Source organism: Adiantum capillus-veneris, chromosome 3, assembly GCF_014529385.1.
Source record: "Adiantum capillus-veneris isolate H3 chromosome 3, ASM1452938v2, whole genome shotgun sequence".
NCBI lineage: Eukaryota > Viridiplantae > Streptophyta > Polypodiopsida > Polypodiales > Pteridaceae > Adiantum > Adiantum capillus-veneris.
Window position 1 is genome coordinate 159,321,514 of NC_140933.1, and position 288,358 is coordinate 159,609,871.

The 288,358-nt window shown below is 42.9% G+C and overlaps 2 protein-coding genes across 5 annotated transcripts; both read right to left on the minus strand.

The window, feature by feature from the left end:
- Window positions 1–19,904: 19,904 nt before the first annotated feature.
- On the minus strand, window positions 19,905–21,891 carry LOC147462060 (uncharacterized). Its single transcript, XM_086509506.1, has one exon. The coding sequence runs from the start codon at window positions 21,288–21,290 to the stop codon at window positions 20,655–20,657; it is 636 nt and encodes a 211-aa protein (XP_086365632.1). The 5' UTR covers window positions 21,291–21,891; the 3' UTR covers window positions 19,905–20,654.
- A 40,607-nt stretch (window positions 21,892–62,498) lies between these two features.
- Window positions 62,499–202,034, minus strand: LOC147462061 (uncharacterized). Of its 4 annotated transcripts, none has more exons than XM_086509507.1 (13): window positions 201,751–202,010; window positions 201,519–201,588; window positions 201,297–201,402; window positions 168,957–169,094; window positions 168,407–168,487; window positions 155,762–155,811; window positions 125,442–125,590; window positions 65,389–65,537; window positions 64,167–64,262; window positions 63,756–63,899; window positions 63,519–63,659; window positions 63,306–63,380; window positions 62,499–63,167 (listed from the first exon to the last, which is right to left on the minus strand). In XM_086509507.1, exons 1-13 carry the CDS (start codon window positions 201,806–201,808, stop codon window positions 63,036–63,038), a joined length of 1,389 nt encoding a protein of 462 aa, XP_086365633.1. In that variant the 5' UTR covers window positions 201,809–202,010; the 3' UTR covers window positions 62,499–63,035. The 4 variants fall into 4 exon arrangements, with proteins under 4 accessions (XP_086365633.1, XP_086365634.1, XP_086365635.1 ...); XM_086509508.1 differs by having other exon boundaries at window positions 201,297–201,384; window positions 201,751–202,008; XM_086509510.1 differs by having other exon boundaries at window positions 62,985–63,167; window positions 63,519–63,676; window positions 201,751–202,034.
- Window positions 202,035–288,358: the final 86,324 nt, after the last annotated feature.

Sequence of the window (288,358 nt, forward strand, 5' to 3'; positions counted from 1 at the left end):
TTTGTATTAAAAGAAGAAACATCTTTACTTAGTTTCTTTTTATCACGCTTCTATAGGAACTTCAATTACATAACTACACCCCCAACGATGTGCGACATTTTTCTGTAATGGCCATCCAGTATATTATCATATCGGTAAACAGACGTACAAGGGAGGAAGGGGCGAGAGCTGAGGAGCTCGAACATGCTCGCATTGATGAAATGATGTAGCACTACCATCAGACTCAAGAGGAGGTTTGAAATATGCAAGAAGCAATCAATCAATATTATGTGGACACCATAGAAGTAGAGGAATGGGCTACACGTCAGTGGCAAGAGCAAGAACATAGGGAAGCTTTACAACATGAAAGAGGCCCATGATTTTGAACGACGCGAAAGGATGCCCGAGACCAGCATCCCTCAAGGGAAAAGAAGCAGCAACAGGGGAAGAGGGCAGGGTAGCAGTGGCAGCAAAACCGAGGGAGAGGGTAGGGGACCAGTGGCAGCAATTGGGCGAGAGGACAGGGGCCCAATGGCACCAACCGGGGGAGAGGACAAGGGAGCAATAGCAGGGGAAGGGAGCAATAACTACCTCTCTTTGTATACATCTTGACGGAAACAACACAATTTGTAAAGTTTGGAGACAATGAAAAGTGTACATTTTTTAAATATTGTTTGAGCGGCACAAAATGTCTCTGTATTAGTCATTTGAAGAGTATATCATGGTTTGCATGGCATCAAAGCTCATTGCGTGCACAATGTATGTGATCTAGCTTCCAATGGAAGCAATTAAGTGAAGTGTATTTGAGAGGGACTCCTTGCACAATGTTGTTTTTTCCTTGCGTCTTGGAATTTGAGAAGAAGAAAGAGTTAGATTCTATGTCTCAATGTATTAAAGACAATCAAAAATCATCCATTTAGTAAGCACCTTTCTATTGTTGAAGCTGAATGCATACAATTCCAGCAAAAGTGGAAGTTCTTCACATGTAAGATCTACCCTAAGTTGTGCAAGAGTTGTGCTTGACATTGTCTCCATCACAGTAAGTAGGCTGTCTTGAAAGTAGAGCTCCATTGATAAAGGTTTGTTCTCGAGGCTAGACTCTGTATCTTAATCGAGTGGAATAAGCTGCCCACTAAGAAGATGATATCTAAATAGTAAAACGACACTATGAACTTTTGACAGCTTATAATAAACTTGCAAATTATAGACTTCTTTTGCAAAATATAGATTTTGCCCTGTGACTGTTTCCTATCCCAATTATCATCTAAAAAGTCCAAACAGCTCTCAGACTTGCAAATGAACATTGTTGCAGTAGTTCTTATTTGCTCATCAAAGAAGAAATCTACAAACACTTCAAGAGGCATAAATAGTGCGAGCCAAACTATTTTTGTGGCAATTGAATACTTGAGGGAATTTTGCATATCCTGAAACAACCTATTCATAAATTTTTCACTAGTTTGTGAAGCTGGCAAAGACCAATCCTTGTTGTCAAAGGATGGAAGTGACACAGGAGCTACACGACCCCAACCAAAGGAAGTTCTCGGTTCCAAATATGGCATATCACAAACGAATATTCCATTATCTGCAAGTTCCTTGTGTTGTCTTCCTCGGTACATTTGCTCACCAACAAATGCATGGAAAGCATAAAAAATCCCAACTATGCTCTCAACTTGTTGCCAATCCGTCCTATTTGATGGATAAATATCTGGAACATGCCAAAGATGATATCCAACCCTTAACCTTTGAATATAATCATGCACTAAGTGATATGCTCAAAATAACTTACAGTTGGGTCGATGCCATGGAAGACTTGGAGGAGATGTTTACCCAACTTCCAATAGTTATTTGAGATGGTATCCATGCTTGATCATTTGTAGTATAACTGTTAAAAATGCTAACAGAGTCAATGGTAGTGCTAGGCCTTCGAGAAGTAGTCATGGTGTGCACTAGAATACACAGAAAAGTTAGCGCAAATATGAAAAAGGGAAGAAAGTTTTGAGAGGGAAGTAGAGCTACTCAAAGTCATATTTGGGTGGGAACATAGATACTAGATAGAGTCTTCAATGAAAGTTCTGAAATTCGTCGGTATAGAGTTAATACGACTTATGGAATTTATGGCTTGACAGCGTGAAATTGTGCAATTTGATGAACAAAAATAATATTTTCTCCCTTTTTTTTCTAAAAGAGCTTGGCTCCAAAATGTCGATTCTCAACGTAACGTTAGCCTCTTCTTTATTGGTCGAGCGCCACTCTCTCTTTAGAATTGAAAAGCCCAAAAGTGAGTCCAACTTTCTCCTAATTTTTCTTTCATTTCGCCTGTGCAACATGGATCGCGATACATGTACCTTGTTACCATATACATGTGGTAGTGATGTGTGTGAACACACTAGGACCACCGGGGCATTTTTCCCCTCTTTAGGAGGTTTTCTCCCCCGTACATTGTACATATGCCCATCACTCTAGGGCTATCTATCTTTCCATTGCACACTAAGTAACACACTCTCTATTGTGTGCCTTGAGCTTCCTTCGTCTTCTTCAAGTTGTGTGCATTTCTATGCAACCCTAATTCCAACAATTGGTATCAGAGCAGGTTACGTCCTCCCGGGCTTAGTCACCAGCTGCTCCAGCACACGCCTGCTCACTTTCTCCAATTTCAGTGAGGTTTCGCTAGCGTTCGCAGGTCCACAAATATATCGGATCTTCTTGTAGAGCTCGATCTGCTCAGATTTTTTATTCGGGCTCATTTCAGCCTCCGTTTCCACTACAGGCAGGACTGCACAGGCAATTTATTCATTTTGTGCAGAATTTTTGTTAGTGCGATTTTTTGCATAAGAGGTGCCTTACAGTCTTCTACGGTTTGTGCTATATAACACGTGTTGTTCCCGCTTCGTTTCTCCTATTTTTGGGTAGTTTTCACATCATGTGTAGCATTTACCATGGCTGACAACAACACATATGTCTTCAAGATGTTTGCTGTTGAGGACAGGTTGGATGGGGACAATTACCCTATGTGGGATTATATGATGCAACACGTTCTTGTGTCAAAGGGCGTCTAGAATATTGTGCAGGGCATTGATGTACGTCCTGGTTCTGAGGATGTAGGCAATGTTGAGGATGTTGCAGGTCTTGCTGCAAGGATTGTTGCTATTAGAGTTGTTTTGCCTACGACAAAACAAGCTCGTTGGGATGTAAAGGATGCGCAAACTCATGCATTGATTGCGTCGTCTGTGAAGCGCACCATTGTTCCTCACATCCGTTCAGCAAAATCTGCAAAACAGGCTTGGGATAGTTTGGCTGGTCTTTATGCAAGCTGCAATGATGCTAAAATTACTTTGCTACGTAAAGAGCTGGAATCGAAGATTATGCATGAGGAAGATGATATGGACACTTTCCTTGCTAGTGTCAAGGATATCAATGAGCAACTTATTTTTGCAGGTGAAGTCATTTCAGACAGTTCCCTTGTGCAGACTGTTTTTGATGCTTTACCAGATTCATACTAGACTTTTGCTATTACTTGGAGACTGATGACCAAAGGAAATCCTGAAGTTGTCAAGTTTGATGCATTATGCACATTGTTGTTGAGAGTCACTTTCCAAAACAAAACAGGACTAGGCAACGTGCAGTTGAACAGTCTTTTATTGCTTCTCAAAGAAAGGGTGGTAACAGCAATGCAACCACTTCTTATGGTTCTGTTGCGGGTGGAAAAACTTATATTCCTAATGCTTATGATGGTAGCAATTTGTCTGGAAATTCTGGTGATAAGGGCAAAAAGAAGATGCATTGCCATTATTGTAAAGCTAATGATCACTTGATCAAGCAGTGTCCTAAGTTGAAGGCCAAAGAGGCTAAGAAGAAAGAGGGTGGTTCCACTGCAAATGCTGGTTCCACTACAAATGCAGCCATTGTTGAGTCTTCTGTGAAAGGAGACTGTGTTGCCGATGTTGATGCAGAATGGGCTTTTAGTGCAGAGTGCATTTACAATCCTGTTGTCCATGGTGCATACTTGTCAGTTGCTGTAGATTCACATGTGTTGTTGTATTTCGACAGTGGTGCTACAAAGCACATTACCTCACATCGTGAATTGTTCACCTCTCTCGAGTCTGTCCCTCATGGGAATTCAGTCACTTGTGCCAACAATGCCTCTTATCCGGTTCAGGGAGTTGGAAAGATTGTGCTTACTACTGCAAATGGTAGTTCTTTCACACTTGTTGATGCACTTTATGTACCTGGGATCAAGAAGAATCTTTTGTCTATATCTGCACTTGCTAGACTTTGACTTGTAGTCAAATTTGTGGATGACAGATGTACAGTTCATGATCTCAATTTTGGTGATGAAATTGTTGCATCTGGCCTTTTGTGCCGTGGGCTGTATAAGCTCACTTTGTATGACAAGTGTGGGCAAAATTTTGCAAATGTAGTTACAGATTCAAGGGCTATTTCATATGCAAAACTTTGGCATGCACGTTTCGGTCATCTAAATTTTGCCAGTTTGCTACGTTTGCAAAAATCTGATATGGTTGCTTCTTTGCCGCCTCTTGAAGCACCTGTCAAACATGTTTGTGAAGGCTGTATTTTGGGTAAGACGCAGCGTTCTAAGTCTCCAAAGGATGGTTCAGTTCGGGCCACATGCAGGTTGCAGCTTGTGCATAGTGATGTTTGTGGGCCCATGCAAACTCCGTCCTTGGGCAATTACCTTTCCTTCGTGACTTTCATTGATGATTACTCCAGGCATGCATGGGTATTTCCACTTAAAGTGAAGCTCAAAGTTTTTATGTGCTTCAAACAATTTCTGGCTATGACTGAAAATGTCTCGAAATGTACTATGGGCACCCTCCGTTTCGATCGAAGGGGGGAGTATATGTCTCATGAATTCAATGAATTTTTGGCTATTCATGGGATAAAACACCAATGTACAGTGCCTTATACACCTTAGCAAAATGGTGTTGCTGAGAGGAAAAACAGGTCACTTACGGAAATGGCACGATGTATGGTCAAAAGTCAAGCTTTGCCGCATTCTTTTTGGCTTGAGGCCATCATGTGTGCCACTTATGCACTAAACATGTGTCCTATGAAAGCTTTGCAGTCTATTACTCCATATGAAGCATGGCATGATAGAAAGCCTTCTATTGAGCACATACATTTTTTTGGATGTTCGGCATATGCTTTGGTGCCACAAACGCAGTGCAAAAAATTGGATGATAAGGCTGTCAAATGTATTTTTGTTGGTTATAGTGCTGAAAGCAAAGGTTACAGGTTGTATCATCTGCAAACAAAGTGTATTCTAGTTTCATGGGATGTAGTGTTTGTGGAAGATTTTGTTCAACCCTTGCTATCATGTACTAGAGACAGTAATGTAAGCTCACAGGACATTTATGACACTTTGTTGCCTCTTTTCAGTGGTGGAAGTGAGAATGTAAATTACAATGAGGCAAATGTACAGCCTATGGGGGTTTCCGAAAATGTTACAGATCAGCCTATTACTGATGCAGATGTACATGATGTACTTGATGAGTAAAGAGCTGAAAATGAGCAGCCTAGAGGTATGCCAAAATGGCTAGTGCATACATTACATGACAATAAATTGGATGCACTTTTGTCTAGTCGTACTTGTTCAGGCTCTTGCCATGCATCTTATGCATCACATTGTTATGCTTTGGCATTGTCTAGCTTACATGATGCTGAGGAGCCTCTGTCTTTTGATGAAGCACAAAATTTAAAAATTGGATGGCTGCCATGCAATCAAAATATGATGCACTTATAGAAAATGACACATGGACTTTATGTGATTTGCCTCCTGGAAAAAAGGCCATTGGTACGAAGTGGGTTTACAAGTTGAAACGCAAGCCGGATGGTGAGATCGATCACCATAAGGCTTGACTTGTTGCAAAGGGTTATGCACAACAAAAAGGCATAGATTATGAAGAGACTTTTGCTCCCACTTGTTGTATGACTACTCTGAATTTTCTATGTGCATTGGCAGCTCATTTTGGTTGGGATGTACATCAATCATACATTGTTACTACTTTCTTGAATGGTGACATATTTGAGGAAGTTTATGTAACGCAGCCTCGTGGTTTTGTCAAGAAAGGACAAGAGGACAAAGTGTGCAGATGCAAGAAGGCTTTGTATGGGTTGAAGCAATCTCCTCGTGCTTGGTATGAGAAATCTGACACTCATTTGGTCAAACAAGGCTTTCGTAACAGTCCAACAAAAATCACATTGTATGTAAAGCATGAGGGTGATGTACTTCTCATTGCGGTTCTTCATGTTGATGATTTGCTGATCACTAGACCAAATGAGACACATATTGTTGAATTTAAGGCTGATTTGAATGCTACTTTCAAGATGAAAGATTTGGGGTTGTTGCATCATTACTTGGGTATACAGTTTAAGCAGTGTGATGGTGGTATTAACTTGTGTTAGAAAAGTTACATAGAGACATTGCTATGTAAGTTTGGACTTGAGGATTGCAAACCTATTGCCACTCCCATGGAAACAGGTTTGAAGTTGAGTCTACATGATGCTGGTGATCCTGGTGTCACTCTTTACAAAACTGCTATTGGCTACCTCATTTATGTATGCAACACAAGGCCGGATATTCAGTTTGCAGTCTCACGATCAGTAGATTTATGCATAGCCCAGGGTCAGCATTGGCAATCTGTCAAGATGATTTTCCGCTACCTTAGTGGCACTTTACATCTTGGCTTGTTTTATCCCAAGGGGGGGATCATTGCCGCCTGACTTGCATTCTTTTTTGGACTCAGATTGGGCTGGTTGTTTTGGCACGCGAGTGTCCACAAGTGGTTTTTGTTTCATGCTTGGCAGTTTATGTATATCATGGTTGAGCAAGAAGCAACCTACCGTGGCCACTTCAAGTTGTGGGGCTGAGTACAGGGCAGTCTTCATAGCTACGGTTGAGTGTGTATGGCTCAGACGCCTTATGGTTGATTTGGGTGTTGGACAGGACACTGCCAACACTATCTACATTGACAGTCAGAGCGCATTGGCAGTTGCAAGGAACCCAGTTTTTCATGATCGCACAAAGCACATTGATGTGCATTACCACTATGTCAGGGAGAGGCTCTCAGTAGTAGGCGAGATCAGCTTGGCTTATGTGCCAACACACAAAACCTTGCAAATCTTTTCACAAAGGCATTGTCTCGTGAGAAGCCTAAAGCTTTCCGCAAAGCTTTAGGCTTACTCTCCTTTGTGGACTGATCATGTCCTTAGTGCATGGCACTTCCCTTTACTCATGTGCCAGCTCTCGTCAACAACCGCATCACTCCAGGGGGGATTGTTACCATATACATGTGGTAGTGATGTGTGTGAACACACTAGGACCGTTGGGGAATTTTTTCCCTCTTTAGGAGGTTTTTCCCCTCGTGCATTGTACATACGCCCATCACTCTAGGGCTATCTATCTTTCCATTGCACACTAAGTAACACACTCTCTATTGTGTGCCTTGAGCTTCCTTCGTCTTCTCCAAGTTGTGTCTTTCTCTGCACCCCTAATTCCAACATACCTTTCAGGCCAAGTGAGCAAAAATTGTTTCCTCTTCTTAGAACTGACTCTTAGACATCATAATCTTGAGCATGATAGCCATCCACATCCACATTCACTTATATATTTTACAAAATGGGGAGAAGTACCAAGGTACTTTCACAACTCTATAACTCATTTGTCCCCTTGGCTCTCTAAGGCAGGGTGTAGAGCATCCTTACAAACACTTTTTGGAATGAGGTGGCCAAAAAGATCAATAACAAAGGACTACAATGATTGAGCCAGTTCTGGGGACAGAAACAACATAATCTAGAAAGGGACATATCAACTAGCCTTACAGTTCCACCTCAATGGAACGGAGATATTGTTGGCCAATAGAGATATTGTTGGCCAATAGAAAGGTTTGACAGATGTTTCTTGCTAGACTGCAAATCTAATTTCAAGTGGAAGGCATGGCCATGGTCCACGAGCAGGCATTTCCTAAAACCACAAACCAAGGTTGTATACAATATCCTTATGGTCTCACCTAATTGGTTTCATCCCCTAAATAAGTAGTGAGGTAAGAAATGGCCAAAATCAAGATGGAGGTCAATTGTGAAGAACGTCTGGTACCCACTACGGCTACTAGGGATGAAGCTTTTTTTGTGAACGGTCCTTACCTCTACTGGTGTGAAGATCCTAGCCAGAGGTATTGGTCTAGATAGAGGTATTGGTCTAGATAGGTGCTCACAATGAAGAACGGTCAGGAAGGACCTACCTCACTTATTTAAAGAGTGCCCGACTATACACGGTCTAGCAAGGAAGGTATGAAAGTGGGTTCAAAAGTCTTGGAAGGTAGGGTTCTTTAAGAACGATCTATTCCTGGGTGGGAAGGTATTCAAGAGTCAAGTGCTACTTATTAGAACACAAATTGTAGATAGTAATACTTCAAACATGTGTGGAAGGCCATAAACTTTTTTATTTTTGAGAAAGCCTTGAAAACATCTAGTTTCTCAGAAAGCAGGGAAGCAATCGTCACCATTGGGAAAAGAAGGAATTGTGAGGAATGGAACATGATGATTGATGCAACAAAAAATAGTTAGTAGTTGAGTCATCTTTAGGTTAAGGACTGCTTAGTTTAGATGTTCATTGATGCCTCTACTAGTGTCCTGGGGTGGCCCCCGACCAGCCAATGTATTCGGGCAGCTAGGAGAAGTCATGGCTCAGTACGAGCATGACTAGGATTTGTAGTTTATTGGTTATAATAATAGAATCCAGTCACCATCGTGAGTTTTGCACCCAAAAAAAAGACCCTTGAAGGGCTTCTACTAAGCATACCCTTCTTTATGAAGGGCTAATTTTCAAACACCCTCAGGTAAAGAGGTGTTGCAGGAAGCAACGAATAGAGATGGAGCCATTGGTTAGGCTTCCACGAAAGAGTGGGGTTGGTGGTTTGACATGTGCGTGTGTTTTTTGTCGCAGCTAGCCTTGGAGACCTTTTCTTTGGTTGAGGGTGTGTATAAATATCTATTGTTTAACCTTGAAGATGATTTGCATGACCATATGATTGATCGGTTGGATCGGTCATTGTCATGGACACGTTGGTAGCAGGGCTCGAAAAAAGATAAGTTTGATTTATTTAAAAGCTATTTAAATAAAAAATTGGCCATCTCAGATTTTTGTAAGAAGGATTTGAGGCACACTCGAATTTCATGGTTTATAGTTAAAAAGTTCAAATTTATGTAGAATATGGTTTTCACCTTCTCGTAAAGGGATAAAAAGGATCCAAAACTGGCTCCATAAAATATTTTTGCGAGCCGTGGTTGGTAGGCAATTCAATATTTAGCGGTCACCCTTTTGTTCTAAGTGGTAGAGACCCCACGACACTAAGGAACACGGGGTCTTTAATGAATACCCCGGTATGTGGATGGCGAGCAAAATATGCATGTGGGCGAGGGGCCAAAGATACAAACCCATCACCTTGGTTTTTGCAATACGATGGCTTAGCCACGTAAGCGCGTGCCCTATGGTGCTAGTTATGCCTATTTTTTAACTTATAAAGTAACCATTTTTGAGAAAAACTTAACTAGAACAAAAAAGGTAAATTCCAACATGTCCATTTAAAATTGGACGGCCGAGTCTATCTCGCATCTCGTGCACAATGGAGTCTTCACTGAAGACCTCATGTTCTTTGAGGGTGGAGGCCCCTTGTCTATATGTGACACGGGGTCATAGCAAAGGGATGGTGGAAGTGAAAATTTGGATGAAGATTCAGTGGATTTTTTGGCGCCATGGAATAGTAATCTCTGCACAAAAAGTAATCTCTCCACAGTCTTAACTTTTGCAGCGCAGCATGGCGCCTTTTCTTTGTGCAATAAAGTCATGCTGAAATTTTATTTTTGCTTAAGTATGCGCAACATTCACTCTTCCTACTTTAAAGAGACTAAGAGGATGTCCACATCAAAATAATGATCTATTCACACTGTATGTAATATCGGCACACTATGTGTAATGTCGACACATGCAAGAGAAAACTCTCTCTCTCTCTCTCTCTCTCTCTCTCTCTCTCTCTCACACACACACACACACACACACACACACACACACACACACACACACACACATTCACACCCATGCACACAATGAAGTGTGATTTCTCATCCAATCACCCTCAATCACAACCAAATGATGGATTGGGATCAAGAAAACGTGGAAGGTGATCATATGGTTGAAGAGTTTTTTGAGGAGGATTCAAGCAATGCGAGTAGTGAAAATATTGATGACAACTTCGAGGTACTCCATGAAGAAGGTGATGTTCTTGGAGAAAAAGGACCTCTTGATGATCAAATGGTTAAGGTATTTTTGGATCCAAATCTCTATATGTCCAAAACATATTTTTCCTTTGATAGAGAGGCATATAATTACATGATAAGAGTGCTTCAAAGTGGCCTCTCCACAACATCGGAGACTCTTAAAACCTATGACTCTAGAGACATGTTGAATTTGAAGAAGTGGCGCAAGATGAAGGATGAGCTTCATGTTGGACGTGATGAGGATGAAAGGCTTTGTTTATATTGGAGAGATTTGTCAACGACGAGAGTTCCATGTGCTGAAGATTGGGAGGATATTGTTAAAGTTGCCCACATTATTGAAGGATCAAAACACCAGGGGTTTATATAAAACCCTAAATTCAGTCAGGTCAAAATGGTGCATTGATATTAGGAAGCATGGTATATCTACCATATACATCAAAGAGTACATAAATGCTTGTGGATGTAGCAATGCAACTAACACTTCTCATTCAAGATCAGGGCGTCAAAGAATGGACCTGAATAAAGAGCCTCCAAATGTGATTAATACAAACATGTCCAATGTAGAGAGGTATCTAAAGACCATCATGATCAAGCACGAGACAAGGAAAGTGATAGTTCGCTCTTCCAAAAAAATCTACAGCATAAAAAATTGTGATTGATTATATATGTCATTGAGGTGGTGCACTTCGACGAAGGGGAGGTAAAAAGAGAACAATGACATCAAAGAAATGTGGTTGTCCGTTAAAATACAAGTGATAACTACCAATGGGAGTAATGATGTTCATATTTATCTAAACACTAGTCACAGTGGTCATGTTCCACGTTCAAGAAGTGATATATATCAATTTCCCGTCTATCCATCTATAATTGAGTGTTGCATGGAAGACCTCTTTGATGTTGGGAATGTTCGATATGTTGCTTCCATGTCATTGTCAAAAGAAAGATTTCACATAGAGAGATCCTCTCTTCTTGACTATACAATCTACAGGTTCTTTATGATACCGCATGAAATTGATATCTTGTCTTATCAAATGTGTTATTGAGGTAGCACTTTGACTTGTTTCTTAAAATAATTGCTTTTTATAGATGATACCCTCTAAGTGATCAAGTTGATATAGGTCGTGTATCAGATGATGATTGGGTTTCTATGTATACGGAGGCTATGAATTGTACAAAACCAACAAAGTAATAGCTTTGTCATAAGTCACAGAGAGTAATTCAAATTTCTTTTCTTCTTACATTCAAATTTTTATGCAGGTGGCTTATTGCCAACCGTACAATCCAAAAGCAGTTAATGACAAAGATCATTCAAGACAACTGAGGATGCCAATGTCCAAGCGTTTCTCTACAAATAACTCATGGGCTATTGATAGCACATTTAAAACAAACATAGATGGTTTACCATTGTATGCTACAGTGTTGCCAAACCAACAAGGTGTTGGTCTACCAATTTGGTTCATGTTGTGTACGATAGATTTTGGTTGTCCTCATGACGTCATTGCTTTAAAGTTGACACTTAATGTAGTCTTTGAGAGGATGGCCACATTCGTCCAACCGATATTGTGATTGATAAGTCACAACAAGAGCTAGAGGCTACATCGAAGGTCGTGGATGAAGACCCGCATAGTTGGAGTATTGATTCCAATGGAACAAAGTATCAAATTGCATGTCATGTTCTACTTTGTTGGTTCCATACAAAAAAGGCATGGGTGGAGAATTTCCTACTTCAGGTATTATACTTCCTTAACTGTAACTATTTGATCTAGCAAAAAAAGTCAATTCAACATATGCATGTTTTTTTCAAAAATGTAGGTTCCAAAGGACTTAAGGGACGATGTTTATATTGATTTGTCAAACATAATGCATTGTACGACAGAATCGGAGTTTGAGTTTGGTAGGGTATACACCATACCCAAATATAGTTTGTTATATCACCAATGGATGGTGTGGGGGGGATTGCATGTGGAGAACCCGATGGCCAAGGGTTGGACGAATGTTTAGACATGGCAATGTCGATACCATAAACTTGGTGGAGCGCTTATGGCAATATATTAAATATACTATTTTGGATGCTCGGATTAATCGATCTATCTTGGAGCTCTTGCATGCGCTTGTGGGTGATTTGAAGTCTGGAAGTCACATCGGTGGTACCCTTTTGAAGTTCTTTCAACAAAAGCAAGAAATATGTAATTTCACTCTTTATTTATTGTCGCAAATTATACGTTGAAGGTTTGGATTCATGTCTAATTCATGGTTTGCATGGTAGCTGACTCTGGGCAATGGGGGGGACAAAGATGCGGACATCAAAAATGCATGAAGGAGAGAGAATCTTACAAAGGTTTCAAACCACACCATCTACCCTTTAGATTATAAATGAAGGGTCACTTCTCTTCAAGATTCAAAGTACCACAAATGAGAGTATATGGTATCATGGTCAGCTTGCAAAGCAATTATTAAGATTGTCTAGATTAGAGCAGCCAATGTAAGCATCTTGATGGTGTTCAAATGATAGTGCTGACCCACTTTTCTCGTTTGAAAGAAATCCTACATGGTACACATGAAGACGCATCCAATATCTACAAAGACACCATGCATTGTGATTTTGAAGCGGACGATGGTGACGATGATATACAAGAGAGGGAAGATGATGTTGTGGATATCAACCACCTTAAGGATTCACTATCAACTATACAGAAAGAGGTGTATTCCAAGGATCCCAAAGAGATTAAAGTCATCAAGCAACAGTTGCAAAACATTAAAGGGACACTCTCAACATTTTTTATCCCTACAAAGATTGATCTCCCTGCAAGAGGAAGTATTAGACAAATCCAGGCCCACGTTACAGCAACTCGGCTTAGTCATGGTGTACTAGTTCACACAAATGAAGAATAACAAAGCATAGATCTTGATGGAACTAGCCAACCTTCCAAACCACTTCACCAAATGGGCCAGCTCAGACGCAAGCACCAAGGGGTAGATCTTATGTTTGTTTTGATAAACGGTCCTGTATTTGGTATCCACATTGTTGCACCAAAATCTTGCTAATGGATTCCCAAATCACACCCACGTGTCACATATGCCATGCTCTCCTCCTAGTAAAGCCTACACATATTAGAGAAAATGTCATACAAACCCTAGTGGGTCAAGTGACTCGCGTTTGTAATGAAGCTAAGAGTTTTATGGGGACTATCTTTGCTTGTCAATCTGGTTGTTCAGAGGATGTTGAGTATTGCTTTACACTTACTTGTGTGAAAATGGTAAACAACTGCTAGGTCAATGCTTCTAGAGTGAGAATGCTACTTTTATATTCCTCTAGTCAATCAACCCATGTAACGAAGTATTTATGACATATCTATTTGAGGATTGCTTTTTTAGATGTATATTTCAAGTATCTTTTTCAATACAAGCAATAAATTTTGAGGTGTTTTATAATATATTGATTTAGTACAAGCATTATTCGTATACCGTAAAGTAATCCTCACCAAATAGTTCAAAGGTAATCGCAATAGTTCGTACCGTGTAGATTTTGACCTTTCTGCCAAAAAAGTAATCTCATGCCACACAAAAATTTTGACTTTTTTCTTGAGAGAGTGATAAATTCTGAACTCCGCAAAAATAAAATAAAATTATGCACGATGTGCCAAGATCACTTTTTTACAAGACAGTTCCATTTTCAACTCTCTGAAAAAAAAAGTGATCTCGGCACGTCATATAGAGATTACTTTTTTTCCAGGGAGTGAAAATTTTTGAACTATAAACAAAGTAATCTCAGCATGACGTGCCAAGATTACTTTTTGACCAAAGATCTGAAAATTTAGAACTGTTTGCTATAAAAGTAATCTCCACGCGTCGTGCAGAGATTACTTTTTTTCGAAAACAAACCAAGGAAAGTAATCTCTGCTCAATGTGCAAAGATTACATTTTTAGCAAAGAGCAAGTAGAACCTGTGGTGAGATTATTTCTTTTACACAGTGGAGTGTGAGTTGTTTCCGAATTTATTTGACAAGTTGGATGCATTTGTGTGCTCGATCTACTTTATTTCCATGGAAAATTTTCCTCTTTCCAACTCTCTCCATATACAATGCCATCTATTTGTTGAATAGTAATATGCATGGAGTTCTGAATTGCTCAAGTGTTTGAGCCAAAATGTCTATCATTTAAGATGATGCCATTTGAAGACCATTTAATAAAACTTCCAACCACTTGATTTGTACATGATCTAGCCTTTGTCGAAAGCCTTTCAATAAACCAAAAGAAGCCAAAGCACAAAGAAACAAACTCTATTGTAATCAACCATTAAGAAGTCCTCTACTCAAGAGACGAGAGTATGGGCATTGTGTCAAGATCACTTTATGTACATAAAGAATATAACCAATCAAACGAACTTTATTTCCATACCCGGCTTCCTTGTTAATTTGAAGTCAAGGAGTGATGAATGTAAACACTTAACTTTACATTGTATGCAACAAGAGAAACTCTAAAATGAAGAGATAGAGAAGGTCTCTTGATAGTAACATCGACACAGAGCAACAATTGTATCTAAAGCTAGCGTTCGATACAAAAATGTTGATCACATTTCGATGTAAACTCAAAAAGGTTCAATACAAAAAGAAGAGTTATGCACGTCAATTGCGTCCAAATCTAGCGTTCAGTACAGAAATGGTGATTACATTTTGATGTAATCTCAAAAAAATTCAACATAAAAATTATGTCCAAAGTTAGCGTTCGATAGAAAAATGGTGATCACAATTCGATCTACATTCAAAAAAGCTTGAGACAACAATCATGGCCTATCAAAGTGTGACCTCGCCCAACTGCTCGTGCAACCACAGCCAAAGCTTCTTTCTGGTGAAGATGACCTCTTCATGCTCAAACCAATTCTTTTTTAATTGCAAAAAAACACAATGCATTAGAAAGAATTATCGCTATGAAGTTCACACAATAAAAAATGCTTCAGTAAGACACGCAATTAGCAAATTGACTTGAGGCTTTTGATCTTTGACTATGGTCTTTATTAGTAATCTCATTGTCATCATTACATAATAACCACAGTCTGTCAAATTTGGTTGTTGAGGACACTGTAAACAATAAACATATGTATAAGATAACAATAGAAATATATGTACAAAATGAAAATGAAAACTATACTAATTTAAGCTATCAACCTTTGCAGTGATGATTTTGCAAGCTTTTCGGGGATCTTCTAGCTCCTCTTTGACTTGTAGGTTTGAACAATGTGTACTAAAATGCTTTAGTATCCTTCAAGCACAAGCAGTTGTTTAATTGCAAGTATGCAAAGAGCTTGAACATTATGTTTGGAGCAGGAACAATGCATACCTAGACACATGTAGTAACAATCTCTCCATGCTGACAATCGAGAGTGAGTTGAAGAGAAGTAAAGATGAATGTCATCTAGAAAGTGCAGGTATGCATATCACATGGGCATTGTAAAATACCACAAGAACCCAACGAGATCTATAGAAAGAACACACATTTAGACTTGAAAGTTCTCATACTACTATACTATATAAAAATGAAATAACCATACCCATCCAAGATGGGAAAGAAGGTAAAAATATGAGTTTCTAAATTTGGCGTTCTAAAGAAATTATCAAACGCATGGTCTCCTACAGTACGCTCTTTGACAAATGGGAACCAAAGGCTATCTATCGACCCATCACACAGCTGAGAGAATATTGGACGGCAATATATTTTCCATCCACCTATGAAGTAAGAGTTTAACAAGTGAAAAGAGAAAAAGAAATTATGCTACTCAAGCATAAAGTTTTTCTCCTCACAATGCAAAAAGGTTGATCGTCTTTGTTGAAGCCTCAAGGTCTAATACATCATCAATCATGGATTTCTAATCGTGACTCAAGCCTAGCTTGAGAAGATTGGAAGAGTAAAGTAACTCCCTTACGACACCTACTTTAAAATGAAAACTCTTACATTGTTTACTTTGGTAATCACTTGAAAGATTTACATGTGCAAGAGTAAATCAATGTTAATAACAAACCTTTATAAAAAATCGATCCATGTTCAAGTCATGGCTCTCACATACACGACGATCATGGCTCACTAAGAAAGAAATAGTCTCGACATGCATAAAGCTAGATGTCGATGATGAAACAGACTACAATAACAAGCAAATTATAACTTGGAGTAAATATCAAAAAATGTCATTATCAAGAGGATAATAGTGTGTAGTTAATATATGAAAACTTATAATAGATGACTCATCCTCACAATCTTGAATGTCTTGTTCGTCAGCTCTCTCATTTTCCTCTTGAGGAATGCCAGCATCATGTGGAACCCCAACGGCACGAAGTTTGTATCCGCGCTTAATTTTTTCTTATGTCTTTGCTACCCTACTCGGCATGTCTTCTTCTCATGCAATCTTTTGTGCTTTAATCCATGCCTCTTCCCACTCTCTTTGCGATTTTTCTTTTGGGTCAAAGAATCTTTCCCACTCTTTGGTTGCCCCCACTTGTAGGTCTTTATGAACTTTCTTCGTGCCACCCTAATTTTATATGCAACATCCCCAAATCTTGTCATACGTTGGCGTTTAGATCTACGAGACACTGGTCGTGATGGTCATTCACTAGTTTTAGGACGCCCTGTTCAGTGCTTTGGAACGTGGGCTTTTGTGATTTTGTGTACTATTTTTAGATGTCTAATGAGAAGATATCGTCTTTCGTATGAAACGTTTTGGTCAATACATGTTTGAGATGCATGACATTCACGAATCACTTTCCCATTTGCCTTCACAACCTCAATGAATGGAGATAGTTCCTGACAATAAAATGAAAAACAACATTGAATTCTACTAATCCCGATTACATGCTTCAAAAGCACCTAATCTCCATATCTAATACAATTCACGATGACATTGTTCGATAAATTTTGAGAATGTGAACTCGTGGATATACCTCATGACTTGCCATCTTAGTGTAGAAGGTATTCACCTTGGACTCTTTCGACTAAGAAATTCTAAAGCTGACAGTCAAGGTGATTTAATATGCATGAACCCCATCAAGGAATTATTTAAAAAATCCATCACAATCACATTCTGCCTTTCTATCAATGCTCTTTTTGCTAGTCACCAAAGCTGTGTAAACTCGACGGAGTTTCCTTGTGTTGAAATCGTCATCTGTGAAATTTTGGCACACCTTACTAGTACTTCAATAGTAATCTCTGCACACAATTGAAGCACTTAATTGTAATCTCTACATCAACAAGAATCGTTCTTCAAGAGTAGGATAGACCCTATACCCTGCATACAATTAACTTATACCATATTCTCTTTAATTTGACCATTAAGATGATCTACTTGCGACAGAGGTGCATCTGCTTCCATTGCATTCTTGGAGCCATAAGGACACAAGCATCAAGATGCTTGGTAGATAATCGCATAACAAGTAATCTCGTGTCCTCATAGATGAGCAACAAAGTAGATTCTAGCCTTGTTCCCAAATGTGCATTCTCTTCTGAACCTCTGGTTCGGAGATTTCATAGCAAACTCGCAATGCCTGTGGTCTGTGTGCAATAGGGCCTAAACCGGCATTTGATCTCCTGCGGGCGCGTTCTGTGTGGTTTCAACCTCGCAGTAGTCCAATGTACATGGCACAGTGCTACGCCCCGCAGCTCACTCGAAGGGCGCAGAGAAAGAGTGTTGCATTGTCCGTTCTTAATGGCGCTAAGTTAAGCACAACAGCTCATTCGGAGGGAGGTCACAGATAATGAGTGTGGCGCTACGCAGGGCAGTATGCAGAGAATGAGCCCGTCGGACTTTAATTCACTGTCCGCATAGAATGAGCCCCATTGCTCGTCGTTTCTGTATCTTTCATACTGGTAGGTTTCTAATTGAAATTGCTCGATTCTTCGCAGATGCCTTCTGTTGGAGTCTTCACAGACGCCTTCTGTAAGCCAGACTAAAATTTTCACTCACGAAAGACTCGAACTACGGACGTTAAGAATCTCAATCATGAGCACCATTCGGTATCCATCACAGCAATGCCTTGCTGGTCATCGCATAAAAAGATAATTTTTTTATATCGCACGACTGATCAAGAGAGCCGTGGCATGCACACGTGCTCGATGTAGGTGGAGGCGAGCACTTGCAAGCATGAAGCCCTCACGCCCCTTTGCCCTGCTAGCATCACACCTGCTAGCGACAAACGTTGCTCCCTGTGCTTCATTTTCCCTTTTCTTCATTGAACGCAAAATCAAATGTTGATTATGCTCTACATTTCTTTTCCAAAATCGAGCGTACATACTCGCCCTTTAAAAAAAATGGACGACTGATGCGGTCTAAATTCACCTGGACCCTTGATCCCTTCATACAATTTTGGTCTAAAGTCACCTAGACCCGTATCCCTTCGGACGGACCTCGTGGTCCTTATATAGGCGACAGTGGAGGCCGCCCGTGATGGTGGTGGGTCCGGACTTGTTCCAATGTGAACCAACGCTGCTAGTGAATATGCGGATGAGCCAGGACTGAGCAGCATCGATACTCGCAGCCTGACTTACAAGTAGCACGATACTCTGAGTCTTGTGACTTTACACCAACTACGAGAGAGAGAGAGAGAGAGAGAGAGAGAGAGAGAGAGAGAGGACTCAGAGCTGAGAGACTCGGAGATGAAAAAATATAATTGCGGCGAGTCCGACTCTACAGCAGTTATAGTCTTTCCCAAAGTACATGTTCCGATCTGTCCAATTTTGAATTAGAATTTAGGGCTGCTTGTTGTACACAAAACTGCAATGGCTAGGAAAGCAGAGTGTCAAAAGTTCAAACCCGCGCTGCTGGATTTGGAGTGAAAGAGGGATAATTAAGGGTCACGCACGCACCCTCAGTCCTAGGAAGATACTCCTCTGTCACCTCTTTTGCTTGTTTGGACAAATGGAGCGGCGACTCCTTGAAGCAGCCAATTCCCAAGGACACTTCATTACCCCTATCATTATCATCCAAGTAAAAGACCTTCTGACTTCATTCCTTGCCTTCACTCTCAAAATCTCAAAAGTGGCCCAGGCTGATATATAGCCTAGCCTAGGGGTGCTGTTTTTCATTTATATGGATATGGACCAGAACTAGCCAAAAACACCTTTTTCCTAACCAAAGAACAAAATGAAGGCACACTTACAAACTCGTCCTGTTTTAATTTTGGTGAAATTTGAAGCATTTACACTCAAACTTGTAAACTTTTTCCACTTTTCTTCAAGGCAAGCTTGGAATGTAGCCAGGATTTCCAATTTCAGCCCCGGTTAAGAATACACTACAGCCCCAAACACTCTATGCAATCTTAACTTGATCATGGCTGTCGAGACCTAATATTACATTCCTTGAGTCTTTTAGGCTACTTTGGGGGTGGTTCAAATTGGTTCCAACACCTTACACCAAAGAGTCCAAGCGCATATCTGCGAAAAGGCAGCAACTTTTATGACTTTTACCCTTCCGCCTACTCAGTAACCTCTGGGGATTGTTTGGCTACCACCTGACCCGTGCCGAGCTCAAGTTCTTCCGGCTACTTATTAAAGGAAATCCAAATCCATGCCATTGTACCACCTTTGAAAAATCCAAACAACTCAGAGAAGTAAATTCATTGAATGAAAGACAGCATATACATACACGGATGGAAAGCTCATGACACATGTGAAAATATTTCCTTTCTTTTGTCAGACAGGAGACAATTAGTCTGTTGTTGTGTGTGCTATAAAAATGCCAAAAGTTACAATCTGAAATTCACTACTGAGTGCTCTTTACAATCAAGGGTTGATTAGTACAAAGGTATCATGATGCCTAGCTTGAAGAAGCTCTCAAGTTTGTGTGCCGTTAATCTGAAACAAAGTAAGTTTCAAAAGAAGGGCACCCAAGAAACATTAGCAGACCTACAAGCTGAGAAATGCAGAGGTTTTGTGACAAAAAGCCTAATCAGACAGTTGTCATATGCTCAAATCGAGTCAGAAGCGTAAGCTTGTATCTTCCAACCTTCACCGCTCGAAAACTTGTCATGTGATGTGGCTATGGTAGCACTGAGAAAGTGCATGTTCATGCCAATGTGCTACATTGGAGAATTAAAGGCTTATCTGAATCATGTCTTAAACCTGGGTAGAAAGCTAAGCACAGCAAGGGCTCCATTGCCACAAGCTTTGTAGTAGTGGGTATATGAGGGCATAAACTATCACCAAAACATCACTCTTTTGCAATGTGCCACGAAGCTGAGGAAGAAGTCGCCAAATTTCTTCTTGGAGCTGCCATACCTCTGCAACAAAATAAAGAAGCACTTCTGTACGTTTGAAACGAGTTGGAGCAAGCAAAGCTCAGAGTTCAAGTGATCATAACTTTGCGTGTATCATGAACCTTCTTGCTTTCCATTGTGCTAGCATCAATGGTAGGGGGGCAATAGAGGCCCTCCTGCAGTTGGCTCTGGGGCTCCTTCAGGAGCTTCCAAGGGACCTGGCATCCCTGCAGGCTCTGCCGCAACATATGGAACCGACGGTGGCATCCTTGGGTGACTGCGATGGTAGACAGCTCGCCCCTCACATGATGGAGGCGGTCCACTAATATTCTTACTCCCTGTTTTTGGCAAAGTAGGAATGTCCTGTGGAGGGGGCGCGGGCGCTGCCTCCACTGCAGGCAGAGGAGTGGCTGGAAATGACCACACTATTGGGGGCCCTAGTGTTGGGAACTCCGGCAACGGAGTCGGTGCTGAACTCTGTTTGTTTGCTGGCATTTGGCGGGCCGGTGTTGATCGTACCACACCATCTGCGGCGTCCTGCTCTCCTACCATCAACACCTTGCTGATCACAAGGGAATTGCTGCTCCTATACATTTTGTGAAGGGCTTGCACATTGTGAGCCACCTTTGCTCGTGGATCGATTGTTCTTGGATGCACAAGCGAAGATGTTGAGAACAGGGCAGCATGTAGTCGAGCATTGGCGCATGGGACAGCGGCGGTGGAGAATGCAAAGATGAGGAATAGGAAGGTGGAGCATGAGGAAAGAAGGGAAATTGTTGCCATGGGAAGCTGGTGGGCTTTAGGAAGGAGGGAGGGTGGCGAGCAGAGGCATATGAGTGAGTGTATAGCCTATGTGTAATGCGGGGGTGAAGGTGAAAGCGAAGTGGAGTGAAAGAGGGAGATTGTGCTAGGGAGGGAAGGAGGTCCTAGGAGTAGCTTGCTGGAGGCTTCGGCGTGAAGCTTGGGTGGCAGGGCAAACTTGTTGCATGGAACAACGCTGCCAGACAGAGAGAGAGAGAGAGAGAGAGAGAGAGAGAGAGAAGAAGGAAGGGGGGGGGTGGCGGTTTATGTTTGTGTGTAGCCTATGTGTGGACCAGGTGGTGAGGAATGTAAACAGAGAGCGAGTGAGTGGGTGTAGGCCTATGTGCGTGCGCGCTCTAGTAGGCTATCAGGTCCAGGCTTCGTTCAAAGCAAGGGAGAGAACAGAAGCGATCTGTATGAGACGGGGCACTTTGAGTGAAAGGCAAGAATGGAAGGACTGACAAACGTGGGTTGGATGGAGCTGTCGTCTGTTTCAAGAGCCTTCTTTTCCAACCCAAAACCAAAACCAGGCTCTCAAGGCTCACACATACAAATAGTTCCCCCCCTTCCATCATGGACCAGTCACCACTCTCCCCCCATATATCTCTCTCTCTCTCTCTCTCTCACACACGCACACGCACGCTCACCACAAACAGAATGCACAATACATACATACAAAGTGCCCTCACACGTGCATAAATTCCCTCTTTCTCAAGAAAGAGAGAGAGAGAGAGAGAGAGAGAGACACACACACACACACTCCCTCTTATACAGGCTGGCATGCGGAGTCTGGACAAAGGCAGCCTTAAGGTAGCGAGGCCGCAGAGCCCAGAGCCCGAGGGGACTTCTCACCACCTCCCCTGAAGGTTGAGCCAAAGCGGTAGCTAGTGGCCCTGCCTCCCCACAACCCATGCATAAAAGATATGCATATGTCCCTACCTTATTTTTGCTTTGCCTGTTCGCTTTCCCTTGCATTAGGCTAGAACCTTTTCACTTGTTCTTCCGTGATGACAAATACACTCATTCAATTTCTGAGGAGAACTGCCAGGATTCGAACCTCGGTCTATGCGTACCCTCTCCACCCTTAATCTCTTCCAAAAAAAAAATTCCTTTTTTCGGTTTCCCTAGCTGTGATACAAAATTTCTTGTTCTCTACCGTCATCCCAAACCAGCAAAAGCATGAGGGAGTGGGTTCTAGGGCCCCTCCCCTATCAACAACAATTAGGCATCGTAAATCGTTTAGACTTCCTTTGAAACCCAAGATTATTATGCCACCCGAGATTACTTCGTTATCGTATCTCCATCTCCGGCATAGAATTAGATGGGCACGATGACCACATTCGATCCCACTGTGATACTCCGTGGGTAGGATTTTGCCTCTTCTCCTTGTCATCGGACTAGATAAATTTTGCATTCAAAATTCTGACTTTATGCTGTGTAATAAATCTCTTGTTAGCTTCGACACTTAGCTAAGCAAGTTGGCTTTCTTTCTTTCCCCTAAAGAAGTCCATCTTCAATAATAGAAAGATTTTTCTTGAGAACTTTCAATACATCTTGCTTTTGCACCTCATTTCCATCCTTGTCATACAATCATTTTCTAATACATCTTCATCTCCCTTCACTCCCTCCAAGAAAGAGCCCTGTGTGTTAGTTAAAAGCAGCCCCTACAAGGAGCCCATGAAAAGAAAAAGGTTTCTTATACCATCCTTTTCCTCACCCCTCTTTTGATAACTAAGCTGAACCTCCCTCCAAGAAAGAGCCCATGTCAAAGCCTCAGACCTTAGTCAAGACTAGCCTAGATTCTATCATCTTGAATAACATAAACTACTCCTCAAGATTCTTTGCTTGTTGGTGAGCAATGAGCTTGCTTTCAGCAGCCCTTCCAACAAGCAATCCTCAAAAGCCCCCTTGGCCCCTTCCATTCCTTGGTGGCAACTTTTAGCTCGGTGATGGCCCACTTAATGTTATGTGTTGTCATGGTTGGTTTTCTATTGAAGGGATAGGGACATGACTTGTCGTGTCCTTTCCCCATAAAATAGGCAACCACATGGTGATTGGTAAAGTGTGTAAGCTAGAAGGAGAGTATTCTACATGGACCAGGATAGTGCGTGCTCTTTCTTGGTCGTCGAGTTGCGGGGGAAGGACCAAGAAAAGCCTATTGATAATCGTGTATAGAAGTACAACACGCATGGGTGTTGAGGTGGCGAGATCTAGATATAGGATCCTATCGTGCATTCTTGCAACATGTAATTACTACACGACAATCTCCTCTTGACTAATGGGTGGTGAATACAAAGTGATAAAAGAGCTTGACAATGTAGTGATGCCAATCTGTGAGTCGGGGTTTGAATGGAATGCCTGGAGATGGCCCAGAAGCAGTCTCTTATGGAAACCCCATTCTACATGCATATATCATACAATGATGCACAAGAAGAATTGGTCTAGCTCCCTTAACAAGATATGGAAAAAACAATGGTCGGAGAAATGGTGGGAGCAAGTAACGGAGAACATCTGGAAGCCAAAGTTGGCGTAGTACATGAAGGTATTTCTATGGAAGGTAATGTGGGGTGCTCTTCCGACGGGGGTGAAGATATAGGAGAGAGGGATTGGGGGGCCATATCAATGCTTGGGGTGCAGGTTAGCTATTGAGGATCTGGCCCATCTATTCATGGAATTCCCGGCTATCAGAGGTATCGTAGGGAAAATATGCAAGTGGGTACAAAGGACATGGAAAATTGGTTTATTCCTTGGAGGTAAGAAGTTGGGAAGTCCTGTCCTCCTCATCAGCATTCAAACTATCAGGTACTTCTTCTTCCATAATGTATGAAAGACAAGGAACCGCCAGATGTTCGAAGGAGATCCTGAGGTGGCAAGCATCGCAAAGATTATACAAGAAAGCAAAGTGCTAATATGGACGCTCGGGCACAAGCAAAATTCAAAAGATTGGTCTAGGACTACTCATGCCTTGTTGTCAACAAACGCTAAGTAAAGCCTATAAATTTTGTTCAAATTCAGTGGTGAAAGGTCTTACTGCAAGACGGCAAACATCCAGCTTGTAAACTTTTGCACCTCAAGGCTCGATACGAGCTTGAGGTTGGTTTTGTAATATTATGATGTGTTTAATACAATACACTCACGAATTGTGAGTTTCACCAAAAAAAAAAAAGGATGCACGTCCAAACTTAAGAACACTGAAATTGAAAAGAGTATTAGCATTTCAAAATTTTATGAAATATTTGGGTTTTAGATTAATAATGGATTCGTTCTTTTCTTGAGTCATGCAAGTGGAATATCATCTGTAGAATGAATAAAAATTACAAGCTTAGCAAGCAAGAGAAGTTCTGGAGTTGCATCCCTTGCAGTATATTTCTTTATGGAGTTCCCTGTGCAAAGGATATGCCTGGGTTGATTATAACTTTTTGTGATTAATACAATTCAAGCTCAACTGAGCACTTTAAATTATCATTTTTTTAAAAGGGATCGGTGGGTGTAGGTATACGTAGGGTAGTATGGGTAAACATTTTTAAAAAAATATCACAAGAAAATGGACATTTTGTACAACTCTTTGTGAGAAATGGGAGTGAGAGGAGCACCAATGGACCCTTATAGGTGGCCCCTTACAGCACAACATGCGTGAGAGGATGCATGTGTCAGCAAAATAGTCTCGACAATCTCCAATACGCATCAATCCTCGTGTTGTTTAAAGTTTGTAGCTTGATTGAATTTTTGTATAATGTTCTTGAGTCCATGAGTGCCCATTTGCTTAGCTTACCCTGTTGCATCAAGCTCCATGGTTGCCCATCTACTCATCGTGCCTTGCTACTTGATGGTTGTCAATCTACTCAGATTGCCCTATTCTATGGATTCTCATTTGGTCATTGTGCAATGATACATGGATGCGATGTTGTCTATTAAAAATAGGGTGTGATGCTCAGCCTTTGGCTTAGATTCAGCAAAGTTGCAATGGATGAAGGAAAGCTTTGCTTTTACTCTCCATTGGGTACCGAGTTCTCACTCGCATGGTGCAATGCAAAAAGGGCTACTCCCCGTGGAGCTCACCTGTCACCCATGTATTCTCATTCACATCGTGCACTACAAAGGAAGTGCTTTTCCCTTGTTTGTATGAAGCGAAGTTGCGGAGAAGAATGTGTGCCTATGTATTCACACTACCACCTTGTATTCAAAGTGAGGTTAGAAAGTCTTAGCCAAGATTTACTATCCTCCATCATGTTGAGGAGGAATTGGTTTTTTGGTTGTATCTCTTGGTAGAGGCAGATGCCATGGCTTGGCTGAGCATGGCTTGTGATGCAATTTTTTGGTTTTAATTCAATACACACTCACATATTGTTGAGTTTTGGAGGAAAAAAAAGATTTACTATCCTATGTGTTGGACGCATTGATCCTTAATGCCACTATGTAAGAGTTGTGTTGGAAGTGTTGAGGCTTGATTTCACTTCCTTTGGCTACCCATATAAAAGAATTACTAAAGGTGACATCAATGCTCAGAAAAGTTTATGAAATCTATGGTGCAATCAAGTTGGACACAGTTCTTGACTTAGCAAGAGAACCTCTTATGCTCTATTTTTCCTTTGGTTTGTGAGGACCAAGGACTCTAGCATACTTATCTCCACCTACCCGTGCTCCTCTTATAGGTCACCTAGCCCATCTTTAGGAAACCCCTCGACAACTTGTGCTTAGCTGACCTTGTTAGGGCCGTGCTCATCGGTCCCACCCTTGTCCTGATATTACTCCAACCTCGAAGGAGATTTTTTCACAAGTGGGGTATTTCTTCACTAATTTTTCTAAGTGGTAGCTTCTTCACGCCTATCTCTTCACTTAACCAATGCTTGTCAACGTATATGATGACAAGTACGTAAATCATGATAGTCAAGAATGCACTCAGCTTCATACAACTAGTTGGGAGGTTCAAAGAAATAAATCAGAACATGTTAACCAACTACATTGTCATCCCTATGCAAGAAGTTATGTAAATAACCTGCATGAAAAACCGGATAAATGCAAGAGTGTGCATGTAAAGAAAGCTTGTAGGCCTTATCTCCAACTCGCTTAAGTATTTGAATGGGCCACAATATCTAGGAAAAAATTTATATGACCAGTCTTCAAACTTTTTGAATGTTTTGAAACACATAAAAATACCTCTTTGCCTTCCATGAAAGTGACTTGCCAACGTTTTTCATCAACATGCTTTTTGTATTTTTTTGAACATTTGGATGAGCAATTTTGAGCATATCCAGATGATCTTGGATAAAGTCCTTGACTTCCTGAACTTTTTCTATAGCCAACCCCAACGCTACTAGTGACTTAGGTTGAAGAAGTACATAGGCATCAACAAATACTGCATAGCTTTGGCTAAAATACTTCATAAGCAATCAAATAAATGAATTTGCATGCCACGTCAAATATGCTTTAGCTAAAAATTAGGGCCCACAACGCCTAGTGTGCATGCATTAGTAAAAACCTACCTTAGTTTGTAGAAGTTAAACATCTCTTGCTTGTAATTGGGTGTGAAAAACAACCTCCAATAAGAAAGAAATTATTTCCACTATTGGAGTGTTTTGTGGTTACTTATGCTCATGGCTTATGTTATGCCCATACATGAACTGTGAGGCAATATGTATAGATTTTATAGAAGAAACTAAACATTTCCCATCTTGAACTAAAGATTCATAATATACCATAAGAAACAATTACTAAACATGCTAAAACATTTGAGTTATGATATGTGAGCATAAAACACATCTAGATAAAAACAATGAAACATTCTTTTGACATGAAATAGCCTTTGCTATGTGTGTAATAGGTACGCATAATTGAAACTTAAACAAGTGATAAACCGTGAGACTTGCCCATAATAAGTTTCACCCCATTGTAAAGGCCACCATAAGTGGGTTAGAAGATTAAAAAATACTTTTTAAGTGTAAAAACCCTTCTTTGGAGCAAAGAGACTTGGCAAGAGATGCAAAGGACTTTCCAACAAGCTCATCAACAACAGCCAAATCGAGCCTTTTAAACCTTTTTTTTTATATACAATTGTGAGTGGGTTCGGTTGTTGAGACTTTCACACTTAATCGTGAGAGCCCAAATCACGACAAAAAATATTATGAATAGTGTTATATTGCATCATTTCAATAAGGATATAGATGTTAGAGTAGAAACTCCAATGTCAAGATTACATTCTACAGATTATGGCAAACACAATATGCAAGGCTCTCAAAGAGATGCAGGTGAAGGAAACCTTGTAGAAGATAAGGGATCCAATAAAGTCAAAGATGATATGCACTAAAGAGCAGACATGCTTGCGATAGCTACGTCTCCCAAGTACCAAATGGACTAGTCATCCATTCTGGAATGATGTCATAGGGTGAAAAGGGATCCTCTACCCGCTAAGACACGTAGACTAATGACTAAGACTTTATCTCTTCTACCTCATAGTCGTGGACGACTATGATTTCAAGAGAGAGGTAATGTCTGTAAAACCTAATATCTAACCAACCCAAATGATTTTCTCATATTAAAATGATCATTTAATGTGGGAGATTAAACGGGAACAAGGGTTAGAATATAGACATGTGCTTATGGATCTGACTCAACATGGGGCTAAGGTTAAAAGGGGTCCAAATGAAAGATGGTATGTTAAAGAGAAATTATATCTAATGGAGCTTAAAGACCATAGGGTTAGCTTCATTAAAGACCTCCAAAAGTTAGTGTTCAAAAGTCCTTTGACCTTAGGGAAGCTAGGGCTGACCTTGAGGTGGGAATCCTACTCAAGCATGAAGTGCTTGTTGGCTTCCTAAGTGTTAGTGGGAACCATACCCAAAAGCTTGAGGTGTTTCTCACATGCTTAAATGACTAAAGTTCTTGAAGTATTCAATTCAAAGATAACTCTCAAGAGGCATCAACGTTTCCATGCTTGATTGACTAAGTCCTTGAAGTATTCAATTCAACCAAATGACTTAATAAGCATAAAAGGAACATGTTCATGTGCCCTTAAGATGTGTTTGAATGCTATTGGATAGGTTTTGAAGGGGTCTAATAAGAATTTAGATACATAAAATTAAATAATTAAGTTCTTTCTCTCAAAGAGGAAAAAGAGGACACATGTCCAAATGAAATAATAAAATAATACGAGAGAGAGAGAGAGAGAGAGAGAGAGAGAGAGAGAGGTGGACCAAGCATGAGAAGGGGGGTATACTCTCCCCCCCATACACACACATTCTCTCATTGTGTGGAGTGCAAAGTGCAAGAGCCATGCTTCAATGCTTAGCTTGCCATCTTCTTCCTCTTCATTACTATGTTATTATTCTATGCTAAGCAAGAAGAGCGATGATAGGTGAGGAACTATTTCTTTCTCCGATGGATGATTCTTCTTCCTCTTCCCTACCCTCATTCCCCCCGCTAGCTCTCTCCACCTTCAAAGGTGTTTCAGGCCTTATGACTGAGGCTTGGGATAGTTAATGCTTTTTGCAAAGTTTATGTTAAGGTCGTGATGCTATGAAGATGGAAGTGATGCATGAAGCTTTTCATCTTCATAGCACCACCAAGGTCACAAGGAACACAAAGATTGTATTGTAACAAGTCTCTCTTAATAGGAGAATCTATAATACAAACGCCTTTTGGAGGGGGGACCGGCTCCAAGTAAATCCGGTCCTCAACTATTGTCATGTTCTCTGATACTCTCTCTCTCTTACAAAAGTATTGTTCATGCCAAGTTAATTAAGTACTATGTTTATATTGCTACCATCAATTTAGTTCACCCTCCACGTTCTCAAAGTAATCTCACAAAAATGCTCACTCTAATTCTCTTAATTCCGCTATTCTCAAAGTTCATAGGCCATTTCCATTACATTTAATATCTAAGAATTGTGGGTGTTGTATGTCGTGCCAAAAATAGAAGAGGAGTTGTAGTGCTAGAAATAGAATAACCGGATGCAACTTGTATGTGTGTGTGTGTGTGTGTGTGTGTGTACGCGTGCGTGCGTGTGTGCAAGAGCCTAAGGGAAGGTTGTGGCCTTCCGTAAGACGACTTCATGGGTGAGAAAATTCACGAAGAAAGGAGTTGTGCATTGGGGCAGTGAGGGATAGCCATGGGTGGGACAAATTAAGCTCCTGTTTTTGTTTCCATACATCAAGCCTTCATGGTGGGGATGAGCTTGATAATATGGTGATATGCTTCAAGGTCGGCTGAGGGAGAAGCACCAACCAATGTTTGCGGCAAAGTGGAAGGTCAACAAATATTTCTAAAGACTCTAGATTTATATTGTGCCTCTAATTGTACTTAGAAAAGAGGATATGGGGAGACTATGGCTATACCCATGCAAGACGACCGGAGGCCAAGTCAACAACGGCTGGCTAGCTCACAAACTTTGATGGTGGCATGAGCTCAACGTCCACACTAGCAAACATTGTCTCATTGTAAGTAAACAGTTCAAGATTATATCATACTCCCAAAGTAGAGTGACAAATTCTACTTGGTGTTTGAGTGACTTCGTCATCACAAACCTGATTCTAAGCAAGCATACTATTTAAATTTATGCACAAAAGAGGATTAGTCTTATAAGACAAAAGCATTGTTCGTTTAGAAATCATTTACATTTGCTTACTCTAGTGCAGCATTGTAAGCATTGACAAGGTTCATACTATCCTTAAGTTGTATTCTTTGCATCCCTCTAGCATCTTCAAATGGATAATTTTTGAACTTAATAAGTTACCTTCAGATAATCTTACCATGCCGCCATAGTACCTTGTCTTCATTATGAAGGATAGATTTGGGTTGTAGCATCTCTTCTTGGTCTTCGATTTCTGGAGGGTCTTCAATAATTGGTTCTATTGGTGACTCTCCTTTGTAGGCTCACATGAAAAGCATTGTGTATGAGCCAATGGTTGGGAAACTTGAGTTAATAAGCCATGTCATTGATTGGCTTCAAGATTTGAAAAGGACATAGTATCTTTTTGCTAATTTAGCATAATACTTTTGATGGCCTGTAGGATTTTTGCATGTCGTTTGCCTCAATCGAGCCTTGGGAAACTTAAGTAAGACCTAATCATTTTCTTTGAACAATAAGGCCCTTCTGTGCTTGTCAGCAATAGCTTTTTGCCTTTGTTGAGAGATGGATATAGCCTCCTTAATTTTTTGAAAAGATTCTTGTAGGTCACGGCTATACTCATCAGCAACAAAGATCTTCCCATGTACTTTAAGTAGCAAGGGACTTTTTGGTCTGCCACTGATGTCGATCGAGTACGGCAAGCCCTCTCGCCTGTGACGTGTGAACTTGGGTATCTCGGCAGGGGTCTCGAGTGGCGTCTCAAAGGGGGCACAGATGTCAGGTGTCTCCACCGGAGTCTGAGCCCTAGCATACTCCCACTCCTCCTCCATCACTTGTTCGCTGTAAGTTGTGTGCTTTTCAATTGGTTGTGCAACCATCTTAAGCTCATGAATGTTGGTAGACTCTCAAGACCCACTGGATAATGCATCAATGGTCATCTTCCCCGTCTCCACTTGATTCGTTCCCTTTGTTACTCTTGCTTTGCATCCTCGTACTCTGAAATCCACTTTTGTATCACTAGATTGTGAAGCATGCAAAATCGATTGATCTTAGCCTCTAGATCTTCCGTCATTTTCTTTTCAACACCGAGATTGCACATGACAATCCCATATATGCGCTTATCATCTATGGTTTGGCATAGCGTGTCTCGGGCACGATTAAATCCATCTAGCCACTCTCCAATGTAAACTAGGGACTCTGATACCATCCAACCCTCTGCCATGCTACCCTCCGACGTGCCTTCTGATGCACATATCCCTTGAGCGATTCCATGAAATGTTCTAAAAATAACATCCATCTGGAATGCATTGTGCCTGCTATTTCCACCTCATCAACTATGTGAACAAGAAGATACACTTGAATGGTTAGCATGGTAGTAGGAAAGTGTTTCTTGAACATGCATACAGCCTCCAAAGAGTTTAGTTTGGCGGATGGTATGGAACCTACATGGATCTCCTTTTGGGAGATCCATTGCACCAACTTTGCCAGTTTGTAGATTGTGGTACGGATGTCGTGAGACAAACAACCCTCAATGGCCATCGGTAAACTAAACTGCAAAACACGTCTAGCAATGGTATTAAAGTCTACACACGGATATGATACACAATTCCCACTATAATATATTCCACTTCAAACATACCTGACACATTTTATGCTAGTTGTGTGACTTCAAACCGGTAAGCTTCCCTTCTTTAGTGAAACATGTTCGGAGCTTTCCTGGCAAAATCCGGCCATGTGTCGTCTATGAGCTTCCAGGCCACACAATCTACAGGAATCCATAGCAAACCATCCGAAGATCTATTCTCCTCGTGCCATGATGCTAGGGCGGCCATCGACTTACATTCAAAGAAATGCTTGATGCGAGGTAGTAGAGGAAAGTGTCGCAAAACCTTCTGTGGAATTTTTTGTCCGTGGAGATCTACTTGATATCTCTCGGAATCACATTTTGGACACTTCTCCATGTCTATGTATGCCCCTTTAAAAATAATGCAGTCGTTAGGACAAGCGTGAATAGATTGTAATCCATCCCCAAGTTTTGCAAGATCTTTCTTGCTTCCTCTCTGGAATTTGGCATCACATTATCAGCTGGCAGTATGTGCTCTTTGAGAAATCTACACAACAAAAAAATTGCGGTACACTTGTGTAAGTAATTTGGTACATTATACATTTAGAGTTTTTTATTGAAGTAAACACATTGTAATAGATCACCTGAAAAGTGCTGTCACACCAGTGTCACTCCATCCAAACTTTGCCTGCATCTTGAGAAGAACCAGGAGCACCTTCAATCTAGACACACGTGCTCCACCATACAATGGCGTATTGGCTTCACTTTTCATGTCATCATAGATAAGCCTTTCTGAATCCATGATTATCTTGATCATTTCATCGATCTCGGGCTCAAACATAGTCTCGTTGGGAATGTGGTCTGCATGATCACCCTCTGAGATGTCAGAGACTATATCTTGTGGCCTCACGTATGCTGCTTGACCGAAGTGCATGCGAACACGTCTATTGGGTTGCAAGATTTGGCCAGCGCTAGAGTTCAACGAGTTGTAATTTGCACCAACTTGATCTATAATAGATGGGTCAAACTCACCGAATTCGCGAAAGTGCTGCAAAGAAACACGTCTTGTCCGTCGCACAACATGTTTACATTGATTACAAGGACAAAAGATCCTTGTTGAGAGATAGGCATTTTGTTTGGACGATCCCACATTGTCGTCACTACTCATAATGAATGTAAAAACCTTATAACCTGAACATAAATTTAATCTTCTATTGGCATCCTTCGTCTCTTATCTCTCTCTCTCTCTCTCTCTCTCTCTCTCTCTCTCTCTCTCTCTCTCTCTCTCTCTCTCTCTCTCTCTCTCTCTCTAATCTCCCTCACAATCAAGAGACCATAGATCACACTGTAAACTACCTTAAATTCTCTAGCCATGTCTGATCCCTGCACACCTCGGTCTAGAGATGCACAAAGATCAGAACCACCAGGTTATAATCTCGTCTTTATTGGTCAATGCCTATATTTGTGGGTACGAGAAATCTACACACCCACGTCTACATGACAATATATATAGTGGACAAAACCCCTTTGCCTCTTGTTCAATTGTAGCAATTCATAGCAACTTAACATCTCTTCACAACAGCAGCTTGTTTGAGGAATTATTGTGCACATTGCATGTTTGCCTCCATTCTGAGTATCATACCTTTGAAAGCTTTCCAACTTAATGCCGCATTCGTGGAGAGGAAGAGAGGGAGAAAGAGAGAGAGAGAGAGAGATATTAGCATTTGTGATCTTGCATACAACATCCGCAACGTTTAGTTTGAAGAGAAAGAGAGGGAGAAAGAGAGAGAGATGTTTGCACTTGTGAGCTTGCAAACAACTAAATACCTAGACTCATGTGACCATGCAAACTACTGCAAACATAACCATAAACCTAACTCTAAATTTAAACCGTAATCCTGAAGCTAAACATTACTATAAAAACTAAATCCAAAATCTAATCTTAAATCTAACCTAATCTCTCTCTCTCTCTCTCTCTCTCTCTCTCTCTCTCACACACACACACACACACACACACACACACACACACACACACACACAAACATGCATGCACATACATAGATCCAATGCGTGGATCCTATTTGAGAAAGGTAATGCGCACATACATAGAACAAAGATGCAAATTTTTCAAATAAAAACTGCTCCTGCTACGTTGTCCGCTTCAACTGCTCTAATTCCTACTCAACATCGCGAGTGCTCCCTCTCTCTCCCTCTCTCTCTCTCTCTCTCTCTCTCTCTCTCTCACACACACACACACACACACACACACAAAATCCAACTTGATACGTTATGAAAGTCTTGAGTTATCTACTTTTCTCTTCCATCACTCAAGCTCAATAGAAGGAGAATCCTTTCAACAGCTAGTGTACCTACCTACCCTTTGAACATTCCAAAGCTAACGAGCTAGCTTCAAACACTTTTAATCTCTACAAAAAAGAGAGAGATGGTTGGTCCTCTTTTTCAGCTCTAAACCTTAAATATTGAGTTAAATCCTAAACCTAACCCCAAAGCTCTAATATTAAATCTAAACCTAAACTCTAATTTAAATATAAAAACTAATTCCTAAACCTATGTCGACTCTCTATCTCTATCTCTCTTTCCCTCTTTCTTTATCTATATATGTCATAGTATGTCTAATTACAAAGACAGACATTGACGAAGCTCTTCACAGACCAATGCACTATTTTCTTGGACAACAAAAACATTATATTACATCCACAAGGAGTTTATCGGATTGGTCTCATAAATCATTTTGAAATTTTGAAGACGTTTAATATAACATTTCATTTCACATTCTCTCTCTTTCTCTATTTCTCTATTTCTCTCTCTCTCTCTCTCTCTTTGTTTTCTTTCTCTCTCTCTCTCGCTCTCTCTCTCTCTCTCTCTCTCTCTCTCTCACACACACACACACACACACACACACACACACACTGACATTGTGTGTGTGTGTGTGGGGGGGGGGGGGGGGAGAGAGGAAGAGAGAGAAAGAGGGGAAGGAAACATGAGAGGGAGGAGAGGGAAGGAGCATACCTGGCTCTCCTTGTGTGTGTGTGTGTGTGTTGGAGAGAGAGAGAGAGAGAGAGAGGCGTGTATACTCGTTTTGATAGAGTGCTCAAACGCAGATCTGAGATCTGAGTTTTTGGTGCTCGCGGATTATTTTCTTACCCTGTCGGCATTGCTATGATCGTTGCTATGTTATTTGTTTCATAGTGACGCCGTGGATTTTTAAATTTGAGCGTCGCTTTGCTAGCGTCGCTAATATGAAGAACCTCTTGTAGTGCTAAAGACTGGTTAAGTACGAGCATCTATGGCCGCATTACCAATCGATGTCCATATGTTTTCTTTGCATTGGGAAGGAAATTTGACTCACCATAATGATATTACAATCACTGTATTACCGACGTAGTACCCATACAATGAGCCAATACTCACCAGAAGGACACCATATTCCCCGCATAACCAAGGTGATGCCCTTGTGGTAAGCACCGTTTTCATAGAATGACTATCGCACACACCCACGTTGTGTGGCCAACTACCCTGCTATTGCAATGCACCATGACATAGGGTATGATACCACACAACACACATAATACAAGCACATGATTCATGTGGTCTACTATTGTCATGCATTGCAATACAAGCACGCTCCCACATGACCCCCTCACTCCCTCCCTCTTCTCAACATACCTACAAAGTTTTCTCTCTCTCTCTCTCTCTCTCTCTCTCTCTCTCTATATATATATATATATATATATATATATATATATATATATATATATATATATATATATATATATATATATATATATATATATATATATATATATATATATATATATATATATATATATATATATATGTGTGTGTGTGTGTGTGTGTGTGTGTGTGGCTTTGAAAATGAGTCTTCACGTGCTTGCTTGGGCCTATTGTGGACCCGCCAATCTTTAACGTTTTCTTGACGGGCTCGTCATGAAAATCCAAAAGCCCGACGGGCTTTTGATGGGTTATGAAGTCACCAATCACCATCTTAATTCTGATCATGTTAAGTGTAATTAGGTAAATATGATAATAACACATTGTAATCACATAAAATTTTACGTAATCACGAGATTCTTAAATCCCTACTATCTACGGATAGCTATTATATAGTTAACAGGTTGTTGTTTGATAACTAATGATAAAGATTAGTTTTGTAATAACAGAATGATAGGTACCCGATTGCTACTAGAAACAACATAACTAGTATGCTCTTTGATAACCATTTATAGATAATATATGTGTGAATATTTTTTTTTACCAAACTCACAAATTATTAGTGATAAATGTAATTAAATCAAAAAATTACATAAGAAGCCATGCTTCACATGAGCCATGGCATCTGCCAACATCCACACCACATACCACTAGATACATCATCTGATAAATGATGCAACCCTGAAACCATAACAATAAAAGGAACTTAGGCTGACTCGAGGTTGCCACCAAGGAGTTAGCCTTGCCACAACATGCCCCTTGACCACTAATCCAATGCATAGAAGAAATAACACTCAAATAACACTGAGAGAGAAAGAGAAGAAAAAGGAAAAACCCAAACCAAAAATTTCAAAAAAAATGTTTTAGACTAACAGTATCAGTCAAAGCGCCTGAAACCTAAACAGCATGGCTAATGAGATCAAGATTCCTATTTTGATCATCACTTGTATTCGAGCCAAGCTTCCTATAATCTGTCCTCATCTCTTCTGTGGGATTGATGATCGACTCTGGTTCTTCTTGTAGCTCTGATGATGAGCCTCATGTCTCTTTGCCTATCTCACAATCAGACGGCCCCATAGGCATGCATGGTTCCTCTTGCATCGCCTCTGATGGGCCACCCTTCACTTCAGTCACCTCTAAGCAGGATCGGTCCTATTCTTTGACGGTCAACTGTCGATCATCGAAAACAAAAGTCTTGTGGTGATGTAGGAATCACCACAAGACCATCCTAACACAGTTCGACAACACACAACTAGAGGACCTTAAGTGGCACCCTGTTGTACTGAAGCAAGACCCCAATATCCCACAACCTTCACCAGCTCACTGAAAGCCCTAGCTACAAACAGAGCCACAATGCCACCAAACACCCACCTCCTTGCAGCTCGAACAAAGGTAGAAGCTCCTACAAACCCTATGCTATATCATCACAATGAACCATACGTAGCATTGTCTCTTCTTGAAGCCTTGTCTAAAAGGGGCTATATATATATATATATATATATATATATATATATATATATATATTTATGAATCTTACTATTAGCTATCTAGTTACTGCTTCAAATCTATTGAAGAGCTAGTGGAACCATCTAATAGCAATAGCTGCCTAATAGCTATCTAGAAAAAAAGAAAAGAGCTACCAATAGCTACCTTATGCCTATATGATTTTTTGGTATTGATAACTTTCTATGCTATGGATCACATGTTGAGCTCTACCAATGTGTCAAGGATGCCAATCTTGATGTTGCAATCCAGCTTTGTGCCTTCAGATAAGAAAAACCTTCCTTTGTGCAAAAGCTAAAGGACATGATAACATGTTGTATCTACCATGTGCAAATTTCATATTCGAAGGAGGTTGTCAGTCACATGCGTCCTTAGGCATTTGGAATACATGGTCGGTTATGCAAATGTACATACATGGTGTGCATGGATTCATCACTTCTAGGAACATGTTCTACAGCAAAGCAACCTGTGAAGAGAATTTCAAAACTAATAAATTCTATTTTGTGTCCCAGGCAAGCTGGTTCTACTCATCATGGTCTAAAATGCCACATGTGTGAATGTACTAGTTGTGGGGTCAAGAAATTTTGCTATTGTCTATGTGAGCTATTGCAAGACGCCGAAACCATTAAAGTGAAATTATTCAATGATGTGAAAATCGGCACTTCTAAAGGTGTAAAGAAGAAAAAAAGAAAGGAACTTATATACTAGGAGATGAGTTTTGTTGATTTATTGTAGGGTGTTCAAGATGCATCTTTGTGAAAGTTCACCAAACATGACTTTGTATATCGATGAACATTTCAAGTGTGCATCACAAATTTCCCAGTTGATGTCATTGTATCTGTGATGGACTTTGTTAAAAACTACTCATTCAAGGAGCATAATGAAATCCACTCCATGCATTGGTATTCTACCCAAGTCACCATTTTTGTCCACTCTACCCTATCAAAGGTCATGTGCGCAAGACTTTATACTTGTCCGTTGTTTATGATAAGCAACATGGTACACTATTTGTGCAACATTGCTTTATGCTACATTGGAAATGGATGAAGGACAAAGGCTTAAATGTCAACCAACATTGGGTTTGGTATGGTGGAGAGGCATCCCAATTTAAGGCAAAGAGGCCCTTCTATTTTTTTGATAAATATGCTAGAATGGCATGAAAAGTCATGGTGTGGAACTTCTTTAGAAGTGGTCACAGAAAGCAAGAACATGATGGGGTAGGAGCAATTGTGAAGAGGGTTCTAACACATGATAAATTGAAGTGCAATGGACCTGGTCTTAAGTGTGCTATTGATGTTGTGCAATGCCTTCATCAACACCTATATGATGGATCCATTGCACACTACCCTTCCAAGCATAGGCATGTAGAACATCTATTTTAGGAGATCAACTCGAGATCAAGATGGGAACTCTAAACCAAGAGAATAGGTGGGATTGTGAAGCTGTCCTTGATGCATGCTTGATGCATTCTATTTGTGGCTACTCAAAACGAGATGGCTCCTCCATTGCATACAGGAAGATATCTTGCTAATGTAGTGCATGCATGCAAAATCAGTGGAGGAAATGCAGTAATAAAACACATGTGAGAAGCTGGAGCTTCCATAAGATCACTCTAATGGATGCTGGAAATAGCGATGATGAATTGGAGGAGCTTACATATGAAGGGTAGTGTGAAGCTTTGAGTGAGGCAATCCAAATATGTGATAATTGTGCTATCAATGTTGAGGAGGGAAATGAAGATGGTGTGGACTTCTACATGTGCACAAGTACAAAGTCGAAACTCAAAGCACATGAAGTGGACAATTGGGATAATGAAATTGAAGCAGGGTCATATATTTGGAAGGGATTCTATTATAAGCAAGTTCATAATTATTGCTACAAACTATTGGGAAAAAGCTTGTCTTCATGTACTCCCATCTTGTTAGATGTATTAAAATTCCCATGACACCTGTGCAAGGTGCTAAGAGATTGTAAATGATCTTTCCTGAGGTCTTTGAATATGTATACAATAGCATGCCATAGGAGATGTTATTTCAAAAAATTCTTTTGGATATTTTGAAGAAAAAAATAGGGATCATCATCATTTCTTTAGATATGTGTTAGTCTACCAACAATGTTAGTCATTCTTGTCAATGCCTCAAATATCATCGTATGGAAACATGAAACACAAGCATAAGAGAAGTATGAATGAGTCATAGCAATTAGTAGTGCCTTCTTGTAGTTTTCTTTTTTATAGACTTTGATGAATAACATTGTGGGTTGTCAACCCCAACCAAGCTGAGGCTATATAGTTCATGAAACTCTTGTCTTGTCATACACACTTTCTTATGCTTATTTTTTGTGTATAAAGGTGGGATCCACTTGAACTAACCATCAACAATGAAATGGTTAATCTATTGAGGAACTCTTCAATGAGAAGACATATATAGAAACATACCATGCATGTTGACATAATCTAGGGCTTATTGATCATGCATTTGAAAATAATTTTATGCATATGAAAAAAGATATCTACAGATGAAAAGAACTGTGAAAATTGATTTTTGATTGTGTGTAGTTCAAAAGAATTGTAGATCATTATCTCAAGAGATATTTTGTGGCTATTGAAAAACAAATTCCCACCCTTAAAAGTGTACCATCCACTCATGCTTCAAAATTGATGGAATAATTAAACCTTGTTCATTCTTTTCTTGGTTGTCTTTGTCTAATCTTGGCGGTTTTGGTTCTTGTGTAAATTCCTAGACTAGAACTTTGCTTGTTCAAGTGCAAGAGTCTTGAGTGTTTCCTTTTCTTGAGAAGAACCACAAAAGTCTTCTCTTGAATTTCACTACTGCCCCCCCAATTTTCTTCCGTGAGCTAGCCTTAGGACTGTGTGCTTTGAAGTGTCCACAAGATCACTTATTGCTTTTACTACTGAGATGAAGTAGACCATTTCTCCTTGAGATTCCAAAGTTTTACAAGTTGTCCTTGCCTTTGCATAGGAGAGTCCATGGTGTTGCATGGCAATCCAAACCCAACGGCCCCTTGTCCAAGCCCTTGCAAGCATGCCTAGCCAAATGTGGTCCTCGGCCCTTATAAGGAGAGGTGCCCCAAAATAGGGTGCTCATGTTACAAGTGCCCCCAAAAAAATATGAGCCCAAAGATAATAAGGTGATGGAGTTCACCATAGGCAGCGTGCAGTAAAGAAGAAGAGTCACATCATGCATTGTGGCTCCTTGATGAGTTTTCCCATGAACTAGAAAAAACTCATGGCATCAAGATGACCATGTTTGCCTCTAGCTCTTTGTTGGTTCATGCAGGTAAAGCTCTTCAACCTATATAAGAAGACTCTATATACTCACAATGTGTATCTAATGCAAGACTTCTCTCTTTCTTCATGAATTCAACTCTTGTCTATCCACCATAACCTTTCAACTCGTATCACAGCTTGCTAGTGTGATTAACATCTCCTAATCACCACTATAGATCCTCATCAAACCCCTCTCTATGCTAGATTGTATGGCACCTCTTCTTGGCCATTACAATCGTCATGCATAACTCTAATAAAGCTTAAAATATTCTTTGATTAGGCCATTGAGGGCATGTCCATGGGCCACTACTCTTATGACTCAATTGAGGTTAGCATTGGGGCCAATTCACTAGTATTAACTAGTGTGTGTGTGTGGGTGTTCTTGCATAATGAATAGCCTAATTGGCCTTCATGTGAACACAATTGGTTTTCTTGACTTGTGTGTGTGGTCTTAATTTCCCTAGTGTAATCATTTCCATATGTGAATACCTTACTATTTTTTTGCAGGTTTAATAGAGTCTTGTTGCAAAGTGAAGGCACACAAAAGGGTTGACCCACATGGATAGATGTTGATACCTATCTTTGGGAGCCAAGAGGTGGCCTACTCAAATTCCTCCATACACTCTACTTTGAGGTGTGTAAAAGAGGCCTTCAAAAGGGGGCATGGATGCATGGACTTGAGGCAACGCTCAATTGGATTGAATTCTAGGTTTTGAGTCCGCTCATCTGGTCAAATGGGATGATCAAATAGATGGTTGTCCTCACATTGACAAAAGGTGGGCCAAATTTTTCCGGAGAGTGATTGTATAAGATGACTTTCACACATCAAAAAACACAACACCCATAAGCTTCTTCAAAGGGAGACATCACATCAAGTCTATAAAGCAAACGTGTCTATTTGTGAGCACTATCAAACACTTTACACATGCACTAAAAGGAAAATTTATGCATGCAAAATTTGTGCACTGATTTGAACTCACAAATCAAATGTACAAATATATCTATTAAATTTCATGTAGAGAGGACTAGACACTACCGTTTGAATAATGGTAAGACCTTCCTCAATGACCACCTTGAAGTGTATTCCATACCTACCAAGGTATCTATCATCACTTGTGGCATTAATGACATGAAATAATGCTTAAAAAAATACAAAGGAGAGTTCTACTCCACCATAGATTTAGACTCAGTGTGTTTTCAAAGAGCCATGCAAAACCTTATATGTAGGATAGGAGAATAATTTTTTTGAAAAAATCACTACATCTCTTATAATTGTAAGAAGGGGCTTTATAATCACCATGTAAAAGTCGTAAATAAGGGGTTTTCTAGAACTCTCTGCTTGCAGGTGGCATGTCCTTTTCTATAAAGAGTGAATCCTCGGGTGTGATAAGATTCATGAATAATGGACTTACACTCAAGCTGGAAGAGTTGAGCATATCTGATTCATGTCATTCATGACATATATGTGCTAAGAGTCATAAATAATAGACTTGCACTCAAGTTGGAAGAGTTGAGCACATCTAAGCCCTGTCACTCATGGTGGTGGAGATGAGCATGAGCCAAAGTCCATTGATATTAAGTTGGTGTGGAATAAAGTCCTACACTGATGCATTGTGCATAGTGAGATGAGAGCACAAAACCTCGAGAGCAATCACCCTTCTTAAAGGGGTGCCAAGTTGTAAAGTCATGAATTATTTTTTAATAGTACACCTTTCTAAAGAACTCATCAAAGGTATCTATAGCATAGAAAACTATTCTTCATGCATTTTTTATACATAGATATAGGATGTCCCATTATTGGACATACAAATCAAATACTCTATTATGCTTCCATCCATGCATCTACAATCCACTACATGAAAACACAATTTCCATCTTACTGTGCTAATTCTAATCCCTACTTACATTCTCCTACTATATATATTACTTCATCAACTCATTACATAATGTATGAAGCTACAAATAATACTATCCATGATTAATGGTACTACATACATTTGCAAAAGGCACTTATTTTTACTGAACTTTTTCCGTTTGGTCATCAAGGTTTCCAGATCCTAGCCTGGTTTACTTGAAACCCATACCTAAAAATGGAATTTTTTAAAAATTTGAGCCAATTTAAGAAATATATGATTTAGTAAAAATTCTTACGATTTGACAGTTCTATCCTCATCAAAATATTCCCTTTGGTCAAAATATCTTGGTCAGATGATGGTCAAAAAATGGTATGAAAGAGGATTTTTCCATGTGAGGCCATGTTTCTAGGGAAAATTATGGAAAAATTGGGCAGCATATACACCAAACAACTGCATTCGGGGTGTTTCTAGGGTAGCATATGCACTGAACAACCACATTGGAGGGTGTTTTGGGACCCGATGAACCAGGAACATGCCCCGTATGTCTCTGCCTTTTGCGCACCGTGGCGCATGAGGCACGAGCCCAGAAATTGGGTAGGATATGCACCGAACAACCATGTTGGGGAATGTTTTGGGACCTGAGGAGCCAAAAACATGCCCCGTGTACCATGGCCTTTTGCACACCATGGCGTAGGAGGCATTATGGTCCCCTGTTGCAGTTATTCGATGCATATGTTGCCTAATTTGGCCATGATTTTCTCCGAAGACATGGCCTCATATGGAAAAATCCTCTTTATGGCCCCAAAAATTTAGCATGCAACTTGATTATGATGCAAAAACACCCCGTACTTTGATGGACCCAACAAGTCCCCAGTGCAACACATTCTTGTGTATCTTTTTCCAATTGACCCCATTCTCTTAGATAAGTAGAGAGAGGGTATGCAAAACCATATTAAAATCACAAAGCACTAGACAACCCCAAAAGTGTGAAGAAAAAAGAACAAGAATGATGTCCTTGCATGGAAACAACAACTACATCCTCCAGCATAGTGGCCTTGCATGATATACTAATATTAAAAGAGCACGAAGACCATAATTCCCAAAGTTCCATTCTAAAATTTAGAATTTTGCTTATACTCTTAAGTCAACCAGTCTTTGAAATGTTGTTGAGGAAAAGAAATTGATGGTCCCCTCTATCACCATTGCATGTAAAGTGAGTGGATGGAAGTCTTGAACATCCTCTGTCACCTCATCTCCATCGAGTGCTTGATCTATCTCGTCCACATGACTAGAGTCCTGTAGAAGCACACCTTTCATTGAGGTCTCTTCATGATCACTTATATCATTAACCTCCCCACATCTCTCCTCAACAAGGATCATAAGAGCTTCTTGCTTGCTTTTCCTTTGGTGGTGCTTGTCCTCAAGCACCACCAAAGTTAGGACCATGTCCCAATGAAGAAATTGGGTGTCTATACACCCCATGCCCAAGTTATGAGGTCATCCTAATCCTCTACGTAGTCCCTTTTAGAAATCCCTTTGTAGAATCTCAACAGGCAACATCAAATTTTTTTGTTAGATTTGTACATATGCTTTAGAAAATCAATCGACAAGAACCATATGGTGTAAGTCCCTTAAAACAATTGCATATTCAAACATGTGTGCCTCCATGTACTATTTAAAAAACATTTAAGCACTTCTAAATGAATTTTCAGTGGAGAAAATAAATAGAAAACTAAACTTGCGCACTTGCACAATAATACAACTCTTATATGCCATTTTATAAGATCTGATTACTTGTGAAGTTGACATGTTCAAACATCAAAAAATTAATGAACTACCAAAAGAATCACCTAAATTGAATTAAAAACTAAAAGAACTTAACTTTAACTTTACAATCAACATTTATGCATAAGGATGGGATGTAAAACAATTTTTTCATTAAGATAAGACTTTGTGGTTGAGCTTGTTTTCACATAAAACAAATACTAGTCAAAGAATTTATATCTAAGATTGAAATACTCACAAAGATGGCTAAGATGCCAATCATTATTGACGCATATATCGTCTCCCATACTCCCATTGTTTGCTTCCATCTTTTGTAAGGAAATTTCATTGACAAGATTTGCTTTGCAATATAGTATTCACATACCAAATTTTCACTTATAATAGATTACTCGGTGTGACATAGGCATGGCTATAGAAGAATATCTCTTGTGAGGAAATCTCTCAAGGTAAAAATTCTGCATATAAAACCTTGCCAAGGTTTGCATGGATAGCTTCAAAGCTAGACAATCTAAAACATTCAAATAGAAGTAGAACACATATAGTTTACAAGAAACCTAGGTTGAGGCAAGGATGTGTTAAGCTTCAATTGAGAAGCTATATATACATGGGGTGTAATTGTTGGGCAACACTTTTTGGCGAGTACTTTTTTGGAATTTGGTGAGCAGTTTCCAAAAAGATCCCCTCTCTCTCTCTCTCTCTCTCTCTCTCTCTCTCTTAATCCTTGATTGTTGAGGATCCACTTGTTTTTTCTCTCTCCTCATCCTTCCTTATCCTTGTCTCTCTCTCTCTCTCTCTCTCTCTCTCAATCAATCCTTGATTGTTGAGGATCCACTTGTTCTCTCTCTCTCTCTCTCTCTCTCTCTCTCTCTCTCTCTCTCTCTGAATTTTTTAGCAAACACACCTCGATCAAACATCCATTATTTACAAATCTCTATATTTTTTGTCTCATTCATCTTCACTCATACACATGCACACTCATATACAATCACAAAAATACACCAAAACTATTGCACACACACTCTTTTCAAACATCATGATTTACATTGAGCAATAAGTTTAACCACCAACCGGACAATGATACATACACCCAATTCATTCTCAACAAACCAATTTAAAGGATTTACAATCCAAAGTAATTTAACTCAAATTTGCCCTTTTAAATCAATAGATGAACAACATTGAAGACTACTGAAACAACTCATATAAACTAATATTGTATCAACATACAACAAAGTAGAGGAAGACGCCAATGAAGGAGGTTGCAACACCATACACCAATGGTGATACAACAGACACTACATAGACGGCAACATTCCATACATGGATTCATGAGACTGCATCGGTGGGATACTAAGCCTGTACATGCTGACTAAGGTGCTTGAGAAGCTTCCCATGCTTGGAGGGTAAGGTTCTTGAGGGGCTTAAGTCAAAGAGGTGCCCTACAAAGGAGGGGATAAGTCCCAAAGCTAGGGGAATTTTTGACTTAACCTCTCACTCACCCAAAGGGTACCCCTTCCTCAAGGGGCACAAGGACACATGTCAGGTTCTCCTTATGCTTAGCCACATGGTGTGCTTGAATCCTATTGGTTGGGCTAAAGAGGGGTCCAATGAGCATTTATTTTATTTAAATTAAATTAATTGTTTATGCGTTATTCAAGCTCTCAAAGGGGAAAGGAGGACACTTTTCCAAAGGCTACCTCTATTACTGCTTGAATTGACCTAGGCTTGTGATTGGCTAGGCTTGAGAGAGCCAATGATCCACATGCATGAACTAGAAGAGGGGGTTGACCATGCAGGTAGAGGGCTTGCTTGAGGGGTATACTCTCTCCCACACACTCACACACACTCTCATTGTGTGAAGTGCTAAGTGCAAGAACTTCATCTCCTTCTCCAAGCTTGTTGAGAAGTTGAGAGAGGGCTTGCTTGAGGGGTATACTCTCTCCCACACACTCACACACACTCTCATTGTGTGAAGTGCTAAGTGCAAGAACTTCATCTCCTTCTCCAAGCTTGTTGAGAAGTTGAGAGCCTACACCAACACTCTTGGCTATGGAATGAAAATCCAACCAAGAGCCATGCTTCAATGATTAATCTTGCCATCTTCTTCATCATCATTACTATGCTAAAGAGTGATGATAAGTGAGGAACTGTTTCTTTCTCGGAAGAATGTTTCTTCTTCCTCTTTCCTACCCTCATTCCCTGCTAGCTCTCTCCACCTTCGAAGGCGTTTGAGGTCTTGGGACTGAGGCCGGGGACAAGTTAATGCTTTCATTTAGCTAAGTTATGTGCATAATTGTGGTGCATGAAGCTCTCTATCTTCATTGCACCATCAAGGTCTCAAGGAACAAAAAGCTTGTATTGTACCAAGTCTCTCTTTATGGGAGAAATTATAATACAAAAGCCTTTTAAAGGGGACCGGCTCCACATAAATCCTGTCCTCAATTGTTGTCAAGTTCTCTAATTCTCTCTCTTGAAAAAGTATTTTTCATGCCAAGTTAATTAAGTATGATGGTTATGTTGCTACCTCTCCTCACAAAAGTTTTCTTGATCCGCTATTCTCAATGTTTGTAGGTCATTTCCATTACATTGGTATCAGAGCTATTGGTTTCTCTTTTCTTGCTTAAGAAGAAAGGCCCTTAAGTTGTCCATGAAAGGTTGGACATGTTCATTGCAAGAGGGTAAGTGGGACAAGGATCTATTATCCTGGTTGAAAAGGACTTAGTTCAAGGTACACCATTGGGAACTATAGACTTAATAGTGGATTCTCTCAGGGCTTGCTTTTGGATTAAACATTATTGAGCTACTAGCAAGCTCAACAGGAACCATAATCAACCCGGCAATGTTAGGCCCTCTCAACTATTCTTTGCAATCAACAGTCTCTAAACCACGGATGTGGCTCCTTGAGAGCTAATTTTCAAAGGTAAGAAGAGTAGCAACTAAGGTTTTTGAGGGTACCAAAGCATAAAGTAGCATACAAATAAGTTTAATTAGCATGGCTGACAATAATCAAGAGAGTAGAATGAATATTGACAACTTTGATTTTGCACATGAAGGTGCTACTAAGGATGCCCCAGTGTTTGTGAACTAGCTTGTTACTAGGTTGCAACAAGCTATGGGCAACCCTGCCTTGCAAGCTGAAGTTACCCAACAACTTCATGCATATGGGATTTCCCTTCCTCTCCAAGAAGAGAGAGATCTTAGGAAGCCTCTTGTTGAGACTTCCAAAAGAAGACTCTCTGCGATAAGAGAAGAAGAGGAACCAATGAACAAGAAAGATGTGAATCTCCAAATTCCTCTGAAGATGTGGCTCCACGTGGGCTCCACGAAGAAGGAGGTCTTGACGATCCCCAACTCCTCCCAAGAGGAAAAGATCATCCTATAGTCCTTCTCCTTGTCACTTCATAAGGGAAGAGAGGAAACAAAGGAAGAAGAAGGCAAGAAAGAGGTCACCCTCTTCTTCGTCTTCTTCACCTTCCTCCTCTTCCGGCGAAAGTAGCGGTTATTCTCCTAGAGAATACAAGAGGAGAGGACATCGCAAATCCTAAACTTCTTGGAAAAGGTCCCAAAAGCTTAAGAAGTTCAAAGAGGGAGGAAAGAGTCTCTAAATGATGCTACTGATTTAACAAAACAAAGTGGTAGGAATCAAGGGGAATTAGAATCGTCTAATTTTCTAAATAGATTCCAAGATGTATTTATATGGCATCCCTATTGAGTTACCTCCAAAACGAGGGGATGATGGCCATATGATAGAGCCTCTACCCGGGAGCTCACCGCCTAATTAACCTCCTTATAGAGTTTCTCAAGCTCAACAAGAGGAGATTAGGAGGTAAGTACATGAGATGGTAGACAAGGGGATAGTGATGCCTAGCTCCTCTCCCTTTTGTTCTCCAATCCTTTTAGTGCAAAAGAAAGATGGCACATACTGCATGTGTGTGGACTATTGAGCACTAAATTGTATCACTATCAAAAATAGATTTTCTGTACCACGGGTAGAAGATCTGTTTAGTAAGCTACAAGGTTCAACCAACTTTAGTAGGATTGACCTTAAAAGTGACTATCATCAAATAAGGATAGTGAATAAAGATATCATAAAGATCGCATTCTGTACAACGTTTGCTCTTTATGAGTATCTCATCATGCATTTTGGTTTGACAAATGCTCCAACCACGTTCAATCGTTTAATGGATAAAAATTTTAGACCCTACCGCAAGTTCATTGGATTGTTCTCTAATGATATCATCATCTACTCCAAGTCCTTGGAGGATCACAAGCAACTTCTCCATGTAGTTTTTCAAGCTTTGAGGGAGAACAAGCTTTTTATCAATAAAAAATGGAGTGAATTTTTCCTTCGAGAGATTCAATACTTAGGTCATATTATCTCTCAAGATGGTATCCGTATGGATCCATCAAAGTTGGAGGTAATAAAATCATGGCCTAATCCAAAGAATTTACATGAGCTACGAAGCTTTATTGGTTTGTGTGCATACGATAGACGCTTCATAGAAAAATTCTCTCAAATAGCAGGACCATTAATGACTTAACAAAGAAGAACGTTAAGTACTCATGGATTGTTAAAGATCAAAATGCTTTTGACAAGCTCAAAGAGAAGCTAACCTCTCGACCAGTGCTTATGCTTCCGGATCTCTCAAAGCCATTTGAGGTCCAATGTGATGCTTCTGGTGATTGTCTTGGAGCAGTTTTGCTTCAAGAAGGGCATGCCATAGCATATGAGAGCCAAAGGCTCATGCTGATGAACGGGTCTTAGGCATATACGAAAAAGATCTTTTAGTTGTTCTACATGCCTTAAAGACACATGGAAGCACTATCTATTGGGGACTCCATTTATTTTGCGAACGGACCACCAAAGTATCAAGTACTTCATGACACAAACGAAGCTTTCCGACAAGCAAATGAGGTGGGAAACTTTTCTTTCGCAATTTAATTTTCATGTTGCTCACATTGGTGGTAAGCATAATCAAGTGGCTGATGCACTATCACGATGATCGAAGGTAAATGCGGTGTCTATAGCAACTGACAATGATCTATCTTGCATGATAGATGAGTACGCTACTGACCTTGATTTTAAAGACATAGTTTCAACCCTTGCCTTAGGGAAGAAAGAGGAACCATTCACCTTGTAGTATGGTTATCTTCTTCATGGCAGTTACTCACTCCCTTTGTGAGAAAGTCATGTATGAATCCCATGCTCCTCCCTATGCGGGGTATCGAGGGATTCAACCTACTCTTTGAGGAGCAGAAATATACTTTTGCTGGCCTACCATGAAAGTGGACATACAAGAGTATGTATCCAAATGTGTGATATGCCAAAAGACAAAGTACGATAGAGGGAAACAACCTGGATTACCCCAACCATTGCCAATCCCTAATTCACCATGGGAGAGTATATCCATGTATTTTATATGTGGATTACCCAAGTCTATCCATGGGAATACGGGAATATGGACAATAATCGACAAGTTTAGCAAGAAAGCACAATTTATTCATGTCAAAAGACTATTAAGGCACACCAAATGGTAACACTCTTCATATCTTCGATTTTAAAACACTATGGATTGCCAACATCCATTGTGTTAGATAGAGATCCTAAAATGACTAGTAATTTTTGGAAAGGTCTCTTTGAAAATCTAGGTACAAGATTGAATTTTTCTTCGGTCTATCACCCACAAATGGATCACAAATAGATGGCCAAAGACCAAAAATCATGGAGGGAAGAACAAAAAGTCCCTTGCTACTTAAAGTACATGGGAATATCTTCGCTTCCGATGACTATAGCCGTGACCTACAAGAATCTTTCCAAAAGATTAAGGAGCCTATCTCCATCTCTCACAAAGGCAAAAAGTTGGTGCTGATAAGCACAGAAGGGCCTTAACATTCAAAGAAAGTTATTGGGTCTTACTCAAGTTTCCCAAGGCTCGATTGAGGCAAACAATGGGCAAAAATCCTACAAGCCATCAAAAGTACTATGCTAAACTAGCAAAAAGATACTATGGTCCATTTCAAATCTTGAAGCCAATCAATGACATGGCTTATCAACTCAAGTTGCCCAACCATTGGCTCATACACAAGCTTTTCATGCGAGCCTACTCAAGCTTTACAAAGGAGAGCCACCAACAAACCCAATTATTGAAGACCCCCAAGAAAGCGAAGATCAAGAACAGGTGCTACAACCTGAAGCTATCCTTCGACATGAGGACAAGGTGCTACGACATGGTAACATTATCCGATGATATCTTATTAAGTTCAAAAATTATCCTTTTAAAGATGCTAGATGGATGCATGGAATACAGCTTAAGGATAGTATGAACCTTGGCAATGCTTGCAATGCTACATTAGAGTAAGAAAATGTAAATGTTTCTTTTAAATGATCAATTTTTTTGTCTTATAAGACTAATTCTCTTTTTATAATGCACAAATTTAAGTAGTATGCATGCTTAGAATCAGCTGGTGCGAACTATATGTAAACTCTGCAAGGTATGTGCACTGCATTTTGGGAGGAATCCCAAATCCCGAGCAAAATTTTCCGAGCTAATGTAAGACCGAGCAAAATCTAGCAAAGTTCTCAGCATACCATAAAGAGGAGAGAGACATAGCCTTGCAAAAGCACATTCCAAACCTATAGAAAGCATCAAAGTTTTGTGTTTGTTGTTAAACTTGCAGTTTAACTAAAATTACAGTAAGCACATGTTTTTCCCTACCAAAATATGCAAGACTTGTCTCACACATTGATAAAAAGAGACTATAAAGAAAAAATTAGTCATTAACAATGTGCCGTGCTTGATAGCAAACTAAGATTATATTTTTTTGGGAGAAAACACCTACCACGATGATGCTCTTTGGATTGATACAAAACATCCATGCATATCTATAAGTATATGCCAAAATAGATGACCCACCGTATAAATATATGTAGATCAAAAGCAACGTCTACTCAATACAACGAGACACAACTCTATTTCCATGCAAATCCCTCCCCCATGTGCAATGCTACAATTGCATATTCATCCTTACATTTTCTAGTCCTTCCAACAAGTCAACGTTTGTTAAAGAGGATGATATAAAAATCCATGAGCTTGAGAGTCCAATCCAAGCACCTTAAGCAACCCACGACAAGGAAATTTTTAAGGCATGAATGTGATTCATTTACTGACATTTTTTAAAAAAAATCCTTACATGCATATCTTTAAAGATTTGAAATCATCACGTTGTAGGGTAAAGGGGCCAGTATAGCAGAAGGCTTAACTTGGGGAGCTTCAATCTTCTTCCTTCGAGCTCAATTTTGAGTCCAGAGTAGCTATCTCATTGCATTCGTCTTGCCATGAGGTTTCATGAAAATAATTTGTGAGTTTGTCGGATTTTGGATTCGATAATTATGGTACGATGTTTGGAATCGGGTGTATAAACATTGGGGGCCAAAGAGAACGCCCTTTAGGGCTCAAAAGAGTAAGGTGCATCCACAAAGGCTTGAAACCATGCCATGCCAGTAAGGTGTCTCTATTTCAAATGATCTAACCATTCAACTTCCACTTCTCCATGCTACTATTGGTCCCAAATTATCCAATAAGTGGAATGTGATCCGTCATAGCACTAGTGGTCGTAACTCTACTAGCTCTTTAACCCAAAGCGGCCCACTTTGAAGACAATCCCTTCATGGTCAAATAAAAGACATGGGTTTCATTTACATAAATGGAGATACCACTATTCACTCAATATTCAAGGATCCCTTGCTGTTGAATCATCCAAATAGATATTTATGTTCGCTAGGTAGACAGTGCACACACCTTGTACTTATGTGGAAAACAATAGTAGATTATTGTAGGAAAAATTGCAATACATTTAGACATCTGTGTGTGTGTGTGTGTGTGTGTGTATGTGTGTGTGTGTGTGTGTGTGTGCATGCGTGCGTGCTAATACAAAGAGGAAATTGATATAACCGTTCTATCACCCGAGTGTGGTGGATTGGTTATGTGATTTCCCCCTTATACAACAGGTCTTGAGCTCAACTCTCCTCGTCAGATAGATCTTTAAGGTCTCTTGGGATATTTTCTACAACGTTAAAATTCTCTTCTTCTTCTTCTTCTCTCTCTCTCTTCAAAAAAAACATAAAGGTTAGAAAAATTGAAGCAAATATTTTAGAAGCACATTTCAAAACTTTGATTACAATGCGAGGCCAGATTATCCTTCAGTGAGAGAGTGTTTGAATTGCTAAAAATATTCAGTAAGGACAATTAATGACCTGCGGTGAAGTGTGTGGAAAGCCTGCTGAGCTTTGCTTAATAATTAAACTTTCGGAGTCCTTCACAAGGAAGCACCTTGGCTTGTTGGCTAGCCCAATTTGGGGAGTCTAAAATTGGCTTGAGATCGTGGGGTCAATGCCCTTGGCCAAATTGGGGAGAGTGGGCGGATCTGTAAAGGCTTCAAATCCGATTTTTAAAGCGGGCGGGTCGGCTAGGGAGGACTCCCACGACCACGGCAGCGCGCTCCTTTTCGGTTCTGCCCATTGCCCGGCGCCCTTGCCTGGCTGCCCGCGCTTGCCCGAGAGCGCTGCCCGCAGCCCGGCCTGCTCCCGCCTGCCCGGTGTCGCTGCCCGATTGCCCGAGCTGTCCGGACCACAAAAAGGAAATTGCCCGCGCGCTCAACGACACTTAAAAGAAGTTTCGGGTCTGCCCCTACGGGCCCCCCCTTCCCACGGTGCTGCTTCAAAGGCTTCAAGCCCATTAACCTTCCAAGCGGGCAGTCCTGCCTCAAAGCCTCAAGGGCTCCCATCTTCCCACAAAGGGGTGCTCCCCATCCTAAGCACCAGGTCCCACTGCTTGGCATTCGGCCTCAAAACCCCAAGGCAAGGCTTTCTTAAGCCTCTGCTCCCATGGTGTTGGCCAAGCCTGGATAAGCTCCCTTCCCCGCAGACTCCTGCTGAGCACCTCCAAGAAGTTCAAAGCTCCCAAGCTCAAGGCCTTGCTCCCACCAAACTGCAGCAAGACACCCCAAAGTTTTCAAATCTTCAAAAGGCATCTCCACACCAAATACGCCAAGGTAAAACAAAGCTGTGAAGGGTGACTTCACCTCGAGTGAAGAGGTACTTCACATTTTATTAAGAAGACATTAAAATTGGAATCTTGCAGCCAAGCACAACACTTTCTTGCAATGTATGTAATTATATTTGTTTACATGGATGACATTATGTGCTTTTGTGATGGGATAGAAATTGGCATTGGAGAGTCTCCAAATCGCTAAAATCTCTCCATGTGTGAAGAATTTGTGACAAATTGTATGAGAAACACCGCATGCTTGGGCTCTCGGAGTATAACCAAGATGGAAGAGAGCATTAATTTTTGCATAAACCTTTTCATAGGATATTTTAGCATATTGTTGCATGTCATTATGACGCATGGAATAAAGCCCGATTGCACAACAAAAAGGGGGACAGAAGTACTCGTTCGAGGGGAGGATACAAAGTCAGGCCATGAAGCAGTGGAGAAAGTAGCAACAATAGAAGCACCAGCAGAAGCAACGAAGGCAAGAGACCTGACAGAGGATCAGCTCACGTAGTAGAGACAAAAAGGACAAAGACGAAGGTAGCGTTTGGAAGACCCATTTTGAAGATGCAGACTCTCTACTTGTAGGGGATGACTTTTTCCTGTGTGGATACCAGCTTATCATCCTGTGTGGACATCACCATCCTTTATGGATCTTTCTTGTGTGGATTTTACCATCCTGTGTGGATATCACCATCCTTTGTGGACTTTATTTTCCTGTGTGGATATCACCATCCTATGTGGATTTTGTTAGCCTGTGTGGATCATGCATCTTCAGTATCTTGTCATAGTCCAAACCTCAAGGGGAGGATTGTAAAGTGTGTGCTTTGTCCTAAGGTGTGAGTTAAGGAGAGGAGAGTGGATTTATCCCACATACTGTGGAGCAAGGCTGTAGAGCTACTTAAAGCTCATTTCTTGAATCAATAAACAAAAACTCATTTTGCACTACATGCTTGTCTATGGTGAGCTTGTGCTAAGCTAAGTCAATACTCAAGATTGTGTTTATGAGTCCAAGTTGATCTATCTTGGAACCTAATTCACTTGAGTGATAACCTTGCTTACACACACTCACACACTTGCACCATGTTTCTCTTTCATCCACCATAGCTAGCACGATCCAAATCCTAACATTTGGTATCAGAGCTATGGTCTGCTAGCTAAGATTTTCATTATGCATTAGTGTGTGTTAATCATTAGCATCTCCATTAGATCGATTTGCACTTCATTATCACGGCCCATTAACATTCTTCATGATTAGTTGCATCTCACTAATTAGGCCTTAATCTAGTTATGTGTGGGCATGTCCTTGGCACACCCAAGAGGCCACTACCCTCCATGGCTAGATAGGTTTGATTAGGGAGAAGATTAGCATCCAATTTTTTGCATTTTTAAGTAACTTTTGCGTCAATTTTCTAGTGATTTGTACCTCCAATTAATCTCTCCATTTTTGCAATTGCCTAACAACATTAACCTCATCTCGAAGTGCTCGACGCAAGCTCTTCGTAGAGCCTTCAAGCCCTACCATCCGAGCTCAAAATCATCTCAAATTCCATCTTCAAGATTGCCTATATTTAGGTGTGTGTGTGTGGAAAGCCTGCTGAGCTTTGCTTAATAATTAAACTTTCGGAGTCCTTCACAAGGAAGCACCTTGGCTTGTTGGCTAGCCCAATTTGGGGAGTCTAAAATTGGCTTGAGGTCATGGGGTCAATGCCCTTGGCCAAATTGGGGAGAGTGGGCGGATCTATAAAGGCTTCAAATCCGATTTTTAAAGCGGGCGGGTCCGCTAGGGAGGACTCCCACGGCCATGGCAGCGCGCTCCTTTTTGTTTCTACCCGTTGCCCGGCGCCCCTGCCCGGCTGCCCGCGCTTCCTCGAGAGCGTTGCCCGCAGCTCGGCCTACCCCCGCCTGCCCGGTGTCGCTGCCCGATTGCCCGAGCTGTCCGGACCACAAAAGGAAATTTCCCGCGCGCTCAACGACACTCAAAAGAAGTTTCGGGTCTGCCCCTACGGGGCCCCCCTTCCCACGGTGCTGCTTCAAAGGCTTCAAGCCCATTAACCTTCCAAGCGGGCAGTCCTGCCTCAAAGCCTCAAGGGCTCCCATCTTCCCACAAAGGGGTGCTCCCCATCCTAAGCACCAGGTCCCACTGCTTGGCATTCGGCCTCAAAACCCCAAGGCAAGTCTTTCTTAAGCCTCTGCTCCCATGGTGCTGGCCAAGCCTGCATAAGCTTCCTTCCCCGCAGACTCCTGCTGAGCACCTCCAAGAAGTTCAAAGCTCCCAAGCTCAAGGCCTTGCTCCCACCAAACTGCAGCAAGACACCCCAAAGTTTTCAAATCTTCAAAAGGCATCTCCACACCAAATACGCCAAGGTAAAACAAAGCTGTGAAGGGTGACTTCACCTCGAGTGAAGAGGTACTTCATATTTTATTAAGAAGACATTAAAATTGGAATCTTGCAGCCAAGCACAACACTTTCTTGCAATGTATGTAATTATATTTGTCTACATGGATGACATTATGTGCTTTTGTGATGGGATAGAAATTGGCATTGGAGAGTCTCCAAATCGCTAAAATCTCTCCATGTGTGAAGAATTTGTGACAAATTGTATGAGAAACACCGCATGCTTGGGCTCTCGGAGTATAACCAAGATGCAAGAGAGCCTTAATTTTTGCATAAACCTTTTCATAGGATATTTTAGCATATTGTTGCATGTCATTATGACGCATGGAATAAAGCCCGATTGCACAACAAAAAGGGGGACAGAAGTACTCGTTCGAGGGGAGGATACAAAGTCAGGCCATGAAGCAGTGGAGAAAGTAGCAACAATAGAAGCACCAGCAGAAGCAACGAAGGCAAGAGACCTGACAGAGGATCATCTCACGTAGTAGAGACAAAAAGGACAAAGACGAAGGTAGCGTTTGGAAGACCCATTTTGAAGATGCAGACTCTCTACTTGTAGGGGAGGACTTTTTCCTGTGTGGATACCAGCTTATCATCCTGTGTGGACATCACCATCCTTTATGGATCTTTCTTGTGTGGATTTTACCATCCTGTGTGGATATCACCATCCTTTGTGGACTTTATTTTCCTGTGTGGATATCACCATCCTATGTGGATTTTGTTAGCCTGTGTGGATCATGCATCTTCAGTATCTTGTCATAGTCCAAACCTCAAGGGGAGGATTGTAAAGTGTGAGATTTGTCCTAAGGTGTGAGTCAAGGAGAGGAGAGTGGATTTATCCCACATACTGTGGAGCAAGGCTGTAGAGCTACTTAAAGCTCATTTCTTGAATCAATAAACAACAACTCATTTTGCACTACATGCTTGTCTATGGTGAGCTTGTGCTAAGCTAAGTCAATACTCAAGATTGTGTTTATGAGTCCAAGCTAATCTATTTTGGAACCTAATTCACTTGAGTGATAACCTTGCTTACACACACTCACACACTTGCACCATGTTTCTCTTTCATCCACCATAGCTAGCACGATCCAAATCCTAACACTACGGACTATAAATTTGTCGATTTTTCAACACTCGATAGCGTTTACCACTGTGTCTTAATATAGTGTTTTGAAATGCAATTGATGATGGAGATTTCACTTGAGATTGCAATCTTTATAGGTGTAAAAGCCCTCTTGATTGAAGGAAAAAAAGACCAAAGACCTAAAACGGTTAATTGAGTGTGAAAGGATGAAAAAGAAGAAGAAGAAAAAATGAATGATGTCAAACTTTGTATCTTCAGACAGCGGTGCTGTCGATCTGCTTCAGCGTAGCACTAGAAGGTCTTCAGACCATTGCGAACGTGCTGATGGTACTCAACACCAAATTCATGCAGGTCCATGACCTTCTTTTTCCTTTGCAGGCGGCGGTTGCGCATATAAGAACATACCCAAATGAGAGTTGCTACGCCGAGAAAATCCAGACAAGTAGAGGATTGCTCGCACCAAGAGGTCCAATACCCTCATTGCTAATTGTCAATCAAGAGTAGCATGGGCAATAGCATGATGGAAGCTGCAAGTGCACCTGCTGCTGCTCGCTCAACATTCTTTGGCTAATTATGCTACTCTTTCTTGGATCAATAAGCCTTTGTCTTCCTCAAAGCTGACAAACCTATAGTGGGCCTACCGCTTAGGAAGGTTCAGGAGCTTCTATTCAAGACCAACAAACGTTTGTAATCAATTTGAAGTGCTGCAAAGATTTGAAATCAACATGAAGTGCTACATACATTCGACTGCAAGAAGACAAAGATGCTCCTCTCTCTCTCTCTCTCTCTCTCTCTCTCTCTCTCTCTCTCTCTCTCTCTCTCTCTCTCTCTCTCTCTCTCTCTCTCTCTCTCTCTCTCTCTCGCACGAGGCCGCATCTGAAGTTCGAAGCAATTTAAGAAGCATCACACAAATACCCAATGCGTCCGAATTTAATCACTTGGTCGCTTTGAATTTTTTGACCCCTGGCACAATACACAGCTACAAAGCTCTGTTTTGAGCTACTATCCGAGGTCGGGGGAGGCGATTTGTGCAGTACCAAGATGCTATCTAGGGTCGACACAGGTACCGAGATGCTGTGGGGTCGCGACAGGCAGCCAAGGCTTAGGGTTCCACGAGAGGGCTTAGGGTTCGAACATCGAAGAGAGAGAGAGAGAGAGAGAGAGAGAGAGAGAGAGAGAGAGAGAGAGAGAGAGAGAGAGAGAGAGAGAGAGAGAGAGAGAGAGAGAGAGACTCTGCCTCGGCCTCCTTAGTGTAGCTCTGTCTACCAAACGGGTGCTGTAGAGGGCTTCGTCTACCAAACGGGTGCTGCAGCTACGCTTCGACCACAGCTGGTTTGACGGCTGCTACTCCGATTGTTGCTGCTTCGGCTTGGACGAGGAACATAATTCAGGCATTGATGCCCCCCACAGGGCCGCCCTCGCGACCCTTAGCCTAAGCCTTCGCCACTGCACATCCCCCCAATGCGTCCGAATGAGAGAGTGATTTCCATTTAAAACCTCTCTGTAGCCATCCACGCCGACGCGGACAGCTACAGGCAGTTTCTTTCTTCACCAACAATTTAAGAAGCATCCAGATTAAGCACTTGGCAGCTTGAATATTGTTATGGTCGCTGAGTGTCACAGATGCCGAATGCATCCAAATGAAACTTGCCTCTAGCTATCCGCGCCGGCGCGGATGGCTACAAGCAGTTGCTTTCTTCACCAAACAAGTATGTCCTTGTAGTGGATCCAGCAGTTGGGGTACTCGACGCGGGCGCCGAGCGCGTTGTTGCAGATGCGGCAGATGTCGGAGGAGAGGCGGCGGAGGCAGGCCTGGCATTGCTAGGGCGAGCATGACACCTCTGTAAGGTGAAGCACGAACCTTTATAGCTAGGCCTCACCGAAGGCCGGGGCGTCGCCGCCTCCCCCGCGCGTCTTGAAGGAGTAGTAGGGCGTATAATGCATGTTTTCGCCTAGCAGATACAGTAGATACCCCAAGTGGCTCCAGAAATGGCCTCCTTGTGGGATCATCTCCCTCGGATCGCAGTACTTTGCACGTGGAGTTTCTCTGATGCACAAACGTGTAAACCTTGGTTATCTTCATGGCTCTCTCGTCTCCTGGCAATATTACCTTGACCACTCTATCCGTCAATATGGCTCCTCATCATGACCCCCTTTGCCACTTCACGCTTCCACTTTCCCTGCATGCAAATGGTCCTCCATAAGTGGAAGTGGTTGAGGCCAACTAGAAAGCACTGCTTTTGACCATACACACTTACGTCCATTAGCAACTTAAGTTAATCAATGAGCGCACTACATTTCTACAATCCCCATTAACAGAGTCGACTACCTTTGGATTTAGTTGGTAAGCATGTCATCATTCAGTCAATCCAAGAAATATGCCAGTTGGAATTCCCACCGTCCATCCTCTTTGCATGTTCAACAGTACTTTGTTGTTTATTAATTAGGAATTTGTAATCTAAATGGTACAAATTAAATATTATGTACACAAAAGCCTTCAAGGTAGAAGGAGATTTTCGAGCTTTTTTGGAGGGCGATGCAAGAAATGGAAATTTTCTCTCTAGAATATTGCTTGAAAAGAAGTAGCTTTTAAATTATTAGCCAGAAAAGGACAAACCACTGCTCTACAAAGTGAACTTGACATTGCACAAGGTCTAAAGATTTTAAAATCTAAAGACATGAGCAAGTAGGGGGAAAATGGGAAAATCACCAAATAATTGGAAGATACCGTTGGTGAAAAGAAAACGAGACTGCAGAAGCCGATGGCCATGGGGAGCTGCAACGGCGACGACAGAAGCTGATGACCATGGAGAACCGCGACGCATTGTGCGAGAAGGGTGACTCTGTGGAGCAGTTTCGCATGGGCGGGGGTGCTACCCCTGCCATGCATGAGCTATTTCAGAGTTTTCTAATTGTGGAGTGCAAGTCTAAGTCCTCACATAATTTTTATTCAAAAAAATATAGAGCCACATGGCCTCGTCCTTCAAACCTATATCCCATGATCGTTCCATAATGCAAACTAGCATTGAATATGGTATGTTCTGATGGAAATAAATTGTACCTAAATTTTGCATTGTAGTTGTATCCTTGATTGTTTGGTTACACTTTATTCAATGTCCAAACCTTGCAACAATAGAGAAAATAAGAGTTAGCAAATTTCAACTTAGCCTTATGATCTCAAGCTCATGCTCAAGCTCTTATTGGTTCTCACTCTATCATCTTGGGCCTTAACTGTGTGTGTTTACATTGCCTCATTCTCTATTTTAAGTCTATAAATAATCTTCTCATGATTCTCTCTTGTTTCTCGCATGGGATCTTCCCAAAGACAAATCAAATCCTTTGGGATAGAATTAGCCAGGGTTGTTTTCTACTGCTCTCGTCGCTCTCTACTCTCTTTGGGTGAAGTAGAATGTGTCATTGGAGCTGTATCAAATGAGCCATAAAAAATTCTTATGATTTTCATTGGTGATACATACGTGGAGTACCTTGTTTGACCTCTTAAGAAGTTTGGTTCATCCTCATTGAGCTCAATTTCAAGCTCCTTTGTCTTGATACAATGATCTCTATGTGCATCATCATCATCACTACTAGTATATCCATTGTATCTATTGTTGTGGTCATCATGTTGTCTAAGAGTCCATCGATCACCATCCATGTGGGTACCATCCCTTCTATATTAATTTTCTTTTTGATGATCTCTTTAGATTTATACCTTCTCTTAGGTTGATCATGCATACTTAGGTTGTCAATAATCTCTCTTGCTATCTCCACCATCAGCTCTTTAGCAACTTCTACCATCGTACCGATTTTCGTGATCACTTTGGCTGTCATGTCTACCATCACCACTACTTGTGTGTTGTTCCTCTTCTTTCAACTTACCCTCGTGCTCAAGCTCGTGTTGGTTCTCCCTCTGTAATTGTTGGTCTTAATGCTGAAAGTCCCTTTTGTATTCATCCTTTTTGTCATGGTTGCTTTGGCTTCATACCTTGTCTCATGTTAATCATGTCTACTATGATGATCTCTATCATTGCATTGATCATGTCTACTATGATGATCTCTATCATTGCATTGATCATGTCTACTATGATCTCCATCATCATCTCTTTTGCAACTTTTTCCATCATGCCAATTTCATGCCGATCATGTCTACTATAATCTTCATCATTGTGTCAATCATGTCTACTTTGATATCCATCATTCTCTCTTTTGTAATATTTGACATTCTGCAACTAAAGCCCAAAACGCCCCCCTTTACACATTTTGTACCCCGGCCCTGTTTCTTCACAAACCTTCAACATTTTCTAAAAATCAAGTTTAAATGACCCACTTGTAAGTGTAAATTTGTAACTTGTATGAATCTATAATATACCCTCTTGTCGAGCATACGTAATACGCTTACACACCTACAAGGTGCCTTGGGATTATACCAAGGAGAAAGACTTGCTTCTTTAAGAAATTCACCTCAAATTTTGTACTATGAAAAGCATCGGTATGTGTTGTAGCTATATGAAAGATTCAAGCCGAATATAACTTAGTAAATATGGCAGATAACATTTTCTTTAGATAGTATGGAATGGAATAAGCAGAGAGAGAAATCTTTCTAGTAGAAACCTTTCTAGTATACCTTCAATTGCTTGGTCAAGAGCAATCAGAGAAAATTTTATCTCGTTATCTCTATCTTTTTCTTTGTCTCTCTTTAAAAATGCTCGCTCGATAATTGCCTTGCTCGGAAATATTTGCTTGCCACATGGTAAGACTCAATTTTGGTGGTGTGAGCTGCATGTGAGCTCTGCAAGGTATGTGCACTACATTTTGGTGGTGTGAACTAAATTTAAATTTGTTGTAAACTCGATGTGAACTAAGATTGAGTACATGCCGAAACTACTTAATATAATGCTACATTTTTCCTTACATAACAAAACGTGTGCGCTAGTGTAGTGGTAAGACATTCGCTCCATAACGAAGAGGTTATATTGCCAAACCTTGCACAATTCCATATTTTTCCTCCAAACAGATTGAACAGTCCATCATCAACAACAATCTAGGACCATAGGTCCCCTCCAAAATCTACCCTATAGACTATTAAACAATGAACAATGATTCTCTACTTCAATAATGAAACCTTTTTGTACAATATTGATGTGATTACATCTTTACTTAATAATTTAATAACTTTCAAAGGTAAGACTGCTACACATACGCTTGGTCTATGAGGGAGCTATTAGTCTTCTTGAACATAGTATCTTTTCTTTGTGGCAATGTATGATAGTTTAATACAAGGAAAACACACACACACACACACACACACACCTTTATGTATCAATGGCAATGTGATTAGGGAATGCAATGGCTCATTGGTTGCTTAAGAACATGCCCACACTCACTCAATTACACAAACTAGGAGGTGCTTATACTAATGATGTGGTTTGCTTTATCCAAAACTTGTTCAAATAAAAAATTGGTGGCCTCAAATGAAATTTCAATTGAAAAGTACAAATTTATGTGTATACTTCCTTCTCAAACTACATTTTCACCTTCTAATAAATGGGTGAAAAAGATCCAAAGCCGGCTTCATAAAATCATTTTCAGGAGCCCTGGTTGCACTAGGCGGATGAGCAACAATTTCCCTATATTTCAAGAGTTCAACAAAGTGCTAACAAAGGGCTCTGAGTGGTTCAACATTGGCTTTTTGATATTGGGTAATTGACGCAAGACATGCTCAACTTCATGCTTTGACATATCGACCTCAAGGGTCGCAGCCACCCACAAGAAATTCCAAATGGTCTTGTGCTAGCAATCAATCACATTCTTTATGAACCTACCAAGGAAGCAAAGAAGGCTTGACACATAGAAATCATAACAGAGGAATCAGGATCCTCAATTCAATGTTTTCGAGGGCATGCACCAGATGCAAGCCATGCTAGAAGTACATTAAAATGACTAGGAGATAGTTGTCACTCTAGCTTTTTGATAGCCAATCATATGCACATCAACAATGTGTTTGCCATAATTGGAGTCTACAACAAGCTTCACATAAGTAGCATCAAACAAAACCTATAGTCCCATCAAACAAAACCTATAGTAGCATGAGAGTTGAAAGCATACATATGCTTTATAAGCCCCCCCCCCCCCCCCCCCCCCCCCCCCCCCCCAGTTTGAATCTTCCTTTTGTTTGGATCCAGTAATCATTGGAGTAAAGTTCATTACATGCCAAAACGTGCTCACTTCGTATTTTACAGGCAATTTTTTGCAGCTTTAGTGTATCTAAGTAAGAACCATTGATAGAAGAAAGAGAAGACTAAAAAGAAAATGTATGAAAACTTATACCATCACTGGCCAAGTAAACAGGTAAACAAAGTTTGTAATGACTTGTGCTTTTGTTTCAGATTGAATTCCATCCAAGTGAAGCTACTCTAAATCTTTTCTTATGAAAATGCACATTGGTCATTTCATCCACAAAATCAATACCAACTGTTGTGGCTTTAAAAAGGAAGGTCCAATGTAGGTAGCCATGGAGGCGACCTTTCAATTGAGCACATTCTGATGGTAACTTTGACTGTGATATGTGAGACCCTACAAGTTGTCAATTACAGAGAGCAAAGGGTGAAAAAGACTACAATAGCTCTTCCAATGCAATCAATCGATTGATCATTGCTGGAGTGTAGAGGTGTTGGCAGGTGAGGTGTTTGAGTTCTGTAAGATTGCCATATGCGTTGGGTGATAGTCTTAAGGATTGACTATCAGCATACCTGCATTGTTGATTGTGCTCCTGTGCACAAGCGATCCTCTTTAAATCTTAACAAAAGCGATGATCGACGATCATGCTGAGTCAAGAACAATCAAATACTGTATAGACCTTCCCACTTCAAGTCTCACACTCACAACACATGCGACGTTAGGGCAAGACTGTTTTCATCCTTGATTTTCTTCATATCAACAATTTTTTCCATGACATAAGATAAAATAGCCTTTGCTTTATCTGTATCATTATCCTGTTGAATGCCTATGGTCTGCACAAAACCAAGTTACTTCATCAATTACAGAATTCCAAGAAAGCATATCATGGGTGTAAAAGCACTTGGCATGAAAAAAAAGGCTTTTCCTTATATGAGTCTGATGTGAGAACTTGAGCAAGCACTTATCCACACCTCAGGCTTGATGCCGATTACGGACGCGCTTTCTTTTATATAGTATATCAAATCTTCCGGATCAGCACCCTTCCTCTGCAGAACATACACCATTTGCACTTTGAATCACAACTTGAGATGATAATAGACGTTCGACTGCATCATCAAATTCTCAAGGGCATACAAAGAATTTTCAAGGCATCCACGCACCCAGATTGAAAAGAAAAACAGTACCTTATTTGTAAGTCTTGCCAAATGCACCAAAGGAGATGCAAAACAGTCATCAAGATCAAAAAGATCAAGATGTGGGGGAGGAGGTTCCCGCAAGAATGGAGGAAAGACCGCTGGCAAAAGGGGCGGTGTCGGTGTCTCAAACTGCAACAATGGAAAACCTTAAAGACAACAGAAAGAACCTTCAAGAGAGCAATAAACCACATACTTGGTAGGAACATTTCCACTGTGATTACAGACCTCAGGAGCTATCAGTGTCAAAGGGCAAGGTTTAACCCCAAAGCGCTTGTAAAGGTTTACCACCTCTGGAACTAGGTCCATGTGATATGAGAACAAGCTCTCATCAGGAAGCTTTGTGAAGTCATGTGGTAATTCATCAGCTTCCTAAAATATAAAAATTTGAATAGCTAAGGAAACTGTATCGACTCTTACAGCAAATCTTTTACAGATAGTGAGCACAATCCTGAACAAGAGAGCTTAAGACTAGAGAAATTTAATAACACACTGAAAAGGTGATTCTTTGTACATCCAGGAATTATGGAGAGTCGCTATTCATCCTCAAGAATGTGAAAATAATTTTCTATGCTTATTTGACATAGTTATGATTGTAGAACGAGCCAATTTGATGCCACTAATTGGGTATCATCTTACTTGAAGGCAGCATCTTAGACGATTTGCCAAAGTCCCTATGTCTGGAACACACTCCAAGTCGGCGCACTCTAGATCCTCCATGCTGATTCGATCTGTCTGCAGATGATAAGAACCACATTTTTGTATATGATTGATTATAATAAACACACTGATGATACTCTCAAAAACAAAAGAAAATATTAGGTTCCATGCGATAAGTGTACAGATACAGGAAATGATGATCTCAACCATCTACATATGTTTCTCCCTAGACATGCAATGGGTTTTCGCTAGACTCACCAGAAGGCTGTGATTCGATTTGAAAGAGCATAAGATGTTCACATGTCCAGGAAGTAGCTTCTTATTCTAATTCTTATTTTGACTATTCAATCTGAAAATGTGTTATTAGACTATTCAATCTTAACCATGTGAACGTGATACAAATCTTGCAACACTTCCACTATTTCTGCATTCCATTCACAACCGCTGCTCCCTTTTATAACCTTCAGCCTGACAACACTCAGTACATAGGCTGAAAAGCCAAAGTCATTTCGATTATTGGAGAGTAAGCCTTTTTCCAATGCTAAGGTTGCTCCAAAAAAAATGCACCTCCCCCTCAACGATTTCAAGGGGGGAGCCTCCCTCATTAAATAAAGAACCATAGCATCGGTCAGAATGTCTGACATCATGTCTCTCAAGATCAAATGTGCTCACTAAATTCTCATGCTGTCCTATGTCTTTCAAAAACTGAAACACCTCTTAAATGTTGTCAGATCCCCAATACAATTAAACTGTCTGTTGTTTAGAAGTGGTCAGTTTGGTTCTAATGCATAGTGGTTTGCCACTCGGCGAAGATTTTGGTATAGTACTTCTGGTTTTAGTCCATAGTGGTATGCCACCAAGCCTTATTAATGGAGTATCCCTTGTACCTTTTGCCCATGTACTTATCCTATTTACCCACTCCTTGGGTGAAATGATGTAAACTTTTTTGGCTCTCTTATCAATTCAATTGCTTACTTGGCTTTAAAAAAAAATAAAAAATTAGAGTAATGATGGGAGTCCATAATGACCACCGTTTTACCTTAAGAACTAACAAACCACAGTTTACATTCACGACAAACACGAATAAAGGAGGGCTTGTATTCGGGTCTCTAACTCGCATGGTCTCTTAAGTATGAAGATGACTTCAAAAATTGCAAAATTTAGTATATTGACCTTAAGCATCAGCAAGGAAAAATGAGACCTTTATGGATAACTTTGCTACAAGCCATGAAACGAGAAAGTCCAACAGCGTAGCATTGTTCTCCTTCTCAATCCATGGATCCTCAAACATTGAAACACTTCCAACAACAGCCACTCTTCCATGCTTCTGTCCTGCTTGCCAAAGTGCTCCTGCTTATGCAAATACAAAACATCTTCTGGGCTGACATCTTTATAATTTCAATAAGAGTTCTTAAACAATCATAACACAAATTGGCCAGTGAAAGGTAGATGTATAAAAGTGGCAAAGAAGGTACTCTTCATTTTGGAAACAAATTTTTCTTCTTGACCTTTCGTTTTTGCTACCTACATAAGTCGTAACCATGAAGTCAGATATTGAGATTTGTGGTCAAAATAGCCTCAGGTAACGCCTGGAATTGGTGACCGAAATGCTAGTTATCGTCTCAAAGATCACCTTCATTCGGGTTGCATTTTTCTCAATATGGTTTTGTACCTAGACGTCAGATTTTGGATAATATAGCAACTATGTACATGGGAATTGAATATGCAGATCAGACTAAGCAAGATGTTTTGATCATGTAAGTTGACATTGCTATGGCTTTTGATACGGTCCATTGGGACTTTATTGCGCCTCCCATGGAAAGGTTAAGTTTTGGGCCCAAACTTCTTGATGTTAGTGGCTTTATGAAGATGCAACATCATGATGCATTCTTGGTTCATAGCTTTCAGAGTCTTGGAATTTGGGATGCTTGTGGTCAAGCTTGTCCACTTAGTGCGCTGCTTTATGCCATTGCAACACATCCTATGTTGCTATATTTGGATAAGCTCACAAGGCAAGGCAGTTTACGGGGCCTTTCCATGCCAGATGGCTCATGTTTTGTGGCCAAGGCTCATGTAGATGATTCGTTAGTTTTTTCTACAAAATTCAAGATGTACAAACAATTATGGATGTATTGCCACTATATGGTCTTATTGCTGGTTTACATATCAATTTTGCAAAGTTGGGTCTTTTGCCCCTTTGTTATTATGAATGGCATTCGCAACTATAGCCTGGTCAAAGTGTTCCTCATGGTCACTTAGTTTGGCATCTTGGCTACCCTAGTGGTTGGGATGCCTCATTGAAAGAGGAGCTTCTTGGGTTTTCACTCCTCTTGCATGCAAGATCGTTTATAGCAAGCTTTCTACATAGCCACTCCATGTATGCCTATGGATAGTCCACTCTATTACTGAGGCTTTACATATAGTTTTGAATGTTTGTCGTGAACCCAATCTGATTGCAAGGGTTTGTATTTGCTTAATAGATCTTTAGTATGTTCATCCATGGATGGAGTTCTCAATATTTTTTATACGAATTTCCACTTGCTTGCTTGACAGGCCTCTTTGATTCCCACATTTCTTTGACAACAACTCCATGGACTAAGATGATAGCAACATTGTGTGGGCACATGAGAGTTCGTGTTTGTGGTCATTGCACACTTGATTATATGGATATCATTTATGGAGGTGCTTTTGGTCGTATACCTAGTTGCCTATATGCCACCTCCTTGGCTGATAGGTTGGCACCGAATATTGCACTATCTCCATTGGTCTTCACATTCTTGAGATAGTACCTCACATGTTGCTCCACCATTACCAGAATACAACTACTTTCTTGCTTGGGTGCAATTCTGAGCCCTTTGGCTGTTTCTCATATACACAATCATCTTCAATAGGCTTTTCGTTGTGGTGGCAGTTCTTCAACTTTACATAACCCATACTTTTGTACGCAGCTCCTTCAGTCTCTTCATCATTATTTCAATCTTGGGGACATTTCATTTCAGAAGTTTGGGTCTTCTATGACCGTTTCTAGTCTTCCTACATGGCTTCACCCGTTTTGGGTAGCTATATTTTGTACATTAATGTAACTAATGGATATTCAGTTTCACATAAAAGAAAAAGTGTATGTGTGGTAAGTGAAATGCTGACGGGTGAGTGCAGGAAGGCTTAGAGATGATGCCTAAAGCAGCTGCAACCTCCTATAACCTACACCCAAGGAGCACAGTGATTGTCGCAGCACTCAGCTGGCTTGCACACAAGACTTACAACATTGAATTGGTATCCACATCAACACAAGGGTGCGCACTGCCGTATTAGTAGAAGATAAGGTGTAGCCTGAGGTCAATGATTGGCCTCATAGGTCATTTTGGCCTTTTGAAGACGTTAATATAACATTTCATTTCATTAATTCTCTCTCTCTCTCTCTCTCTCTCTCTCTCTCTCTCTCTCTCTCTCTCTCTCTCTCTCTATATATATATATATATATATATATATATATATAGTGTATGTGTGTGTGTGTGTGCCCACGTGTGGTAGATTGGTTATGCCATTTCCCTCTTGAATAACAGGTCTTGAGTTCAACTCTCCTCGTCGGATAGATCTTTAAGGTCTATTGGGATAATTTCCTACAACGTTAAAATTCTCTTCTTCTTCTTCTTCTTCTCTCTGCTTAAGTTGTAATGTGTGTGTGTGTGTGTGTGTGTGAGAGAGAGAGAGAGAGAGAGAGAGAGAGAGAGAGAGAGAGGTGTAATTTTTCGAAAAATTCCTGCGCGTGAAAATCCTGCGCCTGAAATTCCTGCGCGCTGCTGTGCATGCGCTAGCAAGGGTGGGTGACTGCCTGCGCGTGAGGTTGTGTGTGTGGGCAGACTCTGAAGGCGGACTGCTGTGAGACAGCGCGTGAAGCAACTGCTGCACCAATTCCGTGCACACAGCAGCAGCAGTAAGCAGTGCACCCTCCTGTGCGTTGTTGTTGACAGGTGCAATGTTGCAAAACCAGATTGTTGGTGACACCTGCAGAAGGCTTTGCACGCCAATTGGAGTATTGTTATGCAGGAATGACAAAGCAGTTTGTATACAGGGTAGGGTCTCAGTCAACCTCCATTTCTTTTGGTAGAATTTAGGAGATGTACATTGTTGTGGGTTTTGATTGTTTCTTTTGGTGAAGCATGTACATAGCTGTGGTTCGCATCTTATTTGCAAGGTTTTCTCAACAGTAGACTCCAAAAGTTTCTCGCCAGTAGGATTTGTTTGCAGAAGGAGTTTTTTTATTTATGTTCGATTCACTGTGTCTTTAAGCGTCGGAAAGCAATGGATTCCACGTCGGAGGCAGCTTCTGAGATAAAGGCATGCTTGTATGAGGACTTTGAGGAGGCTCGATATCGATAGGCATGGAATGGTCAAGCGCCTGCTCTTGAGGTGCGTATTCCAGTGCAGGATCTTATAGACCCAGTTACGCAGTACGCTATGAATGCAGTTATTCTGTTTTTTCCGGGGAAAATGCCTACTGCGCAAGATGTCGGCCAATGGATCGATTTTCTCCTTAAGCGTCAAGCTGTCCGTGGTGTCTACTTTGGGGCGCGTGGATTTTATGAAGTTTTGCTCGCAGATATAGAAGCTCGAAATCTTTTGCTTGAAATGTCTCCCTCTTTTTTAATACGCAGATGACACATGTTCTCCCGTGGGCACTCACTAAAGACTACCAGAGTCTTATTCGTCACAAATGCCCGGTGTGGGTGGAAATTGTTGATTTCCCTCACACGTGGAGACATTTCCTGCCGTTGTTGGCTGCGCAGCTTGGGAAGGTAGTCTGTCCTCCAAAATTGGATGCGAATACCAACAGGTTTTGTATTCTTTGGGATACTCAAAATTGGATGCGAATACCAACAGGTTTTGTATTCTTTGGGATACGGATAAGATTACCCCTGATGGTATTATGGTTGACTCAGGTGATCCTTGGGTGGGCAAGCGCCCTTTTAAACTTAAATGGGGAAAATTTGCGAATTCTTGTTTTCGATGCGGCAAATTTGGTCATATGCAATCCGAATGTCCGGAGCCAGTCTTGCAACCCCCTCCCTCTGCTGTTCCTTTGTCCACCTCGGATGCCAAGTCAAGTGGAGTTTCTACTGCTAAAGTGGCTTCGACTGTGGACAAAGGGAAAGGCAAGGTACAACAAGTTACTGATCTTGGGACTGGACTGCTGTTAAAGGCAAAAAAGTTGGCCCTGATGATGTCAATACATGGGTGGTGCCCAAAAAAGCACTGAAGATTCGCACGCCACTTTCGGCTCGTAATTACGTTCCTTCTGTTAATGCTAACAAGAATGCATCATTTAAGCAACTTCCATGCAATGACAATCGCACGCTAATTGATGCATGGGATAAAGCGATGCACTCTTACAAAGCTGTACTCCTTGGTGAGGCTTCCACATCGCATGTGAACACTGTGGACACGTTTCCTGCCCTGACTCAGAGGATGGGTCCTCGCACGGATGCAATGGATGGAGACGTGTCTATGGGCACCTCAACTTGATTTTGAAACTTCTTGCTTTATGTACATATGTTTCCAATGCAGAGTCATATTAAATGCATCTCATACAATGTGCGTGGGTTATGCAACCTGGACAAATGGCGGCTGACCTGGCACTATGTACATACATGTAGGGCAGACATAGTTGTATTTCAAGAGCACAATCAGCACGAGTTTGCTGGTCAATGTTCCTATTTTGCTGGATATTGGATTGCGTATGCTGGCTTGCAAGATTTCTCTGGTGTATTAATGATGATTCGACATGAGCTTCAACCTGTTATGTTATACAACGATCCGCTTCGTCGGTGGATGGTTGTGCAGTGTTTGTTGAATGGTCGAGTTCATGAATTTGGAGGTACATATGCATATACGGTCTCTGGGCAAAGAGCTGCTTTGTGGCGAGAAATCTCGTCTCACCCATGGACATCGAATGCATTTTTGTGTGGAGATTTCAATAATACTCCTGATTTACTTGACAGTACTACAGGACATTTGCATATGTTGCTTACGGAGAAGCATAACTGGGATCTTCTACCTGCCTCTGCACAAATGATAGATATATGGCGTTCTTTGCATCCTGATGCCTCTGGTTTTACCTTTCAGCATGCTGCTCATTCCTCTTACAGAGCACGAGTAGATCGTTGGTATTTACTTAATGGGAAACAATATGATGAATTTGTATGTGACATGAGGATAGATTATGCTCTGCAGTTATCGGATCATTATCCTCTTTTGCTATCGTTGTCTTTTGGACAGTCTCTTTGTGATCGGCCTCTTCACAGGAAACGTTTGTTGCATGTTAATAATGCCTATCTTACTCAGGAAGCTTTTCGTCACATGGTTGCCGATATTATTCCCCCGCTGTTGGCTCAAATGCATATTGATTTGGATACTGCTTGGTATCGTTTTGTCATGAGAATACAAACTGTGATTTTTGACTATGGTAGGCAGCATATGCAGCGTATTCGGGAGACTGTCGGTGATGCGAAACAGGTTAGTCAACGATTACATCAGCTGGTTGATTTTCGGCCATTGTCTGGCTCTGAGATGACGGAGTTATGTGAAGCTCAAGTGTGTATTCAGTAAAATGATAAGAGGAAGCTTGCTAAGTGGCAGACGCGTGCCCGACAACAGGCCTTTATGGATAAAGGTTGTGCTTCGAAGAAATTTTTTAAGCAGTTGCATCATTCGAGAGTCTCACAGTCGATTAAACGTATTATGCTTCCTTCGGGTGCCTGGACTTCTTCGAAGCGAGAATTGGCTGATGTTATGGTTTCACATTATCGTACGGTGTTTGCTGCCCCATCTCAGCCTTCTTCGGCAACTTGTAGAGCGCGTGAATTGTTGCTTTCTTATGTTAGTCCGATCCTGTCTTCGCAGGACGCACAATGCCTTGAAGATCCTTTCTCTGTCGCCGAATTGCATGGTGCCTTGCTTGCATTGGGCCGGTGGAGATCTCCTGGTTGGGATGGACTTACTGTGGAATTTTTCCTCTCGTTTTGGGATGACCTTAAACAACCCCTGATCTTCATGATAAATGTGGCATGGGAAAAACAGGATTTGCCAATTTCATGGAAAGACGGCTTACTTAAGTTGTTACCCAAGCAAGCGCTTTGCGAGCAGTTCTCTCATTGGCGGCCTATAACTTTGATGCCGTTGATATACAAGATTTTGGCTAAAATGTTAGTCCATCGCATGAAGGACCATTTGTTTACAGGGCTTCATCAGACTCAGTATGGTTTCATTCCTCGTCGTCAAATCATGGACAATTTGGCAAATCTTATGATTGGCATGGAATATGCTAAGTATACGCAGCAAGATGTGCTCGTCATGCAAGTTGATATTGAAAAGGCCTTTGACACTGTGCATTGGGACTTCATTGCTGCCACAATGAGATGTCTAGGATTTGGTCCTAAGTTGGCAAATGTGGTTTATTTTTTGTATGATTGTAGTACGTCTTCGGGCATCCTGGACGGGGAATTGACAGAATCGTGGCCGCTTGGTTGTTCGGTTAGGCAAGGTTGCCCTATTAGTGCTTTGCTGTATGCAATTGCTTCTCATCCTTTGTTGATGTATCTTGATCACTTGACCTCTGCGCACCGTCTTCATGGTTTGCAGCTTCCTTCCGGTCATACTTTTATTGGACAGGCTTATGCAGATGACTCGCTGTTTATTCCCCGTAATCAACAAAATGATGTTCAAGAGATTATGAATGCTTTGGAATTGTTTGCGCTTGCGGCTGGTCTAAAAGTCAATTTCCGTAAATCAAAGCTTCTACCGCTTCGTTCTTGTGATTGGCATGCTCTGTTATGGCCAGGAGAGATTGTTCTTCCAAATGTAATCACTAGGCATTTGGGTTATCCAATTGGATGGAATGTTACGCACACGCAGAAAGTGGATTGGGTTATGAATCGCCTGAATGTTAAACTGCATTACTGGAAGCTTTCTACCTGGCCGTTACATGTTCGCCTTCGAGTATCCTTGTGGCATATGTTCAGTTCTTTTTGCCATTGTTGCATTGGCCCCGTCATTGTCTTGACTCTCTAATGTCGACCATTTTGTCTCATTTGTGGCGAACGCGTGCTCACAAAAAAGGGTTGCGCTTGATATCGATGGCGAAACTATGTAACCAAAGCGCCTTGGTGGTTTGAATATATTGGATCTGCATAGGCATGTCATTGCCAAGAAGGCTATGCTTTTGCCTACACTTGTGCAACAATCTCAGCCTTGGACTCTTATGTTTGCACACTTGACTCAGCATGTGGTTACATCTTCATTTGGTCACTAGCAATCATCCATGTGGGAGGCAATATTTGGTAAGATGGATGCTCGTATTCCTGGATGCCCTCTTTCTTCCACCTTGCTTTCTGCATGGAAACAGGTTACGATTTATCTTTCCTGGAATGCTCGGAGGGAAGGAAACTCGCTTCGTGCGGAGAGTCTTCATTGGAGTCGGGCATTTTCTCTTACTTTGGTTGACCGCTCGCCTCGCCAGGCGTATTTCCTCTCCTATCGTGGCATTCGAGTGGTTGAGGATGTGGTGGATGCGGATGGTTTTACTTTTGAGTTTCCATTTGCCGCTCGCCGCTTTGGATTGGGCATGCACTATCGCCACTTTTGGAGAGAATTACAACAAATGTTGTCAGGTTTCTTGCCAATTTCACCTTTGGCAGATGGTGATCGCATGTCTGACTGGAAGCTTGGGGAAACGCCATTTCGTGATATTTTTGCTGGCCGGGCATATGCTCTTCTGCTGCCTCGTCCATGGATTGCTGATCATTGCAACGTTATTTGGCACATGCATAAATCCGATATTTGGTGGCGCAGGATTATATCTACAATATGGGAAAGTCGTTTGCCGTTGTAAGAGCGTTTGTTTCTTTGGCGGTGTTTACTTGGTGTGCTCCCAGTGGGTACCTTTCTTCGGATGCGCCGTATCCGCTCTTCATCATGTGTCCGTTGCTTATCTGCCGATGAGGATGTTTGTCACCTCTTGTGGGATCGCCGTGTCACTCGAGAATTCCTTCGTCGGGTTTCTGCGTGTATGTGGCTACGTTTTCCCACGACGGTATTCCATAAGCAGTTTTGGATTTTCGGTATCTTCTCGCCGGCGTTGCAGTGCTTTGCAGCCTTCTTCATGTGGGTCAGGTTTTGGGCATACTGGAGCCTGTGGCGGCAGCGTAATGGCTATATGTTCCATCGCATTCATACGGATCCACTACCTTTCTTCAAGATTTCCCTTCGGCAGTCTTTGAGGTTTGCCTTGGAAGTTGGTGATATCACAGCAGAGATACATCAGCTTTCTTATGAATGTTTTTAGCTATTCTATACCGCCGAACACTGTTGTGTTCCTTTCCTTGTACATCTTTTTGGTGGGTTTTCCTCTCTTTGAGGTTTCCCACAGATAGCTAAATCAAATTGATTTACAAAAAAAGTGTGTGTGTGTGTGTGTGTGTGTGTGTGTGTGTGAGAGAGAGAGAGAGAGAGAGAGAGAGAGAGAGAGAGAGAGAGAGAGAGATGAAGGAAATGATATATTAAAGTCTACAAAAGGCCAAAATGACCTATGAGACCAAACTGATCACAATGGCGAGTCTAGTACCAAGTCTAGGTACAAGCAAAGAAAACTACAAACTAGAAACTGAGATAGGAGTGCTACCGACTCCTATGGGTGGCTGGTAAGCTGAGCAATGGTATAATGCCACGAAGGTACGAAATGGGGATAAGTGTCACCATGATACAATATAGCAGTAGCATGAAGTCTATCTTGAGAGAGAGAGAGAGAGAGAGAGAGAGAGAGAGAGAGAGAGATGATATATTAATGTCTTCAAAAGGCCCTAATGACCTACGAGACCAAACCGGTACAAACTGGTGAATCTGATACTATGACAGGGTACAAAAAAGAGATGCTTAAAATAAAACTAGGAGTGCTACTAGCTGGTACTGTGTGGGATGTGTGATCGCTGATACGATGGGTGCCTAGTACAAGAGCGTGATATAATGGGTCGTGAGTCTATCCTCATCTATACTCTGAATGTCAAGATAGTATGGCTTGAATCCTCAGCTGCAGTCTCCGTCAATCCGTCGATGTTATGAAGCTCCTTTTCTTAGTCACGGGCGTCTCAATCTCCCTAGCTCCAATGCTCGGTCAATGAGAGTACCGCGAGTGTGAGGAAGAGCTGAGCTTTGCAGCGGTGGCTGCTCCTCTGTAAGTCCAGTGTTTGGTGTGACGAAATCGGTAAACTGTCTTTTGGGATTGTCTCTCTTCAAATCTCCTCAGTAAGTTGTCTCTGTGACTCAAGTAGATACAATCCAAGGCATCTCTGGTCATGATAGCTTATGACTCTAGAGATGGGTCCGAAGCTGTTTCTCAATAGACAATGGAAGCGACCCCGTATCTCGCAGTACATTGTGCACTGACAAATATAATGCATCTCCGTCTTTGGCTCAATATGGCATAGGCGGCATATCCTACTGGCTACTGGTATCCCTCTGAATCTACCAGTCTCAATCTCGAGCTGGTGGGAACCGTAACCCATGAGAAAGATGTCTATCCATATAGCTGGGTCAAATCACAAACCCATCCCCTGTGAGTTGGAGAAGATGCCCTTTATAGAAATCTATCTTCGTACACAACTCCTCTATCAGTTCTATCCATGTCCTCCTGATGTCCAACTGGGTCAGGTTCTGGCCAATGAGTCTAGTAATCTCAACCCGTGTAAGAGACAATGATGGTGCATCCAAGGAGTACTGGAAGGGGGGTAAGTTTTCCATGTTGAAGCCATGTATCTGGAACCATGATGACATCTGTGCATACCGGCATGATGTGTCCCCCTGTAGAGCTAACTGTTTGGAGGACTTGGGGCCCAATTGGGCATATCTATCTTTGGTAGTAAGTATCCCATAATCTGTGCATAAAGAAGATTGATCTGGTAAGCGCCTCTATCTCCATGGAGGGGGGGGGGGGGGGGGGGGGGGGGGGGGTTTCCTTTCCACATTCCCATTTCAACTTCCCGTTCTGGATTCCCGTTCCGTGTTTCAGACGTGAGTATCTAAAACAGGGAGTGACACTTCATGCCCGTTCCCGTTCCCCATTCTAATTTCCTGGTCCAGGCAACTATGGGGGCTTGCTAACTCCGCTCTAATGATCACATGTGGTATGAGGGCCTTGGCTCTAATTAACCGAGAGATCATAGATATCAGGGGCCTCTCCACCTATGGAGGGTCCCCAAGCCTGAACCCCATAGAGCATAGCTGAAGCTACTAAGGCATCAAAGAGCCAAATTTTTGTTCGGGGTCACTCAAATTGAATGTGTGAACACATCCTCTCCAATCCTCCCAAGGCCACATACGCTCGACTCAGTCTAGTCTCTGCTCCTCTCTTCAAAGGAAACCTTGGCCCAGTGAGATGTCACGCACATTGCACTGAGGAGCACCCACTGTAGAGAGCACGACACACTATCCGCGCTATAGGTGCTCTCATTTTTGGCACGCCCGGTGGGACCTCAACTGAAGTCTCACTCTCTGTTGAGTTACAAATCGAGGAGCTAGCTGGGTTTACCTAGCCTCGCCTACTTCACCTTGCACAGTGCAGCCTGCTGGTCTGGTCGAGTTTCACCCTAGACAGCTTAGTCTAGCTGACCTAGTCTCTCACCCTGCTGGTCTGGTCCACTCTTGCCCTGGTCCAACCAGCTCTCGTCCTGGTCTAGTCCTTCCTCGTCCCTAGTCCAACCAGCTCTCGTCATGGTCTAGTCCTTCCTCGTCCCTGGTTGAGCCAGGTGGTCTAGTCACTCGCCCTGGTCTAGTATAGTCTAGACCGGTGTGCACCAGTTAAAAGTCTTCTTGCCCAAAGCTTGGTTGGGTTTGTGGTTACTGCATGACACATACAAGGCGGTCATTAGAGCGTCAAAGCGCACTACTGAGTCCTCTGAAGCACTACCACAGAAGGCATCAACCCTTGGTACCTAGTAGAAGTCTACCAACCTCATCACCCATACCTCCATATACGGCATCATCCATTCCTCCATCCGGTTCTACATCTTCCAGGTTACCTTCCTCAGTAAAGCTCTCTCCCATTTTGTTACAGCAAGCTATTGAGTAACAGGCTCCTGAGCAAGAGGTCATGGAGGCGTTGACCAGTGTTTTAGCCAAGGTAAAGTTTCCTACTTTCAAGGGACTCTCCGCAGAAGATGCAGACGACCATGCAAGGAGGTTTGTATCTCTCTGTAGAGGTCATGGTCTTAAAGAGAAGATGCTTATTTGGTACTGTTTCCATCAACATTGGATGGTTTAGCAGGCAAGTGGTACACTCAGTTTGCGAAGAATCACTTTTAAACTTGGGCAGCTTTAAGACAACAGTTTTGTGAAGCTTTCAGACCAAGGGACTTCCAAGAAAGGGTTCTGGATGAGTTGACCAACCTGATGCTTCAGCCCAAAGAGACTTTTACGGAACTCATGACCCGAACAAAGTCTCTGGTCGCCAAGCTTCCTCCACCAGGTGAGTTCATGGTCAAGAAATGGGTAGAGAAGGCTCTTCCAAAGACTTCTCAGCAAAAACTGAGAGAGAATCTCCGACTTGATGCCACCTTGGAGGAGTTTGTTGCGGCTGCTACTAGGATAGAGAGAGAAGAGTTGGTAAACAGCTTCCTTGCCCAGGTAGAGACTGCCTTTGTACTTGACTTCTTTAATAGGGAACTTGAAGCCCTAAAACTACAACGCGCTCTTCAAGAGTTGAAATCAATCTCTCTTAAACAAGAGAAGCCCCCACATCACGACGCTTTGGATCAAATAAAGAGAGAGCTTGAAGAGCTTAGGTCTCAGCAAATTGCCATTTCTGCGAAAAGTCTGGGCATGAAGACAAGGATTGCTACTATATCAAGGGATTGCGGCAAATACAACAAAGTCTAGGTCCTTCTCTCCAACAAGGGCTAGCACCAACATCCAATATGGTTTTCCCCTATGGCCATCCAAATTACATGCCACCTTTGCTCAATACCCAGACTGTCCAAGGTATATCAAGTACTTCTCTGTCTCAAAGTTTTTATCATACTCATGCTCCCTCAGCCCCTTAGAGCTTCTACACCCCAGCTTCCAACTCCATGCAAAAGAACAGAGACCACCTCGTTCCCCGTTTGGTCCATCAAATCGGCCCATCTTATGCTATAGATGTGGAGAATATGAGCATTACCAAAGCAAGTGTCCTGTACTGAAGGGTCTCCTCCTTGCCATCATTGTCCGGAGTCTAAAGACGACTACAGTAAGGATTGTCCCAAGCAAGGGCATCCTCATCTTCAGGCCCAACTCAGAACCAACAAGAATTCACATTCTCGAAGATCAATCTGATCGCAATGAACACCACCCCTCAACCATCACCTGCTACTCATACAGTTCGACCACGACAAGTGGGGGAGCCTGCTGGCATACTCACTCGGACACATAGAGCAGCTCTTGGTCTCAGCTTGCCAACAGGCCCATCTCGTCCATAACCACTTCCACAACCTGACCAAACTGACGAGCCCTTCATTGGTGCTAAGAGTAGTCCAGTCTCTATGCTTTCGGACATTGATGGAGCTTTCTTAGAAGCAGTGGCTGACTTGGAATAGTTCAGAGTTCCAGAGGAAGCCCAGATTGAAGGAGCTAAGCCCACAGCGGAAGCAATCTTGAAGAACACCTTTCAACAAGTGTCCCGTTATGAGATGCTCTGGCTAGATGCAACCCTTAGAAGTGACACCCTCCCAGTCATTCAGTCTCTGTACGTGCAGAGCCTAGTGGCGGGCACCTCCTTGTACAGCCCTCAGATTCTTACATGATTTTTTATCCAACTGCTCCTCTCACCGATTACAAAAGTCCTCGTCTTACTGTGTCTATTCTTGGGCATCAATTCTTAGGCGTCATAGTGGATGGTGGATTTGGGATCAATCTGATGCCAGAGTTTACTATGTTGGCTTTAGGTCTGCAGCCTACCCGCCTTGCTCCATTTACTGGTACATTGGCTGACCAGAGGACAGTCTATCCGGTGGGCATAGTAGACAAGGTGCCTTTGAAGGTACAAGACTTCACCTTTAGCTTGGATTTTGTGGTGGTCAGTCTTCCCCAGGTGGAGGGAGGATTTCCTTTGCTTATTGGTAGACCATGGTTGCGGCATGCTAAGGCACTTCACGATTGGGGAAACGACGCCATGTGGATACATACTCTTGGCTCCCCCATGCAACCAATTCGACTCGAAGGAGGTATGGATCCAGTAGTTCATCACAGCTCATTGTCAGTACAGTCCAACCCCGACCCCGAGCAGCCTATCCCACCTGACGGGTCTGACGAAGACCTGCTGCAGTGGTTGGAAGCTACAACATCAATGCCGTGCTATGTGGTCTCTATTCAAGCCTCACTTGTGCCTGTAACACTCTCCCCTGGCTCCTCACGCTGACACCAATGACCCAAGTCCTACAGTAGAAAGTGTGCCAGTCAAAAAAGCAAGTGTGTTAGTCCCTGATGACCATGATTCAAGTGTTTCTCTCATGGGAGCCGTCGGCCTTGGTGAACCTATAACACATCACCGAAGGGGGAGAGAAATCTCCTTTGCATGAGTTCGCGAACGTTCCACCTCTTCCTCTAACATCTCCCGGGCCTGACAACCCGCCCACTCAAAAGCACTCTGCTGTGTTTGAAGACTTGCCCTTCTAGGAGCTTCCACCAGGATGGTTACAAGAGGAGTATGTGGAGTTTCCAATCGATTAAACACCAGCCCATGATGTCTCGAAGCTCCAAGAGGCAGCTCACTCTTCATCTTCCGAGGCACCCTCTCCAGCTACACCTCCTGACCCGGTCAAAGAAGTCAACCTGGGCAACCGTGACAACCCCAGCACATCCTCTTAGCAGCGTGGTTATGTGAGCATCCCGCACTACTCGATTAGGTAGTCTCTTTCATGCACTCTTTTAAAGATGTTTTTGCTTGGTCCTACAAGGATTTGGAAGGGATCCCACCAGAATTGGGTATCCATACTATACCTCTGGTTGAAGGGGCTAAGCCTGTCAGAGGCCGAGCTTACAAGCTCAACCCAAAGTATGTACAAGCTGTCAAGTCAGAGCTAGAAAAAATGCAAGAAGCACGGATCATTGTACCTGTGGAGCACTCCGAGTAGTTATCACCCATGGTGATAGCACCTAAGAAGCAGTCCAATAAAATCCGTGTGTACGTAGATTACCGCGCTTTGAACAAGGTAGCTATCCCATATGGTTTTCCCACACCTTTCAATCAGCATGTGCTAGAAGATGTAGCAAGGCATGTATTATACAGCTTCATAGATGGGTTCAGTGGATACAATCAGCTGGGCATCCATCCAGGTGATCAGATCAAAACAGTTTGTGACTCCTTGGGGTATTTTTATCTACACTAGAATGTGTCATGGATGCTTGAGAGTCAGTCGCTACCTGCATCATCGCCTACATCATTACTAGAAGGCTCTAAAAGGATCTAGAAGTTTCTAGAAGGTTCTAAAAATATAAAGGAGATTCTAGAAGTTTCTAGAAGCTTGGAGAAGAGTCCGGAAGAATCTAGAAGTTTCTAGAAAGCTCTAGAAAGTTGAAGAAGGATCTAGAAGGTCCTAGAAGAACTAGTAGGATCAAGAAGTTTCTAGAAGCTTGGAGAAGATTCCGGAAGGATCTAGAAGTTTTTGGAAAGTTCTAGAAAGTTGAACAAGAATCAAGAAGGTTCTAGAAGATTCTAACCTCCTCAAGAAGAACCTAGAAAGTTCTAACCTCCTCAAGCACTAGTATAAATAGGGTCTTGGGCCACAAGCCCCTCAATCTTGCCAACACCAGTTGTGAGCCTCCTATGAGGAAATCCCTCTTCTAGTTCTTATGTTCAAGTCTTGTCCTTGCATAGCCTTGCCTTGTACTCAAGGCATGTAATCCAAGTCTTGTATCTAGCTCTCTTAATAAAGTATTAAGTCTTGTAATCAATATTAAGCTTATCATCAAATCCAAGTTCTTGTACATTGTGAGTGCCTCCTCTTGCTCTCTTCTAGCTCTATACACGCTCATGACAGTTTGGCAAGACTACCATCTCTTAATCTTCTCAAGCCATCATGGAGCCAACGATGGAAGGTGTCATCAACGCATTGCAAAGCATCCAAGCTCAGATACAAGAACTTCGCGAGAGTAACGCTCAACTTCAAGCAGGGCAACCCCTAATCTTGGGACCGGCATTGCAAAATCTTCAACGTCAAATTCAAGAGCTTCAAGAGACAAGCACACATCAAACACAAGCTGCAAGATCTAGCTGTTCTCAACAACATAAGGAGCCGAAGGTCAGAATGCCTGAAAAATTTGATGGGACTAGATCAAAGTTTAGAGGTTTTCTCCAACAGTGCGTCTCTTCATTCGAATGTAACGAGAGCGTTATCCAGATGATGCCTCTCAAGTAGGCCTTATTGGGACCATCCTCTCGGGTACGGCTCTCTCTTGGTTTGCTCCCTTACTTGAAAAAGAATCTCCTCTTCTTCATGACTTTAAAGCTTTTGTGCGGGAGTTCTCTGCAACCTTTGGGGATACTGATAGAGCAAGGGTTGTTGAAACCAAACTTAGAAATCTCCGCCAAGGATCAAGACCTGCATTCGTCTATGCATCCGAATTTCAACAGCTCACTTGTGATCTGACTTGGCATGAGGAATATTTCATTAGCATCCGAATTTCAACAGCTCACTTGTGATCTCACTTGGCATGAGGAATATTTCATTAGCCAATTTTGGTGGGGATTAAAGGATGACGTAAAAGATCTTTTATTGACTATGCCAAAGGTTCACACACTAAGCGAGTTCATCTCTCAAGCAATAGAATGTGATAATCGATTATTAGAGAGGAGACAAGAGAGGCGTCTTGAGGCACCATTGCGACCCCAAACAGAAGTGACACATAATGGCTACACGCCTCAACAGGGCCATGAATCAAGCATTGAGCCCATGCAAATTGATTCAGCACCGTTTCAACCTCTCTCAGCCCATGAGAAGCAAAGGCGACGCATTAATGGCTTATGTATGTATTGCGGAGAGCAGGGGTACAGAGTTCGACAGTGTCCAAGGAAGAGAAGGATGAAGGTTCATGGTGCAATGGCTTCAACGTGTTCGGAAAACATGGACGTCCAACCCCAATAGAGACCGACCAGTTGGACAAAAGACAAACAAAAAAAAGTCTCTTTCTTCCCGCTGATTCCACTTCAAGTTTTATAATACCAGTCAAGATCCATATGCCAGGTAGGCACATGGATTGTGAAGCATTATTAGATTCAGGCGCAATGGCATGCTTCATGGACAAAGAATTTGCAAAATAACAAGGCATACCACTTGTGGAAAAGTCTAATCCAACAACTATAGAAGTCATTGATGATCATCCCCTCGCTTCAAGGGATGTCAGGTATGAAACTCGCCCCATAGAAGTAACATTGGAGGAGCATGTTTCAAGAATAGCGTTCAATATTATGCAAAGCTCAAGCAGTCCAATTGTTATTGGGCTACCGTGGCTTGAATTACATAATCCTGACATCGATTGGAGGGCTCAGAGAATTGAACCACGAAAAGTCCAAAAGAAGAAGGGAAGGCATAATAGGCCTATATATCTTGGAGCCAAGGTCTTCATGCGTGCAACCAAAAAGTATCCAACTTTCCTGATATTTGCAACACCAACCGACACGTCGACAACAAAAATCATGGAGGCATTGCCACGTCAATATCAAGATTACAATGATGTTTTTGAGAAGAAGAATGCAGACCTCTTACCGGAGCATCGACCCTATGATTGTGCTATAGAGCTTCAGGAGGAGACCCAACCCCCTTTTGGCCCAATATTTACAAAAATAGATCTTCGTGATGCTTACAACCTAGTCAGAATCAAAGAAGGTGATGAATGGAAGACAACCTTTCGGACAACGTATGGCCACTTTGAATATACCGTCATGCCATTTGGTCTCACAAATACCCCAGCTGTTTTTCAACATTTAATGAACCATATCTTTTGGGAGTATTTGGATTATTTTGTGGTAATTAATATATTTGGATGATATCTTGATATTTTCCAAGGATCAAGAAGAGCATGAGCACCATGTACGATTAGTGCTTGAAAAACTTCGTGCATTAGGGTTATATGCGAAGTTGGAGAAGTGCTCTTTTCATCAATCAAAGGTAGAATTTCTTGGTTATGTAATTTCTCAAAAGGGAATCTCCATGGATCCAAAGAAGGTTCAAACCATCCTTGATTGGGAGACACCCACCTCGGTAAGAGATGTTCAATGTTTCCTCGGATTTGCAATTTTTTATCATAGCTTTATACGGAGATACTCCAAGGTGGTTACAACACTCACAAGGTTGACATACCATAAAGGCCACGAAAGCATTTCAGACTCTCAAGCAAGCTTTCACGACCGCACCCATTTTAATTCATGTAGCTCTTACAAAGCCTTTCATCCTAGAAACAGACACTTCAGATTTTGCTCTTGACGCTATTCTATCCCAAGTAGGAGAGGATGGTCGAGTACATCCAGTGGCTTTTCATTTCCACAAGTTCTCAGCTGCAGAAATCAATTATGAAATCCATGACAAAGAGCTCTTAGCAATCATCGACTCCTTCGACACTTGGCGTCACCTACTAGAAGGAGCTCCTCATAAGATCACTGTCTACACAGATCACAAGAATTTGGAATACTTCATGACATCCCGCGTCTTGAATCGTCGCCAAGCCAGGTGGAGTGGTATCCTATCAAGGTTTGATTTTCTTATCTCTTATAGACCTGGCCGTCAACAGGCTAAGCCAGATGCCTTATCAAGAAGATCCTACCTTGCACCTAGAGAAGGCGACGCAGCATTTGATCAACAAAAGTCAGTGATTTTGAAACCTGAGCAGCTTAAGCTAAACGCCACCATGAGCCAAGCTCCTGAAGATTCTAGTTTTCTTTCTAAGGTGAAGACGCAAATTGCCAAATACCCACTTTCTCAGAATATTAGACAACAACTACAAGGACAAGAGGTTAATGAGGACTTTCAAGAAATTGATGGACTAATTTACTATAAGGGTCTTCTCTATATTCTGCTAGGACCAACACGCTTGAAGGTACTTCAGCAACGGCATGATCTTCCATCAGCAGGGCATTTTGGGGTTAATAAGACAATTGAGCTTCTCTCCCGTGACTTTTGGTGGCCTCAAATGTGGAAGCTTGTCAAGGAGTATGTAGGCACTTGTGACACTTGCAATAGATCAAAGGCTAGCTTACAATTCATCTCTAGCTTTTGGAAAAGCTTATTCAAGCTACTCGAAGTACAAATCAACCTTTCCTCAGCCAATCACCCACAAAGTGATGGACAAACAGAGAGAGTAAATCAAGTTTTGGAACAGTATCTCCACTGTACTATCAATTATCACCAGGATAATTAGGTCGAGCTCCTACAGCTAGCAGAATTCTCCTATAATAACAGTTTTCATGCCTCCACCAGTCACACTCCATTCTTTGCTAATTATGGTCAACATCCCAAAAAGGATATCCACAGAAACTATCGAGTCAAGAATCCAGCTGCTATTCATCTTACACAACAATTATCTGCAATTCACAAAGAACTTACAATTCATATCAAAGAAGCTCAATCCAAGTATAAGGAATGTGCAGATCTCCATCGCATGCAACATCCAAAATACAAAGAAGGGGATAAAGTGTGGCTCCTCCGACGTGATCTGCGTTCATCTCGTCCCTGTCAAAAGCTTGATTATCGAAGACTTGGCCCGTTTAAAATTATCCGTCAAGTCAATCCAGTCACCTATCGCTTACGATTGCCCTCATCCATAAAAATCCATTCGGTCTTTCATGTCTCAATCCTAGAACCTTGTCACACATCTAAGATCCCAGGAAGAGCCCTACAACCACCTCCTCCGGTTGAGATTCAAGGACATGACGAATATGAGGTCGAGAAAGTCCTAGATTCTCGAGTTTTGCATGGCAGGTTACAGTACCTGGTGCATTGGGAAGGCTATTATGCTTGTCACACATCTAAGATTCCAGGAAGAGCCCTACAACCACCTCCTCCGGTTGAGATTCAAGGACATGACGAATATGAGGTCGAGAAAGTCCTAGATTCTCAAGTTTCGCATGGCAGGTTACAGTACTTGGTGCATTGGAAAGGCTATTATGTTAGTGAACGAACCTAGGAACCAACACACAATCTACAACATGCATCTCTCAAAGTCCAAGAGTTCCATCAACAACATCCATGGAAGCCCAACTCAAGCAACACCACTGCTCCTCGTGGAACTCGTCGCTAGAAGAGGGGATAATGTCATGGATGCTTGAGAGTCAGTCGCGCTGCCTGCATCATCGCCTGTGTCATCGCCTACATCATCACTAGAAGGATCTAGAAGTTTCTAGAAGGTTCTAAAAATATAAAGAAGATTCTAGAAATTTCTAGAAGCTTGGAGAAGATTCCGAAAAGCTCTAGAAAGTTGAAGAAGGATCTAGAAGGTCCTAGAAGAACTAGAAGGATCAAGAAGTTTCTAGAAGCTTGGAGAAGATTCCGGAAGGATCTAGAAGTTTTTGGAAAGCTCTAGAAAGTTGAGGAAGAATCAAGAAGGTTCTAGAAGATTCTAACCTCCTCAAGAAGAACCTAGAAAGTTCTAACCTCCTCAAGTAACCTCCTCAAGCACTAGTATAAATAGGGGTCTTGGGCCACAAGCCCCTCAGTCTTGCCAACACGAGTTGTGAGCCTCCTATGAGGAAATCCCTCTTCTAGTTCTTATGTTCAAGTCTTGTCCTTGCAATCAAGCCTTGTCTTGTACTCAAGTCATGTAATCCAAGTCTTGTATCTAGCTCTCTTAATAAAGTATTAAGTCTTGTAATCAATATTAAGCTTATCATCAAATCCAAGTTCTTGTACATTGTGAGTGCCTCCTCTTGCTCTGTTCTAGCTCTATACGCGCTCATAACAGAATGTCATTTGGGTTGAAAAATGCTCCACCTTCCTTCAATCGCACAGTATATCTTATATTTTGTCCCTTGCTTACGGATCATCTTCCCATCTTCATGGACAATTTTTCAACCTTCTCGGGTGCTCAGTGTTCAACCTCAGTGGAAATCTAGAGGAGCACCTCACTCAACTCTCTGCTGTCTTCCTCAGGTGCAGAGAAGCACGCCTGAAGCTCAATCTGAACAAATGTCATTTTTTGGTCACTGAGGGCACACTTCTAGGCCATGTGGTGTCTGCTAAGGTTTAGCACCTGATCCAGAAAAAGGTGTGCACAGCTTTGTAGGCCACACAGGCTATCATCGCAGGTTTATACGCATGTATGCACAAGTGGCTCAACCACTGACCTGACTCACCAGTGCTACTGTCCCCTTTCAATGGTCCAAACCGAAGGCTGAAGCATTTGCATACCTCAAAAAACGCCTCACTGAAGCGCCTATTCTAGTGGCTCCCGATTGGTCTCTTCTTTTTCGTGCATACTGATCTAGTCAACTGGTTGTGGATGCTATGCTGACTCAACCTAGTAAGGAGTACAACTTGGATCGCCCTGTTCACTATGCAAGTCGCATGTTCATTAACGCAGAGCGCAACTATAGCACCACAAAAAGGGAAGGTTTGACTATTGTGTATGCTTTAAAAAAATTTCGCCATTATTTATTGGGAGTCCACTTCACAGTTATTGCTGATCACCATGCCCTGCGCTATCTGCTTGATAAGCCGCAAGTTGTACGTCGAGTATGGCGATGGTTACTCTTATTTCAAGAGTTTGATTTCGAAGTGGTACTCATGCTCGGCAAACATCATGTCCTTGCTGACCCCCTCTCTTGCATTCACACAGGTGAAGAAGCAACTGGGGTTGCAGATGACTTTTCAGATAGTAGTCTCTTTAAGGTGGATACCGCTCCGGAATGGTACGGCGATGTATTGCATTTGCTATCTACTGGCCTGTACCCTGAGAATGCATCTCCATTGCAAAAGAGAAGATTTCTTTTAAAGTCGAGGCCATTCACTCTAATTGGAGGCCAGCTCTACAAGTCCGGATCAGATGGTGTTCTGAGACGGTGTGTCTCCCCTCATGAAGTTGAGAATATTCTGGAGGATGCCCACAGTGGTCCTACTGGTGGCCATTACCCTCGTCACATTATCGCCCAGAAGATTCTATAGAGTGGTCTATGGTGGCCTTACGTTTTGCGAGACGCAATTGCCTATGAAAAAGTATGTGATGTGTGTCAGCGCTGTGGACCTAAACCAAGCAAGCAGTCCAACTGTCCTCTACAGGTCTCTATGTCATGGGGCATAGATTTTGTGGGTCCAATTGCTCCCTCGGCCCAACCAAGTAACCGGAAGTATCTGCTGGTGGCTACAGATTATGCAACCAAGTGGGCAGAGGTACTGGCAACAACTGATTGCACTGGCAATACTGTAGCCAAGTTTCTATATGAAAATATCTTGTGCAAGTTTGGATGTCCCCTTGAGATCACCAGTGGATAGGGGCAGTCACTTTGTTAATGAAATGATTTCAACCTTGCTCGCCAACTACAAGATTTTTCACCGTAAGTCTTGTTCCTATTACCCTAGAGCAAATGGACAAGCCGAGAGTACCAATAAGGTTATGATAGCCCTTCTGCGGAAAGCATGTCATCTACATCCGACGTCGTGGTCTCAAGCTATCCACGGCACTCTTTGGGCTTACCGCACTTCTTTTAAAGCCACGACCAACCACACCCCATTTCAGTTAACCTTCGGTTTGGAAGCAATAGCACCCTTTGAATTCAACTCAAGATCTCCACGGGTAGGCAATCTCCGTGCCAATGGGGGTTTGGGGTCTGCCTTTGTATCTCGTCTCGCCCTATTGGAAGGAAGCCGCCGTTTGGCTTCTCAGGCTCTTGAAGTAGAGCAGCTTTGTCGCAAGGCGTGGCATGATCACCATCTCAGAAAGCCAAAAATTATGCAAGGATCATTGGTGCTACTATATCAAGCTAGATATCAGAAAAAAGCAAAGAAGTTGGTCCCAACTTGGCAAGGTCCATTCATGGTACAAGAAATTTTGCCACAAGGAGCGATCCAGCTTGTAAGTTTGGATGTTGTTCCCTTGCCGCTAGTAAATGGCTCCAGAATCAAGTGCTATTATGCCTTTGAGTAAACAGTCTGCAGCCATTTTGCCACCTATAATTGTTATGCCTATAGTATAGGTTCCTGAATCTCCCATCTCTTTTCTTTCCATTACCTTTTCACCAGAGCCGGTGTTATGTTAATGTCTTTGCACACTCTTAGTCTCTACTATGCCTATAGGAGTCTCCACATTTCCTCCTAAGGTATACTTTCTCTACACTGTGTAATTGGGGTACTTGTTTCGTCTTGAACTTCTTGAAATCCAATCATTCTTTCTATAATGCTTTCTATCATCTATATTGTTTGACGCTCTTATTGGAAGAAATCCTTGTCGCGAGAGAGACCCACTGATACATCTTGAAGTTCCGCGGAAGAGGACGCAGGAAACTCAAGCCATGGCCTCACAGATCTGTCATCAAGTGATCATAGTGATGAGCGTTACAAAGCTTCTCTGGAGTCCACGTCGGCGGTGTCTGATTCCGGCTCCGGCTCTGGCTCTGGCTCTGAGTCTTTTAGCCAACAAGAAGAATATGTGTGAGACAAAAAGAAGAAGGCCAACATCCAGGTGCTCAATCATCAAATCCCTAGGCCTCCTTCTTCCAAAACTCAAACCAAATTTAGTTTGAACTTCCATCTGCAGCAACCTCATCCGTCTCTTCAAGAAGTTTTATCAAAAGATCAGCTACAAATGCTAGGTCTGTCAACATTAGTAGAGGCCGATCTCCCTACTCATATTCCCATGGATATGGTGCATGAGGTTCTCAAGCTCTTTCCCAAAGTAAGAGGGCACCCACTGACGGCTACACGCATTGGTCATGCTTTGGGAATGACAAACTTTCTTTCAGTAAAATCGGCTACAAGAACCTACACACGACTTTCAAAAGATGCGACCATTCAAGCATGCAAAGAGCTACTTAGTGCTGGTCACGCTGACTATGCAAGAAATAAAAAGCTTTGGGCCATTTTCAAGTACTAGATTCTGGTCAGAGGTGCTAAAGTAAGCAAAGGTAGATGTGACGTGCCTACTATGTTCTCTCATTATGATGGCCTATACTGCCTCATCAACACCATCCCGTGTGGCTTTCATCAAATTCTATTTACCTCCTTACAGTCCCGAGCAAAAAATTCACACCTCAGGTGCAATCTATGCAATCTAGGTTTCAATGCTTTGCAGCTCCTATGTTGGCCTGGGTCATTAACATACATGTTAGCCCCATGGATGTGGATACGGATATGCAGCATATAAGCTCTAAGGAAAAAGAAAAATCTTTATGAACAGACAATGGATCTACCTGGGAAATCGAAGAAAAAGAGGGCGAGAGTGGTGAAGGACACAATAGAATCTCTAGTATCACTGCCAGTATCTGAAAGCCAAGAGCTTCGAGTGAAGAAACCTGTTCGACGTTCCTCGCATACTCCCACTACTTGTTCAATGGTATGTTCAGGTGCTTTAGATCACACTATGCATGGCATAGCTGTGGCTTCTACAGTGTGTGTCCCTCTCTCTACTGCGGCTATTTTTACTCCTACCACAGTTACTAGCTCCCAAGCCCTGGCTGGAGTTGCTTCTTCTCCTATGCCTAGTCCTGTTGCAACCACTCCACCCGTCTCTACTCCACCAGACAGGCATGCTCCCAGTCCACCACGACTGTGCCACCATCAGCAGTGTCACTTGCCAACCCTCTCCCACCTGACACTGTTACGGGCTCTTCCACATTTCAGATTCTACATCACTTTTTCGCCTATCTGATGATATATTGCAGGAGTCTAGGCAGGCCATTACTACCATTGAGCTTGGGGCAGAAAGGTTGGCAGCTACACACCAGCGTCACGCAGCTACTTACGTAGCTATGGAGGGATCTCTGCGAGTTGCTGAGAGCACCATCACCGATTGGGATGCTACTATTTTCGCACTACAACAAGCCTTGAAGTTAAAGTCCCAAATGATTAATGACCTTCAAGCTCAGGTACAAGGATTTAGAGAACTGCTTCTACATGAAAATAGGGCTACCCAGCCTACGATGATGGGCGTGGGGATGGATGGACTGGATAAGGGAACATCAATACAAAATGCAACAACAGGTCTTTCTCATCAATTTATGGCACTCTACACACAGCCTCCAATTCAGTACTACAATCAACAGTATCCTAAGGGGTTTCAGTCGTCGCCATTGCCTCAGACGCAGAACGTTCCTTGCTGTGACGGTATTGCTCATGCACACCGCCATGGTTGTGTTACTCGATGTCCTCAGTACACTACAGGACAAGTGCTACCCTCTGTCCAGCAGCAGGTGGCTGACCCCTTCCCAGGCGGCCCAATTACGGACAAGAGAGCCAACATACAGCAGGGTTCCACCATTGATTTGATGACTCCACTTCCAGAGACTGACGCTTCAGGTGATGTGGCGATTAATCTTTCTCTTGGGTGACTGCATAGCAGATTTTTTTTCTCATCATGGCAGTGCAGTGCAGTGCAGCAGTGGTTTGTTTTGCAGTCTTACAATCGTTTAGCAGTTTCAGTTGTTTCTCTCACCGAGAAGGTGAGCGGTCTTGTGGCGAGGAACCTGGAGCAGGCTACAGTGTCACCTTCACAGGACACACAATTTGTACAGTTGGTTTGGTTTAGTTTACACTGGACGAACTCTCTTGGCTGGGAAGTAACATGTGGCAAGGATACGGACGGTGGTCTAGTGGACATCGCGGCCAGGTCACCACCACCACTTAGTTTGGAGATAGACTTAAATGGCTGACATTTATGAGCCGTTGGTGGCTCTTTATGGTTGTACATATGAGTAGTAGCTGTTGGGTCATCAAGAGTATCTTCTTTATATATGGTCCAACGTCGTCGTATAGAGTAGCGAGTCTATACACAGCACGTTTGCGAGTATCTTCTTGTCTCACCATTTGATAGATGAACACATGCTATTGCTCTAGTATGCACTAGATCAAGAGGATATAAACCATCCCTGCACATCTGAGCCTCGACAACCCCTTTGTACCCGTGAGTTCTGGGCTGGAGCTGAGTGTGCTGTCACGCCACAGTCTGTACTGGTTTCTTTGAGATAGTTGAGTCCATATGTTCTGGTCTGTTGGTCGGCTACTGTGTCTCTGTGTTGATTTGCTGTTATCTATTGTTTCATGTGTTTTCATTCTGTTTTGAGTGAGATGTCACACACATTGCACTGAGGACCACCCACTGTAGATAGCACGACACACTATCCGCGCTACAAATGGTCACATGACCTTCCTATTAACTTGCAAAAACCACCCAAACTGGTAGTCCCACCGGGATTTTCCATATTTTGCTAGGACCACTAGTGGGTTTTCGCCATATCTCAGCAAGCTCGCCACAAAAAAAATAATAGCCCGGTGGTGGGTTATCATGTGACCATTCATCAGCTTAAATGTGATCCCATAAAGTGTAATTATGTGAATATGATAATAACATATGGTAATAAAAAAAGTTCATGTGATCATGTGATTATTAAATCCACCATAAAGCAACAATGGAATCCATGTCCTTGTCAACTGGGCACCTCTGTTACCCTCTCTGTCAATATAATCAGAAACCTCATCTACATACATACCAAAAAGAGTAGGGGCAATGGACAGCCTTGTTTCACTCCAATGGTGAAGTGCACTAAATCAGATATCCCCTCTAGAGTGCGTACATGTCCCACCACTGCTTTGTATAGAGCCACGATCCCCCAAATCAACTCATTGGGCACTGCCATCTCCTATAGTCTACACATCAATCTCCTATAATTTGCGCATCAATCTGGCTTTGGGCACCATGTTAAATGCTTTTTGGAAATCCACAAAGATATAGTAAATTTGTCTCCCATGTGTCCTTTCCTCCTCGATGATGGCCTTGAGTGTCAGAATGTGGTGAAGAGTGGAGAAGCCTCTCTTGAAACCCGCATGTCCCGCTACCAGTACACCCTTACTCTCTACCCATCTGCTCAAAGATAGATGCATACAACAGTGCCAATACGTGTCCAATCATAATAGTTCGGTAGTCTCTAGGCTCTGTAGGATCACCTGCCTTGAAGATAGGCACAATAGTAGATAGTCTTCAAGTCTCAGGTAGACCCTCAAACATGACACGATTGAACAGGAGTGCAAGAACCTCTGCCAACATATCCCTAGCATGTATAAAGTGCTCTGCTACTAGGCCATCATGATCATATGTCCTCTTGGTCTTCATCCTGTCAATGGCCCTCTTTACCATCTCAATGATAAAGAAGGTACTTGTACATGGGCATGGCTCAAGAGGATCTGGAAGGGGTGTCTGTCCAGGGACCATATATAAGGATGTTGCATATTGGCCACATACATCGGGGGAAGTGATCACTAGGGGGAGGGGAGTGCTCACGAAAGAGACACCATGCCTCTCTTGAGTCTTTGCTCAAGAACAGGTGGTAAGTCCTGCTCCAATTGAGGTAGGAACGCTCGCTTCTTCCGTCACACAAGACACCAGAAGGCTATCCGAGCCTGTCTGTAATCGATGACCCCTAGGAGAAGATCCCTCTGAAGTTGTGCTCTCGTCTCTCTACATTCCTTGTCATACCAACTGTTCTGAAACATGCTCCCAGACCGCCGTCTCGGATCACGCTCAGTATGTGGGTATGCATATGCTGCTGCATCATGCAATGTATCAGTCAATAAAGTAGTCAGCTCCTCTATTGAAAGTTCTCGCCTGGCTATCGCACATAGATGACCATAGATCTCCTCTGTACAGACAAGGTCAGTTTCTCGTGTAAATATATAGCGGGTATGTGTCCTTCCTAACACATGGGATGCACTATACTAAAAGGAGACCGAAAATGCAAGAGAGCATGATCCACTACTACACCCACTGGTCTGGGTCCTGTTCTGAAATCTTGAATGAAAGGGATGAAGCTCAGTTGTGCCATGACATAGTCCACTGTGCTGGCCCCATGTCTATGTGGGAAGCAAGTAAAACCAGCTGCTGTGGGAAAATGTTATAGGCCATTAAGTATGGCCAATCCATGTCAGGTCCCCATTTCCATCAAATATCTCGCGTACTCAGTGTACTCATCTTGTGAACATCTGTCCAAGCCCATGTCACTGGTATCTAGCTCTCTCAGTATCTCATCTGAAGTATCATAGAAAATTGTCTGATGATTTCTATTGTGAGCATTAAAGTTTCCCAAGAGAATGATGTCACCATCTTTGGAAAACTCCCATATGTCCTCAGCTAGTGCCAAGAAAGGAGATTGTCTTCTAGGTGCCGCATATACTAATGTGCTCAGGGCAAAGTAATATATAGCAATGTACAAGAATCTATCTGTCTCAGCTCTCATTCTCACCCACATGTATTTGGCCTGATCATCTCTCAGCGGCTATAACTCCTCTCTGAATAGGAATCTTACTCCTCCCGACCCTTTGCCCCTCTGCTCTGATCTCGTTAAGCAAGACGAAGTAACCCGTTACAGTTCCATGCTACCATCTTGGGTGTGGTCCCTCAGGTCTCGCACCGTCATGAGGAGCGTTGCTCCAATATCACCACCATTCCATCTCCGTAAAAGAAATCTTACCTTTTACCTTTGCCGCTCTAATATCCGGCATTACCTCCTGCATATGAGCAATCTGCGAGAGGGTGAGGTCATCTCCAAGAAAGATGCTCGTCTTCTTAAGAATTGGTCTGTTCTTCAAAAAGTCCTTCGCTTCCATAGAGGGGAAACGAAGGATAAGTGCCCTTTCCTTCGAGGTTTCCCCATTTCACTCTCCAAGCTCTTGTATGCGTCGACTCAGTAATCCCCGTCATAGTCATGAGTTCTTTTACCTCTTTGTCCACATTACCTTTGTCTTTAAGGCCACAAATTCTCACATGCAAGGTACGCACCCGTCTCCTTTACTGCTCTTCTAGTGACAAATTAATAATGGTGGGTGTAGGCGTTGTTTCTTTGCCTTTTCCTTTCTTGGCAACCTTGATCCATTTCTCGGCCTCGTTTGCTTTCTGTTGAGTCTTTGTAATAACATCCACCCAAGAAATCGTCATTTCTTTGTGTTGCTCCTCCCACTCTTTGATGGCCCGCACTTGCTCTTTAATGGTGTTGAGTTCTTCAATTACTAAGCGCTGAAGCTCTCCCTCTTCTTCGAGTGTGTTTTGTGGTCGCACCTCTGCAAGCTCCTTCTTGAGTAATGCAATCTCGTCATCTTGGGCCGTCACATGATCTTCAAGTATGTTTATCTTGCTATCCTGAGCAGACACACGTTCTTCAAGCGTCTTTATTGGCCTAAGAGGTTGCGATTAATTTTGTTGATGGTCTCGCATATTTCTTCTTTGCATTTTTGAATGGCCTGCTCCAGAGGGTCGTCCTATCCCACTTCCCTCTTCTCTAGAGGAGGTAATCTTCACTTCTAGTAAGAATAATTAACCTAAACCATGTGTTTTAATACTAAGAAGGTTTATGTGCATCATATTAGGTTTAAGCTTTAATGACAACCTTGCCTTTAGGGATAATCTCTAATGGTATCCTTGCTTCCTTAAGTTGAAATGGTAGATTTGTACTCTTAAGCTAAGCTTTAACAGTAACTTTACACTTAAGTATAAGTTTTAGTTACTACCTTGTATTTTACGTTTAAGTTTAATGGTAACCTCGCAATTAGGGTTAAGTGCTAAGAGTATCTATGCATCATTAAGTTAAGCTTCAAAAGTAGATTTGCATCCTTAAGCTAAGCTTTGATGGTAACTTTGCACTTAGGAAAAGCTTTGAAAAACAAGCTTGTAATTTAGAATTTAGTTTCCATGGTGATCTTGTGTGTGATTAGGGTTAAGCTTCCATGGTGATCTTGTGTGATTAGGGTTTAGCTCCCATGGTGACCTGTGTGATTAAGGTTAAGCTTCCATGGTGACCTTGTGTTATTATGGTTAAGCTTCCATGGTGACCTTGTGTGATTAGGGTTAAGCTTTCATGGTGACCTTTTGTGATTAAGATTAAGCTTCCATGGAAACCTTGTCTCATTAAAGAGAGAAAGATTTAGTCTCATTATGGTAATCAAGCTTAGGGTTTGCTTATCTCTTTACGGTAGGAAGAATGCATGGTTATAATTCTTTGTTCTAAGCTTTAATGGAAAGCTCTAGATTCTCATTTTATCCACAAAGCGAGCTTTAATGAAAAACTCGAAAACTCATAAATTATAGGACGACCTTCTATCTTCTTAAATGGGAAGCTAGATACCATAAGAAAAGAGTAGTTGTTTAAGCATGATAGCAGTAGTTCAACTTTTGGTATTGAAGAGTATTTCTAAAGTTTTCAATTTCAAGTTTGTTAGCAAATACGGGATAAGAGAGAATTGATCTTCGTGTTGTTTTGAACCGAAAACTCTACAAGCTTCCATGGAGATGCCCCATGGATGGCAAAGGATTGCAAAAACCTGAGAATCGTACAAAACGGGGATTGAACTTAAAAAGTTGGCATTTCCGAAGAGACATTAACCATCAAATGCATATGGCAAAAACTCGCTTGTTAGTTTTCTAAATAAACTTGGTTGGTAGATAATTAATGAAAGTAAGAATCAAGGTTGATAAATGAATGAATCTGAAAATTATCAACTAAGAGTTAAAAAGGAATCTCGAGAGATGATATGGATAGCCCATTACAAAACATAGATTTAACTAGGAGTTTTGAAGATTATCTGAAAATGACCGGAAATCAAAATAGATCTTCTTGGGGTCAATTTGATTGAAAGGTCAGCCCATTGAGAGGATTCTCTTGGGGAAGTTGACGGAGATTGGCTCTTTTCGGCTAGGGCAGCGTAATCGGCAAGTTTGTTATACCTAAGTCATTCATGGACGAGGGATAAGGGATGAATGGGTTTGTTTTATTTTTGCCCGGCCGAGTGAAGTACCCGCGGTTTCTTATTGGAAAACCGCCATAATCCGGGTATGGCTTGATGCTAATAGTTAAATGAGAAGGTCATACCCAGGGAAGATGATGTAAATTAAATTAAGGAAATTTGTTCAATTTGGTTGCGTAAAAAGGAACTGGAAAGGCTAGGAATATAGAGACTATCCTGTGCATCTGTCACCAGATGATGCTATACCTCTCGAAATAAAATACTTAAGAAGGAATGATTACATTACTTGATGAGCATTTCCCAAACACTTAATTCTGGGAAATATTGTGAAGATGCTGCCATTCTGATGACTTGTAACCGATTATCTTGGTCCTGAGTAAGGCGAGATGAATTGGTTGAAACTATATGTATTGCATGATTAGTTAGGAAACTAGTTACAAGCTAATTGTAGCAGATAAAGGTAAAGAAATGAATTAAAAGTTTCTAAATAAAGATTCGGTGGGAACAACCAAATGAATTTCTGTGACTGAGGATATGCAACAGATTGTATGCTGCCTGTTGACTGACGATGTCTAATAGACTGTCTTCCTGATTTTGTAGTATTTAAGTACTACCTCGAGAAGTGATTTTCATAAAATCATTCGGTGGGTGGGCGGATCCGGAGGGTCAGATGGTCGAATGTTGAATAAATTTTTTATGTTAAAACGCTAGAACTATGCGGGATAAAAACGGGTAAGCGGGAACGAGCGAGACCAGGTAGGATTATAAGATCCCTCTTCTTAGGGGAAAGCGATAACTGCCATGCCTGCTTGTCAGGAAAAAGGGATTATCGCCATGAACCAAGGGAGAACAAGAAAGCAAAAGCAGATCCTCAAGTAAAAGATCCAGAGAATCATGACTAAGGACCATGATTTCGGGTGTAGGTGACTGAAAGATGCCAAGGACGGATTAAATTATGATAAGCGGATAGAGTCGTCAAATTGATGGGATTTACCCCCTTGGGTTCGCATTCGAGATAGGTCGGAGTTCTGTCTGGGTGTCGATCCCAAGTGGGAGAGATACCTGCAGATAGATCTACGTCATTCCTTGGAGTAGTCTGGAAGATTGAGGGAGGTGAGTACGGTCGAGTCTGGGTATGATCCTCACAAGTGGTATCAAAGCTTAATTTTGAATCTTGGACCTTGGAATTTAGAATTTTGGATTTAAGATTAATGCATGAGAGAAAAACAACTTAGTCTAGCACCCAAATTTCAATTATATTACAAAATGAAGTCTTGATATTTCCAACAATTATTCAAAAAATTTTCAGATGGCTTAGGATCTGCCAGAAGAAATTCAGCGGATTATTTGTGAGAGGAATGAAACTGCTACGCTAGAGCAAAAACTTGCTATGCTGGAACATTTTCGAGAACTCTTTTTTTCAAAAACAAGTGAAGATTCCACTCAGGAATGGAAGACTACCAAATCAAATGAAGTAACCCGAGTATTAATGTTTGGCCAACAGTACCTTCTAGATAACTTACGTTTGGTCATGATCAAAGAAAAGCTAGGACTAGGCCCCAAGAGATACTGCATACTCAAGAGTTTTGCAACAAACTTTTACTCGTCCTCTCCTGTTTACCTCGTGAAAAGATTTGTATCTACCCAAAGCCACTAAAATTAAAGGGACCTTTTCTGCATTCCCCCTGGAAAGAAATCGGGGAAGCAATTTGTAAGCAGCCACATATTTCAAGGAAGGATCATAAGGTTCTATTTGACTACCTAGATTATGACAGGACAGAGTAGCACAGAATATCCACTTCTTGGATTTTTGTGACCCAATATTTATTCTATGAATCAAAGAGAGATTATCTTTTGCATCATACTGTCTACCGTCTCTCGTGTGTCCTTAAGTAAATAAAAATTTTAAATTGAAAGTCTCCGCCTGATAGCGATTGCCTTGAATACCACAAGTCAATAGTCTAATATGGAAGGATTAGACTGACAAAGTTGTGAACGTTGAATAATTAAATATTATGAACCAACGCTAAGCATGAGATATAATGTTGCTCACAAAATTGAATCATGCTTCCTAGAAGAGCTGCTCCTAGAGGAAGAGGAACTCCCCCTCCTCCCCCAGATCAAGCTTTTCCCGTAGCGGAAATGGAGGCTATTCCAAAAGAAGATTTCGAAAGAGACAAAGACCTAAAGTCACTGCTCAAGTCGGTCCAACCTGAAGCTTTTTCAGGAAAAGGCCCAAACATCGAAAAAAGGCTAGAAGAATGGATCATCTACAGGGAGGACTATTTTGATCTGGCTAAGTATAATTATCTTGCCCAGAGCATCATGGCTAGAGCCAAGTTAACGGGATCAGCAAAGGTATGGTGGAAGTTAAACTGCCAGTCAAGAGGCGTGGCAGAAGGTACCCAGAGTTGGGAAGAATTGCAGTGCCGCCTGAAGGAGCGATATTGGCCATTGAATTACTCAACCACAAAGATGGATGAGTTTTTAGCCTGTACTCGGAGAGAAAGAGCTATTGACATCTATTATGAAGACTTTGTCAGACTCTCCAAATATGCTCCTCTAATCAGCGAAGAGCAGAAACTAAGTCGCTTCATCTTGGGTTTGGAAGGCAAGCTCGCAGATGAAGTAGAGGCTCTACGCCCCACAAATCTAGCAGATGCACTAATACGGGCTAAGCCCAAACTAAGCAGCAAGGAGAGCGAAAGCGAAATCCACCCCATCATTTTAAACCATCTTACAGGCCACCAAAGTTCCAGAATATGAACCTATCTAGAAATCAGTCTGCCGTTCAACCTGTTGGAGTAAACGCACTTCCTGTAACTCAGGACGGAAGACAAATTCAATGTTTCGAGTGCCAAGAATGGGGACATAAGAAGGCAGATTGTCCTTGGAGAAGTAGAAATCCCGGTCATCATTACCAAAACCAGCGACCTCAAAGGCAACCACCTGCTAACAGAAATCAAGCAAGGAACCCTGGGAACCCTGGGCCAGTTATTTAGCGTCCCAATCCACCTCCCACAAGGGTTACAACCAACCATGTGACTATCACAGATGAGGTGGAGGAGCAGGCACAGATCTATACAGCCCTAGACCCAAGTGGTAAAAATAAACAATTTTCTATTCTAGAAGCACAAGGGGATTACCCTTAGTTTTTTTAATTGACTCCCTAGGCCAGTTATTTAGCGTCCCAATCCACCTCCCACAAGGGTTACAACCAACCATGTGACTATCACGGATGAGGTGGAGGAGCAGGCACAGATTTATACAGCCCTAGACCCAAGTTGTAAAAATAAACAATTTTCTATTCTAGAAGCACAAGGGGATTACCCTTAGTTTTTTAAATTGACTCTGGTAGTTCGCATTCATTCATCTCCCCTACCACTATCAAGCGTTGTCAGGAGTTTCTTGGAGCAAGGGATTGCGCATATGTACATACCCATGCCTGGTGCATCGAATAAAGGATTGCCCATTTTCCAGAGCCAGGTGGTTATGTAGGGCCCACATGTGTACAGGTAGGACAGCATGTACATAGTGCATCGATTTTCATCGTTACCAGTACTAGTGTGTTTTTTCTACAATAATGAGGAGTTGGTAGCGTGTAAAACTTCTCGAGGAAGCTATCCGCGGGCCGACGACATGAGGTAAGCAGGCGCGTCAGATGGAATCTAGTGGCGTCAGGAGGGCGAATGGGGTCAATACTTGCACGTGGATAAGTACAGACACGACGTGTGTGTTTTCTTGTGATAATTATGCAGAAAGGTCATCATGAGGACCATATTTTGGGGCCACTTCACGTGGTGGCAGGATGCATTATTGAAAAAAGCTGAGTGCCAGGTGTGCGGATGATGCAAAAAGGTGACAACTATGCACTGCAAGGTCAATTTTTGGCCTGTTCGGGGTCTGTTTGAGGTCATCTAAAAGGCCAAGGGTACCCAAGTAATAAAGCTAAGTGTGGGAACTGAAAAAACTGAGAAAAAACGTGGAGAAGAGAGGAGGAACAGCCGCAGGGGTATTTTTGGGCTTTTTGGAGCCTATTTTGGCTGTAAACTACTCATCGGAGGTCGGATTTGAGCACTTTGACATTGTAGACTGGGGTTTTGGGCCGTTCCAGACGCGATGGCGCTGTCCATTTTGCCAAATTCCTCACTCTTTTTCTGTTGTTTTGGCTGTGTAAGTTTCTCCTATGAGCGAAGCTTCTTCTCCAATTTGTGATTGTATCTGGTATATTTTACCCATTTTGTGTGAGCTATTTGCCCCTTGGTGTTGGCCCAAGCTCATTTGTATCTAATTATCAAAAGTTCCCCTCTTTTGAGCTAAGTTTTTGGGTGTGTGTGTGTGTGTGTGCGTCTCTGTGTGGAGTGGGTAAGTGGATAGTCTCTCTCCTCTCACTCCATAGGTGTGTTCCCTGTCTTGGCCAGGTGTGTTGTGTGAGCCAAGTGGTGCCCCATAGTGTGTGTATCTTCCCAAGAGTGTGTGTCGGGTCGTTATAGAGGCGTTCTGTGTGTTTCCATCCCGCTCACATTCTTTTGGCGCCCCTACGGAGGATCTTCTTCGAGTACCTTCTGCTTCGAGCTTCGAGCTTCGAGATTCGGGATTACAGGTTACAGACTACAGGTTACAGGTTACAGGGACAGGTGATTCACACAGGTACAGGTAGCTGGAGTACAGTGATATACTAGCAGTGGTGTCACTTGCAGTTGTTGTGGGTATGCATCATTTAGCGTCTGTTTGAGCGCATTGTCTGCTGGATTGTACGTTACTTGTGGAAACTGCTATTGTACGCCTTTGTGGAGCCATACTTGGTTTTATTTGGCAGTTCCAGCCATTTCTGAGACTTGGTCTGGTAGATAGTCATTTCTGAGACTTGACTATACGCGATTTGCATTAGCCTTCGTGTGAGGGTCGATAGCGTGAGGTATTATTGAGCTCGGGGATTCTCAAATGTGGAGATCCTTTCGGTGATACAGGTAGCTGGAGCACCCTTTTCATGACCTCGCCATAGGCTATGTACTAGTGAGTCCTATTTGATGCTCGGGTTCTATTGTTGACAGTTTATGCATACACATATAGTTTATATTTTGGGTTCCTACTGCTCTATTTCTTGGGAAACTCTGCCAAAATTTTTTCGAGTTGTGATGGCTCGTTTTTTGGTCTTTTGAGCCATTTATGCTCTGATGCTGCTGAAATTTTGGCAAAATCAGAGGATAAGTCAGGTGTGCCTTCTTGGGAGCTGCATGGTTGGCTTTAATGGATGATCAAAATGGCCCTCAATTCACTCCATTTCATTTAACTCAAAGAATCCAGATAAATGTTCATGTGTTCAGGAAGATTTTTTTCCAGCAGCGCATAGTCTTTATGTTCGGGCCAAGTAGATTACGAGAGATCTTGGAATGTCCTTTGCCTGTTGTAATTCCGATAATCAACTATGAAAACTCATTTGATGTGCATGTGTTTGTCCTTATCTAAAGTTGAGCTCCATTGAAGTTTCTGGAAATTGAGTCAGTAAAAGTTTTGGGTTCTTGCACGTGTGTTCAAAGGGGTTCTCAAAGCATTGTAACTTGGGTAGCCATGGCTTTCTCTTATCCAGAATTTCATGGAAGAAGTGGTGAAGATGCGGAAGACTTTCTGGAGCAAGTCAAGGTGGCATGCATAAGAAACAATATGTGTGATGAGGACAAGATTTTGAGGCTATTTGGATTGCTTTTGAAAGATGAGGCCCGTGTTTGGTTCATGGGGTTGGAAGCTAAAGAAGCAATGGCTTCTTCTTATGGTTTGAGTCTTGACAAGTTTATAGAAGCTTTTTTAGAGCGTTTCCAGGTTTTTGAAGATGCAAATGCAGTATGGAATGAGCTCAATGCTCTTAAGCAGGGTTCTTGTCAAGGTGTTGATGCCTATGTACAAGGTTTTACAGATTTATGGACTCGTTGGTGTGTTGCTCTTAAGGATGAGACCCCCCCCTTGTTCATTGAAGAAAAGTTCTTTTGTTGATGGTTTGTCACCTTGGTTGCGGTTCGAGGTTGAGTTGAAGACGCCCGAGTGAGGAACATGGTATCAGTACAAGTATGCATGTGCAAAATGGATTTGACATGGAAGATGAAGTTAAGCCTAAGCAGGTGAAAAGTAGCCTATCCTATGATGTTTCTCGTTTCTTCCCAAGGTCTATTGTGAAGCGTAAAGAGGTCTTGCAGGTTCACACGTTTATGGAAGAGCCTAAAGAGGTGAGTAATGCTTTGGATACAGGATTGAAAATTCTTGAAGAGGATGCATTGGCTACTGGTGTACCTTGTGATTCTGGGTGTGAGTGTGAGGTTGAGGTTATTGATGATGAGCATGTATCTTTGGATACTAGTTCCTTGGAAGTTAGGGAAGAGGGCAAGGTTGAGAGCCATTTTGTGGATTTAATGGATGTGGAGCCTGTTTTGAAGCCATATTTTGATGCATGTGCAGTGATTGAACTGATTTGTGAGCATGATTGTGGTTTAGAGCAGGGATCTGTATTTTTGGAGACTGATGAACCCATGCTAGAAGCTATGGATAGTGGTGCTAGCCATGATTATGATGTGGATGAAGTTATGTGTGATGATGAGTATGCTTATGATGATGAGAAGGGGTTTGGCATATATGAGTCCAATCTCAGCTATGTGGATGCCTATGCTAGGGATATATGTGCTGCGGGGATACTTTTGTGCTTTGGATATCAACAACTTTACCTTCACACAATACTTTTAGCTACTTGGGTGCATGATTTGCAGGTTGTTGCTATGGCTAGTGAAGCCAAGATGCCAGGTGATGAGTCACTTGAGTTGTCTCTATCGGTTGGGTTGAATGTGGCATGCAATATTTATGCTTTTGGAACTCCAGACAGGGCCAATGTGTTAGTTGGATATGCCTATGGTGCATTTTGGTTGATTGTTGACAAATGTAGGTGTGGTGTTATGATGCTTGTGAATCAGGCGATATGTCTTTGGCCTTTTGATCCAGGTGGAATGAGCATCTACTAGTGTTGCTGCTGCTGGGCATGAATGCTCTAGCAAGCTAGGGGATGGGCAAATTATGTCAGGAGTTTTTTGGAGCAAGGGATTGCGCATATGTACATACCCATGCATGGTGCATCGAATAAAGGATTGCATATTTTCCAGAGCCAGGTGGTTATGTGGGGCCCACATGTGTACAGGTAGGACAGCATGTACATAGTGCATCGATTTTCATCGTTACCAGTACTAGTGTGTTTTTTCTACAATAATGAGGAGTTGGTAGCGTGTAAAACTTCTCGAGGAAGCTATCCGCGGGCCGACGACATGAGGTAAGCAGGCGCGTCAGATGGAATCTAGTGGCGTCAGGAGGGCGAATGGGGTCAATACTTGCACGTGGATAAGTACAGACACGACGTGGGTGTTTTCTTGTGATAATTATGCAAAAAGGTCATCATGAGGACCATATTTTGGGGCCACTTCACGTGGTGGCAGGATGCATTATTGAAAAAAGCTGAGTGCCAGGTGTGCGGATGATGCAAAAAGGTGACAACTATGCACTGCAAGGTAAGTTTTTGGCCTATTCGGGGTCTGTTTGAGGTCATCTAAAAGGCCAAGGGTGCCCAAGTAATAAAGCTAAGTGTGGGAACTGAAAAAACTGAGAGAAGACCAGAAAAAACGTGGAGAAGAGAGGAGGAACAGCCGCAGGTGTATTTTTGGGATTTTTGGAGCCTATTTTGGCCATAAACTGCTCATCCGAGGTCGGATTTGAGCACTTTGATATTGTAGACTAGGGTTTTGGGCCGTTCCGGACGCGATGGCGTTGTCCATTTTGCCAAATTCCTCACTCTTTTTCTGTTGTTTTGGTTGTGTAAGTTTCTCCTATGAGCGAAGCTTCTGCTCCAGTTTGTGATTGTATCTGGCATATTTTACCCATATTGTGTGAGCTATTATTTGCCCCATTGGTGTTGGCCCAAGCTTTATTGTATCTAAACATCAGAAATTCTCGTCTTTTGAGCTGAGTTGTGTGTGTGTGTGTGTCTCTCTCTCTCTCTCTCTCTCTCTCTCTCTCTCTCTCTCTCTCTCTCTCTCTCTCTCTCTCTCTCTGTGGAGTGGGTAAAAGGGTAGTCTCTCTCCTCTCACTCCATAGGTGTGTTCCCTGTCTTGGCCAGGTGGGTTGTATAAGCCGAGTGGTGCCTCATAGTGTGTGTGTGTGTATCATTCCAAGAGTGTGTGTCAGGTCGTTATAGAGGCGTTCTGTGTGTTTCCATCCCGCTCACAGCGTCTACATTTAGAACCTCAACCTGCAGATAAGAATCTAAGAGTCTCATTAGCTAGCGGGGCAACCTTATCTTGCGAAGAGCAGATTGTAGAACTCCAATTAGGTCATTCCACTAGCCGAAACTTAAGAGTCCTTAGGATGGGAAAATTTCAGGGAATCTTGGGGATAGACTGGTTAAGTCCGAATAAGACTGATATCCATTGTAGCCAAGGAACGGTATCCTTTCTTTCCGCTAGTAAGGAACGGGTACAAATCCACGGGAGAAGAGGAAAAGCCCCACTAAGGGTAGTTAAGGCCAAGCAGTTAATGAAAGTGTTACGAAAAGGATTGCCTCTCTACGTCCTGAAGTTAAATAAACCTGAGGAAGAGCCAGAAAAGCATGAATCATAATGGTTGAGTGAATACCAAGACGTCTTTCTTGAAGAGCTAACAGACCTTCCCCCAACTAGAGGGCTACTACATGATATTACCTTAGTTCCCAGAGCCCAACCCATTGCCAAGTCACCCTACAAGATGTCTCTTTCAGAAGCTTTAGAGCTGAAGGATCAGTTGACTCAACTCCTTGAACAGGGATTTATCAGGCCAAGTGTTTCTTCCTGGGGTGCAGGTGCTCCAATCTTATTTCAGAAGAAGAAGGATGGAACTTTCAGACTCTGTATAGATTACAGAAGATTAAATCCGTGTACCATAAAAAATAAGTATCCCCTACCGCGAATAGAGGAACTTTTTGATCGCCTCGGAGGAGCCCGATATTTTTCAAAGATAGATCTTAGATCAGGCTACTATCAAGTGCGAATTCAAGAAGAAGACATCCCGAAGACAGCCTTCAACACCAGGTTTGGGCATTATGAATTCACAGTGGTGCCTTTTGGCTTAACTAGTGCCCCTGCTACCTTCAATCTACTCATGACGGATCTCTTTCGAAAAGGATTAGATGATTTTGTTTTTGTCTTCTTTGATGATATTTTGGTCTATCCGAAAACCAGAGAAGAGCATAAACAGCATCTGCGTCAAGTCCTGGAGATCTTGAGAGAAGCTAAGCTCTACGCCAAACGCAGTAAATGCTCATTCTTTGTTGAAAAAGTAGCCTATCTTGGCTTCATTGTATCCAGGGATGGCATATCCCCAGATCCAGCTAAGGTGGAAGCAGTGGTCAAATGACCTATTCCCAAAAACGTTTCGGAAGTCAGAGCATTTCTTGGTCTTACAGGGTGGTGCAGCATTTCTATCCAAGAATATGCTCTTATCTCAGGACCTCTCACTGAACTTACCAAACTAGATGAATTCTTTACTTGGACATATAAGAGAGATGCTGCCTTCAATAAACTTAAAGACCTCTTGGCCAAAGTTCAATGTCCTCAAACTCCCTAATTTTGAGAAAGTTTTTGAAGTGATTGTGGACGCTTGGAATTTTACGACAAGACAGTCACCCAGTCGCCTATGAATCCCGTCAGCTTCGTGTCCATGAGCGGAATTATCCCACTCATGATCTGGAACTTCTAGCTCAGGTGCATGCTTTGAGGAAGAGGCGACACTACCTTCTAAGCCAGGTCTTTGAGCTCATCACAGATCACACGAGTCTCAAATGGATCTTCACACAATCTGAACTCCACATGAGGCAACGAAGATGGGTTGAATTTCTTCAGGAATTCAATTTCAAAATCAAGTTTCGACCTAGCAAAGAAAATCAAGTTGTCGATGCCTTAAGCAGAAGAGTATCAACCTTGGCTATTTCACTCCTTAGCACTTCTTTACCCGAAAAAGTTCAGCAAGAAATTCAGGTAGACCCCTACTTTAGACCTCTTCTGCAAGAGATTCAAGCTTAGAATCTGAGGGAGCATTTAGCTGACTATACCCTAGCAGATGGTCTTCTTTACTTCAAAGAGCGGATGTGCATTCCCACCAGTTTGCGCACCCAGAATTTAAAAGAAACAAACAATAAACCGTTCACAGCTCATCCGCGGTACCATAAAATGTTTGCTACCCTCCAAAGGAACTTTTACTGGCCTAAGATGAAGAAGGACATCCTGGATTATGTTCGCAAATGCCTTACTTACCAGAAGATCAAAGCAGAATGCGTCAAGCTACCGGGTAAGCTTCAGCCCCTAGATATTCCTCAGATAAAGTGGGAATGCTTGAGTATGGACTTTGTCACTGGTCTTCCAAAGACAACTAGAAACTATGATTCTATTTTTGTCGTAGTAGATAAGCTCACGAAGGTGCCTCATCTAATTCCAGTCAAGCAGATAGCCACCGCCATCGACATAGCCTAAGTATTTGTCAAAGAAGTAGTAAGATTACATGGAATCCCTGCAAGAATCATCAGTGATCGGGATGCCAAATTTACTTCTAAGTTTTGGCAAGCCATGTTTCGATCTCTGGGTACCCAACTGAATTTCAACTCAGCATATCATCCGGAGACTGATGGTCAAATTGAGCGAGGGAATCAAGTCATTGAAGATATGCTTCGAGCATACTGCAATCAGCAGCCCCAGCAATAGATCAAGTTTCTTCCCCTAGTTGAGGTTGTTTATAACTCTTCTCACCATCGCAGCCTCGGAATGTCACACTTTAAAGCTTTGTATGGTCATGAATGTTTAGTCCCTCTTCGATTAGCCGACCCAACTCTTCATGTTCCTGCCGCTTAGTCTATCCTGGAAGAGATAGATCATCAACTTCTAGTCATTAGAGACAACCTGAAGAGAGCTAGTGATAGGCAGAAGAGCTACGCTGATCTTCACTGCTCCGCTAGAAGCTTTAGCGAAGGCGAACAAGTTTTCCTCAAAGTCAAACCCAAACGCAGCTCCTTAAAGCTAGGAAAATTCCGTAAGCTTGCATTCAAATATTGTGGACCCTTTGGAATCCTTAGAGAGATAGGAGAACAAGCCTACGAGTTAGCCTTACCACCTCACATGCGCATTCATAATGTTTTTCATGTCAGTCTCCTTAAGAAATATGTTGCTGACCCTCTACATGTTTTGAATCATGATGACACCATTCTCGTCAATCAGGAAGAATTTCAAATGGAACCAAAACAAGTTCTCGAAACTAAAGAGAAGCAACTACGGCACAGGACAATTCGAGAAGTATTAATCAAGTGGAAGGGCTATCCGGTTGAAGATACTTCCTGGGAAGATTGGGACCAACTAATTACTCAATTTTCAAGTTTTGGAGGATGAGCCCATGTAATTCATCTTTTGGAATCAAATCAATATCTCCCTTTTGTCCAAACCCTTGATCATATTTTTGATTGGTTCTTCGGAACAACTTATAAATATTCTTCAAGATATCGATGCCACTTTTGATGTAATTTTTATGCGGATGTAATCAATCGTCATATTTATGGAATTCAAGCATCTCTAGTCAGTCAATTCTTTTGAGATTCAAATTGTGTATGGTGTTTTACAAGTTTAATTGTTATGATACATGAAATATCTGATTACCAAGTGAAAGATGAGACAGTAAGCTATAGACATAAGAGAAATAAGGATAGAGGAAATACATAGGGTAGACAAGGGAGGAGATATTGCAAGATTAATTGAAAGATCAGTATGAAATCCTTAACTGTCAAGAAAATGGTATCAGTTGGATGATACCAATAGAAAATGAGTCAATGCTCAAAACGGAAAAAGTGAAAGTCTAGGTAAGAATGGTAAGATTTTTACAAAGCGTATTGAGGCTAAATAGCGAGCAAAGTGAAGAAATGATCTTGAGACCTCACAAGAGAAACACAATCCGGTCACACCAAAGGAAAAATACCTAATTGAGTAAGATTACAATTAATAATTAAATTAACCTCGAGTTATTAAAACTTCTTTTTTTTCCGAGGAAAAGATCCTTCTATTAGTTAATGAAACTCTCTATAGGGCTACAACCACCTCTTCAAGAGAGGGCTACAACAACTATGATGGGGAGACTCTCCCAATGAAAAAACAGTATATATACAATGAGGCTAAATCAAGAGATGGGAGAAGGGAAAAGCCACACAGGTGGTCGGTAGTGCCATCGGAGTACACCCTGGACCATGGTGTAGAAAGGCCTAGGACGCCAGAGTCGAAGGAAAGCCTCTCTGCGCTCCCGCATGCGGTCGGAGCTGCCCTGTAGTCTCTCGAGCTGTCCTCTGAGACTGTGGATCAGCTTTAGCCAAAGATTGCGAACAGTATCTGCTGGTAGCACAGGGCGAGCCTCAAAGATGCAGAAGCAACGGGCCCGCCAGATGAACCAGAGCTGTATGGAATCCCACCACCTCTCCCAGAAGGCTGCCAAGAACTCAACTGTGAGACCCTCCTCCTGCCAATGAGGTGCTACAGCGGGGCGGGCCTCTCTGTGTGCTGCTAGTATGTGACGTCCCAGTCGAACGCTGTATGAAAGAACGGGACACCTGGATGGTCTGCAGAAGAGAAAGGGTCCCTCCAAAGCCACTCTCAAGGATCCCACTGTACTCGTGCCAATGGACAGCACTCCCAAGCCCACAGTCTCCAGTGTCCAGTCTCAAGAGTTGCTGGGTCAGGATCGATGACACAAGTCCTCTCACAAATGCCCACCACTCGGATCCTCTGAAAACAGTACTCTGCCACATGCGGGGCATCTACTGCAACTCGCTCTAAGCGTCCTTCACCCTGCAACTCGAAAAAAAGGGATGGAACAGTCTCTGAGCAGGCTCGGACTGAGATGAGAACCTCTGGTCGTGTGAAGGCTCCCATCCACTTGGGTGCTACTGGCTCGAGAGGTGTGAGCCACTCAGCTGGAACTACCTCTGAGATGTCCTGGCACATGCTCTGCACCCCTCTCATGCCCTGTAGCTGGAAACCCTGCAACTCCGCTAATAAGCCTGAAAACTCAAACCAATTACCTAAAGAGCGCGTTGGACCCGCTGCCATGGGACCCCAGGAAACATGAGGCCGACTACCAACCAAGTGGCCTCTTTGAAAGCTAACCATGGGGTTCCAAGGGGCTATCGTAGGCGCTCCTTCGTGCAAGTAGACTGTCGCTGCTCCGAGCCTCGCCGCAAGTGCTCCCAAGATCGAAGCAACCTCACAGCGAAGCGGTCCTCCAGTCTCCTGCTCAAACCAACTCTGCGCATCTCTGTGAAGATCCATATGGTCGAAGGTCGCCAGGGGCCTCCAGCCTAAGGCACCCTAGCACGAAGCCGCTGTAGCAAGAACTCCTTCCAGGGCTCCTCACCTAGAAGAAGTCCTCTGACTATCAACTTCCCAAGAAGGGCTCTATTCTGCTGTGCTGGGTCAATGATCCCAAGCCCTCCCTGTGAACAAGGAAGAGTGATGACCTGCCAATCCACTTTGACTCGGGCTATCTGAGTGTCACGTCCTGAGCAAAGGAAGTTCCTGATCAGCCTCTCTACCTGGCTGATACAAGAACTCAAGAAGATCTAGCAAGAAGTGATGTACCACATAGTCGCCACAACACCTAGTTGGCCACTACTACTCTACCAGCCAAAGAAAGTCACGCTGAGCTCCAGTGTAACAATTTCCTCCTCATAGACAGGAGGAGGGGAGCAATCTGCTGCTCGGGAGACAAGTCCAAACCAACCTGACAACCCAAGTACTGAACTGTAGTCCCTGGGGGAATCCACCTAAAACCCTCTCCTAACATCCAATCGGGCACAGAAGGCCTACCAACCGAGAAAGCCACTGTCATTCTCCAGTTGATCAGTGCGCCAAATGCACAACAGAAGGTCTCCAAAGCCTGCTCACGCCTGTGAAGGTGCCTCACTGAGGAGGCCCTTGGCAACCTACGACCAGATGGATATTTACAGAGATGCGTAGAGTTGGTTTGAGCAGGAGACAGGAGAACCGCTTCGCTATGAGTTTGCTTCGATCTTGGGAGCTCTTACGGCGTGGCCTCGAGCAGAGACAGTCGACGTGCACGAAGGAGCGCCTACGGCAGCCCCTCGTCTGGAACCCCATGGTTAGCACTTAGAGAGGCCACTTGGTTGGTAGTCGGCCTCATGTTTGCTGGGGTCCCATGGCAGCAGGTCCAGCGCGCTATATAGGTGACTGGCTAGAGTTCACAGGTTTGTCAGAGGAAGTGGAGGGGCTCCAGCTACAGGGCATGAGAGAGATGCAGAGCATGTGTCAGAACATGTCAGAGTCAGTTCCAACTGAGTGGCTCACGTCTCTCGAGCCAGTAGCACCCCGGTGGATGGGAGCCTTAACACAACTGGAGGTTCTCATCTCAGTCAGGCCCTGCTCAGAGACTGTCCCAACCCTATTCTTCAAGCTTCAGGGTGGGGGACGACTACAACGAGTTGCAGTAGAGGCCCCGCAAGTAACAATGCTGTTTTCAAAGGATCCGAGTAGTGGGCATCTGTGGGAGGACTTGCGTCATCGACCCTAACCCAGCAGCTCTTGAGACTGGACACTGGAGGCTGTGGCTTGGGAGTGTTGTCCACTGGCACGAGTACAGTGGGATCCTGGTGAGTGGCTATGGAGCGACCCTTTCTCTTCTGCAGACCACCAAGGAGTCCCGTTCTTTCAGTACACTCTTCGATTAGGACGTCGTATACTAGCAGCACAGAAAGAAGCCCGCCCCGCTACAACACGTCATTGGCAGGAGGAGGGTCTCAAAGTCGAGTTCTTGATAGCCTTTTAGGAGAGGTTGTGGGACTCCAGACAGCCGAGGCGAGTCACCTTGTTTCAGTGGCTGGTCACACACAGAGCTACAACAGTAGGAAGCTAGCTAGTGCATAGTGGTCTCTCGGCCGCATGTGCAGCTTGTGACCATTTGGTGGAGAGTCAGCGTCACTGTCTTTGAGACTGTCTCTCGGCCTAGCAGATATGGCTACGAGTTCTTCGGCTGATGCCTGCTCTCTCCACGGCTCGACAGTACACTTGGGAGACAACGGCTTGGTCCACCCTCACGGGCCCGACACTTCAGTTTGAGCTATCTTCCACAAACAAGATGATAGTGATGCACGAGGGGCGACCTACACTCCAGCCTGCTATACAGAGCTTACTCCACAAGAGTGGTACAGTGAGAGAGAGAAGTGTTGGGAGCTCATCAGTGACCTGACACTTTGCTTCATCTGGCAGGCCCGTTGTTTCCGCATCTTTGAGGCTCGCCCTATGCCACCAGCAGAGACTATTCGTGACTTTTGGCTAGAGCTGATCCATACTCTCAGAGGACAGCTTGAGGGACTAAAGGGCAGCTCCGACCGCATGCGGGAGCGCCGCGAGGCTTTTTTTCGACTCTGACGCCCTGGGCCTTTCTGCACCATAGTTCAGGGTGTACTCAGATGGCACTACCGTCCACCTGTGCGGCTCTTCCCTCCTCCCATCTCTTGATTTAGCCTCATTATATATATGCTGTTTTTTCATTGCGAGTCTCCCCATCATGTTTGTTGTAGCCCTCTCTTGAAGAGGTGGTTGTAGTCCTATGGGCAGTTTTCATTAACTAATAGAAGGATCTTTTTCTCGGAAAAAAAAAATAAAAAAATTACGTAATCCCTATATTTTTCCAAAAAGATTAAAATTATTCTTCGTCAAAAGTCGCGTGGGAACTCATCTAAATCAAGAACTGGCAGAAAAGAAATTGGGGTCCAATAGGTATTATGAAGAAATTTGAGTCCAATAAAAATTGAGAAGAGAATTGGGGTCCAATAGGAATCGAGAAGAAATTGGGCTACAATAAGAATTGAGAAGAGAATTGGGGTCCAATAAGAATTGAGAAGAAATTGGGTTCCAATAAGAATTGAGAAGAGGATTGGGATCCAATAGGAATTTAAAAAATTCAAATTTCTTTGATTGAAAATTTCAATTTAGAGTAAAATTCTTGAATGAGTCAAAAGTTGCAACTTTCCATCCTTCCTCTCTCTCTATTTTTGTGGGTTTTTAGTGGGACTGTATTTGTACTTTTTCATCGACCCTCTCCCAGTATATACACTGTATTCTACCCACTATTTCCTATATAAGCACCCCCTCTCCTTTGTAATTCGACACACATTGCTAAACTACTTTCATACTGGCCATGCTCAAGATTATGCTTAAGTAAATCAAGGTTTCCATTAAACCTTCATCTTGTTCTCTCACTCTCTTGAAGGCCAAACTCTTCATCCTAAATCCCTTTCCTTCTTCCTTGAGCCTCACATCTCTTCAAGGATTTCAACCACACTTCCCTTTTGTTCAGAGGAAATAATCTTCACCTCTAGTAGGATTAATAAACCTAAACCATTTGTTTTACTACTAGGAAGGTTTATGTGCATCATATTAGGTCTAAAGCTTAATGGCAACCTTGCCTTTAGAGATAATCTCTAATGGTATCCTTGCTTCCTTAAGTTGAGGCTTAAAGGTAAATTTGCACTCTTAAGCTAAGCTTTAATGGTAACTTTGCACTTACGTGTAAGCTTTAGTCACTACCTTGTATTTTAAGTTTAAGCTTTAATGGTAACTTCGTAATTAGAGTTAAGTGCTAAGAGTATCTATGCATCATTAAGTTAAGCTTTCAAAGGTAGATTTGCATTGTTAAGTTAAGCTTTAATATTAACTTTGCACTTAGGTATAAGCTTTAGTGACTACGTTGTATTTTAGGTTTAAGCTTTAATGATAACCTCACAATTAGAATTAAGTGTTAAGAGTATCTATGCATCATTAAGTTAAGCTTCATAGCTAGATTTCCATCTTTAAGCTAAATGGTGACTTTGCACTTAGGTGTAAGCTTTAGTGACTAGCTTGTATTTTGGGTTTAAGCTTTAATAGTAACCTCGCAATTAGGGTTAAGTGCTAACAGTATCTATGCATCATTAAGTTAAGCTTCAAAGGTAAGTTTGTATCCTTAAGCTAAGCTTTGATGGTAACTTTGCACTTGAAAAAAACTTTGAAAAACAAGCTTGCAATTTAGGGTTTAGCTTCCATGATGACCTTGTGTGTGATTAGAGTTAAGCTTCCATGGTGATTCTATGTGATTAAGGTTTAACTCCCATGGTGACCTTGTGTGATTAGGATTAAGCTTCCATGGTGACCTTGTGTGATTAGGGTTAACCTTCCATGAAAACCTTGTCTCATTAAAGAGAGAAAGGTTTAGTCTCTATATGGTAATCAAGCTTAGGGTTTGCATGTCTCTTTACAGTAGGAAGAATGCATGGTTATAATCCTCTCTTCCAAGCTTTAATGGAAAGCGCTAGATTCCCATTTTATCCCCAAAGCGAAATTTAATGAAAAGCTCGAAGACTCACAAATTATAGGACGACCTTCTAGCTTCTTAAATGGGAAGCTAGGCACCATAAGAAAAGAGTAGTTGTTTAAGCTCGATAAAAGTAGGTCTATTTTTTGTATTGAAGAGTATTTCTAAAGTTGTCAATTTCAAGTTTGCTTACAAATACGGAATAGGAGAAATAGAGGATAACTTCGCGGAATCGATCTCCGTGTTGTTTTGAACCGAAAACTCTACAAGCTTCCATGGAGATGTCCTATAGATGGCAAAGGATTGCAAAAATTTGAGAATCGTACAAAACAGGGATTGCAATTAAAAAGTTCGCATTTCCAAAGAGACATTAACCATCAAATGCCTATGGCAAAAACTCGCTTGTATATTTCTACATAAACTTGACTGATAGATAATTAATGAAAGTAGGAATTAAAGTTGGTAAATCTTACCATTCTTACCTAAACTTCAACTTTTTCCATTTTGAGCGTTGACTCATTTCTCTATCGATATCATCCAACTCATACCATGTTCTTCACAGTTAAGGATTTCACATTGATCTTTCAATTAATCTTACAATATCTCCTGTCTTGTGTACCCAATTTATTTCCTCTATCCTTATTTCTCTTATGTTTATAGTTTACTGTTTCATCTTTCACTCGGTAATCAGATATTTCACGTATCATAACAATTAAACGTGTACAAACACCATAGACGATTTGAATCTCAAAAGAATTGAAAGACTGGAGATGCTTGAATTCCATAAATATGACGATTGATTACATCCGCATAAAAAATACATCAAAACTGCCATCGATATCTTGAAGAATAATTATAAGTTGTTCCAAAGAACCAACCAAAAATATCATCAAGGGTTTAAACAATAAGAAGATATTGATTTGATTCCAAAAGATGAATTACATGGGCTCATCCTCCAAAACTTGGAAATTGGGTGATTAGCTGGTCTCAATCTTCCCAGGAAGCATCTTCAACCGGATAGCCCTTTCACTTGATTAGTACTTCTCGAATTGTGCTATGCCGCAGTTGCTCCTCTTGATTGATGAGAATAGTGTCATCATGATTCAAAACATGTAGAGGGTTAGCAACATATTTCTTAAGGAGACTGACATGAAAAACATTATGAATGCGCATGTGAGGTGGTAAGGCTAACTCGTAGGCTTGTTCTCCTATCTTTCTAAGGATTCCAAAAGATCCACAATATCTCAATGCAAGCTTACGGAATTTTCCTAGCTTTAAGGAGTTGCGTCTGGGTTTGACTTTGAGGAAAACTTGTTCGCCTTCGCTAAAGCTTCTAGTGGAGCGGTGAAGATCAGCGTAGCTCTTCTGCCTATCACTAGCTCTCTTCAGGTTGTCTCTAATGACTAGAAGTTGATGATCCATCTCTTCTAAGCTAGACTTAGCGGCAAGAAAATGAAGAGCTGGGTCGGCTAATCAAAGAGAGACTAAACATTCGTGACTATACATAGCTTTAAAGGGTGACATTCCGAGGCTACGATGGTGAGAAGAGTTATAAACAACCTCAACTAGGGGAAGAAACTTGATCCATTGCTGGGGCTGCTGGTTGCAATATGCTCGAAGCATATCTTCAATGACTTGATTCCCTCGCTCAGTTTGACCATCAATCTCCGGATGATATGCTGAGCTGAAATTCAGTTGGGTACCCAGAGATCGAAACATGGCTTGCCAAAACTTAGCAGGAAATTTGGTATCCCAATCACTAATGATTCTTGCAGGGATTCCACGTAATCTTACTACTTCTTTGACAAATACTTGGGCTATGTCGATGACGGTGGCTATCTGCTTGACTGGAATTAGATGAGGCACCTTAGTGAGCTTATCTACTACGACAAAAATAGAATTATAGTTTCCAGTTGTCTTTGGAAGACCAGTCACAAAGTCCATACTCAAACATTCCCACTTCATCTGAGGAATATCTAGGGGCTGAAGCTTACCCGGTACCTTAGCGCGTTCTGCTTTGATCTTCTGGCAAGTAAGGTATTTGCGAGTATAATCCAGGATGTCCTTCTTCATCTTAGGCCTATAAAAATTCCTTTAGAGGGTAGCAAACATTTTATGGTAGTCAGATGAGCTACCAAGGGATTATCGTGGGCTTCCTTTAAAATCTGGGTACGCAAACTAGTGGGAATGCACATCCGCTGTTTGAAGTAAAGAAGACCATCTGCTATGGTATAGTCATGTAAATGCTTCCTCGGATTCTGAGCTTGAATCTCTTGCAAAAGAGGTTTAAAATAGAGGTCTACCTGAATTTCTTGCTGAACTTCTTCGGGTAAAGAAGAGCTAAGGAGTGAAATAGCCAAAGTTTATGAGGACAGGTTTGCTAGTTAAGAGGTCTTTCAGTCTATTGAAGGCTGCTAGCATCTCTCCAAAAAAACAAAAAAAAGAGTTGTCGTCAACTCGAATAAAATATGTAATTGATGAAGCTTCTTGGATACCTTGCGACTTCTCTCTTACACTTCTTCATTTCCAAAAATCTGCTAATATAATATTGGACTCATGGAAATCTTTCTTAATAAGCTATCTTCTTGAATAAGTCATCGCGTTTGTGGCTTCTTCGATACGCTACTTCCTCTTTATAGACTATTGGTAATCCCTTCTTTATCAGCACTTGTTATAATCTTATTTTTGTGATCTTTACTCTTACTTAGTCATTTTCTTATTTGATGGCGTCTTGGCAAGAAGACTTGGTTCTTTCTATATGCATTTCTCACTTGCAGAGTGCAGATGAGACAGTGAAAATACATTTCTTATAGTGATACAAAGATCTTCTCTTCCCTCAACCAAATTCTTGTGTCGGCCAGACGATATGAGAGACATGGCGACATCTCACAAGAGTGACTTTCTCGGGTAGAGACCATTTCCTCAACAATTCTCAACTTGCTATGATTATAGGCTCTGGGACTTGGCTCTCGATACTACTGCGTCAAAAGGACACTATATCTTAAGTTCTCCGCAAGGTTGTTCTTGCTTATGCAGTTTCTCCCCTATTCCAAGATTTACCTTGATACCATCTGGAGTCTTCCTCTTAGAGGTCCTTTTGTTTTCTTAGTTCATACCTGAGAAATTGCTCAAGCTCTTTTTCGTAGAAGCACTCCAGAGAGTGAGCATGGTAATATGTGCGGTGCTTGCGATACTTGGTTATGTGACCATATATTAAAGGATCTTGATGAGCTATAAATTTTTACTGCCTGTCTTGTAATTACTTCCCGGCTCCCTTATAATCTGTTTTGGCTTTAATTGAAAAAATAATCTTTTTTTTTTAAATTTAAGTATTGTCCGTACTTCCTTGTTTTTAAATGACAGTCTCTCCTCTTTAATTAAATTCTTAAGGACATCTCTATTTAGTGTGTTTTTTTTTTTAATTTAAGCAAAAGGTCTTTTGTATATGATAGTTTTGGGTAAACATTCCAACTTTGAGTTCTTGGTTAACTCATAAATTTATTTTCTTATTCTTCTTCGAAGTTTTAAATGTCTGCAATATGAGCTTATCTATTACACTTCTCCATCTTGATTTCTTGTGAGTGTTTAAGCACGTCTCATTTACTGTCTTTTCTATTTGTCAAATGCACAGCAATAACTTCTCATTGCACTTGCAATATGTAAGCTCTTAATGTTTTGATTATAAGATGAATACAATTTTTCAACGATATATAAGCTCGTGATGCTTTAAATTTTGAAAAAAGAAAATCAATCCAACCTTCTACTTTCAAGTTCTTGTAGTGCAATGAGAAGTTATTGCTCTACATTTGACAAATAAAAAAGAACGTAAATGAAATGTGCTTAAAAACTCACAAGGAATCAAAATAGGAAAGTGCAATAGATAAAATCATAAATATGCAGACATTTAAAACTTCAAAGAAGAATAAAAAAACAAACTTATGAGTTAGCCAAGAACTCAAAGTTGGAACCTTTACTCAAAACTATCATATATAAAAGACCATTTGCTTTTTTTTTTTTTTTTAAAGCAATGTCCTTAAGAATTTAATTAAAGAGGAGAGACTTACATTTCAAGACAAAAAAGTACGAACAATACTCAAATTTTTCAAAAAAAGGTTATTTCTTCAATTAAAGCTATAAAGAATTACAACGGAGAAAGAAAGTAATTACAAAAAAGGCAATAAAAATTTATAGCTCATCAAGATCCTCTAATATATGGTCACATACATATTATGATACTCACTCTTTGGAATACTTTTACGAGAAAGAGCTTGAGCAATTTCTCGGGTATGAGCTGAGAAAATAAAAGCACCTCATATGGTATCAAAGTAAATCTTGGAATGGGTAGTAAATTGCACATGCAAGAACAACCTTGCGCAGAACCCAAGATCTCGTGTCCTTTTGACGCAATAGTATCGAGAGCCAAATCCTAAAGTCTCTGTAACCATAGCAAGTCGGGTATTGTTGAGGAAATGGTCTCTACTCCAAAGAGTCACTCTTGTGAGATGTCGTCATGTCTTCCATATCGTCTGGCCGACACAAGAATTTAGCTGAAGATAGAGGAGATCTTTGTATCGCTCTAAGAACTGTCTTTTCACTGCCTCATCTGCACTCTCCAAGTAAGAGATGCATACAGGAATAACCAAGTTTTCTTGCCAATACACCATCAGATTAAAAAATGACTAAGTTACAAAAGAGTAAAGGCCGCAAAAATAAGAGGATAACGAGTGTTGATAAAGAAAGGATTATGAGTAGCTTATAAAAAAAAAGTAGCGTATCGAAAAAGTCACAAACGCAATGACTTATCCAAAAAGATAGCTTATTAAGAAAGATTTCTCACGACTCCAATATTATATTATCAGATTTTTGGGGATGAAGAAGTGTAAGAGAGAAGTCAAGTTGAAAGCGTTAACTGGATGAAGAAGTCAAGTAAGAGAGAAGTCGCAAGACGTATCCAAGAAGCTTCATCAATTACGTATTTTATTCGAGTTGAGAACAGCTCTTTTCTTTTTGTTGGGGAGTTTGTAAGGTCCCTCCCTAAACCTTAAAGACATAAAAAAAAATTTCATCCTAGAAAATAATTTAGAAAAAGCAAGACCGACAAAGAAGTCATGCGGACAACGAGACTTTACTCCAGAATGAAAAGAAAGGATATTCAGGATAAGAAATTACGTCATCCCTATATTTTTCCAAAAAGATTAAGATTATTTTTATACTTCTTCGTGAAAAGCCGCGTGGGAACTAATCTAGATCGAGAACTGGCAGACTAACTTGATTGGAAGATAAAGTTAAGAGATAGGATTTGAGAAGAAATTAGGATCCGATAAGAATTAAAAAGAGAACTGTGGTCCAATAAGAATTGAGAAGAGAATTGGGGTCCAACAGGAATTGAAAAGAAATTTGGGTCCAATGAGAATTGAAAAGAGAATTGGAGTCCAATAGGAATTGAAAAGAAGTTGGGATCCAATAAGAATTGAAAAAAAATTGAGATCCAATAAGAATTGAGAAGAGAATTGGGGTCCAATAGAAATTTAGAAGAATTTAAATTGAACTAAAATTCTTTGATTGAAGAATTCAATTTAGAGAAAAATTCTTGAATGAATCAAAAGTTGCAACTTTCTACTTATTCTCTCTCTAGTTTGCATTAAAGGTAACCCAACCACCCTCACTCTCTTTCTACTTTTGTGGGTTTTTAGTAAGACTGTATTTGTACTTTTTCATCCACCCTTCCCCAATATATACACTGTATTCTATCCACCATTTCATATATAAGCATCCTCTCTCGATTGTAATTTGACACACAAGAGTCCCGTTCTTTCAGTACATTGTTCGACTGAGACGTCTTATACTAGCAGCAAAAAGAGAGGCCCGCCCCGCTGCAGCACGTCATTGGCAGGAGAAGGGTCTCACAATCGAGTTCTTGGTAGCCTTTTGGGAGAGGTTGTGGGACTCCAGACAGCCGAGGCGAGTCACCTTGTTTCAGTGACTGGTCACACACAGAGCTACAACAGTAGGAAGCTGGCTAGTGCATAGTGGTCTCTCGGCCGCATGTGCAGCTTGTGACCATTTGGTGGAGAGTCAGCGTCACTGTCTTTGAGACTGTCTCTCGGCCCAGCAGATATGGCTACGAGTTCTTCGGCTGATGCCTGCTCTCTCCACGGCTCGACAGTACACTTGGGAGACAACGGCTTGGTCCACCCTCACGGGCCCGACACTTCCGTTTGAGCTATCTTCCACAAACAGGATGATAGTGATGCACGAGGGGCGACCTACACTCCAGCCTGCTATACAGAGCTTACTCCACAAGAGTGGTGCAGTGAGAGAGAGAAGTGTTGGGAGCTCATCAGTGGCCTGATACTTTGCTTCATCTGGCAGGCCCACTGTTTCCGCATCTATGAGGCTTGCCCTATGCCACCAGCAGAGACTGTTCGTGACTTTTGGCTAGAGCTCATCCATACTCTCAGAGGACAGCTTGAGGGACTACAGGGCAGGTCCGACCGCAGGCGGGAGCGCCGGGAGGCTTTCCTTCGACTCTGGCGCCCTGGGCCTTTCTGCACCATAGTCCAGGGTGTGCTCAGATGGCACTACCGTCCACCTGTGTGGCTCTTTTCTCCTCCCATCTCTTGATTTAGCCTCATTGTATATATGTTGTTTTTTCATTGCGAGTCTCCCCATCATGTTTGTTGTATCCCTCTCTTGCAGAGGTGGTTGTAGTCCTATGGGCAGTTTTCATTAACTAATAGAAGGATCTTTTTCTCGGAAAAAAAAAAAGAAATTACGTAATCCCTATATTTTTTCAAAAAGATTAAAATTATTCTTCGTGAAAAGCCGCGTGGGAACTAATCTAAATCGAGAACTGGTAGAAAAAGGGACTAACTTGATTGGAAGATAAAGTTAAGAGCTGGATTTGAGAAGAAATTGGAGTCCAAAAAGAATTAAGAAGAGAATTGGTGTCCAATAGGAATTGAGAAGAAATTGGGGTCCAATAAAAATTGAGAAGAGAATTGGGGTCCAATAAGAATTGAGAAGAAATTGGGGTACAATAAGAATTGAGAAGAAATTGGGTTCCAATAAGAATTGAGAAGAAATTGAGGTCTAATAAGAATTGAGAAGTGAATTGGGATCCAATAGGAATTTAGAAGAATTCAAATTGAAAGAAAATTCTTTGATTGAAAAATTCAATTTAGAGTAAAATTCTTGAATGAGTCAAAAGTTGCAACTTTCCACTCATTCTCTCCTTAGCTTGCATTGAAGATAAGCACAACCACCCTCCTCTCTCTCTCTACTTATGTGGGTTTTTAGTGGGATTGTATTTGTACTTTTTCATCCACCCTCCCCTAATATATACACTGTATTCTACCCACCATTTCATATATAAGCACCCTCTCTCGTTTGTAATTTGGCACACATTGCTAGGCTACTTGCATACTTGCCATGCTCAAAATTATGCTTAAGTAAATCAAAATTTCCATTGAACCTTGCTCTTGCTCTCTCACTCTCTTGAAGACCAAACCCTTGAGGATTTTGTGAAGAAGTTCCTCTCTCCTTTCTCTTCATCCTAAATCCCTTTCCTTTTTCCTTGAGCCTCACATCTTTTCAAGAAGGACTTCAACCACACTTCCCTCTTGTTTAAAGGAGGTAATATTCACTTCTAGTAGGATTAATTAACATAAACCATGTGTTTTAATATTAGGAAGGTTTATGTGCATCATATTAGGTCTAAGCTTCAATGGCAACCTTGCCTTTAGGGATAATCTCTAATGGTATCATTGCTTCCTTAAGTTGAGGCTTAATGGTAGATTTGCACTCTTAAGCTACGCTTTAATGGTAGCTTACACCTAAAACCATTAATAATTACTTTGTATTTTAGGTTTAATCTTTAATGGTGACCTTACAATTAGGGTTAAGTGCTAAGAGTAGCTATACATCATTAAGTTAAGCTTCAAAGATAGATTTGCATCATTAAACTAAGCTTTGATGATAACTTTGCACTTAGAAAAAGCTTTGAAAGACAAGCTTACAAGTTGAGGTTTAGCTTCCATGGTGACCTTGTGTGTGATTAGGACTAAGCTTTTATGGTGATCTTGTGTGATTAGGGTTTAACTCCCATGGAGGCCTTGTGTGATTAGGGTTAAGCTTTCATGGTGACCTTGTGTGATTAAAGTTAAGCTTCCATGGAAACCTTGTCTCATTAAAGAGAGAAAGGTTTAGTTTCATTATGGTAATCAAGCTTAGAGTTTGCAGGTCTCTTTACGGTAAGAAGAATGCATGGTTATAATCCTCTCTTTCAAGCTTTAATGGAAAGCTCTAAATTCCCATTTTATCCCCAAAGCGAGCTTTAATGAAAAGCTCGAAGACTCGTAAATTATAGGACGACCGACCTTCTATCTTTTTAAATGGGAAGCTAGGTACCATAAGAAAAGAGTAGTTGTTTAAGCTCGAGAGAAGTAGTTCAATTTTTGATATTGAAGAGTATTTCTAAAGTTGTCAATTTCAAATTTGCTTAAAAATACGGGATGTGAGAGATAGGGGATAAATTCGCGGAATTGATAACTTTGCTGGTAAATAGTTAATGAAAGTAGGAATTAAGGTTAATAAATGAATAAACCTGAAAATTACCAACTAGGAGTTTAAAAAGAATCTTGAGAGGCGATAGGGATAGCCGATTGCAAAACATAGATTTAACTAGGAGTTTTGAAGATTGTTTGGAAATGACCGGAAACCAAGATGGATCTTCTTGGGGTCAATTTGCTTAAAAGGCTGGTCCACTTAGAGGATTCTCTTGGGGAACTTGACGGAGATTGGCCCGTTTCGGATAGGGCAGCGTAAACGGCAAGTTTGTTATACGTAGGTCATTCATGGCCGAGGGATAAGGGATGAATGGGTTTGTTTTATTTTTGCCCGGTCGGGTGAAGTACCCGCGGTTTCTTATTGGAAAACCGTCATAATCCGGGTATGGGTTAATACCAATAGTTGGATGAGAAGGTCATACTCAGGGAGGATGATGTGTATTGAATTAAAGAAATTTGTTCGATTTGATTGCGTAAAAAGAAATTGGAAAGGCTAGAAATATCGAGGCTGCTATACCTCTCGAAATAAAATGCTTAAGAAGGAATGATTAAATTACTTAATGAGCCTTTCTCGAACAATTAATTCTGGAAAATATTATGAAGGTGCCGCCTTTTTGATGACTTGCAACCGATTAATCATCTTGGTGCTGAGTAAAGCGAGATGAATTGGTTGAAACTATATGTGTTGCATGATTAGTTAGGAAACTAGTTACAAGCTAATTGTAGCAGATAAAGGTAAAGAAATGAATTAAAAGTTTCTAAATAAAGATCTGATTGGAACAACCAGATGAATTTTCCTGAACGAGGGTATGCAGCAGATTGTATGCTGCTTGTTGTCTGACGATGTCTGATAGACTGTCTTCCTGATTTTGTAGTAGTTAAGTACTACCTCGGGAAGAGATTTTCATGGAATAGTTCTGTGGGTGGGCGGATCCGGAGGGTCAACTAGCCGGATGTTGAATAAAAATTTTATGTTTAACGCTAGGACTATGCGGTATAAAAACGGGTAAGCGGCAACGAGCGAGACCAGGTAAGATTAGAAGATCCCTCTTCTTAGGGGAAAGCGATAACTACCGTGCCTGCTTGTCAGGAAAAAGGGGTTATCGTCAAGAACCAAGGGAGAACAAGAAAGCAAGAGCAGATCCTCAAGTTAAAGATCAAGAGAATCAAGACTAAGGACCACAATTTTAGGTGTGGGTGAGTGAAAGATGCCAAGGACGGTTAAATTATGATAAGCGGATAGAGTTGTCAAATTGATGGGATTTACCCCCTTGGGTTGGCATTCGAGATAGGCTAGAGTCTGTCTGGGTGTCGGTCCCAAGTGGAAGGGATACTTGCAGATAGATCTACGTCATTCCATGGAGTAGTCAGGAAGACTGAGGGAGGTGAGTAGGGTCGAGTCTGGGTATGCCCTCACAAGATGGCGGCCTCAGAGCATGCCTGAGGACAGTTGGCATGACGGGGAATGTAGAGAGACGAGAGCACAGCTTCAGAGGGATCTTCTCCTAGGGGTCATCGATCACAGAAAGTTTTAAATAGCCTTCCGACATCTTGTGCAACAGAAGAAGCAAGCGTTCCTAGCTTAATTGGAGCGCGACTTATACTAGATGTTCTTGAGCAGAGACTCCGGAGAGGCATGGCGTCACTTTCATGAGCACTTCCCTCCCCCAGTGATGACTTCCCACGATGTATGGGGTCAATATGCAACATCCTTATATACGGTCCCTGAACAAACACCCCCTTCTAGATCCTCCTGAGTCATGCCTATCGACAAGTACCTTCTTCTGTATCACTGAGATGGTAAAGACGACCATTGACAAGATGAAGACCAGGAGGGCATATGATCTTGATGGCCTACTAGCAAAGCACTTTATACATGCTAGCGATATGTTGGCAGAGGTTATTGCAGTCCTGTTCAGTCATGTCATGTGTGAGGGTCTACCTGAGACTTGGAGACTGTCTACTATTGTGCCTATCTTCAAGGCAGGTGATCCTTTGGAGCCTAGAAACCACCGTCCTATTATGATTGGACACACATTGGCACGGTTGTATGCATCTATATTTGAGCAGCATTTGAGCAGATGGGCAGAGAGTAAGGGTGTACTGGCCGGAGTCTGTCTCCCATGTGCCCTCCCCTCCTCGATGATGGCTTTGAGTTGTCAAAATGTGGTCAAGAGTGGAGAAGCCTCTCTTGAAACCGGGCCAAGGTTTTCTTTGGAGAGAGCAGGAGAGACTAGATTGACCCGAGCGTATGCGGCCTTGGGAGGATTGGAGAGGATACGTTCACAGGTTCAACTCGAGGAACCGCGAACAAAACTTTGGATCTTTGATACCTTAGTAGCTTCAGCTATGCTCTATGGGGTTCAGGTTTGGGGACCCTATATAGGTCAGGATGAGTGAAGAGGTATGGAGAGGCCCCTGATATCTATGATCTCTCGGTTGATTAGAGCCAAGGCCTCCATACCACATGAGATCATTAGAGCGGAGTTAGCAAGCCCCCCCCATGGAGATAGAGGCGCTTACCAAATCAGTCTTCTTTATACACAGCTTATGGGATAGTACCAGAGATAGATATGCCCGATTGGTCATTTGAGTCCTCCAGACAGTTAGCTCTACAGGGGGACACATCATGCTGATATGCACAGATGTCATCATGGTTCCAGATACATGGCTTCACCATGAATAATTAACCCCCTTCCAGTACTCCTCGGATGCACCGTCCTTGTCTCTTACACAGGTGGAGATTACTAGACTCATGCACCAGACCTGACCCAGTTGGACACCAGGAGGACATGGATAGAACCGGCACGGGAGTTGGGTACGAAGATCGCTTTTTATAAAGAGCATCTTCTCCAACTCACGCGTGATGGTGTTGTGATTTGACCCAAATATTTGGATACAGATCTTTCTCATGGGTTACGGTGTGCCATCGGTAACATACAGACATCTTCCCACCAGCTCAAGATTGAGACTGGTAGATTCAGAGAGATATCAGCAGCCAACAGGATATGCCGCCTATGCCATACACAGCCAGAGACAGAGATGCATTATGATTGTTAGTGCAGTGTACTACGAGATACTGGGTCGCTTCCACTGTCTATTCAGAGACGGCTTCGGACCCCTCTCTAGAGTCATGAGCTATCAGGACCAGAGATGCCTTGGATTGTATCTACTTGAGTTACACAGACACACAGACATCTTACTAAGGAGATCTGAAGAGAGACAATCCCAAAGACAGGTTACCGATTTCTTCACACCAGACACTGGACTGACAGAGGAGCAGCCACCGCTGCAAAGCTTAGCTCTTACTCACACTTGCGATACTGTCATTGACCGAGCATTGGAGCTAGGGAGATTGAGACGCCCATGACTAAGGAAAGGAGCTTCATAGCATCGACGGAGACTACAACTAAGGATTCGAGCCATACTATCTCGACATTCAGACTGCAGATGAGGATAGACTCACGACCCATTATATCACGCTCTTGTACTAGGCACCAATCGTATCAGGGATCACACATATCCCACACAGTACCCGCTAGTAGCACTCCTAGTTTCATTTTCAGCATCTCTTTTTTTGTACCTTGTCATGGTATCAGATTCACCAGCTTGTATAGGTTTGGTCTCATTGGTCATTTTGGCCTTTTGAAGATGTTAATATATCATCTCTCTCTCTCTCTCTCTCTCTCTCTCTCTCTCACACACACACACACACACACACACAAACTCTTTTTTTTTTGTTAAAGAAAAGACACAGGTCTGTATTACTGAGTACTATGGATTCTTGAGTCAGCCTCATACAAATCAAACATAAGCACAAGGACCACCAAGCTCAAGGTGGCCTGTAGGCGTTATATAGAATGAACCAAGGCAGTGGAGAATAATGCCAGGTAATCCGGCCAAATAAGAACGTAGTGCTGGCCTGTAGGAGCCGACTGAGGTATCCTACTGACTGCAAAGAGCGTGAACTAGATCTGTACAGATGCTACTGAGTGTATCCGCAGAAGTGGAAGGCTGATCGCTAACAACATGCAAGCATCTAGCCTTCCAGATCATCCACAAAAAGGATGCAGCCACTGGAGAAAATGATCTGCTACACTAGTGACAAAGCATATTACTTTCGAATCAATGGCGACAAATTTTTGAGTAGTACAGGAGAAAAGATATATGCTAGTCCTTTCTATGGATACCATCAACTCTGACGTAGAAAAACAAACCTCACAGTATAACGCTAACAGGGAAAACAGTATTTAAAAAAGCCATGAAACACTACACTGGATGAAAGCGAAGTATGAGTGAATTGGAAATTCTCACATAATGTGAAAACTTTGTGAACTGCTAGCTACCTATGGGTTGGCGAACAGGATGTGCCATCAAACCAGACGACAGAATTGCAACAGCAGGTTTTTGCAATGCTAACGTGGCTCCATAGGGGTACACCACTGAAAACTTTTCATTACAAGATGATGAAAGGTCCTGATAGTCTGATTCTAGCCTGTAAAATTGAACAAAATAATAAAAGTTATACTTCCTGTACACAACAGTAACTGTTTTTTAATCTGTCGTGCAAAAGAATTGGATATTATATGTGAAACAGAAGCATATAACTGTCCTGTAAGTATCAGCACATTTGACTTTATGATTGCGTCTTTTGATTTCACAAACTAAGGACATGGTGGTCAACCTTCAACATCAGAACAGAGTGTGACATTTGGCCTGATCATAGTCTAGTGTCTCTTGACCTACTAAAAAATGTCTAGCAGACCTTCAAAAATGGGTGCGACAGGCCTGTTTGTCAAAAAAGTCTAGACGTTCCACTCAAGAAAGATCACATCAATGTTGAAACCTGAGGGTGGCATACCACAGATTCGACCAGAACCGAGGGTTTATTGCTTGTCAATGCTGTATGGGTTTATAAATCAGTGAAAGTTTTAGTTTGGAAACATTATCTCTCCTGAGCTCCTGTGGCCTTATTTATAGACTCTTACAACAAATTAGATTTTATGGATGGAACTACCTCCCCCCAAACTGCAACAAAAGTCAAGTGACAACCTTAAAAATAATTTTGAGATAGGGATCAAAGAATTTGACAATGCAAGCTAAAGCACGCTCTACACAAGTCCTGAACCCCGCCATCTCAGAGGCCTCATAAAAAAAAAATTAAAATTCTGACAGCAATAGGATTAGGATTCAGGGTTGTCCACATTCAACAGACCAAGTCAATCCGTCTGCATTCTGTCCAGTTCAACAGGTGAGATAGCATTTGATGGCTGAAAGCAACAAGTGGCATATTTCTGAAGTTTTGGCCAATTATGACTTTGAGCCAAGGCAAGTGTTGAAGTTACCAGATTTGTAAAAGCCTTCTGAGGTTTACTATGGAAGCAGTCAGGGAGCGGTCTTAATGCAAGATGGCCATTGCAAGCAGGATGTTATCTAGCAAACAAACTCAAGGGAGGATCTCCACCGCTTGCGGAACACACGAGCCAGCCAGCCGACTATAGACACCATCTGGCAGCACCCCCTAGCTTGCCAGGATCCAATAAAGTAGGCGTGTACCTATAAGACCAAGCATCCCATACCACTCGGCCTCATCTCATCGAGGTGACCTTGCGCATTCCTAGCCTCATAGGCTAACCACTTGCACTTTGCCAGTGGAGATCGTCCCTTACAAAGGAGGCCTTGTCCTCCTTTTATAAAAGCGACCAGCCACACTTGCCAGGTGATTCACACTACGTCCGCTTGGACACTCGACATCCATCCCGACGGTGTCATAAACTAGGTCCCCTCTTGTGATGGAGACATAACATACTCTCCCCCTTAAGAACCATTGATGAGGACATCAATGAAGTGGGGATAGTGAGCTTTCAAGGCTCTAAGTGATTCCCAAGTAGCAAACCTTTCAGGCTGACCCTTCCATTTAAATAAGTACTCATCATAAGTACACCGACACAAATGACGAGTACGATCATCTAAAACAGCCTCTGGTTCTCAAGGAATATACTTAGTTTGAATATCTTCCCAAACTTTTTCCTTCATAGGCACAACAGAGTCAGCTTTACCTAGTTTTTCTTTAAGGCGACTGACATAAAATATTGGATGTACACTAACATCCAAGGGAAGAGCCAAATTTATAGGCAATAGGGTCAATTTTCTTTGTTATCAAGAATAGACCACAAAATCTAGCTAAATCTTATAATGCTTTCCAGCTTGCATGGTCTTAAAATCTTTGGGTATCTTTAGATAGACCCATTGTCCCCAATCTAGAATCCTTGGAGACCTCTTTTGATTAGCATAAGTGGTAACTCTCTCACGAGCTATTGTGACAGGTTGTAGGGTAAGGGTTTTTGCCTCGAGGTCATAAACGCATCTGATCAATGGGTTCGTATGGCCACTCACAAATTCATCTCCCTCAAAAGGTGGTCCATGCCAATCTCTATGTCAAAGCCAGAATCCTCTGTGCCGCGATAGCTTCTCTATGTGATATTTGCATCCGTGCATGGCACTAGGAACATCTGAGTGACCTTCAGGTCTTGGTCTAACCCCTGAGTTTTTGCAGGTGCCGGCCAAGGGGCCTAAACCCAAGAAGAAGAAAGAACAAAATAAATCCCAAACTTATAAGGTCTCGGCGAGTGGCCCAAATCATAAAAACGGTTAGGATTAAAATTCTTAACCCCCAACAACATATAAAGTTCTGTCCAGGGACTAAAAATATTTAAAAAAGACACACACAACGTAGAGGATGCTGATGTGGCAGCAATGTATGGAATTTCCGCAAATTGCACCGAACTGATGACATGGCAGCAACGTACGGACCAACCCATGGAGCGCATGATTTTCACTGCAAAGATTTTAAAAGAACAGCTTTTCATGTTAGCTTTTGAGTTTGAGGCCAAGGGCCTATAAATATGTAATATGGGGTCTCTCTCTGGCATTCTACAAAGTGGAGAAGCAGAAGAGAGCCCCCAAGCTTGTACTTTTGCGACGAAATACCGAAAGGGGCGCCAGTCTTTGGGGCCAATGCCCTCTGGGGGTGGAACTCCCCCACCCTGTGTCTTGCGTGGATTCTCTCTTTTTCTTCTTTACAATTGTTTTGAAGTACTAAAGTGTTGCTAAGTGTATAGATTGCAGTTATCTCGGTGTTTCTGTGCGATCACTCATCGGAAGTGATTACAATGGTATCAGAGCTTAGCTTGCTTCCTCAGCAAACCGAAGCACGATTCTATCAACACGGGCAGAGCACCGGGAGATCATACTATAGAAGGTTGGAACCCTTCCACATAAAGGCAATGTCACAAACTGAGGACGTGGCATGACCACCCGCGGGCAGACTTGATGACGTGGCAGAGAGCTATACGGACAGACTGGCAGCAGTACGGATTTTCGAGTTTTGATGACATGCTGACGTGGAAAATTGCACAGATTTCCACGTTTCACGCTGGCTGCTGACGTGGCAGGGCTATACAGATTTTCGCAATTTGCGCTGATGCTTTTTGGCAGTTTTTCAAGACCAGCTGCTTTTGGGACAGTTTGCTTTTGATTTTAACTCCTTTTGGGCATCCCTTGTAAGAATAAAAGAGCCCTAAGGGCCTCACTTCTCAGGGAATCTGGACACAGAGTCTGAGAGCAGAGAACCCTTCGAGAATTGTACTTTGCTCAAAGATAAATATGAAAGAAATATTGAAAGGGGCGCCAGTCTTTGGTGAAAATCTCTCTAGGCATGGAACTATGCCGCGCCGTGTCGACCAACTTGAACTGTGATTTGAAAATTGTGAAGTATTTTACGTGATTCTCTCTCGTATCGCGATAAATTCTAGACTTGGGGTGCCCAAGTTTGTTACACTGATATCACAGCATCGGGCGTGTGCTTTTCTCAAAGCATATCGGTCCTACTACAGAGCAGATAGATCACTTAGGCACAATTTTGGAGATTGTTAGTGAAGAATCTTCGTGTCGTGACCCCGGACTTACTAGTTATTCCCACCCTTACTTCATCGCACATCGGGCGTTCTCCCGTCTTCATCACTTTGTGTTACAGGGCATAAAGCGATTAAGAATCCCAGATTACACATGGATTCTCGTGAAGAATCTAATGGAGATAACACCTCTCAATGGGAAGGCAAAGAAAAGTTGGAATCCGGCGCAAGAACTGAAGAAAAGAATGAAGATTTGGGCAATTTGTTTGGTAAAGTTTGCCAGAGCAAAATACAAGCGTCCACTACAGGTTGACATGGGTGTGAAAAGATTGATGAAGTACTCCAGAGACCCGAGATTTACGAAAAACCTGATTAATTACCCGATTGATGAGATTCAATCGAGATGGCATGAGGCCATTGATTCTCCTCTTAGGACGAGGTGGAAAGCTGAAAGGACAGACGAGTGCAAAAAAGCAGAAGCTTTACTCGCAGGAAGAACTGGAACATAACTGTTGACCAGAAGCTGAACGAGATACTGGAAAGGACACTGAAAGAGATACTGATGAACTGACAATCTGGTTGTTTGTAACAGCTAACCGGAAATAGGAGCGAGGAACTCGCTTCTGTGTGGATTGGGAAGCATGGAGCTAGACATCCACTCTTTTGCAATGAGGTGAGCCATCTCCTTGTCTGTTTTGCAGGTGAAATCAAGGATGAGATGGTGAGATCGAGAGCGACGACTACTCAGGAATGAATCGAATATCCTTTCAATTCGAGATAAGAATGATGATTTAAATGAACGAATGATGACGCATGTTGAATGATTCTATTGCATCAAGACTCCCATATGAATGAGATAACTAGATACAATGGTGAGCACATCAAGAGTTCTTGGCTTCACAAGGATCTAGGTGCATCAAGACTTCTTGACGCATGAGATGACCAGATGATTGAAACATTGTGTTCAATATGAACTAACTGTGTGAATGAAGAACTTTGAAATGGAAATCTCCGAAGATGATTCTGATTTATATATGAGATTAATGTTCTCTGGAAGAGGATAACAAATTCGAAGGAATGACAGCTCTAGAATGAACCTGACAATGACAAGTATCACAAATTTTGAATGAAACTAATATGGAAGAACCTTCTATTTGTGAACAGACAATAGGATTGCGAATGAGATGATGATGATAGTTTTGGAGCAGTGACAGCTCCTGAATGAACCTGATAACGAATCATGAATCACGACTGATTCAATGGAATGAATGACAGGACCACTCTATTCAGTATGAACTTAGTGATGGATTGGGATCCCCGAGAAGGATTTCTCGCACACAACGGTGCTTGAGGCGACGATTCTCGCACACGACAGTGCTTGAGGCGAATGACTACTTGCACATGACAGTGCTTGAGTTGAAAATCTTTATAGACATGATCGCAGTATGGGATTAGTTAATCCGACATCGGTGAGGTCCAGAATGGATCTAGATACGATTACTAAATATGTTGCTGGCAGTCATGGTCTACGATTTGGAATGATTTTTTCTGTGATTGATTTGTCATGTGATGTCCTGTGATCTCATGTGCAGTGATGTGACTGTTGTCTTTGTACCAGTGCTAGATGTGTCGTGTCTAGTGCGTCGGTACTTAGAGTCAGTGTCTACTGAACTAGTTTATGGCTTATGTCTAATTTTGCAGGCATAATCAAGGGCGATTACAATTCTTTTAAGAGGGGGGTATGTCACAAACTAATGACGTGGCATGACCAGCGGGCAGACTTGATGCGTGGCAGAGAGCAGTACGGACAGACTGGCAACAGTACGGATTTTCGAGTTTAGCGCTTACATGCTGACATGGTAGTTTGTACGGATTTTCGTGTTTTACGCTGGCTGCTGATGTGGCGGGGCTGTACAGATTTTCGCAATTTGAGCTGATGGTTTTTGGCAGTTTTTCAAGACCAATTGCTTTTAGAACAGTTTGCTTTTGAGTTTAACTGCTTTTGCGGCTCTCCTTTTGGGCGTCCCTTGTAAGAATAATAGAGCCCTAAGGGCCTCACTTCTCAGAGCATCTGGACACAGAGTCTGAGGGCGAAGGACCCTTCGGGAGTTGTACTTTGCTCAAAAATTAATATAAAAGAGATACCGAAAGGGGCGCCAGTCTTTGGGGCCAATCTCTTTGGGCACGGAGCTACGTCGTGCAGTGTAGACCAAATTGAGCTGTGATTTTAAAGTTGTGAAGTATTTTAAGTGATTTTCTCTCGTGTCGCTATAGATTCTAGACTTGGAATGCCCAAGTTTGTTACGGGAACCAGAAGAGACACACGCTCAGTATGTTGTTCGACAATTGGTGCAACTGGCGACGCAACAAAAGCGGAATCCGACTGATGCTCAAATTGACTTGGAGTCCTTGTATACCTACTTGGGATCTTTGAACCCTCTTGTTGCTCCTGCTGTACCGCAACCACCAGCTCAGATCCCTGTCTCACTCCGTCCAATTCCACTCGTGGCCTCTGAACGTCAGAGTTATGGAGAAGTGACTCAATCTTTTGGGGGTTTCTTCAAACAGATAGCCTTGGGAGAACGTTCTCGTGATGTAATGGATCCTTTACCTTCGTACCCTTGCCACTCCACCCTCTACTCCAGCCCCACCATCGATTCTAATCCAACCCCACCACCGATTGCCCCCCCTCTTGTTGCTTACACTACGGATGGGCAGCATTATCATTATTATTATTACTCCACACCCGCGACCGCAAAATCCAGGCCAAAACCATTCAAGAACGATGGAGCCACAGTCAAATTTTTCACCTTCTCCGGCAATCAAGATTCTCATAACGCCCTCAAATTCCTCCAACAGTTTGGCGTCCTGTTCAGCAATGGGAGTTTCACCGAAGAATCCAAGTTACTCAAAGTCACCTCTTTCCTTAAAGATAGTGCTTTGACATGGTGGGATGTTGTTATGTCCCGCTCACAGGAGAGGGGATCTAGCCCAGATGCCGTCGAGATGGGCGTCCAGTGTCTGGGCGGACGTAGTGTGAACCCGGCCAGTGTGGCCGGCCATTATTATAAAAGGCAAGCCAAGGCCTCATTTCCAATTATCGACCCCACTGGCAGAGTGCCAGTGGTTAGCCCACGAAGCTAGGAGTGCGCGAGGTCACCTCGAGGAGGTGAGGCCGGGTGGTATGGGACGCTCGGTCTTACAGGTGCACGCCTACGTCCTCGGACGTTGGCCCCAGCACGGGGGAGCTACCGGATGGTGGCTATGGTCGGGTGGTTCGTCCGACGCGTATCTGTGGGCGGTCCGTGTAGCCAAGAGATCCTTTCTCCTCGTTCGTTTCATGGTATCAGGGCCGGCTTGGCTGCACGACCATGTGCACACTTACGGATAGGTTCGAGTCGAATAGTCCTTGTTTCATGCAATTTTTGATGAACTGGTTATTTAATTAATCATTTTTCTTCTCTTGAGCATGTTAGCAGGTGAAATTTAACAGACTGCTCGATGATTTTTGCTAAAATTCAGCGATTTAAAAGGGGGAAGTGCTGAAAATCAGAGGATTTTTCATGAATTTATTGGTTTTCAATGAAAATCAGTGTATTTACCTTTAATTTGCTGTTTTTGTATTGAAATTCAGCATATTGTAACTCTTTCAATCTCTCTGTGCGAAGCATAGAGAGAGAGAGAGAGAGAGAGAGAGAGAGAGTACCTCTCTCTTGCAAGCAAGGGCCTGCTTGTTCTGTTGTGAAGGGGAGAGACAGAGTAGTAGCGTGCTGTTGTTGCAGCGCTACAGGAGAGAGAGAGGCCAGCCTTTTCCAGCGTGGACGCTACTCCAACGCGGACCTTACCTACGTGTGTTAGCCACAAGCGGGCACAAGCCTCAGCGCCTCCCCTTTTCTCCACGCGTCATTTCTTCCTGTCACTGGCGCTCGATTTTTTCCAGGCCTACGTTGAGTTTTTTTTAACGCCATATGGTGAGTGTCTTTTTAATTTATTAAGAGGCCTTTTATTTTAACATGGCCAGGACCTATTTTTTTAAGGTATAGTTTGAAACCTACATATTATTAAAAAACACTCACATCAACTCACCAGTTTGCAGAGAATTCACTTTTGCATCTTCTGCTTCTCACCCACCGCTCCTCTCTCTCATTTGCTCGCACTCCCGCGCTCTCGCCATCACCTACTCGCGTTCAGACGCTCACGCCGATGCGTGGAACTCATCGAACTTCACTTTTTCGTGAATGAAAAGTGCAAAAAAGGCCCGGTTTCGCGTGAAAATTCCAGTTTTTCACGTACTTCGCGATAGATTCCTCCAGCTCTGTTGTGCAACGTGACGACGCACCAGGTAGCATCCAAATCCCATTCACGCATGCTCTCTACACATGGATTACAACTACTTTCCAGAGCTTCGACCAGCGTGTTACTGCTTTGGAAAACGCGAACGTTCAGACGAGCATTCGCCTTGCCTCTCTCGAAGGGGTCGTGCAGGGGCTCAGTTCCCGCCTCTCTACTCTCGAAAATATGACTCAATCGACGACTGCGCGTATTTCCGAGGACAAAACCCATCTCCAACAGTTGCGGATGCAGATTGCTGCTTTTGGGCGTTCGCACGGTGGTCCAACTGCCACAATTCCGTACAAAACTATAAATTTCTCAGGTGGAAAAGAAGGAGTGTACGGAATTGGCCGTAAATAACTGGTTGCACCAGTGGACCACATACTTTGATCTCCATGGGGAGCATGATGAATGGAGGATTCAGACGATTCCTCTCTATCTGCGCAACAAGGCGCTTACCTGGTGGCGCGACATGACAGAGAAGCCTACGACCTGGGCTGACTTTTGTGTGAAATTCAAGAGGCATTTCGCTAAAATGGACCCTTTGAAAGCGTATCCCAAACTGCAGAGTCTTTCGATGAAAACTCTGTCTTTTGATAAAAATAACAACAGCTTTCAAAGAGGCGCTCACCTTCTGCAAGGTGGATTCTACGCACGCCGTGCACATGTACTTGTTGGGATTACATGAAGATTACCGTTGGGCCTTGATCAAGGACAAAGCCCCGACTGATGTCAAGGATGCAGTGGCAAAGGCCAGGACCTTTCATTTGATAAATGGAGCGAATTATGAGAAGAAAAGAATTGCAGACCATCAATTCGGTGAGGGTGCTTCGAGGAAGCGACCCCGATTCCATCATAAGTCCAAATCACCGCCAAGATCTTCTCAGGAAAAGAAGAAAGCCAGAAATGCTTTAGTTGCTGATGTAGTGAAGAAGGGGGCTTGCTTCGGTTGTGGCCAGACGGGTCACCAAATCAAGAATTGCCCTAAGAAGAAAAAGACGTAGAAACCACAAAGCCGTCCTTCGGTTCAAATCAACGAGATCTCAAGTAACTCTGATGTTGTTCAAGTTGAAATCCATCATTAAGTGCACAGTTCATGCACTAATTGTACTTTTAGCACCAAAGTGTTTATCAATAAACACGATCTTCTCCGTTTTCCCGGGAAGATCAATGGTCACCACATGACCGTACTCCTTGATAATGGAAGCTCACACAATTTTGTGGATGCAAAATTGGTGCAGAAACTGAGCCTGCGGACGCGGGACAGTGACCATGAGTATCGCGTGAAGATGGCTTGTGGCGTGGATACAGATGTATGGAATCCGATGGTTCCAGACTTGTCGCTCGAGCTGGCTGATTACAAAGAGAACTTGGATTACCACATCATGCGCCTGAACAGAGCAGATGTTATTTTAGGAATTCCATGGTTTTATGATAAACAAGACTCATTGTATATAGACTATGTACATCACTCTCTTGTTTTTGTTAAGCAGAACATGCCTCATGTATCTTTGTCGCTTTGTAATCAGAAGTCTGTAAATAATGGTTTTGCAATATTGTTATTACTGCTTTGGAAATGTATAAAGACGTAAAGTCTTCTAATGTTGACTTTTATCAATGTGTACCATCTGCTTGGTTTGATTCATTAGTGCTTGGTACTTCTGTCACTGAATTTCGTAAAAATATTTCATGTTCTTCTGTTGAACTTGGCGATTCCGACGAATCCAACCTTTTCCGAGAAATCACGATTGATTTCAAGGATGTTTTTCCTGGCGATCGACCTCTTGGCTTGCCGCCTTCGAGAGGAGTAGATCATGGCATTGAGTCGGTGGCTGATAGTCAGCCCTTCTCAAAGCAACCCTTATCGGTTTAGTAAAACCGAGGAGGACGAGATTCAGCAAGCTGAAGGATTATCTCGAAAGGGGTTTTGTTCGGCCTAGCAAATCCCCGTGGGGAGCGCCAGTGCTACTTTCTCGAGAGAAGGATAACACTATGCGCTTGTGCGTGGATTACAAGGGGTTGAATAAGCTCACTGTCAAGAACAAGTATCTGCTCCCGCACATGGACGATCTGATAGATCGGCTCCATGGAGCGTTGTATTTTACGAAGATAGACCTGCGATCGGGCTATCATCAAATACGAATCAAACTGGAAGATATTCTTAAGACAGGCTTCCATACGCGTTATGGTCACTACGAGTTTTTGGTCTTGCCTTTTGGTTTGACCAATGCTCCAGCTACGTTTGAGCAGATGATAAATGATCTGCTGCGACCATTTTTAGGCAACTTCGTTGTTGTATTTCTTGATGATATCTTGATCTACAGTCGAAGTTTGTCTGAGCACCTAGTGCATATACGCACTGTTCTCGAAGTACTGAGAACTGAAAAGCTTTACGCTAAGTCGTTGAAGTGTGAATTCCTTAAAAAAGAGCTTCTGTACTTGGGTCACATGATTGCTCGCGATGGAATTCGCGTTGACCCTGAAAACTTATATAAAGTGCGAAATTGGCCCATTTTGAAGAATGTGCGCCAAGTAAAGTCCTTTTTAGGCTTTACTGGCTTCTTTCGCAAGTTTATCAAGGATTACTCTAAAGTTGCTGCTCCGCTTACGCAACTTTTAAAAGCAGGGGTGAAAGGGCCGAAGACTTCGGATCCTCGTCGTAAAGGTGATCCCCCTGTTGTCTGGAATGAGTGTCTCGACGAGAGCTTTCGGACACTAAAGCCATAGTTACCCGGAACGCGGAACGAGAACGGTGACGGGATCCCCCGCGGAACGGGGGAACGGTGAGGGGTTCGGAACGAGAACGGCACGGAACGGGAGGCATAAAAACACCCAAATAATGCAATTTTAAGCTCTGTGTGATTGAATAATAGTAGTGTCAGAGTCCTTTGACTCTAATACTCACAAAACACTTGATTTGAAGACCATTCAACCTTACTATGGCCAACATGTGTCGTATAGGCTTGAGAGCTTGAGGGGGGAGGGATGTGGAGAGAGAGAGAGAGAGAGAGAGAGAGCTTAAAAGTGGGAGACTCGACTCTCGAGAGAGCTTGAGAGGGAGGGGGAGAGGGAGACAGCCTTGTCGACTTTAGAGTCTAGAGTCTAGACTAACAAGGCTAGAGCTTGAGAGTCAAGACTCGAGACTCGGGAGGGTAGAGCTTGAGCTTTCACCGTTGAGAGCTTGTGTGCATTGTGAAGGTAAGGCGTGGGGAAAGGGCATTTAAGAAGGGGGAGCCTCACAAGATAAAGCTCAAAAATCTGAAAATCTGTCATTCCCAACCGTTCCGAGCCGTTCCGGGCTGGCCGTTCCGGTACCAAAACCCCCTGCGGAACGTCTGGCCGTTCCGGGCCATGAAAACCCTCTGGAACGCCGTTCCGGCGTTCCCAGCCCATAGGGAGGCGTTCCCTGGTAACTCTGACTACCGCGCCAATATTGCACATTGTGGATCCTAGCAAACCGTTTGTGGTTGAAACGGATGCTAGCGATTATGCTATTGGTGCGGCATTATACCAGGATGGACAGCCTGTTGAGTTTGAAAGTAAGAAGCTTTCTAACCCTGAGCTGCGTTATCCAACGTATGAAAAGAAGCTTTACGCCGTAGTCCACGCCCTGAGGAAATGGCGGCACTACTTGTATGGCTCTACGTTTGTTGCATGGCCAGATCACCATTCCTTGCGCTATATCTGTGATCAGGGTGATCTCAGAGGCCAGAAGGCTAGATGGGTTGAGCTTATGCAAGAGTTTGACTTTGAGATCTGTTATACGAAAGGATCCAGCAATCGAGTTGCTGATGCGCTCAGCAGGATTCCTGAGGTCAACGCCTTGTCTATGGCTAAAATCTCGACGGATTTCTATCTCTCTCTCCAAGGGCTATGTCGTTCTGATGGCCATTTTGGCAAGATATGGAACGAGGTCGAAGCGGGGCATGACTTGCATACAGGCTTGGGTGATCCGGAGACCCAAGTGAGTCGTGTTGGGGAGAAGAGACAGCGATAATATTCCATTAGAGGTGGACTATTGTTTAGAAATGGTAAAGTCTGCGTGCCAGAAATCGATGAGATTCGACAAAGGATTTTGTGTGAATGCCACGATGTTCCTAGCGCTGGGCACCCAGGCATCCAGAGAACTTTGGCTTTGGTCAAGCGATATTCCTATTGGCCAAGGATGCGCTCTTACATAGAGAGCTATGTGAAGAGATGCGCTCAATGTCAGGTCAATAAGGCAGAGAGCCAAGTGGCAGAGTATTTCCATGGATTTCATCGTTGGTTTGCCTAATGCTAGTCCGGGCAATGACGCTATTTGAGTTGTGGTCCATAGCCTCACAAAAATGGCGGAGTTTATGCCAACGAAGTCGACAGTAAAAAGCCATGAGTTGGCAGTTTTATTTGTCGATCAGCTTTACAAGCTGTATGGTCTCCCAGAGGATATCGTCAATGATCGAGATACTAAGTTCACTGGCCGATTTTGGCGAGATGTGTTCGCTCATCTTCAGACGAAGTTGAGTATGTTGTCTTCTGACCATCCTGAGTCCGATGGACAAACTGAGAGGATGAATCAGACGTTAGAGGACATGTTGAGAGCCTATGTCTCTCATAGGCAATCTAACTGGGAAAGGTATCTTCCACAGTTAGAGTTTGCCTATAATAGCAGCAAACATTCTGCTACTGGATTTAGCCCGTTCATGCTGATGTATGGATTTGAGCCTAAATCCCCAATTGGTATTGGCTTAGAGAAAGTCAAGGAACGCCAAGCTCGTGATTTCCTGTATGACCTGCAAGAAATGCTCGAATTGGCTAAGGATAGTATAAAAACGGCTCGTGACCGAGTCACTACTTATGCTAATCAAAAGAGGTCCCCAAGGACTCTAGATGTGGGACAATGGGTTTATCTGAAGATACCCAAGGATTCCAAGACTACACGAACGGGAAAGCATTATAAGCTTTCAGCTAGATATTGTGGTCCGTTCTTGATCACAAAGAAAATTGGCCAAGTTGCCTACAAACTGGCTCTTCCTTCGGATGTTAGTGTACATCCAGTGTTTCATGTCAGCCGCCTTAAAGTGAAATTGGGCGAAGCAGACGTTGTTGTGCCTATCGAGGAAAATGTATGGCAAGATATGTAAACTGAGTATATTGCTCGAGAACCAGAAGCAGTTTTAGACGATCGCACCCGTCATTCGCACCAAAAGGCTTATGACGAGTACTTAATTAAATGGAAGGGTCAATCTGAAAGGTTTGCTACTTGGGAACCTGTTAGAGCTTTGAAGGCTCAGTATCCCCACTTCATTGATGAGGACATCAATGATTCTTAAGGGGGGAAGTATGTTATGTCGTGCTCACAGGAGAGGGGATCTAGCCCAGATGCCGTCGGGATGGGCGTCCAATGTCCGGGGCGGACGTAGTGTGAACACGGACACTGTGGCCGGCCATTATTATAAAAGGGAGGCCAAGGCCTCATTCAATTATCAACCCCATTGCCAGAGTGCCAGTGGTTAGCCCACGAGGCTAGGAGTGCGCGAGGTCACCTCGAGGAGGTGAGGCCAGGTGGTATGGGACGCTCGGTCTTACAGGTGCACGCCTACGTCCTCGGACCCTGGCCCCAGCACGGAGGAGCTGCCGGATGGTGGCTATGGTCGGGTGGTTCGTCCGACACGTATCTGTGAGCGGTCCGTGTAGCCGGGAGATCCTTTCTCCTCGTTCGTTTCAGATGCCCTCACCAAGAAGCCTGACAGTCCTAAAACTTGGGTCGAGTTTAAATTGGCCTTCTACCCAAGTTTTCTTGACGACACATTTGAAGTCGACATACTTGCAGTTTGGTTGGGCTTGAGGATGTATCCATATGACATTCTTGCAGCTTATAACCAAAGATTTTGGGATGCATATCTACCAATATCTATCTTCAGAGACATTACTTTTGCAGAACAGATCGAGACGTATACACTGCGATTGTCTTTCCCATTGCGGGATTATTGCAAATACAAAGTAGTCTCCACTATGAGGCAATTAATGTCCCATGCTAGAGTTGGTTATCACATCATGAGAAAGGAATTAGTCTTTAGACTATATCCCCAGCACGAAATGCCACTTCCTGCAATAACATGTCTTCCGCTCAACAACAACCACCTTCGGGCTCGTCCCAAAACCCTGATTGTCGTTTTCAACTAACTCCTCAATTGGCGGCCGAGTACAGGACTCAAGGCTGATGCTATAAGTGTCACCACATAGGTTATGGACTGTAACCAAAAAAAACCCCTTACCCCACCGAATAATATTCCTATCAAACGACAGTACCCTCAGGACAATACCGCCACCACCAACAACAACAACAGGCCTCGCCCTTCAGTAGGATTGATTCCAGATTTCGTCGGAGAACCTGGACACGATCAATTTAGGGACCTTGCATAGCATGAGGACGAGTTCGTGAAAAAGACACACTTATTTTCTTCGACCCTTGATCAGACAAAAGATTCATTTTCACCGACACGGCCGCCCGCCTTTGCATTGATGAATACGCAAAGGGCAACTCCATTGAAGCGCAGATGGCAAACAACACTTATGGTTCTACGACACCTCTGCTAGGCTCACTCCAAGTCCACGTCCAAGGATTTGTAAACATTGTGGATTTCTTCATCATGAACTTAGTTGTTTGTGATGTTTTGTTAGGGATGCCATGGTTCCATAAGTATGATGCCCTCCTTCATGCCCATGATAGAGAGATTCTCCTTACCCATAGAGACAAACAAATAAAGATTGATGTAAAATTTCGGGGCAGATATTAGCCACTGTGTGAGCTCGCTCTTGCTGCTACCCCTCGCGCACGCCATTGCTGCCTCCCCTTTGCTCCCCTTCATGCACGCCCTGACCCTGCTAGCCCGCCTCATCCCCCCCTCGTGCGCTGCCCTGTGCTGCCTGCCCACCCTGCTGCACGCTACCCTGTGTTGCCTGCCCGCCCGCCCCACACACGCTCTCTCCTGCGGAGGGAGTAGCTTTCGCTCCTTTCCAGAATAGGCTCGGCGATTAGGACTGTCTTGGAGACAACTTGCACGGCAGCTTCTGTAGCTGCCAAGGTGTCCGACATCCCCACAATACGTGTTCTAGTTCGGGACACCCACACTCTGCCTCAAGTGAGTGGAGGTTGGTTTCGTCAGAGCGTGGAGTATTCGGGCCTCCCGAATCAGTGTTTTATTTGCCATCAGATGGGCCATCTTGCGAAGGCCTGTCCACAGAGGAGACCTTGACCTACACCGCAGGCTCAGCCCCAGTCTTCAAGGGCTGGCCAGCAGCAGCAGTAGACAGAGCCACAGGGTACGCATGCAGCGCCACCCTCCCAGCTTGGGGCTCAAGCGGAGGAGGGTTGGCTGCAGGTTCATGGTCGACATCAATAGGGGCCAGCATGCCAGCCTGGCACTCAGAGTGGTCCCCAGGCTCCAGTCTAGCAGCAGTGGGCTCCCCACAGGGAACCGATTCAACCCTCTTCACGACGACGAGGTCCTTGCTCCACCCTCCACCTCAGCCTCACCTCCGACAGCCCCTCCTCCCCCCGAGTTCCCCTCCGCCCCTCCCCGCCTCCTCCCTCTGCCTCTCCACCTCACCCCCCTCTCTCTGCCACTCCCCGCCCCCCCTATCCTCTTTCTCCCACAAGCCCCCCTGCTTCCACGTCTCCTCCAGCTCCCCCACAGCCGTCCCAAGGGGCAGGACCATCCTCGGCTGCAGGGAGATCTCTTGACAGCTGTAGCGCGAATAGTGTGTCGTGCTCTCTACAGTGGGTGCTCCTCAGTGCAATGTGCATGACAATCTCACTCAAAACAGATTGAAAACAAAGGAACAATAGATAATAACTGAGCTCACGAAGACACAACAACAGACCAGAACATATGACTCGACTATCTCAAAGAACCGATACGGACTCTGGCGTGGCAACACACTCAACTTCAGCCCAGGACTCACAGGTACAATGGGGGTGTCGAGGCTCAAATGTGCAGGGATGGTGAAGACGTGCTGTGTATAGACTCGCCACCTAGACGACGACGTTGGACATATATGAAGAAGATCCACCAACGGCTCATAAATGTCAACCACCTAAGTCTATCTCCAAACTGCGTGGCGGTGGTGACCTGGCCACGATGTCCACTAGACCACGGTCCGTATCCTACCACGTGTCACTGCCAGTCTAGAGAGTCCGTCCAGTGTGAACCAGACCAGACCAACTGTACTAACTGTGTGTCCTGGGAAAGTGACACTGTAGCCTGCTACAGGTTGCCCGCCACTAGATCGCTCACCGTCTCGGTGAGAAGAATACTGAAAAACTGTGAAAAAAACACTAGGTACCGCATCCGTACAACCATGCCTTACATGCCTCCAAAGTGGAGTTAAGAATATTGCACAGCTTCAAACACCTTAAGCCTAGACTAGGCAGGAACCAGTATGGTTGCATAGTCCAAGAATCCAATTGGCAAAACAGAATGAGACTCCACAGCAAAGAGATATGCTCAGTTTGGATTCATCGCATCTTTATCCTTCATAGCCATAGTGAGAGAAAAATGACCTGGTCCATGCTTGCATAAGGTTAAGCTCCATAGTGATGGCAGAACAAAAATCATTAACAGCATCAGGATGGCAACCAGGTGAATGCTTGAAAGCCACAAGGTACAGCGTCTCTTCAGCTTGCTAGTCTGTTGTGATCGGATTACAGAAAGCTACCTCTCCCCCTTTGTGTCTTTCTCCATCTCCTGTGAACATGGAGAAAAAGCCAGAGCCAGAGGGCTGCTTGATTGTTAAATTATAGAAGGTCTTCGTCTCCTCAAGCTGAAGACAAGGGCCTACACACTGTGAAAGTGCCCGGGGAGAGGGTGAGGAGAAGCAGCCAAAGGAGATTTCGGGCCATGTATGGCAAGGGTGAGGGGTGGGTAGGGGGAATGGGGCGAGGGGTGGGTAGGGCAAATAGGGCGAGAGGTGGGTAGGCGGCGAGGTGGCACTAGGTGGGGGTGAGGCCTGGGTAGGGGGGCGAGGGGTGGGTAGGAGGGGCGAGGGGTGGGTAGCGGGACGAGGGGTGGGTAGGCAAGGGCGAGGGGGAGAGGGGGCGAGGGCTGGGTAGGGGCAAGGGGGTGTGGTAGGGGGACGAGGGGTAGGTAGGCAAGGCCGAGGGGGAGAGAGGGGCGAGGGGTGAGTGGATACGGCGATGAGGGTAAGTTGGGGGGGAAAGGGGGGGGTGAGTAGGCAGGGGCGAGGGGCGAGGGGCAAGAGTTGAGCTGGTTAGGGGAGAGGGTGAGTTGGCAGGGGCGAGTGGGATTAGATAGAAGCGAGTTGGGAGAGGGGCGAGTTAGGCAAGGGAGGGGGGGGAGGTGAGTTGGGCAAGGGGGGGGGGGGGGGGGGGGGGGGGGGGGGGGGGGGGGGGGGGGGAGGGCGAGTTGGGAGAAAGAGGAGGGGCGAGTTGGGCACGGGGGGGCGAGAGGATGAGTAGGGGGACTGGAGGCGAGGGCAAGGGAGGGGGTGGGTAGGGGTGAGGGGGAAAAGGGTAGGGGCGAGGGTGAGTTAAGGGGGAGGGGCGGGGGGGGGGGGGGGAGAGAGGGGGCGAGTTGTGAGAGAGGGGGGCACGAGTTGGTGAGGGGGGAACTAGGGGCGAGTTGGGAGAGAGGGGAGGGACGAATTGGGGAGTGGGAAAAGGGGCAAGTTGGGAGGAGAGGGGAAGGGCGAGTTGGGGAGGGGGAAAAGGGGCAAGTTGGGAGGAGAGGGGAAGGGCGAGTTGGGATTAAGGGGGAACTAGGGGCGAGTTGCGAGAGAGGAGAGGGACGAATTGGGAAAGGGGGAGGGGCGAGTTGGGAGAGAGGGGTAGGGGACAAGGGCTGGTGAGGGGGGACGAGGAGGAGGGACTAGGGGCGAGGGCTGGTGAGGGCCGAGAGGGTGTGAGGGGGTGGCACATAGAAAATATACATCTCCACTGCAAGGTTTAGTCGGAAGAATTCGTGTTCCACTGTAGATGAATTCCATGGTCCACTGGCTGAAAGAGGAGATGCTATATAGCGTAGCAACCATGAGCAAGACAACTATCATGAGCAGGGAATTCATCAAGCAGGACGGGCTCTGTGAAGGGAGCTTTGTTTTGGTCAGAGAAGCAGACACCAATGGGGCTGATGTTTGAGGGGGGGTGAACTCCTGTCGAGGAGATTTCTCTCCGCTTTTATGATCCTCCATAGGCTCACCAAATTCAAAGGCTTCCACCAAGGGCGCATCTGGAGTACCTTCTATGACCTTCAACATTTGAGCTGGCTCAAGTGGCTCATTGGGTTTAGTTACTTCTATGACCTTCAACCTTTGAGCTGGCTCAGGTGGCTCATTGGGTTTAGTTACTGTGGAAACATTGGAAGAGGGTGTACCTTCAGGTAAAGAGTAAATAGAGACTCCATAACAGGGCATAGATTTGATAGCATCCAACCACTCCAACAGATCCTCGTCTGACCCGTCAGGCGGAGTAGGCTGTTCCAATTCTAAGCTGGTTGCTAGGGACAAAGAACTATGTTGCACAACGGGATCCATGCCTCCTTCTAGGCGCATGGGTTGCATCTGGGAGCCAGGAGTATGTATCCACATGGCATCGTTTCCCCAATCATGAAAGTGCTTTAGTGTGTCACAGCCATGTTCTACCAATGAGCAAGGGAAATCCGCCCTCTTGTAACAGACTTGGACACTCCAAGTCAAGAATCGACCACGACAGCACCAAATAACCACTTCAAAACAGTTCAGAATTCACAAGAGATTTGCACTGGCCCGCCGACGGAGTTTCGTGCCTAGAGATATTGGCCCCAAAGACTGGCGCCACTTTCTGTTTTTCTTTTTGTATTAATCTGAGTTCAAAGTCCAAGAGTGGTTGGGTCTCACTCTAAGACTCTGCGTCCAAATGCTCTACAGAGTCAAGAGTCCAAACCACTTATTTATTTGTTTACAAGGGATGCCAAAATCAGAGCCCCAAAAGCTTAAAATCCAAAAGCCTAAAAATAAAGCAAAGGCTCTTTCTCTCACAAGCTCTCTTGAGCCCATCAAAATAAAGCAAAAATAGGCCTTTTTCAATTGCATAGAATAAAAAGCTGCCCAAAAATTTGCATAGCTTTTACCCAGCACAAAAGCTGTCGTACAATCCATCGTAAAACGCACCGCGTTTTTCAGAATCTTCCGTACAGTGCCACGTCAGCATCTGGCTGTTTTCCCTGCCACCTTTTAGGGTTAGGGTTAGGGTTAGGGTTTTCAACAGTTTAGGGTTAGCCACGTCATCACTTTGTGACACCACTTGTGGAAGACGAATCACAACAAAATCCAAACTAAAAGTGAAATCTTGTACCTGCAGAGGCACCTTTTCCACTATGTCCACAAGGTATACTGTCCTCTGGCCGGCCAATGTTACTGTGAAGGGGGCAGGTTGAGTAGGCTGTAGGCCTAAAGGCATCATAGTGAACTCAGGCATCATATTGATGCCAAATCCACCATCAAAAATTACTCGTGAAAATTGTTGCCCCAAGACGGACACTGTCAGGCGAGGGCTTCTATAATCAGTGAGGGGAGCAGCGGGATTGGATATCATATAGGACTCAGATGGTCGCACCGGGAGATGCCCGTCACTAGGACTTGCTCCGGGGTAAAGTGACTGAATAACAGCAAGGGTGTCACTGCTAAAACTCGCATCTAGTCGCAGCATGTCATAGAGGGACACTTGTTGGAAGGTGTTCTTCAAGACTGTCTCTGTTGTAAGCTTTTCCTGTTCTACCAACGGATCCTCTGGTACCTTGCTCTTCTGTAGATCGGAAACTGCTTCCAAGAAAGCTTCATCAATATCGAAGAGCAAAGGTTTGGATTCTTTCATGGCACTGGGGGATGGCTTGTTAACAGCTGAAGGCAGGGTATCCACTGGTGTGAGAATGTGTGGGGGAGTTGAACTTGCTAGAATGCTAAGACCGAGAGCGGCTCTCTGGGCCCGGGTGAGGACGCCCGCTGGCTCGTTTACCAATTGCAACTTCTCATGAGTGGTAACCACATGGGCGGAAGGGGGTGGTTGAGGAGTGGGGCTCATAGCTATCAAATTGAGCTTGGGAAAGGTAAACTCATTTTGGCTTTGATTTGGGTTCGCAGCCGTGGATGTACGAAGTTTAGGGCAATCTTTACTATAGTGATCCTTCGTTTCAGGGCAATGACGGCAGGGAGGGTACCCTTCGGGCAAAGGGCATTTGCTTTGGTAATGACCATATTCCCCGCATCTGTAGCACAAAATGGGCCGATTCAATGGACGAGTCGAAGGACGAGGTGGTCCTTGCTCCATGGAGTTAGAGGTGGAGGCATAGAAGCTTTGAGGTGGGAAGGGAGCATGGGTGTGATAAAAGCTCTGAGGGGGAAAAGTGCTCTGCATACCTTGCATAGGAGGGGCAGACAATAAAGGTGGCATATGGTGTGGATGTCCACAGGGAGAGACCATGTTGGATGCAAGTGTTGGCCCTTGTTGAAGAGTAGGACCAAGACTTTGTTGTATTTGTCGCAATCCCTTGAGGTAGTAGCAGTTCTTGTCCTCATGCCCAAACTTTTCGCAGAAGTGGCAATAAGCCCGAAGGGGACAGTCCCGTGGAGAGTGTCCTGGAGAGCGACATGAGCTGCACCAAACCATAGCTTTAGTCTCCTGCTGAGACCGAAGCTCTTCTAGCTCTCTCTTGATTTGATCAAAAGCCTCGTGATGTGGGGGCTTCTCCTGTTTGAGAGAGATTGATTTCTCCTCTTAAAGAGCTCGCTGTAAGTTTAGGGCTTCCAATTCCCTGTGTAAAGAAGTTAACGGATCAGAAGAATTTTCTGAAAACGATGAGGTGGTCTCTACCTGAATGGAGTTGGTGAGCAGCTTCCTAGCTCCCTCTTTCCTAGTAGCAGCCGCGACAAACTCCTCCAGAGTTGCGTCAGGTCGGAGACTCTCTCGGAGTTTTTGCAGGGAAGTTTTAGGAAGAGCCTTCTCCACCCACTTCTTAATCATAAATTCCCCTGGTTGTTGAGGAAGCTTGGCAACCAGAGAGTTGGTTTTAGCCATGAGTTCTGCAAAAGTCACCTATGGCTGGAGCACCATGTTGGCCAACTCGTCCAAAACCTTTTCTTGGTAGTCGCCTGGCCTGAATGCTGCACAGAACTGTTGTCGTAAAGTGGTCCAAGTCACAAAGTGGTCTCTGCAAACTGACTGTACCACTTGTCTGCTAAACCATCTAAGGTAGATGGGAAGAGTACTAAGTAGGCATCTTCTCGGTTGAGGCCACGACCTCTGCAGAAAGAAACAAACCTCCGGGCATGGTCGTCGGCATCCTCTGAGGAGAGACCCTTGAAAGTCGGAAACTTAATATTCACCTTAGCTAGAACGCTTGTGAGCCCCTCCATGGCTATTTATTTGTGCAATAGCTTGTTGCACTAGAGCCTGCTGTAACACAGGGGATAAGAAGTTTATTGATTTCGGTGACTGGGGAGATGTAGAACTTGTTGAGGGAATGGAGGTAGCTATAGGGGAAGGTAGGGGTACTAGAGCTGGTAGACTTCTACTTGGCACGAAGGGTTGACGTTTCCTATGGTAGTACTTCAGAGGACTGAGTAATGGGCTTTGTCGCTCTTTTGACTACCTTGTATGTGTCATGCAGTAACCAAAAGCCACACAAGCCTTGAGCATGAAGACCTTGTACTTGTTGTAACTTGTTGAAAACTCGTCCAATCGCCACTAGACCAAGGCGAGTGACTGGACCACCTCGCTGGACCAGGGACGAGGAAGGACTAGACTAGGACGAGAGCTGGGTCAGCTAGAGTAAGTTGTCCAAGACAAACCAACAGGCTGCACTAGCAAGGCGAAGCTAGGTAGAACCCAGCTAGCTCCTCGATTTGCACTTCAACAGAGAGTGAGACTTCAGTTGAGGTCCCACTGTGATCGCCAAAATGAGAGCACCTGTAGCGCGAATAGTGTGTCGTGCTCTCTACAATCGGTGCTCCTCAGTGCAATGTGTGTGACAATCTCACTCAAAACAAACTGAAAACAAACGAACAATAGATAACAACTTAGCTCGCAGAGAGACAACAACAGACCACAACATATGACTCGACTATCTCAAAGAACCGATACAGACTCTGGCGTGGCAGCACACTCAGCTCCAGCCCAGGACTCACACGTACAATGGGGTGTCGAGACTCAGAGGTGCAGGGATGGTGAAGGCATGTTGTGTGTATAGACTCACTACCTAGTCGACGACGCTGGACATATATGAAGAAAATCCACCAACGGCTCATAAATGTTAGCCACCTAAGTCTATCTCCAAACTACGTGGCGGTGGTGACCTAGCCACGATGTCCACTAGACCACCGTCCGTATTTTGCCACGTGTCACTGCCAGCCCAGAGAGTCCTTCCATTGTGAACCAGACCAGACCAACTGTACTAACTGTGTGTCCTGTGAAAGTGACACTGTAGCCTGCTACAACAGCGCTTTTGCCACGAGTCGCTTGGCGAGAGAGGAGAGCCTTTCTTGCGTACCCCCATTCTGGTGCCCCCTTTGCAGTAGTTCCTCGTGGACTGACGAGCTTCAACATTCGTCGTCGTTGAGATTTCTTTGCCTACGACTTTACATGGTTTCTCGACGACCCCTCACCAAACTTTGAGGCAGCTTGCTTCAGAGTACATGTATTGTTCCATGCAGCTAGAGGGATAGAGGCCCTGAACTCAGCGGTTGGCTTCTCTTTTCCCCTATGCAGCAGGGACCAACCTAAGTGGACTTTAGACTCAGTGTTGGAGTGGCTGCAGGCACAGGCCCTCGAGTTCTCTCATCACATGGGAGACCTAGGGGTTACAGACTTGGTTCAGACTCTGTGGCTGTTGGCCAAGTTTTCAGTGATGCCTCTAGACTCAGTAGGATGTAGACACATTGTGGTTCACTTCTTTGTTGACACGCAGAGCCGGCCATGCTATGTACACATACATGAGGACTCCTGGACCGAGGAGGTTGCCTTGTGCACGGCTCGTTCTTCTTGGGCTTGGGCTAGACACTCTTTGCAGTCACGCCTATCTAGGGGATGCTCGGATGCGGATTACTCCCCATCCAAGCCTGCCTCGAAGATAGCATGGTTAGCTGATGTTGCAGCATCAATTCTATCTCGCTCCCCATGAGGATCGTCTCATGGAACGTGCAGGGATTAGGTGGGCCCCAGTTTCAGCGCTAGAGGGGCCGACTTCGTCAGGAGCTTCAGCGATGCCTTGGGAGGAGAGGTTGACCTTCTTATGCTACAAGAGCATCATTTGTGTGAGAGCCGCATTAGATGATGTGGTCAGCTTTTGCGTGGGCAGTATGAGACTGCATTTGGACCTGGTGGCATCCACGGAGGGGTATGTATGCCTATTGCGGACTCTTGGCAGCAAGCCATTGTGGACACAAGGATTATTTAGGGTTGCCTCTTGGGCTTCCTGAACATCTATGCGCCCAATGTGGCGAGTGCACATGCAGAGTTTTGGCCTCACATTGTAGAGACTCTGCCTGCGGCATGGCAATGGTGCATTGGGGGTGACTTCAACCTGTTGGAGGACCCCTCTAACAGGATTGGAGGTAGCCATACTACTGTGCATGGAGTTGAGTTGGCAGCTTGGGAGAGGTTATATATGACTCTGCGGGTTTCGGATGTGTGGCAGCATGCTAGTTTTGTGAGGCCCCCGGACAGCCTCTGGCCTTCTCTCGTTCGGACCGCAGAGTGGGAGGAGTGAATCTATCTTGGAATAGATCGCTTCTACACTAGTGACCACTTCTGTGACTTGGGTGGGACAGTTTGCATTCTGGCTGGGACTTCTTTTTCGGACCACCCACCAGTGATCCTCACAGTGATAGATAAACAGAGGAGGGGGAGCACGATGCTACGCATCCCTGAGAGGGTCTTGCTAGACTCTGCGCTTAGAGAGCAAGTGGTGGCTCTTTGGAGAGAGGGCGTAGACATGCAGGACTCTCTTGCTAACAGAGTGGCCTCTGGACGTGCTCAGCTTAGTCGGCCATTTCTTTAGGAGTCTAGAGTCCGCCTGGCTGCAGCGAGAGAAGAGGAGCAGCCTCTCCGACAGGGCATGGCTTCCTTGTATAGGATGTAGGAGCAGCATCCAGACAGTCCCTAGTTGGAGGAGCAGTTGCAGCAAGCTCGCCACGATCTTGCCAGCACATAGGAGAGGCACCATGAGTTTGCTTTCCATCAACAGGCATCTTAGTGGACCCAGCTTGGTGACAGAGTGACAGGGGCTTTCTTTGAGACAGTGGGACCCCGACATGCGCATGCCAGGGTCAGCCAATTGAGGAGGCCTGATAGGTCAATTTTTTCAGAGCCAGAGGACATACGCGCAATTGCTACTCACTTTTGCCGTGACCTGCTGTTAGGAGAGCCTCAGTCAAAGCGTCAGGATGCATGCAGAGAGCAGGTTTGGGCACAGATCCCTTGTCTTGTGACTGAGGAGATGCGCTAGAGGCTTGCGTTGCCTCTTCAGCTAGAGGAGCTCCACACGGCCCTCAAAGCACTTTCCTGTGGTAGTTGTCCAGGTGAGGATGGTTTGACTCCAAGCTTTTTCTTAGAGTACTGGGACTTGCTTGGCTCAGATCTCTGTAGTGCTTTTCAGTACATTTTACACACAGGAGAGATACCTGACAGCATGAGTGAGGGCTTGATTTACCTCAGTCCCAAGGAGGGTGGCTCCTTGGATGAGATTCGACAGTGGCGGCCTATCACCATCCCCAATTCATCCTACAAAATTCTTGCCAAGGCTCTGAGTTTGAGGATTCAGCCACTTCTAGAGAGCATTATACATGGGACTCAGATAGGTTTTGTCAAGGAGCATAGTATCCTTGACAACATCTTTACTTTTTGGGAGGCATCTGCCCTCGCGCGCCTTCGTGGTGAGGATCTGGTGATTTTTCTTCTCGATTTTGAGAAGGCCTACGATAGGGTTGACTAGGATTTTTGGAGGACACTCTACGCAGGATGGGCTTCACAGATGCCTGGATCAAAGGTGTGTCAGCTCTTTACAGACGGGCACATAGTCAGGTACTTTCGGCAGGTAGTAGAGGAGATCGTTTCATGCTCACACGTTCGGTCAAATAGGCTACCCTCTTGCCCCCTTCCTCTGTCTATTCTATGCTGAGGCGATGAGCAGATTTTGGTTTCACAGCAGGTTGGTCTATGTGGCTTAGCGCTCCCTATTCGGAGCGACGAGGTACTTGATGCTGAGTTTGCACATGACTCAGCTTTGTACTTGGAGGGCCAGGAGGCCAACCTTCACAGGTGTGAGTAGGCTCTTGAGACTTTTTGTTGTGCATCAGGCGCACTGATCAACTGGAGAAAGAGAGTGGCTTTCTCGGCTGGTAGTGCTCCTATGCCTGATTGGCTCCCAGGGAGGGTTTCAGATGGATTCCCCCAGGGACTGCAGTCCGATACTTGGGCTATCAGGTTGGCTTGGACTTGTCTCCTGGAGGAAGCTCTTACATTGGAGCTCCGCAGGACTTTCTCTGGCAGGCAAAGTTGTAGTGGCGAACCCGGTGTTGTTGGCTACTATGTGGTACACCACATCTCGTTGGATCTTTTCGAGTTCTTGCATCAGCCAGGTAGAGAGGCTGATCAGGAATTTCCTTTGGTCAGGACGAGACACTCAGATCGCCCAGGACAAAGTGGCCTGGCAGATCATCACTCTACCTTGTTCCCAGGGGGGGGTTGGGGATCATAGACCCAGCACAGCAGAGCAGAGCCCTTCTTGGGAAGTTTGTTGTCAGAGGATTGCTTCCAAGGAAGGAGCCCTGGAAGGACTTTTTACTTCGGCGATGACTGGCTACAGTTCTTAGGCTTGTCAGAGGAGCTTCAAAGCATCCAGCTACAGGAATGAGAGGGGTGCAGAGCATGTGTCACGACATCACAGAGGCAGTACCAGCTGAGTGGCTCACACCTCTCGAGTCAACAGCGCCAAAATGGATGGGGGCCTTCACGAGACTGGAGGTCCTCATCGTAGTTTGGGCTTGCTCAGAGATTGTACCCTCCCAATTTTTTGAGCTACAAGGTAAGGGTCGTTTACGCCGAGTTTCAATAGAGGCCCGTAGGTGGCAAAGTGCTGTTTTCAGAGTATCCAAGTTGGGGGCATTTGTGGAAGGACTTATGTCACAGATCCTAACCCAGCAGCTCTTGAGACTAGCCACTGGAGGCTATGGGCTTGGAAGAGCTGTCCACAGGCACGAGTGCAGTGGGATCCCGGAGAGTGGTTTTGGAGGGACCCTTTTCAACTAGGACGTCACATACTGGCAGCACGGAGAGAGGCTCGTCCTGCTGTAGCACCTCATTGGCAGGAGGAGGGTCTCACAACTAAGTTCTTGTCAGCTTTTTGGACGAGGTTGTGGGACGCCAGACAGCGGCAGCGAGTCACTTTGTTTCAGTGGCTGGTTGCACATAGAGCTACAGCAGTGGGGAGCTGGCTTGTACATAGTGGTCTCTCGGCAGCATGCGCAGTTTGTGACCATCCTGTGGAAAGTCAACGCCATTTTTTGTGGGACTGTCCCATGGCACAACAGGTTTGTCTTCGTGTCCTTTGGCTGATGCCTGCTCTTTCCACAACACGGCAGTACACATGAGAGGCAGCTGCTTGGTCCACTCTCACGGGCCCGGAACTACAGTTTGAGCTATTCTCCACCAGTAGGATGATAGTGATGCAAGGGGGTCGACCTACACTCTAGCCTGCTACAAAGCTTACTCCACAGGAGTGGTGCAGTGAGAGAGAGGAGTGTTGGGAGCTCATCTGCGGCTGTCTGCGGCCTGACACTCTGGTTCATCTAACGGACCCCCTGCTTCAGCATCTTTGAGGCTCGCCCTGTACCACCAGCAAAGACAATTCGAGACCTTTGGCTAGAGCTGATCCATACTCTCAGGGGACGGTTCGAGAGACTCCAAGGCAGCTCCGACCGCATGCGGGAGCGTAGAGAGGCTTTCCTTCCACTCTGGCGCCCTAAGCCTTTCTTCACGATGGTTCAGGGTGTGCTCAGATGGCACTACCGTCCACTTGTGTGGCTTTTCCCTCCTCCCATCTCCTGATTTAGCCTCATTGTACTTATGTTGTTTTTTCATTGGGAGAGTCTTCCCTTATAATTGTTGTAGCCCTCTCTAGTAGAGGTTATGGGCAGTTTCATTAACTAATAGAAGGATCTTTTTCTCGGAAAAAAAAAAAATCGGGGCAAATCTGTACCCGTTGTATGTCTTTGTTCTGTCAAGAAGTTAATGAAGAGACCTTTTTTCTTACATAATCTATGCATACTCTAACTCCACCCATAAATTTTCTCCTTTATCCTCTCAAGATCAAAGTCGTTTACAGTTCTTACAGCAGTTTCCTGATTGTTTTGAAGAACCCTCGTCTGAGGTATTGCCCCCAGTATGCCTTGAAGATCATGAAATTCCACATATTCCTGGGTCTGCCCCTCCCACTTGTGCGCCTTACCACCACAATACAGCACAACAAGATGAAAATTTCAGCCAGATCATTGAGTTATTGAATAAGGGAAATATTCAACCAAGCTCTTTGCCGTATTGTTCCCTAGTCCTCTTAGGATGGTTCCTAACGCATGTGTATTGATTATCGTACCTTGAACAAGCTCACAATTAAGAACCCACGTATCGACTTCAGGGATCATTTTACTTCAGTCGTATAGATATGAAGAGTGGTTATGATCAGATTCGCATCAAGCAAGCCGATGTACCAAAGACAACTTTTTGTACCACTTTCACGCTCTATGAATTTTTGGTCATACCTTTTGGATTGACAAATGCCCCCACCACCTTCAATCCCATGATGGAGCGTATTTTCAGGAAACACTGACTTTGTCGGCACTTTCTTCGGCAATTTGATTATCTTCTCTAACGCCATGAGGCATCCATACACTGTCCGCGTTTTGCAAAGGTCAAGTGGCACTTTGGCTACACTACTTTTTGCTAGTTTTTCAGACAAGCTATTTTGAGAGTTTTTAGGATGCCTCTCTTTTGGGCTCACTACTTTTCAAGAACCTTTATAAGTGTGCCTTGGGAGAGCCTCTGGCAGATCAATGTGTGACCCCTTTGGGTAGATCAATGTGTGGTCACACAGAGAAAAGGACCCTCCCCGACAATAGTCCTTTTTTGTTATCAATATAAAAAGAAGCATCGAAAGGTCGTGTCAAGTCACTGAAGAATAGCAGATCCCGGCCGAGGGGCCTAAACCCTAAGTGAAGAAGCAGAAGCAGCAAAAGAAGTTTTACCAACTTGCAAAGTCTTGCCGAGTGGCCTATTTTTAAAGAAGAATTCCCACCAACTTATGGGACCCCGTCCGATGGGGCCTAAGTGACCTAAAGGCATTAAAATTAAAGCGGGACCAACACACGCTCACACACACAAAGCGTAAAAACCGATGACGTGGCAACCTGTACGAAATCCCGGATTTCGCGCTGACGTGTTGATGTGGCAATTGTACAGACGTCCGCAATTCGCGCAAGGACAACTGTACGGGTTTTCGCAAAATGTGCTGGCAGCTTTTGGCGCTAGTGCTTTTGGGACCATTTTCTTTTGAGTTTGACTGCTTTTCAAGGCCAAGGGCCTTTAAATATGTGCAAAGGGCTCATTCTCTGGCATGCTTCAATGTGAAGGTGCAGGGATTGGAGTACCGACATTATACTTAGTTGAAGCAATATAAAGAAATACCAAAAGGGGCGCCAAGGTTTGGGGCCAATACTCTCTGGGGTGAAATTCCACCACTCCGTGTCGTGTGCGCTCTCTCTCTCTCTCTCTCTCTCTCTCTCTCTCTCTCTCTCTCTCTCTCTCTCTCTCTCTCTCTCTCTCTCAGTTCAGTTGTTATTGAAGTGCTAAAGTCTGTTCACTCTGTTCTTTTCCGTTGGCACATGGTGCCCATCTCGTGCATGCTAGACTTTGGGGCCAGTGCATCTGAAAGCAGAACTCCGCTGCTTCCTGTCTCGACTACTTTGAGATTTGAAGTTCAAGTGTTAAAGTTTCTCATCTGTTCGTGTGTGTTGCTGAGGATTTTCCGTCTTGTCAATGCCTAGCCAGTTACAAGTCGGTCCTCATGCTCATTCCCTTCCATGCTCTCCACTTTTGGATTTGGCATCTTCCATTCAAGCTCCCTCCCCCCTTCTACACCATTGGTCCTCATGCTCCCTTCCTTCCACGCTCTCCACTCTCTAGATCTAGCCTCTCCCTTTCAAGCTCCCCCTTCTCCACCAACAGCCCTCATGCTCCCTCCCTTCCATGCTCTCCACTCTCTTGATCTAGCCTCTTCCATTCAAGATCCCTTCTCTTCTACACCTCTCAAGCTCTCTCCATTCTTCATCATAATGGCACCCCCTCTAAACGAAGCTTTGCCTTTTGTTTCCATTGGTTCCACCACAGTGGAATCTTCCATTCCACCAGCATCAAAGAGGAGCAAGTTAAGTAGTATCGACGGATTGCTCAAGCTATGGGTGTTGTTTGGGGCTCCATTATCAGTCTCAAAGAGGAGCTAAGGCAAGTGAGGAGCTATGGATGCATGCACCACCATTGAGTCTAATCTCTCTTTCATGTGCTGCACATCGATCCTTCTGATGCACAAGTAATGACTTGTGGAGGCACCCTATTTGTGGCTGGGTCATAATGATATGGTGACAACACATCCATCTACTTACCATAGTGGTCGAGTTGTCTAAATCAGGTCTCTTATATGGCAGCAATAGCATAAACAGCTAAAACTTCAATGACAACTCTGGTATTAAATCATATTAATTCCAATAAAAAGCAAAAAAGAGAGATCTCTAACTAGCCATCCTTACTTAAGCTCAAATGAGTTGGGCTCAAATTCTTCAGTGAGTGTGGTTGGCATCTTATCGGAGCTTAGATATGATTAAGAGAGCCCATTCTCTCTAGTACTTCACAGCCCAAATTATAACTCAAGCTTCCTTTTTTGCTGATAATGTATGGATGACATAGCCACCAAAGACATCTCTTAGATTTATAAGTGACTAATCTTCCTTCTCACCAGAATATGATCCACATAGCTTCCAAGTAAATGCATTTCTTTTGACGAGCCTATTGCAACAGTGTTGTTTTTGTACAAGAATAAGGAAGCTCAACATTCCATAATATAGTTGCACTGTCTAATGGAACCAAGCTCAGACTAAAGAGGCCATTTTATGATTATGTAAATCCTAATTCAGTGATAATGTTTCTCACGTGTCTTTAAACGAGACAACACAAGCTTTTGAGGTGTCTAAACAAAGCCGAAGAGTCCTTCAAGTTTTTTTTCGTTTATACTCGAGTAATTTTGTTCATTCTACCTGAAAACCATTATGTGCCCTCAAGTACATGAAATAACTGTGTTTGAATAGTCAAGTGGACAAGTTAAATACAAATCAAATGCACACACCTTGGAGCTTTTGTCGAGTCCAGCTTTGCATCAGCCTCACTGTTTACGAACTAATACAAAGAGAGCGTATAAGTAAAATCTCACACTCATATGTTTGATAAATTTTTCATGTCACTTGATTGCAAAATAATTTCTTTATATTTTCCCGTGTCATGGGGGCGGGCGTAGAGAGAGAGAGAGAGAGAGAGAGAGAGAGAGAGAGAGAGAGAGAGAGAGAGAGATTTCTAAGTCTATTAGAGGCCGAAGTTGGCTTATGAGACAAATCAAATGAACATGTGTATGTCCTCCATCTATCAGGCAAGGACAAAATTACAAAGTGGCAAAATGTGGTCATGTGGTACGGGGGGAGGGGGTGATTGATGGGGTATGAGGGAGGCTCGGATACAAGATACATTGGGGGGGTGGGCGGGAGCTCTATCTCTAGGAGGTATGGTGCACATCTACATGCTCACAGAAGTACAATCATGAAGTGCATCAAGATAACTAGCTCCATCCTATCTAAACCTGGGGGTATAATATCTAATACATGGGTGGGTGTGGTGTAAGGGATGCACGTATAATCACGGGTGGGCCTGCCAGCATCTGAGAAAATCTCTCTTGGGCTGCCTGGTGGTGGCGAGTTTGGATCTCTTGGATCTGTATGTGATGGAGTCTCGGAGATCTATATCTTGGAGCTTGGGGGCATCTCCTAGCTCTCACTGTCTCAGCTTGGTGTAGGGTCCCCCTCTCTATGTCTTTGTGACTGGTGGCAGTAGGATTGTGATCCTCTGGAAGAAATCTGTAAGCCATGATTGTCTACCACCCTCTGGTGCTGCTATAGATGCCAGTAATGTCTCTCTATGTCTATGTATCTCCACTAAAAAAATGGGCAAATTGGCGCTGATCTCTAGATTCCATGATCTGTCGTAGGGTGGGCTGTCCTGTAAAAATAGCCTCGTGTCTATCTCTGATACTCTCATATGCTACAAAGTGCTCCTCGTCCTCAGTCACCCTCTCTGTGCAAAGCTTGCAGAACTTCTCAACTCGGGGGATATGAGCAGCTCTTCATGTCTCTATCTCTAGCCGGTGTGATGATACTCGGAGCTGACCTATCGCCACTCGTGCACTATGTGGCATGTATGTGTTCATGTAGCGCGGTCTCTAAATGAACCCCTCGTCCACCATGGTCAAGAAGTGCTTACTGTAATACAACATCTTTGAGGGAAGAGGATGTCTAGGGACGATCCATGTCTCTATGATGTAGAGCTGCCATAGGTCCTATCTGAGTCCTTTGTTCCTCTCGCTATGTGAGAGCTTGATGAAGGGTGAGTCCAAGCCATACTAAAAGGGTGGTAATCCATGTCTAGTCCATGTGCTCCAAACCACTCTGTCACAAACTGCTGACGTGCCAAGCCACTGAAGAACAGAGCCAACCTGCACATCACGGCCAAGGGGCCTAAACCCTAAGTGAAGAAGCAAAAGCAGCATAAGAAGTTTTACCAACTTGCAAAGTCTTGCTGAGAGGTCTATTTTTTTAAAGAGAAGTTCCCGCCAACTTATGGGACCCCGTCCGATGGGGCCCAAGTGACATAAAGGCATTAAAATAAAGCTAGATTCAGTACACACACACAAGCTAATTTGCGAGTTGATGATGTGGTAGCTCCTGTACGGATTTTGGCTTTTACGTTGATTGTTGATGTAGCAGATTGTACGGAATTCCGAGTTTTATGCTTACGGTTGACGAGGCAGAGATGTACGGATTTTTGCTTTTGCACTGTTCAATCGCGACACAACCGCATGCTCCAAGGACCTGGCAAGCTTTCAAGACAGTCTTTGCACGCAGTTACATGACTTCTCTCTTTGAAGTCCGGATTTTGGCAGAGTGGGGCAACTTGAAAATGCTTGCCACCGAAATCATGGACGACTATAACCAAAGGTTTCTCGACTTGTACCTTCCGATGTCCTTCTTTAGGTTCATTTCCTTGGAGGCCCAATGCGAGCGATACACCATTGGACTACCATCACCATTGCAGGAGAATTGTCTCTCCAAGCAAGTCTCCACCATGCAAGAGCTTATGGACCATGCCGCATTCGGCTACAAACTGATGAAGGGAAAGCTAGAGCTCACCACAGAAGAACCTCCGGCCACTAACCACCAACTCTCAGCAACAACGAACAAATCTCAACAGTCTCGTGAAAATCAACCGCAAAGGCCTCGTTTGACATCTCAACAACGAAACACCTTACTACAAGAAGGCCGATGCTTTGGATGCTTTCAAACAGGGCATAACCATTCTAGTTTTCCCCATCGCACTGAGGAGTCGACGCCCGCACCAACGATTGACCCGCTAAGAGACCTAGACCCGCTATTGGACTAGTCTCTAATATCTATGGCATACGCCTTGAAAGAACAAATGAATTGTGTCGAGCATATGGCAAAGTGAACGGCTTGAAAGCCATTATTTTCTTTGACCCCGAAGCTACAGAGAACTTCACCCATCCAGACTTCTTGAAGCAGATGCACTTTGATTATGATGCAAAGGGTGGAAAATTTGAAGCCGAGCTAGCCATGGGGAAAACTCAGAAAGTGGTACTACTCATTGGTGATCTTCAAGTGACCATCCAAGATTATCATGGAAAAGCCTTTTCCACATTATCAAGTTAGGCAATTGCGACGTTCTCTTGGGCATGCCTTGGCATGACAAGAATGATGCGACTCTCCAGGCTCGGAAATTTACCATCACTATGATGTAGACAGGCAAGCTAGTCGTCCTCAAAGTTCGGTTGTGTGAACAAAACCCTGAATGAACTCTCTAGTTGTTTTATAGTTAGATACTTTTCAACTCTGTTTGAGAAAGTATTGTTTGAAATTTGTTTGAAATGGATGGTATCTGTTTTGAACTTGTTTTGGTGCCGATTTGATCTGTTCGAGTCTAGTTTGAATACTGGTTTCAATGCTTGGTGATTTACTCCCGAGTGGAGTAGTAAGAAATACTGTTTGAAAATGCTTGCACATACTCATGGCCCGGACCCTTGTGGTTATTTGCGGGGGGAATATTGAATGCTTGAAAAATATTGTTGTTGTTACTCCCGACCCGGACCTAGATGGTTATGCGGGAGGAGTATTAAGAAGTCTAAGCAGTAATTACTCTCAGCACCTCCAAACGATGCAGGCTGCGGTCTGGGGGAGCGTTTGGTTGTAAGAGGCCTCTATATCTCCCGGCCCGGACCTTTTTAGGTTATGCGGGAGGAGTGATGAGGGACTCATTGAATATCTCCCGGCCCAGACCTTGTTAGGCTATGCAGGAGGAGTGTTCATCGGTAACTTAATGTTTCTATGTCTTGTAACATGCATATGTGAGCATTTGCGTTTTTGTGATGTGCCAACCACTGAATATTCCTTATTGGATGAGATACTTCTGGAAAGTCAACGACCCAGGATATCGAGAGTTCCAATATGGAATGAGACTCCTTATTGGATGAGATTCTTCTGGGAAGCCAACAACCCAAGAAATCAAGAGCTCCGATTTGGAATGAGAAAATTGATTGTGCCTCAGATTGTCCCACGAAATGACCCTCGGAATTTCTTTTAGCTAGACATGCTGTAATCGTGGACGATTACTTTCTTTTAAGAAGGGGAGATGTCACAAACTGCTTACATGTCAAGCCACCGAAGAACGGAGCCAATCTACAGATCCTGGCCGAGGGGCCTAAAACCTGAGTGAAGAAGCAGAAGCAACATAAGAAGTTTTACCAACTTGCAAAGTCTTGCCGAGAGGCCTATTTTTTTAAAGAGAAGTTCCCGCCAACTTATGGGACCCCGTCCGCTGCGGCCCAAGTGACATAAAGGCATTAAATAAAGCTTGATTCAGCACGCGTGTGTGTGCGCACACACACACACACACACAGGCTAATTTGGGAGCTAATGATGTGGATGTGGCCGTTGCTGTACGGATTTTGGATTTTACGCTAATTGTTGACGTGGCAAATTGTACAAAAGTCCACGTTTTAAGTGGTAGCTGACGTGGCAGAGCTGTACAGATTTTTGCTTTTGCGCTGGCACTTTTGGGGCCAGTTGCTTTTGAGTTTATAGCTTTTCATGTAGCTGCTCTTCAAGGCCAAGGGCCTTTAAATATGTGCACAGGGCTCATTCTCTAGCATCCTTCATTGTGAAGGTGCAGGGACTGGAGTACCAGCATTGTACTCAGTTGAAGCAATATAAAGAAATACCGAAAGGGGTGCCAACGTTTGGGGCCAATATTCTCTAGGCTGGAAATTCCGCCACTCCGTGTCGCGTGTGCTCTCTCTCTCTTTCAGTTTCAGTTGTTATTGAAGTGTTGAAAGTCTGTTCAATTTGTTCTTTTCTATTGGCACGTGGTGCCCGTCTTGTGACACACTCGCTCACCTGCGAGTACCAGGACTCTTGCTCGCCCAACTCTGAAACTTGCGTGGAGGCCCTCGAAGGCCCTCCATGTGCGTCTATCTGCTGGCATCACTCTGATCCTTTGAATGAGGCAAATTTTCTGGAAAATAGCCTTAACTAGTATGGGTGGAGTAGCTAACTGTGCTCAAATAATGTTGTGTGGTACTGTGGGCTTGCTGCGAAACAAACGTGTCCATGAGGAGGCTTATAGTCTAGGGCCCATACTATTGCAACGTACAAAGCTGGGGTGACCAAAGTGTCGAAGAGTCACCCCTTGGCATAGCCAAAGCCGCATATCCTTTGGTGAGTTTCTCTGTAGCCGCCTTTGCCATGCATGGTAAAGCGCCTGGCAAAGGTGACTCCGAAGTACACATAAGACTCCACCTGTTCACCAGCAGCCATAAAGATTGCCGCACGCTTGACTGCCCTGGAAGTATGAAAGATCATGACCTTGGTTTTCCCAAGGTTTACTGTTAGCTCTCTGTGTACAAAAGTTGTTGAGAGCCTCGAGGTGTCGCTGTGAGCCGTCTTGTGACTTAGCGATCAAAACAATGTCATCAGCGTAAGCATGATATGAAGTGGGGTACCTCCAAGGTGCACCCTCACAACCAACTCATAGTATGTTATTTGAGATCTCATCAATGTAGATCCTAAAGAGGATCGCGGAGAGTGGGTATCCTTGCTTCAAAACAATCGTGCTAGTAATAGGGTCTGATAAGCCTCCGGGCCATTATACTCTCCCTATCACTTGCTCATGTAAGGCATACATAGCCGAGGTCATTTTGAAGGATGAGATCTAGGAGGTGAAATTGAAAGAGACAGAGCACACGCGTCCCGAGGAGTGTGGACGACTGACGGGGAACGAGGCTCAAATGGATTTTTAGTGTAAAGAAGAGGGCAGGACGGCAAGTGGGGACGGGAAGCCCAAAAATGGGTGTCCCCTGTGACTATGACACCCAAGCTCTGGAGGCGCTAAAAGAGCCTCTCACGTGGAACTATATCAAGTGCTTTGTGGAAGTCTACAAAGCAGTAATGTAGTCTCTTCTTCCACACTTTTGCCCCATCAATGAGACAGCGTACAACGAAGATGTGATCTATAGTAGAGAAGGCTCATTTGAAACATGCATGGCCCGGGGCTCTGAGTCCCTCCCTCTATGCATATGAGCTGAGTTCTACCTCAAGTACTGCTCCGTAGAGTTTGGTGATGGTGTGGCCTATTATGATGGTCCTGTAACGGCGAGGGTGTGGCCTATCATGATGGTCCTGTAATTCCCTAGGTTTAGGGTGTCACTAGACTTGTGGATAGGCACAATAGTATGTCTAGTCCACTCCTCTAGGAAGCCCTTCACCATAGCCATGTTGAAGATGTGTGCTCTCAATGGGGCTATGGTGTCGGTTGTGTAAATGATGTGCTCACTCTATAGTCCTATATGGTCAACAAATCCACCGTGATGTAGCAGGCGTATGGCTCGTGTTATCGTATCTATGGTGAAGAAAGCGGAGATGGTAGGTCGTGGCTCGAGTAGCTTTGGGATCGGAGGCTACCAAGGGACCCCATACAGCCTCCTTGCATAATCATGCCATGCATGTGGGTCCTTGATGGGTGTGGTCGGGGGGGGGGGGGCTATCTAAGAGGCCACCATGATGTCACACTATCAATACTCATGAATAGGTGGTAAAGCTCAAGCTCCTCTGATTGTGGGTCCTCGATGGTGTGGTCGAGCGGGGCTATCTAAGAGCCCACCGTGCTGTCACACTATCAATACTCATGAATAGGTGGTAAAGCTCAAGCTCCTCTACCTCCTCAAAATCTCTCCTCTTGCGGTGTGTGAGAGTCTTCATCCATCATCTCACCTCCTACTCTATAATCTTCCCATGATCTCTTTGTGCTCGTAGGGTTTTGTAAAGCCCTTTGCACTCATCATCATACCAATGGTTCTCTCGCAGTTCCTAGGGGAGGAGTACGTATGGTGTGAGTAGTGTGTGGAAAGGAGCTGAGGGCTGATGTGTGTAAGACAGATGAGATCTAGGAGGTGAGTGTGGACAATGGTGAGGATGTGTTGAGCCGACCAAGGCATGCATGAACCTCTGTTGAGTATATAGGGGCTAGTTCTCGTGTGAAGTGGATGGTAGAGTGTGGAGTAGGTGTAGGAGGTGCATGGGAGATGGTGGCTCCACTGAAAGAAACAGAGAGGTAGGCATGGTCGTCTCCTATGGGGATGGGTGGAATAGTGAAAGAGCTAATGAGATGTATAGCTTCTCGAGGTGCCATAACATAATCCACTATATATCCCCCCCCCCCCCCCCCCCCTCCAACATCTGCAACTCCATGTGGCATGCATGTCAAACCTCTAGACGCAAGCCAAAGTGCCATTCTATTATATATAAATAACGAGACGGTGTTGGGACCCCAATCTGAGTAAATTGCATCCATAGGCAATGAATGGGTGGGCAAGAGTCTCAGAATAGGTCTTCATCCTATAGTATGTAGTATTTCTTGGTCCTCAAAAGCATAGCTCTCACACTAATGGCTGCATGTCTGGGCGTTGAAGTCTCCCATGAGGAAAACTTTCCCAAGTGTAGAGTACTTACTCCACAATCCCCTCCATCAAACATGTGTAGAGTGATTCTTCTCCCCCGCCCTCGTTGTCAGGTGTAGCAAATCTGGAGCCTATGGGTGCAAAGTAACATAGGGTGATGTATATAATCTTCTCCTATCTAATCTCTAAGCAGATCCAAATGAAACCGGCCTCTAGATCTCGAGCTACATCCTACTCTGCCATTCGTGTCTGAAGAGAATAGTAACTCCGCCAAATCCTTGGGAAGTGTTTTGATGTGTACACTTTTGGTGGGTGAACTCCCACTAGAATCTGTGGATCCTCAGTAGGCTCCTCTCAAGGCTCTCATACGTCTCTATGAGTCGGACAATGTCTCGATTCCCACTAGAATCCGTGGATCCTCGATAGGCTCTTCTGTGGGCTCTCGTATGTCTCTATGAGTCGGACAATGTCTCGGTTGCTCATCACCTCCTCTAGTCACTCTGGGTGTGTCCATAGATCACCATAGCAGTTCCAAACCGCAATGTGAATCTCCTCATGCTAAGTCCCATAGGCCACGAGTCCCTATGCAATGACCTGTTGTCAACGATGACCTAACCATTGTGGTATGCTGCCTCTTCATGTGCTTTGAGCACCCTAGGCATGTATGCCTATCTATGTTCCACTTGTATTGGTGTGAGGTCGTTGTATAGGTAGATAGGGGTACCTGTAAGTTCGTGCAGAATCACCCTCTCTCTAATGAAAGAGGTCCTTGCCTCTTCGGAGGAGAATTGGAGGATGACGGCCCTCTCTCTTGTTAGATCTTTTTCGGCTCTCCAAATCTTGTTGAAGGGGGGTGGCTCTTCTTCTTGTAAGTTCTTGTAGAACCACCCTCTCTCTAATGAAAGAGGTCCTTGCCTCTTTGGAGGAAAATTGGAGGATGAGGGCCCTCTCTCTTGTTCGATCTTTTTCGGCTCTCCAAATCTTGTTGAAGGGGGGTGGCTCTTCTTCTTTGGAACTAAGCTTGAGCTTGGTGGCATGGAGTCTTTCTTCTCCATTATGTCAATGACTCTTATGTGAGTTGGCCGGCATGTCGCATCTTCTCCTCCTCAAGGATAATGTGTACAAGAAGGGATTTCTCCGCCTCCTCCTTGACCTCTTTCTTGATGTTCCGCTTGTTACAGTTTTGGCATCTCAAGTGAACTGCCCAATGTGATCCCATTATTTAGTTTGGCTTTTAGGTATTTACTTTACTTATTTGTCAAAGTCTTGGGTAGGGCAATTTACTGAGGTTGCTATATAAGCAACCCCTTGCCTCCATTGTATACACATTCAGTTATTCATTGCCAAGGTTGATTGGTTCAAGAGACTCTCTCTCTCTCTCTCTCTCTCTCTCTCTCTCTCTCTCTCTCTCTCTCTCTCTCTCTCTCTCTCTCTCTCTCTCTCTCTCTCTCTCTCTCTCTCTCTCTCTCGCTCTCGTGCTCACTCCCCTTGGTCTCTACGCTTCTGCATCGTCGACTTTGACATGGTATCAGAGCTTGTTGTAGCTTGGTGATCGAAGAGCCTTGGCGTGAAGGAGTTGTCCTGTAAAGAGAGAAGAAGAACCTCATCACCGGCTTCCAATTCCTCCCACACGCTGTCGTGAGCGTTTTGAAACGCTAGGCAAACCCCTGTTCTCTCTCCCGTTGCTGACTGTGAAGCGCTGCAGGAAGCGTTCTAAAACGCAGTCCGTTTGCAAGTGCCTCAGAATCACCGCTGAAGAGCATATTTCCCTTCCTGCTAGGCGTTTCAATACGCCACGCCTGCACCTCTGCCGATTGCACTACGCCAACCCTTGGTGCACCTGCGTTTTAAAACGCACACAACAAGCAGATTCGCCCCCCTTGTGTTTTGCGTTTTGAGGCGCCCCAGGCGACGGCACCCAACCCTGCTACAACACTGGTGAACCTCCTGCAAAGCAGAGTCTTGAAACGATGCTGCCTTGGAGCAGCTTGGCATCGGCGCTCTCCCCTCTTGTCAACGAGCATTGTGAAATGTTGCCTAATGATGTCGACCACACCCCTTGCCCCTTGACGCCCCCCAAACCCTTGGACAGCCGTGTGTTTTGCGCTGTGAGCACCTAGGGGTGGGCAGTATATGGCCAAAGAGAGAGACTTGGGGTGGTAGTTTGGAAGGAGGATTTGCAAAGGCAACAGAAACTTTGTTTTTGACGTGGCTCGAGGACAAGTTTGTGGAGCAACTTGGGAGTCGAAGAGTTGTGGAGCGGCTCGGAAAGGAACGAGGAGAGTGGAACTTAAGAGAGGGTTTTGTACCCAATCTTTGGAGCGTTTTGGGAATGCCAGTGGAGCAGAAGTGCTTGGGATTAGTACGGCGGCCCTTGGAGTGCGAGGAGGAGTGCAAGTTTCCAATTCTTGCAACTTTAAACTGACCTCCCCTTGCTCGAGTGCCCCCGACGACATCAACCAAAACCAACCAAAAGCTATGGATAATGGATCGTCAACCATCCAGCTAGCGGCCTATGCATCGGCACACTTCTCAAGGAACCCGGCAAATTGTTTGGCTCGAGTTTGTGAAGTCAAAAGCAACTGGAAGAGTTCGCTAGAGGACAATGGAAAAGGTCAATTGGACAAGGATGGCAATACCAGTACTCAGTTAGCTGCCTTGGTACCCACGAGATACGATCACAATTGTCATGAATGTGATTGGACGCTTTGTTTGGCTCGAGAGTTTGAAGCCAAAGGCAAAAGCAAGACTAACAGATAGACAACAACAAAGGCAAGCTCGACAGAGATTACAGTACTAAAGATTTGACAAAGGAGATCGGCATGGCACACATGGCGGTGGCCACAATGGCCTCGATGTCAGCTTTCTAGTCAAATGACAGGTGTCACCACTAGGTTCAGCCAGAGAGAGGCTTGTGAGTGGCAGAGAGGTTCAATGACTGCTCCCTATAATTAATTTGGACCCTTGTGTTGGAGTTCAAGTTATTGGTGTTTGGACCCGTAGGTCGGAGTTCAATGCACATGCATCTGGCGGGGAACCAATCAGACGTCGAAAACACTATGGATGAGTGCACCAATCCATCGTTGTTGGTCAAATTATGTATTCCAATAGTTCATTATCTTGGAGTTCTATATTTTAGACGTGATGTGTTCACAGTTCATGAATGGGGATTATTGGACGTAGTGTGGTCTACAGTTCAAAAGTTTCTAAAGGCAACCGATGCTCAAGATGGCATTATTTTCAGGTACAAAGTTGAGGGTAGCAAAACAGAGGTGTATCTAGTATCCCAGCCGGTGCTAGAGTGTCCATGGTAGCTTCTTCATCGACTTGGTCTCACTATTGATGTCCACTATGAGCTACACAGAGGTGTTAGAGTTTTGGCATCTCAAGTGAACTGCCCAATGTGATCCCATTATTTAGTTTGGCTTTTAGGTATTTATTTTACTTATTTGTCAAAGTCCTGGGTGGGGCAATTTACTAAGGTTGCTATATAAGCAACCTCTTGCCTCCATTGTATACACATTCAGTTATTCATTGCCAAGGTTGATTGGTTCAGGAGACTCTCTCTCTCTCTCTCTCTCTCTCTCTCTCTCTCTCTCTCTCTCTCTCTCCTTGGTCTCTACGCTTCCGCATCGTCGACTTTGACCCCGCTTCACTACCTCCACCCATCCTTCTTTGATGGCCTCCATCTTGTCCTAAATGCTCTTTGGGATTGCTTTTGTAAGCTCTTATTTGATGGCTTATTCGTTCACCTCTACAAGCTCCCCTTCTTACATGATGGGTGGTCTCGAAGGGAGGGAATCTCCTGCTTGAGGATGTCCATCTCTTCCTTCATTGTGTCTCTCTCCTTATTCCATTCATGTCTATCCTTCATCCATTCCTCTCTCTCCTTTGTTAGGCCGGAGGGAACCTTAGTAGAAGTATGAAACGGTATGCATGCGGATCAGGAACGGTACAACTGCTTGTACCGGTGTGTCAGAAGAGAGTCTATAAGTTAGACGCACTTTGCGTACTTTGTAGATGTATGGATGTATGTATGTTCTGTTCTATGTAAGTCGGATGATGATGAATAGTAGTATTATTCCTGTGATTCTTGGTCTTTTTTGTACCTTACCTATCGGCAATGAGTTCTGTGTGTTATGTCTCTTACATTGCGTGTGGGTAACACTGGCGACCACGATCAACCACGAATTGGCGGTACTTATAGAGTCGGGGTTCATGGCGCTAACCACTGAGGCATGGCAGATACCATGGACAAGGTCTCATGGTCCACCTTCTCCTATCCTCCTTTTGCCACGGCAGAAATGCGGGCTGCGGCAATCCCGCATAACCCGAGACGGAAGACCCATGGGGAGAAAGGGCGTTCGAAGAGGGATGTCCATTGGTATTCTGACAAACATCCACAGTCCCACATACATGTCTATGCAAATCATGGTGCATCAACATCTTGCACGGTCCACTAGAACTAGTCAAATCCAATCAATTGGTATTCCAAGAAACAATATGCAAATCCATGAAAAAACCATATGAATAACTCCTGATACATCAAAAGACATCTGTCGAAGCAAGTGACCATACAACTGTCTATACATCTGTCCATCAAACCACAAAGCTAGCTACGACATCTCTTTGCCTCCTTCCTAGGCACATGCATCTGCCATCATATCTCGGTCTGGCGGAACCAGCTTGACTTTGAAGCCAAGCCAAAAGGAGCGTACTGCAAACAACCACTTGCTCAAAGAAGAGCGTGACAAGCGAGTGCTTTACACTCGTGCACTCCAGAAGGGAGCTCCCATGACAGATGTAGAGTGAGTAGACTAAGCAAGAAAAAGCATTGCAACTCATCCAATCAGTTTCCAGCACCTGTACATGCAGGAAAATGTGATGGAGAAAGATCCTCTGGGACAGCACCCAGCCAAGAGCAAATGGCCTCAAAAGCAAGCTGTCGAATAAAGTGTATAGCTAACTCATCTGTACGCTCCTTCCCCGTAAAAGGAAGACAGAAGGGATAGCATAGGATGCTGTCGACTGCATTTTTTTCTGCTGTCTATGCAACTATAGACAGCAACCAGGACAGATGCTGTTGGCTGTTTTTAAGGGAAGCCTAAAGTCCAAGATCAGGAGCCCCGAACCCATATTGATTGGAGTGCTTTTTTCAGCTAGATTAGCACTACTACCAGCCACCTTTCTGAAACCAGATCAGCCCAAGAGATACCTTGCATACAGGAGTCACCTGTTGTTAATGAGGGATTGGTTGGAACACCATCGGTGTGCCGGTGTTTCTCTCTCAATATCTCTTTATTTCCATATCTTTCTATCTCAATTTGATCTCTCTATCTCCCTCCAATCTTTCAAGTGAAGCGGACTAAGTTTAAAAATCTTGCTAGTAGTGTCATAAATGATCTTGATCACTGCTATATCCACTGCATAGGCTGGGATAATCATCTTTAAAGTCAAGCAACTTCACTGTTACTTAGATCTTGATTACTACTAAACCACCGAAACAAGGATCATTTTTCAGTGTTAAGCCACTACATTGTCACTTCAGCATTGTGAGGCTTCAAAGCCCTTGCAAAGGTTCCTGCACCTATGTAAAGTTACTGGCCGTGAGATGTATATCATATGAAAAGAGCTTTCTGTGATTATAAAATAGTTAGACAAGATATGTAGAAAGGCAGCCATGAGACAAAAATACACGCTGACCTTCCTTAACTCATCACAAAGAATACAGTCTGAAACAAGGACTTGTTTTGGGTGCAAATATTCTTTTTGCACAGTGTTGATCTGTATACACAAGAAAAGAAAAAGTAACAAAAACATTACACGTTTTGGTAGACATGCAGAGGAAGAAAGAAATATATAAATCAGTACACAATGTTGCCATGAGCCAAAAATTTCAATGAGACATCTGATTTAGTATTAAAAACATTCCATGCATATCTTTTATATTTTGGCAAGCGACAAGATCTTATAATTAAAACACTAAGTGCACCATGTATTAAACTGCATGTGTTCATGTACATATGTATCCATAAACGCACGATCAATAAAGAATTGTTCAGTCAACATTGAGAAGCCACACAATTACTACTCAATCCTATACATGTCAATATGGTGCGAAAAAAGAAGGTACAAACAACAATCCAGGCAGGTACTAGGGGCCTTTCCACAACTCAACAAATTTCATGCGTGCACACAAACATTGATTATGCACAATGCACAACCTCTACAATAGTGGATAAAACATTCTCACAAGACAGTTGCCCTTTATTGTGATGCCATATCCTTGAAGGAGATCGTTGCCATTGGCTCCATGTTTAGTGTCCCCACCCTCCTTGCTTAAGTACAGTATGCTGCCTCCTTCGTTGATGAAGGTTTTTATTGATAGCAACTGCATTACCATATAAATTTCAAGATAGCAAATTAGCCATTCAATACAGAACATTGCACATAATTTCAAAACCATTAGCAGCATGGACTTTTAGAAACTGCATAGAGACCAATAATGAATGTTGAGAATAGCCCATCTCTCTCTCTCTCTCTCTCTCTCTCTCTCTCTCTCTCTCTCTCTCTCTCTCTCTCTCTCTCTAGAAGAAGAGCAGCGAAGGAAAACTAGAGCTTTGCACATACGAGTAACCGGTCTAAAAGACCGAGATGATGTGGAAGGGGAAGTCAAAGAACTTCTCCACATGATGGGTAGTGAGGCTACTCTTACAAAGGCATGGAGGGTAGGGAAGAAGACACAAGGAAATGGGGAGACTTCAACGGAGAGAGCTTTAATCATGCGTTTTTCATCCATGGAGGCAAAGAAGGACTTCTTGAAGAGGCGTCCTACACTAAAGAAAACATGCTTATTCCTTGGAGATGACCTCACTCTCACACAGCTTGCGCATATGAGAGAGGTAATGCCACAGACTCAAGCGGCAAGGGAGAAGGGAAAGACGGCCTTCTACAAAGATGGTCGGGTGGTGATTGTCGACCGGCGCTCAACATGACGGTGTGAGACCTATAGGACCACACTCAAAGTTGCCACATGGAATTGTAATGGATCTATGCAGCTTGATGTGGGTGCTTTTGAGGATAGTTTTATAGGAAGAGACATCGTCTTCTACTCTGAGACACATCAGGCCGCTGGGCAGTCTATGCCTCACATTAGTGGATACAGATGGGAGACAGCTTGTAGAAAGGAGACACGTTCAGAGCACTGAGGGCGGGGCTCAGGAGGAGTGGCAGTGTTATTCAGGGAGGAGTTGCAGCCATTGATACATATAGCCCACAGGGATGAGCAAGCTAGGTACATGTGGGTGAGATTGAGAGCAGAGACGGGCAAATATCTTTACATCGCTATTTGCTACTTCCCCCCGAGTACGTCAGTATATGCACCACCCAGAGGACAGTCCCCCCTTTTCTATTTTGGATGATAACATATGGGAGTTCTCTAGAGATGGTGACATCATTATTCTAGGGGACTTCAATGCTAGGACTACCCATCATCAGACAGTATTTTATGATACTTCAGAGGAGATACTGAGACAGCTAGATGTTGTAGAAACGGGCCCTATCCAGACTATCACATGATGGGGAATATACTGAGTATGGACGACACTTGATAGACATGGGGACTGCACATGGCTTGGCCATCTTGAATGACCTATAGAGATTTCCCGCTATGGGGGGTTTTACATGCTTTCCACACAGACATGGAGCCAGCACAATGGATTATGTCATGACACAGCCGAGCCTCATCTCGATCTCACAGTTGGACCGAGACCGTTGGTGTGGCAGTGGATCATGCTCTTGTGTCATTGACCATCTCTTTCCAGTTTAGTGTAGCACATAGGCTACGGGCAGCAGCCCCTACTCGCTACACCTTCATGCGGGAGACGGACTCTGTATACATAGATGGGATCTACAGACGCCTGTGCAAAGAGGAGCCAAGGCGACCTCTGGAGGAGCTTACTACTATATTGACACAGACATTACATGATGCAGCAGTAGAGGCATACCCACACACCCCGCCTGAGCGGAGACGTCGTTCTAGGAGCATGCCCCAGAACAGCTGGTATGATGAGGAATGCCGCGAGACTAGAGCTAGACTTCAGAGAGAGGTGCTTTTGGGGGACATCACTCACAGACAGTCACAGATTGACTTCCGACGCCTAGTGCGGCGGAAGAAGAGGGCATTTTTGGCTCACCTAGAACAAGATCTACACCAGCTATTTCTGAGTCAGGATTCACATGAGGCATGGCAGCTCTTTCATGAACACTCCCCCCCCCCCCCCCTGCCATTACCTCTACAGAGGCCTGGGACAAGTACGCATCATCTCTGAACACAATTCCTGGACAGCCGCCCCTTCCCCACTTCCCCGATCCATGCCCACACACACGTGCTTTTTTCACTGCTGAGATGGTGAAGAAGGCCATTGACAAGATGAGGATTGGGAGAGCATATGATCATGATGGCTTAGTGGCTGAGCATTTCATGCATGCCAGAGATTTACTAGCACAGCTTCTAGCAGTATGTTTAACCGTGCCATGTGTGAGGGCTTGCCTGATACTTGGAGCCTATCTACTGTTGTACCTATCTTCAAGTTAGGAGACCCTATGGAGCCTGGGAATTATCACACTATCTTGAGAACCAATTGAGTAGATGGGCAGAGAGGGAGGGGATACTGTAACCAGGAGGTGTATTTTTCCTGTTGCCTTCTGTAAATAAGTATTAGATATATTTATTTTAATTTTACTTGTTTGTCCCAAAACCCTTGAAAAGGTGCAAGTGGACATTGCATGGCCAGTGTGAAACGGCTGCAGCCAAATGGGTTTCTCACATCGAGGATCTAGGTCGGTCAGACAGGGACTGCCCGGGCCAGTTAGCACTGAATTCTGATGAGTATGGAAGCCCGTGTGCACCAAACTGGAATCTGGGCCACTCGTCAAGTCACTGCAACTTTATAGGTTAAAAGGGGCCAGTAAATTAACCCACATTGTAGATGTTGGTCAAATGATGGTCAAGAGACCGATAGGGACGCCATGGAAGCATCTCCTAAAATTTAGGGAACTGCTATTTTTGACCGGAAAATGTGTTCGCGTCATTAGCTCTGGAATGACAAGGGGAACATTTTATTGCTCTGCTGCCAAGTCAACTGACGCACCAGTTGTAATATTTTTAGCAAGGAAAGCCCAAACTCGGAAACTGGCGACGTGTCAGCCTGTGAGCGATTCTGCCACTCTGGGAGGCAAAAACGAGCTGCAAATCAACAAAGGGGGCGCCATTTTCAGCCTCAGGTGGATTGTACCAAGTACAGAAGCTATGGAATGCTTACCTTGCCCTCTATGCACAGTATGGTGACAGGAGTGACGTCCCGCACGCTACATACTGCTCTCTTTCTCCCCTACGTACAGTATGTTATGCCCCACTAGTGGGCTTCTCATTTGACCTATGTACAGTCCTGGGGGTTTATGCGCGTTTGCCAAGGCAAGAGCCTTCTGAACAGAAACCGGATTAGCTAATTGCTAATCCCCCACAGGTACGCACAGTTCCATCACGAAAGATTGCGAGTTTGGAGAGTTTTCTCGCATGAAAACTCGTCCACTTCATAGGGGAACTGTCCCATTGCGTGCGGGAGCCCTTGGGACATGCGTAGGCGTGTTCGCACCGCTAAAAACGATCCGAAACAGGGAATTACAGCCTGCTGTGTTTTTCTGCAGGTTTAGGGTTTCGCACCTAAACTGCAAGGGAACATCGGGGGAGCCTCGTGAGAGGCTTGGGATGCGTGTACAGGCTTTTGGGCTCCCGGCAGTGAAAAACAGAGAATTACAGCCCGCTGAATTTCTGTGACAGCTCACCAGAAAGCTTCCAGATATCGAGGGAATCCGTCCTAGACAGGTGTTTTTGACCTATAGGGGTTTTTGCGCCGTTATGCTGTCGAAATTCGATCGAAAACCTGCGTTTTCAGCCCTCGCCAGGTTTGGACAGCTTTGTGAAAGCTTGTGCTAAGTGGTCGGATCGTCTACCTTAATTTGAATAAAGAAATACCGAAAGGGGCGCCAGTCTTTGGGGCCTACAGGGTGTCGGTCTCGTCTGTGCACTGACATTCTAGTCGCTGGACGCAACTGTGTTCTCTTCCCTTCTCAGTGCTCTGTGTAAAGTTAACAGGTAATTGAAATAGTACCGCCCTCTACGTTGTACGGGCCGGTTATATGGTTCCATCGACGGGATAGTCACTTTTTCTTCAAAAAGTGCAGCATGGATTGTTGTGGGTGAAAGCAACACAGAGCTTGTCGATATGGTAGAGAAGAGAGACCAAGTACCTGAAGAGGGATCTTCCTCACATGGCACAGAGAAAATTCCTTCAACTCTTCAAGAAGAGGACAGGTTGTTTAGAACTCAACTGCGTTGTTGCATGGACATGTTTCAGCAGTTGGCTAACAACCCAAGGATGCAGGAATTCTTACAGGCTCTGACACAGGGTTTTCAGCCTCCTACACAGGGCATGATTGAGCCGTTGCAGGAAAAGGAGATTTCCAATGCGCAGAGGACTCATGATGCTCGAGGGAAAGCCCATGTGGTTGAGCAACTAGTGGTGTCCAATGATCCAAAGCAACTTGCTTTAGGTGGACACGAACCGTTTGTGAATGGTCAAGGGAGCAATGAACAGGCTATGCGTCAGACCCTTCCATTACCTAATACTTATCCTGGTTATTTTGGAGGTGGTTCAGTGTTTCAAGCTATGGCTGGACCTTCCACAAGTTATATGCCAGGAAATGTGTTCGGGACAATGCAAACAGGCATGGGTAACCCTATGTACTCGAACATGGGTGTCCAACCAGGTTTTCAGGGTGCCTATGGCCAGTTTCGAGTGCCTGGAACACAATTTGGTATGGCTGGTTTTTCGCAGCCATACGTACAAAATGCAGATATGACAGGGAAAACAGTTGATGCGAGGGCTGGAATGAACACTCATGGAGCACCACTGTTACAGGCACCTGTTTATGATAATGTGGCTCCTTTGAGTTAGCCTAAGGATTACAAGGAAGGTGGGCAGGGAGTGAAGTTTGAAACTTTCAGAGGAACTGAGGACCAATTGAAGGCTTTGACCTTCATACAGCAGTTCGATGCAGCTTATGTTGGAGGAAACTTCACGGAATCTTCAAAGATACGCAAGGCTGCCACTTTCTTGAAAGGGAATGCGCTCCAATGGTGGACCGCATTGTTGAACCAGGGTCAAGCCCCAACAACGTGGGTCCAATTCAAACAACTTTTTGCGCCTGCATGGTTGACAAACACTTTTGAAGTGGATGTGATGACGGAATGGCACGAGTTGAATGCTAAACAATGTGCAGATCTGGAAGAGTACAATAAACGGTTTTGGGCCGCACTGTTGCCAGTCACCTCTTAAAGGTTTGTGCCTTTGTCAGAACAAATTGAGAAGTACTGTTGCGGATTGCCCAAGAAAATCAGGGACTACTGCACAAAGACTGCTGTCATGAATATGTTTCAATTGATAGAGAATGCAAGAGTGGCCAACAATCTATCGAAGGGAGATTCCGTAGGATTTAATAGCCACAAGAAAGGGGCCCAGGGCAAACAGTTTTCAGCCAAGGGCAATGTTGCAGCAAAGCCTTCTGAGTCTCCTGCAAAGAAGCCCTCCACTCAAAAAGCTGATACGTCCAAGAAGCAGTCTAAATCTTCTTCGGAACGAGGACAAGGACAAAAAAGGCATTTTTCTGGCAAAACTTTTCAAGAAAGGAAAGCTCTAAGGGAGGCCAAGAAATGCTACATTTGTGAACAGGAAGGACACTTTGCAAATGAGTGCCCATAGAAGAAGTCACAGGATAAGGATGACAAGTCAGACCATAAAGGGAAGAAGCCAAAGCCGAGTGCAGGACTTGTTCCAGATTTGGTTGGAGATCAGCCAAACACAGATGCCACGGAGCTGTGCAGAGCTTGGGGCAAAGTTAGAGACCAGACAGTGCTGGTTTTCTTTGATCCAGGAGCCCGTGCAAATTTCATATCACCAGAATTAGCATCAAAGTTGGGCATTCGTGCAGAGGAGATGGGTATGACAGGGGAAGCAGGTTTGGCATGCCCAGGACATTCAGAGCCTGTTACTCCCATTCTGGGAAAGCTTCGTATGCACATTCAGAGCTATGTGGATGCGGAAGAATTTCATATTATGCCGCTTGAGGGCTGTGATGTGTTATTGGGTATCCCATGGTGTTACAGGTTGCATGCTATGGTGGATACTTACAACAAAAAGATTACCCTTGTACATAGAGGAAAGACTCATGTCCTTGATGTAAAGCTTAAAGGCGAGTCTGTTCCAGTTGTTTCTGCTTCTGCTATTTCATCTGTAATAAAGAATCATCTTTCTGCGTACTTGATCTTTGCAAAAGAAGTACCTCAAGTTGTATCTAATTTGTCTACCTTAGATAAAGACAGGTCAACTTTTTTGAGTGGTTTCAGTGATTGTTTTTCGAACTCTTTGCCAGGGGAGTTACCTCCTGAGAGACCTGAGGATCATACTATAGATCTTGTGTCAGGTTCTAGTCCACTGAATAGACCACCATACAGGGTTAGTGCAGCCTAGCAGAAAGAGATTATGGGTCAGGTCAACGAGCTTTTAGAGAAGGGGCTGATTCAGCCCAGTTCATCCCCATTTTGTTCGCCTGTACTCTTAGTGCAGAAGAAAGATGGTTCATGGCGCATGTGCATTGACTATCGCGCCTTGAATAAGAATTAAATAGACCTAAAGAGCGGGTATCATCAAATACGCATTAGACCAGAAGATGTCCATAAGACTGCGTTTAGGACAACATTTGGTCTCTATGAGTTTCTTGCCATGCCATTTGGTCTCACAAATGCTCCTGCCACATTTAATAGAATGATGGACAGAATTTTTAGACCACATAGAAACTTCGTGGGTACCTTCTTTGATGACATGATTGTCTACTCAAAGTCTGAAGAGGAGCATAGGGATCACTTGACCGCAGTTTTCAATGAGCTACGCAAGAATAGGCTACTCATCAATGTGAAGAAAAGTGAGTTCTTTTTGCAAGAAATTCACTTCCTTGGGCACATTGTTTCAAAGGATGGGGTACGCATGGATCCCGCTAAAGTGGAAGCAATTAGGTCATGGCTAGACTTGAAGTCCGTACATGACATTCGAAGCTTTCTAGGCTTATGTTCCTATTACAGGAGGTTCATCCGAAATTTAGTTGAGATTGCTTCTCCACTCCATGCACTGCAAGGAAAAGGAGTTACTTTCAAGTGGACAACCAAGGAAATTTTAGCGTTCAAACACTTGAAAGAGAAGCTGACTTCAGATCCGGTAATTATTTTTCCAGATCTTTCTAAACCTTTTGTGGTTCAATGTGATGCGTGTGGCCATAGTCTTGGTGCAGTTTTAATGCAGAATGGCCGAGTAGTCGCATATGAGAGCAGAATTCTTTTCAAGACTGAAAGGAACTTGCAAGTCTATGAGAAAGAATTGCTGGCAGTAATTCATGCTCTCACTAGTTGGAAACACTATTTGCTAGGGGCTGATTTTGTTGTCCAAACGGATCATCAAACCTTGCAATATTTTCTTACACAGACGAAGTTGTCTGAGAAGCACATGCGATCGGCAAACATCTTGTCAATGTTCCATTTTCAGATTGTGCATGTGCAAGGGAAAAAGAACGTGGTGGCTGATGCGTTGTCACGAAGGCCCCAAATTTCAGCAGTGTCAATTCCATACCATTGTGAACTAGACGAAATTTCGGATCGTCTACCTTAATTTGAATAAAGAAATACCGAAAGGGGCGCTAGTCTTTGGGGCCTACAGGGTGTCGGTCTCGTCTCAGTGACATCCTAGTCGTTGGACGCAACTGTGTTCTCTTCCCTTCTCAGTGCTCTGTGTAAAGTTAACAGGTAATTGAAATAGTACCGCCCTCTACGTTGTACGGGCCGGTTATAGATACGCACAACCAGACAGGCAAGGTTCAAGAGAGGTTTTTCTACTCTTGACCATATCTTGACACTCACAGCCATCATTGAGGAGGGCAGATCACATGGGAGACGGATCTATTGTAGCTTTGTGGACTTCAACAAAGCATTTGACACAGTACCTAGAGCTAGACTGATGCGCAGATTACAGGAGATGGGAGTACCCACAGAGCTCATTTGGGGAGTCATGGCATTATACGGTTCAGTAGTGGGGCATATACGCACCTCGGAGGGTCTATCTACACCGGTTTACTCCACTATTGGGGTGAAGGAGGGCTGCCCGCTCTCTCCCAGTCTATTTGGTATGTATGTGGATGAGGTTTCTGACTACATTGCGAGAGATGGTGATAGAGATGCACAACTGGCAGGGACATGGATTCCACTATTGTTATATGTTGATGATATTGTGTTTATCTCTGACTCTCCAGAGGGGATGCAACGTCACTTGGATGCTTTGCATATGTTTGCCCATGAAAGTGGTTTCTCTGTCAACCTTGGTAAAACCAAGGTCATGGTATTTAAAAACACCCCACAGTGGATCAGGAGGTCAGCTGTAACTAAGTCAGACATTGTAAATAATTAATTTATTTACGAGAAAAGAATTATCTAATTAGTTGTGTGCACATCAGAATAGATTTAGCAGTTCTGGGGCCTCAGGTGCGCCCAAGTTTGGGCCAGTGCACCTCAGGGAGACCCTAGCAGAAAATACCCTAAAGCCCTAGCGATTGGGAAATCGGGTCTTCAATGAAGGGGTAGATAGTAGCCTCAGATTTCAGGCTCAGAAAATTACGCGCGCTAGTGCAAGCACAAGAATGAGATGGGGTCCTTAGAATAATAACCCTAAGACCTGATTATTTTACGGCCTTAGGATAAGTTAGTTAAAGTATTCTTAAATGATTTGCGCTGGACCAAATGGCCGGACAAGTGCGAACAGGTAATGCCAAGGCAGTGTCGGTACGGCATTGCGCTAGGGAGCAGCTAACAATTTAATTGGTTGTATCTATGTGTGCAGTTGTGCACTTAATTGCACATTTCATTAACTAGCATAGGATTTTTAAAGTCAAACGTTGAATGGTTTTTAAATTTTAAAGTAAGTGTGCCACTTGGCACACTTTCCCATGCAATCTCTCTCTCTCTCTCTCACTCCCTCTCTTCATGCTAGCGCCCCTCTTCTGGGAGGATATAAGAGAGCAACCCCTCCCCCTCTTGCCAGGTTAGCAGTGCACTACTCCCCCTAAGTTGAACGTCCTCTACGCAGTGAAGCTCTCCATTGAAGCTTGAGAGCAGCACCTTGTGGTGTATGTGGAGCCTCTGAGCACCCATCACCTAGAACAAGGCCTCATGGTCATAGGCAGCTGCGGGAGAAGTTTCATCGCGTAAAGTAGTAGAAAACTCTTTTTCTCTCTCTACTAGCTGCTTCAAATTCTCTGTTTTCAGCCCCTAATCACCTGCATTAGGGTGAATTTTAGCAAAGCTTTAGTAGGAAACTATTCCTCTCTACCTACTATACACACACACACAAAGTTTGGAGCATTTCCGTCGCGAAAAGGACCTCCGTTTCGGCATTGGAACGCGCTCAGGTAACAATTTCTGGTTATGTGCAGAAAATTACAGCAAGCGTGTGTGCATGTGTTTTGCATGTTTCCTTCGTGGGTTGACTGCAGGAATGATCATGTCCGAAGAGACATAGTTAGCGGAAGATAGACTCTCGTTTTTTAGAGCTTCCGATGAGTTTTGTGAAAGATAGACTCTCATCTACGAGAGCTTCCCAAAATCTCACAGAAGAGGAAAGATCCTCTTAGTAGTCAGGAGAGCAGTTCTTCTACTCTCTCAGTCAGAAGAAGAAGGAGGACAAGAAAGAATAGAGGACGGGCTTTCGCCCCGTTCCTGTGCTTGTAAAGAATTCTCCCTTAGTAATAAAGATATTCTCTTTATGGGGGGGGACCAGCCAATCTTCTGGTCCCCAATGATGTGTCAAGCTTTCTTTCTTCTCTCCAAAGTCTCTTGAGTATATAAATTGCATTTAACAGTCAGTTTTCGCTTCCGTATTTTTGTGACAGTGGTATCAGAGCAAGGTCATCTCTCTCTTCCTTAAGGGATTGACGACTCTTGGCAGACTGCAGAAATGGGAGAACGCGAGATAGAGTTCTCTCTCCTTCAACAGCAGGTGGAAGAGTTGCAAAAAGCTCTCTTCCATCCAGAAGTCCAAAAGATTCTCCATACTCTTGAGAAAGGAAAGGAGAAAATGCCAATGGGGTCGAGAGAAATCCCGCAGAACCCAAAGGCGCCATAACCAAGGAAAGATCCTTTGATTGGAACCTCCCGCATGCACGAGAGGCACAGGAAACCTCCAGAACGTCATGTGCGGTTTAACCCAAAGGTTCAAGAGCAGGATCCCCCTGATTCCCCTCAGTTCTCTTTCATGAAGGATCTGGATGACATAGTTGCTCCGGAAGACATGTTCCTAGAAGATCCGTCGCAACAAGAAGTGCATTCAAGGGAAAAGACTCCTGTCCATAAGGGGTCTAAGCATAGAAAGAAGGAGCATCATAAGAAGAAGCACCACAGGCAGAAAACATTCAAGTCGGGAGACAAAGATGTGAAATTTGACACCTACAATGGGCGGCGTGATAATGACAAAGCGTTGGCTTTCATCCGCCAATTTGAAGTTGCATTTGGTGAAGGGAATTTTAAAGAAAGATCCAAGCTTCGCCATGTCAGTATGTACCTGAAAGGCACCGCCAGCAATTGGTGGTTAACCCTTATCCTGGAAGATCATAAACCCCAAGATTGGACTGCTTTCAAGAAGGAGTTCTACGCACAGTTCCTTCCTCCGGACTATGAGGAAGAGGTAAAGAAAGAATGGGATCGACTTTCACAATCGGAGAACGAAACTGTTCCACGCTATGTGGATAGGTTTTGGGATGTTCTCTTGAAAGTCACTCCATTCAAGAAGATTGATGATTCGGAAAAGATGCGCAAGTTTGAAGCAGAATTGCATGAAGCCTTGCAAAAGGCTATGAAGCGTTACCCTCGAGGTAACTAGCAGATACTTATGAAATCAACCCGCATAGCTGATGGAATACATGACAAGGGTACTCCTAGGAAGATGGAGCAAAGCACTTACCATGCCAAGCAGAAGGCTCTCCATGAGCAGCCTACCTCTACTTCTTTTTCTCAAAAGAAGAAAAGAACTGCCTCCGAAGCAGAAGCAAAGCCAAATCAGCCCAAGAAAGGGAGATATCTCTCTCCTGCTGAGTTGCGAACTTACATTAGTGAAGGAAGATGCTTCAAGTGTGGACAAGTTGGTCATATGAAGGGTGACTGTCCTACCAAACCTCCACAACCACCCTCTTCCAATGCAGTCCTAGATGTACAGGGAAATACAACCAAGGATGGAAAAGAAAGAGCTCTTCTTAAAGCATGGGGTAGCATCAACAACCAACGGGCTCTCATTTTGTTTGACCCTGGCAGTACAGACAACTTCATCTCTACCAAGCTAGCTGATGACCTGAACTTGCAACCCAATCGTTTTGGAGTTTCTATTTAAGTACAATCCGCTTTCAAAGGGCAGAACTCAAACTCTACTCCAATCATAGGGAAGTTGAATCTAAAGGTCGACGACTACAAAGATCAAGAGTCTTTCTTACTAGCTTCACTTGAAGGATGTGATGTTATCTTGGGAATGCCTTGGCACTACAAGATGCATCCCATTCCAGACTATGTTAAGAAAACCTTATCCTTTGCTCATAAAGGAAAGGAGTATCTTGTACTTGCAGATGCAGGTGATTGGCGTATTCCTATCGCCAATCACATTGCCATCAAGAAAGAAATGAAAAAGTGTGTTTCAGCGTACTTGATTTTTGCAAGAGAGAGAGATGTGTCTGTTTCACAACTTTCTTCCTCTTTAGAGCAAAAAAGACTTAAGTTATTAGAAAGTTATAAAGATTGCTTTGCAAATGAACTTCCAAATGAACTCCCACCTTCGCGACCTGAGGATCATACAATTGATTTGATCCCACGAAGTTCTCCTCCAAATCAGCCCCCTTATCGAGTTAGTCTAATGCAGCAAGAGGAAATTCTCAAGCAGGTTAACGAACTTTTGGAGAAGGCTTAATAAGGCCTAGTACTTCTCCATATTGTTCACCTGTCTTGCTAGTACAGAAAAAGGATGGCACATTCCGCATGTGCATAGACTATAGATCTCTGAACAAGATCACAATCAAGAATCGATTTCCAATCCCTCGGATTGACGACATTCTTGACAAGTTACAAGGAGCAAGTGTTTTTAGTCGTATAGACTTGAAGAGCGGTTATCATCAAATCCGCATAGCTCCTCAGGATGTGCATAAGACTTCATTTAGAACAACCTTCGGGTTGTATAAATTCTTAGTGATGCCTTTTGGACTCACTAATGCACCAGCCACATTCAACAGAATGATGGATAGAATCTTCCACTCATATAGAAGCTTCACAGGCGTTTTCTTTGATGACGTCTTAATCTTCTCAGAGACGGAAGACGAACACTATAAGCATCTCGCCTTAGTGTTTGAAGAATTACGCAAACACAAATTATTTGTGAATGCTAAGAAGAGTGAGTTCTTTCTAAAAGAAATCCACTATTTGGGCCATATAGTATCTCACAATCAGGTGAGAATGGACCCTTATAAGATTCAAGCAGTTGTAGAATGGCCTACGCCAACTACAGTACATGATGTACGAAGTTTCCTTGGCCTCTGTTCCTATTATCGATGTTTCATTCGAGCTTTTGCCGCGATAGCAGGTCCCCTCCATGACCTGACAAAGAAGCGGATTCCATTCCATTGGGGGTCTGGACAAAAACAAGCTTTCGAAAAGCTTAAGTATCTACTCAATCACGGACCTGTTCTCACCGTCCCTGATCTTCGCAAACCTTTCGAGGTATACTGCGATGCATCTGGAGATTGTGTAGGAGCAGTTTTGAACCAAGAGGGTCACGCGATAGCCTATGAAAGTCGGAGCCTTAAAGATGCAGAGTTGCATGTCTCCATATACGAGAAAGAGCTAATGGCAGTAATTCATGCTCTTTCCATTTGGAAACACTATCTATTAGGAGCTGATTTTATTATCAAGACAGATCATCAAAGTCTTCGCTACCTTCTCACACAGAGAGAGTTATCAGAAAAGCAGATGAGATGGGCCAACTTTCTTTCAATGTTCCATTTTCAGATTTTACATACTTCTGGAACGAAGAATGCAGTTGCAAATGCTCTCTCCAGGCGTCCAAAGATCAATGCACTAACAACAATTTATCATGAGGAACTAGAATCTCTCAGCGAGATGTATCCTCAAGATCCAGACTTCGCCACAATTTGGGCAGATCTTCAAGCTGGTCACTCAAAGCCACCTTATTCCATCAGGGATAATACACTCTATCGTCAACAAGCAATATGCATAGCTCAGCCCTTACGACAGAAGGTGATGGATGAAGCACATAATTCTCCTTATGCCGGGCATCGGGGAATTGCTTCCATCACTAGTGCCCTCGAAAGGTATTTCTTTTGGCCAACACTCCGTGCGGACATTGAAAAACATGTACGTGAGTGTTTACTCTGCCAAAAAGTAAAATATGATAGACATAAAGTTTATGGCAAGCTTCAGCCGCTCCCTGTGCCTAACACGCCATGGGAAAGTATTGCCATGGATTTTATTACGGATCTTCCTCGATCCAAGAATGGAAATGATGCAATCTGGACTATAGTAGACAGATTCAGTAAGCAAGCACATTTTCTTCCGGTAAAGAAGACGATCAAAGCTGATCACATGGCTAGAATATTTCTAGCTCAGATTTTTAAACACCATGGATTGCCAAAGACTATTATCAGCGATAGAGATCCCCGCATGACTAGTCTATTTTGGCAGGCATTGTTTGAAAACTTGGGAACTAAGCTTGACTTTTCATCAGCTTATCATCCTCAAACAGATGGTCAAAGCGAAATCGCTACTTCCACTGTTTTAGATCTCCTCAAGTGCTATGTTTCGGAACAACAATCCGAATGGGAACATTACTTACCAATCGTTGAGTTTGCGTATAATAATACCATACATTCCTCAACTGGTAAAGCTCCCTTCGAAATTATTTATGGGAAGCCACTCTTACTTCCTATTATGGTGACCAAAGAAAACATCTTCGCCGCAGATGAATTTGTGCGCAATATTGATATTGCCCATCAACAAGTAAAGCAAGCGATTCTTCGTACTCAAGAGCAACAGAAGAGAAAAGCAGACAAGCACAGAAGGAATCTCAATCTTGAAAAAGGACAATATGTCTTGCTTCGGTTTGAGAAAGCTAGATTGAAAAAGCGGGTCGGCAAACTTTCCCATAGATTTTACGGCCCTTTCAAAATTACAGATAAAGTCAATGACGTGACTTTCAGATTGGATTTGCCTTCTCACTGGCGCATCCATAATGCTTTTCATGTCAGTCTCCTCCGACCATATATTGGACCTCCTCCAGTGGCGCCAGTAAAAGAAGATCCTCCAGAAGTCGAAGAGACTGAGGAAATCCTTCAGCCTGAACAGATAATCCACCACTCGGAGAGACAACTCAAGTCGGGAAGTCTACATCGAAAGTATTTAGTTAAGTTCAAGAATTACACTCCTTTAGATGCAAAGTGGATGACTGAGTCCGATCTTAAGGACTACCCAGACATCTTGCATAGTTATGTTGACACTCTACAGTTGAGGTCAATTGTTTAGAACCAAGAGGAATGTAACTAAATCAGACTTTGTAAATAATTAATTTATTTACGAGAAAAAAATTATCTAATTAGTTGTGTGCACATCAGAATAGATTTAGCAGTTCTGGGGCCTCAGGTGCGCCCAAGTTTGGGCCAGTGCACCTCAGGGAGACCCTAGCAGAAAATACCCTAAAGCCCTAGCGATTGGGAAATCGGGTCTTCAATGAAGGGGTAGATAGTAACCTCAGATTTCAGACTCAGAAAATTACGCGTGCTAGTGCAAGCACAGAAATGAGATGGGGTCCTTAGAATAATAACCCTAAGGTCTGATTATTTTACGGCCTTAGGATAAGTATTCTTAAATGATTTGCGCTGGACCAAATGGCCGGACAAGTGCGAACAGGTAATGCCAGAGCAGTGTCGATACGGCATTGCGCTGGGAAGCAGCTAACAATTTAATCGGTTGCATCTATGTGTGCAGTTGTGCACTTAATTGCACATTTCATTAACTAGCATAGGGATTTTAAAGTCAAAAGTTGAATGGTTTTAAAATTTTAAAGTAAGTGTGCCACTTGGCACACTTTCCCATGCAATCTCTCTCTCTCTCTCTCTCTCTCTCTCTCTCTCTCTCTCTCTCTCTCTCTTCATGCTAGCGCCCCCTCTTTTAGGAGGATATAAGAGAGCAACCCCTCCCCCTCTTGCCAGGTTCGCAGTGCACTACCCCCCCTAAGTTGAACGTCCTCTACGCAGTGAAGCTCTCCATTGAAGCTTGAGAGCAGCACCTTGTGGTGTATGTGGAGCCTCTGTGCACCCATCACCTAAACAAGGCCTCTTATGGTCATAGGCAGCTGTGGGAGAAGTTTCATCGTGTAAAGTAGTAGAAAACTCTTTTTCTCTCTCTACTAGCTGTTGCAAATTCTCTGTTTTCAGCCCCTAATCACCTGTATTAGGGTGAACTTCAGCAAAGCTTTAGTAGGAAACTATTCCTCTCTACCTACTATACACACACACACAAAGTTTGGAGCATTTCCGTCGCGAAAAGGACCTCCGTTTCGGCATTGGAACGCGCTCGGGTAACAATTTCAGGTTATGTGCAGAAAATTACAGCAAGCGTGTGTGCGTGTGTTTTGCATGTTTCCTTCGTGGGTTGACTGCAGGAATGATCATGTCTGAAGAGACATAGTTAGCGGAAGATAGACTCGTTTTTTAGAGCTTCCGATGAGTTTTGTGGAAGATAGACTCTCATCTACGAGAGCTTCCCAAAATCTCACAAAAGAGGAAAGATCCTCTTAGTAGTCAGGAGAGCAGTTCTTCTACTCTCTCAGTCAGAGGAAGAAGGAGGACAAGAAAGAATAGAGGACGGGCTTTCGCCCCGTTCCTGTGCTTGTAAAGAATTTTCCCTTAGTAATAAAGATATTCTCTTTATGGGGGGGGGGGGGCAGTCCATCTTCTGGTCCCCAATGATGTGTCAAGCTTTCTCTCTTTCTCTCCAAAGTCTCTTGAGTATATAAATTGCATTTAACAGTCAGTTTTCGCTTCCGTATTTTTGTGACATCAACACCCGCATTCCATACGGCCAGGAGACAGTGGAGTATACAGATGCTTACACTTACCTTGGAGTGGCTTTTATTAGACCAACATTTTCATTTGAGGAGAACAACAGAGACTAGATTGACCAGAGCCCATGCAGCATTGGGTAGATTGGAGAGGATGTGTTCACAGATTCAGTTTCAGGAACCTCGGACGAAGCTCTGGCTCTTTGACACTTTGGTGGCTTCTGCATTGCTCTATGGAGCTGAGATATGGGGACCTTCATTGGATCATCACGGGAGCACGGGTCGCACTGATGGATGGGGAGACATGGAGAAGCCCCTGGTCTCTATGATCTCGCGGCTCATTAGAGCCAAGGCTTCAGTACCACGTGTGTTAGGTGCAGCAGAATGAATGTTGTATTTTCTCAAGATTAGTGATCTTTATTGTTCAAGGTTCCTTTTAGTTCTTAGGGAAAGAGAGAGCTTTCCGTCTTATGGAGAGTGCTATGCTCACGAACAAAGTGGGTAACAAAGTGAGAATCTCCATGGCTGAAAATTCCTGAAACCATCTCCAACACAAAACTATGAACATACCTATTCCATGTAAAGTGAAGGAAAAAAAATCGTGTCTTTTCTAAAGACTGTGTATGCAATATAGATGAACAAATAGATGGGGTGACAACCCGTTCATCAACCACATGCAAACAATGCGCTCGAATCTTTTCTGTTTGATCGAAATCAATCAACTGTGGCAATTCACAATGGAAATGCCCATGCTTGGTGCTCATACAATCATATGCTCGGTCGGAAACTGTGTCATGCCAAGGAAGAGACATGGAATGTGACTTCCTTACATACATACTTTTCAGCTTTTCACGAAAAATCCGCATACATTCGTGCTCATCCATGAGAGAAATGTGCTCAACATACAATATGTCATGCCTAGGAAAAGGGATCAGATAACGATGCTGATTAAAATACAGGAAACCTTCACGAATGAAACACTCGAACAATGCGTGCGTATCAATCATGTGAACACACAATACTTCCTGTGATGGTTCTTTGGACCAAGGCTTGAGAGCCAAGATCGCCTTTTCGGGATCTATCGAATCTTCTTGTGGGGGATCATTGGACCTCGACTCGAAAGCCAAGATCGATTCCTGAATGATCGAATCGTCCTGTGGGGGTTCTTTAGACCTCGACTCGAAAGCCAAGATCGGATCTTCGTGATTGATCGAATCTACAACGAGGTTAGTTTCGCTAGGAAAAGCATCCACTAACACATCATCCTTGTGAACAATCACATCATCTTCATGCAATTCATCATGCTTGTGAGAAATCACATCTTGATCATGCAAATCATCATGCTTGTCATTGTCATCCAAATCATTATGCAAATCATTGGCATCCAAATCATCATGCTTATCATTGTGCTTCAAATCAGCATGCAAGTCATTGTCAATCAAATCATCATCATGCTTCACACAATCATGCAAATCCTGTGGGTCATGCTTTGGAGAAGAAGAGACTAGAGAGTCTCCTTTTCCCGAATCTCTTGCATCGGTGCCGGCCTTGGAGACAAGAGTTGCGAGAACTCTTGCATGTGTCGGTCGCGCTGATCTTGTCTTGCCTTTCTTGCTGCTTCTCTTTCTACTTCTCTTGCCTTCCTTTCTACTTCTCTTTCTGCTTTTTCTTCTGCGTGTCTGCGTTTCATTTCTGCCATTCTTTCCTTAAACATCTGTTGTAACTCCTCCATAGGAGTTAGTGCAATCTTTGTCGTAGATGGAGAAGGGTCGGAAAAACCTCCTGGTGGGGAAAATTCTTCTTCGCCTCTCTCATGCTCATCACCTCCAAGCGAAGTATCCATTCCGCTTCGAGTGATGATATTCTGAAGTCGTGGGTTCTTATGGGTTCGTGGGGGTCTTGGGTTCTTAAGTTCGTAAGGAACTTGGGTTCTTGAGGGTCTTGGTTCTTGGGTTCTTGGGTTCTTGAGTTCTTGAGGGGTTCTTTCGCTTACAAATCACGTTGGAGAAGGATCTTCTCTTCACCCGAGTTCTACCCTTTTCTGCGGGCGCACCCCTTGGCGGCCTTGCGCTCACACCAAGGTTGCTTTTTCCCACCTCACGTCGATTGGCCGGCCGCTAAGTGCACGGTCCGCTCTCAATGAGTGAAAAGAGAGACAAGGGGAGGTTGGACAAGCCCTTCTTTCTTGGGATTCCTGTCACTCTTCAACAAAACACGATTAGGAATCACCACGCCCAAGTAAACTTGGGTTCGTGCGATCGCAACAAGCAAAAAAATTCTTGTGGTTCTTGTGGTTCTTTCCTTGAGTAATGCAGAACACTTCCAAAGCTCTAATACCAATGTTAGGTGCAGCGGAATGAATGTTGTATTTTCTCAAGATTAGTGATCTTTATTGCTCAAGGTTCCTTTTAGTTCTTAGGGAAAGAGAGAGCTTTCCATCTTATGGAGAGTGCTATGATCACGAACAAAGTGGGTGGATATTGTGCGTGCAAGTGAATGAGACTGAGAGAAGGCGAGAGAAGAGATACGACACCGAGAGGTTGTAAAACCCTCCTCCGAAGGCCCCACTCTCGTCGGCGAGAGTGGTCTAACTTGATTGCACAAAGGTGTACAATGCGAATGCAATGGGACTATGCGAATGCAATGGACTGATGCAATGGGACTTGATGGCTGAAATCTGGGATCTTCTAATCGCTGAATTTCGGGACTGTTTCGGTGGCTGAAAATGACTGTTTTGGCTGCGTTTTCTTGGGCTAAAGATGGGGGAACTTCTGCAACCAATCTGGGATGTATCTGCTACCTTGCTAAAGGCTGAAAATGCTGTGTATCTGCGACAGGTTGGGGCTGAAAGTCAAAATGCTGCATTAGGGCAAAAACGCCAGCAAAAACGCTAGCTTGGCTGAAATTGCTGATGTCAAAACGCTGACTCTGCTGATGCTTTGCAATCCCAAAAACGCTGGCTTTGGGGGCTGCCTGAAGGGGGAACAAACGCCAGAAAGGGGGGGCTTGATGGCGATGGCTGATGTTGGGAAAACGCTGAGGATGGAAACTTGCCCCGCGAGGATGGGGATCCAAAACGCTAGGGGTGTTGGGGGGTACTGCTGAGAAGTTGCCTGTTGAGCGGGAAGCTCCTGCTGCCTCTTCTGCCAGAAAGTGTGAACTTTGGTTTGCTTATATATTAACTTAGCAAAATTGCCCTACCTACTTTTGTAGGAAAGTCACTTAAAAATAATAAGTGAAAATCCCAATAAATAGGAAAATAGGCTAAATGCACTGGAAAATTCCCATCACTGATGCTAATGGATTCTAATGGGAATTCTGATGATCATGTTGTGTGCAACCGGAGGATATGCATCTATGCTAAGTGACTGGGCATGCACGGTCTACGAATAGACTCACAAAAGTGTCAGATCACTGCTAATCTAGACTTGACTGAACTGACTGAACCCTACTGTCGTATAGCTTGTCCACGGACACATAGGGTTGGGATGTGTCACGTGACAACGTGCCATTATCCGAGCAGAGCTAGCTGCCCCCCCCTAGTGGTTGAGGCACTCACCAGATCTGTCTCCTTCATACACCGCATGTGGGAACTTCCCAGAGACGGATATGCCCGCCTTGCACTTGAGTCCTCTTGACAGTTAGCCATGCAGGGAGATACAGCATGCTGGTATGGGGAGATGACATCATGGTTTCAGGCGCATGGGTTCGGCATAGACAGATTGCCCCCCTTCCAGTACTCACTGGATGCACCCTCTCTGACTCTTACACAGTCCGAGATCACCAGTCTCATCCGCCAAGACTTGACTTAGCTAGACACCAGAAGGACATGGATACAGCCAATACAGGAGCTGGACACGAAGATGGCTTTCTATAGAGAGCATCTTCTCCAGCTTACGGAGGACGGTTTTGTGACGAGGCCCATATACATGGACACCCACTTGTCTCATGGGATACGATGTGCTATCGGCCAGATACGCACATCTTCACACCAACTGCAGATCGAGACTGGGAGATACAGCGGAGTACCAGCAGAGGCCAAGACATGCCCATGTGTGCTACACATGCCACTGCCCCGTCTACTACGAGATACGAGGACGCTTCCACTGCTTGTTCAGAGAGGGATTTGGACCACTCTCCAGAGTCATGCGGTACGAGGATCAAAGATGCTTGGTTTGTTTTTGCTCGAGCTGCGCAGACACAGAGAGAGCCTGACGAGAGGATAGGCTAGGCAGTCTCAGAGACAGATCACAGACTTCTTTAGAGCAGACACTGGACACCCGGAGGAGCTACAACCACGGCAGAGTTTGTCACCTTACACCAGAGGCACACTAATCGATCGAGCGACTGAGATGGGGAAATCCAAACGCCCACGACTGCGGAGGACTACACAGCATCGACGGAGGCTGCATCGGAGGATCGGGATCACTTTGGCCCGACATGCATGATGCCCGTTCAGACTACTGACCATGGAGGAGATTAATGAGATCCGCCAGTGACCGATGCTGGATCTCTTGTGATCTCTCTTGTGATTTAGCCATCCCTGCTAGCTGCTTAGTTGACACCTAGCAGTTTAGGATTCCATCGCATAGTATTTTCATTTTGTCATTTTGTTACTTTTGTTACTCTGACTTTGTATCAGATCCACCACATTGTAACTTTCTGGTCTCATAGGTCACTTTGGCCTTTTGAAGACATTAATATAACATTTCATATCTCTCTCTCTCTCTCTCTCTCTCTCTCTCTCTCTCTCTCTCTCTCTCTCTCTCTCTCTCTCCGCCTCTCTCCGCTTTTTTTTGAGAAATGAAGAAATTTAAATTACTAAAAAAGAAAAATGTAATACAAAGGACCCTCAGGTAGGGGGAGGGTCACCCCACTCTCTCTCTGCTTTTTACTAAGATGGAAGGGTGGTAATATTGGAGCGACGCTCCGCATGACTGGTGTAGGTGGGAGACAGCTTGTCGAGGAGAGACGAGATTAGAGCACAGGGGCAGAGGGTCGGGAGGAGTAGGAGTCCCATTCAGAGGAGTTACAGCTGCTTGTGCACATTGTTTGGAGAGATGATCAGGCCTGATACATGTGGGTGAGACTGAGGGTTGAGACAGGCAGATTTTTGTGCACTGCCATGTCTTACTTTTCCCCTAGCATGCCGCTCCTAGAGGACAGTCCCCTTTCCCTATATTAGACGAGGATATATGGGAGTTCTCCAGAGATGGTGACATCATTCTCTTGAAGGACTTTAATGCCCGTACGAGAAATCATTAGACAACCTTTTATGATACCTCAGATGAGATACTAAAGAGCTAGATACCAGTGATATGGGGCTTGACAGACGCTCACAAGATGAGTACACCGAGTACTAGAGATATCTGATGGAAATGGGGGTCTTACATGGTTTGGCCATACTTAATGGCCTACAACAATTTCCCGCTGCAGCTGGGTTTCCCACACAGGAATGGGGCCAGCACAGTGGACTACGTCATGGCACAGCCAAGCTTCATCCCCTGCATTCAAGATTTCACAGTAGGACCCACACCAGTGTGTGTAGCAGTGGATCATGCTCTCTTGACACTTTCAGTCTCCTTTTAGTACAGTACAGCCAAGGTGTTAGGAAGGAGGACACATCTGCTATATATTTACACGAGAGACTGACCCTGTCTATATAGAGGAGATCAATGGTCGTCTATGTACAACAGCCAGTCTCTCATAGGCAGTCTGACTGGGAAAGGTACCTTCCACAGTTAGAGTTTGCCTATAACAGTAGCAAACATTCTGCTATTGGATTTAGCCCGTTCAAGCTGATGTATGGATTTGAGCCTAAATCCCCAATTGCTATTGGCTTAGAGAAAGTCAAGGAATGCCAAGCTCGTGATTTCCTGTATGACATGCAGGAAATGCTCGAATTGGCTAAGGATAGTATAAAAACGGCTCGTGACCAAGTCACTACTTATGCTAATCAAAAGAGGTCTCCAAGGACCCTAGATGTGGGACAATGGGTCTATCTGAAGATACCCAAGGATTCCAAGACTATGCGAACAGGAAAGCATTATAAGCTTTTCGCTAGATATTGTGGTCCGTTCTTGATCACAAAGAAAATTGGCCAAGTTGCCTACAAATTGGCTCTTCCTTCGGATGTTAGTGTACATCCAGTGTTTCATGTCAGCCGCCTTAAAGTGAAATTGGGCGAAGCCGACGTTGTGGTGCCTATCAAGGAAAATGTATGGCAAGATATGCAAACTGAGTATATTCCTCGAGAACCAGAAGCAGTTTTAGATCATCGTACCCGTCATTCGCGCCAAAAGGCTTATGACGAGTACTTAATTAAATGGAAGAGTCAATCTGAAAGGTTTGCTACTTGGGAACTTGTTAGAGCTTTGAAGGCTCAGTATCCCCACTTCATTGATGAGGACATCAATGGTTCTTAAGGGGGGAAGTATGTTATGTCCCGCTCACAAGAGAGGGGATCTAGCCCAGATGCCGTCGGGATGGGCGTCCAGTGTCGGGGCGGACGTAGTGTGAACACGGCCAATGTGGCCGACCATTATTATAAAAGGGAGGCCAAGGCCTCATTTGCAGTTATCGACCCCCACTGGCAAAGTGCCAGTGGTTAGCCCGCAAGGCTAGGAGTGCGCGAGGTCACCTCGAGGAGATGAGGCCGGGTGGTATGGGACGCTCGGTGTTACAGATGCACGCCTACGTCCTCGGACGCTGGCCCCAGCACGGGGGAGCTGCCGGATGGTGGCTATGGTCGGGTGGTTCGTCCGACGCGTATCTGTAGGCAGTCCGTGTGGCCGGGAGATCCAGTCTCCGCGTTCGTTACAGATAGAAATGACAAAAGTATGAAGGTCTCATTAAGTCATTTGTATCTATATGTTATGACCTTTCTTGCGGGTACATGTGATGATAAAAGCGTGCTAACAACACAAGATCATCAATGACATGTATATATGGCATGCAATCGAGGACGTTTGCGATTTCAAGAGGGGGGTATGTCATGAGGACGTGGCAACTGCTAACCTTAGTTGTTGGTTTCTTTCCAATGATTTTTATTTAATTTTTGGGACCCTCTTTTTGAAGTCACAAATGGTTGAAAATTGTGTGGCCAGTGTGAAACAACCGATGGCCGAGAGTTTTACCCGCAGACGAGAAGGTCTTGTCACCACGGGCACTAGAATCCGAGTAGTAAAAGGGTGTCTAGGCTCAGTTCAAAGTCATTTAGGCCCCCTCGCTACACTTATAAGTCGGTGGGTACTAGGAAATTAACTCAAAAGAGGCAAACTGGACACTTGGCAGCCTATGAGCCATTCTGCAAGCCGCATCAGCTGAGGGCGCCCATTTTGAGAGAGAAGGTTGATTTGGGGTTGCCTCTTCTTCATTAAGTGACTACCGAGTGTGGGTGAGTAGTGGGTGCAGATTTCACAGTTTAATGGAAAGCTTGCCTTCTCCCTTGTCTTATGTAGCGCGATGATTCCGCTCTCGTGCATCTCTCTCCCCCTTTGAACACAAAAACGTGATGCCCCGCTCGAGGGCTTTTCATATATATGTACAGTTGTGTGGGTTCATGCACGATTGCCGAGGCAAGAGCCTCTTGCATAGATACTAGATTAGCTAGTTGCTAATCCCCCGCAGGTACAGGTGAATTAGGAGAGATTTCACGAGAGAAATCTCGTCCGATTCAAAGGGCAAGTAGCCCTACAAGTGTGGGAGCTCGAGGGCTTGCTACAGATGCGACCGCCACGCGAAACGGAGCCCAAATCAGGGAATGGGAATTACAGCTAGCTGTGTATTTTTGCAGGTTTAGGGTTTTGGCCCTAATCGATCCCTAATAACCCCAGGAGGTCCGGGGAAGCGAGGGGATCACTGTACATGCGATCTGCTGCATTTTCGGGGCAAAAAGCAGAGAATTCAGCGTGCTGCAGATTCTCGCCGCCAGGTTTGGGAAAGTGCCCGTATGCACCGGGAAAGTCATCCATTGCATGGGGATTTTGTATGTGAAGCTTCCTAGCACGGTTATGCTGCCGAAACCATGCCAGAACAGGTCTTCTCAGCTTGGTTTATGCGAGACAACTCGTAGGAAATCGCAGGTTTTATTCCCTCTTTGAATACAATAAAGAAATACCAAAAGGCGTGCCAGTCTTTGGGGCCAACAAGTTGTCGGCGTCTACTTGGTAGCGCTCTAGCTTCCAAGCCGTGTGTGTTCGAAGTGTTAATTCGAGTTACAGGTTTTATTTGCAAAGTTTCTCTGTGTCCTAAAGTCTAAAGTAAAGTTTCGGGGGGAAGCCAAAGTCTACCGCCCTAAGGGCCGGTTTCAGGCTTGACACGTCAACAATTTGTGACAAATTACCATCAAGAACATGTTTCCAGTACTCAAGGTCAATGATATACTTGATAGATTGGAAGGTTCTACTTGTTTCAATGGATCGATCTTAAAAGTGGCTATAATCAGATCAAATCGCTCCTCAGGATGTATATAAGACCGTGTTCAGGAGATCCTTCGATTTGTACAAGTATTTGGAGATGCCTTTTGGTCTCACGAACGCCCCAGTGATGTTCAGTAACATGATGGATCAGATCTTCCAAGAGCTTAGAAAGTTTGTGGGTACATTTGTCACAAACTGCTGACGTGTCAAGCCACTGAAGGACGGAGCTAACCTACAGATCCCGGCCAAGGGGCCTAAACTTTAATTGAAGAAGTAGCAGCTAAAGAAGTTTTACCAACTTGCAAATTCTTGCTAAGTGGCCTATTTTTAAAGAAGAGTTCCCACCAACTTACGGGACCCCGTACGATGGGGCCCAAGCGGCCTAAAGACATTAAAATAAAGCAGGACTACACACAAACACACACTCAATCTCTTGCAATCAACTGATGACATGGCGTGGTTGTACGGAAGACCCGGATTTTGCGTTGACATGTTGACGTGGCAAATGTACGGACTTCCACAATTTGCGCTAACATGCTCACGTGGCAGCTGTACGGATTTCCGCAAAACGCGCTGGCAGCTTTTGGCGCTAGTGCTTTTGGGACCAGATGCTTTTGAGTTTGAATCTTTTCATGTAACTGCTTCTCATAGACCAAGGGCCTTTAAATATGTGCCATGGACTCATTCTCTGGCACGCTTTTGGGTGAAGGTGCAGAGCGTGGAGTAAAGAAATACCAAAAGGGGCACCAAGGTTTGGGGCAGTGCTCTCTTGGGGTAGAACTCCACCACTCCCCGTCTCGTGTGTCATGCATCTCTTTCAGTTCACTTTGTTATTTGAAGTGCTTAAAGTTGTTCAGTTTGTTCTTTTCCGTTAGCACGTGGTGCCCGTCCCTGTGACGACATTTTTTGATGACATCATTGTTCTCTCCAAGTCTGAAGCACAACATCAAGAGTATTTGTTGCAAGTATTCAAAGCTCTACGAGAACACTAATTGGTTATCAACGGGAAGAAGAATGTGTTCTTTTTGCTAGAGCTACACTTTTGGGACATCTTGTTTTGTCCAAGGGTGTTAGCACGGCGACAAAGAGGCTTGCACAAAGGAGCTCTTAACATTTATTCGTGCTTTGACTCGGTGGCGGCGTTATTTGCTCGGTGTAGACTTTACAATGTACACAAATCACCAGAGTTTGCAATATTTCTTGCCCGAGAACAAACTAATGAAGCACATGAGATGGGCAAATATTTTGTCTTAGAATAGTGAATTTGAAGGGAAAGAAAAATGTAGTGGCAAATGCGTTGTCTCCCAAGCCCCAGACATTTGCTGTTACAGTAGTACATCATTAGGAATTTGATGTCATGCAAGAGCAATATGCTACAGACCCAGATTTTGGTGAGATCTTCAAGAGGCTACAGAGTGAGGAGACAGTTTCAGGGCTCTCAAGAAAGGGTTTTCATGCGATAGACCATGTTGGGTGTGACACACGGTTTAAGTTCGTGGCTCTTAAGAAAGGGTTTTGATGCGATCGACCATGTTGTGTGACACATGGTTTAAGCAGAAGGTGATGATAGTGTCACAATTCTCCTTTTGTTGGACAAAGGGGCATAATCCGACACTCAAGGGTGTTGAGACCTATTTCTATTGGCCATAACTCAAGGAGGAGGCAGCTGTTAACTATGTCACAAGGACATGGCAACAGCTAACCTTAGTTGTTGGTTTCTTTCCAATGATTTTTGTTTTATTTTTGAGACCCTCTTTTTTAAGTTGCGAATGGTCGGACATTGTATGGCCAATGTGAACTGTAGTTTCACCCGCAGATGGGAAGTTGGTTGGCACTGGAATTCGTATAGTAAGAGGATGTCTAGGCTCAGTGCAAGATCATGTAGGTCCCCCCGTCGCACTTAGCAAGTTGGTGGATACTAGGAAGTGAACTCAATAAAGGCATAAAGTCAAGGCGGGATCACCAACAGAAAGTATCCGATAGTTGGGGCCACATTGCACTTTTGGATGCGGTCCTAATAAGGATAGATGGTCAGAAGACCAGTGGGATCCCAACGGAAGCATCTCCTAAAAATTAGAGAACTGCTATTTTAATTTTTGGACCGTGAAATGTGTTCGCCTCATTACCTTCGAAGTGACAAGGGGAACATTTTACAACTCCACCGCGAAGTCAACTGGGCAACCAATCGGGAGATTTTTAGGCGGTAACCCCGAAACGGGAAAAAGCTTGTGATCGTGCCAAGTGGCACAATTCTGTGCACTTGCCTCATACAGAAAAATGGGCGCTGATTTTTAAACTGGGAGAGGCCTCTTTTTGCAGTTTGTCACAAGTTAAGAGCTATGGAGTGCTTTCTTTCCACTCAATGTACAGTGTGGTGCTAGGAGTGATGCCCTGCACACTACACACTGCTCTCTCTCTCTCCCCTACGTGCAGTTATGTGATGCCCCACAAGAGGGCTCTTCATTTGATTGATGTACAACTGTGTGGTTTCATGGTTTTGTGCTGAGGCAAGAGCCTCCTTGAGCAGGAACAGGGGTAGCTAATTGCTACTCCAAAGCAGGCACCGGTGAGGGTCATAACCTCACCGTAAAGGTGCGTATTCAGCACTGCGTATGCGATGTAATTTGACTGTTTGTCAACCATACGGATGCCAGAACCATTGGGTGCCCCACTGACAAAGGACAGTTTGAGGACTGTTTAGGGCTGAAAATAGGGCAAGAACTAGTAAATACAACGTGCTGAATTTACTGTTTTTGGGCAGGAATCAGAGGGTTTATGCCAGTGAAAGTGAGTTCCAGCTCGGGAATTGGTTTCACGCAAGTTTTGGGGCTGTTATGCCGCCGAAATTTGGCCAAAACACGCGGTATCTAGCGGGATACAGTTAAAGGATTCTCAGGACTCTACTTTGTAATTTACCCTCTCAAAGTATAAAGAAATATCGAAAGGGGCGCCAATTTTGGAGCCTACAGGTTGTTGACCTCTGCTCGAAGCGTTCTAGCTTTCGAGCCGTGTGTGTGTTTAAGTGTTAATTCCCGTCGCAGGTTTCCTTTGCACGTTCTCTCTGTGTGTGTCTAAAGTAAAGAATTTCGGGTGAAAGCCAAAGCCTACCGTCCCACGGGCCGGTTTCAAGGTTCCATTGCCGAATTTCAATCACTTTTTCCTCAAAGAGTGAGCCTCGGTTGTTTTGGGTAAAGACACAGAGTACAAGAACGCGGGATTACACTATGGCCGACAAAGGGAAGGGCATTATGGAAGAGGGTTCCTCTTCGAAGGATAGAAAGGAAACTGCTATGGTGTTCGAGATTGGCGAGAGCTCATGGCCACGTCAGTCTGTACCTCCTGTTGATGTGAATGTCCCTCCAGTAGTACAGGGCTTTATGACTGGGCAACTTGAGGATGATGCGTTTAGGACTCAGTTAGTTTCCGCGGTGAATGTCTTTTCGCAACTGGTGCAAAATCCAAGGTTTATGGAGTTCTTGCAAGCGCCACCAATGCAACAACAAAATAGGCAACCTACACCGCGTACAGAGCTTGTTGAGGGTCAAGCCCAAGTATTTCATGCGACTCAGCAGGATAGGAAACACTCGCATGTTGCGGAGTCAGGGGCTCCAAAACAGGTTCCTCCCGTGCTTGAACAGGTGACTAGAACGCCTATTCCACAGGTTATGCCTGTTCAGCCCGCCACCTTTCAAAGCCCGCATGCTGTCTTGAATGGACAGGGAATGATGGTATATGGACCAATATCTGCAGGTTCAGCAAGCAGGCCCATTTTATCCCTTTCAAGAAGAAGATAAAATCTGATCAAATGGCACGCTTGTTTATGTACAATGTGTTTAAGTACCATGGTATGCCACAATCGATTATCAGTGATCGTGATCCTTGCATGACCAGTTTGTTTTGGAGAGGATTGTTTGAGAACATGGGCACTATGCTCAAGTTCTCGTCTTCGGTTCATCCACAAACTAATGGACAGTCAGAAGAGGCTAATTCTACTATCTTAGATCTACTGAAATGCTATGTGTCAGATAATAAGGGCAAGTGGGAACGGTATTTGCCTATGCTTGAATATGCGTACAATAATACCGTGCATTCGTCAACCGGCAAAGCACCTTTCGAGATTGTTGGAGGCGGCAAAAAAGTTCCTCCCATTTTGCATACAAAGGACAAGATTTTTGAGCTAGATCGATATGTTGAGAACATGGATGAAATGTATAAGAAAATTAAAGTTGCCTTGGAGAAGACTCAGGCAAAGCAGAAAAAGGCTGCTGATCGTCACCGTCGTGAATTGTTGTTATCACCTGGTGATTGGGTACTGTTAAGGTTCGAAAAGGCAAGGTTAAAGAAGATGAAGGGCAAGGAACGGCTGTTTCCTAAGCTCAGTGTGCGTTACTATGGGCCTTTTCAAGTGCTTGACAAGATCAGCGATGTGGCTTACAGGCTGAAATTGCCTGATGCGTGGAAGATTCATAATGCGTTTCACGTGAGTCTTCTAAGACCCTTCGTGGGTGATGTGCCACAAGATATGCCAGATGAGGATCAGCCAGAAGTTGAGGAACTTGATGAGATCTTGGTACCTGAGCAAGTTTTGGCACATAAGACAGAAAGTTAAAGGACAGGTTGCAAGACGCTACTTGGTGAAGTTCAAGAACTGTCCACCTATAGACGCAAAGTGGATGGAAGAGCATGAACTGTCAAAGTCATCAAATGTATTGCAACTTTACCTTGAAGCCTTTGGGTTACAACCTACCTATGCCCCAACCGAACGTGTGCAAAGGAGGGGATGATAGAGCTACCACATCAAATGTACATATGAATTCAGTGTAATAGATGGAAATGACAAAAGTATGAAGGTCTCATTAGGTCATTTGAATCTATGTGTTACGACCTTTCTTGCGGATACATGCGATGATAAAAGAGTGCTAACAACACAAGATCATCAGTGGCGTGTATTTATGGTATGCAATCGAGGACGTTTGCGATTTCAAGAGGGGGGTATATCACGAGGACGTGGCAGCTGTTAACTATGTCACGAGGACGTGGCAACTGCGAACCTTAGTTCTTGGTTTCTTTTCAATGATTTTTGTTTTATTTTTGAGACCCTCTTTTTTAAGTTGCGAATGGTCAGACATTGTATGGCCAATGTGAACGGTAGTTTCACCCGCAGATGAGAAGTTGGTCGGCACTGGAATTCGTATAGTAAGAGGATGTCTAGGCTCAGTGCAAGATCATGTAGGTCCCCCCGTCGCACTTAGCAAGTTGGTGGATACTAGGAAGTGAACTCAATAAAGGCATAAAGTCAAGGTGGGATCACCAACAGAAAGTATTCGACAGTTGGAGCCACATTGCACTTTTGGATGCGGTGCCAATGAGGATAGATGGTCAGAAGACCAGTGGGAGCCCAACGGAAGCATCTCCTAAAAATTAGAGAACTGCTATTTTAATTTTTGGACCGTGAAATGTGTTCGCGTCATTACCTTCGGAATGACAAGGGGAACATTTTACAACTCTACCGCGAAGTCAACTGGGTAACCAGTCGCGAGATTTTTAGGCGGTAACCCCCAAACGGAAAAAAGCTTGTAATCGTGCCAAGTGGCACAATTCTGTGCACTTGTCTCGTACAGAAAAATGGGCACTGATTTTTAAGCTAGGAAGGCCTCTTTTTGCAGTTTGTCACAAGTTAAGAGCTATGGAGTGCTTTCTTTCTACTCAATGTACAGTGTGGTGCTAGGAGTGATGCCCTGCACACTATACACTGCTCTCTCTCTCTCCCCTACATGCAGTTATGTGATGCCCCACAAGAGGGCTCTTCATTTGACTGATGTACAGCTGTGTGGTTTCATGCTTTTGTGCTGAGACAAGAGCCTTCTTGAACAGGAACAAGGGTAGCTAATTGCTACTCCAAAGCAGGCACCGGTGAGGGTCATAACCTCACCATGCAGGTGCATATTCAGCGCTACGTATGCACTATAATTTGACTGTTTTTCAGTCATACGGATGCCAAAACCATTGGGAACAGTGCCCCACTGACAGAGGACAGTTCGGGAACTGTTTAGGGCTGAAAATAGGGCAAAAACCAGTAAATACAGCATGCTGAATTTACTGTTTTTGGGCAGGAATCAGAGGGTTTATGCCAATGGAAGTGAGTTCCAGCAGGGGAATTGGTTTCGCGCAAGTTTTGGGGCTGTTACGCTGCCGAAATTTGGCCAAAATAGGCGGTATCTAGCGGGATACAGTTAAAGGATTCCCAGGACTCTACTTTGTGATTTACCCTCTCAAAATAGGCGGTATCTAGCGGGATACAGTTAAAGGATTCCCAGGACTCTACTTTGTGATTTACCCTCTCAAAGTATAAAGAAAAACCGAAAGGGGCGCCAATTTTGGGGCCTACATGTTGTCGGCGTCTACTCGAAGCATTCTAGCTTTTGAGCCGTGTATGTGTTTAAGTGTTAATTCCCGTCGCGGGTTTCCTTTGCACGTTCTCTCTGTGTGTGTCTAAAGTAAAGAATTTCGGCTAAAGCAAATGCCTCTCTAGCGATAGAGAGGGGGGCCCTTGGAGGGGAGTTTGGGACCCCATCTGGTGTTAGTCCTCTCTCTCTCTCTCTCTCTCTCTCTCTCTCTCTCTCTCTCTCTCTCTCTCTCAATCCATAAAAGAATCTTAAGGACCATTGTGTCAGCATTTGTGCAATCTAAAGCAAATGCCTCTCTAGCGATAGAGAGGGGGGCCCTTGGAGGGGAGTTTGGGACCCCATCTGGTGTTAGTCCTCTCTCTCTCTCTCTCTCTCTCTCTCTCTCTCTCTCTCCGTCTCTCCGAAAAAGAATCTTAAGGACCATTGTATCAGCATTTGTGCAATCTAAAGCAAATGCCTCTCTAGCGATAGAGAGGGGGGCCCTTGGAGGGAGTTTGGGACCCCATCTGGTGGTAGTCCTCTCTCTCTCTCTCTCTCTCTCTCTCTCTCTCTCTCTCTCTCTCTCTCAATCTGTAAAAGAATCTTAAGTACGCGTTGAGCACTCACCCTTAGCACACACCATCAATCACTTCCGTTGTACATTACAATGTGGATGAGTTTGTGCATATGTATTAAGTATGATAGGCACAAAGTGAAACGACTCCTACGGCCTTTACCTACTCCAAATAGACCATGGGAAGTATAGCAATGGACTTCATTTTTTTATCTTCCAAGACTCAGAGTGGGCATGATGGTATTTGGACTATTGTGAATAGATTTAGCAAACAGTCTCATTTTATACTAGTAAAGATAAAGAAGACAATGAAGGCCTCCTTCAAAAGTGCTCATATTTGGGCCAAGAAAGAATTTATAATGAGTGATCTGGTATTTTTCACCGATATCTTCTTAGAAAATTCAAAATATCTTTGCAATTGACCACAATTTTTGGCTGTTCTCACCTAAGAGTGTTCCTAAAGTTGCCATCTGAAAATAAGTTGGCAGGCCTTCAAAAATAATTTATTCACTTTCACCATCACAAAAAAAATATAGACAATGCTTTTTCTTGTCTACAGATATCCTGATACCTTTAGTGATCCATTGGTTTTTTTTCTCAGCTTTGTGCTTTTTGGAGATCTTGAGGGATTTTTTCACCGATGGTTGTATCTTGTGATGTGGCTTATGCTGTATTTGTAATGGGCAGAGTCTTTTTCTTTTTGTTACATTTTGTAATATCAACACGGTTCAAGCTCTCTCTCTCTCTCTCTCTCTCTCTCTCTCTCTCTCTCTCTCTCTCTCTCTCTCTCTCTCTCTCAAAATTCGTCATGTCGAGGCACGCGGTCTGAAAGTGCTCAGAATGAGGAAAAACACGTTCAGGACACATAACATACACCCTCATTCTATGCAATATAAACAATGCATTCCAATCTATTATTCAAAACGCAGGAGAGAGACTGCAAAAGCATACCTCAGCAGGAGTAAATTTGTCTTGAGGACAGCCAAAGACGACTACATTCGCTTTCTTCAGAGTATGTATTGAGAGATCATCTTTGTTCCTAATAACAAGGATTATCCTATTGATCAAAGTTAATTAAATTGTTCTATGAGAAGGCAAGGTGTGTTGACATAAGTAGTCTGATGGAAAAATACACTGATGTTCTTGAGCCCTTAAAGAGGATTCAATGCTCACAGCATGATATTGAAATTTAATTGCAGCCGCTTCGCCAAGTTCTTGAATCCTTGGACAGTAGTATGGCTCTCTGCATTTTAAACGAAAATACATGATTTTGAGATCCTTGGACAACTATAAGCTACATGATACTGTATTGCACGAGATGATTTCCGCTTAAAATGTCCTTGATTAAAAAAAACACAACAGGATTACAAAACAGAAAATGAGAACGACAGAAAGGCAGAAGAACCTTGCTTGCAGCAGCTGAACATGATGGTAGTAGCAGGAGGGTTTTCTTGGAAGCCCATGTTCCTCGCCACCTCCCCTGGCGACGCAATGCAGCTTGCGTGCCTTTTTATATGACCAACTTCTCGGGTTGACACTGCTGGCAGCAATTTGTTCTTCCATCACCTTGCACTACGTAAATGGTGCATGGTTTGGGTGGGTGGGTGGGTGGGTGGGTGGGTGACTGGGAGAGAGAGACAGAGAGACGTTGCAAGAATATGTTGCTGTTCTGTAAGTCCACACAAGTACAAATTTAGCCTGAGCGATGAGTTTGAACTTTGAAGTCATCAGTGTCTCTTTGTGTGTATATGGGAATAGGGAATGGGAACGTATGGGAATGTCCCTACGATCATAAACCTCTTTTCTTTGCCTTTTGGCAGAAAGGGAGGGTAAATTGCTAGGGAATTTTAGGGAATTTCAATCAGTGTATAACTTTTTGAAAAGCATTTTTTTTTCATTTTTATCTATAGTCTTTCTTCTTCGTTTCCTTCTCTCTCTTGCATCCTCTTATTCTCTCCCTCTTTTTTAAGTCCGAATGAAAGGTAGTCCCAACTTGTGTCTCAAGATGCCTTGTTGTATAGCCTTCTCTTTCTACTTGTGAAGGTTCATATGCCTCTCTCTCTCTCTCTCTCTCAGTCAGTCTCGTGCATGGGAAGGCATCTCTCTCTCTCTCTCTCTCTCTCTCTCTCAAGCTTTCAATGTTGCATGAGCATTCGAGATCGGCATAGAGACACAGTCAGTGAGGAGGGGGTATTCTATGTATGGCGCTCTTTGGGGAAGCAATGTGACCAAGGCTCTCTCTCTCTCTCTCTCTCTCTCTCTCTCTCTCTCTCTCTCTCTCTCCACATCAACGCACGACATTGAAGGCAAGGGTTGTTGTTGGTGACCGTGTGGGGAGGGGAGGGACCTTTTGGGGGGGGGGGGGGGGGGGGGGGGGGGGGGTTGGGGGGTTGGGGGTTCTCTTTATTTGCCATGGGAAAAAAAATGAGATCAAAGAATGAACAAATGGGGGACTGCCATGTGAACTGAAATGGTAGGTGTGGTAAGTGCTAAAAGTGAGTGGTCAAACCTATAGGCCTAGAGATGGAGGGGTCTTTGGCCTAGAAGTGAAAGAATCTTGTCTTTAATAAAATGGAAAACTAAAAATTTTAGAACCTTTTTTCATTAAAAAAATTGGGATAAAACCCCACTCTTTCTCTCTCTAGAGGCTGTTGATTCCTCCCCCACTAAAAGGAGGGCTTTCGAAAAACGTGGTTGACATTCTCTCTCCCCTCTTTACTCTCTCTAAGGTTTGCTACACCAATTGTAAATATGAAGCATTGGCTGCTTCTAGAGTATCTTCATCATCAACACCTTCCTCGGTCTTTCTTCCTCATTTAGATCCGAAATCGTCTCCCCTCACTCATCCACATCATTTTGGAGATTCGGCGCAGGAGCATTGCTTGGTAAGATCATTAGGATTCTTTTAGCATATATGTTGGCAAGAACAATGAACTTCATCCATATTTCCAATGTTCCCGTAACTTTTCTCACTCACCGTATTGGTTTTGTTTTCATCTTGCATGTAGAGATTTGTAGTGGTGCCATTGTCTGTCTTTGTACACATTTTAGCATTTCTAGTTATGCCGCACTAAGAATAAACTAACCTTGATTTTTTTCACAGGGTGTGTTGCATTCCTTTCATCGCTTCTTGAGGTACTCGTCAACGTGGTACTTTAATTGACTCAATAAGTTGCAGCAATGTGCAAGATGCTAGTAGTTCTTGGCTTGCAGTCGGAACTACAAATAATTGATGTGGGTGACAATGTAGCCGAGTTCAAGAGGTGTACAAAGGTTTCAAGAAGACATATGGCTTCTCAAGCACATCATCGGAAGGGAAAAATCATGGATTTCAAGCAAACTCAAGATGGCAAGCGTATAGCAAAGGTACAACATGTATTTGGGGAATATTTTTAGGGGAGCTCTTTTTTGGAATCGGACGAGTAGATTCAAAATAAGATTCTCTCTCTCTCTCTCTCTCTCTCTCTCTCTCACACACACACACACACACATTGCTCACTCACCCTTATGGAAGCTTCTTCTCTTGCTTTCTTCATCTTTCATTCCATGTCTCTTCCTCCGTTCCTCCTTCACGCACCTTGGCACCTCCTCCCTTAGCACTTTGTAACCTCTCTCTCTCTCGTTCGATTTTTTCGATCTCTTACTCTCTTCTTCCCATCTACCAACGCACAATTTGGTGCCAGTTGGCAAATGCACCATGCAGCGAGGCAACCCAGATAACATGGTTGAGATTCCATAATGGTAAGTGAGCCTCCTATCGTTCCCTTATGGTGGCTCTCTCTCTCTCTCTCTCTCTCTCTCTCTCTCTCTCTCTCTCTCTCTCTCTCTCTCTCACACACACACACACACACACACACACACACACAATTCCTTACTCTCTTCTTCCCATCTATCAACGCACAATTCGACGTAGGCTGGCAACGCACGATGCATCGTGACAACCCGGACAACACGATTGAACCTCCATAAGGGTAAGTGAGCCTCCCACCTTTCCCTTATGGAGGCATAATCTCTCTCTCTCTCTCTCTCTCTCTCTCTCCCTCTCTCTCTCTCTCTCTCTCTCTCTCTCTGTGTGTGTGTGTGTGTGTGTGTGTGTGTGTGTGTGTGTGTGTGTGTGTGTTTCTCCCGATCTCTTACTCTCTTCTTCCCATCTACCAAAGTACAATTCAGCGTGGGCCGGCAAACGCACCAAACATCATGGCAACCTGGATAAAAACATAGAGTGAGAGAGAGAAGATGAGAGAGCACGGTTTAGGGTGACAGAGAAACACACACACACACACACACACACACAAAAAGAAGAGAGAGAGACAGAGACACAGAGAGAGAGAGAGAGGAGATAGATCATGAGACATAGGCAATGATATGTCAAATTTCAAAATGCTTCAAAGAAAGCAGAAACAAGGCTACTTAAAATATGAACATCCATTAATAATAGAAAACATTACATTTTATATTACTTGTAGTCCATAACATCACTTTATTTGGTGCGGCCGGATTCATTTTTTGGAAGCCCCGAGGTTTGTAGAAGTGCTACCCTCTATAGGCAAGAGGTGATTCACCACACACCTTAGCCACTCCTTAAATCTCCCCTCATCCTCCTCTGTTATGACTCCAACTTTCTTCCAACAAGAGATGGCAATTGCCCCTTCTCGTTCAAGCTTAGCAACGAGCACATGTTGAGGTCCGTGCCGCATCGATAAAGGCGATATGCATCTATTGTTGCCTTGAGAGCCTCTCGAAACCATTCGGCTCCATATTTTGCACCTCCGTTGGGGATGGCCTCCATGGCATCCCAAGCAGACTTAATGCATCATGCTATTCTCAAGATCATCGGACATTGTGGAGAGATAGACAAGTGCTCTTTGATAGCTATTGAATTTATACAAAAAAACTAAACCCAATACCAATTTTATAGCATTTGGGAGACTGTTAATATATTATTCATTACTTTATTCCTGATGTGACACCTTAACAACCTCATACCCTATCGCACAATCAACAAAAGAATTGCAAAACAGTGCATTGTGATGTGTTCATTATAAGATCATATCAAAAACTGGTACTAGGGTCCACTTCGTAATCCTACTTACAAAAAATTGGAAACGGCAAATGCTACACATCGATGCTTGGAGAGGTTTTTCCCCAGCTAAGTGCCTTAATTATATCAACATCAACTAGAATAGCCTGATAAATAAACATGTTCTCATTTTGGCTTAGCCCTATTAAAAAAAAAAACAGGTGTTTGCATGCAAGATATGGTTTTTTCTTTGTGACTAGATCCATGAAATCTAGGCATGTGCATGAGGGCTCCTTGCAAACACAAACATTGCATAACCCGGCATGACCATCTTCGCCATGGGTCTCTACTTTGAAGACCTCATGAACACCATCTACCCCACATATCTCCTCTACCACCTTTGCCTTTAGCGCTAGCGCTAAGCTGATCTTACGTGCAACATCTTTGAAAATGGAAGACCGATATTGTATGCACACACCATCCCACATTGTGGCTCGTGCACTACCTTGAGGGGTGGCTGTATCATTTGACGTGATAGGAGTGTTGGTCTAATTTTGAGCAGGAGCAATTGGCGTTGTAGGAGAGTTTTTTTCATTACTAAACTCCACTTGATACCCCTTTTTAAAATATTTGCACATCATCGCTATCTAGGTTGGTGCCCACATGCTCGGGCCAAATTTGCGGTGGATGTTGAGGTTGTGGCTCTATGTTTTGGTCTACTATGTGGCAATGCAAGACATGATCTGGAAAAAACCAAAACAACTAGTGCACCACACCTTTGGGATGCTTTTGGTATCCTTCGAAAGATAGGGTCCGTATGTACCAAGGCTTGAACATTCAATGTTATGCCCGCACCTTCTCCCTCCTCTTGGCATGCCACTACACGTAACTTTGCTACTTGCGGTGCTCGTCGTATAGCCTACATTGCTTCATTTACCTATTGTTCCATTACACACTTCCCACCTAAATCAGTTGTAATGGAAATGACCTAAGAACATTGAGAATAGAGGACTTATGAAAACTAGTGTGAGCATTTTTATGGGACTACTTTGAGTTATAGAGGGTGAACTTGATTAGAGGTAGCAACATAAGCATTATACTTAATTAACTTGGCATGAACAATAATTTGCAAGAGAGAGAATTAGAGAACTTGAAAACAATTGAGGATCCGATTTATAAGGAGCAGGTCCCCCTCCAAGAGGCTTTTGTATTATAATTTCTCCCATAAAGAGAGACTTGGTACAATACAAGCTTTTTATTCCTTGAGACCTTGATGGTGCAATAAAGATAGAGAGCTTCATGCACCACAATTATGCCTGTAACTTAGCTAAATGAAAGCATTAACTTTTCCCCGTCCTTAGTCCCAAGACCTCAAACACCTTTGAAGCTGGGGAGAGCTAGCAAGGGATGAGGGTAGAGAAGAGGAAGAAGAAACATTCTTACGAGAAAGAATTAGTTCCTCAATTATCATCACTCTTTAGCATAGCATATTAGCATAGTAATGATGATGAAGAAGATGGCAAGCATTGAGGCATGGCTCTTGGTTGGATTTGCATTCCATAGCCAAGAGTGTTGGTGTAGGCTCTCAACTTCTCTACAATCTTGGAGAAGGAGATGAAATACTTGCACTTAGCACTTCACACAATGAGAGTGTGTGTGATTGTATGGGAGAGAGTGTACCCCTCAAGAAAGTCCTCTACGTGCATGGTCGAACCCCTCTTCTAGCTCATGCATGAGCCATTGGCTCTCTCAAACCTATCCAATCACAAGCCTAGGTCAATTCAAGCAATATAGAGGTAGCCTTTGGACAAGTGTCCTCCTTTCCCCTTTGAGAGAGAGGGCTTGAATAATGCATAAATAATTAATTTAATTAAAATAAATGCTCATTGGACCCCTCTTTAGCCTAGCCAATAAGATTCAAGCACACCATGTGGCTAAGTATAGGGAGAACCTGACATGCGTCCTTGTGCCCCTTGAGGAAGGGTGCCCTTTGGATGAGTGAGAGGTTAAGTCAAACATACCCCTAGCTTTGGGACTCGCCCCCTCCTTTGTTGGGCACCTCTTTGACTCAAGCCCCTCAAGCACCTTACCCTCCAAGCATGGAAGCTTCTCAAGCACCTTAGTCAGTAGGTACAAGCTTAGTATGAGCATGTGTTCTCTCTCTCTCTCTCTCTCTCTCTCTCTCTCTCTCTCATCCCCCTAGCTTCAAGGGCTCGCCCCCTCCTTGTAGGGATTTGGGTTGACCTTCAAGCACAAGCCTAGCTTTAAGGATGCACCTTAGTTATGTAGCATCTCATGCACTTTAATCATCAAGCACCTCAAGCATAGGCATAGCTTAACCTAAGGTTTAAGGACTTTTACACTAGCCTTTGGAGGCCTTTAATGAATCTAACCCTAAGGTCTTTCAGGCTCCATTAGCTAGAATTTCTCTTTGACAGAACATCACCCATTTGGACCCATTGACTTTGATCGCGTGCTGAGATAGATCCATAAGCACATGTCTATATTCTAACTTTTGTTCCCATTTATTCTCCCACTTTAAATGATCAATTCAATATGAGAAAATCATTTGGATTTTATGACATTACCACTCTCATGAAATCATAGTCATCCTCGAGATGATAAAGTCTCAGTCATTAGTCGGAGTTTCTTAGCGGGTAGAGGATCCCTTTTTACCCTACGACATCATTCCAAGATGGATTACTAATCCATTTGGGGCTTGGGAGGCTTAGCTGCCGCAAGCATGCTTGCTCTTTAGTCCATATCATAGTTCCAAAGTAGAGTGACAATTTCTACTTAGTGTTTGAGATACGTCATCAACACAAACATGACATATTTTGTAGAGTTCACATACAATTCACACCGAGTTCACATGCAAGTTTAAAACGAGTTCACATTTGCTTGAGTTTACATTTGAGATCAACAGTTGTAATCTTCACCAACATGCGATGTCGATTTTCAACCATAGACAAAAGAGAAGTTCTTGTTACATGGATCTATTGATAGCAAAAAACATGTGATTAGTCAATTGTTGCTTTTGCAAGTATCAAATGAATCCCCATGTGTTCTAGGTATCACCCAAGGGTTTTTTTCTTTAGCTTGTTTTATCTAGTTTGACTTGCTTATTTCAAAGACAATAAAAGCCTAGCGAGTATTAAAAGTTTCCCTTAAAAGCATAGTGATGATAGGCAATGTCATGCTAGACTTTCCTTACGCTTACATTCATACATACATTGAGCACCATAACTTTAATTTGCAATTTGTGTCTTGATATTCATTGTTCTAAGATGAAACAGTAGACAATTTTGTTGAGAGAATCTCTCACACTAAGAGCTCCTTACTGCACAATTGCGAAGAAGGGAGCAAATAAGTTTACTACTACTGAAGTCTTCCATACATTGCAAACAAATTTTAGGAGCTCCTTGTCACTCAAACTAAAGAATCATCCTCTATACTCACTGCAAAACTCATTCCAAAGGATGAACAAGCATTAGGCATAATTACGTTGCACTCTGTGAAAACCATGTGCACTTTATTGATGAGTGCACAAATGCATTTCAAGCTTGGAAATTTGTTCTTGAAAAGTACTTTAGAGAGAGATTAAATGAGAGAGGTGGGTTTAAAGAAACACTTTACAAATTCCCCACAAATGAAGAGGAGAATGTTGACATCCTAGTCAATAGGCTCAAAAGCATGATGGCATAACTCACTTACATTAACTGTAGTTTCCTAGTGGATGACACACTTTTTGTACTTGTTTGTGCTTCACCAAAATCTTATTGATTACCTTATAACAAGTCTAGAAGAAAAAGAACCTGAGCAGGAACCACAAGGACTCCAAGAAAAATTAAGGGAACAAAAGAAGGAACGAAATCAACTTCAAGGAGAGGTACACTACTAACAAATTTTTCATCAACATTTCCCAAATCTTGTGGAAGTATAGGACACTTGGCTCAGGATTGTTGCTTCAACAATAGTTCTACTCATTTGAAAAGAGGGGGCAATAACTTTTTACTTCTAGCTATGGGTTTGTATCTTTGAGTACTTTATATGTCAAACAAGCCTTCCAAATGGAAAGACTATGATAGAGGCACCATGGTGGTATATTGTGAATGCAAAGAAGCGAGTCTTACCATACACCAAGAGACATTTTTTGAGCAAACCAAAATCCGAGCAAATATTTATATGGCATAGGCTCATGTTGTTCTATGTGGTGCGATTTGAACCCCATTCTCAAACATCAACAGAGGGGGGTATGCCACTTAGGAACCATGTCTATAGTTTTCTTCTATATTCTCTCTCTCTCTCTCTCTCTCTCTCTCTCTCTCTCTCTTGCATATGGAGAACCACCTTCAAAGCCTGATAGAGAAATGATCTATTGTGCCGATTTTTGTCTACATGCTCTTATTTCAAAGGACGTGACTCATGAGGCTTTGAATCTAAGAGTTGTAGGGAACAGACATGCCACATACTCTCTGTCTCTCCTCTCGCATCTCCTCACTCTTTCTCTCTTGGTGCAAATGTGCTCTCTTCTCTCTTTGACCATAGCACACAAGACTTTGTCTCCTCTCTCTCTCTCTCTCTCTCTCTCTCTCTCTCTCTCTCTCTCTCTGTGCACATGTGCTCCTGAATTTAGGCTAAGGTGGAAGCTACTAGGTGCAGTGGTGCACAGGCTAGATAAGGCGTACATGTGGGTGAGGGTTATTAGTTAGACAAAAAAATGAGGGAGAGAGAATATTTATAATATGTATAGTTTCTCCTCTTATAAATGAGAGAGACAGGTAATGAGGGCACTGAGAAGAGGGAGAATGAGGGCTTGAGAAGCACCAGGTGTCAGAAGCCTAATTGTTGAGAGATATTGAACTTTAAAATTCACAAAAAGGATAATGTTCCTTGAGATAGTGTCTATTCATCTCTAAGACTCTTAAAATTGTCAGAAGCCTAACTGTCAAAAAGTTGGCCTCCACCCCTTGTCAGAGGGACGGCCTCGCATCCTCGACCAAGTTCTCCAAGCAGAGACCAATTGCAAAAAGTGCACGCAGGAGTTCATTTCAGAGGCATTGAACCCTGAGAGACCGCGTCTAAGCCGGAGGTTTAACCACCTGGGCTAATCCCATTCACTGAGAAAAATGCACAGCTTTTGTTTTCAAGTCTAGTGTGATAGCAGTGTTAATGGCCATTTGCAAATGGAGGGGGATAGGCGCCCTATTGTGACAAGGAACGTAGAATACGAAAGTGAATGGACCTTTTTGTCTAAAACTCTTCGTTTTGTATAAAAATTAAAAGAAAAGAAGTGAGACTATAACAAGGGTCCAATGTATTTTAACCGATTGAAATTATAAAATCCCGGCTAGATTTTGAGCTGGTCTTTAAGAAAAACGAGAGATTTGCACAAGTTTAGTGTAGCTAGCAAAAGCTTCGAATTTTGACCTAAAAATCAAGAGAAATCCACTTTTACCCTTATCTTCACCGGTTATTAGGGAAAATGAATTTTTCTTGCCCTACTCTCTCCCTCTCTCTTTTTGTAGTAGGAAAAAAAAATCTTCCTCGAAGGGTGTGTGTTGTCGTGCTGCGCCATCCTTGAGGGAGATTGTTTTTTTTAACACATTGAACAACTTTAAAAAAGAAAATTGTATTCACTTTTACATTTAGTACAAAAAGAGAGACAAATAAAAGAAAACTCTATTCACTTTGTATTATGGTATCTCTCAAGGTTTGTTCAAAGCCTTGCATCAAGCATTGACTTGCACATGCAGACCTTCACCATTGAACCCACAATGTCAAGGTCAGAAACATGGTGACAAGCTAAGCCAGGCCACCTTGAGGACGTTGTTGCGGGCGTTGTTAGCTCTCTATACAAAAAAAAAGATTTTATTGCTTCCGCATCACTTGTGGTAATACTTGGCAGTATCTCCACTGTCCTCGTCACACGTCCAACCCTACTGCTCCAACTGCTAGCCCTTCCATGCGTTGAGTGCTTGCACCTTCTACTTTTTTATTTCAATTCGTCTCGTTGCTTTTAATTTTGTTTCCAAATGGCATCGATTAAGAGACACCTTCATGAGCCCCTTTGGCACACCTACTTCACTATACAAAGAAAGATCCAAACGATATCGATTAAGATATTCCTTCATGAGCCCGTTTGGCACACCTACTTCACTAATCAAAAGAAAGGAAAGAGAGTTAAAAAAAAAAAAAGGAAAAGCCTCCCTAAAAGACTACAAAAAGAGAGTTTTTAAAAAACAACAAAAAGCTTCCCTAAAGATCTACACCGGCAAAGATCCTTTAGAGAAGCTTTTGGTTTTTATTTAACTCTCTTTTTTGGCAGTCCTTTAGGGCTTTTGACAAGGCTTTTTTTTATTTTGTTTTTTACCTCTCTTCTCTTTCTTGTATACTGAATACAACGTGAGTAGGGTCACGCAATGTTTTCATTACTGTGAATCTCAGGAGATACCAACCTTGTGAATGTATAAGAAAGTGGGAGATGCCATATGGCGGGTGAGGTGAGGAGGGGAGAGAGTGCCAAGTGCAGGTGGCTACACGAGGCATGAGGGGGAAGCACAGCAAGTACATGCACTCGCTAGATGTCACACAAGGCAAGCAAAGGCACCAAGGAGGGTCGCGAGTTGTGGATAAGGGAGAGGGGAGGGGCAATTTTTTTTAATCTATTTGCTTGTATATTGTCGAGAGCGTGGAGCGATTGGCAAGTCGGTTAGAGATAGAGCCATTTTCTCAATGGGTGAGGGTTCGAATCCAATATTTAAGTTGTATTTCATTAAGGATTTGCGCTCCATTACGGGCAACAGAGATGGAATCTGGTGGAGATTAACGGAAATGAAATGGACCAATAGAATGCTAGTAGGAAGGCCAAAATGTTTCAGTAATGGGTATATGGCAAGATACTCTTCAAACATTAGTCAATGAAAGTATAAATAAATAAAAGAAAGAGGAGAGGGACATGTGCACAAACAAAAAGGAAAGGAAAGATGATGCGGGTGGTGGGTGACAAACATAGGAGCCACCATTTTTTGTGCGAGGTTGAAACAACGATGAGTTTTTTTAATGCAATTTGCTCAGGGCAATAACTTAGAGTTTAAATCGGACGTCTCAACTCGAATCGTCGTCCCTGTATGGGAGTTTTGATACAACTCTGAGAGAGGCCAGCGCTGGAAGGAATCTGGTGAGATTCCATGTAATAAGAGTGAGTGGAGCGACTAGAGTGAATAGAGTTTCTTTTAGCTATCTCTCTCTCTCTCTTTGTACTAAATGCAAAAGTGAGTAGACTTTTCTTTTTTAAAGCTCTTCCATGTGTTATAAAAAAATAGTTCCCTCAAAGAGTATGTGTCGGTGAAGATCCTTCGAGGGAATTTGTTTTTACTATACAATGTGTGTGTGTGTGTGTGTGTGTGTGTGTGTGTGTGTGTGTGAGAGAGAGAGAGAGAGAGAGAGAGAGAGAGAGAGAGAGAGAGAGATACCTCTCAAAAAAAAAATCCCTCGTCTCTAGCAATCTTTGCACTTGAGGATGGTGGTGGCACACTGGATGTGGATGTGGTGGGTGGACAACCTTGATTTGAAGGAGAACAGTCTTTTTGTGTGCAGGCTACATTACATGAATTGCTATAGAGAAGACATCTTGCACATTCACACACACCCACACACACACACACACACACACAGGGAGGGAGGTTTTTTGCATGCAAATAGAGGGTCTGGACTGTGGAGTCTTTGTTTATTGCATGCACGATGAGAGAGAGAGAGAGAGAGAGAGAGAGAGAGAGAGAGAAGGGGGGACGGAGAGAGATTTTAAATAGTGGGAAAAAAATTTAATGGGTCTTATTAAGATTTTCTATTTCAAGAAATGCGGGGAAACAAGCATGCAATAGTCGACACAACACAAACTTCTTGCTTACACCACTCCACCTTTAATTTTGTCTTTTTGGATCTTGATAGATAAACATAATAAGGATAGTGATATTGGTCAAAAAATAACAACAAATAGGTGATAGTCTCAATTTGGAGCACCCTAAATTATTCACGATAGTTGCCTAATAAGGTTTCCTCATGAGCAAAGAGTTTAAAAATACTAAAGCCTGCTATAATTAAGCAAAGAGTTGAAGAATACTCAAATATAGTGCAAAAAAGTTTGGGGGGGGGGGGGGGGGGGGGGGGGAGGTCGACTCTGCTGATGCACAGGAAGGCCCTGCAAACATCATGTAAGCAATGCTAGACCAGTGTTCATGAAAAATGATTTTCACAAATTTACAAAATGCCTTTGGGCAATGGAAAAGCTACGAGGTTTCTTTTACTTGCTAGAAAAAAACACAAGAAAGAACAAGCTAAAGAGTTATCCAATGTTAGGCTTGCTAACACCTTTGCTTAACATATCCCTTCTTAAATTTAACCGCCATCTTTAGGAGGTCTAGGGCCAATTTATTTAGTCTCTGAAGTGAAGAAATCACTGACTTACATAAATGAGTGACTTACAGGAACTCTTGGCTATCTGTATTTCGATAAGTGCCTCTCATATACTCGCCTGATTTTATTATTGCTCGAAAAAGTTTGCTCGGAGCTTGGGTTCCTTCTATTTTTTGACCAATTTTTGCACGTTTATTATTTTTTTGTTGGATTTATTGAATTCCAAAGGTAATCTTGATTGCATACATGGCTTGCATAACATACACCTATTTTTCTTTAAGTATTAGGTCACCAAATACCCCATGTATCACATACAAAATGGTTGAGTTCTTCGATCGAACAAGAATAAGAGTCATTCTAGTATAACAAGTATAGTCTTGTAAAGATTGCTAACTCCATAGGCCAATTGTGTGAACTTTTTGGTTGATAACAATATTTAATCATAACTTTCAATTTTTTCTATATATTGAGCGTTTTCTATGGGACTCTTAATGCAAAATCCAATTTTTCCTGTTTGTTTGTTTTTTAGTACTTCATCGTTGTCTCCAATATTCTCCTTGGTAGAAGATTTATTATGCTTTTCACATGCTCCATGGGTCCTTATGAATGTAGAGATTCAAAGAGACCTATAAAAACATGTCCATAGTGACAGTAATGAGCATGGCTATATAAACATTGATGATAGCGTAGCAGAATGGCACATTAGGAAGAGGATGAGGTCTAAGAGGGCCTCTTTTTTTGCCGTGAGATATAGAGGTGATTGACATTTTGACGAATAGGGGCACACAATGTGTGCAAGATTGGTGGGTATGTAAGAGAGGTCTAAGAGTGGTCAAAGCATGCACTTTTTTTTTCCAAAAAGGAGGCAAAAAATTTTATGATGTTTGGCCTTCAATAACTCCTATATACAATCTTCAATTTGAGCAAAGATTATAGGTTTGTTGTCTACACATCGAGCTCCTTCCGTCGATATGCTACATGATATGGTTTTACTCACTAGCTTTCAATTTTTATTTTGGGGGGGAATTTTGAATTCAAATATACTAGTCGTTTGGCTTATTTGAATTCAAAAATTGTCCCTTGATTACTTTCTTAAAACTAAAGGTTTGACTCCCTTAAACTCCCAAATAAAGAGGTCCTCTTAGATCCAATTCTCTTCCTAGAGTGAAAATTGCAACTTTTTTGTACCTAATTCTAATTTCCAAGAAAAAACTAGTGAGACTAAAACAACCTTATGTTTTGATTACCAAACCATTGAGCTCAATGGGAAAAAAATTATCATGGTCTATAAAAATCCATAGTCTTATCAGTATGCAACCGATTGCAAGAGATCGTTGTTTTGACCAAATGCAGTGGTACATCAGCTTTGGAGGCTTGTTGTGACCAAAAGGTGAGAAATTTTACAAGTTTCTCATTTTTTTCATGTGTATTGGTTCTTGAACTATTAACTCAAGAAAGGATTCTCTAAAAGAGTGGATCCCCCATGGTATTGGAATTTTTTTCAAAAACCCTAAAAAGACACTTTTATGTCCTATTACATTACTAAGCTAGTGTGATTCATATTTTTTTGGCTTTTTGGGTGTTGGGGGGGGGGGGGGGGGAAGGTAATCATAGGTTAATAACTCATTTTTGCTTATGAGGAATGATAGAAATTATGGATAGTAGATAGAGAGTCTACTTTGTTTTTCCACTTCCCTAGCCTTTATTTGCCCAAGTTAATATATTTTAAAAACAATGTGGAAGCAATGTGAGTGAAAGATCTTCATAGTTTTGGATTTTCATTGTTAGTGCACCAAGGAAAGGTGATTATATACTCACTATTTGACTACCTTAAGGAATGTGCATGGAATAATTGCATGACAACTATTCTAGAGTTAGGCTTAGGGTAGCTAAATTGGCTCAAATGACTAGATGAGAAAATCAAACTTTAGATGACTTCACATGACCAGATGAGAGACTTCATACTTGAAATGAACAAATGACACATTCAAACTTCAGATGGCTTGACATCAGACTTCAGATGAACAACTAGATTGAAATGGAATAGAAAGCTCAAATTACAAGACATTGAATAAAAGAAAATTAGAAAGTAGTTTAGATTCAAACTTAGGTTGAAAGTACATTTGGATACAAGTGGAATTGGATTCTTGATTATAGAGTTCACATGATACAATTCATGAGCACAACTGACTGCTAGGGAACTCTCCTAGGCTCTAGAGTACAAGATTTGAGTTAAGAAGACTAAGAGCTAAGAGGCTAAGAGGTAAGAAGGCCCAAAATGATATAGACGGGTCCTATTTATAGGTATGGGCATTGGGCTCTGATTGGTTGGCACGGTCCAAGAGTCTAGAATTGCTACCTCCACATGGCATCCATCCCCACTCGTGGTAACTCCAAAAAGTCTCAACCTGTGGAAAGTCTTAACATGTAGGGGGCTGGTTCCACCTTCGACATTCCTCCTCGCCTTTCTTGATTTTTTATATATACAAATATTCAAGCGTAAAGGCTTCATTTCTTTTGTTTGTTCTTCAACTTGTCTGGAGCCTTCTTCACTTCAAGTCACTTTTCAAAATATGTATCATATCACGTGAGTTAACCAAAGAGGATTATTAATGGTGCAAAATGTATACTTCTATGTATACATTAGAGGGGTATGGGGCCTTTTCAAATAGACCCATAGTGTATATATAACATGTATAATGAGTTATTATTAATAATTTATTGACTCCACATGATACACAAAGATTTTAATGAGTGACCACCCCGGCCATTAATTCCAAGCAACACTCTCTGGTCCATTATTTTTCTTGTGATTTGGAGCTGCTAAATTATTGGCTTCATTTTGTCCTTGACTGACTTCATGCACTTGTATGCAGGACGGTTTCCTAATAGCATCTCTAGCTAAATCTCCAAACTCTCAGCATTCATTGTGGTCATTTTGTTGATCTTATCACTCCCATTGATGTCTGGTTGTGGTATCATGTATTCAGTGATCCTCTTTAGAACCTAAATGATGTTGGGGTGTTATGGAAGCTAACATTCTTTAGTAGCATGATATTTTTGAACCTTCCCCCGCTTGGAATATTCTTCTTGTTGCCACATACAACATCTCAAACCTCTTGAGATCTGAGGGTAAGAACCATCATCATTAGAGTACTTCTAGATCCTGAGCATCTTTGCTTGGCCTAGGTTGTTATTCAAACTTAAAATTGATTTATCATTAAATTTTTAGATTGGTTGTCTTAGTCTTCTTCAATCAAAACTACTTTGCCCTTGGCCAGTCGTGTCAATAGTAACTAGTCTTGGGTTTGTTCACTTGTTGAGTGTATGACATTTGATCAATTTGGTTACCTAGAGTTTGGTCAGGTGGCTATTGAGATTGGTTTTTTGTTTGCTCAGTGTTGGACCACTTACTCATTTATGATCTGGTGCATTTGTATCATCATCATCATCATTGTCATCATTTCTTAAACTCTAGCTCTTGTTCAATTGTTTCATCTTCATTATCCTCTTCATCATCTTCCTCTTCATAGCATCCTAGCTACTCTAAAAGTGCTCAATTAGAGCTTGATTGGCTAGTGCATTTGTGAACTTTGTGGCCAAATCCTCCATATTACTTTGACAATATATAAACCATATCTTTTAACTTATCGAGGTTTAGCGTAATGCTACCTTTGGAGTTAGTTATAGCTACCAAAGACCGGTAGATATACTTGTCTAGCATAGCTTGCCTAGTTATGCTATTCACAGTCTTTAGACTATCATGCTAGTTTGCTTCTAAGTGAAAGTTGATTCATATGCAGTTTTCTTCTCTTGAAGTTCATTTACCAAATTCTAAACTCGATGATGGTAGTATACCATTTCATATTGTTGGCCAACATTTGTGGTTTTGGCCACCATGGATGAGAAACTTTTCAATTGTTGGGTCAGTAAATCAAGTAAACTAGGAATAATTGGCTTGACAATGAGTTTAATTACCTTTTAAATACTATCTTTGGATAGTTTCTATTGTAATACCCAAATATCTATGTTTGTGGTTTTGGCCACCATGGATGAGAAACTTTTCAATTGTTGGGACAATAAATCAAGTAAACTAGGAATAATTGGCTTGACAATGAGTTTAATTACCTTTTGAATACTATCTTTGGATAGTTTCTATTGTAATACCCAAATATCTATGTTTGTAATGGTTCCTTTTGGGTATTTAATGCCAACATGTTTTTTTAATATGCAGCTTCACAAAGAGAGAGAGAGAGAGAGAGAGAGAGAGAGAGAGAGAGAGAGAGAGATTAGGTGCACAATTCACTACCACATGAACTCTATGGTGCATAACTCATTAGCACATGAATTCCATGGCAAAGTAATTGCTCTATATACTAAATGATGGTGAGCTGCCCAAAAATTAAATGCATGCATAGAAGCATAATTTTTTATTGTTCTAATTTGAAATCTTTCTATAGGCAAGAGTCATAACATAAATTAGTGAACAATGACATCACGTAGCAAAAACAACCTTTCACATAAAAGACTTCAGTTAAAAAGAAAAATTAATTAATTTGGATTTCAAAAATTATTAAGAAAACAAATAACTTTTAGGGTTAACAGTATGCTCTTAACTATCTTACACAAAGTTATACATTGTCACTTTCATTTTCCAAGTTACTGTTGATTTTTTTAGTCTACTACCATGTCATGCACTATAGTCTTCCCCTCCTTTGAAAAATATTTTTCTTTACCAAAAAAACAATTATCTTTGGGGTTAAATACCTACAAGGACATGTTGTGCCACAAACATTGAGCGCTTTATATGCCATTTTCATAGTTGAGAGCAAAGAATTAACATTGCCATTAGAGAAGACTAGCAATCACATAAGAGAGGAGTTTTATGTTTTGGTTGAATATATCTCTACAAAGTTTGTGGTGATGGTCAAAGATGACATTTTCTCAAATTCCAATGGGATGGCTTCTCCTCCTTTGGATGCTCTCTACATAAACCTTACTAGCTCAATGAAGGGACAACTATATGGGGAGCAAACATTAGAAAACTTTGCTAGGATAAGGGGAACATATAGTATTATGTCTTTTTTATCACACTAACAAAGCAAAACACATCAGTAAATCTTCTTTCAAAGATTGTAAAAACCAAATAATTGTAAGAAATTTTGAAAGCGTATGATGGTAACATGATGTTTGACCTACACTATTGGACCACACTACAAACCTCAAACATTGCTAGCTAGTGTCGTCCCTTGAAACAAAGGAAGAGTGCCTAATGCAAGTGCCAATTATGGAACACTCTATATGCATATGAGAAATTTTCCAAACAAAATCATGCAATGCAAAAGAGGGATTTGATGGGTGCTTCAAGGAACAAATGTAGCACATGTGACACCTAAAGATGTCGCAATAGCTTCCATATTTCCAAGAAGGGTTTTTGATGTAGAAGATTCTCCACTCATACCTCACTATGCTTAGTGCGTGAGTGTTTTTTGGACTTCTTCCTTTGTTAGGTTTACTGGCCATGTGGTCAGACGCCCATCACTAACTGCTACTGACCCTAAGTGTACAACTATATAGTTGTGTGAGACACTAACACTAAGTCTACTGTGTATTGTGCTTGTGTGCTTAATTGGATAAAGAAGAAGAAAGGAGGCACAGTGTGTTGGCTCTCCCCCTCCAAGCTCTGTGTGTGTGTGTGTGTGTGTGTGTGTGTGTGTGTGTGTGTGTGTGTGTGTGTGTGTGTGTGTGTGTGTGTGTGTGTGTGTGTGTGTGTGTATTCCTCTCCATCCGTGCTTCCGGCTCTTCTCCTACATCAGGCGTTATTCATATTGTTGTGCTCACAAAAAGGAAAATTTGAAAATGATAAAGACGGTAAGTAGCCCAAACGAGAAAGCATTTCCATTCCCTTCTTTGACATATGACCTAACCGGCTATGTCACAAAGCACCGGTTGGTAGCTCGGTTACAGAAAGAACACTGTTTTTTTTAGATACATAAAGGGGATGTAATTAACCAACTTTTGAACCATGGGCTATAACAAGATGACTTTTAGCAATGTGCCAAGACTGTTGGTGAAAAGTGACTTTGTAACCCAAGTCATCAAGACGTCCAATTGAGATCAATTTGAACACCACTCACTTCAATGGCAGCATGCTTAAATTACCGTCTTTGGGTGAATTATTTGACTTGGGGACAAGTTTACTTGTCACTATTGTGGACAACCACCTATTTGCTTGCGTGCATGCAATTGCTTTATATATCATGTCATGTCAAGGGATGAAAGCATGAGTATATTGATGGTGCATCAAAAAAGTCAACAACATGACATGACGGATGATAAATAAAAAAGACTATAAAATCAAAGAAATGGTTGCATAAATCCTTAGTGTAAATAGGGACACAGATGCATAAAAGGTACAAATGCGTATGACAAAGGAAATTGTAATGACAACTGTGATGCAAGAAGGAAACTCTCGCCATGTCTTTGGCGAGCAAGAATTTCTAAATGTTGTTGAATCAATGGGCAACCTAGTGGAGGAAAATGGATGAGGTTGATTCTTATTGCTCTTGTTTGTGCATATTCTTTCATAGTAAACCCTGTATTACAAGTTTTGTTGAGGTCCATGATGGCAATAATAAGTGGCCCAACAAAAGAGAGCTTTGGTGCAAATTCTATACTGCGGCTAGAAAGGGACTGTACATATCTTTTTTTTCACACGAGCAGATTTCATGGACAAGGAGGAAAAGGAGAGCAATGCTTTATGTTCAAAATGTCTACAATTGGCCCTGCATCTAGATTGGATTTGGTCAATCGGATGAGACATAGTGGAACCGGAGATCTTTGACACGCAATTTGATCACACTCATCGATTGGCAGATTGGGTGATCATGGCATGTGATACACTGATCCAAGTTTTTATTTTTAAACTGCATGTTTTTCGAGTTTGATATATCTTAAAAACAACTATTAATATATATATACTAATATGAATTTCTCTCGTTTTACAACATGCAAAACCTCACCACACTATTCCAACTTTTGAGATGAAAGAGAAGGACATGGATGCAAAATCCTTTTTTGGGAGTGCATAAATCAAGTTATGGAGGGGCATAGATGTGAGAAAGCAAATTTCCATAGTTTCATGGCCAACATCGCACAAGCCAATTGGAATGCATTTTGCATTGTGTTCAATGGTGAGAAAGATAATGTTCTACAAGGTCAAGAGTGATCTTTCCTTTTGCATTGGAAAGAAAGCATGGTGGTGCACACAACAAAGTACATTGTTTCTTCATCTCTAGGAATTCACAAAGAAATGTGTAAAAAGTGGCATTAGCCCACTGTAAAGGGGTAGCAGCATCAAAATTTTATCTCCTTCGACAATGTTGGCGCAAAGGACATTGCACGAATAAGAATATCCCCACAATGGACTCCTGGCTGAGTTAGTGGGAGGTGCATATTGCACATTGGGGGAGCATCATGATAGCAATGGAGAGATGTACTGATGGAGAAAATACTTTAAGAACCAACTTGGCTAGAGTAAGCATGGGAGTTTGCTCATAGGCAAGGTATTCAAGAGGTAAATTTGATTTTTATGATGCATGTACTTCAAATATGGCTAATGCACTACAAATCACAAAGGCAATTTCTTACATCCAAGGTAAACATATTGGAAAGGGTTCTTTGTTGGAGAAACTCAAGGAGAGAGTTTCCCCTAGTCCTGCAAAATGATAAGAGTAGTCAATTAGGCTACATCATGAGCACCCATGTATAGAGCTTGCACCCCTCTTCAAAGAGACAAAGAACCGTTTGGTAGAAGTGAGAGCCATAGATTGTGATGGATGTTGAGGATGACTCCATGCATAGACCAGAAAACAATGCAAAACCAAGAGACCATACATTCCATGAAAGGACGACAAAAAATAATTTCAGAGAGGATTCAAGAGTTGGAGATGAGAGTGAGATTTCTAAAGACAAAGCAAAGGTTTGTGTTTTGGAATGCAAGGTCAATGAAGCTATGATGGAAATTCAAAGAAATCCTTGCAGCAATCGTGTAACATGTAGTGGCACACCTCATGGTGAAATAAGATGTGGAAAAGGTATAGTGGCATGTAGCAAAGGGACTCTTGCACCATCATTAGAGGGATCTAGAAAATGTCCAAATGGGCTACTTAAGCAATGGTTTTGGTTTTGTACCAAATTCATTGTTATGTGGTAGATCATAACATAGAATTAAGGTTAGCTCCTCCACCGACAATTTGGCCAGTCGATTTAGGAAAAATTCTCACAGACAAAGAAGTTTAGACATTACTTGAAGTAGGATTTCAAGTGGAGATAGGTGGGAGTGAACAATTGGGTACAATGACAATGTGGACTCCTCCAAAGAGAAGAGATGATTCCTCTTCTTGTTTAACAAAAGCAAGTAGTGTGGTTCAATATTAAGAAATAGTATAAGTCAAATTTCACAATTCCATTTAAGAGGGGGCAACAAAGAAAATTGGTTTGGCTCTTAGTTTTAAGGCCAAGGTGATTGAAGAGAAACTCATTTTAGACAATGTACATGAAGTCTTCAAAGTAGAGTCACATGCAGGAGATGGATATGTGGGGTGCACGAGATGCACATCAAGAGTGATCCCTACTACACATATCCATATTTCACTAACAAGGAAACCAAAAAAAAATATTATTTGGCTTACAATCACTTGTACTTCATTTACTTGAGAATGCTTTAATTGAACTAAAATGAAAACATGTTCATACATTGGCTAGTGGTAGGCAAGGTGGATGTCTATAATGCTCTTAGTTGCGAATGTACATATACAAACTTAGAGTAAATCCCAATGATAGGATAATTTTGTGACTCCTTTCTTTTTGCTATGTATTTGACTCTAGCAAAGCTAGTTTGGATTATTTTGGATTTAAAACCTTTTTTTCTTATTGTGAACAATAAACTTATAGTTAAAATTATTCAAGTGTATCCTTGTTCTTAGCTATGACAGAGAGAGAGAGAGAGAGAGAGAGAGAGAGAGAGATTCTTTATTGCTCAAGCGATCACAATTTTTGTTCAAGCTGTGGTGGTTGACAAACTAAGGGTTCGTCATAAATTATGATATTTGGGAGAAAAAATGTGTGTTTCATGATTAGAGTGTGTCCTTGTCCTTGTGTATGAGCGTGTGTGAGAGAGGGAGAAAAAGAGTGATAATTTTAAAAAATGAATGTTTGCGATCAAGGGCTCCTAATGTTTGATCGAGGTGTGCTCGTAAAGGAAAAAATTTGAGAGAGAGAGAAAGAGAGAGAGAGAGAGAGGGAGAGAGAGAGAGAGAGGAGGGAGAAAAAGAGAGAGAAAAAAGTGAGTGGATCGTTAGCTCTCAAGAGTTGCGAGAGAGAGAGAGAGAGAGAGAGAGAGAGAGAGAGAGAGAGAGAGAGAGAATCTTTTTTGGAATCTTCTTGTCCAATTCCAAAAAACACTCGTCAAAAAATGCTTGCCAAAAAATACATCCATGATGAATCCCCCTTTTGTTAAGCTATATCTTGGAGATGTGAAGACACAATAACCACCCTTAAGTTGCTTAATGTAGACTTGATCTTCAAAAACATTGTCAAATTGCCACATACATGTCAAAGTCAACGATGTGGAAGCATAGAACCAAGGGGGGGGGGGGAGAGAGAGAGAGAGAGAGAGAGAGAGAGAGAGAGAGAGAGAGAGAGAGAGAGAGAGAGAGAGAGAGAGGTCTTGTGAACCAACCAACTAGGCAATGAATTAATGAATTACAATGGGGGCTTAGAATGTGCTTTTATACTAGCCTTGGGGGCCTTAATTACACCACTAAGCAAATTTCCCAACCCCATACTTTGACAAATAAGTAAAATAAATACCTAAAGCCAAAATAAATATTGGGATCACATTGGGCTATTCCCTTGAAATGCTATAACTTTAACACCCTTTGTGCAGCTCATAGTGAACATAAGCAGTGAGACCAAGTTGATGAAGAAGCTACCATGGACACTCCAACAATAGCTGTTTGTTGGATATATCTATTATCAATGTGTCACATGAGAAGAATGCCATCTTGAGCACCAATTGCCTCATACAAAATTTAAATGTGGACCACACTACATCCAAGAATCCCCATTCGTGAAATGTAAATACATCACGTCCAAAATTTTCTAAATAATGAACTTTAAAACATGTCATGTCCATAATCCAGCCAACAGCGATGGATTGGTGCACACATCCATAGTTTTTTTATACATCGCTTTGGTTCCTTGCCAGATACATGTGCATTGATGACCCACGGTTCATACATGATAACTTGAACTCCAACACATGGGTCCAAATTATTTGTAGGAAGCCTTGTTTGTCCCTCTCTACCACTCACAAGTCTCTCTCTGGCTAAACATAGTTCCAACAGTAACCACTTAACTAGAAGTCTGGAGTCCTTTCAAGTGTAGTCACCACCACACCAGTAGACTCCTTGGTGTCCTTCCCTACGTCATTGTCACTGATTTTCTCATCAAGCTTGCCTTTGTCCTTTGTTGAGCTTTTGTCTTTGCCTTTAAATCTGCAATTTCTAGACAAATGACCACGCTTTCCACAGTTGTAACAATGGTTAATGGTGGACTTCTTTCCAGAATCTGAAGCAGCTTGTGCTTTACCATCTTTAAATACACTCAAATTTTCCTTGAGAGGTTAACACAACTTCCTCCTCAAATAAAAAAGAGTTGGGATCATCGAATTCCACCTTTTTCTTTGTGATTTGCAAGCATAGTGTCCTAGACACCATTTTGTACTCCTCGTGCAATTTCATAATTACCAAAGAAGCTAACTAAGTGTACTAATCAATGCACTTTTCATAGTCGATAGTTGATCATGAATAACCTTTGCCTTCATAGGAAAAGACTGCATGAAACTTCCGATAGAAAACTTGATGCTAAATAACTTATCCAAGAAGGGTGACCACTCGCATTGTAGAGTCTCAATTAAACATTTTGACGAGCCTGGACCACATTGCATTTGCAGTCCTCAAAGTCTGTATGGCTAGAGAAAGTTCCTTAGTAAGAGATTTCACAATGGTCGACATTGCCTTCACATTGTTTGCATCTCAATCAACATATGATTTTAGGTGCTCCTCATCATGAAGGTGGGTGTACTTGTTGTTGATATCCCTCATGTTAGCGGAGTGATTGAACGGGTGTCCACCTGGTCAGATACGTAGCCGAACACCACATTTGTACTCTTATTATTTTTTCGAGCTACTGTAGTGATACTCTGTGTAAATCATGATTCCAGAGTAGCATGTCAATTCCCTGAGATGTAACTCTTTTAAGATGATTATCAAGGTCCATTTGAGATGGCCACTGGCCATTTAGAAAGCCCTAGGTATAAATTCAATAACTTGAATGTGAAAGGAGGCTTATCTTTTGGAGAAGAAGGAGCTGTGCAAAACGTATGCTCAAGTTACTAAGCTGCTCCAACTTGTAATCGACTTTTCTAATGATTGGGTAATCCGTTTTCAGTTTTGAACTTGCATTGTGCTCCTCTCTCTTTGCTCTTTCATTCAAGTCATGTAGGCATTGTAAGTTTTGTTGTGGTTCACGACTACATGTTTGTGAGTGTTAATTGAGTGCTTAAATCACTTTTCTTTTACCTTCTGACCATAGGAGAGTGTTCTTAGACCATAAGGAGACATTTCAAGTATGTTTTGTTACAATTTTTAGGACCTTTTTTATGATGGATTATGATTTTGGTACCTTGTCAAATTGCGACCAGACCTCCTCCTAAAGTTTTGTTGCATTTTAAGTCTATTCAAGTGTCAAAACGGTGTGATGACCTAGAGCGATGAGAAAGGACATAGGCAGACATTCATAATCATTAAGTGGTGATTTTCTTGTTCAGTTGGTGTGTGTTGTGTGAAGAGGGGGAGATCGACCGCCTAAAATATTCAACACAAGCTTCCAAGCAATCACCATCAACCTGTCCACCTCTTCTTCCAATTTCCAAACACACACACTCACCTAGACTATGACACACACACACACACACACACACACAGTAAACATAGAATTGACATAGACAAGCTTGTAAGAGAGTGTAAGAGGTGTGTAAGAGATGGAGACTAGATTAGAGAGTACACAGCAAATAACCATAGCATAAGAGAGTAGAGAAGAGAATCTGCAAGAGAAAGGCCTAAATCTAGCCCCAAACTCCACGACACCTCTCTTGTGGAGTTGGTATTTAATATATTATTTTGAATTTAAGGTGCCAAAAATTGAGGCCCCTCTTTTTACAACCACTTTACTTTTGCAAATGAGTGAAGCTCATTAGTTCTTGCATGACCCATAAGGGGAGTTCCCACTACAACTATTTACAGAGCCATAGTGGCTTATTGCAATGATGTTCTAAGATACTATGCAAATACAAAAGCCAAGAGTAATTGCCGTCGCCTCTTCATCAACTCCTCGCATTCCACTCTACAAAATCATCATCAACTCAATTAGTAAAATAAATAGACAGCACATAATTAACCATTACACCCAGCTATCCCAATTGCAGCTAACCACTACAACAGGAGGGTGCCCAATCTCGTAACATCCCTCCCACCAGGGATAGCAACTATCCTCAGTTGCTCAATAGAGAAATCAACTGGACCGTGAGTGATGGAAAGTGTGAAGAAGGTCGGGAAAGTTGCGAAAAAACTTTTCAGGCATCCATTTGGCATCTTCTCTAGGGTGGCCTTTGAAAGTCAAAAGGTAACGGTTATAAACCATTCCAGTGCGTGTAGTGGTGGTCTCATGGTCAACTATTTTATCAGGGATGAGTTGCTCTTCTTGGTCTACAAGTGAAGGTGGGTCTTCATAAATGTGGTGTGTAGGTAGGGGTCCTCGAAATGGGCGTAAAAGATTAATGTGAAAGGCATTGTGAATGTGCCAATGTGCAGGTAGTTCTAAACGAAAAGAAACATCATTAATGACAGTTGAAATTTTGAAAGGTCCATAAAAACGAGGAGCAAGCTTAACAAAAACATTAGTATCAACGCTTTTGATCTCGCATTTTCCGATGCGAAGTAAAACATGGTCACCTTCTTTGAATTGGTGTGCCTTGCGGTGCTAATTAGCATGCTTGGTGTAAAGTTCTTGTGAGTGTTTAATGGCAGAATGCACACTTGCATAAATATCATGAAAGTCAGTGGTGAAATCATCAGCGGCAGGCACAACATTAGAAAGACGTGAAGCATGTTGGAATTAGGGTTGCAGAGAAACACACACAGCTTGGAGAACACGAAGGAAGCTCAAGGCACACAATAGAGAGTGTGTTACTTAGTGTGCAATGGAAAGATAGATAGCCCTAGAGTGATGGGCGTATATACAATGAACGGGGGAAAAAACCTCCTAAAGAGGGAAAAAATGCCCCGCCTGTCCTAGTGTGTTCACACACATCACTACCACATGTATATGGTAACAAATCCCCCCTGGAGTGATGCGGTGAACGAGAGCTGGCACATGAGTAAAGGGAAGTGCCATGCCCTAAGGACAGGAATAGTCCACAAAGGAGAGTAAGCCCAAATCTTTGCGGAAAGCTTCAAGCTTCTCACGAGACAATGCCTTTGTGAAAAAATCTGCAAGGTTGTCCTGTGTTGGCACATAAGCCAAGCTGATCTCTTCTGCTGAGAGCCTCTCCCTGACATAGTGGTAATGCACCTCAATGTGCTTTGTGCGAGCATGAAAAACTGGGTTCCTCGCAACTGCCAATGCGCTTTGACTGTCAGTGTAGATAATGTTGGCAGTGTCCTGTCCAACACCAAAATCGGGCATAAGGCGTCTGAGCCATACACACTCAACCGTAGCTGTGAAGATTGCCCTGTACTCAGCCTCACAACTCGAAGTGGCCACAGTAGGTTGCTTCTTGCTCAACCATCCTTGTGGACACTCGCGTGTCAAAACAACCAGCCCAATCTGAGTCCAAAAAAGCATGTAAGTCTGGCGACAATGATCCCCCCTTGGGATAAAACAAGCCAAGATGTAAAGTGCCACTAAGGTAGCAGAAAATCCTCTTGACAGCCTGCCAATGCTTAGACCCTGGGCTATGCATAAATCTACTGACCTGTGAGACTGCAAACTGAATATCCGGCCTCGTGTTGCATACATAAATGAGGCAGCCAACAGCAGTTTGGTAAAGAGTGACATCAGCAGGATCACCAGCATCATGTAGACTCAACTTCAAACCTGTTTCCATGGGAGTGGCAATAGGTTTGCAATCCTCAAGTCCAAACTTACATAGCAATGTCTCTATGTAACTTTTTTGACACAAGGCAATACCACCATCACACTGCTTAAACTGTAAACCCAAAAAATGATGCAACAACCCCAAATCTTTCATCTTGAAAGTAGCATTCAAATCAGCCTTAAATTCAGAAATATGTCTCTCATTTGGTCCAGTGATCAGAAAATCATCCACATAAAGAACCACAATGAGAAGTACATCACCCTCACGCTTTACATACAATGTGCTTTCTGTTGGACTGTTACGAAAGCCTTGTTTGACCAAATGAGTGTCAGCTTTCTCATACCAAGCACGAGGAGATTGCTTCAACCCATACAAAGCCTTGTTACATTTGCACACTTTGTCCTCTTGTCCTTTTATGACAAAACCGCAAGGCTGCGTTACATAAACTTCCTCAAATATGTCACCATTCAAGCAAGCAGTAACAATGTCTGATTGATGTACATCCCAACCAAAATGAGCTGCCAATGCACATAGAAAACGCACAATAGTCATACGACAAGTGGGAGCAAAAGTCTCTTCATAATCTATGCCTTTTTGTTGTGCATAACCCTTTGCAACAAGTCGAGCCTTATGGCGATTGATCTCACCATCTGGCTTGCGTTTCAACTTGTAAACCCACTTCGTACCAATGGCCTTTTTGCCAGGAGACAAATCACATAAAGTCCAGGTGTCATTTTCTATAAGTGCATCATATTCTGATTGCATGGCAGCCATCCAATTTTCTGAATTTTGTGCTTCATCAAAAGTCAAAGGCTCCTCAACATCATGTAAGCTAGACACAGCCAAAGCATAACAATCTGATGCATAAGATGCATGGCGAGAGCCTGAACGAGTACGACTAGACAAAGGTGCATCCAATTTACTGTCACGCAAAGTGTGCACCAACCATTTTGGCATACCTCTAGCCTGCTCATTTTCAGCCCTTTCCTCATCAGGTACATCATGTACATCTACAATAGAAATAGGTTGATCTAGAACATTTTCAGAAACCCCATAGGCTGTACATTTGCCTCATTGGAACTTACATTCGTATTTACACCACTGAAAAAGAGGCAACAAAGTGTCATAAATGTCCTGTGAGCTTACATTACTGTCTCTAGTACATGACAGCAAGGGCTGAACAGAATCTTCCACAAACACTACATCCCGAGAAACCAGAATACGTTTTGTTTGCGGATGATACAACCTGTAACCTTTGCTTTCAGCACTATAACCAGCAAAAATACATTTGACAGCCTTATCATCCAATTTTCTACGCTGTATTTGTGGCACCAAAGCATATGCCAAACAGCCAAAAACACGCATGTGCTCAATAGAAGGCTTTCTAGCATGCCATGCTTCATATGGAGTAATAGAGTGCAAAGCTTTCGTAGGACACCTGTTAAGTACATAAGTGGCACACATAATGACCTCAAGCCAAAAAGAATGCGGCAAAGCTTGACTTTTGACCATACATCGTGCCATTTCCGTCAATGACCTGTTTTTCCTCTCAGCAACACCATTTTGCTAAGGTGTATAAGGCACTGTACATTGGTGTTTTATCCCACGACTAGCAAGAAATGCATTAAATTCATGAGACCTATACTCCCCCCGTCGATCGGAACGGAGGGTGCCCATAGTACATTTCGAGACATTTTCAACCATAGCCAGAAATTTTTTGAAGCACATAAAAACTTCGGACTTCGCTTTAAGCGGAAATACCCATGCATGCCTAGAGTAATCATCAATGAAAGTCACGAAGTACAGGTAATTGCCCAAGGACGGAGTTTGCATGGGCACACAAACATCACTATGCACAAGCTGCAACCTGGATGTGGCCCGAACTGAACCATCCTTTGGAAATTTAGAACGATGCATCTTACCCAAAATACAGCCTTCACAAACATGTTTGACAAGTGCGTCAAGAGGCGGCAAAGAAGCAACCATATCAGATTTCTGTAAACGCAGCAAACTGGCAAAATTCAGATGACCAAAACGTGCATGCCAAAGTTTTGCATCTGAAATAGCCCTTGAATCTACAACAGCATTTGCAAAATTTTGTCCACACTTGTCATACAAAGTGAGCTTATACAACCCACAACACAAAAGGCCAGATGCAACAATTTCATCACCAAAAGTGAGATCATGAGCTGTACATCTGTCATCCACAAATTTGACTACAAGTCCAAGTCTAGCAAGTGCGGATACAGACAAGAGATTCTTCTTGATCCCAGGTACATAAAGTGAATCAACAAGTGTGAAGGAACTGCCATTAGAAGCAGTGAGCACAATCTTTCTAACTCCTTGAACTGGATAAGAGGCGTTGTTGGCACAAGTGACTCAATTCCCATGAGGGACTGACTCGAGAGAGGTAAACAATTCACGATGTGAGGTAATGTGCTTTGTAGCACCACTGTCAAAATACCACACATGTGAATCTGCAACAACTGACAAGCATGCATCTTGGACAGCAGGATTGTAAGTGCACTCTACGCTAAAAGCCCATTCTGCATCAACATCATCATTACAGTCTCCTTTCACAGAAGACTCAACAATGGCTGCATTTGTAGTGGAACCAGCATTTGCAGTGGAACCACCCTCTTTCTTCTTAGCCTCTTTGGCCTTCAACTTAGGACACGACTTGATCAAGTGATCATTGGCTTTACAATAATGGCAACGCATCTTCTTTTTGCCCTTATCACCAGAATTTCCAGACGAAGTGCTGCCAGCAGAAGCATTAGGAACAGAATTTTTGCCACTCGCAGCAGAACCATAAGAAGTGGCTGCATTACTGTTACCACCCTTTCTTTGAGAAGCAATAAAAGCATGTTCAACTGCACGCTGCCTAGTCCTATTTTGTCTAGAAAGTGACTCTTGCAACAACAATGTGCATAATGCATCAAACTTGACAACTTCAGGATTTCCTTGGGTCATAAGTCTCCAAGTACTAGCAAAAGTCTGGTAGGAATTTGGTAAGGCATCAAGAACAGTCTGCACAAGGGAACTATCTGAAATGACTTCACCTGCAGAAACAAGTTGCTCATTGATATCCTTGACACTAGCAAGGAAAGTGTCCATGTCATCTTCCTCATGCATAATCTTCGACTCCAACTCTTTACGCAGCAAAGCAATTTTAGCCTCATTGCGGCTTGCATAAAGACTTGCTAAAATATCCCAAGCCTGTTCTGCTGATTTTGCTGAACGGATGTGAGGAACAATGGTGCGCTTCACAGACAATGCAATCAATGCATGAGCCTGCGCATCCTTAACATCCTAACGAGCTTGTTCTTCCGTAGGCAAAACGACTCTAACAGCTACAATCCCAAAATTTTTGTCGACCTGCGAACGCTCGCCAAAGCTCACTGAAATCGGAGAAAGTGAGCAGGCGTGTGTTGGAGCAGCTGGCGACTAAGCCTGGGAGGACGTGACGTGCTCTGATACCAATTGTTGGAATTAGGGTTTCAGAGAAACACACACAGCTTGGAGAAGATGAAGGAAGCTCAAGGCACACAATAGAGAGTGTGTTACTTAGTGTGCAATGGAAAGATAGATAGCCCTAGAGTGATGGGCGTATATACAATGCACGGGGGGAAAAACCTCCTAAAGAGGGGAAAAATGCCCCAGCAGTCCTAGTGTGTTCACACACATCACTGCCACATGTATATGGTACTAAAGCAGGAGTAGGAAGAGAGTGACCATATACAATTTCAAATGGAGACTTAACGGTGGCAGTGTGAGTAGTGTTGTTGTATGCAAATTGCAAAATATGTAGGTAATCATCCCATTTTTTTGGTTGAGAAGAAACATGAGCTTTTAATAAGTCAATAATAGTGCGGTTGGTGACTTCGGTTTGACCATTGGATTCAGGATGAAATGCAGAAGTGAAGTCAAGTGTAGTGCCAAGATTTTCAAACACAGTAGTCCAAAAAGCACTACAAAATTTTGCATCTCGATCAGAAATAATCACTTTAGGCAAACCATGATGTGGAAAAACAGTCTTAAGAAACAAAAGTGTAGCTTGATGTGCTGTGAGTGTTTTCTTACAAGGAACGAAATATGCTTGTTTAGAGAAACGGTCAATAATAGTCCATATTATGTCATGTTTGTGCATTGTGAGTTGGAAACCAATGACAAAATCCATTGAAATATGTTCCCAAGGTCTTTCAAGAATGGGGAGAGGGTGTGAAAGTCCCAGTTTCTTACCTGTAGCTGCTTTGATTTTTTGACAAATCAAACAAGTTGACACATACTGTTTAACATCCATTCTCATAGTAGGCCAATAGAAATCACGACATAAATTTTGAAAAGTTACAACAAATCCTCTATGTCCAGCGTAAGGGGGTTTGTACAATTCTTCAATAATTAATGTACGAAAAGGTTTAGTCACACACAATTTTTGTTTGAAGTAAAGGAAGTTTTCTTGAATAGTGTATTCGAGAAATGTGTGTACAGAATTATCAAGCATGTGCAACCATGTCGTTTTGAAGTCATCATCATGTGCATAAGTGTCAAGCATAGTGTCAAATGAAGTTCCCATAATGGTTGATAGATGATTAAGTAAGGGTCTTCTACTCAAAGCATCAGCTACAACGTTTTCTTTACCAGGTTGGTATTGAATGTTGGGCTGAAAACTTTGAATAAAAGAGGCCCACTTAATATGTCTATCATCTATTAAGGGCTGAGAGAGTAAATATTTGATACTTTGTTGATCAGTTTTAATGATCAAGTCAGTACCCATTACATAGTGTTTCCAAATTTTCAATGCATGTACCACAGCAGTCAACTCTTTATCATAAGTACTAAACTTTGTTTCAGACGGTTTGAATTTACGACTTTCGAAAGCAATTGGATGGTTATCTTGCATGAGGACTGCACCAATACCTTTTCCACTAGCATCAATGACTACCACAAAGAATGGTCTTTCAAAATCAGGCAATTGCAATACAGCTGCATTAGTCAAAGCATGTTCAAGTGCATTAAATGAGCTTTCTTGCAAATCAGTCCATTCATAAGGCGTGTTTTTCTTCAACAAGAGAGTCAAATAATGTGCTTTGTAAGCAAAATTACGAACAAATTTCCTGTAATAGCTACAAAGACCAATAAAAGATCGTAGCTCATGTAAGTTTTTGGGTCGAGGCCATGATTGAATGGCTTCAATTTTCTTTGGATTGACATGTATTCCCTTATCCGATACAATGTGTCCCAAATATTCAATTTCAGATTGGAAAAATGAACTCTTTTCAGGATTCAAATACAAGTGATTTTGTGCCAGCAGATCAAATACACGTGTTAAATGTTGCTTATGCTCTTCTTCAGATTTACTGAATACCAAAATGTCATCAAAAAATACAATCACAAAATCTTGATGGTCAATGAAAATTCGATTCATCATGCGTGTGAATGTAGCTGGTGCATTTGTCAAACCAAATGGCATGACAAAAAATTCATAGCGTCCAGTTTGTGTTCTGAAAGCAGTTTTGTAGACATCATTTCAAACATTTTGACTTTGTGATATCCTGATTTAAGGTTAATTTTGCTAAAGATGTGTGCCCCTTTCAGTTTGTCTAGTAGATCATCCACTCTAGGAATAGGAAACCTATTCTTAATGGTGATTTTGTTTAAAGCCCTGTAGTCGATACACATACGAAAGGTTCCATTTTTCTTCTTGACAAGAAGTACTGGAGCTCCGTATGGTGAACTACTAGGTCGGATTAGGCCTCGGTCAAGTAAATCAATGATTTGAGTTTGTATTTCCCTGTGTGCGGTAGGATTTACACGATAATGTGCTCTACAAGGAGGTTCACTACCCGGTATGATGTCAATTTTGTGATCTTCTGAGCGTGATGGTAGAATTCTAGGTGGCAGATCATGCATGAAACAATCTTTAAATTGTTAGAGAAATTCATCGTGTGTGGAGTTACGTGAAGTTTCAGTTTCAGCAGAAATTTGATTTACCAAGACTAGGTATGTTTTCCCCTGTTTTCGAATTGCTCGTTTGGCTTGAGTGTGAGAGAGGAGTGGAAATTTTTGATGTGCCAGTGTTGCTTGGATGGAGAAATTTTTATTATTATGAGTGAGAGACATTGTACGTGTTTTATAATTAATCAACGGGTCAAGTTTATGACGAAATGGCATTCCCAAAATCATGTCAAGACCATGCAATGGTGCTACCAAAAATGTACGTGCTTGTGTGAATTCACCAATGCAAACTTCAAGAGTGACTTGAGTTTTACAGATAAAACATTGATTATTAAAAATAGTTTTGACCTTGTGAGGTGATGAAATTTCAGAGAGTGATAGTTGCTGTGCCAATCCTGTGGAAATGAAATCATGGCTACTACCATCATCTAGCAAAATGGTGACATTTTCACCTTGAACAGTGCCTTGCACTTTAAACAAAGTGTGAGGAGATATAGGAGTACCTGAGGATGGGTTGTCATCGTTATCATAATCAGGATCATATCCCTCACCGTAGTTAACTTCCACTTCGTTGTCGTCGGGTATAGCCTCTTTGATGAGGTTCAGAGTAGCTCCGTTGGGGCGGTTGTTGTTGAACGGTTTCTGATTTGAATTCCTGTTGACTCCATTTGAATGGCCATTGGATTGACCATTGCCCTTAGAATGACCATTTGGGCACTTATCTGCATAGTGACCATACTGAAAGCATTTAAAACACTTCACCTTTTTGTTACCATTAGAATTTGGAGGAGAACGCTGGTTGGAAGGATGTTGGTTGTCTCGTTTCTGAGTGTTGTTGTTGTTGTTGCTCGTATGAGGTTGAGCAGTTGTAGGAGGATTGTCAAATCTTCGTCTTTTGAAAAAAGTACGGCTTTGGTGTTTGCTTCTGTCAAAGTTAGGAGAGAAAGGAGGTCTCTTGTTGCGGTTAGTGTTAGCAGGTTGATCAGTGTGAGAGGAATGTCCACCTTTCTTCTTTTCTCCGTTGAGAGCCAAATTAATGGCCTTTGACAGAGAATCTGGTTCAACATATCTACCTCAGCACTAATTTGTAGTGCCAAGCCTGATGTGTACCTTTGGTTCAATTTCCTGCGAGCGACTAACATGTTCAATAGCTTGCAATTGAATTAGACAATTCCAAAAACGGTCAGTGTAACCCTGTACATCTTCATTTCTACCCTATCGAATTAAATCCCATTGACTTCGTGCTTTAGCTTTGTACTGTGTGGGAAATAATTGGGGTAAAAACACTTTTTTAAATGCATTCCAGGTGCGTGGTCTTCTTCAATGTTGATTGGTGGCGTTCCACCACAATGCAGCGCTGCTAGTGAGATGATTTGATGCACACTTTACCATTTCACGCTCGGGAAAGTCTTCATCATGAAAATAGTCATCTAGCTGGCTAACCCATGCTAGAACCGTGCTAGCATCTTTAGTGCCATCAAAATCTTTGAAAGTGAAGGCTTTTCTGCTAATTTTGTTTTTCTTGGGTGCCGGTGCAGATTCGGTGCATGCAGAATGCAATAATTTATCTTTAAGTTCTTGCCTTCGCATGCATTCATATGTGAGTGATTGTTGCAGATTTTGAAGTTGCTCCACAATCGTGGGTGCCTAAGGAAGGTGTGCCATGATTGTGTGGTTTTTATAATTTTTTTTATTTTTTTATAAAAATGGTAATGCTTAAAAAGGCTATTTGGTGATATTCACAGATGCAATATGCGGAATAAAGAGTAAAATAAATAACAAAAATATAATGTACTTAGCTGAGAAATAGCGGTGGCGTCCAGTCCGGAATGGCGATGCGCTAGGAAATTGCCAGAGAAGTGGACGGTCCGACGGTGCATCACCGAGCCAGTTGAATTTTGTATCACCCGATCTCCCTTACCCCAAAATGATAATATAGCTGACAATTTTACGATATGGTTACCGCTCGATCCGCGCCCTATGTTGTAGCGAAGAGTTGCTAATGATGCGCGGCTTTTGTGGCTTCCAATTTATCACCTCCTGCTTCAATCTCTCGATGTGAATCCTGGGAGACAGTGAAATGAAAGCGACCAAAAATCGGCCGTAGGTTGTGGCGAGTGGGCGATATCGCGTGCTGCTGGTATTCCAAGCGAAAAATAATTTGTATATGAAAATCTTTGGCTTTTGCTAGCTTCTTTGACTGTTCGGCGGCCGATCGGTGGGGGGGGTATGACCACCCTCCTTAAGCTATATAAGAGTTTAAGTTATAAGGAAAGAAGGGCTTAATGACCTGCCGGTTAAATCCAAAAGGAAACTTGTGGTTGTCACTACTTTTTAAAAGTAGTGTGAAGTTGAATGCATGGGAAATTGAAGAGGCAGGGAGCTCACAGAGATGGAGGTTGCGCCCATAGAAAGAAATGGTGATGGTGACCTAGGAAGGAATTTTCGCCCCGAGTGCAAGAAAGCAAAAAGACTCAGACGACCAGGGCGCTCAGTTTGATGGTAATCCCGAGTGTTTTCGAGGTGGTCAACAAAGAAGCTCTTCGACGGCAAGGGTTGCTTCCCGCGCAGACTCGAGTAAAGGCAGATTTCAAGAGTGGTGTTAAGAGCCAGTTTTTGGGCTAAACTCTTCGGTTTATTCCCTTGCGTGCTTGTCGACTTGCTTCTTCTTCCGATTTCCCTTCTTTGAAATCCTCACAATTTCGTCGTAGCTTACGAAGTCGATGATGTTGAAAAAGACTTGATCGCCAATTTCTTTTTGAAACCAAGACTCTTCCGAATCTTCAAGCTCTTCTACTTTCTTCACCTCTTGCTTCCTTTCATGCCTTCACCATCCGCACGATTTTTTGCCGATTGACCGACGATTAGCGACCGAGCATTTTTTTTTTGGTGCAAATTTGAACGATTAAGCTTTGAATTTCCACGAATCCTTGAGTCTTTGTATTGCATATTTGATAAATTGCAATTCGGAGATTGTCGATTTGAGGGATTCCGTCTTGAGATTGAAATCGGGTACCAATTTTTCCTCGAACCTATCGCTATGATACCATTGTTGTGTGAAGAGAGGGAGATCGACCGCTTAAAATATTCAACACAAGCTTCCAAGCAATCACCATCAACCTGTTCATCTCTTCTTCCAATTTCCAAGCACACATACTCACCTAGACTATGACACACACACACACAGTAAACATAGAATTGATATAGACAAGCTTGTAAGAGAGTGTAAGAGATGGAGACTAGATTAGAGAGTACATAGCAAATAACCATAGCATAAGAGAGTAGAGAAGAGAATCTGCAAGAGAAAGGCCTAGATCTAGCCCCAAACTCCACAGGCACCTCTCTTGTGGAGTTGGTATTTAATATATTATTTTGAGTTTAAGGTGCCAAAAATTGAGGCCCCTCTTTTTACAACCACTTTACTTTTGCAAATGAGTGAAGCTCATTAGTTCTTGCATGACCCATAAGGGGAGTTCCCACTACAACTATTTACATAGCCATAGTGGCTTATTGCAATGATGTTCTAAGATACTGTGCAAATATAAAAGCCAAGAGTAATTGCCGTCGCCTCTTCATCAACTCCCCGCATTCCACTCTACAAAATCATCATCAACTCAATTAGTAAAATAAATAGACAGCACATAATTAACCATTACGCCCAGCTATCCCAATTGCAGCTAACCACTACAACAGGAGGGTGCCCGGTCTCGTAACAGTGTGTTTGCTTGTTAGGTTCACTTCTTGAGATCGACAACCTCAAAGAGTCTTCGTGTCCCATCCGACTCACTTCCATGAGTATTGACATTATGTTGAGTGACCTGGTGCATAGTTCGAGCGTTCTTTTCCAAAGATTTGTCTTTCCATTCCATTTACACCTTATCAGTGAAGCAGCTAGACAAGAAGTTTAGTGCTTGGTAGAGACTAGAAGTTGAGGACTTGATAGATCTATTCTCAAGAGGTAAAGAGAGTTGTGAGTGAGATAGCCAAAACATTTCATTCTTTGATTTTCTCGTTCCTTTAGAGTGTTGTACCGTTGTCCATTTCGACTTTATTTTGTACCATTCTATTTGTTTTTGTTTCATGTTTTCTTTCAGAACTTAGTAGGGTAAGTAGAAACTACCACCATCAAAATTGGGTTGAAAGATCATGGCAAAAAAGGGTGAAAATCATATGTTGGCCGAAACGACAAACAACTAAAATTTTGAAAATTTGATGGTAGAGACCTTAAAAGTGATCTAAATTCAAAAAGTTCTGGATCAAGGGCATTAACGGACTCTTTATAAGCAATCTAGATTGTCTTGCCAAATTTTGTGGAGAAACATGGATCGTGACCCATGACCCATAGAGACCATTTTTGCAGAAAAGTGATCAGTGGCACTGTACATCAGTGGGATATTGCTCTGATCAAGTTTTCTTGAAAGAAAAAATCACATCAAAATTGGTTGATAGGGCATTTCAAACACAAAATTTGGGGGTTCTAAACTTTTTTGGGATCCGAATCAAAAAAGAAGTGAAATTTTGATATCCACAGAGTGTTGGCAGACTACTGACCAAATTTCATGTTTAAAAGTGGTGGAATATGGATAGTAATCCATGTCCCCCATGACCATCAGGGGCTGACATTTGACCGATAGAAAACTTATACCATTTGGAACAGCTTTCCCAAAAGGTACCAGAGCAAAAAACTAAGAAAAGTGGGTCAAAATTGCCAAACACAGAAACTAGTCAAAAATTGCAAGGAAGACAAAAAAACTTACTTTTGACTAGGAAAAAGTTGTCCAAATCTAAAAAGGAGTGGTGGAGTAGACTACTGACATTGCAAGAAACCAACAAGTCGAATTTGGTGTCCAGATCTTATGGAACATGGATCGCGATCCATGTCCCCCGATTTTTGGCTGAGATTTGAGCAATAGGTCGTTAAGACATAGACAAACACTTTTCCCAAAGAAACCAACTGCAAAAAAGTTGAAAAAAGTGGTCAAAAGAGCCAAAAATAGAACATTCTCAAAATCATCACAGCAGATTGTAGCATTTCACTTTTGGTTGGGCAAAACTGATCCAAATTCAAAAAGTTTTTGTGGAGCAAGCTACAAACATCATAAGCTATCACCTCACCAAAGATCAAGTTCAGAAGTGGTGTAACATGGATTGCGATCCATGACCCCTATGTGAATTTTTGGATAGAAACTATACCAGCCTCTAGCAGAGACCATTGTGAACAAAAGTTCCAAAAGGAGGTTTGTCAAGAAAGTACAAAAAACTCATCAAAAGAGCCAAAAAAAATTCAAAGAGGAAAATTGCTAAAATAGACATGAGGATTGACTTTTTCTTGACCTAAACAAGTCCAAATCACATAAAAACCATATAGCAAGGATCAGTGGACCAAGTGAAAGCTGTGTGCCAACTTTCAGTACAATCTGACACAAGGGTACATGGATCACGATCCATGTCTCCCTATCACAGACTGAGACCAAACTTGCACCATAGCTAGAGCACATCATAGGGAGTCTAGTGGTCTTTTCAAAACTAAATTTGGATATCAAAAACTAAGCCAAAATCCTAGAACTGTCAAGCATTCTAACAAAGTGCCAAAACTAACCTAATTTTCAATCTAGAGGTCCATTTTCAAAACAAATTGATGCCGTAGGACCTACTAGTCATGCTGATTCTAATCGTACCAAGAAAAGTCAATTTGGGCTCCAAACATGGATCATAATCCATGACCCCATAGTGATAGCTTGATGTAAAATTTTTCAGATCAGTAGTGCATACACAAAGAAACATATCCCCAAAACTAGTTTTGGAAAGAATTGAACAAATTTGGGCCAAAAGGGAGAGAGACTAATAAGCGCAGTGCAAACCAAGTGTTGGTCATTTGACCTATCAAACCAAGTCCAAATTCAAAAAGATTTAGAATTTATCTTGTGGACATATTGAGTAACAAGCTGCCAAGAGATCAAGTCCATATGTGGTTGAACATGGATTGTGATCCATGTCTTCCAACCTCAAAGTTTGATAAAAAATGGTACAGATTCTATAGATGACTTGGTCTACATACTCTCAAAATTTCAAGTGAAAATTTGACAAGAGGTCATGGATCGTGATCCATGTACCTCTTTATAGTGGGGATATCTTATTTGATCAGCTTGTAGACATACTTGAGGAAATGTCAAATCTCAAGTTTGAGCTAAAAAATACCTTCTTGAGACTAAGATACAAGCCAAAGTTCCTGTGTCGTGGTCCTGAAACTGTTCTCAATGTTGTTTCAAGTGTAATTCACCAAAATTTCTCTATTTTTTTATAGACAACACTAAATTGAGTCAAGTATAGCCAGTAAGAAAGCTAAATCTTTTTATGTTTCCTAATCCAAAATTTTAGGCTACCCAAAACTAGTTTCTAGAGACCAAAAGAGACACAAATTTCTGACTTCTGAGAGACCTCTCCATGAGAAAAAGGGATAAGTTTCACTAAGCCAAAGTGGGATTGTCACGACTATCTTGGGAGTTTGAGTGAGCCTTGATCATGACAAATCATCCACCACTAGGGTTTTCTACTCCACTCAAAGACATACAAAACACAAGAAACGTTGCAATGCTGACAACAAGAAGAGTGAGAATTGACAAATACCTAGAGGAGAGGCATCCTCTAGTCAACAAACCAAACGTGAAATTCATCAAAACCAACAAGGCCATGAGAGTTCTTACAGATTACGCTCATGAAGCCTTATATGGGTTCACAAATGGAGATCCATATATTTCTACAAGTGTGTAGAACCCAATTCTAAAGAGTTGACCACCCACAAGAACCTCTATGCATTCACGTAGACAGATGCCCATGGAGTGCAAGTTTTGATGGTAGATAAGTATGGACAAGAGTACAGAATTGTTGATCAAATTGACCTAGAATGATACACATACAAAGGTACTCTGATCTCTACTTACTTTTAGCCAAAAGCGATTCCATAGCACACATCAAAGAGGAGTCTGTCGGGATTTTCTCCAAAATGAGAGGAGAGAACGAGAGACGTCTTTCCAAGAGACCACAAATTGGTTAGATTGGTGACTGGACCACAATGACTAAGACCAAATAAGTGGCTCAATGTGTCAAGACAAAGTACAATGGGCCAAGGGATCCATATGCTCATGTCTCACTCTTCAAAAAAGTTTTGAGAGCCGAACAGGTTGCAATTTTCCATACACAGTACGAGGGATTTGGATTGACATTGGAAGGAACATCCTTAACTTGGTTCCAACCACTTAATAGAGACGATTTCACAAACATAGCAGAACTCTTACAAGAATTTGTAGAGGAGTTCTCAAAAAGGGGGATCAAACACAACACGATATCACAGATCTATGATTTCAAATCGAAAAAGAACAAAAAGGTGAAGGAAGCTTTGCTTCACTTCAAACAATACATAGAGAGATGTCCTGTGAGAGAGTTACGGCAAGATGAGAGGTTATCAGTTCTCTTCATAGAGGGATTGAGGAATGAAACTCTCAAAAAGGACCTACATTTGAAAGGATGCATGATGTTTGAGCAAGTCGCTAGAGAAGCTCTTTATCTAGTTGACAATTGCAAGGCTTACAGAGAGGTAACGTACAACATAGAAAGCGTGACTAGTAGTGCCTGTTCTCCAAAGACAAAATCTACAACAAAGCTAGATGTTCAAACTTCTATAGAACCGAGCATTGATCAAGTAGTGATCCAGGAGGTGATTAGAAGAATTAATCAAGGAGTGTAATATTCAGCCTAAACTGCAACAAATGCTAGAGCAACAACCACCTCTTATGAGAGATGGTAGAGTAGTAGTCAACTACACTCAGCTAATGCATGTGCCACAACCCATGAAAAACCAGTACTCCATGGATGTGAATACGCTCATGTTCATAGCCAATCAAGAGTATGGCTCAAAGACCATCCTCACTAGACAAAAACAACCAGTGGGTAGATCACCGGCTATGCAACAAGAAGGTCCATGCTATGATTATGGACGTACAAACAAGGGTCGACAAATAGAAATCTTTGGATTTTGTGATGGTTGTGGGAGAGACCATCTATTCTAACATTGTGCTAAGAATCCACACTACAAGGGAAAAGCAACAATGAATGTTGTAGGAGTGATGCCTTCGTCAAGTGGATCTGAGGTAGAACCCACAATTCCTTTAAAGGTGATGACTCGAGCTCAAGAAGAGCAAGTCAAGAGGAGCCAAAGTATGCCAACCTACTCGACAAAATGGTGGAAACCATAAACCAACACAATGAAAGAGGCCTAAATTTCCAAGAACTTATGGAATTGGGTTTTTGGCCTTGAACAAGTAAGTCCAAGTTGCTATTAAAAATACATGGCATAATAGTCAAACTCAGGTAGTTAAGCAACCAAATAAGCAAGGCGTTAGTCCCAAAGCTTCAAGTAATATGTTTTTTGGTCTAAGAGTCTTAGCTATTTGAGGTAATGCTCAAGCTACAAGAGTTGAACATATTTACGTTGTGTCGCTCATGCTAGTATAAATGAGGGAAAGATTCAAAGTCTATGTATTTTAAGTCTGGGAAGTGAAGGATGTTGGATCTCCCCCTCCAAGATGTGTGTGTGTGTGTGTGTTCCTCTCCATCCGTGCTCCCGGATCGTCTCCTACATCTGGTATCAGAGCAAGGTTGCTAGCGATGAGACCCTCTTGTTGAGAGCTTTTGGGGGTTGTTTTTCCTCGATCTTGGAATGCTTCTTTACCTGTAATTTCAACTTTCTTTTGGAGCTTGTATTACATACTACAGGTGCCACAGATCTGGGACATTGCAGGAGGTTAGTGTGCTTGTAGGTGGTTATGTATTTGAGTGGGGTTGTGCTGCATATTTCAGCATGTTTTTAGTGCTCATTAAAGAAATTTCCAAAAAAATCTAGTTTTGTAATTCTATCTGCAAGGGTTATCGAAAACAGCATTTTGTAACCTTTTGACGCTCGTGTGCATCTGTTAATTCCTCACCGTTTGTGAGATATTTTTGAAATTTTGCCTGCAATGGGTTGTAGGTAGTAGACAACATCATGTTTCTTGCAATCTGCATTCTACAGGTGTTTTGCCTCTTGTTTGAGGGCTTCCATAGCTCCTTCATTTGAGCTATCATGTCCCTACTCTTTATAGGTTGCAAGTTCTTCTGCAGATTTGAGAGCTTGCATGCTCTTTTGATGTATGTCATTGTGGTTGAGTAGCATGGCTCTTTCGTGAGTGGCTATAGGTTACAGTTTACAAGTTTATGCATGGTACAGGTTATTGATAGCAGGATCTTTTTTATGCATCACTTATTATGTGATTGAGCTTCAGAGCTCTTGTGCATGCACTATTGGGAGTTTCCTTCAGTCTAGGTGACAGGTACTTCAGTGCAGGTGACAGTTGAAACACTTCTTCATTGTCAAATATTTGACATGGGATGCCATTTCGGTTGATATTATCCTGGATTTGAGATTTTCTATGCGTTGCATACACTCTTGAGAGAGTGATTTATTGGCAAGTGGGAGTCACTTGCAATTGTATGCATATGCTTTTGGTACTTGTTTGAGCGCATTGTCAAATCTTGTACGCTATTTGTGGATACTACCTTTGTACACCCTTTGTGGAGCTACTTTTGGCTTATACGGCAGTCCCGACAATTTTTGAGACTTGGCTATACGTTTGTTGCAAATCCTACATTGAGAGGGTCGTGGTGAGGTTTTCTTGAGCTGAGGTATTCTCAAATGTGGAGATACCTTTGGTGATACAGGTAGCTGGAGTTACCCTTATGTGACCTCACCATAGGACATGTGTAGAGTGGGATAGGTGCTCTTGACGCCGAGTTGGCGGTCTATCGTAAATGTGACAATTTATGCGCCTAAGTTGCTCTCTATATTGTATGCCTTGTGAGTGGCATTTCCATCTTTATTCACTTTGATTGACATATTGATCATTTTGTCTCTTATATTTTGGTTGATATAGTCCCAAATATAAAGGAGACTCTGCCGAAATTTTCCCATAATCTTTTGGACTTGTCCTAATGTCTACTACCAGGCAGCGTGATATATATGACATAAAGAAGTTCGATGGCACTAATTTTCAGCTTTGGACAAACCAAATGCAAGATGTGCTTATCCAAAAGAAACAAAAATTGCCTATTATCTATGCGGCACGAACTGAAGAAATGAACTTGACTCAGTTTCAGTGGTGGGAAGAGCTTGATGTGCTTTGTCTACCAATAGACTCTAATGATTGGGTAATCCATTTTTAGTTTTGAAACTTGCATTGTATTCCTCTCTCTTTGCTCTTTCATTCAAGTGTAAGCATTGTAAGTTTTGTTGTGGTTTGCGACTATGCGTTTGTGAGCCTTGATTGTATATTTGAGTGCTTAAATCATTGTTTTTTGACGTTTTGACCATAAAAGAGTGTTCTAGACTATAGGGTGACTTCTTTGGTATGTTCTATTACACTTTTTAGGACCTTTTTCATGATGGATTGTGATTTTGGTACCTTGTCGGATTGCGACGAGACTTGGTAGGATAGTGCCCTTAGGTGTCCTAGACCTCCTTGTAAAGTTTTGTTGCATTTTGAGTCCGTTTGAATGCCAAGATGGCGTGGTGACCTAGAGCGGTGAGAAAGGATAATTACAAATTTTCCTAATCATTGAGTGGTGATTTGCTTGTTGAGTGGTTTTTTTGCTTGTTAGGTTCACTTCTTGAGATTGACAACCTCAAAGACTCGTCGTAGCCCATCTAAGTCACTTCCCTGAGTATTGACATTATGTTAGTGCCGGATAGCTATGCTACAGATGTTCGTCGTGGTGACCCTCCATAAATTTACTCACGCTTGCACCGTCATTTTTTATGAACATTTCATCCTCAATGGTCTTCCTTCCTCTAGTACTCCCTCAAATCCCCATGATGCCTCTTCATCCTCTTCCATGTGATGTCCCGGCCATTATTTACCTCCTGCACTACCTCCTCGAGAGCCTCTGCATAAACCTCCTCTTATTTATCCACCACCCTCTCAATTTGGAAACCTCTTTGCATGTGGCCATCTTGTGAGTGCGCGAATGCGGTGCGCGTGTGCAAAGAGTGTGAAGGGGAGAGAGGAAGAGAGAGAGAACGACACAGGATGTGGGTGGAGATCCCAAATCTCATTGTATGAGTACCATGTGAGAATGTGAGTGAGAGCTCCTTATTCTTTGTATGGATAAAGAATAAGGAGATAAATAAGGGTAGCCGGACACTGGCCGGCAGACACGGGAAAAGCACGGTGAGGCACACCGCCTTTACCTAACATTATCCCACTAAAGGCTGTGTGCCGATAAGTGGCGAGAAGACTAGCCTACAACTAGTATATACAAGAGGTGAGAGAAGAAGACTCTCAACCTATGTCCACTGGCTCACTCCAAACATGCTCTAGTGTAGATGCAACATGCATACCACTAGGGCTAGAGCTACGATGACACCCATGATACAGGTATCGAGTGACGACCTGCATGGCTCCACAATGCACAATGCCAGTGGCAGTCATCGCACAACTGACAACTCCCACTGCAAATGCACCAACCGCATAAGCAAGATCAAGTCTCGAAACCAAAAGGTCAGACATGAGAGACCCGAAACGCGATGAAACATGCACTATGTATGCCAACCTATCCCTGTCAACAACCTCAGTGCCACATGCATCCTTATCAGGAACCACTTGACTATGCATCACCATGTCAGCATCGTCTGGCAAAGGCATATCTGCTGAGAATGACTTCAAAATCAAAAAATCAGCACCACTGCAATCACACACAGCTGTTTGAAGGACACTGTCGTCCTCAAACGTATCAGACACATCATAGAACAATGCATCGGTCTCTAGCTCAATTGATGTCACCTCAACTGATGACTGACAAAGCCGTGCATCCCCAAAGATACCACTGTCTGCGTGAACATCACCACAAGACAAATGCACAACCTGCTCTCCATGGAGCACATCCGCAAAAGAGACACGCCTCATCTCTCGCTTCAAACATGGCTACAAATACACAGAGACTATATCACCTCGTGTGTCAGAAATATGCAAAGGGTATACCAGACCACTCCTAGCACCTCTTGCTATCACCAGTGATCCCCTATGCATCTGAAATGATCGCTCTCTAAGCAGTACACAATGTCCACTACTTTGCACAACTGACGCACTGAAATGAGACTCTGAACGAGTCCTGGTACATAACGTACATCTCGTAGCGTAAGCAATGCACCGCTAGGTAAAGACATGCATACATCTCCAGCACCCTCTATGCCATATGCTGAACCATCAGCAAATTGCACACAACCAAGTCTCCCACTAGAGAAAGAGCAAAACAAATCATGACGTGGCATCACATGAAAAACTGCATGCTCGTCTAGTAGAAAACGCGTTGACAATGTGCTATCCAAGACACGAAATAGTCTAAAGGCAAGATAGACTCAAAAGTGACATGCCATCACATGCATACACTCTAGCATGTGTCCTCATAGTAGCACCATGCATCTGCGTCTTTCGCTGCCTCATACGCCTGAAGCAACGATGCCTAGTATGCCCCTTGTGGCCACAATACCAACATGTCAGTCACTGTGAACAAAAATCGCCTCTCATGGCCATTCCAAACAATGCTCGAGATCACAAAACTCTCCCACCTGAGAGAAAACCACTATCTCAAGCAGACAAAGTGAGCAAACTATTAAGCTCACAAGTCTCTACAATAGGCAAACAAATTTGACAAAATTTTGGCAGAGTCTCCCTTGTAACTGGAGCAAACACTCAATAGTAAACCGTAAATGGAGACAACACAAAATGCCCAAATGGCCAAATCTGGGAATGTAGTCATCCGGAATCACCTCACAAAGTCATACAGAGAGCAAGCATGCTCTAGTCGGAGTACCATTCAACAGAATATTGACAAAACCTGTCAACTTGTTTGCATAAACAAGCTTCAATGGATGCGTATAAACAAGTGCTCAACTGCGAGCATCAACCATGCATCCAAAATACTTAGCCATGATGGCTCCACATCGGTTCCCACATAGAGTATACATCAATACAAAACCATGTGCCGAGAAACTGCATACGGATGTGCCTTAGTCCAAGAACCACATCCCAAATCAATAATTGCAAGTGAAATCAGCACCCAATGGACTCCAGAATGTGATGTACGTATCCCCAGACGCAATCTACACAACGATTCGCAGTATACAAGCTCTTAACTGTCAAATCTTTTGTGTCTTAAAAACAATACAGGTTGCTGCAAAAAATTCAGAGATCAAAATTTCCAAATTTTGATATCACCATTACGTCTGGAACGTCGACAAACCCTGGGGTAGATCCCTAGATCATATAGATCAGAGTCCAAGTGTGCAAGATATGCCAAAAATCATTGTTTTCGGCTCAAAAACGCACCAAAACTTTACTGCTGTTGCAAAAATTTCAGAGGTCAAAATCAGCTCAAATGGACATCACCATTGCGTCTGGAGGGTGCCAAAACCCCAAGTTACACCTTGACCTTGTGTAAATCGCAATCCGTATGCGAAAGTTATGCAAGAAATGCTATTTTTTGGGGCTTGAAAAATGACCTGCGAAAATGAAAATCTGCATTCTTCCTGCAAGTATGGCTACAAATAACCATACACACTTGCAATACACTCTTCCCTTAAACTTGGGAATTCCCCTCAAGCTTCCATGAGCACAAATCTGGTGGTTTCTCACCGATCTCAAGCTTCCACCGAAAGCAAGCTCACCATAGCCAAAAGCCCACTTCTCTGTAGCACTCCATCTATCGCGAAGCCAAAACTCTGATACCAATTGTGAGTGCGCGAATGCGGTGCGCATGCACAAAGAGTGCGAAGGGGAGAGAGGAAGAGAGAGAGAGAGAGAGAGAGAACAACACAGGATGTGGGTGGAGCTCCCAAATCTCACTGTATGAGTACCATGTGAGAATATGAGTGAGAGCTCCTTATTCTTTGTATGTATAAAGAAAAGAAGATAAATGTGGGCAGCCGGACACTGGCCGGCAGACACGGGAAAAGCACGGTGAGGCACACCGCCTTTACCTAACACATCTGGCACCACCCTCCCCTACGTTACCCTCTCTCTCTCTCCCATGCGCCATGCTCCACCTACGCATGCCCTGCAACCTCCTTTGTGAGCTGCTCCTCTTGCTAGAGCTCTTTCTCCAAGCACACAGAGTCCTGTGTGTTGCATATCAGGCCCATTTGTAGCTCATCACTCATCTCCTCATGCCCCTCTTCACCTTGCTGGTGTATGCAATTGGCCAAGCCCAGCTTGCATCCACCCCAAGGTTCATTTTTAGCCTACGCCACCATCCGTAGCCTTCCTAGGCTTTGTCAAGGCTCCCACACGTAGGCCTCTACAGCCAGCTCTTTGTCAAAGCCACCCCTTGGGACCCACTCTCCCTCCACCATCAGCTCATGCTCTCATAGAGCCAACCATTCCTATCGCGTCATCATTTGCACCCGCAGCTCTCCTAGCTCGCAATCTGCATGTCATCACCTCAATTTCTTTACCTCTTGGTGGCCCACCATCGACCACCAACATTGCTAACCCCAGCCTCGCCCAAAATGGTTCACACTTACCAAACCATTTGCAAGAGTACAACTCGGCCCCCTGGCGGCTCATTGATGGAAATCTCTCCCCGTGAGCCATCTCGCTCCGCTTCATCACCTTGGCTCCAATAACCTCACCTTCGGTTCCATCAATGGTAGATGATTCTCATGCCACCCCCTTGAATGAGCCTGCTACATTCGGGATCGATGAGGTCAAACCCCTTATATCAACCTCGGTGACATTTCCCACAACCTACACATCCTCGGACTCATTGTCATCTAAATTGCATTATACGTTATACAAAAAACGTATAATACATCATATACAGGTGTATTTTACATGACCGCATAGTATACGAGCGTTTTATACGGTGACACGTAATCAAAAATGGGCAAGTATTTTTTTCCCAGATTTTCGATTGAAAGATACTTCGATCAAAATATCTTTCGATCGAAAGATGTATTGTTCAAAAATATATATATATATACCGGCAATGCGCCTATTGAGACTAGTGTTACTCTCAAAAGGTATTTCTTGTCAACAAAAGACAAAAAAAATGAATTTTGTGATAGTTTAAAAAATAAAAATTCAAAATTTTCTATTTTTTTAATAAAATCAAATTTTATGTTTTGCTTAGATAATTTTATAATTATTTATTTCAAAATCAAATTATCTAAGATTTGTATGTTGTGTGAACCTCAAACTCTCACTCATACAAGGTTTTTGTTTTTTAAACTTGCTACGTGCTCAGTTTACTGACACATGGAAGTGAATTAAGATATAGTTTAGAGATTACCGTTGTGTGTAGAGTGTACTCTCACATGAGATCATCTGCTGTCAACAAAATATAATAGAATAGAGGTCAGTTTTATTTATGTAATTTCGATTTTGACGTGCAGATACTTTCTTACCTCAAAGTGAACATAGATAGAAATTTTGTTGTCCTGTTTAGAGCCATCACACTATGCTCTCACTGGGATCAAAATTTAGGAATCTCATGTCCAAATACATTGCTATTACATTATCTTTATTTGGATTGCTACGTCTATCATACTGTGTGATCGTACACATGTATCAAATGCAGATAGATAAGCTTTCAAAGATCTACCGTGGAGTGTGAGAACTTCATGTTCGCACTTCAGATAGATATGACAATTGTCAAAGATTGCAATTAATCCCATTTTCAATGAGAATCAATTGCAAGATTTGATCAATATTAAATATTATCGTAATGTGTGAAAACTTTAAGCTTGCACTTTAGATAAATCGATATAGTGCAATAGATTATAAAATCGATTATTGTAATGTGTGAAAGCCAAAAGCTTGCACTTTAGGGGAATCAATATAGTGCAATGTGATTGAAATTTTCTATTTGAAGTGATGAAGTTATTTAGTGCATCAAAATATAATTTGATTGACATGAGTTTATTGAAGAATGCAAAGACTATTATTGTCTATTGTTAATTGATAATGCGGTGCGATACTAATTGATAATGTGGACAAATTTTGATCACTATATTGATCGATAGAGCAGGACAAGCGGATGGGAAGACTAATTTTCATCAGTGAGTTGATTATGCTAATAGAATTGGCATGTTCCAGGATCCATGGCATATAGATTCCATTGCACACACAAGTACGCTTGTATGGTGGGGAGAAAGTGGAGCTGCAACACATTGCTGTCAAGGTTCTATCTATTGCAGCATCAAGTGGAAGTTGTGAGAGGAACTGGTCGGCTTTTGACTTTATGCATACTAAGAAACGAAACCGGCTTCATCCTCAACGTGCTACTGATTTGGTTTATGTATTCTGCAACATGAGACTTATTCACAAGCCGGTGAACATTGCGACAAGAGTAGCACAAAAGCACGATAGTGTTTTTCAAACCCATGAAGCTATAGCTGTGGAAGTAGACGATGACAATGATATGGAATGGGAGATAGGTTCAGAATGCTCTGATATGGATGAAATAGATGATATGGTTGGTGTGTTTGATGGAGACGAAGATGTATGACTTAAGGTCTATAAGTTTTTCTTGTTGTGGATGTGAAAATTATGACACTACAACATGTTCACCTCTCTCTCTCTCTCTCTCTCTCTCTCTCTCTCTCTCTCTCTCTCTCTCTCTCTTTCTCTCTCTCTCTCTCAAGTTACTTTTGCAGTAAGAGTCATAATTACTGTTAATATAATACAATTTTTTCCAATTGAGAATACAAAAATGGCCAGTTGATGGGATAAATGACGAGTTGTGATTAAAAAAAACTACAGCCCTTTGCCCAAATAGAAAGGGGTAAAGTGAGCGAAGTCAACCTAAAGATTGAATCAGCTCATTGAGTAGTTTGTCTATGTCAAACTCAGCATTTTTAGGCGTAGGAGATGGGCCTAGATGCCCTTGTTGCAAAGAACAAGCCTAATCTGGCAATGGACCATGGAGTTTTGCATACTGTTGGAGCTTGGCTTGGGCCTCTAATAGCTCTATCTCAAGCTTAAGGATTCTGCCGTGCAAAATATCAGGTGTCTCTCATTGACTTGCAAGATCTTGCCCTTGGCTTGCCAATGCAAGGAGTGTGTCTAATTCTTTGGGAAGTAGAACTATGGGACATTTGCGTGGAGGCATTGGATTATTGGCATGACTTGCAGCCACCACCCTGAAATTCGACCATGCCCAACACCAGAGTTCTTGGGGCGGTCTGACCAATCCACGCATCTTCCAAGGATGTTGTGAATATAACATTGTTGTATAAAGTAGAGTGCCATTTGATTGTTGTTTGGCATAACTCTCTCTTGATGTATGAATCTTCGTAGCAACACCCGTAGGAGTCCTTTGTGTTGCAAATCTGATAGCTTTACAGGTGCTGATCCCTTGGCATTGCCTCTGATTCAAAATAAATGTTGACGCACAAAGTGGCTTGGACATAGTTTCCTGCACTCCTTAAGGCTGAGAGGTTTGCCTTGCAACCCAAACTCATTCTCTTTGATCCGTGCAATAGCTTTGAGATCTTTCTCCTGACCATAACACTCTCTCTCTATCCATGGCTTTATTCCAGGGAGGGGGATTAGTAGATATGCATTCTACGGCAGCCCATGGAAAATCTCTCTCACTCTGCTTTCTAGTTTCTATTTGCAAGTTGCACAGAGGAGGAAAGCATGCCGTTGTGGGGGTCTTTGTACATGACCCCCAATCCACAATGCCTGCATAGACCCCCTTCTGTCCAAAGTGAAGCATCATGTTGCGGGAGCGAAGGTCATTGTGGAGATAGTCGTGCGCATGTAGATACTTCAGGGTCTGAAGAAGAGCATTTATTAGCTGCAAAATGTTATTTTGGAACAACTCTAATGTTCCTTATGTGGTTACATAATGGTGAATGGAAGGTTGACTGCCATCTGCAGTGCACTCTCTTATCCACTACTCTGCATGGCCACCATTCCAAAAACATGAAATGAGCATTGGATGCTCTATATGGTGGACCATGGTAGGTGGATAATTGATGTTGCAATGAGCAATGTCCAAAGTTGTGGCTTTGTCCTTGACCTGCTGATCCGCTGTGGGTCCATGCATGTGGACTTTGAAGATTTTCGTCGCATATATTGGCTCTTTAAAGGCAAGCTGTGTGACACCTACACGTTTCACGTTTGCCCATCTCCCTTCTCCCAGCTACGGAGCCTGTATTTTAAAGACTGTGGTTTTTGGCAAAAGATATAACACAGGGGGGAGCTTAGACTGATCAAATGTGAGAGTGGCACTAGTAGAAGTCTCTACTCTAACCGTAGTCTCTAGCTCTGCAGTAGCATCGGAAGAGCTGACTTCCACTGTCATGCACTTTGCTGCTCTTTCCAGCTTTCCCTTGCTCTTGAACTCGTTATACAATTGTTGCACAAGTTGTATGCAAGTAGCTACCCCTGGCAAAGTAATTATTTCATGGTTTTTTAGATCCTGAAAAATCTTCACAATCTATCCAATAGACTATATGACCATGTTCAATAATGAACCTGACGTAATTAAAGATATGTCAAATGCATTCTGGGGTGTAAATGCATGTTGAAGCTGCTCAAAGACAGACTTAGATAAAGCCTCTGTGAACTGGTAATACTGTTCTGAAGCCGAGGGATTTAGGCAACGATGAAGCTCAAGCTTTGACATGCGATGAAAGTGATGTATTATCACTTCGAAGAAAAATGTTTGGTGATGGTTTGCTAGCTTAATATCCGCCATATCTGGAAGATATAATTTTATAACATAAATGTTCTTAGAGAAGAAGAAAACTATCAAATTTGTGTCATGTTTGTTAATCCAGATTTCATACACAATTTGACTTAATTCATAGCAAATGACGATATATTATGATTGCAATACATACATTGTACAATAAAGAGGAGAATACTCAAAGAGAGAAATGGAGAGAGGTGAACACGCCAGGAGTGTGAGGTATGCTCATCACAAGAACTGAACCCTGTTATGCGTGCTACATAATACACGTAAATGATCGGAGCGTGAATGTGAACAACCCAGCAGGTGTAAGGTACACTCAACACAAGTCCTGGACGTTGTTGTAATGTTGATTGATAGTTTAATCAATCTAATCCCTGACGAAGTGTGTGGAACGCACAACGCAACCATCAGCGGATATTTAAAAATCTTGGGTTGTGGTCAAACGTCATACATATTTACATCCAAGACAACACCAATTCATATACTGATAAGTGGCGTATCTACGGATCAGAAAATACAAGGCGTGTCATGCTAAGATGAAGAGGGTATAGTTATGCATCTCTTTAGTCTTAGGTAGACAAATGTATCCCTCATATTTTTATGTATCAAGAACTTTGATGTGACTTAATCCAATCCCTGATGAAGTGTGTGGAACTCACAACACAAACATCAGCACAACTTAACAATCTCAAATGCGGGCCAAATATCGTATGTATTTACATCCAAGACAACACCAAGTCATCTACTGATGAATAATGACGTGTCTTTGGAGTTCAAAATACAAGAGTAACCAGTGCGTCACACAAAGATGAAGAAGGCATAAACTATGCATCTCTCCACTCTCTGCTTGACAAATAGAAACTCTTGTGTGTACGTGAAACAAATGATAGTTTGAGCTGACCTAAAATTGAGCAAGCTATAGGACACTCTAGAGTGAAAGGTGTAGCATCATGCCTACTGCACACAACGAGTCGACCACTAAACCCTAAACTCATCCATGTGGTGAGAGATAGACAATTGCACCACACGAGTGAGAATCTAAGTCTGTCTTAAAACTCTTCTCCGTAGTGAGCCAAGTGGCTACACAGCACGAGAAAAGTGACTAATTTCTACACACTTCTGGAGTGAGCCGGATGGCTACACACCACGAAGTGGACTATAACCTGCAAGCCAACTCTGTGGTGAGAGTAAAACAGCTACACCACACGAGTCTGGCACAACACACAAAAACAAGTTAGAAACTAGCAATACAAGTTGAAAATTTTACCTCAAGCTCTAGCTGTTCCAAAATCCTCCTCAAACTCTGGCAATCTCAAATTCTGTCTGTCTCAACAACCTCCTGAAGCTCTACAACTTCTTTTGATCGAAACAGGTGATGGTTTCTTATATAAGATATTTTTTGATCCAAAGCTTTTTCGATCGAAAGATCTTTCGATCGAAAAAAATAAAACGGCAATACGGTGATTATACGAGATTTTGGCGTATAATAGTGTTTTATACATATAATTATTTTGGTACGGGCGTATAAATGCAAGGCAGATTTTCATTCGCACCACAGCTCAACCATGTGGCTTCTAGCAGCCGCATCCACACGCGATCACTGGTAGATATATATGCTGCTACAAGCTTCTCAGCCATCCTTCAAGAAGAAATTCATTCCACCACTCCACCTACTCTGGTAGAACATATTCTGCCAATATCGGTCGTCATTATGGATTTCACGATTTCAGCTCCCATACCCTATCTCTGAAGAACCCATAATCCTCTATTGTGATAGCCAATTTGCAATCACAGTGGTTGCTTCCCCAAGTTTCTCCAGCAAACTTAAGCACATCAAAATTAGCTATCACTTCATCAAGGAATTGGTGGCCACTGGATTTCTTCGGATGCAGTATGTGCACACTGCACCAAAATTGGCCTGATTACCTCACTAAGTCAGTATCTGCTACAACACAGATGGAGTCCTGTCGTCACTTGTCACTTGTGCCAACTACTTGCCCACCTCAGTGAGGGGGGATTATGTTATGTAATGAGGTGTTCACCATTACGCGGGGATGTGAAATACCTTTTACTAAATTGGTATGATGGTGCACATTCCATAAGCCATGAATCCTCTCACCCACTAGCCCTAATCAACTAGCCCCTAACTTCACTCATCTACCCTTCAATCTAGCGCCTAACTAAACGGCACCTCGTGCCTACAATATATATAAGGATATGATGATAGTGCAATCAAGCTGTTTGCAAGTCCTTTTCTCTTATCAATACATTGATCTCTTCAGTCTTAGTTTTTTAGTATACTTTAGTGTTTTAATCAATCTTGATTAGTTTGTGTTATTATTCCAAATGTTAGTCTTAGTTCCTATTGCTTCACAGCCTTGTCACAACTTCGAGATAGTGCATTGTTGATCGGTTGCTTCTACCTTTGCAGAAGGTACATGCATGGCATGCAAGTCCACAAAAAGAATGATCTTTTGTGCTTCCGCAACACTATCAAGGATAACACTGACCAAATTACAGTCGATTGTTTATTTCATGATCGACAAGGTCTATTGTAATTATGATATGCAAGGTATGCAAAAGGGTGAATAAGTACGCATGTTTTTAGCTATGACTTTTTGCATAAGCGATTGAGGAGAAGCTGGATGAGAAGGCTGTGAAGCTCAATGCCAAGCCCACGAGGAAGAGCAACTAAGGGAAGTCTCTCTCTCTCTCTCTCTCTCTCTCTCTCTCTCTCTCTCTCTCTCTCTCTCTCTCTCACACACACACACACACACACACACACACACACACACAATCTCTCTTCCAAGACAGTGCAAGTGACAAGAAGTTGGGGGAGTACATTGCGAGGTGACACTCAGGTCGCATGTGTCAAGGGGCCTATGGAGAATCTCAATCGCTCTCTCTCTCTCTCTCTCTCTCTCTCTCTCTCTCTCTCTCTCTCTCTCTCACACACACACACACACACACACACACACACACACACACACACTCACACACACAATCTCTCTTCCAAGACAGTGTAAGAGCCAAGAAGTTGGGGGAGTACATTGCGAGGTGACACTCAGGTCGCATGTGTCAAGGGGCCTATGGAGAATCTCAATCTCTCTCTCTCTCTCTCTCTCTCTCTCTCTCTCTCTCTCTCTCTCTCTATGTGTGAATGTGTGTGTGTGTGTGTGTGTGTGTGTATCGAGCTCCTCGTCACCTCACATGCTCTTTTCTTTCTACAACCATACGTTCAACGTTAGGCTTCACACTGACTCAAATTGGCCATGGTGTTTTAGGGCCAAGGTTCCCTCTAGGGTCGTTTTATGGATCCTCTCATCATAATTGATGATGTGGCATGGTATGGAACTTTCAAGGTAGGGTTTCATATTGTCTTGTGTGTATTTGAAGGTCCAAGGCCAATAGCTAGAGTCATGGATATTCCAAGACCATTCACGAGGTCTCTAGCTAGGCCAATACAACCAAAACCAACGACACGTAACATGTAAAAAGGGGTCACTGAGACCAAGGAGATTTTGAATCCACAACTATGAGCCAGATTCAAAAGAGCCATCAAAATTCACAGCTACAAGCTCAAAGGGATCAATTCTAAAAAATAACAAAGAAATTTTTACCTTGATTGTCTAATACCGATTTGGAGAAGGCAGACACCATGATTTTCCGCATGGAATACCAAAGAATTAATTTTCTTTCCAAAAGGATGCTCTTGATTTGGCATAGATTATATGTGTAAAAGTTTAAGTGAAATACTATATAATTTTCAAGAGAAAGTTGAGGTTTGAAGGATAAGTTTATAATTACCAAAGGAGTTTTTCTTTGAGAAAGAAGATTCCCATTCGAAATAAGGTCATTCTCTCCCTTCCCTCTTGCTGATTGAAAAATCCCAACTCCTTAAGCCTCTCCTAGCTGTGTGATTATTCCTCTCCACGGAATCAAGAGGTAAGCCTAAACTCTATCTTGAGAAGAATTTGTTGATCATTCGTACTCCATTGCATGAGCATTTTTCACGACACTAGTATGTCCACTCTTAGAAATGTCACAAATTACTCTTACACTATCACTCATAGAAGGATTCTACTCTTGCATAAATCATCATTTAATCTAGTATAATCAAATTAAAGGAAGATTTGAATTATTTGTCTTAAAATCACTTTGATGCATTCTAAATGTTAGTGTTACTACTCATGGTATACACCTAAGCAAAGGTCTTTGTATAGAGTATATGCATTGCTCATTTCAAGTTTGTCTACTTTCAAGTTTGTTTTGCAACTACAAAGAATGGGAGAGTAAAGGGGGATAGCTTCATGGAAGTGATGATCGTGTTGCTTGAACATAAAATTCTCATCGCTTTGATGGAGATGCCCCATGGATGGCAAATGATGCAAAGAGAAGCAACTGGGATTCATCCAATACGGGGTTACCTTGAAACTTACGTCGAGACAAAACCTTAACCTCCAAGAGACTCGTTGTTTTTTTAAGGTCTTGTTTGAGTAGAAATTAAAAGAAAATAGGAACTAAGTGACTATAAATTAAATGAATGTAAACTAAATTTCAACTATGATTAAAACTATACCGAAAAGATTTGGCGTGGATAGCCATAGCATTACTAGAATATTTAAGTATGAACTTTGTCTTACATGTTTGGAAAAGGTTGGTCTAGGTGTCTATCTGTGGGATGCAACGAGGGATGGTCCTTTTCAACTAGGACTGATAACCGTTGGTCTATGATTTGAGCTCGGGTTCATTCAATGCCCTAGAAATAAGATTGGATAGGAGTGAGTCCCGGTCGAGTGGTGAGACTCGCAAATACGTCTAGAAATCAGCCTAGTCCGAGTAGGCCTAACACCAACGGGAAAAGGAAGAAGGAAAATGGATCCATGAAGGGATCAGATAAGGGAAGAGGATGTGATTTAATTAAAGAACTCTTATAGTTGTTTGGTAAAAAGGAACTTTAGAAAGGCTAGGAACCTAAATGGGCTATCCCGCAATTGTCCTCATCAATCGGACCTTTGCTCTGCTTCTTGGATTATTCATTTAAAAAGAATCTAGGGTAGATTATCTTTGAAGCCTTTCCCAGACAACCTTCACACGTGGAAAAGGAAACAGGATACCCAGTCCTAGTATGAGGATAGGGATATGCCTGGAGAAGAATATGTGATTTCCTAAAAGCTAACTAGACAACTTGATAATACTAAAGGAAAAATGAAGTAAAATGTTATATATAGAAAAAGGTGGGAAGACCTGATAAATTCACACTCACAAGGATATGCAACAGTTTGCATGCTGCTTTCAATTGCTTGAAATGTATTCTCTGGTTGAATTGTTTGGAGTATTGTTTTCCTAGTATCATAGTACTACCTTGAGAATGTGCATTTACCAAACGGTTCGGTGGGAGGGTGGATTCTAGAGGGTTATATTGTTGACCAAAAAGTTGATCCAAATTTTTAAATTGTATATAAAGTTAAGAACGGGAAAATGGGATTTTGATTACAGAGTGGGAATCAAACTCGGGAATGTGGGATACGTGTACTTGGTAAAAGTCCTCATCTTAGGGGAACGCATCGACGGCTATGCTCAGTCTTTCTCAAGAAAAAAGCGTCGATGACCTTGAACCAAGGATGAACTAGAGAAATCCCGCCAGTTGGCCCTCACCGTTCAAATTTAGTCTGATGACTTGTTTAGGCAGTTGAATTGATATGGAAGAGGTTTCAAGAAAAAGGGATCAACGTAGGAAAAATGGAATGATTATCACCCCCTTGAGTTGGTATCGAAGAGAAGGAGGAGTCCTATCTTGGTGTCGGTCTCAAATGAGAGGAATGTTAGGAATCACGCTGTATCCATTTGGAGATGGTGCAATCGGTGGTCCCCTAGCATGGCCCTCACAAGTGGTATCAGAGTGCACTTTCTATCCTTGGCTAGATAGAGGTTTTAGTAGAGCTTTTGCATGAAGACAGTCAGGTATTCACAAAAAATGGCATGGAACAAGGAGAAGAAGTTCTCAAAATTGTGCAATGGTAAATGAAAATTGAACGTGGCAGGGAACTCTTGAAAAGAAGAGGTTCTTGGAATTGTACAAGAGTAAATGGGAGTAGCAACTCTAAAGAAGTAAAAGAGGCTATGCTAGAATATTTTGTGAACCTCATCTTTCCTACAAAAGGGACTACTTCTTTTTGAGACTCAAATGTTGAACAAGTTTTAGTGCAAGATAGTGAGGCAAGCTTTTCCATGCATGGGAACCCCCCATATATTTTTGCCCTTTTATCAAAATATTTCCTATTATATAAGTTACTTTTGATTTTTTCTTCCTTTTTCACAAACGTTTTAGCCTTTATTAAATAAATAAGACTTATGCTAATCAATCACGATGTAGCCTAAATAAGTAAGATTTCTTTGTTGATCTCTCTTTTGACCTTAAATATTAAATATATATATTCTAAATTACATTATATAGTTTAGTATTTTCTAATATATTTTTTCATGTATATATATAATTCCACCCTACCAAATAGATATTCACTAGTTTCATTTTCAAACCTCAACCCCACTTTCAAATTTCAATAATATCTCCATCTAGATGATTGCCAATCTTTTCAAAACTCTAGGTCATGTTTTCATACACATGAAGGCAAGAGAGAAGTCCACTCAAAGGGGACCACCAAAAGACCTTTGCAGCCACAAATAATACATTATTTGGCTGAATTTTTTAAGTAGAGAAGAACCCCGAATCTGAAGGAGCGTTCAACATGAAAGATGTAGCTCGTGATCTCAACTTTTAGCTCAATTTTTTTCAGAATTTTTGGAGTTATGAACACGGAGATATGATTTTTGTAGTGGACCCCAGTTTTCTCGTGTAATGGTGACACAGGCCATCCCCAATTTTCTTCCCTCTAGAATGGCTATGGTTCTACAAGTCTTCAAGCATGATTACAAGAGACAAGGCTCTTTTAATGAGGTCTTGGCAAGTCTAGAGTGATTCTATCACCATTTTTGGAAGATCCATCCTCATCAACAACTATCCACCTTTGACAATCTCTCTTGTAAATTTCTTACCTCTCTCTTCTCTCCCTAATAAGCGTATGTCTAGCCAAAGCTAAACTATTGTAAATATCTTCTATCCTCTACATCCTACCCACATTCTCTCATCTTCTCTCTCTATTGACTCTGGTATTTTAAATAATGAGGAGACAAGATGGGAGCCACAGTCACATGCACCCCATTTTCCTAGTCACCAAAGTGGGACACTCACCTCAAATAGAAATATTGCTAAATCCTCCCCTCCTTCCCTATATAAGGAGGCCATGAGAGCTCAAAAACACACACACATACACACCTATCCATACACACTCTTGTGCTACATGCTTGTAGCATGAACCCTAATCACATAATCACAACACCATCATCATCACCATCACCATGCACAAAAGATGAGCACCACACCTCCACACCACTTGTAATTAAGGGTTGAAGGCACAATTTCAAGAAGAAGAAGGGTGGACACACTCATGATATTCCTTGCCATCAACTCCCATCTCTCCATTATGCCTCCTACGATCTTGTCCCCTTTTCATTTTCTTGCCATACGCTACCTATTGTATTCATCTTTTCCAAGCAATCAACACACTCCATCTTGGTGCCATACTTTGTGTCGCTTTGGATACATCTCATTGTGAGTATGGTATATGCTTGTTCCTTGCCTTTATTTTTGCTTATGTAAAGGTGTGCGGATTCGCCACCATACACACACACACACACACACACACTCTCTCTCTCTCTCTCTCCCTCTCATATTCCTATCATCTTGCTACTTCCATCTTGAGGTGTGCGGATTCGCCACCTCTTGTATGATAAGTGAGCATACTCGCAAGTTTCCCCTACCTCATTATCTTCCTTACTAACATGCACGAGTAGCAAGCCCATTCTCACTCATTCACCACTCCTCTCACCTTATTCTCCGACCACCCCATTCCACATTTGGGCGTGGATCTTGAAATTGTTTTCCATGGCATGCTTCATTGTGTATATGTATGCGTCCTAGCAGCATATCTTGCTAGGTGGTGTCCCTATTGTGTATCCCCCATGATGAGGCCATTGTGCATAGTCTTGGTATAGAGGCCACCGGGTCTATTTTTCACTTCTGCCTCTCATTTGGTGTCCCCACTGAGGAGGGCTCTTGAAACCTTCAGTTTACAAGGCTGACATGTTTACTTCTCTTCATGGACGAGTGGCTTCTTGAATTATCTAATTGGACCACTGAAGAGGAGGAGCTTCAAGCAGGTTTGACACAAGTCATCAAGACACTCTTGCCAGGGTGTTGTATTGTTAGCATAGAAGAAGTGGTAAGACCCTCTTTCCCTACTCAGATTGTTTACATTTCTCATCATCCCCGCAAGCGTAAAAGCAAGGCACAAGCTGCATCATGCTCACATTGTAGCCAAAAACCGCACCTTCGACATGAGTGCAACCCAAAGTGAAGAAAAGGCCATCATTTTCTCCCTCGGCATCCGCACAGGCGTTCTCACAACGGTAGGCTTTCAGGTAGCACCAGGCATCTCTACATCTACGTCCCCATCTTTGCCACCTATTCCACCTACATCCACAACAAGCCTTCACAACTTGAGGAAGCTACTACGAACGCGTGGTCCCTCCCTCTCCCTTGCACCAAAAGATTCGAGGGTTTTCCAGCGCCGACAATCACCCCGTCTCCAAAACAAAAGGGTAAATCCTCCAAAGTCTTTCTATACCTCACTCTCATCTCATGAGCCAGGAACTAGAAACAGCAGCATGGATTCTACGTCGTCTACCGAGTGAAGTGGCGGAGCTTGTCATCGACAAGGTCTTTGACACAGGTTTTGCTTGGCGGAAAGATAAGACCCTCCACCTTCAAGGGGTGTTGCTTGTGAATCAAGGCTACGATGACGACTTTACAGCTTGCTATGTATCCATCCAACTTGGATTAATACAAGTGGTAAGACTCACCACCTACCTCATCACACCTGTGTATACACTAGATGGCACTCTATCTTGCAGGAAAGTGAAGTTGCTCAAAGAGAGAGAGTTCAAGCTTTTCCAAGAGTTTGCTAGAGGGGCAGTCCTAGAGCTAGAAGACGAAGACAACCTTGTCTTGTGGTACTATAAATTTGACCTTGACTACCAAGAGCTCTACACCTCCGACTATAACCTTCCACCACGAAGGAGAGAGCCTTTCCGAATTATCATGTGATGGACCCAGCACATCAACCTTTTGCAAGGAACCAAACTTATGCACCACAACGAATTCAATCAATCAAAGTAATCTTGGACCGCAAGATGTTTTATCAGCAGATCATTACAACCAATGTTTGGTAGAGAACGACTGCAAGAGATAAACACCTCTTCTCTACCCTTTATCCTCCCTATGATTAATCATGAAGTGTCTTTTGATGTAGTTATTTTCATCCTTGTATAGTATGTTTTCCATCTACCGAGCACCCATGTATTGAATCTCTATTTTATTTTATTTTTAAAGATTTCTAAGTCGAGTTAATTTTCTCACTCTCACAATGGCAAGTGTAGCATTTCCAACCTTTACTGGTAAGGTGGGTGAGGATGCTGCAGACTTTCTAGACAACTTGGAAATAGCATGTGTCATCTCTGCGAGAGATGATGATGCTTTGCGCTTGCGCATCTTCCCACTTCTAATGAAGGTGGAGGCAAGATCATGGTACAATGCCTTGGCACAAGCAACCAAGGAACGGTGGGACTTATTAAGAGCAGCCTTTGTCAAGCGTTTTGGAGAGGGCACAACATCAGAGAAGCTATGGCAATTGTTGACAGAGTTGAAGCAGGGCAGTATGCTGGAATACGCATCATATGAATCAAAGTTTGTAGATTTATGGGGGCGATGGGTTGCATCGCTAAGAGAGGATGAGGGGGCACCTGATTTCCTAAAGAAGGATCGGTTTGTGGCTAGGTTATGGCCAACTCTTAAAGAGAAGGTGAAGGGAAGGTTTCCTGCTACGTATGAGCTAGCAGTTGAAGTGGCCCGCCTTAAAGACAAGAAGTTGCGCCTACAAGCCAGGAATATCGATGAAGAGGAAGCCGTTAGGACCCGACCACCTCTAGCACCACCTACAACAGCCGTCCAGAGGATTCAACCACAAAAACCAATTGAAGATCAGCAAGACCTGCTCAATCGAATCACCAATCAACTTGAGATCTCTCAGTCCATTTGATACAACAAGGGCATGCACACAATCGCAACCAAGAGCAAGGAAGAGGACAACGAAGGCAAAACCAAGAATACCACTGCTACAATTGTGGGGAGGATGGTCATGGCATGTACTACTGTCCACACCCAAGGAGGTAGAATTTCAACAGAGGAGCCAGGCAAAACCAGGTTTCACCACCGAGACCAAGACCACCACCACCGAGGGCACCACAACAAGCACCACCCGTGCAAATCCTACAACCACCACCACCACCACAACCTCTCATTCCACCCTTACCCCCACCACCAGTTGGCAATCAAACAGTAAGCGTCATCAGTCTTGAAGGTAAACGAAAGGAGAAAGTGGAGGAGGATAAGACCAAAGTTAAAGGAGTAGATGCCATAGGGGTAAAAAGTGCTAGGCATGGTGAATCTTCCTGAAAGGAAGAAAAGATGAAGACTAAAAGAGAATCTAGCAAAAAGCCGTCCAAGTCACAACATAAAATTGACATTGTAGATTTCTCTTTGGGTGAATGTTCTAAACCATATGATTTGGTTCAAGATGTTTCTGTGCAGGGCCCAAAAATCACCTGGCCCCAATTACTCCACCTAGCACCTAGGGTGAGGAGACAATGGACAAAGATGGTTAGCACGAGACGACCAAAGCCAATGATAGCTGGGGCTATCTCTGGGAGGAATCTAGATGACATACTACCAGTGATGGATGCTTACATCAAAGGGCAACACATCTCCAATATCTACATCGATGGTGGCGCACAAATATGCGTCATGAGTGAAAAAATGATGCACCGTTTGGGTTTAGAGGTGAGTCGGCCGGCACCATGCCGAGCCAAAATGGCAAATAATGTAAAAGTTCAATGTATTGGTGTTATAAATGCAGTTTGGATAAGGGCATTCAACACCAAGGTAGATGTGGACATCTTTGTCATGCCACACAAAGGGGAGGGCTATCCTATCATTCTAGGGAGGCCTTGGCTTATGGCTATGAGAGCTAAGCAGGATTGGGACACCGGCATAATCCAGATGAAGGATGCAAAAGGAAGGCCAATACTTTACGACATGAAGATAGGTCAACAACGCGACATGGATAACCTCCGAGGATGAGTTTTCTAGTGGTGACTCTTCAACCACTTCAGAGGAGGAGTCAACAGTGAGTGAAGAAAGTGACAGTAGCATTGAGGTGATGGGGATCATTCTCAAGGACCCTAAGAAGATGGAGCAACCTGATGCCTCATCATCAAACCAAGAGGAGACACCAGGTATACAACCTCTGGTAGAAGCAAGTAAGCTACATCAAATGCTCTCTAGTGAGTTGTGTGGGAAGGAGCGTGAAGATTATATTTTGATGCTAAGTAATTTTACCACATTGTTCATTGATGAATATGATAAAATCACTGGCATCACAGTAGTTCAACATCACATTAAGCTCAAGGAGGGAAGTAAACCTGTAGTGCAGAAGCTCAGGTGGCTAGGAGTAATTCAAGAAGACGCCCTGCTCAAAGAGGAGAGGAAATTGCTAGAAGCCGGTTTTATCTATCCTGTTGAAGACTCAGAGTGGGTTTCTCCAGTGGTAGTCACACCAAAGAAGAATGGTAAGTTGAGGGTTTGTGTTGATTACAAGCCTCTTAATGCAGCAACAAAGAGGGACCATTTTCCTCTTCCTTTTCAAGACGAAATTCTCAATGAGGTAGCAGGACATGAGCGCTACACGGTATGTGATGGCTACTCAGGCTACTTCCAAATTAGCATAGCTGAAGAAGATCTAAAAAATGATTGAAAAAGGACCTAGAGTAGATTATCTTTGAAAATGACATAGAGTAGATTATCTTTGAAGCCTTTCACAAGATAAAGAAAAATCAGAATTGGAAATTGTGTAAAGGTGCCGCCTCCACTCGTGGCGGAGGAGACTGGATACCCAAGTCCTATGGCGAGGATAGAGATATGCCTAGAGAAGTATATGTGATTGCTTCAAAGATAACTAGATAACTTTAATAATACTAAAGGAAAAAGGAAGTAAAATATTATATAAAGGTAAAAGGTGGGAACGACCTGATAAATGCACACTCACAAGGGTATGCAACAGTTTGCATGTCGCTTTCAATTGCTTGAAATGTATTCTCTGGTTGACTTGTTTGGAGTATTGTTTTCCTAGTATCATAGTACTATCTTAAGAATGTGCATTTACCAAACGGTTTGGTGGGAGGGTGGATTCCAGAGGGTTATATTGTTAGCCAAAGAGTTGATCCAAATTTTTATGTTGTATATTAAGTTAAGAGCGGGAAAATGGGATTTCAATTTATGAAGTGGGAATCAAACTGAGGAACGTGGAATACGTGTAGTTGGTCAAAAACCTCATCTTAGGGGAACGCATCAACGGCTATGCTCCGCCTTTCCCGAGACAAAAGCATCGAAGGATGAACTACAGAACTCCCTCCATTTGTCCCTGGAAAGGTGAGTTCAAATTTAGTCTGATGACTTTGATTGGGAAGTTGAACCAATATGGAAGCGGTTTCGGGACAAAGGGATCTGCGTATGAAAAATGGAATGATTATCACCCCCTTGAGTTGGCAATGAAGAGCAAGAGGAGTCCTCTCTTGGTGTTGGTCTCAAGCAAGAGGGATGTCAAGAATCGTGGTGTATCCATTTGGAGATGGTGCAGCTGACAGTCTCTGGCATGGCCCTCACATCTTTGACGAGCTTCCTGTGCATGATGTCATCTCTGATTGCTGGATATGCCCAACTGGGGCAAATCCAGGAAACTTTGGGTTGACTTCAGCATAGCACGATATGAGGGCCTCTCTCTAGATGCAATCATGCACATTTTGAAGGAATGTGGCTGAAATAGGCACAAAAATTCACTATGATATTGTTAGTCAAGGACTATTGTTCAAAAAAATCATGCTTGGATGTCGTCTCTGATTGCATGATATGCACAACAAGGGCAGGACAGGAAACTCTAGGCTGATTTTAGAGCGAGGGCTTTCTCCAGACACAATCATGTGCATTCTCAAGGCATGTGGCTTTACTCAAGATGTTGATATGGGCACAAAAATTCACTCTAATATTGTTAGTCAAGGGCTATTGCAAAAAGACGTCATGCTTGGAAATGCCTTGGTAAATATGTATGCCAAATGGGGAGAAAGCACAAAAAGTGTGTGAGGAGCTTCTTCTTCGAAATGTCGTTTCTTAGAGTGCATTGATTGCGGGATACGTGCAATAGGAGCACGGCCAGAAAGCTTTAGGTTGTTTTCAACAGATGCAAAGTGAGGGCCTCTCCTCAAATGCAATCACATACGCATGCATCTTGAACGCATGTGGCTCTATGCAAGATGTTGATATGTGCACAAAAATTTACTTTGGTATTGTTAGTCAGGGGCTGTTGAAAAAAGATATCATTCTTGGAAATGCCTTGGTCGATATGTATGCAAAATTTAGTGCGCTTGAGGAGCTTCCTGTACAGAATGTCATCTCTTATAGTGCATCAATGGGGGATACGTGCAACAGGAGTAGGCCCAGAAAGCTTCAGGTTGTTTTCAACCAATGTAAAGTGAGGGCCTCTCTCCAAATGCAATCACATAGGCGTGCACCTTGGAGGCATGTGGCTCTACGCAAGATGTTGATATGGGCATAAAAATTCAAGTTGATATTGTTAGTCAGAGAATGCTTAAAAAAGATGTCGTGCTTGGAAATGACTTGGTTGACATGTTTGCTAAATGTGGTGCACTTCAAAGAGCACAAAAAGTGCTCAAGGATCTTCCTGTCCAGAGTGTGGACTCCTGGAATGCACTGATTGTTCTTGATCCGCTTCCTTCTTGAAATGTGGTCTCCTAGAGTTTATTGATTGCAAGGTATTTCCAACATGGTTGTGCCAAGGAAGCTTTGGACTATTTTCACAAGACGCAAAGTGGAAAGGGTTCCTCTTCACCTGTGTATGCACATTGAAGGCCTATAGCATTGTACAAGGTGTAATATTCATGATAAGATTGCTAGTCAAGGGCTATTGGAGAGACATGTTGTGCCTGCAAGTGATTTTTTACATATGTATGCTAAATGTTGCACCCTTCAAAAAGCTCCAAATGTTATAGATGTCTCCTTGCACAGGATGTTCTTTCTTGGAGTGCGTTGATTCCAAGATTTGGCGGTGGCAAGAAAGTTGTGGACTATTCTCACTAGATACAAAGCAAAAAGACAATTGTGTGTGGGAAATTGGAAGCTCGGGTTGCTCTAAGGGGTGGACAAAGGAGCTCTTTGATGGGTTAGACGTGGAAAGCAGAAGGTGGGGCAAATAAATAGGTGGTATAAACGGATATAAAACACAACAATAAGGGCTGACTGCTGCAAGGAATGAGGGCCATTTTGAGTGGTAATTCTAGCAAGGAGTGGGGATAGGTTTGAGGACCAGCATTGGGGCTATAGAATAGGGACCGAACTGAGGGTAGGGGCAATAGGGATCACAAGGGCTGGATTGGTCACTAGAGTGCACAAACGTATACCAGCTAGCACGGGCCTACTGAAGGGAAGGCTTTCCCAAGATGTCTCTTGGAGTGTGTTTATTACAGGATGTGCCCAACATGGATGTGGCAAGTAAGCTCTAGACTATTTTCACCGGATGCAAAGCAAAAAGAGCCCCGCTTCAAATGCAATTGCCTAGACATGGAACTTGTAGGCCTATGGAATTTTGTATATGTTTTCACCAAATGCAAAGTGAAAAGGTCGTCTCTCCAAGTGCAATCACCTAAGTAGAGCAAGGCCTTACCTTGGGTAAGAGTATTCACAATGAGGTTGCTAAATAGGGGTTGTTGGAGAAATATTTTGTGCTTGAAGGTGCTTTGGTCAATATGTATGCCAAATGTGGCACCCCACGAAAAATTTTGGTTCAGCTTCCTCCCTAGAATGTGGTCTCTTGGAGTGCATTGATTGCAACATATGCCCAACATAGTCGTAACAAGGAAGGTCTGGATTGTTTTCACAAGATGCAAAACAAAAAGGGTGGCTCTGTGCAATACTTATGCATGAACCTTGAATGCATGTGGCATTGTCTGAGACATTTTCATGGGAGATAGTATTCATAATGAGGTTTCTAGTCAAGGGCTCATGGAGAAACATGTTGTGCTTTGGTCAATATGTATGCTAAATGTGGTGTCCTCACAAAAGCTCAAAAAGTTTTACATGAGCTCCCTGCCTAGGATGTTGTCTCTTAGAGTGTGTTGATTGCAGGATAAGCCCAACATGGTTGTGGCAAGAAGCTCTCGACTATTTTCACCAGGTACAAAGCAAACAGGGCCCCTATTCAAATGGAATGACCTATCCTTGGATGCAAACGACCAATACCAAAGGTATGCTTATATTTTGTATTTTGATTTCCTCTATGTGATCTCAAAGGTAATGAATTTACATCATTTTTATTGAAAATATTGTAGATGAAGGTGACAAGGATTACAGAATTGTTGTGATGCTCAAAAAAGAGACACATGGACAATACACCATGGCATGGCAACCTCAAATGATACATGTCTTAATAAAACATCAATAATTAGTTCTTCTTGTACAATTACAGTATTATTTTTATAAGAAATTCCCTCAACGCTGGAGGAGAAGCATAAGCCCCCCTTCAACACTGGAGGGTGGCGGGAAATGTTACCATATACATGTGGTAGTGATGTGTGTGAACACACTAGGACCGCCGGGGCATTTTTTCCCTCTTTAGGAGGTTTTTTCCCCCGTGCATTGTATATACGCCCATCACTCTAGGGCTATCTATCTTTCCATTGCACACTAAGGAATACACTCTCTATTGTGTACCTTGAGCTTCCTTCGTCTTCTCCAAGCTGTGTGTGTTTCTCTGCAACCCTAATTCCAACAATTGGTATCAGAGCAGGTCACGTCCTCCCGGGCTTAGTCGCCAGCTGCTCCAGCACACGCCTGCTCACTTTCTCCGATTTCAGTGAGCTTTGGCAAGCGTTCGCAGGTCGACAAATATTTTGGGAAAGCTCAAAGAGCTTGGTCTGCTCAGAATTTTGATTTGGGCTCATTTCGGCCTCCGTTTCCACTACGGGCAGTACTGCACAGGTTATTTCGTCATTTTGTGCAGATTTTCTGTCAGTGCCGTTTTCTGCATAACAGGTGCCTTATAGTCTTCTACGGTTTGTGCTATATAGCACAAGTTGTTCCCGCTCCATTTCTCCTATTTTCGGGCAGTTTTCACATCAGGTGCAGCATTTACCATGGCTGACAACAACAACACAGATGTGTTCAAGATGTTTGCTGCTGAGGACAGGTTGGATGGGGACAACTACCCTATGTGGGCTTATATGATGCAACATGTTCTTGTGTCAAAAGGTGTCTGGAACATTGTGCAGGGCATTGATGTACGTCCTGGTTCTGAAGATGTAGGAGATATTGAGGATGTTGCAGGTCTTGCTGCAAGGATTGCAGCTGTTAGAGTTGTTTTGCCTACAGCAGAACAAGCTCGTTGGGATGTTAAGGATGCGCAGGCTCATGCATTGATTGCGTTGTCTGTGAAGCGCACCATTATTCCTCACATCTGTTCAGCAAAATCTGCAAAACAGGCTTGGGATATTCTAGCAGGTCTTTATGCAAGCCGCAATGAGGCTAAAATTGCTTTGCTGCGTAAAGAGCTAGAGTCGAAGATTATGCATGAGGAAGATGATATGGACACTTTCCTTGCTAGTGTCAAGGATATCAATGAGCAACTCATTTCTGCAGGTGAAGTCATTTCAGACAGTTCCCTTGTGCAGACTGTTCTTGATGCCTTACCAGATTCCTACCAGACTTTTGCTAGTACTTGCAGACTGATGACCCAAGGAAATCCTGAAGTTGTCAAGTTTGATGCATTATGCACATTGCTGTTGCAAGAGTCACTTTCTAGAAAAAACAGGACTAGGCAGCGTGCAGTTGAACAAGCTTTTATTGCCTCTCAAAGAAAGGGTGGTAACAGTAATGCAGCCACTTCTTATGGTTCTGCTGCGAGTGGCAAAAATTCTGTTCCTAATGCTTCTGTTGGCAGCACTTCGTCTGGCAATTCTGGTGATAAGGGCAAAAAGAAGATGCGTTGCCATTATTGTAAAGCCAATGATCACTTGATCAAGTCGTGTCCTAAGTTGAAGGCCAAAGAGGCTAAGAAGAAAGAGGGTGGTTCCACTGCAAATGCTGGTTCCACTACAAATGCAGCCATTGTTGAGTCTTCTGTGAAAGGAGATTGTGATGCTGATGTTGACGCAGAATGGGCTTTTAGCGCAGAGTGCACTTACAATCCTGCTGTCCATGATGCATGCTTGTCAGTTGCTGCAGATTCACATGTGTGGTATTTCGACAGTGGTGCTACAAAGCACATTACCTCACATCGTGAATTGTTTACCTCTCTCGAGTCTGTCCCTCATGGGAATTCAGTCACTTGTGCCAACAACGCCTCTTATCCAGTTCAGGGAGTTGGAAAGATTGTGCTCACTGCTGCTAATGGCAGTTCCTTCACACTTGTTGATGCACTTTATGTACCTGGGATCAAGAAGAATCTCTTGTCTGTATCCGCACTTGCTAGACTTGGACTTGTAGTCAAATTTGTGGATGACAGATGTACAGTTCATGATCTCAGTTTTGGTGATGAAATTGTTGCATCTGGGCTTTTGTGCCGTGGGCTGTATAAGCTCACTTTGTATGACAAGTGTGGACAAAATTTTGCAAATGCTGTTGCAGATTCAAGGGCTATTTCAGATGCAAAACTTTGGCATGCACGTTTTGGTCATCTGAATTTTGCCAGTTTGCTGCGTTTGCAGAAATCTGATATGGTTGCTTCTTTGCCGTCTCTTGAAGCACCTATCAAACATGTTTGTGAAGGCTGTATTCTGGGTAAAATGCAGCGTTCTAAGTTTCCAAAGGATGGTTCAGTTAGGGCCACATGCAGGTTGCAGCTTGTGCATAGTGACGTTTGTGGGCCCATGCAAACTCCGTCCTTGGGCAATTACCTGTACTTCGTGACTTTCATTGATGATTACTCCAGGCATGCGTGGGTATTTCCGCTTAAAGCGAAGTCCGAAGTTTTTATGTGCTTCAAACAATTTTTGGCTATGGCTGAAAATGTCTCAAAATGTACTATGGGCACCCTCCGTTCCGATCGAGGGGGGGAGTATATGTCTCATGAATTTAATGCATTTCTGGCTAGTCGTGGGATAAAACACCAATGTACAGTGCCTTATACACCTCAGCAAAATGGTGTTGCTGAGAGGAAAAACAGGTCACTAACGGAAATGGCACGATGTATGGTCAAAAGTCAAGCTTTGCCGCATTCTTTTTGGCTTGAGGCCATCATGTGTGCCACTTATGTACTTAACAGGTGTCCTACGAAAGCTTTGCAGTCTATTACTCCATATGAAGCATGGCATGATAGAAAACCTTCTATTGAGCACATGCGTGTTTTTGGCTGTTTGGCATATGCTTTGGTGCCACAAGTGCAGCGCAGAAAATTGGATGATAAGGCTGTCAAATGTATTTTTGTTGGTTATAGTGCTGAAAGCAAAGGTTACAGGTTGTATCATCCGCAAACAAAACGTATTTTGGTTTCACGGGATGTAGTGTTTGTGGAAGATTCTGTTCAACCCTTGCTGTCATGTACTAGAGACAGTAATGTAAGCTCACAGGACATTTATGACACTTTGTTGCCTCTTTTCAGTGGTGGAAATACGAATGTAAGTTCCAATGAGGCAAATGTATAGCCTATGGGGGTTTCTGAAAATGTTTTAGAACAGCCTATTACTGATGCAGATGTACATGATGTACTTGATGAGGAAAGGGCTGAAAATGAGCAGGCTAGAGGTATGCCAAAATGGCTGGTGCACACTTTGCGTGACAGTAAATTGGATGCACCTTTATCTAGTCGTACTCGTTCAGGCTCTCGCCATGCATCTTATGCATCATATTGTTATGCTTTGGCTGTGTCTAGTTTACATGATGTTGAGGAGCCTCTGTCTTTTGATGAAGCACAGAATTCAGAAAATTGGATTGCTGCCATGAAATCAGAATATGATGCACTTATAGAGAATGACACATGGACTTTATGTGATTTGCCTCCTGGCAAAAAGGCCATTGGTACCAAGTGGGTTTACAAGTTGAAACGCAAGCCGGATGGTGAGATCGATCGCCATAAGGCTCGACTTGTTGCAAAGGGTTATGCACAACAAAAAGGCATAGATTATGAAGAGACTTTTGCTCCCACTTGTCGTATGACTACTGTGCGTTTTCTATGTGCATTGGCAGCTCATTTTGGTTGGGATGTACATCAATCAGACATTGTTACTGCTTTCTTGAATGGTGACATATTTGAGGAAGTTTATGTAACGCAGCCTCGCGGTTTTGTCATAAAAGGACAAGAGGACAAAGTGTGCAAATGTAAGAAGGCTTTGTATGGGTTGAAGCAATCTCCTCGTGCTTGGTATGAGAAAGCTGACACTCATTTGGTTAAACGAGGCTTTCGTAACAGTCCAACAGAAAGCACATTGTATGTAAAGCGTGAGGATGATGTATTTCTCATTGTGGTTCTTTATGTTGATGATTTGCTGATCACTGGACCAAATGAGAGACATATTGCTGAATTTAAGGCTGATTTGAATGCTACTTTCAAGATGAAAGATTTGGGGCTGTTGCATCATTACTTGGGTATACAGTTTAAGCAGTGTGATGGTGGTATTGCCTTGTGTCAGAAAAGTTACATAGAGACATTGCTATGTAAGTTTGGACTTGAGGATTGCAAACCTATTGCCACTCCCATGGAAACAGGTTTGAAGTTGAGTCTACATGATGCTGGCGATCCTGCTGATGTCACTCTTTACCAAACTGCTGTTGGCTGCCTCATTTATGTATGCAACACGAGGCCAGATATTCAGTTTGCAGTCTCGCAGGTCAGCAGATTTATGCATAGCCCAGGGTCTAAGCATTGGCAGGCTGTCAAGAGGATTTTCCGCTACCTTAGTGGCACTTTACATCTTGGCTTGTTTTATCCCAAGGGGGGATCATTGCCGCCAGACTTACATGCTTTTTCGGACTCAGATTGGGCTGGTTGTTTTGACACGCGAGTGTCCACAAGTGGTTTTTGCTTCATGCTTGGCAGTTCATGTATATCATGGTTGAGCAAGAAGCAACCTACTGTGGCCACTTCGAGTTGTGAGGCTGAGTACAGGGCAGTCTTCACAGCTACGGTTGAGTGTGTATGGCTCAGACGCCTTATGGCTGACTTGGGTGTTGGACAGGACACTGCCAACACTATCTACACTGACAGTCAGAGCGCATTGGCAGTTGCGAGGAACCCAGTTTTTCATGCTCGCACAAAGCACATTGAGGTGCATTACCACTATGTCAGGGAGAGGCTCTCAGCAGGAGAGATCAGCTTGGCTTATGTGCCAACACAGGACAACCTTGCAGATCTTTTCACAAAGGCATTGTCTCGTGAGAAGCTTGAAGCTTTCCGCAAAGCTTTGGGCTTACTCCCCTTTGTGGACTGATCCTGTCCTCAGGGCATGGCACTTCCCTTTACTCATGTGCCAGCTCTCGTTCACCGCATCACTCCAGGGGGGATTTGTTACCATATACATGTGGTAGTGATGTGTGTGAACACACTAGGACCGCCGGGGCATTTTTTCCCTCTTTAGGAGGTTTTTTCCCCCGTGCATTGTATATACGCCCATCACTCTAGGGCTATCTATCTTTCCATTGCACACTAAGGAATACACTCTCTATTGTGTACCTTGAGCTTCCTTCGTCTTCTCCAAGCTGTGTGTGTTTCTCTGCAACCCTAATTCCAACAGGAAAAGGGCATGTTCCCTACGGTATTAATATAAATGTGGAGAAAGGTTCCAACTCCACACCATACGTATGTATGATTTTTCTTTCTTTTTGATGGGCACAAGCATTTCAATGCACAAAATGCATTTTTTTCCATCTTTAAAATTTACTATTTATAAATTCTTCCTCCATACATCCGTTAGTGCCAAATTTTATTTGTCTTGCAAGGTCATGGAGCTTGTGATAAAAGCTTTGAGGAACAGGAGCTATGAAGCCTCCAAAATAAGAGACGATATGAGGTGAAAAGATTGCTCCCTCTTCTTTAATTTACATGGTTTCCACAGTGAATCAATCAAGGCAAACGAGTTTTAAGATCTCACTGTCCATTCGGAATCCAAGATTACAAGCGAGTCTTTGGAGATCAAGATCAAAGAAGTTTTAAGACATATTGGAATCTATAGAAGGTGAGAACCAGTCCTTAAAGATGCCTTGGACGATGGATTATCTCTAAAGTATTTACCTAGAGGATGTTTAAGTTACTAGGCGCAGTTACCACCAGGTATCCAACACTCTATGACTACTCCGATCAATCAGAGCTCAATTCCAACTCTTATAAATAAGTCCCACTAATTCTATGTTGGGATCACTACTTTCATTTCCTTGATCTTGTAGAGCTTAGTGAGCTTAAGAGCATTCAGTTCAAGATTGTTTTAGTTTGTACTTTCATGTTAATCATTCCAGAGCTCTTCTCTTTGAGCTCTTGTACTTCGAATCACTATGTGAATCTAAACACAATTCCACTGTTCACTTGAAGTCCAATCATCTAATTCTATTATTTGAAGTATGTCATTTGAATGTGATATCTAGACTGTTATCTGGAGTGTCATCTAGTCATTTGAAGTCTAAAGTCCTTATCTGATCATCTAAACTTGACCAATTACTGTGAGTTTAACTCTGGAATAGTTGTCAAGCGATCCAGCTCAATCCATTTCGGAAATCAGGATGGTGAGCTAAAGATCTTCACAAGAACCAATCTCCCAGTTAGAACTCGAAGTATGTCAATCATTCACAATGCATGTACGATGCTCAACACGAGACTGTAGCGTTTATCAAAAATCAGGATCAGATTAATACATTGGCATAGGAATCAGAACAACGGTATGATGATGAACTGTTGCACTCTCAGGACAAAGAAACTAAAGGAAATCCATGTATCGGACTTGGTGAGGAAAGACAGAACTTTGCACACCCGCTGCATGCCAGAAGACGACATTCAAAGAGAGCTAAAAGGTGCTCTTAGTCAAATGATTATCGTCATTCCATTGTAAAAGGAAAAGCCAAAATCAATACCAACACCAACGATGCAAGAAGACATAGCCACATCAATGATCAAATTCCAATACAAAGCATAGTCAAGGAAAAGAAGTTGATACGGTCATAGAGTGACGGCTACAATCACAATGGGAGATAGATACTGACCATCACAACAATTACAAACATCGGGAGAGAAAACCAAATCACTATGATAAGTCCAAACGCTGAGAAAGGGAATCAAATCATTATGTCAAATCCAGACATAGCGAGAGGTCTAGTGATTTCAAGTTTGCATTCCACACTTTTCAAGGAAGTCAAAAACATAATCCGGATGTTCACATCCAGACATTTGAGCAGTACGCTGATCTGAAGGACATACATGAAGATGATTGGCAAGATGAAGAAGGTCTTCTTGCTCGAATACAATGAGAATCAAGGGGATGAGGATATCCTCTGTGATTTTGATAAGATTTGCAAAGGAAACCTTTCAATCAGGAGTTACATGGGGAAGATGAAAGAGCTAACGTTATAGTTGAGCTAACGAGCCTTCATCAGAGAAACCCATGTGGACTTGGTTCTTTAGTGGATTCAAGAGCAAAAACTCAGAGAACAAGAGGTACCAGCACCAACTAAAATGTATGTTATGTTTAATAATGTGGTCCAAAGAGCTCTAAAGCTAGAACAATAGGCCAAGAAGGAGGACCGACAAGGGAAGTTCCAACAAGTCTTCGACTAAAACGTCATCAACCAGCTCCAGTTTTCCGGATGATAAGGAGTCAGAGGACATTTTCAAAAGCAAGAAAAAGAGAGTGTGGAGTAAAGAGATTGTAAAAATTATCCAAATAGATCTCTAAGATCTCTAGGACCAACCCCTAATGAAGAAAATAGAGACACAAATTATAATTTTAAAGAACATCAATCTGATGAGTGTTGCTAGGATACTAATTGCAAAGATTTTGGGCACATATGGAATAACTACAAGATTAGAATTCTAAGGAGGGGAAGATGTCTCCATGGTAGCGTTGCGAATGTAAAGCAGGAGAAGACATCTGAAAATGCAGAGAAGGAGGCTAGTACTAGTAATACGCCTAGCAAAGGGAGCTACCATATTTTTTTTGGTTGAGAGATGTAATATAATCCACTACACATGTGGAAAATACGGACATTTTGCAGCCCAATGTCTAGACCCCGGGGGATTCATCATGGAAAAAAATTATTGCACCACGTAAGTGCAAGGGAAGGGGTTTTTTTACAAGTAACATAAGCGTATAAGTTAGGGGAAGGCCTATTGGGAGACTATGGTGGGTGCCACCGGATGCGTTCCATAGCTAGGAGCAGGTGCAGCAGAGAAATGAGAGAGAGAGAGAGAGAGAGAGAGAGAGAGAGAGAGAGAGAGAGAGAGAGAGAGAGAGAGAGAGAGAGAGAGAGAGAGAGAGAGAGAGAGACTCAACACAGAAGGAAGAACAAAAATAACACGCTCTACTAATTGAGTAAAATATTTTACATATAAGGCATACTTGCCATGCAACAAAAAACCATGCAAACTGGGACTCCCTGCTATAGAGTGTGCCCACAGGCTTGACATACCTAACAATCCCCCCCTCAAGCCCGAGCTAGACAGACCCTCTCATGATACCTCGAGTTTTTGGTGTACTCGTCAACCGTGAGTTTTAGGTTCTCTCACAACCAAGATTTTTGGTGTATCCATAACCTAGTGCTAGGTCAGTAACCCCCCCTTGAACAGATAGGGTGTAGGTCAAAAAAAATTATCTACCAATGAGTGGATTTTTTGGTTCACTTCCAAACCTTGGGTTTAAGGTGTATCTAGCAACCTCATGAGAAGCGGTAATAAAAATGGGATGAGAGCAAATGTGTTTGGGAGGTCTTACCACTTATGTGTGGCAGTGTCTATAACCCGTACAAATTTTGACGTGATGACAACTGAGAAGCATGACAACGACTGACAAATTAAAGGCTAACACAAAGCTTTGTATGATTGTTTTCACAATAGACATAACCACAATGAATCTATGACACTGAGAAAATAAAAACAGGGTTTGAAAAATCTGTGTTGAGGTACCGAGTGTTTGGGGTAGAGCTTAATGTTCAGCATCACTTTGCCTCATTGCTAGCTGTATTCGATTGACAAGAAAAGCCACTAAGTTGGTCCATATATGGCATACTTATCCGATTTGAAGCTTTGGGTAGTTGTGTATGTTTGAGCCTTGTTGTCATTGATAAATAGCGGCTGCATGGCTTTAGTGATCTTTGAATCGACTTTTGAAGATGTTGAAATTTTGTTTATCAACTGCGAGTGTCCTTGTCATTAAGCCTTGACATGCTTTTAGTACACTTACTATCAGATGCTAAAATCTGCTGGTTTCACAAGCTTGACCGATTGTAAGAGGTGTGAAGACCCTCTTGCAAAAGGCCAAATCTTAAAGGTTTATTGGAGTGTGAAATGGGTGAAAGAAAGGAAATGATGGCGATCTTGTTGTAGATGAAACAGCACCAGAGACCTTGACATGCTTTTAGTACACTTACTGTCAGATGCTACAATTTGCCGGTTTCACAAGCTTGACCGATTGTAAGAGGTGTGAAGACCCTCTTGATTGAAGGCAAAAGACCAAATCTTAAAGGTTTATTCGAGTGTGAAACGGGTGAAAGAAAGGAAATGATGGCAAGCTTGTTGCAGATGAAACAACGCCAGAGGTGGTTTTGCTTGGAGCGAGCTAGGAAGGCCAAACCAGGAGATGTTGTGGTATCGAGAAACGCTCCTCAGGCCAAGGCGATTTCGTTGCTGCCGATTACAGGCAAAGACTCTCTCTGCATAAGCGGTCACTCTCGCGCGCTGAGTCGAGCCGAGGTCGACCTCGCTCTGATACCAATTGTTGGTAGACTACAGTGGGTGCCACCGGATGCATTCCATAGCTAGGAGCAGGTGCAACAGAGAAACGAGAGAGAGAGAGAGAGAGAGAGAGAGAGAGAGAGAGAGAGAGAGAGAGAGAGAGAGAGAGAGACTCGACACACAAAGGAAGAACAAAAATAACACACTCTCGTAATTGAGTAAAATCTTTTACATATAAGCCATACTTGCCATGCAACAAAAAACCATGCAAACTGGGACTACCTGCTATAGGTTGTGCCCACAGGCTTGACATACCAAACAAGGCCCCCAATGATTTATCCCCAAGCTTAAAAATAAGGGAGAGGGTAACATATTTATTGGTTGTTGGGGGGGGGGGGAGTGAGAAAAGGAAAAAATAGAGAAAGTTTTTGTGTTTCAAAATCATGGCTCTCGAAAAGAGTCTTCCCTTGAACTTTTGAGTCAATAGCTACAAAGATTCCTGCAAGAAATAACACTACTTTGTATCAATTGCTTGTTTTGTATTATAGTTTGCATGTTGAGGGATGAAAGCTATAATTTTATAGATGCAAATTTACACAAAGAACGTAGCACAACTTTATGACCATGTTTTTATATGGGGCAGAATTGAATGAGTAGCTAGAGTGCAAGCGAAGTAGGTACATAGTTTGAAAGTCAAACTATGACACATTGAGGGTACATCTGGTTATCAACATAAGTGGTTCCTTAGTACATTGCCAGTCACTACACTAAATGCTCCTTGACTAGTTTTACTGAGTTAGATCATGTGAGATCTAGATTTGATATGTAAGATAGGGGTATGTTAATTTTTTGCATTGATTTTCGTATAAGCATAGAAAGGGGGGTCATATTCCCTAGTATGAGTCGTATATAGGGGTTTTATCAAAGTTGTCCGCTCGTAGGTGGCATCCCATTTTATATATAGAGTGAATCCCCCAGGGTCTAGACAATCTGAGAGTTGAAGTGGTTGAAGGCAAGGTGGCCAGTGTGCGCGATCACTAGGTGCATTGGCATTGTCATCAAGGAGATACTAAATGAGTTGACCAGTCAAACGAGGGAAAGTGAAGAGGCTCAAAAGTGGAAAAAACCTAAGGGAAAGGCCAAGGAAGCGGATGAGTGGTAGGAGCAAAGCGTACTTGTAGCTCATATCAGTCAAGATCTAGATGGAGCATAGGAGGCCAAAGAGACCAGAGTGCTCAAAAGCTCGATCCATTTGGAGGATTTCATGGATACCTTCAGAAGCTCACAGAGTGAAAATCCTAGTTTTTCAATTTGATAAGAAGAGTGTTGAGGTAGTAGCCCCCGCTGAGAGACCAAAAAAAGGGTCTGATGAGGCCCATGAGAAGGAAGTGGGGCAAGTTAAGATTGACTTGGCATGGGTCTTGGGGACGGGAATGTTCAAAAGAAACAATTTGAATCTCCACTCAAGGATCCACCGGCTAAAAGACACGGAAGGCCAGCAAACACATGGCACTGCGAGGACAGTTTTCCAGAGGGAAGTTCAGCAAGTTCCCTCTAGTGATCACTCATCAAAAGCTCCCTATATCACGTGTGTTTAAGAGATTGTTAATAATACCTCAATATACATATTACATTTACAATGTGTGCCTATTTTAAAAAACGACACCCCCTCTAATATGTACATAAAAGTAAACACTTTGGATAATTAATAATCCTCTCCGATTATTAACTCACATGATATGATACACATTTTGAAAGTGACAGCCCTAGGGTAAGTTCATATAGCTTCGGCTCTTCAAGAAGCTGCAATCCACCATGCTCTCAAGGTTTATCGTCTGTAGACAATTCGATTAACGTATCATACAAAATTTGGGAAGAACTAAAATGAAAGCTACATGTTTTCAAATAATAATGGCAAACATATCAGACAGCAGCTGGGAATAACTGAAATGAAAGCTACACGTTTTCAAATAAGGATGGCAGGTTAGAGGATAGTACAAGCCACTAGTTTAATAGAGAATTTGTAGATCAAAGTGGGTTCTTAGAAGCTTAAAACTAGCTTCCTCGTAATGGACATAAAGGGTGCCTACAACATGCTATTAGGCACACCTTGGCTGAGAAGTGTAAGAGCCATACATGACTACGTTGGCCAAACCTTGACCATACAAGTTCAACGCTACAAAATCTAGGTTAGGACAAACATCACCAAACGCTAGAAAAGAGCAATGCAACCAGAGAAATCATGTAGGAAATATGGGACCAAAAAGATAGAATTAATATTAGCTTCAATGAATATCTTTCCTATTGCTAAAATTCACTTGAATGTTGTGTTGCTAGATCAAAAGCTTGCGGCCAAACGAAGACAACACTATCCTGAAAAATTGACCAAGCCAAATCAGGGAAGAGACCAATTAGTTTGCAAGGAAGATTTTTAGGTGAAGGAGCAGATCAGACATGTAGTATGACCTAGACATGTAGTATGGATAGGTCAAGTTGGGACAATCCTGAATTAGAAATCAAAGTGCGGGAATACCAAGAGATGGAGGCAAGTAGGATTTGAAGGAGGGTGTCTTTGGGCAGTTCAAATACACCTAACAATGACTACTTAGATGAAATTCGAGCAGAGAAGGAAGTTAAATCTTTGATTATTACATTTTATAAGAACTCTCATCCATCTTTGCTAATGTGCATATTGTTTACTTTCAACATTAAGTCCTTATCGTCTTGTAACAACTCTCATCCATCATGTGGATTGGCATTGTGTCATTCATCTCTCCTAAGGTGTGCTTGTTTCTTACACCTATCACCATTCCAATGGTTCTAATTGTAGTGCAAGAACCAGGATGAATGAATAGTATGTGGGAAGCTATCAATAGAAGCTAAGTGAAGTAGAGTGGTCCATCTAGTCACTACAAATATCTACAAACTTGAGTGATCTCATGTTGTTTGAAGATATGAAAGGTTATGTATGTGGGCTAGCTATGATAGAAAAGTGTGTCATCAATAGAGAGCATGGGAAAATACTGAAGATCTAATGTCTGATGAGCTACATGACCTCCAATAGCCCCATAATGCAATTTTTCCCCTATTTTTTGCTTTTGGAAATAGGTGTGCTTTCGTCACTGAAAACTGTCATATCATACCCCAATGCAAGCAAAGCACCCATGGCCAAATGTCACTTGAAGACCTTCCTAAACTTTAAATCCATGTTTCTCCTCTTTGTCTCTCTCCTCACTATGCTCAGCCAGCTTTTCTCTAAAGAGTATGTCATTTCCATTAGATCCTGGGAATCTGTCCCATGGTATCTGGTTGTCTTGTTTATTGACTCCCATTTTCTCCAAGCTTCAATCAGTTTATGTTAACCCTCACGGCTCACGGACACCATATCACCTACGACAGACGTTGTATTATTTACTTGGTAGAGTCAGGTACCGGGCTTGTTGGTCCAATAGGGAAAGGGTAAGAGTGATCGCAATTGAGAGGCGCACTCTAACTGGAACATTCAAGGGATTAGTTGGCTAAGCATGGGCGCCCAAGTGTGAATGGGGTGAGCTCATATAAAAGTCAACTAAACATAAAATTCACTCATTCTCTCATTTGTGCAATTGAAGAGTGCTCTTGCTCCATCTCCATCTTCTTCTTCTTCATCTCCTTGTGTGTGTGTGTGTGTGTGTGTGTGTGTGTGTGTGTGTGTGTGTGTGCGCGCGCGCGTGAGAGAGAGAGAGAGAGTCTGCGATCGAGCATTGCGGTGGCACGATGGCGGCGAGGCGGTTGAGCGCGGCGTAGCGGCGTCTCCCTCTTCTTCGCGGCGAGGAATCCTCCACAAAGCAAGCATAGAGCAGTGAGTGACATACCATCGTCATCTTTGAGCTTACTAGTTTAGGCTTGTTGTGTGATTGGAGCCATTTGTGGCTCGCACGCGGTGTATCGGCAAGTTCCTTGCATTGACACGTGCGACATACGCGCACAGTTTTGGCACCGTTTCCAGGGAATGCCATACACTAAGCTTGAATGGCACTTTGTGCTTCTTTCGTGGTGCAATTTCAATTGTAGGAAAGGTAAGGAAGGAGGGTGTGTGTGTTGAGAAGGAGGATTTTGTGTTATACTGTGTATTTTTTTTGTTAATGGAGTTTTCAAAGGTACTGTTTTTATTCTCTGTGTATTAAGGTTGTTAGTTTTCGTTGTTAATGGGTTTTTCAAAGGTACTGTGTTTATTCTCTGTGTATTAAAGTTGTTAGTTTTCTGTGAAATATAATGTACAGTAAGTAGGAAGTAGATCTGTGGAAGCTAATAGAGTGTGTTAGTGTGTAATAGTAGGTGTATTAGTTAGAAGTAGGTAGATAGAGTGTGTGTGTGTGTGTGTGCTCTCGCGCAGGCCGCGGCGACCTTATCCTTTTTTCTTTTTTTAAAAAAACATAAAAATCTAAAAAAATTATTAAAGGTAGGATCGGGATCGAGAATATCTCCCAGACCCAAGCCCAAGCTCACGCTCAGGCCTAGGCCTCAGTCGCCTTTTAAAATTATGAATTTTAGCTTCACACGTAGCTAAAAATCGATTTTTTTAGGACCAACGGAACTTCAGATGCCCAAAAATTGTGTTGTAAAGCACACAGCGACCCTCTAAGTGATACGCTCGTTTCGAGCTATCACACACTTTAATCAAACATTAAAAAACATTAAAAAATATTAAAAACGTAAAAAACACGAGTGAAAACGGACGCTTAAAAAAGGTAAGTGATTAACCTTCGAGGTTATTCGCTGACGCTTGTAGGGTGCCAAAGGCACATGCATCTGCTCTCTGATCGTGTGCTAGAGACGGAGCAACTAGAGAGAATTTCGACTTACGCGAGTTCTCAATATCCACCTACTTTAGGTTCCGGGCCCTCAGCGGGGACCCAAGGTAGTACAAACCAAGACCCGAACATCGCAGCTAGTGACTCTTCCTTTGACTACGACATCATGGAGGGTTTCCCAATGCCTAATCCCGATAGCTCAAGCCAAGACATGCATGCCATGGGCACGCGGTCCGGGCCAAGCGTGCTTAGCCGCCTGAAGGAAACCTTTAGTAGAGCCACTCGCTCCAAACATGGAGCTAATGATATAAATGAGGGGAGTGGGGAAGTAAATTCTCCATTCGTGACCAACGTAGACCCTATACCGTTAGAGAATGTGCACGTGAATACTTCATTCACTGTGAATGAGTACATGTATCAACTTACTACTCCCACTGCAAATGCAATGTCTGGGCGAGTAGCAATCATTGCATACATCAAACTACCCACTGCAGACGCATATGGAATCTTATCCATTTCAGCCTGTTCTTCCTCAGACACAGGACAATCTTGTTTGCTAAGTTTCACATATGGTGGCAATGGAACACTCAGTGCCTTTCCCTTCTCCATATTGAACCGTTGCAAAACCTTGTCAATATACTCTGTTTGAGATAACCAAATCAACTTCTTTGATCTGTCTCTCTCAATGCGCATACCAAGTATATGACTTGCCTCACCCATGTCTTTCATGTCAAACGATTTTGCCATCTTTGACTTCAAAGCTGAAATTTCTTCCAAGTGCTTGCCAGCAATCAACATGTCATCCACATACAAAATAAGGATCAGCCAACTGCCATCCTTAGCCTTTTTTGTATATAGACAGTGATCGAACTCACTACGTTTGTAGCCTTGAGAAAGCAAAAACTTGTGGAATTTATGGTACCATGCCCTCGGTGATTGTTTTAATCCATAAGGACTCTTTAACAACTGGTATACCCAATCTTCCTTTCCTTTCTCAACAAACCCTTCTGGCTACTGCATGTAAATTTCCACATCTAAATCACCATGCAAGAACGTTGTCTTGACATCCATTTGGTGCAACACCAAATCTAATATGGCAACCAATGCAAGAAAGCATCTCAATGTAGTCATCTTGACCACCGGAGAGAAGACTTCATCAAAGTCAATGCCTTGTTCTTGCTTAAAGCCCTTGGCAACAAGCCTTGCTTTGTACTTTGGCTGACTATCATGAGCGGTGATCTTATACCTGTAAACCCATTTACAAGGTAGAGCCTTTTTGCCCCGTGGTAATTTAACTAGCTTCCATGTCTGGTTTTTATGCAGAGCTGTCATCTCTGACTGCATGGCCAATTGCCAATTCCCGGAGTCCTTCATTTGCACTGCTTCCTTGTAACATGAAGGCTCATTGCAATCAGTCAACATGACATAATTCATAGATGGAACAAACCTATCAGGAGGTCGCGTGACACGTCCAAATCTACGCACAATAGGTGGCTCAGGCTCAGCCACAACCTGTGGTTCCACTCTATCCTGTCCTTGCTCCTCTTGAGCCCTGACATTTTGTCTTGCACGTGCAGGTCCATCTTCTTGGAAAACAACTCTTCTAATCTCCTCAACCCTCTCTGGTTTAGAATGATATTTGGATTCATTAAAGTGAACATCATTGCTGCGGACAACCTTTCTGGATTCGGGATCCCAAAGTCTGTACCCCATCTCACCAGAATTACCATAGCCTAGAAAGATGCACTTTCTACTCTTTGGCTCAAGTTTGTTCCTAAATTCCTTTGGAACGTGAGTATATGCCTCACAGCCAAAGACTCTGAGATGCTTGTATGAGGGCATTTTGCCTGACCATACCATCTCTGGCACTGAATCCTTCTGCAAAACCTTGCTAGGAGATCTATTTACAAGATGAACAGTTGTTGATACAGCTTCAGCCCAAAACCCATTTGGCAGTTGTGCATTAGACAACATACTTCTGACCTTCTCTTGTATGGTCCTATTCATCCTCTCAGCAACACCATTTTGAGGAGGATTGTAAGGAGCAGTAAGTTCACGTTTTATACCTTTTGACTCACAAAAGTCCTGAAAGGCCTTTGAAACATACTCTCCACCATTGTCAGTGCGTAAGCATTTAAGCTTCTTGCCACTCTGATTCTCCACAAGTGTCACAAACGTTTTGAAAACACTAAACGCTTCATCCTTGTGCTTGAGAAAGTAAACCCATACTTTCCTCGAGTAATCATCTATAAATGTCATAAAGTAAGAAGCTCCCCCTAGAGATAGGTTAGGCATAGGTCCACACAAATCACTATGAACAAGTGCCAACTGTGTATCTCTTCTACTGCTTCTATGCTTATGTGGCGGCTGTGTTTGCTTACCATACAGACAATGTTCACAGAATTCAAAATCATTAAATGAAAAGCCAGGCAAATAACCAGAACGAGACAAGATTTCCATTCCCTTCTTGGACATATGTCCTAACCGGCTATGCCACAAAGAAACATTCGGCTGCTCGGTTACATTGATTACATTTTTAGAGACATTTGATACATAAATCATGTAAAGTCCTCCAGACTTTACTCCATGTGCTACTGTCATAGAACCCTTGGATATCTTCCACATGTTCTGTCCAAAAGTGGTGACGTAGCCAGCATCATCAAGTAAACCTATGCTGATCAAGCTCTTTGTAATTGCGGGAACATGTCTCACATTCTTCAGCGTGAAAGAAGAGCCATTCTGAAACTTCAATTGAACATCTCCAACACCTAAGATCTCACATGTCTGCCCATTGCCTAGCCGAACATGATCTTTAGTGGTCACATAAGAAGTAAACCACTCCTTGTTTGGAGACACATGAAGTGATGCCCCTGAGTCTATAATCCAGTCACTCAGTGCATTTCCATTAGATGCTATAAGAAGAGCTGAGTCCATTGTATTCCTCAAGAAGTAGATGTCTCCTGACACTAGACTGTCATCCTCTGCAACAGTGTTTGCACATTTATTTCTTGAATCTTCACTGAGGACTTGTTCTTCTCACCATGGTCTTCAGCTTTCTCTTTGCCTTTTTCTGCTTTCCATTCTCTGCAGTCTCTTTTCATGTGACCCTTCTTGCCACAATGGTAGCATTCTATGTCACTCTTGCCTTTAGCACTGCGAGACTTGCTACGAGACTGATTTCTCTTTCCACCTTTGTACTTTTCTTTGGTCCTTCCTCTGACAACTAAGGTTGTTCCTTTGCCTTTGTCCATTGTCTTTCTATTGGTTTCTTCAGTAAGCAGACTTCCTTCTACACCTACTATGTTCAAACCATCTGGAGGTGCAGAATTACTCAAAGCTGTGCGAAAAGTGTCCCAACTTTCCGGCAATGTGATCAACAGGAACATAGCTCTAACAGGTTCATCAAACTTGACACCTTGAGCTGACAACTGACAATAGATTGTGTTGAATTCATTCAGATGATTGGACATAGGTGTCCCTTCTTTCATCTTCAAGTCAACAAGCTTCTTAAGCCAGTATACCTGTGAAGCTGCACTCTGCTTCTCATAAAGATCACTCAGCTTTAACCATGCTTGATAAGCCGACATCTCGTTTGCTACATTGAAGTAAACGCTTTCTGCCAAAGTCAGCATAATGGTAGAAAGTGCCAATTCATCCATTTCGTTCCATTCATCTTCGTCCATATCTTCTGGTTTTATCCCCTTGAGCTTTATAGGTTTTATCTGCTTCTATTGTACCAACACGTGCCAAATCTGCTTCTTCCACAATGGGAAATTGGTTCCATCCAGCTTCTTGATATTGTAAAGAGCAGTGTCCTGTGATCCAGCCATAGCTACGCTTCACAGTAGTTTACTTTCCTGGGAAAAATTCGGCAGAGTTTCCCCTGTAAACTGACCTCTGAACCAATATCAACCTGTCAAATGAAGCAAGAAAGCTTCAGATTCTGCATAAATTTTGGCAGAGTCTCCTTTGTAAAATGGCTCTGGTGTACTCAAAAAACAGACCAAAAAATAGACCAAAAAACAGCTCAAAAACACTGTCTCTCTGACACTGTAAGCTGCGGGTAAACCTGTCCTGCACCTGTATTGCCTCTCACTGTCATGTCACTGTCCTGTAAGCATAGACTGTGACAATGCCTCAACGGCAGTAAAGCAAAGATGCAATCCCAACTGTCTAACTCACAGTCAATACATCCTAGCTGCCTATCTAAGGGTGCTCGAGGGATCGCTCCAAGACCTGTATCACCGAAAGGATCTCAACATTCGAGAATCCCCCAGCTCAATAAAACCTCACTCGACCCTCAACAAAGGCTGCAGTAAATCTGACAGTACATAGACTTCCCACAAAGTCATACATCCACAAATTTCCCACTGTATGCTGTAACCGATGCGGCGGTTGTTTGCTGCGTGACTCACAGCCAGCAAACCCTCAACAAACATACATCATCTCTGACAATACATCCCATGTGGAAGTACCTGCAATGTCAGGATGAAATCTGGAATATCAAGCAGCAAACACAAGCTACCTAATGAACTAGTGGATGTCGCCTACAGTCTGTGTGTAGATGCACCCGTGTCGTATGTGACACGCCTCCAAGAACTGTGAGCCATCCTTCGATGTGTAGACAGCCACAAATCAACACTCTGGGAGTGTCGATATCCTCAGCACCTGCAGTCGTAGGCCAAAAACCCCAAATTTGCAGAGTCGGATCCGCACCCGTCGAGACCACGTAGTCGAAAAAGGCCTGCGCAGACCTTTGTCGAAGCCGAACGGTGGCCGAGATGACCTCAGAATGAAATTCTGAGAACACCGAGCCCTTCAACCTATCCCACAGGATTTGGGGCCATGTCTTCGCCTGTCGAATTTCACTCCAATCTAAGCTGGTGACTCTAGCCTCCTGCACTGTTGCCCCGAGCCTCGATCTGAGCTCTGATACCAGTTGAAGGAGTACAAGCGGAAGTGCGACGCGAGAGAGAGTGCGAGAAGAAGAGCACGACGATATGGTGAACTCGCTCTACTGTAATGTGTAGAGCATAGTGAGTTCTTATTAGGTTTTTACAAAAGAAAATGTGTACATACCTGGTGGCCCGCCCACTTATCTGGGCGACCACATTGGGCTTTATACCCCAACACACTGCACCTCCTGAGTCTTCAAAGTTATTTCCCTCTGAGGTCATATTACCCGATGGTAGAAGCCTTGCCGAAGTGCAAGAGATTGAGTGATATATCCTTGCAGTAAGGAAAAAGGAAGTCGAGAGCTTACGTAAGGCGGAGCAACGAAGAGAGTTAAAAGCGAAAGCCCCTATGTCAATATCCTTGCTAAGAGAGCAATCGAGTGCTCCTGACTTAGCAACCGCTAAGGGCCAACCCCCTAGAAAGCAACATTGCATTTAGCTCAAAGGACACCCCTAGCACCTCAATCCTAGATGGAGTGTTCCTAAATGAGAACTGGGAGTACGAACTACGAACGAAAACTCTGACCGACCTATACACAGGTCACACCTATCACGTGGGTTGGTTAATTGTCTTACAATCCACAATGGGCGCTACTAGTGTGGAGGATCAACAACAAAGAGTTTGTGAGGTCATCCATAGGGTCATTGAGTTAGAGAGACAGAACAAGGGGATCAACATGCCTTCAACGGGTCTCA

What these genes read in the sequence shown, in the direction of transcription:
- LOC147462060 (XM_086509506.1), bottom strand. Translation starts at nt 21,290, where the DNA reads ATGGCAACAATTTCCCTTCTTTCCTCATGCTCCACCTTCCTATTCCTC.
- LOC147462061 (XM_086509507.1), bottom strand. Translation starts at nt 201,808, where the DNA reads ATGGGCTTCCAAGAAAACCCTCCTGCTACTACCATCATGTTCAGCTGC. An exon ending in CAATAAAGGGCAACTGTCTT is followed by an intron (nt 168,488 to 168,956) that starts GTGAGAATGTTT and finishes TTGTGTATACAG; the next exon opens with ATCAACACTGTGCAAAAAGA. An exon ending in TGACACTGATAGCTCCTGAG is followed by an intron (nt 63,660 to 63,755) that starts GTCTGTAATCAC and finishes CCATTGTTGCAG; the next exon opens with TTTGAGACACCGACACCGCC.